This window comes from Cervus elaphus, chromosome 20, assembly GCF_910594005.1.
Source record: "Cervus elaphus chromosome 20, mCerEla1.1, whole genome shotgun sequence".
Taxonomy (NCBI): domain Eukaryota; kingdom Metazoa; phylum Chordata; class Mammalia; order Artiodactyla; family Cervidae; genus Cervus; species Cervus elaphus.
Window position 1 is genome coordinate 54,202,427 of NC_057834.1, and position 288,358 is coordinate 54,490,784.

Below are 288,358 nucleotides of genomic sequence, written 5' to 3' on the forward strand. Positions count from 1 at the left end.
GAGGGAGTTGAAAATGCTGACTCTGTTGTGTACCCAACAAACCAACTGTCCCTGGGCTGCTGGAACTTCTGAGGTAAGCTGTTAATCCATTTTCTTGTTTTCATCTAGTGGGTCTGCTCCTTTATCCTTCCCAGGTCGAGAGGAGACCTACTCCCACTCTGGATGAGGCACTGCATGTGCCTACTAAGTCACTCAGTTGTGTCTGGCTCTTTATGACCCCTATCGGACTGTAGCCTGCCAGGCTCCTCCATGGTGATTATCCAGGCAAGAATATTGAAGAGGATTGCCATGCCCTCCTCCAGGGGACGAGAGGATCTTCTGGGCCCAAAGACTGAACAGTCTCTTACCTCTCCTGTATTGGCAGGCGGGTTCTTTAGCACTAGCGCCACCTGGGAAGCCTGGATGAGGCATTAGTGACGGTTTAATGGGTCCTTGGGAACCTGGGGGTTTGCATATTCTCAGCAATCAGCAAGAGCAGTCGTGCGTATCTGGGCCCTCCAGCTTGACTCTGCTCACCAGCCTTCCAGGCCTGGAATGCACCCACAGACTCTTCAGCTGACTAAAAGCCCAGGGAACCGTGTGTGTGTGTGTGTGTGTGTGTGTGTGTGTGTGTGTGTGTGTATGAGAAAGTGCGCATGCGTGTGCATGTGCCCAAGGGGCAGCCAAAGGCCAGTGCACAGAAGAAAGCTAAAGGCTTCCGGCTAGTCATTATCTCCAGGTCAGAACCTTCCAGGCTTTGAATGGGACTCTTCCAAAGAGCCAGACTCTCTGTATAATGAAGTGCTCCCTGATTATCCTGATGATGTACCCAAAGACTAGGGCCCAGGATGATCCATCTACTGCCAACTCCGATTCCTTATTCGACTCCCCCATGGAAGTGAGGATGTCCCTGCAGCTCCCCTTCCGCCTCCCTTCCCCAGCTTGATGTGCATCCCTAGAGGACCCTGCTCCTGGGGGCATTGAACTGAAAGGACAATGACAACAACAGTTTATTAATTGGACTCATGAGAGGCTTAGGCAGGGAGAGAAAGAGAAGCTGGAAGAGTAAGAAGGAAGGTGATAAAGACAGGAACATCTACAGCACAGGAGTTCAGGACAAGATTTCAAACTGGAACCAGCAACTCACTTTCTATGTGCCTGGGGAGTAAGCAGGCAGGGATTTGAAGGATGGCTTTACAAGCCTCACACTTTTTATAGGGAACATGGTCATTTTTCACCAGCAAGTTGTACCATCCCATGTCCTAAAAGCCTGTGCTCTGGGCACTTCATTATTTGCTTGTTTGTTACTAATATTTATGTGGCTGTGTCGAGTCTTAGGTGCTGTACACGGGATCTTCCATCCTCCTTGTGGTATATGGGATCTTTAGTTGCAGCATGTGAACTCTTAGTTGTGGTGGGTGGGATGTAGTTCTCTGTCCAGGAAATTGGACCTGAGTCTCCTGCATTGGGGACACAGAGTCTTAGCCACTAGACCACCAGATAAGTCCCTACTTGACTGTTTTAGGAACCTTATTTCAGTTAATATTCACAAGGGCCATATGAGATGGGAATTCCTTACGTTCATTTTTCCCCTGGAGGAGGAAATGGCAACCCACTCCAGTATTCTTACCTGGAAAATTCCAAGGACAGAGGAGCTTGGCGGGCTGCAGTCCATGGGGTTGCAAAGAGTCGGACACGACGGAGTGACTGAGCACACAACTCAGGTAGGTGGAGAAGAGGAGTTTTCATCGCCTCCCTTAATCTCTCTTTGCTCCAAGCAGGCATCTTACCTAAAAGAAGGCTAGCTGCAGAAATGGTGAGCCGTCATTATTCTCTAGTGGAAGCTACAGGTTGAATGGAAGATAAGGATAGCCATGAGCTTTAGCCTGTGGAGCTGAAACCTAACCAAGCAAGCTTAGGGGATAAATTGCCAGGACCTGGAGCTAGAAGCTTATATTGGATGCAACTGCAAGGGTTCCTTCAGGGCAACCTAAATCCAGCTCACTGCCCTCTCCAGGCAGAGGTTTGAGGGAGTTGCTAACAGCATGAAGTTTTCCTCAACATTTTAAGATCTTAAAAAAAAAAAAAATGTTTTGCTATCCACGAGGCTGACAGGATAATCTGCGCTGGTAGCTGTGTCCTTCCTGTTTGTCCTGAAGCAGTTCCAGCTGACCAGCCACTGGGAACCTGCTGCTTAAGCAGCTGGTAATGGACTGCAAAAACAACACGAGGAGGGCCTGGCAGGCCGGGGTCAGCGCCCTCCCGGAACTGAGAGCCTTGCCTTGCTGATAGGAGCCAAGGAATAGAGACGCAGGAGCACAGCTGATGTGTGCATGTCTAGCTGCCTTCTGCTCTGGGCTTACTTTGATTTTTTTTTTTTTTTGGCAGAAAATAAGAAATGCCTATAAGGCAAGTTCAAATCATATGGAAGAATATAAAGTATAAATTGAAACTCCTCTTCCCAGATCTCCCACTCACGACTGCTATTTACTGTCTATCTTTTCATATCTTTTTCTGCCAAATCTTAGCATAACTATGAGCTTACATTTTTAATTTTTTATTATCTAACATAAAATGGAAGGGATGTGTTGACCTTCAACTTGATAACAAGCTTTCCAAAATTCAATATCAATTTACCCTCCCACCAAAAGTGTATAAAAGGGTACATTTCCTCCCATCTTAGCCAACAGTGACTTATTTTGTAGTGAAAAAAAGTGCTAGTATGTAAACTGTAAAAATACCTCTCCTGAGACTTCCCTGGAGGTCCAGAGGTTAAGACTTCAAGCTTCCACTGCAGAGAACTTGGGTTCCATCCCTGGTCAGGAAACTAAGATCCCACATGCTGCATGGTGCAGCGGAAAGTAAAAACAAGACAAAAAAAAACCTCTCCCACTTTTTTCCTTTCCTTCCGTCCTTTCACCTGTGCTGTACTTCAGTCGTGTCCGACTCTTTGTGACCCCATGGACTGTAGCCTGCTAGGCTCCTCTGTCCAGGAGTGGGTTGCCATGCCCTCCTCCAGGGGATCTTTCCAACCCAGGGATTGACCCGACCCAGCCTCTCTCATGCATTAGCAGACAGGTTATTTACCACTAGCACCATCTGGGAAACCTGTCCTTTCACCTACTTTCTATTAAATTCACAACCTCTGACCCATGCATATTACAGAATTCCAAAGGTTTGTCAGCCAATGAAAAAACAAAGAGAGGGGGATTTTATGGCTCATCAACTGGCATACACAGAGATGCAATCTTCTGTAAAAGGTGATCACCCATCACCTATATTAACTAGAGTTCAAATGTACAGCTCTTTGACCGACAAAAAAAAAAAATGTATGTTCAAGACTTCTTGCTAAATTTGGGATCTCACTTGATCATCAGATAATCATGCAGTTTAAAAAATCAAGCATTATCTCCCTATTTTAGAGATGATAAAAAAAGGAGACTAACAAATCTGGGCGATGTGCCTAAGGTCACAGTGCTAGTCAAATGTGGAACTCTAAATCAGTATTCTCCCTCTTATGCTACAGCCACGATTTTTGTCTTTGTGTAAATAAAATATAGGGGTGTGTGTGTGTATGAACAATAAGTGCACAATGTGTAATCTGTGAGCACATATTTAGATCACACCCTGTTTTATACCAACAGACATATACTAGGTATAATCTCTATGTGTATAATACTGATACAATGTTTATAAAATGTAGTAGATTTTATATATATTGTGTTCAGGAGACACTAAGAGGTGGTTTAAAAATAAAACCCCACCTAAATGTCACCTGGCAGGCCCTGACAAATTCCTGACAAAAGTATGTCAGGGACTACAACATGACAAAAATAACACTGCTGTATGTCACATGTGTAAGTTGCTAAGAGAATAAAGCCTAAGAGTTCTAATTACAACAATTTTTTTTCCTATTTCTTTAATTTTGTACCTATATGAGATAAAGAATGTTCACTAAACTTCTTGTGATAATCACTTCATGCTATATATAAATCAAATCCTTATGCTATAAACTTAAACTTATACAGTGATATATGTCAATTATATCTCAATAAAACTTGGAGGAAAAAAAACATGTCAGAGACTAAAAAGAGTTGGGAAAGGAACTCTAAATGAGATCGCTTACAGTCACAATTCTGAAACAAATGATGTGTAACAGGGGTTAAGTGAATGGAATTTTGGAATCAGATCATCTGGGTTCAAGTCCTAACTTAACCACATGCTAGATGCATGACCTTGGACTACCAAGTTCAGTTCTCTGGGCCTCAGGTTCTTCATCTGTGATAAGGAGTTAAAATTCTCTACCTTATAGGATTGTTATTGAGAGGATGAAATGAGATAATACAATGAAATATCTTATAAGTCTTATAAGGAACATATAAGTCTCAGTAAGAGTAGTTATTATTAATTCTTATATGTTTGCCTATATTCTTATTATATTCAACATAGTTCAGCTGTACAAAGAACTAAGCCTATGACGGAAGAAGTGACAATAACAAATATTAGCATAACGATTCTCTATTGCTGCCCCAGCTGCTCACTAGAATCATCATCATCCGGTAAGCTGAAAACAAACTACTGATGTCTAGGCCAATGAAATCAGAAACTCTGAAGGTGTTGAGAATCACACCTTAAACAGAGGCTGCCATGAGTGTGAAGATTTGGAGGCTACTAAAATTCATGAATGAGGTTATATGAAAATCAAGGATTTAGGGACGTCCCTGGAGGTCCAGTGGTTAAGAATCTGCCTTCCAGTGCAGGGGAATGTCAGTTCAATCCTTGGTCAGGGAACTGAGATCCCACATGCTGCATGGTATGCCCCAAAAATTTAAAAATAAAAAATAATAATAAAAACAAGTTAAAAAAAAAACAAGCAAAACAAGTTGCCTCTGAGCTTTCTAACACCATGAACTGATAAATTCCTTTGTTGTTGTTACTCAGTTGCTCAGTCGTGCCCAAATTTTGCTACCCCATGGACTGTGGCACACCAGGCTTCCCTGTCCTTCACCATCTCCTGCAGCTTGCTCAAACTCATGTCCTTTGAGTCAGTGATGCCATCCAACCATCTCATTCTCTGTTGTCCCCTTCTCCTACCTTCAGTCTTCCTCAGCATCAGGGTCTTTTCTTGATAAATTCCTTATTCAAGTCTATTTTTTCTATTTGAAAGCATCCCAGAAAAGTATTTCTTATAGGTAGCAATAACAATGGACAAGGAATGCCTAGTGTTTCTTCCTATTTCACAAGAAAAAAACAAGTATTTTACTAGAGCCTCTTCCTTCTCTCTCTAGAACCCATAGCCCAAGGTAGGCTTCCCTAAGCAAAAGCAAATAAACAATAAACAAACAGAGCAAAAACTCTTCTTTCAAAGTCATAACCAATTTGAACTCAGGTCTCTTGAACCTATGGCAAAAGTCTTAGGTTCCCCTTGTTAAGTTGTTGAGGGGTTCATTAAGTTGTTGAGTTCATTCGCCAGTACCTTATACACAAGCAGTTCCCCTTGCCTGCCATATGTGCCTCCCTCCTCTGCATGGCAAATCCACCTTCAAGGTGCAAGTCAAGTGCCACTGCCCCCATTTTTCAGAGGCGGGGCAGGGAGGCTTTCCTTGGTCTTTCTGCTGCCGTCTGTTGTACACACCTTCATCATAGTGCTTCTCACATGCTAGGGTCCAGAGACTCTGTGCCAGTCTTCCCCACCAGGCCATGGCACCTCAAGGGCAGGGCTTCTGTCTTTTTCATCTCAGTATCCCCAGAGAGGAAGTATAAACTGGTGGTTCAGTAAACTGGTTTTAGAGGGAGATTGCCTAGTTTAAAATCCCAGCTCCTCCTCTTACTAGCTCTATTACCTATAAGAGAGTGTTCGCTGCCTCAATTTCTTCATTGTAAAATGGGTATTTAAAAATAATATCCATATCATAGACAACTGTTAAAATTAAACAAAGTCCTCTGGCAGAGGGCTTTGTGCAGGTTAGCTATGACGATGATTACAACTAACAGCAAAGACAATTAGTACCATCCTAGTCCCTGGCATGTTCTAAGCACATTGTTGAAAGTAAACAACAGGGACTTCCCTGGTGGTCCAGTGGTTAAGAATTCACCTTGCAATGCAGGGGATTCCGGTTAGATACCTGGTCTAGGAACTAGGATCCCACATGCCTTGGGGCAACTAAGCCCACGTACCACAACTAGAGAGTCTGTTCGCAGCAAAGAAAAATCCCAAAGGATGCAGTGAAGGTCCCGAGTTCACAACTAAAACCCAACACAGCCAGATAAATAACTTTTTTTTTTCAAAAAGTGAACAATAGTCAGATTTCTTAAAGACCTTTAATTTAATCCCAGAGAGGCAGAATGCTATTCTCTGATTACTGCTGAATCCCAAAGACTTTGACCCCAAGGGAAGAGGAATGTGAGGCCTCTGAGGGAGCTTATATGGCTCAGCCTTTGCAGTTCTAGTAATTAGGCCACCTCTGAACAGCTTCTTACAGTGGCCCTTTTTGTTCTGCATGCAACCATTTTGAAGTCTCCCCAAATCCATTAATTTCTGGGCTCAATGGCTTGTGTGGTCTTATTTTTCAAACATTTTAAGTTCCTTTTTTTTTTTTTTTCATAACAACTTAAACAGCACAAAAAGGAGAAAATAAATTATCACCTCCCTAGTCCTAACTTAAGAGGTAATTATTGCTTATTGCTTCCTGTATTTCCTTTCACACATTTTCTTCTTTTAGTTTCAGCTTTAACTGAGGTGTAACTGACAAATCATAAACTGCCTTTATTTAGAGTACAAATTGGTGAGTTTTAACCACACATATATACCTGTGAAGCCATAACCATGATCAAGATAATGTACCGTCCATGGCTTTCCCTAAGTTTCCTTCTGTTCCTTAGTAATCCATCCTTCACTCCCCCAATCCCCAACCCTGTCTACAGGAAACCACAGATCTGCCTTCTCTCACTATAGATTAGCTTACATATTCCAGAGTTTTACATAAATTAAATAGGACAAAAAGTACTCTTTTTGGGGGGTGGGGAGGGGAATCTGGCTTATTCTATGCAATATAATTACTTTGAGATCCATCATGTTATTGTATACATCAATATTTTGTTCCTTTTTAATTGCTGGGTAATATTCCATGCTATAGATATATCTCAATATATTTATCCATCCATTATTGATGGACATTTGAGATAGTTCCAGTTTTTTTCTGTTACAAATAAAACTGCTCTGAATGTTTGTGTCCAAGTCTGTGTAGACATAAAAGCCAGTCTGATTTGAGCAACTGTTAAAACAACAACAGCAACAGCTGTGAGTGATAGTGGGAACATGTGGATTGAACACAGATCTGACAGGCTATCCCACACATATGCTTAGCCACCATGCATGCTACCTTTCAGAAGAATGACCAGGTCAGTGAGGTCCTAAGTTAAACTGTGCCTTAACACAAATGGTTAAAGAATCTGAGTCTGCATTTTCAAATATTTTTCAAAAATACTGTTTCTTTTTAGTATGTTTAGCTAATATTTGCATAAAATCCTAAGCATCAAATTATCTAAACATTTACTAATAAGAATCATTGAGTTGCTGCAAACTTTGATTTCACCAGTCCAAGTTCCCAAGTTCCCACCTTGTACAGAGCCAACTCAAACACCATCACTTCTGGGAAGAATTCGGACAGGCACCAGTCATCCTGAATACACTGTGCAAGAAATCGAAACACTGACAAGAAACTCCCTCAGGGTAGGGATTTTGATCATTGCCATATTCCAGCACCTAGAGCCTTCTCTCTCTCTCTCTCTCTCTCTCTCACACACACACACACACAATTTTTTTTCTAAGTAGCTCGTTTCATTTTCAGACAGTTCAAGACCCTTGAGAGTCCCTTGGACTGCAAGGAGATCCAACCAGTCCATCCTAAAGGAGATCAGTCCTGGGTGTTCACTGGAAGGACTGATGCTGAAGCTGAAACTCCCAATACTTTGGCCACCTCATGTGAAGAGTTGACTCATTGGAAAAGACCCTGATGCTGGGAGGGATTGGGGGCAGGAGGAGAAGGGGACGACAGAGGATGAGATGGCTGGATGGCATCACTGACATAATGGACATGAGTTTGAGTAGACTCCGGGAGTTGGTGATGGACAGGGAGGCCTGGCGTGCTGCGATTCATGGGGTCGCAAAGAGTCGGACACAACTGAGAGACTGAACTGAACTGAATGATTATAAAGTCTTTCCTTACATATAGCAGATATTGACTATATTTTTTGTCTTAATTATGCCCTCTGGAGCCAAGTTTTCCCCATGAAACTAAAAAATATTTGAAAATACAGACCTAGACTTACTAACCATTTGTGTTAAGTCACAGTTTAACTTAGGACCACACTGACCTGGTCATTCTGAAAAGCAGCATGCATAGTGGCTAAGCATATGTGTGGGATAACCTACCAGATCTGTGTTCAATCCTAACTATAGCTGTGTGATATGTCGCAAATGTTTACTGTTATTATGTCCCAATTTCTTTATTTGTGAAATGAAGATAGTAAGAGCTATCAAGTAAGACTGTTGCAAGGATTAAATGAGAAAATATACTAAAGCCTCTTGCACAGTGTTATTATCATGGAATATCCTCCAGTTCTTTAAAGATTTGCCTAAGAGAACATCCACCAAACCACATACAAGGCTCCAGATATGGCCGCTCCAGGAAGAATTCTTTTATTTTTTGTCTGTCTTTAGTAGTGGTGCTAAAAATAATGAAGATCCCCTCCCCTCAGGGTTTTCCACAGGATTTTCTTTAGAATCATTCATTCAAAATCTCATACCTGTTCAACCTGTTTCTAGACTTAATTACAGGATGCAATATTCTTATTGATTTGGGGTAATTATTCCAAAATAACAAAATCTTTTTGAATCTTGACCCTGTTAGCTAATTCATTAGATACTGTTCCCAAATTTGTCATCTACCAATTTAATAAAAACACTTTCTTAAGCCCTTGATGAAAATACCAAGGAGGACAGGACCAACAACCCTGAATCAGTTCACATTGACATGAGCTGTTTAACCCATACAACCTAGCACACCATATTAGAATCTTGTCACATTTTTTGTCATTTCCATCATAATATCAATGAACTCTGTAAATGTCTTTCTAAAATCAAGACACAGTGAAACTATTGCATCGCCTGAATTCACACATCTAGTAACTTTATCATAAAATAAAATACAGACAATTTGATAGGAAATATTCCTAGAAAACTCATTCCAAGTGATAACATCTTTCTTTATGAAGTGTCAATATAACTATTTAATACACTATTCTGAGATTTATTTTTTCCTGTGATCAATATCCTGCTACTGAAGCTCTGAAATCTGCCCCTTTCTCATTTATGGAACTGATATTTTCATGTTTCCTGCGTTCTGACACCCTTTCATTTTGCCACAACTTCTCAAGGGTTCTTTTAAAGTTAAAATATTTATAACTTTATGTTCAATGATAAAAAATTGCTGGTAGATCCATGATACCATCAACAAATTATTTTACTACTATGGAATATAATTCTCTGGGCCCAGAAATTTTGGGGGCATTCTTTAAAAAAAATTGGGGAGGAACATTTTTTAAAAGCTCTTTTACCAAAAAAAAAAAAAAAAAGCTCTTTTACCATCCTCCTTACTCGCTCTGACTTCAATTTCTTCACAGCATTGTTCGTGTCTTTATACTTGCTACACTAGACCCTTTGACCTTTCAGTGTCTGCATGTCTAGAGTTTTGGTCTCAGTGCCTCTTTAGTGTGAGAAAGGAAAACGAAAAACAACCAAATCAACAAAAGTCAGTCCTGGCCCACACTCGTCCTTGTTACATCTCTCCATTAATTTTAAACTTGATAACTTAAAATTCATTCATCAGATATTTTGATGTATAATTTTTTAAACTTTTGAATTACTGGCATTTAAATAAATAAAAGTGTATTAATTTCTAGTGACATTCCAAAGTAACCATGAATGATTTTAGACTATTTGTTTACGCTCTCTGTGCTTCAGTTTTTTCATCCATAAAAATCGGATAACAGTACTGGCTTCATAAGATTTTTGTGAGGATTAAATAACTTTGTATATGTCAAGTACTCAGAATAGTATGTGATACACAGCAAGTATTATTTGTTGTTTCATTGTTAGCCCAAGGCATGCGTGTGTGTAGTAGACATTACTGAACACTTGAGGAGACATTATAGAAAAACAAACTGAACTTGATCATCATTTCTTCACCAAAGCCTCCTTGCTTATCTAGTTTTCAAACCCTTTCCCCTTCCTTTGACCTCTCAGAAATGCTGTTCCCCTCTCTCTGTTATGCAAAACAACTGACCTCTTCACCGGCTAACTCTACCCTAGGTCTTCTCTACAAAGACAGACTCCTGACTATGCTCTGCTAACCAGTGAGCATTTTCCCCAGAGCCAACCTTTCAGGGCCCTTTTCCCTTCGTATTCCCCAAGAGCCCCTGGGAGAATCAGGAATCAAGATAGAGGTTCATTTCCCTATCAATATGCGTTTTGTCACCCTCCTTAAAAGAAAGAATCTGTAACAAACAATTATCAGTCCAAACTGCGATTTTTAATTACTGAGACTTATTACCATTTTAAATACATATTTTAAACACATTTTAAAATACACATTTTAAACATGTTTATGTTTAATATGTTAATATTCTATTAACTTCCTTATGCTTGTGGCTCTGACAGTAAAGGATCTCCCTGCAATGCAAGAGACACAGGAGACACAGTTTTGACCCCTGGGTTGGGAAGACCCCCTAGAGGAGGGAATGGCAGCTCACTCCAGTATTCTTGCCTGGGAAATCCCCTGGACAGAGGAGCCTGGCAGGCTACGGCCCCATGGGTTTGCAAAGAGTGGTCCACCACTGAGAGACTAACACTTTCACTTTCAAAACACACATTTTAAACGTATTTTAATATATTCTATTAACTTTCTTAATATGAAATGTCATCAGTGTGTTGCTTGGGTCTTGATATTTTAATTAGTCTGATGTCACTGAAAACTGAGGTTTTGAAAACTCGTCTGGGTTTCCTAATTCTGAAAAGAAAAAAGTCAAGAAGGATGTAACGGGCTCGTTTACCCACAGATGCAGCCCTGATTCTGCCTAAGAGGGGAAGGAAATCACAAGTAGAACTTGAGGGGTGCTGCTTCCTTGGTTTCAGTGAATGACTGGGCATCTTCTCCTCCACTCTCCCAAGTTCTCCCAGTTGCTATTTCTCCTTCCAAGCAAGGACCTGGCCAGACCTGCAGGAGCCCCCTATTCCTAACCAATTCCAAAGGGAGACGGGAAGGTCTCCTAGGAGATACTGGACTTCCCGCCACTAAAGGCAGTTGGGGGCTAGGTGGTAACGATAGCTTACGGTGAAGGATGTCGGATTCATGATCTCTGGACCAGGCTTGATCACTCAAGAGCTTTTATGTAGCAGAGTGTCATTAAAGTAAGAAAGGGGACAGAGAAATCTTCTGACACAATCAGAAGGGGGACAGAGAGTGCCCCCCTCACTAGTGTTAGCAAGAGAGTTGTATACTTTTTAAATTAGTTATTACAATAAATCAAAAGAATGCAGTAAAGATCTTACTAGACTCACTCCCATAATTTACATTTTAAAATAACAGGATTAGCCAGAAGGTTTTCAGGAAGGAGACACTGTCCTCAAGCAGGACATATTGTTGTTATATAATCCTTAGTTTAAACTGAGTTGTTTGTTGTGTAATCATCAGTTCTGGGCTTAAAGAAAAAAACATTTTATGTGACTAAGGAATGCAGAGAAAAAAAAGATGTTCTCCTTTCCTCCTCTTTGAGAATTCCAGCTTTGAGAGCCCCAGACCCCTTTCTCCTCTTCGGGGACCTTGGACTTCTTATCAACCTGCCTAGGAATTGACTCTCTCAATAAGTAGAAAATTAAAAGATGAGACTAAGCTACAAGGCATGTCAGACCAGTTATGTCTGATTATGCAACCCAAAGTGTCCCAAGACTTCATTAGACCAAAACTATAAAGTCATACCTCTTTAATATACATGTTGCCATAACTCCAGGACTGCATGGAGATCCAACCAGTCCATCCTAAAGGAGATCAGTCCTGGGTGTTCTTTGGAAGGACTGATGTTGAAGCTGAAACTCCAATACTTTGGCCACCTGATTCGAAGATCTAACTCATTGGAAAAGACCCTGATGCTGGGAAATACGGAGAGCAGGAGAAGAAGGGGACAACAGAGGATGAGATGGTTGGATGGCATCACTGACTCAATGGACATGGGTTTGGGTGGACTCTGGGAGTTGGTCATGGACAAGGAGGCCTGGCGTGCTGCAGTTCATGGGGTCACAAAGAGTCAGACACAACTGAGCAACTGAACTGAACTGAACCATGACTCCAAGTCGTCTTCTCTAGAATGTGAGTAGCTGATTCCCACTAGATCTCAGTTTTCTTTCCTGTTTATTTGTAGCAGGAATCACAGAAGAAACCCAACATGATCTTGGCATTTGCAAATTTCCTCCCCAAGTACACTTGCCACCCTTGCTGCTGCTCCACATCTCCCAAACCACGAGATGCTATCCGGGGACTGGACTGTCTCCTCCCTCATGCTGGATACTGCTGCTGCTCTCCCCAAGGTGTGTCTCCCCAACATGGACATAGGCTTCATCCTTCCCTCCCCAAAGCACAGAGAAGACCAGCATGTGAGTGTCAAAAAAATGTCTGACAGAAGAATTGAGTCCCACGAGAGTCATGACACTGAAATGGAGAGACACCTAAACTAGAGGGGATATATCACAGCTTTCTGAATTTGTTAGGACACACACTCACAAGGGGAACCTCTACCAGAGCTGGCTCCATGGGCCTTCAACTTGTGCAATCACACAGACCCCCATGCTTACCAGGGCCCCACATTTAATATTCTGCTGTTGCCATCTTTTTTTGTTTGTTTTGGCTTTTTAATTAATTTGTATTGGAGTATAGTTGCTTTACAATGTTATGTTTATTGTTGCCATCTTGAAATTCTTAATACAGTTTTGAACAAGAGGTCCTGAATTTTCATTTTGCCTTGAGTCTTGCAAATTATGTAGCTACTTACACTCCCTACTTCTTAATTGAGATATAATTGGCATATATATAACAGTATATTCATTTTAGGTATACGATATAATGATTCACTATTTGTACATGCTGTGAAAAGATCTCCACAATAATTCTGGTTACAATTCACCATCACACATTGTTACAATCACGCCCTCTATGAACCATTCCTCTCCCAAACTCCCGACCTGCCTATGTTTGCAGAGACCAGATCACTCTCACCACCCAAAGTGTCTATGATTATGCCCCTTGTACCTGGAGTTCTGGTCCAACTCCAGGCATAAAACTGCTCCAGAGATGCAACCTTACCCACAACAAAGACAACCAAGTAGGTCACTTAGATGAAACTGTCTGCCGAGTTCCAGAACCACAAGGCAGTGAGTAAGGTGCTTTGATTTTAATATGAATAGATAACCAGCATATAGCTGGGGGTCATACAGATCAGATCATCCAAATGTGGTTATCTAAAGATCCAGTCGGGGCTTCCCAGGTGGCGTTAGCAGTAAAGAACATCCCTGCCAATGCAGGAGACATAAGAGATGCATATTTCATTCCGGGTTGGGAAGATCCCCTGAAGAAGGGAATGGCAACCCACTTCAGTATTCTTGCCTGGAGAATCCCCATGGACAGAGGAGCCTGGCGGGCTACAGTCCGTGGGGTCGCAGAGTCGGACACGACTGAGCAACTAAGCAGAGCACAGACCAAAAACCAAGCAAACAACCAAAAGTTTACCTGAGACAGGGTTTGGTTGAGCGATTTGGAACTACATAGACTTACTCTGCACATGAAGATGTTTTGGGGAAAAGCCAGAATGTTCCATGATACCAGAACATTCTGAAAATTTTGCTGTTCTCATCTCACCTCCACCCTTCATCTCCTCAGTCTCCCACCTTCTCCTTCTCCTCCCTTCCTCCACTCCACCTTAACTCCTTTAGGGCAGTTTAAGTAACTATCTAGACCAGACCCTCATGGTGTCTCCCCAGCAGGAGTCCTATAGTCTATAGAAGTTCCAAGACTTGGGGATACAGGGGTGATGGTCTACTGGTGCCCAGCTCCAGTCACAGCTGGGAAGTGGCAAAAACAAGAACCTGGAGGAAATGGGTCACTGCCCGTGCTTGGCAGGAGCAACTGCTGTGCCTGAGCTTTTATTCTGGGAACAAATCTTTGCTCTCTTCACCAGTGACCCACATAACCCATAATTCCCAACAGCAATAAAATGGGGCAATAAAGAAGGGCTGATTCCACATTTGCAGGGTAAGTGTTCCCTCCTAAGAGATGAAAGATGGAGAGACATAATGCTCTCGTGGAGACAAAAGAAAATGAGAGATTCAGAGAAAATGAGAATTTTAGAGAAAAGTCTGAGGCTTGACTGACTCTCCCTAGATGCCCTCACTGAAAGAAAAAAAAAAAAACTTCTTTTTTTTGTAATCCCTCTTCCTATTTTAAACACCCCTTCTTTTCCTTTCAAGGTGAGGTAATGGGGAATGAGTGTCCACTGAGCCAAGTCAAGCTGAGAGCTTGGAATCATGGGAGCCGGCAAAGATCTTGGCAGAACTGGGCTATTTGTTGGATGGGTCCTGGAAACGCGCACTGAATTGGCTACTTCGTCCTTCCTGCAAACAAGATTGGAACAAGATTCATCTACTGCCTGAGGTGGTGACTTTGTGACCTCTTGGCCTTAGTCACGTCCTCTCTCCCACCCCAGCCCCGGGGACTCTTTCTCTTTTCCTTGGCTGCCCTAGAGTCCCAGAGTATTCTTTATCCGTCGGCAGCAGAGGGCGATCTGTCCCTGGAGAATGACCGGGTCAGCTCCCGCCTCTCACGCGCACCCAGATCGCTAATGACTTGCAGCTCCATCAACATAAAGCTACCTCTTCACAAAGGAACATTGTCACTAAGCATTTTTCTTTTCATTCGTGAAAGCTCACTGCCTCAGCTAACCCCTTCCCCCTCCCTCCTGCCTTCAGGCTCCCTGGCTTTCCTCTCCCAGCCTCTTGGAAGCAGCAGGAAATGAACAAGGTCCACAGTGGAGAAAAACAAATCCCAGGGCCCTGATGAGGGAAACCACAGGGAAATGACCAAGTGGCATTAGCAGCTATAGGAGCTATAGGCAGCTGTGTGTGTGTGTGTGTGTCTGTGTGTGTGTGTGTCTGTGTGTGTCTGTGTGTGAGAGAGAGAGCCAGAGAAGGAATGTGTGTGTCTATCCAATACAAGTACTTGCTAAATTTCAGTATACAGAAAAATCATCTGGAGAGCTTGTTAAAACGCGGCTTCCTGGGCCTCACCCAGGAATTCTGATTTAGTAGGTCTGGAGAAGGGCCCAACATTTACACTCTTCATACTCCCAAGATATTTTTGTGCTGCTAGTGGTAGATCACATCTTGAGTAGCACTGTTGTACACCAAATGCGGTGAATAGATTCTACAGATCTGAGTTAGAGGCTTTTTTGAATAAAATCCTGATAAGGTGAATTCCCCTAGTCCAGATCCTTCCAAATCCAGGCCAGAAGATCTTATCGCTCAGCCTCCTGCCCTTGCCTCCCCTTGGAAAAGGATCAGAGACTTTATCAAGCAGAGCATTGTTTGGAGGGGGATGAGTTCAAATAATAGGCCGGTTCTCCATTAACTGTTTATCTCATCCCAACCAGCAGGAGAATCCCACAGGCCTTTGCTTCACAGTAGGCAGGGAATGGAAATTCTGTCTACATGCCGTCTCTACCACGGCTGTGTTCAACAGCTTGTGGCCCAGAGGCCTCCAACCCCTACCTTCAGCATCCTTCAAACTTCTCTATAGTCACAGAGGTTTGTGGAGTAAGCTGGTTATTCTCCAGATAGCTGAGCACTCAAAGACACTTAGAGTGTCTTAAGGAGAGCCACTGACTTCTGTTTCTGCATCAAAAGATAACAAGACAGAGAAAAGTCTAGCAAACCCAGTCCTAGTCCTTAAGGAGCCCATAGGCTAATTGGAAAGATATGTAATATGTAACAGCAAATGTACCAAAATGTAGTAGAGCAGAGAGATAGCAAAAAAAAAAGAAAAACAAATCTTGAAGCCATCAGAGGAAAGGGAAGTCACCCTGAAATAAGAGATTGCACTGAGATGGGAAGGGTCAGTATGAGTTCACCAAGAAGACAAAAGGTGAAGGGCAAGAGCCATCTGCTTGGGATGTGAGAAATGCTGAAATACAAAAGGCAGGCTGGGATGAGGATCCTCTTTCAGAGCACCTGGTATTTCAGCCCACTTTGGGCATTCATCACCACTCTGAAACCAAAAGGGAGACCAAATGGGAAGATTGGTTTCACAAACCCCTGTTAAGAACTGTCAGCAGGAGGTACTTTCCCTGCCAAGACCTGCTCTCCCAGGGAAGACACCGGGTGGGGTTGGGGCCGGTTTTCCCTCTGGAGGCCGCTGTGTGAGCCGGAAGAGATCTACGGGTCTAGAGGACTGATGCTCAGCTTCCTCGCGTGACCGTTTCCTCGGCTCTGGCAGCTAAAGGGCTAGCAGCTGGCTGTGCCAGGCTACAGCAGATTAGCAAACGGGCAGAAACCACAAAAGAGCCCAGAAGATCGGTTTGTGAGCACAAGAAAGCCACTCCCAGTGACTCCAGAATGACTCAGGAGGCTCATGAAGGAGAAGTAGGTTGTTTAAACGCTCTGGCTGCTGCTCCTGCTGCTAAGTCGCTTCAGTCGGGTCTGACTCTGTGCGACCCCACAGACGGCAGCCCCCCAGGCTCCTCTGTCCCTGGGATTCTCCAGGCAAGAACACTGGAGTGGGCTGCCATTTCCCTGGAGTAGGAAACAAAGAGCCCTGCTTGGTTACTGCTACCATGACCCAGTTTCTTCCCCTGGGCTCATGAGGGGATCCAATTAACATAGAGACCGGCAGGGCTGCTAGGGGTTTCAGCATGGTAATCCTTTAAGAAGGGCATAGGACCACGGATAGTTTTGAAGGACTCAATTTCCAGGCCCACTGTTTTTTCATTCGTGTTCTTCCATAAAATTGGCGTGCCTCAGAGGGCATCTGCAACCCTGGTTTTCTTTTCCTATCTCTTTCGCAACTGCCCTCTTGCCATTTTGCAAGAAAAAAAAAATTTACCTCTCCCTCTTCCCTAATCCTGTTAAATGATGCATTCATTGCTCTAGGGTATAAAATCCTCTGGGACTTCAAAGGGACAATCCCACAATTATTTTAATCCAAGGAACCATAAACACCTCCCCATTTTTTCCATCTCCCGAAGAGACAAATTCCCAATAAAATTTCACTTCTTAAGAAGTGAAATAATGCTGACTAATTATAAAGACTTGTAATATCTGCTGTTTTGATAAATGCTACTACTAGTAACAGTACTATTTTTTAAACAATTAGAACCTTCTGTCATTGAAAATATTTTTTTTTTGGAAAATATTTTAAAATGAATGTCAACTGATGTATTTTTTCTGACAGAAAAGTATGTATAACAGAGAATCAATAAAATACTTTGTTACCAAATGATATTAAGACAAGGTTGGGACTTCCCTGGTGGTCCAATGATGCAGGGGGCCCAAGTTTGACAACTAAAAGATTCGCAGTCTGCAACTAAGACCCAGTGCAACCAAATAAATAAATAATACATTTTAAAAAATTAGTTTCATTTGTTTATTTTTGTGCTTGGTCTTCGTTGCTATGTGGGCATAAGTAATCATATTTTTTAAAGGAAAAAAAAATTACATGAAAGAAGGATCAAAATATGATTTCAGGACTTCCCTGATGGTGCAGTGGATAGCACTCTGCCTCCCACACAAGTTTAATCCCTGGTTGGGGAAGATTCCACTTGCCACATTGCAACTAAGCCCTCGAGTCACAACTCTTATAACTCTTTAAGCTTACAATGATAAATGTTAGATGTCAAGTTTAAAATGCATATAGAGAGGGCTTCCCTGGTGGCTCAGTATTAAAGAATCTGCCTGCCAAGCAGGAGATTCAGGTTCGTTCTCTGGGGTGGGAAGGTGCCCTGGAGAAGGAAATGGCAACCCACTCCAGTATTCTTGCCTGGAAAATCCCATGGACAGAGGAGACTGGCGGGCTACAGTCGGTTGAATCACAAAAGTCAGGCAAGACTGAGTGACTGAAAAAGAAAAAAATGTACAAACCTCCTTCAGAAAGATACAGGAGCAAAAATATTTGAGGATTCTGGCTCTAGGCTATAGACATTTCCAGAGTGGGAACCTAGAAGGGCTGTGACTCAGCATCATTCCAAGACTCTTCCAGGGCGGGGCCAGACCAATCTTCAGCTTTCTCCTTAGCCCCTTTCACCCCAGTTCCCAGCAACCAATACCAATTACTCATTTTGAAGTCACACAGACTCAGGCGTTTGCAGACTCAGTCACGTACACAAATACCCAGGTACCCTTGGGCAGGGTATTTAACTTATCTGTGCCTCAGCTTTCTTCTAATTTATAAAATGAGAATAATATTTACTGCTTCTTCCATTTCCACTACTTTTTCTACTATTACCACTACTTTTAAATGTACTCATTTAACAGAAAAAAAAAAAGAATGAGAAACAGAGGTCAAGCCAGAAGTCAAAGGTCATCTGATTTGTCAGCCACAAAGAACTGAAACCCGGGGAAGCCAGGATTTGGCCCACCCACCCCTAATTTCCAGCAGTGACTCAGAGCTTGCTAGAGAATCTGGAGGAAAGGTTCCTAACACCTTTTCCTGACACAAGCATTGAGGACAATCTATTCTTTCACAGGTTTCAGCTAAGCATTGTCCAGAAGCTTCCATAGCCACAATTGGGAGCCAAAGCTTAGACACAAAGTTCTCTTGTCTCCTTGTCCTACGGCTGGGTCCCCTAATCACAAAACAGACGAAGATACTTGCTAAAACCTCCTATCACTTCTCATTTGTCCATTAAATGCTAAAAATCTTAGGTTTTAAGAATCTAATAACTAGGAAGGACTTTAGAAGTCAGACTGTCCTTGCTTTGTGGCCCAAACCCTTCCCACCAGTCATTCTGCAGTAGGGTTTCAAAGACCGACTTCTATCTCTCTCTAGTTGGATCTCCTTGATGCTGGCTGGTCTTAATACCCTGAAACAAAAACAGGTGATTGGAGTTAGTGGGTAATGAGAGTGGGGCACTTTTGACTCGAGTGACCAGTGACTCTCACACTTTTAAAGCTCATAATGCCTCTTGATTAAAAGTTATTAATAATAAATACTGATATAGCCCTTTAATGTGAATTGAAACAATGTTTGGGATTTACATATGTGTTTTGAATTTATACTGATCTGTGTCCTTGGGAAGATTCAGGATGCTGCAGAGAATCATTCCACCTCTTTACCCACCCCACATGTGTCTAGACCCCACATTCTGACACTAACACACACTTCTTGGCTCCATGTGGGGTACATGCAACTGACCAACAAACATGAATTGAAAGAGGTGTGAGCACATGTATGTGGGAGCATGGGGATGGGATGGGGGGGAGTTGCCAAGAGGGAAGAAGAGTTATATATACAAGCAGAGGAGAAGAGTAGGGGTGGGGCTAGAAGGAGCAATTTATGAAATACCACTGTTCTTCCCAACTCATAGAAATAAAAGCAACAGACAGGTCAGAGATTTAAGGTTCAGAAGGTGGGAAGGGCCCGATTGCACAATCTTCTAAAGGATTTCTATTTTGAAACTTCATGGTGCTCTTCTGTCAGTTGCTCCTGTTCTTATAGTCTGTTTACTGTTCTGAACTGTCCTGATCTCTAATTCTTGCCAGTCCCTCTGTCCCCTCTATTAGAGTAATTACACTGCAGTCCTGCCAAATTCACACAGATTAAGACTAGAGGGGCTTCATTTATCATACAATCCAGTTTTTTTTTTTTTTTAATTTTTGACTGTGATGACACAGTAAGAAATAAATTTTACACCAGGACCTAGTACCTCTAGTATACACAATTCTAGTGTCAGTCGCTCAGTCGAATCTGACTCTTTCCGACCCTATGGAGAGTAGCCCACCAGGTTCCTCTGTCCATGGGATTCTCCAGACAAGAATACTGGAGTGAGTTGCCATGCCCTCCTCCAGGGGATCTTCCCAACCCAGGGATTGAATCCAGGTCTCCTGTATTGCAGGCAGATTCTTTACTGTCTGAGCCACCCAGGAAGCCTCTAGTATATATACAATATAACCAAAACCATGTTTTATGAAACAATCCTTATTTTACCCAAATCATTACACTCTGGTTTCAATTTTATTGCCAGTCGCCACCCACCAAATTGATAAAATAATTTGCTAATGAATTACAACTCAACATTTTGAAACACAGACTCATTTTACAGATGAACAAACCGAAACAAAAGGAAAACCCAAATCACCACTCCCTCAGAACCAAAGTTAGAACTCGCAACTTTTTTCTTGCAGGAAGCTAGCTAGATGTGACTATGAACAAAAGGTTTGATTGGAATGGGAGAATTTTTAAAGTATGCTATTTTAGTGCATGAAAGTCTTGTCTGTTTCTGTATGGGCTTTCTGCCATTCTCAATTAATTCAGTGCCAGATTGAAGAGACCTAGTAAAAGGAGAAACTTTGATGAATTGGGAATGCAAAATGCATTTTGTTTCTTTTTTCCTTCCTTCCTTTCTTGTTAACGCACAGAACCTCTACTGCTGATCTCTGCCCATAACTGAGGTAGAAACTGTTATATCATCAAGCATAGCAGGGTAGGGGGTAGGGGTAGGGAGAGAAGTGAGATGAAGAATGAGGACAGAGATGAATGGAATTTCCTCTTCCCCTCCCTCCCTTCCGCTCTCTCCCTCCCTCTCTGTCTCCCTTCCCCCCTTCCTTCGTTTCCTGGGCAAAGTGTTCTCAAATACCTATCATATACCAGGTCTTCCACTACTTTGTGCAAATGGAGTGAAAAAAAATCTCTTGAGAAACAAATGCTCTGGCAAGGCAATCAACTTGTAATCAATGACTGAGTGTGCTACACAGAGGTGAAGACAGTGTAAAAAGGAAGTTTGAGCCCCTAACCTATAGTATTTGGAGTGGTGTTAGGAAAGATTTCCCTGAGGAGGGGTGGCTGAGCTGACTCTAACCAAATGAAAAAGTGAGGAAGGCAGCGTCAGGCAGAGACCCTGCCAGAGCCTGTGACAGTCTTGCTGTTTTCTGACATTAACGCATAGGATTCCTAATTTCAAGGAAATCTGAGAAATTTCACTGATGTTGAACTTCCATCTCTGGATAATACTTGAACTGAAGAGAGAAAGATATCTACCCCCTCCTCCCCACTCGTATCCCCCCTCCTCCCCACTCTATTCCACACCCCTCCCCCACAAACCGGTTCTGTGTTGGGCAGGGAAAAGACACAGCGTGCACACCTATCCTGCTCATTCCTTGAATTTTGAAATTGGTTACAATGGAGGCACATTGTTTTTACACTTTCTGAAACTAAGGAACACAGAAATCCAGCTTGAATAGCTATTGAATATACAACTGTTGTCATTACTTGGGGATAATTTATAAAAACAACTCCCTCCCCCAACACAATAGCCTTGCTTAAGAGGCACTTACAATTGTGCTGGAGAGCCACCCACCCCCTTCCTACCCACCCACCCACCCCCCAACATCCCCCTGAGAGACTGGAGAGATAGGGTCATTTGTTTGGATAAGACCCTGGCACTAGAGCTCAGCATGTGGCCTCAGGCAAGAAAACAAAACGGGGAAAGTCAGGGAAAAGCTTCGAAGCTAAGACTAGACCCTTGAAATATCAAGCTTCCAACCCAGCAGATCTTGGAAAGAGAACTCTTAAAAACAGAAATAAACAAAATTGGGGGGGAATTCCCTGGCAGTACAGTAGTTAGGACTCGACACTCTTACTGCTGAGCGCCCAGGTTCAATCCTTGGTTGGGGTACTAGGATCCTGTAAATCACCCTGCAAAGCCACACACACCCACAAACACATCTTGTCTCAAGATCTAGCTTGAAACTAAGCAACTTAGCGCATTATTGATGATTCTTATGTTGCAAATAAGAGCAAATAATTATATTTTGCTCTAAAACTGATCGAGATGACGTTAGAAAAGCTAAATGAAAATCTTGACTATTTGGTGGCTTCACCAACATTCTCTCTTCCCAGTGGATCAGCGAATTCATTAAGGTTGTTTCTGTTTCAGATGACCACTATCATCTACTAAATTTATCTGAGGTCGTTCTAGTTTAATTCAACCATTATTTCTTAGCAATAACAGATTCGAAATTCCAAAAGAAGGTATGAACTATGCAAGTTGTTTAATTCTGAGGCCTCTTAAATTAATACAAGATGGTAGTTCTCAAGACTTTGAATAAATGGGCCTTCATTTAATGCTTATTAATACCAAGAATTTTTAAAACTTATACTCTTGTGGACTTAAAAAATATTCACAACCTAAAAGTGCAGAATTAGGTTTTACTCAGTGGGAATTTTTAGGACTCAAGCCGGAGGCAGCATCTCAAGTAATCCTGAGAAACCTGATCTGAGGAGCCGAGAGGAAGAGCCAGGGGCTCTATAGAAGTCTTGCAATAAAGAGCAGGTAATCAGAATATCAAAAGGTGATTCTTTTTTTTTTTTTTTTTTTTCAAAAGGTGATTCTTAAGTAAAGAAAACCAGATAGTCCAAGTTAAGGAATTTAGTGCTTTTCTTTGTATGGGAAGATGCCAGGATCTGGGCTCACTGAAATCATTCTTTTGATATGCTATCTGGGGCCAGTATCTTTTGTTTTGATATCACACCCTAGGGAGTGACTGTAGGGAGTGGCTGCCTACTACTACTGATGGCTGCTAGGTGGCAAGTATTTTCTGAGTTTCCTTAGACTCGGGGGCTCACCTTGGTGGGCTGCAATCTCTGATGACTGTGAAATCCTTTTGTTTACTGATATAGCAGGAAATATTCCATTTCTCACCCTCTCATATATATAAAACAATCCTAAAAAAAAAAAAAAAAAAACAGCTATTTTATTCCAGGAGACTCAGAAGTTATGCAGGCAATGGAAAAACTAGGACTTGAAATCCAAACATGCCTCTCTTAAGAATCCACAATCTTTCCATCCTATCATACTGCCTTCTCAACTGAACCAAAGGAGGCTCTAACTTAGTTAATTCACCAAAAGCTAAAAGCATCATTCTCAAGGCAGGAGAATACCCAGAAAATCTCTCTTCCCCTTAATTTCCCCTTCCCTTTCACCATCCCTTCCTCCCTCATACTTCAGGTGCCCCCACTCTCTTCCCTTTCTTAGCTCCCTTCCTATCAAATCTTAGACAATGCCAGACACTCAAGCAACAGAATTTTTACTACTCTTCAGGCCACTATCCTGAGTCTCCAAGGAGACCTGAGGGTTCCCCTCTCCATTTCAAATAAGCCTAATAGAAATCGTCAATTTTTTTAAGACCACTCAGATTTCTTTGTTTTTGTCTGAAGTCCCATCAACTCAGTGTAGGAGGTCTGGTTGTCTTCTGTGATATGGAATTAATTAATAAATTTGTCTGGCAGGCTAAAGTCTTTCCACCTGAGAGCTATTTAGCATTGAAAATATTAGGGCTTTGCAATTTAATCCCCAGTAACAAAGCAAAATCAAGTGGGCCTTAGGAAGCATCACTACAAAGCTAGTGGAGGTGATGGATTCCAGTTGAGCTCTTTCAAATCCTGAAGGATGGTGCTGTAAAAGTGTTGCACTCAATATGCCAGAAAATTTGGAAAACTCAGCAGTGGCCACAGGACCGGAAAAGGTCAGTTTTCATTCCAATCCCAAAGAAAGGCAATGCCAAAAAATGCTCAAACTACCGCACAATTGCACTCATCTCACATGCTAGTAAAGTAACCCTCAAAATTCTCCAAACTAGGCTTCAACAGTACATGAACCATGAACTTTCAGATGTTCAAGCTGGATTGAGAAAAGGCAGAGGAACCAGAGATCGAATTGCCAGCATCCGTTGGATCATCGAAAAAGCAAGAGAGTTCCAGAAAAACATCAACTTCTGCTTTATTGACTATGCCAAAGCCTTTGACTATGTGGATCACAACAAACTGTGGGAAATTCTGAAAGAGATGGGAATACCAGACCATTTGACCTGCCTCCTGAGAAATCTGTATGCAGGTCAAGAAGAAACTGTTAGAACTGTACATGGAACAACCGACTGGTTCAAAATTGGGAAAGGAGTATGTCAAGGCTGTATATTGTCACCCTGCTTATTTATGCAGAGTACATCATGAGAAATGCTGGATGATGAAGCACAAGCTGGAATCAAGATTTCTAAAAGAAATATCAATAAGCTCAGATATGTAGATGACACCACCCTTATGGCAGAAAGTGAAGAAGAATTAAAGAGCTTCTTGATGAAAGTGAAAGAGGAGAATGAAAAAGTTGGCTTAAAACTCAACATCCAGAAAACTAAGATCATGGCATCCAGTCCCATCACTTCATGGCAAATAGACAGGTAAATAATGGAAACAGTGACAGACTTTTTTTTTTTTTTGCGGGGTCGGGGGGTGGTCGGGTCCAAATCACTGCAGATGGTGACTGAAGCCATGAAATTACAAGACACTTGCTCCTTGGAAGAAAAGTTATGACCAATCTAGACATCATATTAAAAAGCAGAGACATTATTTTACCCACAAAGGTCCATCTAGTCACAGCTATGGTTTTTCCAGTAGTCATGTATGGATGTGAGAGTTGGACTGTAAAGAAAGCTGAGCACCAAAGGATTGATGCCTTTTTTTTTTTTTTTTTTTTTAGGATTGATGCTTTTGAACAGTGGTATTGGAGAAGATTCTCGAAAGTCCCTTGGACTGCAAGGAGATCCAACCAATCCATCCTAAATGAAATCAGTCCTGAATATTCATTGTAAGGACTGATGCTAAAGCTGAAATTTCAATACTTTGGCCACCTGATGTGAAAAACTGACTCATCTGAAAAGACCCTGATGCTGGGAAAGATTGAAGGCGGAAGGAGAAGGGGATGACAGAAGATGAGATGGTTGGATGGCATCATCGGCTCGATGGATAAGAGTTTGAGTAAGCTCTGGGAGTTGGTGATGGACAGGGAAGCCTGAAGTGCTGCAGTCCACAGGGTCACAAAGAGTCGGACACGATTGAGCGACTGAACTGAACTGAACAAAGTCTTACCCTGATGGGATCAACTCCTTCAGTAAACATTCAAGTAACATGGCTTTGTGTTGCAGAAGGGTTCAGGTTGAGGAACTAAAATCCCATGGACAGAGGAGCCTGGTAGGCTACAGTCCATGAGGTCGCGAAGAGTCAGATGGGACTTACTGACTAAACAACATCCAGGTCCACATGCAGTGGTTAAGATTATGGGCAGAGAGACACCATTCAAATTCTGACTCTGTCACTTGTTATGGACTATTGACCAAATTATCTAACTTTTCTGTGCAGTTTTCTCACCTGTAAATAACAGTAACTATCTCATAGGATTGTCAAATGAATGCAATGAGATAACACATGTGAAATACAAGATATATAATAATGTTCAACGAATGCTGTCTTGCATTTTTCTTTAAAGTATCATAATCAAAGCTTGGCTTTTCATTATGACACAGGTACATCCCCTCCTCCCCCATCTGCTTATCAATTCTTTCTTTTTTTTTTTTTTTAACCCTCTGAATTAAGTGGATGTCCTAGGTTGATGTTGAAAAGTGCTTAAACAAAAGCCAAAAGAAAGTTCCAGTCTTTCCACCCTGAGTGCAGGCTATGGCTGGCCATAGCAGAGAGGGCATTTGGGCTGCTGGAACAGAGAGGAGGAAGAGGAAAAGAACAAATAAATGCCCTGTTCTCAGGAAGTGAAGTTAAAGTCGCTCTCTCGTGTCCAAATCTTTGTGACCCCATGGATTATACAGTCCATGGAATTCTCCAGGCCAGATGAGGAGCCAGGCGTCATGCTTAGAAAAGAGAGGCCCACCAAAACCGAACTGGGGTTAAGAGTAAATGCTGAATATGTAAGTGCTAGAAGGGAAGTTCTTCCTTTACTGCATGTGATGCAGAGATTCATTGTGGGTCAGGGAAGATTTTTGTGATGCTCTGCCATCACCCTCACCTGTTCCTTTTAACCCCACGCTATCCCTCCCCACCCCAGCCACCACAGTAATTGCCCTAAAGCACTACTTTATTTTCGTCTCTCCTGAACTGAAGTCTGTGACACCTACAGGATTAAGTATAGACTTCTTTAAAAAATAAAAAATAAAAAAAAACTATAAACTTATAGTTTTTTTTAAACTGTAGTTTTTTTAAAACTGAACTTATCCTGAGGTCTGCCTCCTCTACATCTTTCTTTATTCTTTCTTCTCTACTCAATAATGTCCTCTTGTTATTTCCTATCTCAGGGCTGCTTCTCCTTTTTAAACTTCCCCTGAAGTGAAGTGAAGTGAAGTGAAAGTCGTTCAGCCCTGTCCAACTCTTTGCAACCCCGTGGACTATACAGTCCATGGAATTCTCTAGGCCAGAATACTGGAGTAGGTAGCCTTTCCCTTCTCCAGGGGATCTTCCCAACCCAGAGATCAAACCCAGGTCTCCTGCATTGCAGGTGGATTCTTTACCAGCTGAGCCACAAGGGAAGTCCAAGAATACTGGAATGGGTAGTCTGTCCCTTCTCCAGCAGATCTTCCCGACCCAGGAATCAAACCGGGGTCTCCTGCATTGCAGGTTGATTATTTACCAACTGAGCTATGAGGGACTTCCCCTAATCCTGTCCTATTTCCTCAACATTCCCTCATTTGAAATTTATCATTTACTGCCTGAGGTTAAGGTTCTTTATAAATTTTTTTTTTGCCCATTTATTAGATTGTTAACTCCTTAAGGGTAGGTGCAATGTTTTACTCTGGATGGTATTCCCTGCCAGCACTTAATATGTACTTTAGAAAAGATTGCTGAAATAACAAATGCTGGAGGAGGTGTGGAAAAAAGTGAACTCTCTTACACTGTTGACAGAATATAAGTTGGTGCAGCCACTACAGAGAACAGTATGGAGGTTCCTTGAAAGCTGAAAATAGAGTTCCCATATGATCCGGTAATCTCACTCCTGGGCATATATCTGGACAAAACTATAATTCAAAAAGATACATGACCCACTATGTTCATAGCAGCGCTATTCACAACAGCCAAGACATGGAAACAACCTAAGTGTTCATTGACAGATGAATGGATAAAGAAGATGTGGTGCATATATAAAATGGAATATTACTCAGCCATAAAAAAGAAGGAAATAATGCCATTTGCAGTAACATGGATGGACCTAGAGATTATCATAGTAAGTGAAGTAAGAAGGACAAATACCATATGATATCACTTACATGTGCAATCTAAAATATAGCACAAATGAACTTATCTATGAAACATAAACAGAAAAAAAAAAAGAAACATAAACAGACTCATAGACATAGACTTGTGGTTGCCAAGTGTGTGTGGGGGGGATGGAGCAGGAATTTGGGATTAGCAGATTCAAGCTTTTATATTAATATATATGATGGATAAACTACGTCCTACTATATAGCACAGAGAACTCTAGTCAATAGTCTGTGATTGAAAGTGAGGCCTTTCTGTCTCCCATTTCTTGTAGGCAAGACTCCAGCCTCCACGATCTTCCCTGAGTTTCAAAGGGCAGATTCGAACAGTTGCTAATCAAGTTATTGTTGTTGTTTAGTCCCTAAGTTGTAACTGACTCTTTTGCTAAGTCATGGACTGTAGCCTGCCAGGCTCCTCTGTCCATGGGATTTCCCAGGCAAGAATACTTGAGTGGGTTGCCATTTACTTCTCAGGGCATCTTCCTGACCCAGGAATTGAATCCATGTCTCCCGCATTGGCAGGTGGATTCTTTACCACTGAGCCATCTGGAAAGCCCATGATCAACTGTACTTCAATTTTTTAAAGAAAGAAATGATTGTTGAATGGAGTCAAAGCTGAATAACCATCCTTCCCCCACGAGACCTTATTCATATTTATTCTCCAAACAATACCCAAACAGAATTGATTAAAAAGCAGAAAACTGAGGTTTGAAGAATGAAAACTCCCAGAGAGGGTTTCAGGGTGGGAGTGGAACGGAAGCAAATCCAGTGGTAATTCTGCTTGTCATTCTCCTGTCTGTTTAGTCTCTCTCATCTCAAGGCTATGGTGACAGCCTGGAATGAATTGAATCCTGAATAGCAACTGCAGGTCTGCAGGCCTGGGATGAAGTACTATGTCTCTTTAACTCTTTCTTCGGAGAGAATTCTACAAAAGCGGAAGAGAGAAAAAGGAAATTTAGTCCACAGAGAAATTAACTGCAATGCAAGACCACACATAGCTTTAAAATTCAATGCTTTCTTTCTCCGAAGATACCCAGGTCGGTTTGTCTCTGCTATTTTTCATCATATAAATTACTTTGCTTGAAGGGCAAGTGGGAGTAAATATAGCAGCAGTATCTCTGATGTAACATTTACTGACCTGGCTTTGACACGTCCTTGACATTGTCCTTTAGAAAAGAAAGAGAAAAAGAGAAACTGTCTCTGCTACTGTGTGTAGGAGAAACTCCCATTCTCAGCCATCATTCAAGTATGGGAGACTGATAAATATGAAGAATAAAAATGAAAAAGTGAAAGATGCTGGTAATTTGTCAGCTTTCCTGTGTTTGGCCATCCCTGGCAGGTGGGCCAGAGCCAGAGACAGTCAATCAGCAGTATTTACCAAGGTGGGGGTAGCCAGACAGTCATGCTGGAAACCACGCGCAGTTCAAGTTCCCATTCTGAACCTGCATTTTAAAAACATCCTGCCTAAAAAGTTTTGTAGGTTACCGAGTCCCATTTTCCCCTTACTCTTTCCAGTCTCTCTCTCTCTCTTTTTTTTTCTTATGGCAATGACTTAAGGATAGCAATGGTGAAACTTTACTTTTTATAGAGCTGGAATACACATCTAAAAGAAAATTGTGGGACTTCCCTGGTGGCTCAGTGGTAAAGAATCCTCCTGCCAATGCAGGAGACTCGGGTTCGATCCCTCTGGGAAGATCCCACTTCAGACCAACTAAGCCCAATAGCCACAACTATTGAAGCTGTGCCCTAGAGCCTAGGAGCCGCAATTACTGAAGCCTGAGCACTGTAGGACCCACGTCCCACAAGAGGAGCCACTACAATGAGAAGCGCAACTAGAGATTAGCCCCTGCTTGCCGCTACTAGAGAAAAGCCTGTGCAGTAATGAAGACCTAGAATAGCACCCCCACTCCAAAAAAAATTAAATAATTGTGGCTCTCTCTGAGGAGAGGACTGGATAAGTGGGTGAGTTCAGGGTTGAGGGTGGGGAGGAGGGCAGAGGGGAGAGCAGCCCAGAAGTCTTTTCTCTACGCTTTCTGATTACAATGAGAATATTTAGTGAATTACATTTTCTTTTTTTTTTGTTCAGGCCACAAAGCCTGTAGGATCTTAGTTTCCCCAGCTGGGATCAAAGGGTCCGTGGTCTTGTTCTTAAACATTGAACCATCAGGGAAGTTCCCCATGTGTAATTTTTTTAAGTAGGGAAGGAAGGACAGAAAGGATGGATTGGGAAACAGTTTACCTGTGATTTATACATGAAACTTCATTTGGACATATTACGAACTCTCAGTTAACCCCAATAAAATATGCTTGGTAGATTAACTGTGATTATCTTACTTCCAGTGTCTAGCATATAGTTTCAACTCCTTTTGTTTTTTAATTTTGCACCTCAATGTAAAATTTAAATTATGTACCACATGAAAATATGTTATTTATAATAAATACATACGTGCTTCTGTCTATCCATTTGTTTATTAATTACTTTCTTTTTTAAAAAATATATTTATTTATTTGGCTGCGTTGGGTCTTATTGCAGCATGTAGGGTCTCTTGTGGTACACGGGCTTAGTTTCCTCGAGACATGTGGGATCTAGGCAACCAGGGATCGAATCCATGTCCTCAGCATTGGAAGGCAGAATTTTTAACGACTGAACTGTTACTGACTCCAAACTCACTCTGCTCACTGCAGGACTGGCCAATGAATCTGAGAGGAGGTATTGAGGCAAGGTATTCGACTTTATTCAGAAAGCTGGCTGACCAAGAAAATGGCAGACTAAGTCTCAAAATAACCATCTTATCTGGAGCTGGATGTCAGGTTCCTTTATAGATCAGAGATGGTGGGGGGAAGTGGCCATTAATCTTGCAAATATCTCCTAGAATGGCAAGCCTCAGCCAGGGGATGTGTTAATTTCTTCATTCTTGCCATCTAAAGGGAGGACAGGGTTCTGAACAAAGGCACTTTAGTTTAACAGTCAGGCAGAAGGGCAAGATTCTCTGAGACAGACCATTATGTATAATTATAATAACAAAAGCAACAAAAAGCAAGTCCAAGAAACAATTCCAACATGGAGTAAGAATTGGCTTTTCCCTGCAAGAGACCACTAGGGAAGTCCCTACTTTCTTGTTTTCTTGATAAGATAGAAATAAGAGACCCTTGTGATGGTACTGCTGGCCATGCATTCCCACCACCACCCCCATTTTAAGACCACTGGTCAGATTAACAGAGCAATGCTGTTCTTCGAGTTAATGTATACAGTAATGTAAACAAAATAGCTCCTGCAGTACCTAGCATAGGCTATTTGCTCTATAAAATATAAAAATTGGGACCCTTTCTTTCCTCCCCCTTGCTCATGGAAAAGGACATGGTTGAAACAAAAGAACTTCAATTTGTAAGCATCTGGCCTAGGAAAGTTAGAGCTAGGGAGGGTTTGATATTATTTCACCAATCCCCCTCATTTTAAGACAAGAATGCTGAGGGCCAGGGAGAGTTGCTGTTTAATAAAGCTTACAAATCCCAGGTGTCTTTTTCTTACTTCCTTTTTTTTGGCTGCACCTATTAGTTTGCAGGATCTCAGTTTCCCAGCCAGAGATTGAACCTGGGCCACAGCAATGAAAACCATAAATCCTAGGCCACCAGGGAACTCCCCCAAGTGTCTCTTTTATTTCTTTCTTTTTATCTTTTCCCTGTCAAGTGTCTTAATGTAGTCTTCTAAGCTTTCATGTGTACCTCTGGCCCATTTCTAAACTACATGACTGAGCAACTTTCACTTCACTAAATTTTGGGTTAACTGTCTTCTCTCTTTCCTCATCTTAGTATGGCTAAGTTTAAAACTATGATCTTACACTTTCATGTGCTGTAGGAGGAAAACTTCAGAAAAGCTAGAAATACAATAAAAGCTTTAAAATTAATTCAAGTCACTAGACTGAAGGCATCCTGGCTTCTCCCATAGCATAGTATATATACATAGCGAACAGCAGGTGGGGCTTATTATTATTGTCATCATCCTCCTCATCCTCATCAGTTTGGCTTCCCTGTAAGTGTGACTAGGTTTTCTTTTTTCTTTTCTTTTTTTTTTTTTTTTTTAGGTTTTCAATGATGTGTTTCAAAATTCTAAGCAGTTTCTCTTGTCCTGAGGTGAGAGACTGAGCCGGCTTCCAGGTGGCTTCTAAGAACAATACCTACCGGACAACTCTGGTGGCTTTGTGTTGCTGAGCCCAGGGAAAATGTTGGGAAGGTCTGTCAGAGGGAGCTCCCAGCCCCCAGCATGATGCCTGGGGCAAGCTCTTGGAAAAGTTTACCGAATTTACACCTAGAAAAACAGAGCTCTCCTCTGGAATTCAAACACAATTTAGAGAGGACAGAGAAATTCACAGCCTGGGGCCCAAGTCTGCCTGGTGCCAAAACAACCACAAAATTCTGCTTCACAGTTTGTGAAGCACTTTGAAAGGCAGGGGGCCTGAGTCACGGGCAGGCTTTACAAAGTTCATCAAGTCTCGTTTTACTAAGTTAAAATAAAACGGGAAACAAGGTAAGGAGGAAGGAAAAGACACTAATAGGACTGGAGAGCCCAGTTGTCCTAGACAGCAGGTATATTGACATTTTTTAACTCACTTTCATAAACTCCCTGGAAAGATTCATCGCCAATTTTTTTTTTAAAACTGAAGCTCATAGGCCAAGCAGCATGCCCAGGTTTACATAGCAACAAAGTGGCAGAACCAAAAAGTGAGTCTAGGCCCTTTGACTTCTGACCTCGTGAGTGAACCTTCCTCAGCCCCACATGAAGCAACCAAATTCCAGAGCGTTTTATGAGGTCCTGCAGCTAATAGCAGGCAGGGCTGGCGTCTGCCTGTAATTCAGTTGTCAGGCTTCAGGTGGTTAGTCTGTGTTTAGCAAGATGTCTTGTTTGCTGATGGGAAACAAAGATGTGGTGAAAGAAAAGGAGACCAATACATAAGCTGACTTGTCTAGATTAGTTAATTTGGGTTGGAGGTGTGGTTTGCGGGGAGAGGGCCCTAAATTAAAACGTCACATTATGAAATTACAGATCAAATGAAGAAGTAGGAATGAAATGAAGTAAATCCAGAAGCCTATGCTGACCAGAAAACAAAACCAAAGTTCTCTTCTCAGCCTTAATCAAGTCTTTTTTTTTTAATTGGAGTATAATTGCTTTACAATATTGTGTTACATTCTGCTGTACAACAGAATGAATCAGCTGCATGTATACACATATCACCTCCCTTTTGAGCCTTCCTCTCACCCCTCCTTTAATCGTCTTTAAAACAACATATTTTTGAATGAAATGATATATTTCCATAATAAAAAAAAAATCAAGAGATTCAAAATATGAAAAGGTTACATGAAAAGTCACATTTCCTCCCTCCTCTGAGCCCTTCACGAGCCTGCGCCCCTCCCCCTCCCCCCACAGCTAGCCTGGCCACCACAGAGTATTCAGAGACCTTGATTCAACCTAAACACAGAGGATTCTAGGTGTTAGAAGAGAATGCTCTTTACAGGGTATCAACTGCAGAACAATGCACAACCTAAAATTTTTGAGTTGTTTGATTCAAAGATCTTATTAGAACTGGACATGGAACAACAGACAGGTTCCAGATAGGAAAAGGAGTACGTCAAGGCTGTATATTGTCACCCTGCTTATTTAACTTCTATGCAGAAAACTTCTATGCATCAAGAGAAACGCTGGGCTGGAGGAAGCACACGCTGGAATCAAGATTGCCAGGAGAAATATCAATAAGCTCAGATATGTAGATGACACCACCCTTATGGCAGAAAGTGAAGAAGAACTAAAGAGCCTCTTGATGAAAGTGGAAGGGGAGAGTGAAAAAGTTGGCTTAAAACTTAACATTCAGAAAACTAAGATCATGGCATCCGGTCCCATCACTTCATGGCAAATAGATGGGGAAACAATGGAAACAGTGAGAGAATTCGGGAAAGCTCAAAGGAGAGACTAGACACCAGTCATTATGTCCTCCCAGAATCCTTCTCATTGGAATCCATCTTGGTTGAGTGATGTGCACACCACCAGGAAGGACCCTGAGTCAGAACGACTGGCAAGATGCAACTAATCCCATCACCATAAAACCCAAGAATGTGATCCATGTGGCAGAAAAGTCCTCGTGGGTACCCCTTACCCTCCTACTCTCCCCACCCCCAGCGCCCTTCCCAATAATGCCTCTTGCTTTGTCAGCATGTGAGTCTCCTCAGACAACTCATTTCTGAGTGTTAAACAAAAGCCCACTCTTGGGCCCTGGATGGGGCCCCCCTCCTGCAACACTATCAGCCCTCCACTGTTTTTGTTTTATTTTTAGGTTTATTTATTTATTTTATTATTTTTTCCCCCATTTATTTTTATTAGTTGGAGGCTAATTACTTTACAATATTATAGTGGTTTTTGCCATACACTGACATGAATCAGCCATGGATTTACATGAGTTCCCCATCCTGATCCCCCCCCCACCTCCCTCCCCATCCCATCCCTCTGGGTCTTCCCAGTGCACCAGCCCTAAGCACTTGTCTCATGCATCCAACCTGGGCTGGTGATCTCTTTCACCCTTGATAGTATACTTGTTTCAATGCTATTCTCTCAGAACATCCCATCCTCGACTTCTCCCACAGAGTCTAAAACCTGTTCTGTACATCTGTGTCTCTTTTTCTGTTTTGCATATAGTCAACCCTCCACTGTTAATCAGGTCTTCTTTAAGCTTATAATCAAAATAGCTAAGGAGACAGGCTTTACACCTGTTTTGTCCATGCCTCTCCAAATTGGAACAAAGCCTTTGCCCAACTTGGCTGCTCTTTAAAGAGTCTGTCCTGTTTATACCACTCTTTGGCAAACTCCTCTAACAAATGATCTGCCTGGCAATTACATTCACCTCTTAACTTGCAATAATTTGGTTTTGACCTCTATTGAAAATGTAATTAGGGGCCATTATCTATTCCTGAATGAGTAGATTCAAATGCCCCTTCTCAGTCTTTACTGAATCCCAGAGTCCCCTATCGAATTTTGTTATTGCAAATGACACCCTAAACGATGGTTTTTAAAAAAAAAAAAATTAAAATAGCTAATTATAGGGAATTCCCTGGTGGTCCAGTGGTTAACTGCTGAGGGCCTTGGTTCAGTTCCTATTCTGGGAACTAAGATCCCACAAGTCAAGTGACATGGCAAAAAAAAAAAATATATATATATATAGAAATAGCATAGCAGCTTAATATTGTAAATATAAGGCAGAAAAAGTCACCCAAAATGCCACTATACCCCAAAAGACAAGCATTGTTTAAGTGCCCATGTTTACAGGGCACTAGCTCAATACATTACAGTTCATCTTACAGAATGTTATACAACATTTGAAAACAATGAAATAAATCCATAGGTATGAAAAAAAAAAAAAAACCTTCCATAGTAATTAGTGGAAGTAAAAAATATCATGATGCACTGTACACATCACGCAATACCATTTGTGTATTTTTATAGATGTATAGATGAAATAAAATTATTTTCATTTTAAGGCAGGGCAAGAACTTTTGTTTTCTAGGACAAGAACATTTTTTTTTTTTTAAACACAAAATTCTCTCCTGCCTCCAGCTAATTGGGGATACTTCAGATGCTCCCTGAAGCATCCCAGAGAGAGATTAAAACAATTAGGATTGTTTGGTATGTTGGGTTATATGGGAAGCATTGCCTAGTGGAGTGGAGATAAACCTTCTCAGGTTGCATTGTATGGATAAAATGTCATTAATGTAAACATTCTTATAAATTAAATAAAATTTATAAAATTGGGTATGTTCTGGTATAATGCTACCAATCATAACTCTAATTATGATCTTAAAATGTATGTCATAAAAAAAATGTATGTCATAGCAATAACTAAGCTTCTTTGTCAATTGCATTGTAATCAGATCTCTAACTATACCTTTTAAAGTCTGTTGTCATTCCAAGACATTACTCTGATGTCTTTGCAAAAATGCCTCATCTTCAAGAAGATTCATAGAATTTTTTTAAGACTTATTTTTAAAAATATTTATTTATTTTTGGCTGCATCACGTCTTAGTTGTGGCTAACAGGTTCTTTTCAGCTTGTGGACTTCTCTCTAGCTGTGTCAGGCAGGGCAGTAGTTGTAGCATGTGATTTTAGTTGCCCTGTGGTATGTGGGAATCTTAGTTCCCTGACCTAGGGATAGAATCCACATCCCCTGCACTGGAAGGTGGATTCTTAACCACTGTACCACCAGAGAAGCCCCTTAATTGAATTATTAAAAGGATATGTTTATTTCTGAAGTTTATCATAATAATCTATTTTTGGATACAGATCAGACGCCAACCAGAAGATTATTCACATTGGAAAAGACATCAGATAAAGGACTGTCCACAGCCTTGTTGGAAAGGGCCATATCAGGCCTCCTCTCTTAAATGGACTGAAACTCCTGTTTCTGACAACCTCTTAGGCTGAGACCAGCAGTACCAGACCAGGACAAGAAGAAGACGACATCCAAAGTAGACAGCTTCCAAGATGCCGAACCAGACCTGTGTAATAATTACTTTGAGACTTGATCACACTTTTGCTTGTGAACCAAACATTACTTTCTTGAGCTCAGGCTTATGCAAGTGTCAAAAATCAACCCAGTTGCTAGATTTATGGTTGATTACCTATGTCCAGTATTCCTGGGTTACCTCGGTGGATCTCTCCTCTCCAAGGTTCTAATTGGAAGGCCTTATCGATTTTAGCTTAGAAGAAAGGAATTCTGGTACCATGCAAGTGACTGATGATATCACTCTTATGAAGTGGGACACTCTTACATTAAACTCTTATGTTTAATCTATCTATAAATATTTCTTTTCACTAGATGTTAAATATATTGGGTAGTTCCTGACAGGACCCAATAGATTTATGGAACAAAGTTATGGCCATAGCTATTCCCAGGCTGGTTAGGAAGATGAACAATTGGTTTTCCTTAGGTTGAAGGTCACCTATGGATAGCCTTGAAAATAGTCCCTACCAACCGGTCTTTAATTTGACCTGCTAGGTTCAGTTGGGCTACCCAGGTGGCGCTAGTGGTAGAGAACCTGCCTACCAATGCAGGAGATGTGAAAGATGGGTTCGATCCCTGGGTTGGGAAGGCAAGGCAATCCACCTCAGAATTCTTGCCTGGAGAATCCCATGGACAGAGGAGCCTGGCGGGCTATAGTCCATTGGGTTGCAAAGAGTCGAACATGACTGACGTGACTTAACATACACACTGGTTCAATTAGTGTTCCACTGGTATGATTATTTGGTCATGATATTTGTTCCTTCACTTGGAATAGAATATGTCATTACTCATAAAGAGGCATCAACAAAATTCAGCCAGTAAGCTTTAAATGGTAGTAACCGGCACTGGGCTTCTCAGATGGCTTCCGGCCTGCCAAGCAGGTGATGTGGATTTGATCCCTGGGTTAGGAAGATCCCCTGGAAAAGGAAATGACAACCCACTCCAGTATTCTCGCCCGGGTATTCTATGGACAGAGGAGCCTAGTGGGCTACAGTCCCTGGGGTCACAAAGACACAACTTAGCAACTGAGCATGCACACGTGAAACCAAGTCATTAGTTTGCTCAGTTAAGAAGTTTCCATAAAAAAATAAATTAATTAAAAAAAAAAAGAAGTTTCCATGATGAGGAAAGCAGTCCTACAGGGGGAACCTGCACTATCATGCAGAGTGAATGTTGTGTTTTTATACCTGATGAGTCTTCTAATGTAACCTGCCTTATGACACATATGAAAAATCACATTTCCACTCTGAATGATCCTCTTCCCAGTTTAAGTGAAATGTTAGGAAGATGGTTTGATTCAGAAGGGTGTTGGCTTAAATCTTTGCTAATGATAGCTACTCCTACATTTTAATAACAGTTCGTGTAACTTAAAAAATATTAATAGTAGTTTCTTGCCTTTATGTTGTATATCACCTACTCCCATTTAGAAAATATCCAAACAGTTTGTAAGTATTAATCACATCTATAGTTCTCTATAAAATAATGGACATGCACAGTATACATGCAAGGGAAAACTGGCGTAAGTCCTATTGGACCACTTGAAATTAACTATCAGTCCTTGTCAGACATCCTACCAGTACAACTCCCCTAAGAAAAGAAAGAACTGGGCTATTAGGAACCAGCATTGAGGGACATGGTGACCAGAGGAGGTAAGTGACCATCTTAGCATCAAGGGACCAAATATTTGATCACCTTTTGATTAATTATCAAAAGAGAGAATCGATGAAATAAAATTATTATTTTTTTAAAATAAAGTTATTTTTAAGACAGGACAAGAAAAATCTTAAACATAAAATTCTCTCCCTGCCTGTTTGAGCTACTACCCCTTCCCCTTGAGTGTGCCTTGTGCACCTGCATTATACATTAACTAGATCCCCTCAGAAGACACAGGAATGTTTATTCACCAAAAAAAAAGCAATTTCCTCCTGGCACCAACAAGGTAACACCTTAGGAGATAACATTCCTTTCTCAATCCTGTAAGGGGTCACAATAAGCCACTACTCACCTTGTTGGACTCTGTAAACTGTCAATATATTACTTTGAAAAAAAAAAAGAAAAAAAATATTACTTTGATGTGTAACCCTTTGTCTCACAAACTTACATAAATATGCTTTGACCTTCAAGGGGCAGAAGAGTCCTCAGAGCTCGAAGAACGCTGCATGTATGCTAGGTTGTTTCAGTTGTGTCTGACTCTTTGCGACCCTATGGACTGTAGCCTGTCAGGCTCCTCTGTCCAAGGGATTCTCCAGGCAAGAATATTGGAACTGGTTGCCATTTCCTTTATCTCCTGGGTAATAATCTGCAGGTTGGCTTGAATAAAATTTTCCATTTCTTTCTTAAATTGACTACTAATTTTTTTCATTGTCATGCTGGATATGCACGCAAAATTTCTGGAAGGACACACAAGACACTATCAATAGTGGTGGCTTCTAGACTCTAGAAAATGGGAATGCCAGCTAGGAAAAAGGATTTTACTTTTTTATTTATACTTTTCTGGGTTAATTGGTTTTCTGTGAATTTATGTAATGCACTTTGAAATGTATTTATAGTATATTTAAAAGTGTTTAAAATACTAACATTTAAAGCAAAGATATATCTCTGCACAATTTTTTGAAATGAATAAAACAAATGTCCACACATGTATCATGTGAAGTTTATCAATTATAAAATTAATCAAAATAAAGTATTATGTTTGAAAGGCATTTGAAGGCTAGATTTTATTTCATTCTACATAAATTTGTAAGATTGCATAATAATCTTTGAGAAATGATAAGCAAACATAAATTAAACATTACTTACTAATAGTTTCAGTTCAGTTCAGCCGCTCAGTCATGTCCAACTCTTTGCAACCCCATGGATTGCAGCATCCCAGGCTTCCCTGTCCATCACCAACTCCCAGAGTTTGCTCAAACTCATGTCCATTGAGTCGGTGATGCCATCCAACCATCTCATCCTCTATCGTCCCTTTCTCCTCCCGCCTTCAATCTTTCCCAGCATCAGGGTCTTTTCAAATGAGTTGGTTTTTCACATCAGGTGGCCAAAGTAATGGGGTTTGGCTTCAACATCAGTCCTTCCAATGAATATTCAGGACTGATTTCCTTTAGGATGGAATGGTTGGACCTCCTTGCAGTCCAAGGGACTCTCCAAAGTCTTCTCCAACACCACAGTTCAGAACATCAATTCTTTGGTGCTCAGCTGTCTTTATAGTCCAACTTTCACATCCATACATGACTACCTGAAAAACCATAGCCTTGATTAGATGGACCTTTGCTGGCAAAGTAATGTCTCTGCTTTTTAATGTGCTGTCTAGGTTGGTCAGAGCTTTTCTTCTATGGAGCAAGTGTCTTTTAATTTCATGGCTGCAGTCACCATCTGCAGTGATTTTGGAGTCCCAAAAAATAAAGTCAGCCACTATTTCCACTGCTTCCCCATCTATTTGACATGAAGTGATAGGACCGGATGCCATGATCTTAGTTTTCTGAATGTTGAGTTTTAAGCCAACGTTTTCACTCTCCTCTTTTGCTTTCATAATAATTTAAATAATTTCAAAACAAAAATTACACAAAATTTTGTCAAAATTGTATAGCAAAACTTCATATTTGATTTAGAATATGATATTTTATTTATTTATTTATGACCCTGTGACTTTCAGGATCTTAGTTCCCTAACCAGGGATAGAACCTGTGTTCCCTGCTGTGGAAGCACAGAGTCCTAACCATTGGACTGCCAGGGCATTCCCTGGCATGTGATATTTTAATGTTTACATGTTACTACAAAGGATCTCCAAAGATAACAATGCCTAGAGTACAAGAGATTCTTAAAAAGGACCTGAGGGTAATTCTCTGAATGGTCCAGTGGTTAAGAATCCACCTTCCAATGCAAGTGAGACGGGTTCCATCCCTGGTTGGGGAAGTAAGATCCCACATGCCACAGGGCAACTAATCCCGTGTACAACAGAGACCCAGCACAACCGAAATAAAAAACAAAGGACCTGTGTAGCATTAATTCCAAACTACATGCAAAAATATAAATATATATAATAATCTGTATCTAATTCTGCTTGTGATATATGACAGAAGACCATTTGCTGTGAAATAAGGAATGACAAACTTATTATGAGAGGAAATTGTTGAAAGGAATTCCCTTCTTTCTGATGAGACAATCTGTCCTTACCCTCTCCTTCTCTGCCTGTCTGCTGTCACTATTGTGCTCCCTCCTTATCTTGACTTTGGAACTCAGGTCATCTCCTAGGCAAGAGACCGCTACCAGAAAGCAGTCGTATGTCTGCTGGTGAGCCACGTAAGGTCTACTTTTCTTCCCACCCTCCTCATCAAGAAAGATATGTTTTTCAAAAGGTGCATTGTATTGTGAGTTATAGCTCAATTAAAAAAAAATAATTTTCATGTTGGAAGAGGAAGGACAAACATAGGTAAGAAATTTGAAATACCACTGTGGGGAGCTTATTTGAGTTATTTTGCCACTTTGAACAAACTAAAATTTCTAATCCCAATACCAAGAGGTAGTGGAAGAAACAGCTAATATTGCAAAAACCACAAGTAGAAATATTATAAAAATTGACAATGGAAAAAGCATCAGAGGGTAAAATGGACTGATTTTCAAGAGTGACAAAGGGCTTCTTTTAAAGATAAAGGATACAGTCTAGATGTCCACTGACAGATGAATGGATAAAGAAATTGTTGTACATGTATACAATGGAATATTGCTCAGCCACAAAAAGGAACGAATTTGAGTCAGTTGTAAGGAGTGGAATGAATCTAAAGTCTGTCATACAGAGTGAAGTAAATCAAAAGAGAAAAACAAATATTGTATATAAACACATATATACGGAATCTAGAAAAATGGTACTGATGAATCTATTTTAAGGCAAGAATAGAGATGCAGACATAGAGAATGGACTTGTGAACCCAGAGGGGGAAGGAGAGGGTGGGATGAACGGAAAGAATAGCACTGACATATATACACTACCATGTGTAAAATGCAAAGCTAGTGGGAAGGCGCCGTATAACACAGGGAGCTCAGCCTGGTCCTCTGTGACGGCCTAAAGAGGTGGGAGGGGGGTTGGAGTAGGAAGGAGGCTCAAGAGAGGGGATATATGTCTACATACAGCGGATTCACACTGTTGTACAGCAGAAACTAACACATTGGGAAGCAATTATCCTCCAATTAAAAATAAATTTTTAAAAATAATAAAGGTGGAGAAGGAAATGGCAACCCACTCCAGTATTCTTGCTTGGAAAAGTCCATGGACAGAGGAGCCTGGCGGGCTGCAGTCCCTGGGGTTACATGACTGAGCATGTGTGCACAAGGGTGGAAGGAGACGGGTTGGTAGAAATAAAGTGGTAGAACTAAAAAAAATTAAAATTAAAAAAAAATAAAGGATTGACCAGACCTGCTTAGTTTAAAATAGTTGCCTATTTAGAGAGTAAGACTAGGGCGTAGAGCAGGTTAGTTTGTTTGTCTGTTTTCATTATAAATATTTGGTACCACTTTTAAATTAAATCTATATAATACATAAATTTTACCCTCCAAAAAAGTTTTTCACGTGGGAAAATATGAGACCTTAAAAACTATGATCTTCAAATCTTCAACAACACCTGGAAGATTTGCGGTAGATTATTACAAAATGCTTAGTGAGCACTTAAAGGAATTGACCTTAAGTGCCAACTTGGATCCACTAAGGACAAGTTTGTTTATTCAATAAACATTTATTGTGTACCGACTTGATCCCAGTCACTGTGCAAGGCACTATCAAAATGAAGCAGAAAACAAAACAGCACCTTTCTGCTTCTTGTGGAACTCCAGTGAAGAAAACAAACAATAGCAAAGATTACAGCATAATTACAATTTGTGATAAGTGCTGTGAAAGAAAACACAGGGATTCGTGTAAGAACATGATTAGAGGAACTAGCCTCATTGCAGAAGAGGGCAGTGCTACAGAAATTCTCTGTGAGCCAGCCACATGTAATCTGAGCCCCGCAGATGAATAGAATTTAGGTAAGAAGTATTGCTACAGAGACAATCTGAAAACCACAAGTGAAAAAGGCATGAGGCAGCAATAAACTTGGCATGCAGAGGAACAGAGAAAAAACTGAGGTGGCCATAGGTCAGAAGGCAGAGTGCAAGAACAAGCCTCTCCAGGAACCTAGGGGCTGTATCACACAGGCACTAACTAATGCTGTTTCCTTTTTTGAAGTGATTACTGGGCAGGTAGATTAGAGAAATCCAAAGACACACTAAATTTGTTTTCAGTGAGACAATTGATCAATATGCTCGGGACAAACCAGTTATCCAACAAACAAAAAACTGCAAAGGTTAGTCGCTTGGTTGTGTCCAACTCTTTTTGACCCCATGGACTGTAGCCCGCCAGGCTCCTGTCCATGGGATTCTCCAGGCAAGAATACTGGAGTGGGTAACAATTCCCTTCTCCAGGGGATCTTCCCGATTCAGGGATCGAACCTGTGTCTCTTGCATCTCCTGCATTGGCAGGTGGATTGCTTACCACCGCACCACCTGGCTTCCCATGAAGGGTGTGTTCTTAAGCAGTGAGGCTCTGCAACAGAAGCAGATCCTGGAAAAGCTGTCAGCGTAAGACTGTTTTCAGACCATACTCTTCATGTCTGGACATCAAGTCCTTCCTTGAAGAGTGATTTGGGTTTGCATCTCCTTATCCATCTCGCCATTGCATTTAGAACACAAAGACACCAAGAACCTAAACAGTTTGGTTCCTGCCTACCTCTCTTTCACTTGCTTCTATTGAAAATTTGTTTCAGAGACACTAGCCACCTTCTTTTCTTTAAACTTTTTAATACAATTTTTAGAGGCTACTTTCCACTTAAGTTATTTAACCTTCATGTTTGTTGAAGCTTATCCCCTCCTCAGGACTTTTGTGTTAGCTGTTTCTCTTGCCTGAAATGTCCTTCCTGTGGTTACCTCCTTCTAATGCTGCCTGTCACCTTCCTTGTTACTTCCTAACTGGTGGCCCTGTTTCACTTTCTCATGCACTTAAGTAAAATTATCTAGATTGCTTGTTTATATCTGTCTCATCATTTATGTTATGCTGAACATAAATTCAGCAAGGCTGTGGATCTGATCTGTTTTATTCAATGCTCAATCCCAATCAGTACCTGGAACACAGTAGACCTTCAATAAAGATTTGTTAATTTGAATCAGACAAGGTGTAGAAATGTATGTTCAATGATACTATAGATAGCTAGCTATAGTTATAGCTAGTCAAACATTTTTACCCAAATAATACTTATTAGTATTATTTGTATAACTTAGTATATCAAAGTTAACCTGAAGGGAGATCTCCAGTTGGCTGACACAAATCTGTCTGGTCTTGTCAAACGGTTAAAAGTCAATGATTTCTGTAGAAACAGATGATGAAATTTCTGATGACTCAAAGCCGAGAGTTCTGAAATCACCTAAGCCACCCCCTCCAGGCTACAGTCCATGGGGTTGCAAAGAGTCAGACATGACTGAGCAACTAACATTTTTAAGCTATCTTTCCAGCCCCCCAGATACACCCCTACCCTCACCACATATAAGGAACAGGCTCGCTCCCTCCCCTTTAGGGAAGCCAGCAAGCAAGGAAACCTGTTGTTTGTTCTCCCGCCCACTGTTTTGGAAGGGCCCAATAGAGCCTTGCTTTTAGAGGGAAAAAAAAAAAAGCTCGGAGTATTGGTGGCTGAGACACTGGATGACAGGATTCAGATTCAAAAGCACCTGAAAGTCCACCAAAAACAGAACGAATAAGTGTGTATCTTACAAATACAATGAATTACTACACAGCAATGAAAATGAGTGAACTGCTGCTATCTGCAATATGAAAAACTTTACAAAGATGATATTGAGGGAAATAAACCAGACACATAAAGAAGAATATATATTGCATTATTCTATTTCTGTATATTTCAAAACCAAGGGAAACTATTCTATGGTGCTAAAAGTCAGGACTGGTTCTCTTGAGGAAGGAGGAAGGGAGCAACGATGAAGGGAGATGAAGAAGGCTTTTGAGGTGCTGCTAGTGTCTATTTCTTGACCTGGGCGGCAGTTATATGGATGTGTTCATTTTGCAATAACTCACTGATCTGGGTACTTATGATTTGTACATTTTATATGTATAATATACATAAATTTTAAATTGAAGCATAAAAGAGATGTGGGGAATCTTTTTTATTAAAAGCTCAATGTGCAGTTCCTAATTTTGAATGAAAGAATTTTAATATTTTGCCACTTAGAATTATAATTGGTATTGATTTGCAGTAAATAATCTCTATTATGTTTAAGTAGTTTCCTTTGATCTCTTGTTTCACAGAGGTTTTATTAGAATGGTTGCTGAATAGACTGTAAATATTGCTGCAGCGATGTGGAGTGAAGAGTATTTTCATGTAGCTGCTATTATAGCCTTTTTGGCAAGCAATAGCTGCAACAGCTATTATTTTAAAAATGTGACCCAGCAATCTCAGTTCTGGGGATCTATCCTACTCAAATAAAACCACTAGTTTCAATAGTTTTGTTTTTTTTTTCCTGGCCATGCCTTGCATGGCTTGTGGGATCTTAGTTCTCCCATCAGGGATCAAACCCAGGCCCCGTGCAGTGGAAGCACCAGTGCTAACCGCTGGGCCACCAGGGAATTCCCTCAATAAAACTACTAAAATAAAGACAACGGAGTTTTATATATGTCCAAGGATATTTTGGCACACTGTTTCAGGTGGCAACACACACATATATTATAAATACGATGGGGACTTCCCTGCTTGTCCAGTGGTTAAGACTTTGTCTCATAACGCAGGGAGCGTGGGTTCAATTTCTGGTAGGGGAGCTAAGATCCCACATGCCTCTTGGCCAGAAAATCAAAACATAAAACAAGCAATATTGTAACAAATTCAATAAAGACTTTGAAAATGGCCCACATAAAAAAAAAAAATCTTAAAAAAAAAATACTATGCATGCCATCAATAGGGGAAAGGTTGCAAAAAATTTTACTATATCTACATTTGTTTTTCAAACTTTAAACTTTTTATTTTGTATTGGTGTATAGCTGATTAGCAATGTTGTGGTACTTTCAGTATATCCACATTTTGAAATATCCATTAAAGGACTTCCCTGGTGGTTCAGTGGCTAAGACTCCACACTTCCAAACCAGGGGGCATGGGTTTGAACCCTGCTTGGGGAACTAAGATCTCACATGCCATTTATTTCAACCAAAAAATGAACATAAAATAAAAGGTTTGTGTACTTTAAAAAGAGAGAGAGAAGCATCCATTAAAAGGAATACATTTGTACTCTGACAATTGATTTAGAGGAATTTTAGATGAGAAACTGTTTTAAATAAAAAAGAGAAAAAAGAAATCACTTTTTTTTTGAAATCACGTTTTTTAAGTGACAAAAACACCCTATACTGAATATGTGTACATTTGTATTTGTCTACATTTAATCATATGAGAATATAGAAAATTGTTAACAATTAGATTGACAAAATGGTTATTTGCAGGGTAGGAATTGATGGGGTGACAGAGGATGGGCAAAAAGAAGTCAAGGGAGAAAAAAAATTAAGAACCAAATGATTTTTTGGAAAGCTCTATATAAGCCAGTAATCTCACATCACAGGTGAAAAATCAAATGCAGTCATAGGGACATTAACAGATTACATTGTGTCCAAATCAAAGAACATAATAATCGCAGTGTACTTTATGCTGTTCAGATCAAATCTAACATATTATATATGTTTCTGTATAAAATAATAAAAATAAAACAAATACCCCCCTCTCCTGCAAAGAGAAATGTTTTTTCTTGTTATACGACAATTGCTTAAGAATCGGGCAAGCGTAGCTTCCAGTTTCTTTTCATCCACTTACTTAGCTATGTGACCTTGGGCAAATTACTTAATTCCTCTATGCCCTAGTTTCTTCATCTGTATAGTGAGGATAATTATAGCTCCTGTCTCTCAGGATTACCGAGGATAATAATATACGCATGCCAGGACCTGGTGTCTAGGTGAAACTCAATAAAAATAATTAATATTGTTATTGTTATTAGCTAAATATTTATTGCAAAAATTAGAATTTACACACAAGCAAAAATGAAAACATAATCATGATTTGCCTTCCAGAGTTAACTATTGTTAATTTTTGGATGTTTATGCATTTATCAATGTGATCTGAAAAATCATCAAATCAAAGGACATAATAATCAATAGCTGGTGATAGCTTAGGATGAATTAGCAGTCACCAAATGTTTAAAGGGCTGTTTCACAGTAGAGGGGTAGACATAGTCTATGAGGCTGCAAATAATCACAGCAAGAGGCAAGGGTTACATTGAGAGCTGTCCAGCAACGGAATTGGCTGCCCCACACCATAGGGAGCTAGCTCCTTGTTACAACAAAGAACAGAGTCTTAGCTGGCGACCATTTGCCAGAAAAGTGATGAAAGAGAGGTCTAGCTAAATGGCTTCTAGAACTCTTCCTAACATTTTATGACCAAGAAATACTTGCTGGGTGTATACGTATATGATTCACAGCCTACATATGACAATTTGTGTGGTTCTTACTATTTAATACTAGGTGGTAAGAACAGTTCCAAACATATCCCATGAAAGTTAATAGGAAATTCCTAGCATAGGTCAGGTAGTACCTCTCCGTCACAGAAAACTGAGGACGTGCAACTCCACCAATTAATCCCACACAATATGGAGAAAGAAATCAAAGGCGAGCCTGGAAGGAGTTTACATCTTATCTTCAGGTACTGTTTGTCTGCTTTCTTAATACTGGGAGTCTCTTCCTGGAAAAAATTTCTGATCTGGCAAAAATTCATAGTAATTACTTACGGGAGAGGAAAAAGAAGAAACAAACAAAAAATAGATTAATGCAGTTGGGAAAAACGTTAAGAACATGGTGTTGATGGGAGAGAAGACTAAATGTCCCTATAAGACCCACCCAAGGGCTTTTGATGTCTGACCAATTATTACCTTATTATTCTTCCTGCTATAGATATAGCCACAATTTATGTAACAGGATGTTTAAAAAGATTAAAGAGAAGCTGTAGTAGGGTTCTGAGATGATAAGAGTCCCTAGAAAATGTATTTATGGACGTTTAGAATATAAGTTCCTGTAGTTCTTAGAATAAGCCATCTATTTGTTTTTCTTTTTTTAAAGAAACAAGTCAAATGTGTATTTCAATATGGCTGCTTCCTGCCCACAAGTGATATAGAAATAATAGAGCAACGAGCGCAAACAAATAATACAGCAAAAAGAGGATGGTGGTATTCTGTAATCTGTGACCTGTGCTGGTTGTTAATCAGGTTTGACTTTTGGGTCCAAAATATTTTATCCCTATATTACATAAATGTTTTTAATTCATCTGTTTTAAATCTATTCATTGGAAAATGAATTATTCTGAGACTTCCCTGGTGGTCCAGTGGTTAAGACCTCACACTTCCACTGTAGGGGGCATTAGCTTGATCCCTGGTCGAGGATCTAAGATCTTGCATGTTGCACAACATGGCCAAAAAAAAAAAAAGAATTATTCTGTTGTTCAAGCAGAAGAGCTGTGTGGAGCTTGTGATTCCAGTGACTCAACATGAACATGATGAAAGTTAAAGAAACAATTTTTAGTAGAGGATTTTGTGAATAGAAGTTGAGATGAATCAAATTGATTTTCTGTTAGAAGAGTGTTATATAGGTGTCTGAAACATAAAGAATGACTCATTGGTATTCAAACTTCTGCCGTGTGGGCTCTCTCTTATTTTACAACATAAATTGGCACTGGGTACCACATGAAAGGGCTTTAGGGCATGTTCTCAGAACTTCTGATAGTAGTTTTATGTAAATTGTTTGTTAATGTCAACTCTTTCTCTTAGTAACCTAGGTCAATACCTTGTGTGGGGACTTCCCTGGTGGTCCAGTGGTGAAGACCCCGCACTTCCAATGCAGGGGACACGGGTTCGATCCCTGGCCAAGGAAGATCCCACATGCCTCAGAGCAACTAAGCCCATGTGCCACAACTACTGAGCCTGTGTGCTGCAACTACTGAAGGCCGAAAGCTCTAGAGCTGTGCTGTGCAACAAGAGAAACCACCACAATGAGAAGCCTGTGCACTGCAATTAGAGAAAGCCCACATGCAGCAATGAAGACCCCACAACCAAAAATAAATAAATCATTAATTTAAAAAAATACCTACTGTGGGTTTGCACACTCTCCCTCTGTACGTGTGTATGTATTTACTTATCATTTTCTTCTGAAATTTTTTCTGTTGTAAGATATAGACATGATACCATTTTCCCCTAAGTACTTTAGTATATATTTCCTAAAAACAAGGACAATATCTTTCATAACCACAGTGCAATTATGGAAATTAAGAAGTCAATACTGATTTAATAATATTATCTCATCTTTAAGTTCATTCAAATTTTGCTCAATCATTCCAACAATGTCCATTAGAGTAAAAGAAAAATACAGATCATACATTGCATTATGTTGTCAAGTATCTTTAGTCTCCTTTAATCCGGAGGAAATTTTCCACAAATATTTGAAGAGTTACAAGTCAGTTATTTTGTAGAGAGTTCCTCAACTTGGGTTGTCAGATGTTTCCTCATGATTAGCTTCAGGTTATGCATTCTAAGCAGGAATAACACAGAAGTGATGTGATCTGAGTATGTAATATTAGGAGTTGAATTGTTCCTTTTTAATGATTTGTTAAGGTAGAGCCTGCCAGGTGTCTCTATTTTAAAGCTACTATTTTCCTTTAAAGTAAATTATTTCATAGGGAGATACTTTGAGACTACATAAAGTTTTTGTTTCTCACCAAATTTTACCCACTAGTTTTAGTATCCATTGATGACTCTTGCCAGAGTCAGTATTACTATGATGATTGCCAAATGGTGATTTTTAAAATTCTACCATTCCTACTGTATTTTTTAGTTGGCATTCTACCACAAGGAAAAATGTTCTCTTCTCTATGATTTGTTTGCCAATTTATTTATACCATTATGATTCATAGATTCTTATTTTATTCAGTGGGTATCTGTTATTGACACTCTTATGATGCTAAAATTTTCCCTGATTTGCCTAGTGGCAGTTTCCAATCCCAAAGAAAGGCTATGCCAAAGAATGCTCAAACTACCACACAATTGCACTCATCTCACACGCTAGTGAAGTAATGCTCAAAATTCTCCAAGCCAGGCTTCAGCAATACGTGAACCGTGAAATTCCAGATGTTCAAGCTGGTTTTAGAAAAGGCAGAGGAACCAGAGATCAAATTGCCAACATCCGCTGGATCATCGAAAAAGTAAGAGAGTTCCAGAAAAACATCTACTTCTGCTTTATTGACTATGCCAAAGCCTTTGACTGTGTGGATCACAATAAACTGGAAAATTCTGAAAGAGATGGGACTACCAGATCACCTGACCTGCCTCTTGAGAAACCTACATGTAGGTCAGGAAGCAACAGTTAGAACTGGACATAGAAAAACAGACTGGTTCCAAATAGGAAAAGGAGTACCTCAAGGCTGTATATTGTCACCCTGCTTATTTAACTTATATGCAGAGTACATCATGAGAAACGCTGAGCTGGAAGAAGCACAAGCTGGAATCAAGATTGCTGGGAGAAATATCAATAACCTCAGATATGCAGATGACACCACCCTTATGGCAGAAAGTGAAGAGGAACTAAAAAGCCTCTTGATGAAAGTGAAAGAGGACAGTGAAAAAGGTGGCTTAAAGCTCAACTTTCAGAAAACTAAGATCATGGCATCTGTTCTCATCACTTCATGGGAAATAGATGGGGAAACAGTAGAGACACTGTCAGACTTTATTTTTTGGGGCTCCAAAATCACTGCAGATGGTGACTGCAGCCATGAAATTAAAAGACGCTTACTGCTTGGAAGGAAAGTGATACTAGCCTAGATAGCATAAAAAAGCAGAGACATTACTTTGCCAACAAATGTTCATTTAGTTAAGGCTATGGTTTTTCCAGTGGTCATGTATGGATGTGAGAGTTGGACTGTGAAGAAAGCTGAGTGCTGAAGAATTGATGCTTTTAACTGTGGTTGTTGGAGAAGACTCTTGAGAGTCCCTTGGACAGCCAGGAGATCCAACCAGTCCATCCTAAAGGAGATCAGTCCTGGATGTTCATTGGAAGGACTGATGCTGAAGCTGAAACTCCAATACTTTGGCCACCTCATGCGCAGAGTTGACTCATTGGAAAAGACCCTGATGCTGGGAGGGATTGGGGGCAGGAGGAGAAGGGGACGACAGAGGATGAGATAGCTGGATGACATCACCGACTCAATGGACATGGGTTTGAGTAAACTCCGGGAGTTAGTGATGGACAGGGAGGCCTGGTGTGCTGCGGTTCATGGGGTCGCAAAGAGTCGGACACAACTGAGCGACTGAACTGAACTGAGCTGAATCCTTTCAAACTGTCCTTTTGACATGTCTCCAAAATTCTTTAAGCTTCCTGACTTTATGACACAATATATTTCAGGTTTTTCTTGTATTTTCCTAGCCCGAGCCCTGAAGTAAGCCACTTAGCTAAGAAATCCTGGTTTCTTTAGTGGAGAAGAGTATTTAGAAAAGTTCAGGTTCTAAGTGTGCTATTTCATACTGGTGTGTCATAACTTGTAGGCTCTCTCAGAGGACAGGCTCAGGCTCGCTTGTTCTCTCTCTCTCTCTCTCTCACACACACACACACACAATTATAAAACAATGTGCTCTTATCAATAATTCTAATTCCAGTTCAGTATTGCAGGGTTCATTTTCACCTTCCCCCTTCCATGTTACAGCTCACTTCTCTGGCAATGAGAAATCTGTGGAACCAGTCTTGACTATTGTACTTAGCCAGCCCTGCATGTACTCTCCTGATTCTCTGATTCACTTTGGCATAATCTCCTGCCATTCTAAATGGCAACCCACTCCAGTATTCTTGCCTGGAAAATCCCATATACGGAGAAGCCTGGTCGGCTACAGTCTATGGGGTCGCAAAGAGTTGGACACGACTGAGCGACTTCACTCACTCCCCTGCCATTCTAAAGCCAACCTGTACACACACTGATGACAGGTCCCAAAGCACCTGAAACCACTGGTCTCTGTGCTACGTTGCCAATGCTCATTGAGCTATGGCGCTGCCTCTGCTTTTGTTTTTTTTGGAGATGGGGGCCGGGTACTGGCCATTAGAGACTCTTACAACAGAAATTCCAACTGGCAAAATCACTCTTCACCCTCAGTTTCTTCCACACAGTGACAGAGCTGATATGGAAGGGCTCACAGAGATTTTATGGAATGGACTCTTGGGTTTTGCATGCCCTTGATTTTAGTTCCCTTTCCCTAGGGTTCAAATATGAATCTGGTCTGTGCCCAGAATCATTCTTCTTTCCCAACCCTACCTCTCTCCTTTTAATGAGCTCTCTCTTCTTCTTCTAATGAACTCATTCTTAATACTTCACATACATGGAACCTGAGCAGCCAGGCCCTTCAAACATGCCAGAAGGCATCAGCTTAAATTCTCAAAACAACTCATTTGTCATTCTCTTAAATTATTTGCATCAACAGTTTAATTCAGAAACTCTCTTGAAGACAGAAGACAATACCACAGAAGCAACACCGAAATGAAAGGACTGCAAATTCCATCCCAAGAATCTCATCAAAGGAAAAGAACTCTCTCATGATTTGCCTGGCTGGTGGGGACTGAAAGGAACCTGGAGTATTTTCAGTGTGAAGACTGCCCTGGGCCACATTTATCACAATGACACTATTGTCCTGACCTGCCTCTTGGAACCCTATCATCAGGAAGCGAATGCTAAACTGTTTTCTCAGAGGTGCTAACGGACACCTGATCTATCATTCCTTCATTCCTCTTGCCAACTGCAGGCCTCTGCAGAAAGACCAGCCAGGTTAGCAAAGTAGTCTGTGGCTATGAGGCTGAAGGGTATTAACTAATTTGTGCATAAAATAAGCCCAAGCATAGTGACTTGATGCATTAATATTCTCTCTCTATTGAGTTAACTGGTCATAGACTGGGTGGTGGTGGTGTTCACACTCAGTCATGTCTGACTCTTTGCAACCCCACGGACTGCAGCATGCCAGGCTTCCCTGTCCATCACCAACTCCCCAAGCTTGTTCAAACTCCTGTCCATCGAGTCAGTGATATCATCCAGCCATCTCATCCTCTGTCATCCCCTTCTCCTCCTGCCTTCAATCTTTCCCAGCGTCAGGGTCTTTTCCAATGAGTTGGCTCTTCAGACTGGGTACGCTTGAACATTTCCTTACTAAATGGGTATTTAATAACATGCAATAACTATGATTTGAGATAAAATCTCCTGGTTACATGGAAAATGTGCATGCAGATAATTCTGAGTTAAATCCAGAGTATATTAAATCTTCAGTATTATAGATATTAACAATAGGCTCTTTACCATGGATACTGAAATTGTTTCCTTTACTAGAACGTAAGCTTCATGAGGGCAGGGAGCTTTATTTTGCTCATTGCCCTATTCTGAGTATGAGTATGCCTGACTTAAAGTTGTGTGTGTGTTAGTCGCTCAGTTGTGTCTGACTCTTTGCAACACCATGGACTGTAGCCTGCCAGATTCCTCTGTCCATGGACTTCTTCAGGCAAGAATACTGGAGTGGGTTGCCATGCCCTTCTCCAGACTTAAAGCTGAAGCTCAATAAATATCTGTTGAACAAATAAAAATGTTTGGTGGCATGATAGAAGAAAAATTTTAAATTATTAAACTCTATCCTCACAAGGGGAAATGGGAATTGCATGCCTCCTCTCAGACGGTGAAGAATCTGCCTTCAGTGCAGGAGACCCAGGTTCGATTCCTGGGTCATGAAGATTCTCTTGGAGAAGGGAGTGGCTATCCACTCCAGTATTCTTGCCTGGAGAATTCCATGGACAGAGGAGCCTGGTGGGCTGCAGCCCATGGCGCTGCAAAGAGTCAGACACGACTGAGCGACTGACACTTTCTGAAGACGTTAGATATTATTTAAAACAGCAACAACAGCAGCAGAACACCATTCTAATGAGACATATCTGTGGGATGAATTCCCTTTATAAGCAGGTTAAGAGCCTTCGTTTAGATTTTATGTTGTTTCTGTGATCTAACATTTGCCCTTGAAAGGTATGTATATGTGTGTGCATCTGTGTTCCAGCAGTTAACTGCCTGGTCAATTTTAAGGATAAAGAGACATATTTGCTACTCACAGTGGTGAGGAGACTTAAATAGGAATCATACTTGGAGGACCCATGTGCCCACTTGGACTATTCTATGAGAAATATCTGAAGCATTTGGGTTTTTTGGACTAAATAACTCAGACTCAGAGAATGAGCCACTGGGAGCAGCAGGAGAAAGTTACTGGGATAAGACCAACTCCTTGGGTACTGGTTAGAGCTTCCCAAAGTAGATGGACAGCCACACAGCAGAGGTTAGGAAATGACAGGGTTCTCAGACCTGAGAGTGTGGTAGAAAGATTATAGACTGGGTTATCTACATGTCAATCATCTAGGAAAGATGTAACTAGTGTCTTGTTTGCTTTCCTGAGACTATTAGAAAGGTCACTATTCAGCATTCCCATTGGTACCCTAAAACTAGGATCTATAAAAAAATATCCAATGATTAAAAAAAAATATCTAATGATCAACTATAACAAATCTCATTTTGTTCTTCAGCTCTGGACTTCCTCTTATGGAGGTGATGGTGGTGTCAGGGCATTTAATTATGCTGGCCTCCCTTCTACAGTCTTTTTGCAGGTTCACTAGACTAAAACCACTCTGCCATGAGAGATCTGCAAGTGAAATATGGACTTCATTCTGGAAGCATCAAGTCTACGTGGCCTAAGTTTCTAATTAATGAGATTAAACTGAAGTCTGGATTGGACCTCCATGAAGGCAGCTCAAATAAAGCGCCTATCACAGATGTTGCATTGGTTAAAAAAAATTTTTTTTTCTTTCCTACACTGTGGTTTCTTTAAGTTACTCCAATCAATCACTAAGTCTAATAGACCTGCAGTCCCTTGTGTAGTGGAGCTATGGAGAATAAAGGGATGAAACTGTATAAAGAAGTGTGCCGTGCCTCACTTTTATTTGGATGCTGCACCCATCACAGGGAACAACATTCTGAAAAGAGAACTATCCAGGAGTTCGGGACAGTGATCTACATTGAATGGTGACTCATGATGGAGGAAATAGCTGGTGAAGAGCCTAGGATGCAGTGGGGACCTGGGAGAGTGTGTTAATTCCAACTAGAAGGGGAACAACTCAGAGGGACATGAACCAGTTCCCTCTCCTTCTTCTCCACGAACACTAGAGGAGAGGGTCATGATAATTCTAACAATAATTGTGATTACCCCTGTTCTTTCACATAGGCAATATGACTAGTTATTACCTTGGAAAGATGTTATTAGGGGGTGGAAGATGATTATATTCGTCAATATCTTTCCCTCAGCCTGAAACAGCTTTGTACATCATTATTGTTAACCGATCATATGAGGCTTTAGCTAAAATAATCTTATTTTAGAAACTGAAAAGAATCTGATCTTCATGGTCTGAGGAGTAAAGAACCTCTGAGATGAGTTGTGTGAAATCTGGACTATCCCAGACAATTTAGGACATATGGTCACCACAACTAGAACACATAGATAAATTCATGGACATGTAATTACCTTCATATTCTTGAAATAGTACTAAGTTTCGGCCTCTCCTAACTTAGAGGCTCATTAATGAAGGATTAGGTTACTTTTTCTATCTCTTGAAAACTAAAAAGTAAGCTTTAAGTGAGGGGATGTGTTAGACTGGCTATCTCTTCAGTTCAGAGTGGTCTTTCTTGTTAGTTTGAGAATCTATAGTGGGATCCATACGGGAGAACGGAGTGGGAAAGTTCCTGCTGCCTTTTTCCTTTCACTTCCTAATCATTAAAAATGATTCAGGAGAAAAAAAAATGATTCAGGAGGTTATTTGCTTAGTGAAGATCAACCCTGCTGAAATTTGTTCCCCATTTTTCTTAGACCTAGATAAATGCCCAACTGCTGAACACAGTATCTTCTAAGGGATTATTCTATTATTATATTAAAGATTGACTGGGGACTTCTCTGGTGGCCCAGGGACTAAGACTCAGCGCTCTCAATGCAGTGGGCCCGGCTTGATCCCTGTGCTAGGATCTAGGGAACTAGATCCCATGTGCCTAAACTAAGACCTGGCATATCCAAATAAATAGAAATAACAAATATTCTTATAAAAAAGATCAATTTGCAAAATGTTCTGAAATGTGAACTAAGTGTATCTATACTCTCCTATGATGAAGGTCAGGAAAGGTGAACTAAGACCCTCTGCTTTAACAGTGAAGGCCATAGTCCACTCTCCAATGTTTCTGTTGTTTCAGCCTAGTGAACTTTTGCCCACAAAAGTCCTTCTTTGAACAGTCTGATCAAAAACAAGGTCTTTAAAAAATTTTTTTTAGATTGTTTACTCACAGCTAAACCTTTAGACAGGAGGCCAACTCCCAGTGATCAGTTTCAAACAGGTTAACTTTGGGCTGAAGAGATTAAAAAAAAAAAAATTCTGTGACTTTCAAACAGACAGGTATGTGATGTCACTATACTTGACTTTGCTCTCCCAAGGTACATCTCAGAGCAGTACTGTGGGTTTAAGAAAAAAACTTGAATGGGCAATTTCTGTCCAGTACTGAGGTGAGAAGTGCAATTGATTAAGTGGTGACCCACAGATTTGGGTTGGAATGGTTAGACCTGCAGGTGGGAGGAGAGGAAGGCGGGGAGGGAAAGTCAGTATAGCTATGTTGTGTGCCTCCATGTTCCTTTATACACAAGAGTCTTCTTCTGATTCCCGAATGTATGTTTATATACTGTGGCTTCCCAGGTGACTCATGGTAAAGAATCTGCCTGCCAGTGCCGGAGACATGGGTTCCATCCCTGGACTGCAAACATCCCCTGGAGGAGGAAATGGCAACCCACTCCGGTATTCTTGCCTGGGAAATCCCATGGACAGAGGAGCCTGGCAGGCTAAAGTCCATGGGGTCACAAGGAGTTGTATACAACTGAACGACTAAAACAACAGCAACATGTTTATATATTGCTTTTTCAGCATAGGATCAAGGGCAAGCTTATAAAGGAAAAATAATTACTGTCTTAAAAGTCTCATTCTTGTGCTTTGAAAAACTAGGCTTCTCTGAGAAAACTAATAAAGTTCAGATGCACACTTTGTCCAAGTAACTCTTTGGTATTTGAGCAACCATTAGCAAAGAATAAAGATTTCTGGGGGAAATTCCCTGGCAGTTCAGTGGTTAGGACTCAGTGCTTTTACTTGCATAGCTCTCATTAAATCCCTGGTTAGGGAACTAAGATTCCACAAGATGCATGGCACAACCGAAAAAATTAAAAAGGGTGTTTTTTTGGTCCAAAATGGGTGGTAGAACAAAGAAAGGAGACTGAAAAACTGTTTGAAAATGATCAAGTTAACTGCTGGTAAAATTCATAGATTGATTGATTTTTGTAATGTCACACTTATAGGTAGGTAATATTTCCAGAACACCCAAGTATTTGGAACACAGTGCAGGGACTAGACATAAATGAGTAAATAGCCATCAAAAAGCACATATACCTTGCTCCTTAGGAGTTGTAAGTGCCCTCATCAGTTCAGTTCAGTTGCTCAGTCGTGTCCAACTCTTTGCAGCCCCATGAACTGCAGCACACCAGGCTTCCCTGTCCATCACCAACTCCTGCAGTTTGCTCAAACTCATGTCCATTGAGTCGGTGATGCCATCCAACCATCTCATCCTCTGTCATCCCCTTCTCCTCCCACCTTCAATCTTTCCCAGCAACAGGGTCTTTTCAAATGAGTTGGTTTTTCACATCAGGTAGCCAAAGTATTGGAGTTTCAGTTTCAGCATCAGTCCTTCCAATGAATATTCAGGACTGACTTCCTTTAGGATGAACAGACAGCGGAGTTTATTCAGATCATCTAGAACAGGGGTCCACAGCCCTAGTAGCTTATAGCCCCCAGGCCATCGTACCTTAACCAGGCCACATAGTAGGAGGTGAATGGCAAGGAGTGAGTGAAACAAAGTTCAAGATGCTTTGTTTCTCTCACTCGCCTGCTGCTCCCCACCCCCCACTTCCATTCATGGAAAAATTGTCTTCCACAGAACAAGTCCCTGGGGCCAAAAAGTTGGGAACTGCTGATCTAGAAGACAGTGCAGTCAGCTGGAGCTATTCAGCACAGATAATAATTGATGGTTATTAATAATAATGGTAAAGTCCCTACCATTTATTGAGTGCTTATTATGGTCTACTGGGTACTGTTCTGCATAGCAGGTACAAATGTTATTCCCAATTTATAGTTAGATTTACAGATAAAATCAAGGCACAGATGAAGTAACTTGACATGTTATACTTAATAGAAGCAAGTTCAAACCCACCTCTGTCAGACTTTAAAACTTAAGTCTTACATGTTTTGCTTTATTGCTGTATATTCTAATCCTGATTTTTTCTTAATATATTTTCAAAAAAATACAAATCTATATTCCACATTGATTAAGAGCATAGGGAACTATTAAAATGTTTTAGGACATTATAAATCTAACATACATATGTGTCGGTATTTTTAAAGTTCATTTATTTATTTATTTGTTTTTCGCTGTGATGGATCTTCGTTGCTGCTCAAGGATTTTCTCTAGGTTTGGTGAGTAGGGGCTACTCTCTAGTTGCAACGCTCAGGCTAATCACTGTGAGGGCGTCTCTTGTCGCTGAGCACCGGTTCTAAGGTGTGCAGGCTTCAGCAGTTGCGGCACGTGGGCTCAGTAAATGGGGCTCCTGGGCTCTAAAGCACAGGCTCAATAGTCGTGGTGCACGGCCTTAGTTGCTCTGTGGCATGTGGGATCCTCCCAACTCAGGGATCGAACACATGTCTCCTGCATTGCCAGGAATATTCCTTGCAGCTGAGCCTCCAGGAAAACCCTGTTGGTATAAAAGTGTTAAATATCTAGAAGTTTCTATCATATGGAAGAGAATGGACAATGCCTTCATTTATTCATGTGTGGGTTCAAGGAAGGTGTGATTGCACATCTTTTATGTTTGTCTTAACCATTCCTTAAAGGACCTACTTTATTTAAAATTCCTTCACCTCTGGGGTGATTAACTCATCAAGATTTGCTTGAGAATTTTCCTGGTTTTAGCACTCTAAGTCCTGCACACCAAGAAACCACTCCCTCAGTCCTTGGAAAATCAGGATGGTTGTTCCCTTTAGCTTCACAACACATGTGGGTGCATTAAGGTTGTTTTTGGATGGTGGTGATAGGATCTAATGGACTTGAGTCCTCTCTTGGGGAGAAAGACAGAAGTTGAGTTTCTGTCTTTCTGGGAGCACCTCAAGTGATGGAGAAACTTTTTCCTGAAACCTCATTTCATTTTTAGTTTTTTTATCACTTTTATACTTTTCTTTTGCATCCTTAACTAAAAATCTATCTCAAAGAAACTTCCATTCACATTTTTTATCCTACCACATGACTACAAAATGGAGTGAAATTAATTATTTCCCCATGTCATGCCCGCCCCAGTCTTTCCACCTTCAAACAACACATCTCCTAACAACTCAACATTTCTTATATTATTTTACCATCTCTTCCAAATACAGTTTGATGCTGTGCTTAGTTGTTCCGTCTTATCTGACTCTTTATAACTCTTTGGACTAGCCCACCAGTCTCCTCTGTCCATGGGATTATTCAAGTAAGAATACTGGAGTGGGTTGGTGGGTTGCCATTTTCCTCTTTCAAGTGATCTTCCTGACCCAGGGATCAAACCCAAGTTTCCTCTGTCTCTTGCCTTACAGACGGATTCTTTACGCTGAGCCATTGGGGAAGCCCAGTATTGTCATTTCTAGAAAGCTAATCAGCAGAGTATGTCACCTCCTTTGTCCAGAATCTATACTTCCTTTATTATTTTTTTTTTTTCAGTAAAAGGTAAAAGCTTTATTTGGTCTTATGCTTCCTTTAATTTAGCTTAATATCATAGTATTTTTCTTGGCAGTTATTAACTTGGATTGAGTTCCTATCTGCTCAAACTTTCAAGCATTTTTCTCATGCGCTTCTGCTATGCTGTATTGTTTATCTTGTACATGCAGTTATTTTTTTCTAGCTTGAAGTAAAGCACCTTACATTTAAGTCTGCTAAATTTTCAACTGCCTGCCTCTGCCTGCTTTTCTAAAATCACCCATTTCCAGTTTTGTTTGACTTACAGGTTTGATGAGCATATTTTCATGTCAATAATTGAACTGTTAAAAGGACAAGGCCTTCACTGGGATCTTTCCTTATGTTTATATTAATCCACTAGTTAGTCTTTAATTACAATAATTCAACCATTTGAAATTAATCTAATTTATTAGTAACAATATATATTTACAACTTCACCTCGTATAAAACCAATGTGGCAGGAGAGTGAAGTAACAATAGAAAACACTCTTTGATAATGAAATATTTACTGCTTCTGTCAAAACTGTGTAACTTCTTTCTAAACCTCATGTTTTTTGACCAAGGGAGGCATTTCCCATCATAATTCTCCACTTTATTTACTGGACTTGGCACTGAGTTAAGTTTTAGTTATTAAAGAAGATCAAATCTTCTATCAAAGAACAAAGATTTGGCCTTGTTAAAGATGTTCCAAAAATATATCACAGATTTCTTAGGGAAGTCCAAAAGAGGAGTTACAAATAGGCTCAGGAATACACACAGAGTCTTCCAAATGTATTCCTTTAAAGGAGAGGACACTTATCAAAAGGGTAAGTTTCACTGTGTTTGTTAAGCCATCAAAGACAGTTTAACCTAGTAGTCAAATACATTAGCTTTGACCTGGTTCAATGCCCAGTTCTGCCACTTGCCAGCTGTTTGATTTGGGGCAAATATATCAATGCCTTAGCTTAGTGCCTGGCATCTAGTGAGAGCTATAAAAATAAAAGTAACTACTATTTATTAAGCATCATTTTATGCTAGGCACTGCATGAAGTGCTTAACATGCTGTCTCATGTTTTTTTTCCAAACAATTCTATGAAGTAGACGCTTTTGTTATCCCTAGATCACAGGTGAGAAAAATTGAAATGGAAAGATTATGCAATTTGCTAAAGTTAAACATGGAAATGGAAGAGAAGATATATATACAAGTCTCTCTGACTCCAGACCAGGATTCCAAACACAATTCTACCCTGCCAGTCCCTGAATATCGATAAAACCCTCACTAGGTTTTAAAACTTTGAGAGTATGAATAGGAAGGATACTGACCAGCAACCAGTCAGGTAGCTTCCAGGAGCCTGAAAGGTCCTCCAGGGCAAAGTTTTACTTTGATGATTCACTGGGGTGAGGTTCTGGCCGTCAGTCCTATAGGCTTAGAAATCCAATTTATTATAGATTGTGGATTTATCTCCCAGAGCATAGTCAAGCTTCCAGAAACTGGTATTCAAAATCAGAGCACCAGTTTATTCACAATGAAAGTTATTAATAAAAATAGAATAGCCAACGGCTAAAACATTTGTGTCCTGTGACCAGCACCTGAGAATCAGATTCTAAGGGCAGGCTGCTTGCTGAGCATGGAATCAGATATGAGGGTGTCTGTTTTATGTATGAATGTTTCATAGAACCAAACTCATCCAGCTCCAAAGCAATAATTTACTTGCCTCTAGAACTGAATAGGCCAATATAACCTCTCACTCAAAAACACTGGGATAAACACTACCAGCATTTGCTTCTTAGACCCACTTTTCTTCCTGTTGTTTTTTTTCCCTTTGGTGGGAGGGGGGATGACCAATTCTTTCCTGATTTTAGGTTAATTTTTTTCCCCAGGTTATAGCATAATTCTTCTTTTACTAAGATTTGGATTTTTATATTTATTTATCTATGTATTTATGTATTGCTACACTGAGTGACTCACCGACCAGGGACTGAATCCATGCCCTGGGCAGTGAAAGTGTGGTCCTGACCACTGGACCACCAGGGAATTCCCAGTTTTTGAACAACAATTCGCTGGTCCATTACACGTTGATTTGAAGGTTTATATCTAAAAAAGCCACTTTAGTTCCAGGTTCTTTCTGGGGAGTCCTCTCTCTGAGGTCCAGAAGTACTGACTGCAACAATAAAAGACAAGACCCATCCCTCCAGTGAAAGCGGTTTTTTCCTTTCTAAAGATCTTGCTGGTTGGCTTTCTAGCTTCAGAAACAAGAGTGTTGCTGTCCGAGGTTGAATGCCAAAGAATTGATGCTTTCAAATCATGGTGTTGGAGAAGACTCTTGAAAGTTCCTTGGAAAAAAAAAAAAGAAAGTTCCTCGGACTGCAGGGAGATCAAACCAAAAAATCCTAAAGGAAATCAACCCTGAATATTCACTGGAAGGACTGATGCTGAAGCTGAAACTCCAATACTTTGGCTACCTGATGTGAAGAACTGACTCATTGGAAAAGATCCTGATGCTGGGCAAGATTGAAAGCAGGAGCAGAAGGGGGTGAAAGAGGTTGAGATGGTAGATAGCATCACTGACCCAATGGAGATGAATTTGAGCAATCTCTGGGAGAAAGTGAAGAACAGGGAAGCCTGGCGTGCTGCAGTCCATGGGGTCAAAAGGAGTACAACAATAACTTAAAAACTAAAAGATAACACTGTATTCTGTAGCTAGTGAAGATAGACTGCTTGGAGGAAGATTTACGTAGTTCTGCAGACTCCGTTGGCTGTGCCAGCTCTGGGTGAGTCGGGTGCACACGGTGTTAAGTGATTTGTTTTTTCTTGGCTCTTTGCTGTAGGTCCAGGCAGCTACATCAACAGTAGCCTTTCTACTCCCATGCAGAGCTTCCAGAATGCCTGGGAGTCTCCTGCTGATAACAACATGGAATGCTTGAAACTAGTGAAGATAAGGCTGGAAGCTCTACTGGGTAGAGCAGTCAACACTTAAAGGAGGCATGATCCAGCAATCCTACTACTGGGCATATACCCTGAGAAAGCCATAATTGAAAAGGACACATGTACCCCAACGCTCATTGCAGCACTATTTACAAGAGCTAGGACATGGAAGCAACCTAGATGTCCATCAATAGGTAATTGGATAAAGAAGCTGTGGTAGATATACACAATGGACTATTACTCAGCCACAAAAAAGAAAATATTTTAGTTTGTTCTAATGATGTGGATGAACCTAGAGCCTATTATACAGAGTGAAGTCCAAAAGAGAAAAACATCATACATTGATGCATATATATGGAATATAGAAAGATGGTACTGATGAACCTATTTGCAGGGCAGGAGACACAGACATGGAGAACAGACTAATGGACACAATAGGGGAAGGAGAGGGTGGGATGAATTGAGAGAGTAGTATGGAAACATACATTACCATATGTAAAATTAGATAGCCAGTGGGAATTTACTGTATGACGCAGGGAGCTCAAACCTGTGCTCTGTGACAACATACAGGGATGGGATGGGGTGGGAGGGAGGCTCAAGAGAGAGGACATATATACGTCTATGGCTGATTCATGTTGATGTATGGCAGAAACCAACACAATACTGTAATTATCCTTCAATTAAAAATAAATAAATTAAAGACTTAAAGGAGGGAAGCTGCTCTCAGAACCTTTGGACCCAGGGTAACTGCAGAGTTTAAAGTCAAGTAATGTGATCCAGCAATCCCACTTCTGGGCATACACACCGAGGAAACCAGATCTGAAAGAGACACGTGAACCCCAATGTTCATCGAAGCACTGTTTATAATAGCCAGGACATGGAAGCAACCTAGATGCCCATCAGCAGACGAATGGATAAGGAAGCTGTGGTACATATACATCATGGAATATTACTCAGCCATTAAAAGGAATTCATTTGAAACAGTTCTAATGAGATGGATGAAGCTGGAGCCCATTATACAGAGTGAAGTAAGCCAGAAAGATAAAGACCAATACAGTATACTAATGCATATATATGGAGTTTAGAGGGATGGTAACGATGACCTTATATGCAGAACAGAAAAAGAGACACAGATGTACAGAACAGAATTTTGGACTCTGTGGGAGAAGGTGAGGGTGGGATGTTTCAAGAGAACAGCATCTAAACATGTATATTATCTAGGGTGAAACAGATCACCAGCTCAGGTTGGATGCATGAGACAAGTGCTCGGGCCTGGTGCACTGGGAAGACCCAGAGGAATCGGGTGGAGAGGGAGGTGGGAGCGGGGATCGGGATGGGGAATAGATGTAACTCCATGGCTGATTCATGTCCATGTATGACAAAAACCACTACAATATTGTAAGGTAATTAGCTTCCAACTAATAAAAATAAATGGGAAAAAAAAAAAGTCAAGTAATGGATACCTCAACCTACTCCAGTATTCTTGTCTGGAGAATTCCATTGATAGAGGAGCCTGGTGGGCTATAGTCCATGGGGTTGCAAAGAGTCGGACATGACTGAGTGACTAACATTTTACATACAACGATGCCTCACTACCAATGTGTGCTACATGGCAGCTGTGAACTGCGGGTGACAGGAGAAAAGGGCGTGGACAAGCTCCTCTCTTCTCCTTCTGCAGGTGGGGACTTTACACATCTTCAGGGTACGGGGGAAAGGAAGGTGGTCCTGCCAGTGCAGTATTTGCCCAGCTCTAGACTACTGGGCTGCCACATTGGGAAGGTACAAGAATGGAAACCCCTGACTTTTGAGGCCTACCATTCCAGTTCCATTCTGCAGGATGGGAAGAATCTGGGTCTACCAGACCCCGAACTTCCAGTGCATAAACACAGGACACTGGGTAGACTCAATAATAGCCACAGCCTCTCCCTGGAGAGATCTCTAAATGGTGCTGGGAGAGGGGCAGGGTGAATCAGGAAGTCAAGATACTGCTACTGATTCTTTCCACTGAAGGCCAACCAGGGGACTAGACTGTCGGTCCACCCATTCCAAATATCATGATTTACCATACCAACTTTGGGCTTCCCAGGTGGTGCCATTAGTAAAGAACCCCCCTGCCAATGCAGGAGACACAGAAGACACAGGTTCAATCCCTGGATCAGGAAGATCCCCTGGAGAAGGAGACGGCAACCCACTCCAGTGTTCTTGCCGTTGGACAGAGGAGACTGGTGGCTACAGGCCATAGGGTGACAAAGAGTCGGACAGGACTGAAGCAGTTTAGCACACGCACGCACCTTTCCCCAACAACCATACATTAAAGGGAAGCTCCCCCCAGTGTCCAGGGGTTAGCTGAGTAGACGACTTGGCCCCTTTATAACTCCAGATTCTTGCAAGGAGTTTGTTTTCTGAACATTCCTCTCTGCACACTCCCCTCTGTCTTAATTGGCCCTACCCATTGAGGTGTATTCCAGATCTTTCTCCTGTATCTTTGGCTTGGCTCAAGCCTCTGAACGCTCCACGGAGGAGACTAAAAGCAGAGAGATGGCCAAAATAGGCAGTCAGGGAAGAACACAGGCATTCCTCCTGCATCTGCTCAGTCTCTCAGCAATCCTCGTGTCAGGGGACTACTCAAGTCTCCAGGCTGAGCCCAGAGACAGAGCTCCCCTTCCTCGCTCCCAGGGTGAAACATAGAACAACGTTTCTCAGAGGTGGTCTTCTGAGTGCTGAAAGTCGTAGACACTGGTGATGAATGTGGGTGTTCTCCAGCAGCTCTCTTCTGGATATAATTCCTCAGAGCTGTCCCCTGGCTCTGTTTGAGGCAGGGTCTGACTGGCTGTACTCCCAACATAACTCCTTGTCCCTTCTCTCATTATCATTGCTTCTCACAGGAGTTGTTGCTCATGGTTGCCACAGGTAATACCTATTATTATTGTTGCTATTTTTAACACTCTTGAGAACCAACATGCGGGGCTGAAAGAGTTCCACAAAGCCAGGCAGTAGTGACAGGCAACCACTTTGGCAAGGCTTGCTTAACTTATTGACTCAGAAACATCTGTTGAATATTGGCACGTGCAATGCGAACGTGCAGCTTGATGACGTGGAGGGAAACAAAGATGAATGGGAAAACAAGATTCTTTCTTTCAGGGGGTTACATTTTAATGGAGGCCTTTTTTGTTATTGTTTAGTCACTGAGTCATGTCTGACTCATTTGTGACCCCATGGACTGTAGCCCACCAGGCTCCTCTGTCCTTGGGATTTCCCAGGCAAGAACACTAGGGTGGGTAGCCATTCCCTTTTCCAGGGGATCTTCCTGACTCAGGGAACCTGCATCTCCTGCATTGGCAAGTGGATTCTTTACCACTGAACCACCAGGGAAGCCCAGTGGAAGCCTAGGTACATCTATAAATCACTGAAATATAAGGTGAGAACAGAACGGCAGATCACAGCTGTACTCTCCAAATCTGGAAAAGTTGAAGGAGAGCATTTTCAACTATCAGGCCACCAGGCAGATGCTTGCTCATCTCCTGGGGTTGTCCAAGAAGGCAACACTAAGGTTAATAAAGTCAATTGTAACATGTTAAGCACCATAAAGTAAATATTTCATAATGCCCTATGCACCCAGGGCATGTGTATATAACAGGGGCTTAGTGTTTCATCATTTTCTCTTAAACAGATCTCTTTTAAATTAATGAAATGTGTTGACTACCCTTCACCTCCCTTTTATGAAAGGGAAAGAAAAATAGATGTAAGAAATAGAAGCTGCACTTCCCTGTTCCTCAGGGCAACTGACAAGAGAACAAACAGCGTTCAGTACCAAGAATAAAGTTGACTCATACTCTTAGGCTCTCTCTCCTTTTAGAGCGCATTGATTGAAGACTTGGAAGGGGATAACATTCATTCTCTTAGGGAAACAGATGAAGTCGCCAAGGGAGAGAGGGTAAGGAGGGAACAGGGAAAATGAGATTAAGGAACAGGAGGCAGTGGCTACTGCACTGCCTTTGACAGTCTCTTCATTCCCACAGAAAAGGCTGTTCCGGGAAATTTATATTCTAGGCAGAATGAGAAGGATGAGTAGAAATCATATATATTCTGGCCCAACATCCTAGGGAAAGAAACTCAGTCTTGTGACAACATGAGTATCTTTGTGGCCTGGTACCAGCCCAAGGGGCTTCCCACATGGCACAGTAGTGAAGAAACTGCCTGACAACGCAGGAGACACAGGAGACGCATCCCGATCCCTCAGTTGGGAAGATCCCCTGGAGGAGGAAATGGCAACCCACTCCAGTCTTCTTGCCTGGAAAATCTCATAGACAGAAGAGCCTGGTAGGCTACAGTTCATGGGGTTGCAAATAGTTGGACAAGAATGAGCACTCATGAGCACGTACCAGCCCAAGGTCCGAAGGTCTAGAAAACTTAAAAACAAAATCAACAAGAGTATAAACTCTAATATAGAGAAATAGAAGTAAAGAGAGGAGGTGAACATTTCCCGAAACAGGGCTTCCATGAGTGCCATTTAGTAACCTCAGGTCAAGAGATGAGAGCCTAAAATCCAGGAAGGGCCCAAGGTCCATGTATAGGACAAGGACACCATATGTTTTCCACAAGTGCACCTCAAAATAGTGGCATGAAGGAAAACAGCACATAGACAGCTCTAACACTGGGATCCTGGCTTTCTAGATAAAGGAAGTAAAAAAGATGTTTTGCCCTTCAGTAAATTCATTTTTTTCTGTATCATTGCCTTTGCTATCCTTTCTCCTATTCCTATCAGTTGTCTTTACACTATTTAAATATTCATGTTTGTTTTTATACAAACTGCTTGAGGGCAGGGATAATGTGTACCTTTGCCTTTGATGGAAACTAGCTCAGTGCCTGTTCTTATTAGGTCACTAAGAAATGCTGTTTGATTTAATGTTATAGGAGAATTAGACTTCAAGGGTCAACAGCTGCAAGGGCTGGCAATCCATAGAATTTCCATGAGGCAAAGCCACACTTGGCAACTGTAAGGGCATACCAGTGAAGTGAAGAGAAGCGTCAGATTTTGCAATAGTTCTGCAAATAAGATAGATTTTCTGGAGTGGCTGTATTCTCAGAAAATTATGTGCTGAATGCCAAAAAGTAATCCAGGTTTTCACTTTTATAGAGATCATGCAAGATATAATCTCTGCCAGATTCAAATGGAAAAGGGTGACATTTATAAGTTTTCTTAGCACTATATAGCATTATGCTAGGTATTGCACATTTAGAATATTTTAAAAAGTAAGATGTTATTACTGCCTTCAAGCTTAAAACCTTAACATAAAGTCAGTGTGAATATACATAAACTAATCAATATTTACACTGGAGAAGGAAATGGCAACCCACTCCAGTTCTCTTGCCTGGAAAATCCCATGGATGAAGAAGTCTGGTAGGCTACAGTCCATGGGGTCACAAAGAGTCAGACAAGACTGAGCAACTTCATTTTCACTTTATAAATTAAATATTTTAGCACTGCTATTGGAAAATGTGTCCTAAGATGGTGGCCTTTAGATGAGTCTTCAAGACCCCCAATTTTTGTGGGTCTTAACTCCCCCAAGGCTTCACAAAGCTATTCTGTGGACATTTGAAATATAATAAAGTTTATTGCTTTTTTTTTCAGTTTTTTTTTTTAGTTTATTGCTTTAAACCCCACCCCACTCCACCTTACTCACACCTATTTATACTTTGCGATAGCATTTCATATACCTGGTGTAATGATGTGCTTAGCTCTTAACTTCTTAATGCTCTAGCCTTTGAGCTTGAATCTATAACCCTAACTTTCAGTTTAAGCTTCACTCAAGAACTCAGATTCTTCCTGCTAGAAGAGCATGAGAAGACTTGGTCACTAGTTAAAGATTCAGTCTCAAAGGTAATCGAGTTTTAAGGAGGTTCCTGCCTTATACTTATATTCCCCAGAACTAGATTTCTTGCTGGTAATTTCCCCTCCCATGAATAGAATTAGAGTCCCCAAAACTGTATTCTTTTCAATGGGGTCTCTGTTTTCTATAATTTTTTTGAATGCCAACTTTCTGCACACCTGTTCTGTTCACGTTGTCTAATACTTGCTCAGATTAACACCCTGAATCTTAGATTCATTTTAGACTTTTACCATAAGTTAAAACTTTCTGCATGGTCCTTGGGGGCTAGCTTTGGTGACAGGGTCACAAAAAAGGCAGTAGCTCAAGGGTCTCTTATTTCAAGGGTTTCTCCTTGCAAGGTAAGAAAGCAAGTAAGAGGCTGCAGCTCTGTGACCGGCTCATAGTCATCAACTTGTTCATGTTCCAAACCCTAGGATATATGATTTCTGCTTTAAGGCATGAGGCAAGGAAAGGGGTATTTTAGGGAAAAGGTTTAATATAGCATTAAGTGGATTAGATAGCAAGATGATCAAGATACTATATACCTTAGCAAGATACTGAGATACTTATCAAGATACTATATTCCTTCTGGAGGAGGAAATGGCAACCCATTCCAGAATTCTTGCCTGGAGAATTCCATGGACAGAGGAGCCTGGAAGGCTAGAGTTCATGGGATTGCAAAGAGTAGGACACGACTGAGCAACTAACACTAGCATTTACATAGATCAAACGAGATAATGCAAGCAAAGTAACCAGCACAGTTCCTGGCACTCCACAACCATTAGTTCTTTTTCCTCTGCATATATATTTTACAGTTAAAGTAGTTTCGCATACATTAACCCCCCAAAACCTTCTGAATTAGGTGTTTCCCCAAAGAATAGTGACTTGACCCTCAAAGGAGCTCATCTGAAAAACCACAGTGCTGAGAGTCAGACTCAGGTCTTCAGACACCAAAGGCAGTTCCCTTTCCCCTACACTCCAGACTGTTCTTATTGCATTGTCCTAAATTTAAGACTGTGAAGGCCTGGACTGGAATGTTCACAATGGGACAGAGATCAAAGACTGATGTGAGTTTCTGGGTAGCAGAGCTTTGTAAAAAAAAAAAAAGGAAAGAAAGAAAAAAAAAGTTATCTCTTTCAAGATACATCTGTTTTCACATTTTAACATTTCTAAAATTGAGACAATTGGTCTTTTTCAGTTGTTTTTACCTCTCAGCAGGAGGAAGAGGAGGAGGAGGCAGCTGTGGATGAGGCAGCTCATCCACAAACTTGGTTATTATTCCTGATGGCTGGACAGGATAACTAAAATCCATGGACATTTTAGTAAAAAAACAAAAAACAAAAAACACCAATAAAACAAAAATAAAAACAAAACCATTTAAGCACCATTTACACAAGAAATATGAATCCTAATTGTTGTCTGAAAACCTTCCCTTAATACCTTTGGGTAAGATCAAGAAAGCACCAGCATCAAAACTTATAGATTGGATATCAAGAGCTTGGAAGAAAATTACAGAAAAAAATGGTGGAACCCTGCTTAAGGAAAGTTGCAGAAGACAGACCCCGAATGTAAAGACTGAACTACTGTAACATTCATTAGTTTTCCTTTTATTGATGCGCTAGTGTTTCTTGTTTAGTCCCTAAGTTGTGTCCAACCCTTTGTGACCTCAAGGGCTGCAGCACGCCAGGCTTCCCTGTTCTTCACTGTCTCCTGAAGTTTGCTCATATTCATGTCCCTCGAGTCAGTGATGCTATCTAACCATCTCATCCATCCTCTGCCACCCCTTTCTCCTCTTGCCTTCAATCTTTCCCAGCATCAGGGTCTTTTCCAATGAGTCATCTCTTCGCATCAGATGGCCAAAGTACTGGAGTTTCAGCTTCAGCATCAGTCTTTTCAATGAATATTCAGGGTTGATTTCCTTTAGAATTGATTGGTTTGATCTTGCAGTCCAAGTTACTTTCAAGGGTCATCTCTAGCACCACAACTTGAAAGTATCAACTCTTCGGCACTCAGCCTTCTTTATGGTCCGGCTCTCGTGGATCACAGCCTTGTCATGGTGAAGGGGCTTGCATAACTCAGTGAAGCTATGAGCCATGTGGTGCAGGGCACCCCAAGACAGACAAGTCATAGTGGAGAGCTCTGACAAAATGTGGCCCACTGGAAGAGGAAATAGCAAACCACTCCAGTATTCTTGCTATGAGAACTCCATGAACAGTATGAAAAATGCACTAGTGTGATACATGATAAAAATACATGCTTAAATAAACTTAATAAGGTCTTTAATAAGGGCTGCATGAATAGACAGCATTGCCCCATTGATTAACTTGTAGCATTCTTTTCTTTGTTAGCAGTATATAAAATAATGATATGCCCTACAATTGCTGATGTCTTAAATTTGATGAGGATGGCCATGTTATATTTGTATAAATGCTCCACAGTTTATACAGTTAGCTCACTGTAGTCATCTTAATAACCTTGTGATATTAGGAGCAAAATATTAGCATCAAGTTTTATTGATGGAAAAAACAAGGCAGATTAAATAACCTACTCAGCCAGCTATAGATCAGGATAAGGACTCTTCCAAATTCAGTCATCTAGAATAAGCCTAACACTCTTTTTTCCCCCTCTAAAATTTCAACACTCGTATTAGTCTAAAAGTTACCATTAAAAAAAAAAAGAGCAGACCTGATGAGAATGTAATAGTTCAGGATAAGTATTAAAAATGCCTCCTTTTTGGCAAGGGAAGTGATTGTCATGGCTGTTATAGTAATAAATCACTCTTACAGCCTAGAACTGTGTACTAGCACACAAAAGGTGTTAAATAAATAATAGAAGTTGTATCGCTCAGGGTAGTTAATGCTAGCTATCCTAGCAGTCAAACCCTGCATTCTTAAGGGCTTAACCAGCAAAATTATATATCTCACACTTTGCCCTATATCTAGCCCAGGTTGGCAGGCAGTGAAGGTGGCATTGTTCTATTCCACACCTTCATTCAATTAACCAAGATGACTCAGGATCTACAATCTTTCAGCTGTACTTGTGGAAAATATAATTCCTGAGGTCACTGTGAGGGGGTGAAAGGGTCAGAGGAGGCACATTGGCTATAACTTCCTCAGCCTCAAAGTGACACAGAATTTCCTTCAGGATATGAGCCAGAAGTCATCACTTGACCCTAACCTAGCTGAAGGAAGGCTGGGAAAAGCAGAGGAGCAAAGGAATATTTGGTGACTGCTGTCTATTCTACAATAGTCCTATCACTATTTCCTTGAGGACAAGAATGTTTTATTTACTGATATTCCCAAATATCTAGAATAGTATCTGGCTTATACTGTTCACAAATAATTACTGAATTAATAAATCAGTGAATTAGTAAGTGGTATATCATGTTGGTTTTCCTTGTTTCGACTCTGAATCTACTCTGAAAAGTTTCTAGATAGAATTAGATACTCAAGTTCAGGTTAATATTTCCAAAATGCCTAGAGTCAACAAGCAGGTGTTTGGGTAAGAATTTATTTGAAGTTGGCAAACTCATTCTCAAAGTAATTATTAATAGATCACATGAAATATTTTCTATAGGAGCTTAATGATTCTTTAAATTTACCAAAATATTAGGAAACAACACTCAACTCTAAAAGCCAGGAGGTTTCTTGGTTTCACTTATAAATGAACACAGACTGCAATCTTCATTAAAATCATTGCTTAGGGAGTGCGAAATAATTTGCCCTGATGATACGAATTCAGATTGTGGTGATACGAAAAGGTGAGTAGTAGTCGGGCATGGGGAACTGAACAATAAATAACAGTCCTTTTGGCTCTGATTCAACACCTAATCTTAGTATCACCTGCCTGGTCAGGAAGGCACAGAGAGTTCAACACTGATTTTCACAAAGGAACCTAAAAGTGATTGTCAGAAGTAATTCATCATTCATTCAACAAATGTTTATTAAGCACCAAATATGTGAAAAGCACAGTGCTTCATGGATATTCAGGTTCAAGAGACAGATTCGATTCCTACTCTAACAGAACTTAAAATCGAACAGGGAAGACAGACAGTGAACAATTATTATTGTAAGCATGACACAGGTTGTAAAAAGGGAAGAACCAGGTGTTAGAGTGATAAACTGGGGGGCTTCTTGCTTTTGAGCAGTAAGAAAGTAAGATTAGGGAAGCTCTCCTCAAGAAATTGAGGTTTCAACTTAAAGGATAAAGAGGATTTGGCATTGGACAAGTGAGGGAAGAAGAATTCCAGATGGAGGGAATACCTTGTCTTCACAACCCTGCTAGGAAGTCACTCAGGATTAAATCCTTTATTATATAGCTTTATTATATAGTGGTAGGAGAACAAAGCGATTTAAGCAATGTTCAAAGGACACTGTTAATTAGGACTGTAGGCTATGTTCCTTACATTTCAAGCAAGGCACACAATTGTCTCCCTTTCCTGACACGAAACAGTGGCCGAGCCAGTCACTCTTATAACCTACCAGGCACATCAACCAGCCACAGACTAGACTGATTTAACAGATATGAATTTTCAGTTTGTTTCTTGCTATGCAGGATGAGAATGAGCCCTAAATGGTTCTCATGCAGGAAGAGGGTGGGGTGTAGTGGTGGAGAGAGAAGCTTCATTGGTGAGAGCCAAGTGCTAAAAGCAGCTGCCTGTGACATTTCCGTCAGCAGGCCTCCCTCTTTCATTGTGTTATGAGACACACATCAGATGTTCTGGTTTATGATTTCAGCTTCAGAGAACACACCCCCTTGAGATCTAAGCTCATGTATCTCTCCCTGGCATGCTGCCTGTTCATTAACTGAACACGAAGGTCCATTTGAGACTGACAACTAAATGCTGACAATATTGGAACCCCTTTCTCCTACCTTCAAGGAGGTCTGGGATCCTATGGAGTGGTTAAGTGTTAAGCCCAGGTGCCTAGTTGCTGTACTTGTTAGAAAGTGACAAAGCACAGACTACCAGAAAGATTCTGTCCAGATGCCAGAACCATGTCAGATACAAAGTCACATACAGCTGCTGTCTTCTCCAGTTTGGATAAGCCAGAGGACAATGTGTTATCTCTCCTTTGGAAGACAGAGTAGAGACTAAACTCATGGAGGTCTCAGGTAAGCATCACATTATCCATTAGTAGACCAGACAGACCTACAGAGGGCCAAGAACTTGTCTTTTCATATTGTGTATACCTCCCCAGGTAAATTAAAGTAGAAAGAATCTATTATTTACAGGGGAGATAACAGAGGAAAGCCTTTATAGGCTTTGGCTTCTTTGATTCAACATCAAGATCCTGATTTGACTGAGATGTCAGCAAATGAAATATGTTTGCATACTAACAATCTCTGAAAATTTAAAAGTTTCTGATATTCTGATCATTTAAAAATATATTACTTTAGAGATTTCCATAAAGCATTTGTGCTGAAAACTGTTACTTGCTTCCAAAAATGCTGGGTCAGATAGTCGCTCAGATTACTTCCCCAAATTATCTCATGCAGCTATGAAAACCAACGTAAAATAAATGCCAAAGGGTTTTCTTTATGAAGAACAGATTTCAAAAAAAAGAACAAGATTACATAATGATGACAATAATCTGTTCTAATCTAAATGACAGCAGTCTCTGAGCACCAAGGCTGCTTGCTTTACCTTTGGGAAGCCACATTTAAATGATTTTGTGTCAGAACTCTTTTCATAACCAGATATTAGACCCAATTTGAAGAGACTTGAATGATGGATTTGCTTTGAAAAGAGTGTGATAAACTGAGGTTATATCAGGGCTGCTTAGTCCATGTTGTTACCTTTTATAATCAGTCTGTGATCTTGAGGAAGGTAGCTGGGTAAAAAGTGAGGATATAAGAGATAGTTAAATCAGTATCATGAAGTTGTATTTATAGATTTTACTTCAAAGGAACTATTCTGAAGATAACTACAGTATATGAGTAATTCTGGGGGTAGGGAGGGAGGGAAGCGACAATTCAAAAATAGGAAGAAAACAATTAAAAAATAATATGTTACCATGTTTTTAAGATATAGCAAAATTCTAAAATTTTTCCATCTCTTTTCTCAGACTTAAAAGAACACGGTTGCCAACTATTGTGTTATGCAATAAATAGAAAGGAAGAAAGATGAGATAAAGATTCTAGGAATTAGAAAATCCAATTATTGTTTGGATTTGAAATACTATCTGTGTACCCTAGGATAACTTCGGGCTTTATTTTTTCATCTCTAAAATAAAAGGACTTGGACTATTTATAACTCACCCTTCCAGTTTGAATAGTGCATGATTTGATCTGACAGGCAAACTCTCCCGCTTTGTCATTCTTATTTACTCATCTTCTCAAATTAAAAAAAAGTCACTTACCACAGATTCTTAAAATAGCTCTCTCTCTATAGAATGTATTCCTTTTTTTCAGTAGTCATGACATGACTTAAAAACTATATTGATGAAGGTTTTCTTAACATTTTGAGTTATAATTTTCTCACATTACTTTTGTGCCCATACTTTTACACATATTTACTTAAAACCGTGATAGCTTTGTACTTAGTGTTTTGAAATCTGCATTCCTTAATATTACATCATAAATATTTTCCATATTTCTCTAAAGCATGAATGTTTTTCATGGCTGCATTTGTAATCCATCATCTAGGAAAACCACAGGTTAACTCACCTATTCAACATCTAGGTTATGTATAGTCTTTATTATAAATTACAGCATACTGAACAAATTTGTACAAGAAAACCTGATTATTTCCTAAAGGTAAATTCTCATAACTAGAATTACTTCTACCAGCAATGTATGAGAGTGCTGGTTCCCAGTTCCCTTTGAGAATTATAAAACTAGTTATAACTTAAATACATCTTTGCCAATATGCCTTGTAAAAAACTTTTTTTTTTTTTGAATGAAAAACTCTTATTAAAGTCCTGGATTTTATAATTTAGAGAAATCCTTGTCGATATCCATATCTGGTTATTATTCAATACTTTTCTGTATTTTGCTGTGGTCATTTGCATTTCTTTTTTTCAGTTAAATATCTACTTCAGTCTTTTGCCCATTGTCCCACTCACCACTTTTCTTTTTTGAGATGTTCTCAAATGCCTCATTGTTTTTGATGGGGTAAGTTTTAGAAGGTGCCCTGCAGATTCAGGGAGATTCAGGTTTTTTTTTTAATTTATTTACTTTTTATTGAAGTGTAGTTGATTTACAATGTTTTAGTTTTAGGTGTACAGCAAAGTGATTCAGTTATATATATATATATACACTTTTTCAGATTCTTTTCCATTATAGGTTATTACAAGATATTGAACATAGTTTCCTGAGCTATACAGTAGGTTCTTGTTGCTTATCTATCTTACATATATATGTTAGTATGTATCTATTAATCCCCAAATCCTAATTTATCCCTTCCTGCCCTCCTTCCCTTTTGGTAACCATAAATTTGTTTTCTATGTCTGTGACTCTATTTCTGTTTTGCAAATAAGCTCATTTGTATCATTTTTCAGATTTCACATACAAATGATACCGTGACACTTGTCACGACTTACAGCATAATGACTCGATTTACATACACCATAAAATGATTATCCCAATAAATTTAGTGAGCATCCATCATCTTATATAAATACAAAATTAAATAGAAAAAAATTATTTCTTTGTGATGAAACTCTTAGGATTACTCTCATAAGAACTTTCATATATAAATAAAGCAGTGTTAATTATATTTACCATTTTGTACATTACATCCCTATTTATGTTATTACATCCCTATTTACTTATAATTGGAAGTTTGTTCCTTTTGACTGCCTTCATCTAACTGCCTCTTCTCCAAACATCCTGCCTCTGGTAACTGTAAATCTGATCTCTTTTTCTGAGTTCATTTTTGAAGTATAGTTGACCTACAACACTATCTTAGTTCCTGTCCTACCACATAGTGATTCAATACTTCTATACATTTCAAAATAGTCACATAATAAATCTAGTTACTATCTGTCATCATATACAAATACTACATTGTTATTGACAGTATTTGCCACTCTGTACATTTCATCTTCATGACTCATTTTATTTTGCAACTGGAAGATGGTACCTCTTAATCTCCCTCATCTACTTCTCTCCTCCCCACTGGGAACCACATATTTGTTCTCTAAATTTATGTCTCTGTTTCTGTTATGTTTATTTTTTTAAGTTCCACATATAAAAGAAATCATACAGTTTCTGCCTTTTTCTGATTTGTTTTACTGGCACAAGACCCTCTAGGTTTATCTATGTTGTCACAAATGGTGTTATTTCATTCTTCTTTATCGCTGGGTAATATTCCATTGTATGTATACCATAAGACTCAGTTGTTTTTGAAGATCAAAAATTGCCAAAATTATGGTCCCAGACCAAAGCTTCAATTAATGTTCTATTTTTTACAGTTTTCCTTTTATCTACCCACAAATAATTTTATAATTATACTTCATTTTTAAATCCCAAACCTACCAGTAAATCATTTCAAGACCCTATCCTGTAGCACTTTTTCCATTAATATTTTAATAATGAAATACTCTTCAGTTCAGTTCAGTCGCTCAGTCACGTCTGACTCTTTGCCACCCCATGAGTCGCAGCACACCAGGCCTCCCTGTCCATCACCGACTTCTGGAGTCTACTCAAACTCATGCCCATCGAGTCGGTGATGCCATCCAGCCATCTTATCCTCTGTCGTCCCCTTCTCCTCCTGCCCCCAATCCCTCCCAGCATCAGGGTCTTTTCCAACAAGTCAATTCTTCACGTGAGGTGGCCAAAGTACTGGAGTTTCAGCTTCAGCATCAGTCCTTCCAATGAACATCCAGGACTGATCTCCTTTAGGATGGACTGGTTGGATCTCCTTGCAGTTCAAGGGACTCTCAAGAGTCTTCTCCAACACCATAGTTCAAAAGCATCAATTCTTCGGCACTCACCTTTCTTCACAGTACAACTCTCACATCCATACATGACCACTGGAAAAACCATAGCCTTGACTAGACGGACCTTAGTTGGCATAGTAACGTCTCTGCTTTTTAATATGCTATCTAGGTTGGTCATAACTTTCCTTCCAAGGAGTAAGCGTCTTTTAATTTCATGGTTGCAATCACCATCTGCAGTGATTTTGGAGCCCAAAAAAATAAAGTCTGACACTGTTTCCACTGTCTCCCCATCTATTTCCCATGAGGTGATGGGACCGGATGCCATGATCTTAGTTTTCTGAATGTTGAGCTTTAAGCCAACTTTCACTGTCCTCTTTCACTTTCATCAAGAGGCTTTTTAGTTCCTCTTCACTTTTTGCCATAAGGGTGGTATCATCTGCATATCTGAGGTTATTGATTAATGAGGCATTAAGACTTCATGAATTTTTTGCATTGAACAAGAATAAATTTTAAACATTGGTAAGTCAATACTGGATGAACTAGAAGAATACACATTGCAGGTATTCAATTTTTAAATGTACAGCCTCCTAGACTAGATCAAAATTATGATGGCAGAACAGAGATATTACATTCAGGTTTTTGACAATTTGACTCATACTATGTTGAGTGGATTGGCTAGGTAAATAGAAACATAAACACCTTGGAAGCGGCTGCCATCTAGCCATTTCATTAGAACTCTTTGAAAGACAAAACAAAAGGCTTTCAGTGGTCCTGACAAATGTGATGCTCTCTTAGACCCCTCAGAAAAAACACTAAGCTAGAAACAATGGAAACCCACAGAACCCCCCTTGCTGGACTCTGACTTACTGGCTGAGCAGGTTATTGTTGATAGTTTATCATTCAAAAGAACAACCTGTAACACCATGTACAGAATCACAAAGCACATCTTTACATAGTTTATTGCCCTTTTACCTTTTTCTGAGCCTATATATAGGTTCTTTCCTGAGCATATATCTACTCTTATTCTCTTTCCTCTTAATTTTTTTGGTGGTTGTTTCATGTGTATATTTATAATCTATTTTTTAGAAAAGGTAGAAGTTTGTGATAATTTTTTGATTCTGTAATAAACAGCACCCTGTTGACTTAAGGAAATCATTTCAAGGTCTTTTCTGGAGCTTTTTTTGGGGGCGGTGTTGGGTCTTAGTTGTGGCATGTGGGATCTTTCTTGTGTCATGTAGGATCTTGCACTGTGATACATGGACTCTCTAGTGGTTGTGGAGCAAGGGCTTAGCTGCTCTGCAGCATGTGGGATCTTAGTTCCCCAACCAGGGATAGAACCCATGTCCCTTGCATTGCAAGGTAGTTTCTTAACCACTGGAACACCAGGAGGTCATTTCTACTTCCTTATCTTTTTACTATAACTTTAATATTGAAATGTGTTGGTTATAATATTGAAATGAATTTAATGTGCCCAAAGAACAGTAAATCTTATAAATTAGAAATTGTTAAATAAAAAAAAAAGAGAGGTTTTGCAGAATAGTATGTTACATTATGCTACCATAATATGCATATATTAAAAAAAATGTATGGGACTTCCCTAGTAGGAATTCAATAAATATGGAATGAATAAATGGATGAATTAAGTACAATGAATGTCTTAAACATGCACTTAGATTACTAAAGCTTTGTGGAATATGTAAGTATAGCAGTGGTATTGCTAAAATGAATGTGCCTAAATGGTAGCAAACTTTCTGTAAATGTCTTCAGAAACAACAGAAGTGTGGGACAGCTAGAAAAAGTGCTTTGGTTAATAGAAGAACAACATTTTTATAACTGGTTCTAGGCTAGTGCTTAAACATCCTAAGTAAACAAAGCTAGATTATCTTCCATCCGCCTAAATCTATGAAATTACTACTCATTGGAAAAAACACCTCTTGTGATCTAGAAGAAGATGCATTAACTCTACTATTAAAAAGTCAGGTCCCAAGCTTATCTAATGGCAGTTTTATCAAACTTCCTGTCACTGCTAAATGGTGAAATTGCATGAAAACTAAATGGCTTTTTAAGAAGAAAAACAAAGTCTGAACTGAAGGAAAAAACTATTGTCATTTTGCTAGATTCTAAATTGAACCAACCCATTACTCTTTATCACATTATAAGTGATAGGGAACTTTCATGTATATAAATATATATACACACATATGTACATATGTATATATACATATATACACATATACATATATACACACATATGTATATATACATATACACACACATATATGTATATATACATATATACACATATGTATATACATATATACATACACACATATATACATATGTATATGTATATACATATGTATAAATAGGTATATGTATGTATGTGTATATATATATATATATATATATATATATATAAATCATATGAGCCACAGCTATTGAGCCTGTGTTCTAGAGCCAGTAAAGCCTCTACCTGCAATGTGGGAGACTCGAGTTTGATCCCTGGGTCAGGAAGATCCCCTGGAGAAGGAAATGGCAATTCACTCCAGTACTCTTGCCTGGAAAATTCCATGGGCTACAATCCATGGGGTCGCAAAGAGTCGGACATGACTGAGTGACGTCACTTTCACTTTGTCATATATATACATGGCATATATTTATTGTCCTGGCCAATATTTTTCCGAAAAACTAGGCAAGGTAGAGCAAGCAAAATTCAAACCAACATTTTCACAGTATCTCTTACTTCAGTGAAGCTAATCAAGGATTTATACCAAATACAAAGTTACTTAAGGCTCTGTTTGCTGCTTTATACAAGATAACCAACTGTATTGTGATATCACTCAGTCATGTCCAACTCTTTTTGACCCCATGGGCTGTAGCCCACCAAGCCCCTTTGTCCATGGGATTTCCCAGATAGAAATACTGGAGTGGGTAACCATTCTTTTCTCCAGGGGATCTTCCCAACCCACAGATCAAATCCAGGTCTCCTGCATTGCAGGCAGATCTTTACCATCTGAGCCACCAGGGAAGCCCAGTTGCATACTCAGGTCAAGTCTTGAGGGCAAGCATAGATCTAAAAAGTGACAGCTTATTGGAGTCAAAATAATAAAGAGAAAAAAAAAATAAAGAGAAGACACTGGAATTCTAGTTATTCTTGTTGAGGAAGTGGAGGCTGAATTGTGGAATTTACAGCAGCACAAATTTTTAAAGCATTTTGCAGGAAAAATACAGTAAGATCCCTATGTATGAACCTTTAAGTTGTGAACTTTCACAGATGTGAACCTGTCCAAAATGTTCACATGTCCAAAATGATGCAAATTAGTTCACGTGTCTGGCTTACGTTGTCACTGTCACGTGTGGACACGCCCTACAAGTGTGCTTTTGTATACTTTGCTGTGCAGTGTTGCATAGAGTACAGCAGCACAGTAGTACAGTATCTTTTGGGCTTCCCAGGTGGAGCGAGTGGTAAGTAACCCGCCTGCCAATGCAAGAGACATAAGAGATGTGGGTTTGATCCCCAGGTTGGGAAGATCCCCTGGAGGAGGGCATGGCAACCCACTCCAGTATTCTTGCCTAGAGAACCCCAATGGACAGAGGAGCCTGGTGGGCTACAGTCCATAGGGTTGCAAAGAGTCAGAAACGACTGAAGCGACTTAATACACATGCACAGTACCTTTATTTCAAGCCCAGGATGTTTGGAAGCAAGCATAAAAGCAGCAGGGATATAGCTGATACTACTGTACTTTTCAAGGTACTGTAAGATTTAAAAATGCTTCATTTTTTAAGTTTGTTTTTTACGTATTATTTGTGTGGAAAGTATTCTAAATGCATTACAATATAGTACTTGTATTGTATACAATATACAATGCAATAGCTGATTGCATTAGTTGAGGACCTAGGCTAACAAACTGGATTTACAAACTCGCTCTCAGAATGGAGCTCATTTGTATACCATAAAGACAATCAGATAAAAGTAGTTTTACATTAAGCAACTCTACACAATATGCTTACAACAGTACCTGTCACGGAGACTGTGTTGTATAAATGTTAGCTGCTATTTACCATCTGACATCACTTTGAAATATCAACCAATTTGTATTAGCCATATACATATAGGTTTACATAAAGCAATCTGTATGACACCAAGAGAGGAAACAGTCCCTATTGTAAGAAGTTTACAGAGACACACTATGAAGGAGAAAAGAAAGTTAAATTGTTTAAGAAAAAATTTCTTGAGGTAATGTCCTTTGCCAGTTCAGCTTGAGTTCTGCATCAAAGGTTGAGAAAATTTCATAGCCTATTCTTTCCCAAACAAGCTTAAAACAGAGACAGGTGAAAGTGAAGTCGCTCAGTCATGTCCAACTCTTAGCGACCCCATGGACTGCAGCCCACCAGGCTCCTCCGTCCATGGGATTTTCCAGGCAAGAGTACTGGAGTGGGTTGCCATTTCCTTCTCCATCAAAACAGAGATTACTGATATTTAAAATAAACAGAAATAAATTTTACAGTAATAATGTATTGCTTTTTGACAATTCTCGTCATAAAACTTAACTGAATCAAAACTCCATATATAATTTGAATATAAGAATAAAAAATTCACTTTTTGGGATTTTCCCAGTCCAAGATTGAACTCATACCTCTTGCACTGGCAGGCGGATTCTTTACTCCTGAGCCACAAGGGAAGCCACAGGCTTTCTTAATTCACCTTAAAACATAACTTTTCCTTCTCTCCCCTCAGCTTTGAAACTTAATTTGCTTTGCTGACCTGAGGAAAAGCTCTATATTAAAAAAATGTATAAATTACATCACAAATGTTCATATGGCTATCTAATACTCTCAAGATACTTCCTGAATCCTCTGACTTTTGCATTCTTAATCATAGACAACACATTAGAAGTTTGGGATGCCTGAATTTTAAAGTACAAAGACTGCATGCATTTTTGTTTGAAGTCCTTAAAATTTCAGGAGAGCCACTTACAGCCTAGAAGAGTCCTTCTGTTGGATGGGCAAGGCCTATAAATATGTAATGTTTTAAAGAGAGAGCAGAGATCTAAGTCTTCCAGAGGAGGAAGCGCAAGATACGGAACTTAATTATCAAGTCAAAGCTTTTCCCAAGATAATCATGTGCCCCTGGGAAGAAAATAGGAAACAAAACATTACACTTAATTTGGATTTGGAGGTGGCCTTCCTAAGCAATTTATTAAAGTGTAAACAATAATTATGTAGAAAGAACCTGGTGAATAAATATAATTATGAGACTTATTAATTCACATTAATTAGTGGGGCAGTTAAACTGGATTACGTAGAGGTTTGAGTTATATAACAGAAATACTAAAACTACTCCCTTGTTAGTCTACCTGCTTTTCTTTCATCTCCATGTTATTCTGTATACAGCTCACCTGCTACATGGAGGAAGCACTTTCCATGAAGAAACGGCATGTACAATGGCTAAGGCTCAGGGGTGGGACTATAAACAGTCATCTATTTCCTTCCTGCCTCTTATCTTCCTCATCCCCATCTCTCTCTATGACCTCAAAACTTTAGATAAACGAAATAGTCCAGCACTTAAGAGCACAAAGCTATGAATTAGACTAAGGTTTACATCTCAGTCTTATAGTAATTATAAGTGAAAAAGTACTCACTTTCTGATGAAGCATAAGAATAGCTTAATAACATACATGTAAATTTGGGGGAAATGGGATGAGATTTTCCTAGATTATTGGTGGAAGGTCTTTCTTAAGCATAGTTGCAGCCAACAAGGAACTCCTCCAGTAAGTCCCAGAGTCCTTACCTCACTTAACCCACCGGATTCCATAAGTGAGCCTAGTAATCAACATAGCCTGCATTATATATTCCTATGTTATGACTAAAGCATATTTGGGCTGTGTTTCATGCATATGTCTCACCTGGGCTGGTCAATGAAATGACTACCAAACCAGAGGGGATTCATATGAAGTTGGAAGGCTCAAAGATTAATTTATCTTTTCATTGGAAACAGGAGCAAAAACCTCATTATTATTGTTTTGGCCTAATGGAACAGGAACGACAAACATAATCTTCTACGTGGATGGTACTATGTGTTGCCTGTTTGCAATTTATGGTTTTGTGCCTTTTGTTGTTGGCATGTAACTTCTTCAGATCCTGGTTCCTGGTGATGTGGTTATGGCAAGCATCCCTGAGACAAAACAATGATGGAGTGGTGGAAAAACAAAACAAAACAGTTGCAGTAGAATGGTATATTCTGAGCTTGGTAAGAGTTAATATACTTCTGGTTTGGGAACATTGAGTAGACCAGCTATTCTGGAGGTAGGTATCATGGAACAAAGGATATTCCACTACAAAATATTCCAGCTTCCTTTTTGCTACTAGATTAGAAGTGGTAAACAGTAAGAGGCATTATGTATATGAAGACTTAAAGGGGGCACTCCAAAAGCAAGATAAAATTAAAATCCTCAGTCTGAGACCATGAGTTTGAGACACTAGGGAGAAAATAACTCATCTTTAAGCAGTTGGTTTGGACTACAGGGCTGAAGGCTGTCCACTGCAAAGAATGAAGCAGACCATTTCAGTTACTGTGGCCATGGTGTCCAAAATGGAACCACAGACCTGTGACAGGAGAAAACTGTGGATGAAGTTATAAGGCAAGCCACAGGGTCTCTTAAACTTGAATCCTGATCTGCCAAAGATCATAATGGAAGGAGATTCTCCTCATAGGGAGGGGACTGTCAAACCTTTGTCACGAAAACTTGTTCTAAGATTTTCTTTGAAGATCTTTCTTAAATCATCACTGACACCACGGGGAGGACTTTGGGGCACGGAAGGAGCACTCCCCCTTTTGCCTGCTTCTTAAATACTTCAGCAGAGACCAGGCTGGAACAGACTAGCCTGCTGCAATATTTGTTTGCCCTGTTCCCCATCTGCCGACCCATTACTCACTTTCTAACCACCCCCCACCACAATTTTGTTTTCCACTTATTATTAAAAATAGTTTGGAATTTAAAGAATTCTATTTTCTTTGAATTACTGAATAACATTATGTAGAAATGTCAGGTAAACTTGTACTGTTAGTGCTATATGGGGAAATGTTTCATTTGAAAAACATGAACTTGGATGTCTAGATGGATATGAACACTTTCTCCATGCTGCTCACCATTCTTCACTATCTTGGTGGTGGTGGTTTAGCTGCTTCAGCTGTGTCTAACTCTTGAGACCCCATGGACTGTAGCCTGCCAGGCTCCTCTGTCCATGGGATTTCCCAGGCAAGAATACTGGAGTGGGTTGCCATTTCCTTCGCCTGGGGATGTTCCCAACCTAAGGATGGAACCTGGGTCTCCTGCATTGCAGGCAGTCTTTACCAAATGAGTTACCCAGGAAAGTTTTTACTATCTTACAGTGAGCTAATTACCTTTTCTTAGTCCTTGAGGGCTTTTTGATTTGAATCTTTGATTTAGATGAAACATGACTGAAGTTCAAGGGTAAGTACAGTGATGTTTCAATAAGCAGACTAACAAAACATGAATGAACAAAAAATGAACAAAACCTTCATTTTGGGGTCTCCAGGAAAACCTCTTTGCCTGATTAATACTAGGAAGCTCTGTGGCAGAGGCCATTTCCCCAGCATCAGTGAGGCATATCCTCAACATTTCTTAACTCCTCTAAGTCAAACCCTAAGAAGGTAAATCCAGAAGTGCCACCTTACCTGTTCCATGTTCCAAGTTTTCCTGTGTGAGAATTCTCTTCTTCTTTGAGTGGCTGATGATGTAAACATTTACCTTATTTAGGAAAACCTTTATACCTTATCCAAAGGAGTATGGCCTTATTCTATAATCACAAAAAATAGGCCTGTCAGGGTAAAATACAATAGGCATGACGTCTGAACTCCTTGGTCGGGAGAGGCTTTACTTTATTAATACACAGCTCAGAAGTAGCGTTGGTAGCCCCTGGACTTCACCTGGACACAGGTGTCACAGGTCCTGTATGGTGCAGGGCACTGTGGAAGATTCAGGGTTCTCAGAGGTCACCACAGATTGAATTCAGTGCTTTATTCAAGCCTCATCTTGTACACCAGTGCAGCTGTATCAAGGTCCAGTTAGAACAACCAGACCTGGCTCCCCAGCCAAGTGGATACATAAGGCTGGTCATTATGACCTAAGAGGCTTCCCTCTCCTGCACACAACCCTCTCCTGACTCACACTAGGTTTGAGGTACAAATGTTCAGGAGTTCCAGCTGCCTGCCTGCTGCTGTTGGTTGAAGGCCATAAGAAGAGTCCAAGTACTCACACTGAAGGATCTCACAGCATGGAACGTAGGTGCCAGGACACCCAGAACTTTCTGGAATATACGTGATCTTAAAATTTAGCTGTTCAAAAAGATGTCCCAACATCTCCACCTTCAATTTAGCTGCCCAGAGATTCACAACTATTCCAGATTCACATAAGCAAGGGTTGGTTCCCTTTGAACTTTCTAGCTTCAAAGGCAGCTTTTATAGCCAACAGATTTTTGGTAGATTGTTTAGCTCTACCAGAGGTAGAAGCAACCTAGAACATGGTCTTCCTAACATGACCTTCAAAGTCTATTGATTAATCTCCTATAGTATTAATAAGTCACAAATGACCATTTCTACTCATGTATTTATAGCCTAGGCTAAGTCGCTTCAGTCATGTCTGACTCTTTGCAACCCTATGAACCATAACCTGCTAGGCTCCTAGGTTCATGGGATTCTCCAGGCAAGAATATTGGAGTGGGTTGCTGTTCCCTCCTCCAGGGGATCTTCCCAACCCAGGGATTGAAACTGCATTTATTTCTCTCCTGCATTGGCAGGTGGGTATACTGAGAACCAAATAATGACTATTTTCTGTTAACTCCAGACAATGTTAACTGTGTGACTTTGGGTTACTTAACTTCTCTACTTAACTTATCTGCTACCTCTGTAACTTTGAAAGTGAAAGTGTTAGTCGCTCAGTTGTGTCCAACTCTTTGCGACCCCGCCAGGCTCCTCTGTCCATGGGATTTTCCAGGCAAGAATATTGGCATGGATTGCCATTTCCTTCTCCAGGCCATCTTTACAACCCCAGGATCGAACCCAGATTTCCTGCATTGCAGGTAGAGTCTTTACCATCTGAGCCACTGGGTCTGTAAAATGGGATTATAATAGTACCTAGTCCATAGCATTTTTATGAGTAAATGAGTTAATATGAGTAAAGTGCTTAGATCAATGCCTGGCATATAACAAATATCCCCTAAACCTTAGCTATCATCAATTTATTGGTATTATTATTCCCCTACTCTCAGCCCACCTGCCTAGAAGAGGGAAGGGCGGGAGGGAGAGAGGATAGAAGGAAAGGGACGGAAGGAGAAAGGAAAAAAGGACAGAGTAAGCTCAGGGTCAGCCAGGGTCAAGAAAGTAGACAGGTCTGGTAAATATGTAGGACCATGCCTAAAACAAATGCTTGCTAGGAAAGATCATAATCAGTGATGTAAATTCTGAAGATCATCAGCCGAAACCAGCCTGTGCTGGCAGAGGCAAGAAGCAGGAGACAAGTCACATCAGACCACTGAATGGAATGACGATATGGGGAAAGGACTTCGGAAAAAAGAGCCTCACCCAATTTGGCTGAAATCAAATTGAATTAAGAGGATAAACAGGTCAAAAAGGAATATTCTTCTTCCCCATTTGTATAGTTCTGCAAATTTCTCTCCCCATATTCCCAATTGAAATACTATAAATTTTAAATGGGGGAATGTTTTTAATCTATTAAGTATTCTTGTGTTTTAAAAGAATCCTTTCCTGTTATTTCCCATCTCACAGAAATGATGGAATAACTGAGGGAATGGAAGTGAAGTATGCAGCTGAATTCCAGAAAAAACACAGTAATCTTATTCTTCTCCTTTTCCAGATAATAAAATTGAGTAGCTTTCTCAGTCTGAATAGTAACTAGTTGTTTTGAACCTTCAAATTTTGCATTTCTCATTCTATTACTAATTTGTGAAGTTATAACTCTTACCTTGAAATCTTCAGAGGTTTTGCTCACTTATTAACAAGCTTGCAAACAGTCTATCAACCTTTAAAATAGAAAAGTCTATCTGGAAAATTTTGTGATAAAGCCAAAAGCCACTAGAGAGCACCATACCTTCTCTGATTTTGCGAGACCCTGTGACAAAATGCTTTTATCTTAAAAATTCCTTGGTACAATAACCTTTAGCCTAGATATCTGGTTCTTCTGATCATGCCATTTATTTGACAGGTGGCCTCAGAAAAGTCTTTTAGCTTCCCTGGGCCTTCATTTCCTTTTCTGTAAAATTAGGGAGTTATGGTAGATGATCTTCAATCTCCTCTCAGCTCTAAATTTCTGATCTTACACTTACTAGTTTACCTCTTCAATGTCTCATGGATTAATCAGGAAGAAAACCTGGCAGAAAAGCAAGAATTTTACCTGTATCATTTCATTGCTTTTGCCAGCTCACTCACCCCATTTTTACTTTTTCAGCTAAGAATCTTGGAGTTGCCTTTATTTATTAATTGGAGAATAATTGCTTTACACTGTTGTGTTAGTTTCTGCTGTACAACAATGTGAGTCAGTTATAAGTATACATATCTCCTTCTCCCATCCTGCACCTCTAGGTCATCACAGCACCAAGCTGAGCTTGCTGTGTTATGTATCAACTTCCCACTAACTATCTGTTTTACACATGGTAGTGTATATATGTCAATGGAGTTGCTTTTTATCTTTGCCTCTTATAAACTTTGTGAAAAAATTAACATTTCTAGGGCACTTTCCAAGTTTCACCAATCATTTTTGCAAATACTATCTTACCTGACTGTCACAACAATTCAGACTGATGGATACTATCTTCAAATTATCTGGTTAAAAAAACAGGCCCAGAATAGGTCAGTGAATTAATTGCCCAAAGTAACAGGGATAAGTTCAGGGAACAAGTCTTTTGAGTCCAAAGCCTATGTTCTTTTCACAACATTAGAAAGCCTACTAGGAAAAAAAAAATAGCCTACTAGGGGCAGATCCAGATTTTATGGGGCTTGTGGTATATATATTTTTGGCGGACATCTTCAAGAAAAGGAACACAAAAGTACAATACATCACTAAGTCATTCTGTGACTACATTGTTAGGACCAAGTGAGGAACCTTTAGGGTTAATCTTTAGCATTCAATTTCACAGTTTCCCCTAGTTACACATTTGTTTAGTTCTTACTATATGCCAGACACTAAAGTAAATATTAGTTTTATTATTATAACAACCTTATGAGGAAGGTACTGTCCTTGTTTTACAAAGCAGAGAATGAATGAGGCTCAGAGCAGGGGGAAAATGATTTACCCAAGGACAAAGATGTAGGAAGGGCCAAGTATTCAAGCTGGAATTCAGGATCTGATCCTGGGTCCATATTGCGAATCTACCACACTATGCTCCTCCTACATTCCACTGTTCAGGTCCTGACCGTTCATATCTGAACCATCCTAGTTTGTTTTCCTAACTCTCCTACCATCTACCCTGAATGCTGCTTATAGTCACAGTCCTGAAGTGCTGCTGAAGTCCTGACCAACTGAAGGACCTGAAGAGCCTTCCTTTGTATTTATCAAAGGTAAAGAGCAATTATTGCTCATAAGTAGCACTTGGCTGTAGATTCCATGCTGTTTTCTAACGTGTTGAATTGTTACTGAAAACTTTTTCTTGCATGAAACAGAGGCGGAGTGGGTGAGAGGGAGAACTACTTGGAAACTTTCAGAATCTTATCCCTCAGGACCCATTCCATTACAATCTAGGTTCTTCATTTGCAAAACAAAAAGCTGAACCACTGAGGATATTAAAGAGAATTAAATAAGGAGGGGTGAGCGGAGGAGAGGAGGGCAGGCTTCCAGTGCTGGTCAATGTTGGTTTACCTCCATCTGACTCGACCTCCCCCCAAAATCTCTAAGTCAGGTATCTTGACCCATACATTTCTGGTACTTCTCAAAAGTCTCGGACATCAGAGGCACTCCATGTTTATTCAATTTGATCACTTCAACATTATAGGGTCCTGAGGATAGTTCAGGTGAACTGCTAAGTATATAATCGGCCCTTCAGAACCGTTAGCTATAATTATATTTTGTCCCAAACCCTCAGCGTCCATAAAAATTTGGCCTCTCTGCAGTCTCATTTCTTCGTATTTCCGACACACAGATCCTTTCGTGGGACCAGTGTCGCCACCGTCTGACCAGCTTTCTCCCGACTTCTGTGTTCATACCCACCATTCATCAAATGTAAAAAAGTTTCATAAATTCTCTCATCAAAATCACCAAAAGCCCTTATGAGGTTGCCTGTATTACTGTTGCCATTTCAGAGAGCAGGAAGCAGGACCTGAGGATTTGAGTGACTTCCCCGAGGTCACTGAACTCAAGCAGCGAGGCCGCAGCCCGCGCTCTAAACTGCCGGCTTTCAGCCTCTTCCCGGGACCGAGAGACACCCGCATCCATTCAAACCCCGCCCAATCCCTCACTTCCAGTCAGCTCCCGGCTTCTCCGCGCACCATCGCCCCCCACACCTGAGTCAGGCCCCAGGCAGGACGCCCAATCCATCCTTGGCGGTTTTCCCCTTTTCTCCGCCAGAGACTAAGGGTGAGATCGACGCTGGTGTCCCAGATGCGAGTAGGTCACCCCGAGGTCCTCCGACGGCGGGCCGAAGGGGAGACTCCGCAGAGGAGCGCGGCGATAAGGTCCCTGCCGCATAGCGGGGGCGCGGCGCGCGGGTCTCGCCGGGCCGCGGGTCACGTGGCGGGAAGGGGGGCGCCAGCGCGCGCGAGCGAGAGAAAGCCAGTGAGCGGGCGCGCGCCTGAGAGCTGTGGAGGCGCGAGTCGCGGTTCGGGTGTAAGTGTAGGGGGGAGGGGGCGGTGGCCGTGAGGGCCAACTCCACCCCCTGTGCGCATGCTCCGGCCCCGGGTTATAAGGCAGCCTCGCGGGCCCGGCCCGACAAAGTGCTGGCGAGCTGCTACGTGACTAGCCGGGCGCGTGGGTGCCCGGACGAGCGAACTAGGCAGCCGGCGAAGGACGCGACCTGGACCGTGGGCCCAGCGAAAACTCCAGCCGCGCCGCCGCGTCACGCTCACGCTAGGCGCCGCGAGCCGCGCATAACGGTTAGTTGGTAACGGCCGGTTGCGTGCTTGGCGGAGAACCCGCGGTGCCCTTGCTCCTCCGCGTGTTTGGAGGGAGCCGTGGGGGAGTGGAGGGCTTGGTCTCCGAGGGAGGGGGGACGGCCGGGCTGGGGCTTAGGACCGCAGCAGCCACGTGGCCTCGGAGCGCAGCGTTGCTGAAGGAGACCTTGAGGCGCTGGGGACAGCGCCTCTCTCAGCAGCGCTGCGGCCCCGTTGTCAGGTGCGGGCCACCGGCCTGACCGAGGAGTTGGGTCGTGGTGCCGGTGACCTTGGGAAAGTCGCTTCCCCTCTAGTCTTAATTAGGCTCTTCAAGAGATGCTTTTGATCTGGAAAAGGGACGACGTGAGGTTGACTCACGTGGTGCCTTCAAGCTGCTGGCCCCGTTCTCCGAGGGTAGGGATTCCGGGCGGGAGTTATTTTGGACTCGTGGCACGCCCGCCCTAACCTCGGCCAGCCAATCCTTGTCCCACCTGGTGACTTGCGGCAGTGGCTCGAGGGAGCTGCAGTCCCCGTAGCCAAGACGTGACTGCAGGGTTTGAGTGGACTTTGCTGAGGGAACATTGCAACTGGCAGACTCCCGGAGTGGTACTGACGGGAACTCTTTGTCATTCAACCTGTGGCTGCGGAACGTCCGCCGCAGCGCCCTCACTCTGGGACTTTAAGGCGGCCCTGAGGAGAGGAGTCTGAAGCATAGCATTACACTTGGTATGATGCTCGCTTTTTGTTCCAGATACATACTTTCTCCCCACGTGCGTTTTAACATTTCATTTGTCATGACTCAAATGCGACAAGCCGTTGCCAAAATTAGTTTGTAATTAATCTTAACCGCCAAAAAAGTGCTACTTGAGTCAGATTCCTAGTGTGCTATACTTGGCATCTGCTCTGTCATAACTAGTTTTGAGACATGTTTTTCCAAAAATTATTCTGGTTTTGAAATAAAATGTGGACATTTAAGTGTCCTGATAAAACAAATGTGGGTATAGTCACTAGGGGAATATGATATGGTGAAGTCTGAATTGTGAGTTTTTTAGAGTGTAAGTAGGAATTAGCCATTAATAAGCAATTTTGATGGCTGCTACCAGCCCAGTGAGGTGAGGCAGAGAATATGTATTTTAGTGTAGTTTTTTAGTTAGGCGCTAAAAATACCCATAAGTCCGATTTTTATGCCTTAGGGTACAATTTTGCCTTCAGGTTGCCATAGAGAAAATATATATTTTAAGACATCTAGCTCTTAAAACATGTATTGGGTATTATTTAAACAAAAGTTGAACTTTAGTAATTAATTCAGGGATTGGATGCTGTTCTTTCATTGGACTGCAGTAACCCTTGTTAAAAATGCAAGTTAATGGTCTGGGGAGATTTTTACAGCTGAATAGGTTTACAGGTTTAGTTGTAAGCTTAACATAATAGGCTATAACATACCTAAACAGATTAAAAAGGAAAGAGAATCATGTTTCCATAGGATGAACCAACTGATCAGTGTTTAAATAGTTTACATATCTTTTGACATTTTAAATATTAATTCATATAACTCCAGAAAGCTAGTCAGTTTTCCTTATTTTATAGATTAGGAAACTGTAAGAGAGGTTAAGTGACTTCTCATCTTAGTTCTGAAAACTTCAATGGTTAGGTGAGAATTATGTAACTTTTGACTCCCATTTAATGAGCTCAGCACTCCTGAGCTTTCTCTAAAAATTATAAATATAGGTATGAAATGTGTGTGTCTGTGAGAGAGAGAGAGAGTCACTCAGTCGCGTCTCTTTGCGACCCCATGGACTGTAGCCCACCAGGCTTCTCTGTCCATGGAATTTTCTAGGCAAGAATACTGATTTTCTTCTCCAGGGGACCTTCTCGACTCCGGGATTGAACCCCAGTCTTCAGTATTTCAGGTAGATTCTTTACCATCTGAGCTACCAGGGAAGCCCTAGATATGAATTATCTTATGCCAAAAAAGTTATTTTGAGTAATTAGTAACTTCCCAACTTATACTTTCGTTCTCACTGTGTTTTCCATCCACTTCATAATATGCCTTCCTGTGAAGGATTTCGGTCCCTGCAGATGTCTACATGGCCTGTTGCATTTTGTTAGAAAAAAGGATTAGGAAGATGGGACCTGATTTGTTATTGGTCCCTGGTGGCTCAGAGGTGGGCTACAGTCCATGGAGTCAGAAAGAGTCGGACACGACTGAGTGACTTCACTTCACCAGCCACTAGGATTCAGCAAGAACAAATTCTAGCCCTGGAACTTACCTGGTGGTCTAGTGGTTAAGACTCCATGCTCCCAATGCAGGGGGCCCCAGTTCAATCAATCCCTGGTCAGGGAACTAGATCCCACATACTGCAACTACGAGTTATCATGCCACAACTAAGACCTGGTGCAACCAAATAAGTAAAAGTAAAAAAAAAAAAAAAGACTCCGTACTCCCAATACAGGAGGCCCAGGTTTGATCCCTGTTTAGGAAATAAGTTCTAGCCCTATCATTCCTGGAGTTTATAGTCTAACTGGAAAGCATAATATATATTATAAATACGAGAACATGTACTCTTTATAAACAACTATTGAGTCTGTAATAGAGGAAGTAGAGGTTCCTGTGGGAACAAATACTGTATTATGTAGGTGTGAAACGACTCCCAGCTTAGTATAGAAGAAAGGTAGGCCTCTCCGAGGAAATGCTATTTAACTTGAGACTTGAAGGATGAATAGGAGTTAGCTAAAGCCAGACAGTAAAAGAGCATTCCAGATCTGAGTACTGAAGCTGCAGTCAGAATACAGGGTACATTAGAAAAACTTAAAAGAGTTTTGCTAAAGCATAAAAATAGAGCGCAGAGAACACAGAAAGATGGGAGTTGGAGAGATGGGCAGTATCAGATAATGAAAGGCCTTAATTAGTCATTTTAAGGAGTAGAGAAGGGACTAAGTAAAAAGATTTAAGGAAGTGCTCTTGAAGCTAAATGAATGAAGTTTAATGGTTATAAATGGGGCTGGGAATGGCATGATCAGACTGAATTTTAGAAGTACCACTCTGATTACAAAGTGGAGAACAGGTTGGAGGCTTCTGGAATTTTGTGAGATCACATTGATAGACAAGATGGACAGTAGGGGGAAGATGGAAGAGAGAGGGAAACCGACAGGATTCAATGATAGACCATATGTGGGAGACTGGGAAAGCCAGAGAAGTTAAAAATGTTTCCCAGGTTTCTAGTTTGAGCAAATATGAGTTTGTTTTTTTTTCTCCATCTACCCAGTGTGGACATTAAGAGGTTATGTGACTAGCCCAGGCTGTTCAGCTTGTAAAGATTGGAAATGTCTTTTTGCAGTTATTGATAGTGATTTTTTCTCCTTCTATACAATTTATTGTGGCAACTTTCAAAACCCAGTTGAAGTTTCAAACAGCCATTAATGTTTCCTCTGTACTCCTACCTACTTCTCTTTGCCCCCATTAGATTATTGTGAAGCAAACAGATACAGGTATTTCACCTGTAAATACTTCAGTATATCCCTGGAATATATAACTCTTGGGCTTCCCTGGTGGCTCCGTGATAAAGAATCTGCCTGCCAATGCAGGAGACACAGGTTTGATCCCTGATGTGGGAAGATCCCACATGACGCAGAGCAATTAAGTCCTTGTACCACAACTATTGAGCCTGTGCTCTAGAGTCTGGGAGCTGCAACTACTGAAGCAGTTAGGCTCTAGACCAGGTGCTCTGCAACAAGAGAAGCCACCACAATGAGAAGCCCGAGCACCACAACTAGACAGTAGCCTCAGCTTGCCACAACTAGAGAAAACCGTGAAGCATCAAAGACTCAGCACACCCAAAAATAAATTTAAAAAATTTTAAAGTAACTCTTCCTTAAAAAAATAGCAAGATGATATCACCAAATATCCAAGCAGTATTCAAATTTTCCTAAACTGTTTCAAAATAATTGATCAGTTTGATTTGAGATCCACATAAAGTCACACATTAGTTTTGGTTGGTATGTCTTCCCTTTTTTCTTATTTTCCTCTTAAGTTGTTTGTTGAAGGTACCATGTTATTTTTTCTGCAGTTTCCCTCATTCTGGATTTTGTTCAATGTGCCCCACTGGTATAGATTTAACATGTCCTAGTTTAACATGTTCTGTTGTATTTTCTGTAAACTGGTAGCTAGGTTGAGGTTTGATTTCTGAAAAGAGGTATGGTGCGGTGGAAAGGGCAAATACAATTCATAGGTGATGGTGTGTATTTCCATTGGGGGGCATATGATGTTTGATTGTCCCTCATACTGCTATCTTGATGGCCTAATTCTGTTATTTCATTGGTGGTTTGCAAATGGGAGTTTAATTCTAACATTCCTTCTTAATTAAAAAAAAATATATTTATTTGGCTGTGTTGAGTCTTAGTTGCGGCACTTGGGTTTTCTAGTTGTGGCATGCAGGCTTAGTTGCTCTGAGGTATGTAGGATCTTTGTTCTCTGACCAGGGATCAAGTCCATGTCCCCTGCATTGCTAGGTAGATTCTTAACCACTGGACCACAGGGAAGTCCCTCCTTCTTAATTGAGTAGCTAGAATACCTCTACAAAAAAGAGTTAGTTTGAATAGGAAGGGCAGGTTAAAAATTTATGTGCTTAATATAATATCATGAGTGAGAGTGAAGTCGCTTAGTCATGTCTGACTCTTTGCGGCCCCATGGACTGTAGCCTACTAGGCTCCTCCATCCATGGGATTTTCCAGGCAAGAGTACTGGAGTGGGTTGCCATTTCCTTCTCCAGGGGATCTTCCCGACCCAGGACTTGCCAGGTCTCCTGCATTGGCAGGCAGATTCTTTACCAACTGAGCTATGAGGGAAGCACAATATCCTATCATATCATATTATACCATATAGATTGCAACACTATCTTTTTGGAGAAATGTATTTAAATGTACCGAGGTACATTCTCTTTGAAAGCCAGTACATACTTTATTAGAATGTTTTTTAGCATTTGTAGTTAATGTTTCAAATGGCTTTTAGTATTTGGAACATTTAGAATTTCTTTTCTTAAATTGGCAGGGATTCTTTTGGTCTTTGTTCTTTCTTGCAGAGCTTATCTGTTACCATAGGTTGAAGGAATTTCTGGTAGAATCACTTACTACCAAATCTAAACCTCTAGCTGTAACCAGATTACAGGTTTTAAATTCCTTGAGGACAGGGATTGATTACTCCAGGTAGCCAGGCTTAAAATCTGAGTCATTTTAGTACTTCTCTAGTGGGCTCCTTCCCTACCAAATGTACTTAAGTGCTAACCCCTTCTTCCCTTGGTTATCTCTTATGTTCACTTTTCCCCATCCCACCCCACCCCTAGTTTAGGCTGCTGTCATTATTAGATTAGTACCATAACCTTTTAAGTTGTATGTTATTCATCTTTTAATTTGCCCTGAAAAAATTTTCTCCATTCTTTTTTCCTCTCTAATTTCTTCTCCTCCTCCTCCTCCCTCTTCCCCTTCTGCTTCCCCTCTTTCTTTTTGGTTGTAGGATCCATTTCATAATGGATTTATGGCAGAAAGACTAGAATAGATGACTTGTGAGCTGTGGTGTCTTGCAGAGAAGTGATTAAAAGAGCAGTTACAATCTTATTGAAATGGTGGTTTCTCTTCTGAGGTACATTGTGCACAATAACTACATGAGTTCACATCCACAACAGTATTATTGGTTGCATGGGCTGAGTCACTGACGAGTGCTACTGACCATTTATGCAGAAACAGTGGGATCTAGCCCCTCTGGTTGTCTACACTAACTACTCATAACAGTGAATCTGATTTGATTACAGTGATTTAGCCTTCATATAAAGGCTATATATAGGCTATATATAAAGGCTTCATATAAAGGCTTCCTCAAAATATACAGGCTGTGTAAGCTTCATATTTGATCATTCATTGAAAAATATTTCTTCCCTCAGATTTTGCTCTTCTTATATAAATCTTGTGTAGATTATTGAATGAATGAAGACCCGATGACACTGTTTTAGTGTGTTGTTCTGGATAATAACAGAGCTTTTGTAAATTGCCTTATTGAGCTTTTGAAAACCAAAGCTTTTATTTTATTAACTTTCTCTTCTATCCCCCAATCAGGTTTTAACCTGAGAGATGCAGGTTGATACTCCATGTTGGATGGAATTCAAGGAGGCTATGAACTTGGTTGGGGAAAAACTTTTCATTGACCTCTATGTAAAATTTAGTATTTATTTTAACTGAATGTACACTTCCCATGTGGCTCTAGTGGTAAAGAACCTGCCTGCCAGTGCAGGTGATGTAAGAGATGTGGGTTTGATCCCTTGGTCAGAAAGATCCCCTGGAGGAGGGCATGGCAACCCACTCCAGTATTCTTGCCTGGAGAATTCCATGGACAGAAGAGCCTGGCAAGCTACGGTCCATAAGGTGGCAGAGTGTCAGACACGACTGAAGTGACTTAGCACATATGAATGTAGGCAGAATATAGTAGTATTGGCAGTCCCTTTGACTTTGTCATCAATAGAAATCACGTATCTTCATATCATGATACACTGGTCGCAGCTCTCTTGAAATTGTTTAAATTTATTACTGTGGTTATTAGACTTACTACCAGGTTTTATATAATTTATTAGTTTAAAAAGCACATTATTATATCCAGTTTTAAGTGTTTTGACAGTAATACCTTTGTATACATTCAAAAACATTTTGATAAGGGCTTCATAGTTTTTATCAAACTGCTAAAGGAATCTGTGGCACCAAAAAAGCTAAGAACTCCTGCTCCTAACTCCTGTACTTCTGATGTGAGAATGAAGTTAGCCAGAACCCGTGATGCAATACGACATACAACTCATGATGTCACAGTTAAGTAAATTTTTTGGCCATTGACTTCTGTGGACTAAACCCTAAATCCTGACCTCACAAATGAGAGGAAACAAAGGGGGACTGCAGCTATGAAATGCTTGCTTCTTGGAAGAAAAGCTCTGACCAACCTAGACAGCTTATCAAAAAGCAGAGACATCACTGCCCACAGAGGTCCATATAGTCAAAGCTATGGTTTTTCCAGTAGTCATGTACAGATGTAAGAGTCAGACCATAAAGAAGGCTGAGTGCCAAAGAATTGATGCTTTTGAATTGTTGTGCTGGAGAAGACTCTTGAGAGTCCCTTGGACTGCAAGGAGATCAAGCTAGTCAATCTAGAAGAAATCAGTCCTGAATATTCATTGGAATATGAATTCCAATTGGTGCTGAAGCTCCAAAACTTTGGCACCTGATGTGAGGAGCCATGGACACATGGAAAAGACCCTGATGCTGGGAAAGATTGAGGGCAAGAAGAGAAGGGGATGACAAAGGATGAGATAGATGACTGGATGGCATCACTGACTCAATGGACATGAGATTGATCATACTCCTTGAGATCAAGGATGGAGGATGTCATGCTGCAGTCCATGGGGGTCGCAAAGAGTCAGACATGACTTAAACAACTCGACTAAACAACAGTATGCTAAGGGAAAATAAAATGACTTTCATAAATTGAGACAATAATTTTCACTTGTATTCGGGAACCATATGTTTAAAATTACTGTCTCCATCTCCTAGAGAACTACTTGATGTAGCAGAGGGCAGAGAAATGGCTTAACAATTACCTATTTCTAGGAAAATAAAACATTCACTTGAAAAAAAAAATTCACTTGAAAATTATGTATTTCTAATAAAGGAACCGATTATTATCTTAGAACATAAATTTATATTGTCAGCAATTAAAAAGGCTATTTAAGTTTAATTATAGTATATTTTGAGGTAATAATGCTGAGTTTTTTGATACATCTTTAGTGTCTAGTCTTAAAAAGCTTTGCAAACAAACATTTGAGAATGGTGGATAATGCTCTTAATGCCAAAGAGTACTCAGTTTTAATACTCTTATGTAGTTTGTACTAGTAAGACAAGTAAGAAAACTAAATTTGAAAAAAAAAACAACTAAATTTGGTTCTTTGAGATAATGAGGGTTAAAGGTAGCACAGTAATGTTCAGACTCAATTCAAAGGATATTTACTAAACAAATATGTAATAACTTACTAAAAGATGAAGAAATACATATTTTAAAATATGGCTTGAAACTTCTAGGGTGAAAATAAAGCCATGAAATGAAATGTCAGCATATCACTTTGTTGCTTCTAGGTTTCAAAACTTTTTTTTTTAATGTGAAACTAAGTATAGTGTTAATTATCACTGTGAGTGAAAAGTTCAACTCAGCCTTTTGCAAGAAAAGGAAAAGCTTTCTTTGTTGCTTATCTGTTAATAATTTGTAATTCTCCCCATTAAGCTTCAGAATACTGGTAGTGAAGTAGAGTCTAACAGAAATACCATTAATTGTATTCAAATATTCATTTATATTCAAAGTGTAACATAAATGACACTGTTTTGACAATATGTCTATTTATAATTTTAACTCAGTCCACTATATTTCTTCTTTAGATTTTGGAACAAGGTAGGTCATATAATAATAAACTGAAATGGCCCACTTAGATATTGATTTGTTGAATATACATTTGTAGTGCTGTAGAAAACAACACATAAAGGTATTCCGAAAAATAGCCTGAAATTCTGCCAAGCAAAACCTGCTTTTGGAGGACACAGCCTCCAACTTTCTTAGTCTGCTGGAATCAAGTGAAAATGAAGCATTAAAGAAGACAAAATCTGCTGTAGTAATAACTCAGAAAGTGAGACTGATCAGGTGAGCTCTATGTGCTGAAACAAAATACCTTTTCTGCCTGTGTTTCTTAACACAGCATAACGTTCCAGAAAGCATAACATCACTGGAGGATTCTTTATTTCATATTTTTCCCCCACTATCAAAAACTGGGAAAGTCATGTTCTTTGAATCCTAACATCATTTGGTCATAGCGGAGGGATTAGTTGGTGGTTTTGTTTTGTTTTGTTTTGTTTTTGTTTGTTTTGCTTTGCACCCAGCTTCGTTCTCTCACTAGGATTCAAACCCTGTCCCCTGGCACTGAAAGCATGGAATCCTAACCACGGGACTGCCAGGGAGTTCCTTAGCTTTTTTAAAAGTTGAAACAATAGCTTCTGTCTTTAATTCAAGATCTATAAAAGCACACACCTAAGCTAATGAGGGAAATAGTTACTTACAAAGAAAGAAACAAATATGGGAATTATTCTCTTAGTTTTTTTCAGCATGCTAGCCAAGAAGCATTGAGTTAAGATGTCATAGAGGCCACTAATTTCACATGGCAAGGTATATTCAGAAAAACAGTAATGATATTAGTAGACTGAAATAGAATTTTAGCATTAAATAAACTTATAATTATGGTATTGTTAATGAAAAGTAATTTCATTTTTGTAAATTTCTAAATGCTTCTGTCACATCAGTATGTGGATTTGGAACACAGTTATGCTCCTTTCTTTGCTTTTGCTCCTGAATTGATCTTTAAGGTATACTAAAGCATTGGTGCCTCTTGTGAATATCAATTTTAATTATGTCTTAATAAAGAATTGATTTTACTAACTTAAAGCTTTGAAATATCCATGAGTTCTTTTTTGTTTTTTAATCAGCAAATAACTGTTTATTTATCCCACTCTGCTTGTGGGATCTTAGTTCCTTGACCAGGGATTGAACCCTGGGCCACAGCAGTGAAAGTGCAGCATCCTAACTACTGGCCTGCCAGAGTATTCCCCCAGAGAAGTCACTTTCTAATCTTTGGACATCCTCATTTGCCTCCTATCCCCATGCGTAAGCCCCAGTGTTAGAGTATTAAATGAAGGTGATCTCATGGTTTTTTGTTTAGGTAATTATGCTGCTATTTTCTACTGAGGTGGTGTAGTGCCCTGCAAGTTAGGAATTTGCAGTGAAAAGTAATAAATGAATTTGTCGGACTTCCCTGGTAGTCCATTGGTTAAGAATTTGCCTGCCAGTGCAGGGGACACAAGTTTAATTCCTGATCCAGGAAGATCCCACATGGCGTGGGGCAGCTCAGCCTGTGTGCCATACTCCAGAGCCCATGAACTGCAACAAGAGAAGCCACTGAAATGAGAAGCCCTCGAACCCTCACTCCGCAACTGGAGAGTGCTTGCACCTAGAGAAAGAAAGCCTGCAAGCATCTGAAGACACAGGGCACAGCCAAAAATAAATAAATAAATATTTTAAAAAAAATGAATTTGCTGCTACTTTGAGTAGATCTCCACCTTTACCCAAAGATTTTAGTTCATGCTCAGCCCTAAATTAATCCACAGACTTTTATATTGGAGCATTAGCTTCTTTTTTAATGTAGAAAAAAATGTTATTGTCTGTCTAAAGTAAACTTTACCATTTTTGACATACTGTTCTCAGAGTTCTAAATATTAGTGTGATTCTTAGTTTGAAATGCTTTTGCCAGAAAATACAATGAAAGATTGAAAAACAGCCTCTTTTATTTTTTACAATATGAATTAAAAACCTTTGAATTTTGTAGAAATTCCATATAACAATCTATATGTGTTCAACAATAGGTGATTTTTTTTTTTTAAAGTAAGGTACATCCACAGAATAGAGTAACACTATTTTTAAAAAATGTTACAGGGAATTCCCTGGCAGCCCAGTGGTTAGGACTTCATGCTTCCACTGCAGGAGTATGGGTTCAACCTCTGATCAGGGAACTAAGACCTTGCATGATGCATGATGCAGTCAAAAAAAGTGACAGAACTAGGCACATATCAAAAAATGCTTCAGATATTGAACAGGAAAAGCAGGCTATAAAGCATGAAATACAATCCAATGCTTATTTTTTATCCTTATGCATAACTATCCTAGAAAGAAGTTTAAGAGAATTTACATTAAATGTAACTAACTTACACGAGGGCTTACACCAGGGCTTCCCTGGTGGCTCAGCTGGTAAAGAATCTGCCTGCAATGCGGGAGATCTGAGTTTGATCCCTGGGTTGGGAAGATCCCCTGGAGAAGGGAAAGGCTACCCACTCCAGTATTCTGGCCTGGAGAATTCCATGGACTGTATACTCCATGGGGTCGCAAAGAGTAGGACACGACTGAGCAACTTTCACTTTTAACTACATGAGGATGATAGAATGGCAGGTATATTTAATGTTTCTAGTCACAGTTAAAGCGTCTGCCTGCAATGCAGGAGACCCGGGTTCCATCCCTGAGTCGGGAAGATCCCCTTGAGAAGGAAATGGCCAGTATTCTTGCCTGGAGAATCCCATGGAGGGAGGAGCCTGGTAGGCTACAGTCCATGGGGTCGCAAAGAGTCGGACACGACTGAGCAACTTCACTTTACTCACTAGTCACATGTATATCTTAAAGTTTTTCTGTAATAAGCACATATAACTTTGTCATTTTTTAAAACTTTGCTGCTTTGTGTTTTCTTTATTATAAAGCAATGTATGTTCATTGGAACAAGTCAAACAACAAGGACGTGGAAAGAGGATGTTATCTCCCCTTCCCAACCTCCAACCATTGTAAAGTTTTATGTATACTTAGAACATATTTATTTAGTTTCCTTAATTTGTTTACCTGTTTATTTTCGTTCTTCCCTGGTATCTAATCTCTACAATGGCAGGGACATGCCTGTCTTGTTTACTGCTTTTCACTGGGGGCACTCAGATTTTACTATATGAAGGCAAAAAAGTGGTGTGTATCCTAATATAACGTTTGTTTGTTTGTTTTTTCCTAATATAACTTTTTAAAATGATTATACAGTCCTGTGATTCATAATTTTGAAAGTCTTAATTGCAATAACAATCAGATGAAATTTGATGATTTAGCATATTGACAATTGATCCTCTTGGGATCTAATGACCCTAAAATCCTGCCTTTGAAAGAATGTTTATTAACAAAGTATGCTTTTTTTATTGCATTAATAAAAACTAACCCTTGTTCTTTGGGATGATATAGTTCATAAAGTTATACCACAGTTTATTCTTGGATAGTAGCAAGAGTGAAATGGGCAATAATTACAGTGTGGCACACAGGAAATTGTTATAGACAAGAGGATTTAATCTGCTACTATAGATTACTTTTCATCTTGAATGGTATATGTAATAGCTAATGAACGTCATGTTTTTCTTTTTGAAGTCAGTATCTACATATTATAAATATACACACATAAATATATTCTTTCCCTTTAGTTTGCATGTTTGACCATTTGCAAATATGATCAGCTTCATCAGTTTTCTGTACTACTTATAAAGCTTTTATCCTGATAAAGCTTTTATCCTCATTTCTAAAAGATAGAAGAAAATTCAGATTCACCTTTGTAAAACTGGGTCACTATAGCAATATCAAAGAGCTACTGTATTAATATTAAACACTGTTGTTTCTGAAGAATTGATGCTTTTGAACTGTGGTGGAGAAGACTCTTGAGAGTCCCTTGGACTGCAAGGAGATAAACTAGTCAATCCTAAAGGAAATCAGTTCTGAATATTCATTGGAAGGACTGATGCTTAAGCTGAAACTCCAATACTTTGGGCACTTGTTGTGAAGAACTGACTCACTGGAAAAGACCCTGATGCTGGGAAAGATTGAAGGCAGGAGGAGAAGGGGACAAGGATGAGATGGTTGGATGGCATCAGCGACTCAATGGACATAAGATTGCGCTAGCTCTGCAAGTTGGTGATGGACAGGGAAGGCTGGCATGCTGCAGTCCACGGGGCTGAAAAAGAGCTGGACACACTGAGCAACTGAACTGAACTGAACTGTTGTTTTTTGACTGATCCTGGTTTCTTCATTTTCTCCCTTTCTTGATTAGCAAGTGTTTGAACCTGCACTTTGGAAGTCAGGGGAGGTCTCAAGGAGGCATCACTTCTCAACTTTGGGTAACATATCAGAGACTATACACAATCATTTGAGGAAGCTGACCATTAAACTTCCTTTTCCAACAACATATCTGCTTAAAATTGCTTTAGATAAAAAACCTGATTCGTAGGATGATCTGATCATGTAAATAATTTTTAAACCCATAAATAGTAACGAATGTTGACATTTTGGAGAATTATAAATATGTGTTAAACTAAAAGCAAGATTTAGAATCAATTTTCATGTATTCTGAAGCATTCTAGTTAGGAAATAGTTCATTTCTCTTCAAGGTTGTTATGTATGTATAATTTCTTATAATGTTGGTTGGGTTTACCTTGAATGATAAGAGAGATTCTTAAAAGTTCTTTATATGCCATTTGGTCAAAATCATGCATTTCAAAACTGCTGAGTGTTGGCCTAACCAGTTACAGTAGTATTTATCCTTTTGAAACTGCACACCTTGAACCCATACATATCTCTCAGATGGGACTGGAACACACAAACTCTGGTTTAGGACTATAAAGAAAGCTGAGCGAAGAATTGATGCTTTTGAACTGTGGTGTTGGAGAAGACTCTCAAGAGTCCCTTGGACTGCAAGGAGACCCAACCAGTCCAAACTAAAGAAAATCAGTCCTAAATATTCATTGGAAGGACTGATGTTGAAGCTGACACTCCAATACTTTGGCCACCTGATGCAAAGAGCTAACTCATTTGAAAAGACCCTGATGCTGGGAAAATTTGAAGGTGGGAGGAGAAGGGGACCGCAGATGGTTGGATGGCATCACCAACTCAATGGGCATGAGTTTGAGTAAACTGCAGGAGTTTGTGATGGACAGGGAGGTCTGGCGTGCTGCAATCCATGGGATCACAGAGTCTGACACAACTGAGCAATTGAACTGAACAAATACACAATCTCTCAGCTGAAACCACATACTTGGCCTCAGGACTTAATGAAACGCAGGTTCTTTATGTTTCTGCAGAAGGAATTCAGCAAGAGGCAAAGCAATTGACAAGAAATAGATTTAAGTATAGGATGCTTGGAAGGATACAAGCGGGTAGGCAAGAGGCTCTGCCCCAGAACTAAGTGGGAAAACAGTTTTATTTAAGGAGATGAAGTGAAAGTTGCTCAGTGGTGTCCGACACTTTGCGATCCCATGGAGTATACAGTCCATGGAATTTTCCAGGCCAGAATACTGGAGTGGGTAGCCTTTCCCTTCTCCAGGGGATCTTCCCAACCCAGGGGTTGAACCAGGGTCTCCCGCATTGCAGGCAAAATCTTTATCAACTGAGCTATCAGGGAAGCCCATTAAGGAGATAAACACTCCATAGACAAAGTATGGGCCATCTCAGAAAGTGAGATGCCCTGGGAGATACACACCCCATAGATAGAATGTGGTCCATCTCAAAAGGCAAGAGCAGCCCATAGAGTGTGGGCTGTATCAGAATGTGAGAGCGGGCCCCAGGAGATGGGGTGTTAGTGTTTATGGGCTGGCTAATTTCACTATGGGGGAGGATTATTCCACTGTTTTGTGGGGAAGGAGCAGGAATTTTCAGGAATTGGGCCACCACCCACTCTTTGATCTTTTATGGTTGACCTTAGAACTGTCATAGCACCTGTGGGTGTGTTCATGTAGCATATGCTAATATGTAACAATGAATCTGTAAGGATGCTCAAGGTCCATGAAGTTGAAACTTCTACCATCTTGGGCCTGATCTGTTCTAGCCAGTTTTTGTCCTGAACAGCCATGACCTTGTTTTAAAAGTTGTATCCTGGGAATTCTCTGGCAGCCCAGTGGGTGGGCCTTGGTGCTTTCCTGGCCGGGGTTTAATCCCTGGCCAGGGTTTAATCCCTGGCCAGGGAACTAAGATCTTGCAGGAGGAAAAAAAAAAGCATATTCCCTGTCCCCGTCCCCCTGTCTCATTTTCTTTGGTGCCTTCTGCTTGTTTGTAGTTTTTAAAAAGTTTGTTTTGATTTTCTTTATTGTATTCCATTTCAAAATAGAAAAGGCAAAGGAGGTTTCCTAGACCTTGAATCTTGCAGTCTACCTTGGGGCAAGTCGTTCTGAAAGCCATGAAGCTGGACTGGGGGCCAGTTAAAAGAGCAGTAGATTGGCTACTTTAACATCAATAGCTTCAGTTAATCAGCCTTTCTGGATTTGAAAGTTTCTATATGAATTTGAAACGTAAAACTGGTCTACATTTAGTAACAAATTCTTTTCGATAATTGGTTTTAAGTACTTTCTGCTCTTTTAAGTTCACATCCAGGCCATTGTCATTTTAGGAAATGACAATGGCTTTGTTTTAAATGTTGATGGAAAAAGTGTAGAGAACATAATGAATACTATTTGCAGGGGCTTTTATAAGTCTTCTGGAGTAGGGGCAGAGCATGAGGGATAGGAAGCTCAACTTTGAATTTCCAAATATTTACTTGCACAATTTCTGAGAGTTATGAGAAAAGGAGAGAAAGATAATCTAGAACATGGTTCTTGTCACCACCATCATTGCTAAGAAAAGTTAGGATTATTTACTGTTTCCTATTCTTTCCAAGTCAATTGATGAAGAACTTTCTTATTATCTTATCACTTAAAAAAAAAAAATCTTCCTATCGCTATCTGGCAACTACTGGAGAGTCATAAACTAATAGCTATGCTAATAGGAAGGCTACTGTGCACTGTAAGGATTAAAATATAAAACTTTAATCTCTTTTAGCCTCTGGACTTGCATTCATTCCCTCTTCTCATTGGGGTTCTGAATACTGTACAAGGAGGCCTGCTCACATATTTTACTTTTTGAATGAACCCTTTTGTTTATAGCTCAAGTTAGTCAGTTTGAAAGAAAATAGTTTCGATGATATTACACACTTTCTATTATGTACTGTCAGAATTTTTAAGTTAGGAAGGACAACCATTTTTTGGGTGGTGGCAGAACTGTTGAATCCATGTCTGGTTTTTTGAAGTGTTCTTTCTTTCAAAATTTGGATACTCTTATTTCTTATACTTATTTCCTAATGAATCTTTTTAAAGCTTCAAGTTTTAATTTTTACACAATGGAACAAGATATTATTAACTTGATGAGGCAAGTCTTAGTGACTAAAAATTGTAACTGCCATAACTAACTGGGACAAATCATAGCTGGCAACTAAGCTCAAAGTTTAATCACGTCCAGCTCATATTAGCTGTTCCAGTCAGAGCTTGATGTGTTAAGTGACTCTACCGTCTGTGTGTGGGTGTCTCTGTGTATAAACATTCTGAGGCAAATTAATCTTTTTAGTGCTGCTTTGATTGAAAAAATTCAAGTGCTTCCCCCCCCCCCCCCCCATAATCAGATGAAGAAAGTGAAGTGAAAGTCGCTCAGTTATGTCTGACTCTTTGCGACCCCTTGGACTGTAGTCCATGGAATTCTCCAGGCCAGAATACTGAAGTGGGTAGCCTTTTCCTTCAGGTGATGTCCCAACCCTCCCTACCCAGGTCTCCCACATTGCACATGGATTCTTTACCAGCTGAGCCACAAGGGGAGCCCAATTAGATGAAAGGAAAACTCAAAATTGGCTTAATGTGTTGATTTCAATTTATTGGTCTTATATCCTGAGATCTATCTAGTTCATTTTTAGTTCTAATACTTTTTTTTTGTTTATTCCTTAGCATTACGCACATAGACAGTTTTTCATCTGTGAATGAAGACGGGTTTACTTCTTCCTTTCTAGTCTTTATGCCTGTAATTTCTTTCTCTTGCCTGCACAAGCTGGCTTAGAACCTTTAGTGCAATGTTGTAGAAGTGATGAAACCTATATCCTTGCCTTTACAGAAACCTTCCTTTGGGACTGTCTTCTTCCTATCCCTACAATATCCATTGTCATAAATCAGACTTGAAGTGTTCAGATAGATTGGAAAGAACAGTATTTAGGAGATAACGAATATACTACTCCTACAGTGTGAAGTTAGGGATTTGTGTTTTAGACTAAAGAATGCTGCAGCCAAGAGTGAGCTTGTCATCTATGACCTGTGTTTATTGTAGTAATACAGTCTGAGTGAAGATAATTTGAAGCGGACATACTCACATAGTAACTGTTGTAGGATAGTTAAACATAGGGTGGAAGCTGGCTTTAAATAAATTAAAGGAGACCTTTATGAGAAAACAGGTAAGCCTACTATCAAACACCCACTCCCATCTTTTCCAAAACTAACAGTCTAAACCTTGCTAAATATTAGTATTGGGTGGCTTCAAGAAAAAGGGATAATCTTTTATTTGAAACTACTATCTTTTGACTTTATAGTTCAACTTGTGTGTTGTTTAGGAGTTTAACCAAAGAAATTGGATAGATAAAAGGAAACTTTTTGAAATTATTTTCCAGCTCATTAAATACAGTTCTTATGTGTTCAGAATGATCTTGTATTTTGCAAATTGCTACGTATCTAGTAAGTCAGGTGCCTACTTCCTATTACTTTTAAGTCAGCATATTAATAAGAGAAAGTAAGTATTGAAGAATACATGAGAAAGGGGAAGAACTACAAAGCCTATGTTAAAACCTAAAACTTTTGTAGAGTATTGAAAAATAGTTCTGTTACTTGAGAGCTAGGTGTAAAGTGTGCTTTGCTGTTGGGAGTACTAGATGGGAGTGCTTTATTGCTGACATTTCATTTAAATTTTGTATTGTTTAGGTATTTGGATTTGAACTGCATTTTGGAGTTTATCAACATTTACAATGCCACCAGCAGTTGGAGGTCCAGTTGGATACACCCCCCCAGATGGAGGCTGGGGGTGGGCAGTGGTAGTTGGAGCTTTCATTTCCATCGGCTTCTCTTATGCGTTTCCCAAATCTATTACTGTGTTCTTCAAAGAAATTGAAAGTATATTTAATGCCACCACCAGTGAAGTGTCATGGATATCTTCCATCATGTTGGCTGTCATGTATGGTGGAGGTGAGTACCCACTAAGGCCTGTTGTTTTGATTTTCACTAAGCAATCAGATACTCTGTTTTAGGTAACTTTTTAAAAAATGTTTTATTCACGAGGTGTTTGAAATGATATTCCTTAAAGCTTTGTGTTTAAAATAATCACATTTTTAATTTTTAACAATGACAACTCTTGATTTGCTTGTTGCACTATAGTATTCCAAAAACAGAAATAAGAAATTGTTAGGTTTTGTTCCAGCTCAGTATCATTGAACTTAAAAGCTCTTAGAAAAATTTCATATGCACAACTGATTTTGCTTATTGCTTCTGCTAGATTCTTGATATAAATGTAAAGATTCTTTTTAATTGATGTTGGGAGGATTAAAGTAAATCAGGCTAACTTGAATATCACAGTTCAAAGTCTCAGGTAAAATCTTTTCATGGTGTTAGAATTAAAGAACTGGATAAAAATCCCCTCCTTGTTTTGTTCCTTTTGATGTAATTAGTACTAAAGCATTTCAGCTGCATCTTAGCTTAAGTTTTATTATTTTTTACCCTTCTGTTTTCTTGGACATGTTGTAAAGGAGTGAAGGAAATGTGGAGAGTAACTTGCTTACCTTAGCATCATTTAAAATAACTGGGGTTACTTGTTTGCCTTGGAACATCAAACCACAATTTTAAGATATAAAAGTCAAAACCTCCCATAATAATAAAATAAGTAGTTGCTTAGTTAGCAGAGATTCTAAAGTTAAGTGTATTTATTTACTGGGATTGACAGTTCACATGTTGATTATGTAGCCAAGCTTTCACTTTTTTTTAATGATAATAATTTAGTACCTCAGAGGAACTTCCCTGATAGCTCAGTTGGTAAAGAATCCACCTGCACTGCAGGAGACCCCAGTTGATTCCTGGGTCCGAAAGATCCATCGGAGAAGGGCTAGGCTACCCACTCCAATTATTGTTGGGCTTTCCTTGTGGCTCAGCTGGTAAAAAATCCACCGGCAATGCGGGAGACCTGGGTTTGATCCCTGGGTTGGGAAGATCCCCTGGAGAGAAGGGAAAGGCTACCCACTCTAGTATTCTGGCCTGGAGAATTCCACGGACTGTAGTATTAGTCCACGGGGTCACAAAGAGTTGGACATGACTGAGCGACTTCACTAGTACCTCAAATTATTTTCATATAAGGCCTTTAAAGATATTCTGTATTTTTAAAAAAAGAGACATTCTATATTTCATTTGTAAAACCTTAGCCTTAGGCTTCTAAACTGGTGGCAGATTCAACCTATATATATATATATATATTTAACCTATATTTACCAAGCTGTACACACATATTCCTCACTAGGCTAGGTCTAAGTTATAGAGGACATACTGATCTTGATTCCTTGAAAAGTCTGTAATCCTTGAGCCCTTGAAAAGTCTGTAACCCTGTTGAGACAATAATGTAGACAACTCATGAAATATTAAGTATTTGAAGTCATAATTTAGTTCAGTGCATAAATCTCATTGCACAGAAAAAGGGTAAGCTGGCTGCCTCAAGGGGAGAGAAAGTGGGAATGTAGATGGAAGATTTACTTTTTTTCTGCCGAATGTTTCTTTGTGCTTTTAAATTTTGAATGCATGCCTGTTTTGTCTGTTATAAGATTAAGTGCCTTTGTTTTTTTAAGATTTTTTTTTATGTAGGCCTTTTTAAAAGTCTGTTGAATTTCTTAAAGCATTGCTTCTGTTTTTCCAGAAGGCATGTGGAATCTTTGCTCCCAGTCCCCTGGAAGGGGAGGTCTTAACCACTGGGCCTACAGGAAAGTACCTAAAATTAAGTACTTTTAAAGAGACCAGAAGTTCTAAATTATATTACTTGCTTGTTTTTCATGAGTCCGGAGAAATTAAAAGGGATTTTGGACATTTTCTAGCTTCTGAGAACCATTAATTTTGGAGGCTCTGAACTCCATCTGCTAGAATTTCTAATCAGATTTTGACTCTGATGGCTTGAAGAAATTGATATAGATATTGTCTAGAGGTACTCAAGGTGTTCAGAGTATTTTTAAGCTGACTACAAACGACAGGTTCACATGTTGTTGTAATTCTGAGAGCAAGAGCTTGAAAGCTGCTTGCATTTTGCATCAGAAGTAAGTGATGTCAGTAGTGCTGATTGCACATGACACTTTTCTTTTGGGAAAACAGTTTCTTCTTTTGTTCTCACCCAGAGATAACTAGCACATTTCTTTGAATTTGTGTTATAATAGGCCTATAAACTGTACCATTCTCTATTTTTAATGATAGCTAATTGGGGCCATCCTTCCTAAAATAACTTGGAAAGACAAATTGCATATCAAGAGCCTTGTGGCATAATTTTTACCAAATGGGTTATTTTGTTTTGTTTGCCTCCTAGGTGGTAGGCCCCTTTAAGAATTATTTTTAAAACTGCCTGAACCTTTAACCTGTGCATTTGGGCCACGCCCTCAACCCTAATCATTTTTGCGATAGGAGTGGTTTAGGGTTCATGCCTGCCTGCCTTCCTCCTTCCTTCCTTTTCTCTTCTTAATTTCTTTTTTGTGTGCTTTGGTTCACAGATACATACTGTTTCTTGTTAAATTATATTTTTAAAGGAGAGGATCTTAGTTACCTACTCTTGGGTTGCTGGGTTTGTTTTCTTTTTTTTTTTTTAGTTTTTCTCTTTTTTAACATGAAAGTATGAATTTACATATTTTTAGTTCCACAGTAATGTCATCTTAACATTCCTAACTTAAAATACTTCGAACTTTACAGCATTAACTTTTACTTAACAGTGTCAGCAAGGGGACAGTCTTTTTGGAGCTCTGTAATTCTGACTATACAAAAATCTGTTTAATGACTAGTGATATTTTTTCAATATTTAATTCTTTCATCATATACAAACTGTACATTCAAATTATTTCCAAACCAGCTGTGGCCTAATATTTTCATGAAGTGACTTAGAAGTTTGATGAAAACTTCTTTAGATACAACCCTAGTTGAGGCTGAAGTCTCTCGTGCAGCCATCTCTTGACCCAGACTTTTTTTTTTTGACCCAGACTTTTAAAGAGAATTGGTCCTCTGAAATACTAAGATATCAAAAGCTTTAATTACTTCTTGCGTGTTTATTGTATGTATGTATACATATATAGGGCTTCCTATGTGGCACAGCGGTAAAGAATCCGCCTGCCAATGCAGGAGATACAAGAGACTGGGTTTAATCCCTGGGTTGGGAAGATCCTCATGGAGAAGGAAATGACAACCCACTCCAGTATTCTTGCCTGGGAAATCCCACAGAGGAGTCTGGCAGGCTACAGTCCATGGGGTCGCACAGAGTCAGACACGACTGAACATACACACATATACATATGATACAGTGAAAAGAAAGTGAGGTCGCTCAGTCATGTCCGACTCTTTGTGACCCCGTGGACTGTAGCCTACCAGGCTCCTCCATCCGTGGGATTCTCCAGTCAAGAATACTGGAGTGGGTTGCCATTTCTTTCTCCAGGGGATCTTCCCGACCCAGGGATCGAACTTGGGTCTCCCACACTGCAGGCAGACGCTTTACCCTCTGAGCCACCAAGGAAGCCCCATACATATGGTATATACATACCATATTCAGAATATGTGTATTCTGCTTTTAAAAATAGACTTACTATCTTCTAGGGAGCTAAGGTAGAATAAACAGAATAATGTCAGAATTTACTGTGCTAATGGAAGAAAAATTTGAATTTGTATGTCTTCTGCTTTGTAACTCTGAAACCATAGTTCCAGAAACACATATGTAATGGAGAAAAAACGGGATAGTTTCGAAACTTGGTTCTTGCTAGCTTTGTGACATTGCAAGTTCAAATATCAGTTCTTCTCCTTGTGTCCCCTTCCCTGATGACCCTTGCAGTGACCCTTTCTTATTTGCAGTCATCTGCCTTAAAATTAACCAGGTGTCATGTAAACAAAGTTGTCATCTCCAAAGTCCAGAGCCATGAAGTAGGGATGTAAGTATTCTTATAAATAAATGAAATTCAGTGAATGTGGAATGTCATTCAAGTTTGTAATCAACAAATATTGTTAGTCTACTTAAAAGTTGTGTAACAGCTTTTGAAACATTGTTTGCTTTGGATAAGACTCATAATTAAGAGTTAAAAGGGGGAATTACAGTTTCAAGTAGAGAGGCCATTTGTATTTTTTTGTATTTGAAAAATACATAAAATGTACAAAATCTTTTTGTGATCCTTATATCACTACACGTTTATTTGGTTTCTTCTCTCATGTTAAAGAAAAACTGATTTTTTGGTATGCATATCTCTAGCAGAGAAAATTTAATCTTGTTTGCATTGTTAGACCTGATGATGTTTTGACCATTATCTGACTAAATCTCCTACGAACATTTTTTCATAGTTTTGGTGCCACAAAATAAAAGCACGGAACCAGGTTGAAAGGCATTCCATTCAGTTCAGTACCTGAGATATATAGGTGTAATTAGGAACGGTTTTGTTTTAAATTTAGATGTCCTAATCACAAAACTACTGAACTTGGAAAAAAGAATTATTTTTGCCTTTGCTTTTTCTTGTTTTTAAAAAATATGACACAAACCATATTATCTCATCAGTCTGCCTGTCCAAAAATATAGAGCAAACTTACTAAATATGTGTTGATCATATCCTTGATAAATCAAGAAGCCTATGAACATGTTATCAAGGGGTTTTCAGCCTATTCTGCCTTATAAGAGAAAGATTAAGGATAGACTAGAATCTTATATTTTAGTATAATTCCATCCAATGTTTCAAGTCAGAGAAGGTACACAGTTAATGATTCTTTTACCATCTTTATTTTCCAGCACACATACCTATAAGATTATGAAATAATTATAGGCAACAGTATTCTTATCATTGCCTTTATGTATCTGCTTATTTTGGAGGACTTGTCATTTAACGCAATGATCAATGCCTGTGTACTACTGAATTTTTGGTTATCTTTTAGGTCCTATCAGCAGTGCCCTGGTGAATAAATATGGCAGTCGTCCAGTCATGATTGTTGGTGGCATCTTGTCTGGCAGTGGCTTGATTGCTGCTTCCTTCTGTAACACTGTGCAGGAACTTTACTTTTCTGTTGGATTCGTTGGAGGTGAGTTGATTCATTTTCAAGCATTGATATATTGCTGGTTATTTGGTATTCACCTGCATTGGTCCTTCAGATCTTTTGAATCAAAGTCCCTCATAGAAATTATCATTTTGACAAGCTGTTAATTTAAGAGCAATAGAAAGTCAAATTTTTAAAGAAACTGCTGTCATACAGTAGGTATACATTGTTGAATAAATGAATGAATTGAAAGAAATCATTGTATCTCTTGTCCTAAGAATAGTCAGTGGTTGTAGATAAAATGTGTTCTGCAGTTTGTTTCAAGAGTGGTCACTGGTTACTGTTTCATTACCTTTTCCTCTTACCAGGGAAAAGACATCTATTGGAGCATCAGAGAGTATTAACATAAAGCAGGAATTATCTGGTACAACATCCAGGTTGTTCTCTATGAGTCTGCTTTTTTCTTGTTATATTTGCTAGTTTGTATTGTTGAGATTCCACATATAAGTGGTAACATAGAGTATTTGCCTTATTCTGTCTGACTGACTTCACAGCACAGTGCCCTCCAAGTCCATCCATGTTGTTGCAAATAGCAAATTTTTTTTTATTCTTTTTTATGGCTGAGTAGTATTCAGTTGCATATATTTATCAATTGGGTTTTCCCAGTGGTTCAGCGGTCAAGAATCTGCTTGTAGTGCAGGAGATGAAGGAGACACGTGTTTGATCCCTGGGTGGGGAAGATCCCCAGAGGAAGAATAATGCTGTGATGAACAGTGGGTTTCTTAATATTTCATATATATTTTAGAACTTTTTTGTTCTATTTCTGTGAAAAATGTCCTTGGGATTTTGATAGGGATTGCACTGAACGTGTAGGTTGCTTTAGGTAATAAGGAGATTTTGACAATGTTGATTCTTCCAGTCCATGAGCACAGAATATCTTTCCATTTTATTTGTATCTTTTTGAATTATATACCTCTTATTTTCTTTGTCTGGTTAAGTAATGCAAAATATGTCTCTGACATTTATTGTAATATATGATTCTTTTTTCTCTTCTCCTCAGGTCTTGGGCTTGCCTTCAACTTAAATCCGGCTTTGACCATGATTGGCAAGTATTTCTACAAGAGACGACCACTGGCAAATGGACTAGCCATGGCAGGCAGCCCTGTGTTCCTCTCTACCCTGGCCCCCCTCAACCAGGCTTTCTTCATGATCTACGGCTGGAGAGGAAGCTTCCTAATTCTTGGGGGCTTATTATTAAACTGCTGTGTGGCTGGAGCTCTGATGAGACCAATAGGGCCCAAGCCAACCACTACAGAGAAAGAGAAGTCTAAAGGATCCCTTCAGGAAGCTGGAAAATATGAGACAAAAAAGGGGGCAAGTGATGCAAATACAGATCTCATTGGAGGAAACCCCAAAGAAGAGAAAAAATCAATCTTTCAAACACTTAATACATTCCTGGACTTAAGCCTGTTCAAGCACAGAGGCTTTTTGCTTTACCTGTCTGGAAATGTGCTCATGTTTTTTGGACTATTTACACCATTGGTCTTTCTTAGCAATTACGGCAAGAGTAAGCACTACTCTAGTGAGAAGGCTGCCTTCCTTCTTTCCATTCTGGCTTTTGTTGACATGGTAGCCAGACCTTCTATGGGACTTGTAGCCAACACAAAGTGGGTAAGACCTCGAGTTCAGTATTTTTTTGCTGCATCTATTATTGCAAATGGAATGTGTCATCTGGCAGCACCTTTATCCTCCACCTATGTCGGGCTCTGTATCTACGCGGGATTCTTTGGATTTGCTTTTGGGTGGCTCAGCTCAGTATTGTTTGAAACACTGATGGACCTTGTTGGACCCCAGAGATTCTCCAGTGCTGTGGGATTGGTGACCATTGTGGAGTGCTGTCCTGTACTCCTGGGGCCACCAGTTTTAGGTACAGTATGTCTCTATATTTCTGTGGTTCTATTAACATAAAACAGGCAGAGAAGATTAGGAAGGTAACAGAAACAAAAGTCAGTGAGCTGCCTGATAGTCCTTCTCATTTCTGTGTCCTCAGTGCTGACATAGTGTTTATCATATAATTGCTCAAATACTTGAATTAAGGTGAATCATCAAATCGAAAGAAGAAATAAAAACTATAAACTTGTATTTATTAAAATAATTTAATAACAGTAGGTACCATAGGTACAGTAGGTGAGGGCTCATAGTATACCAGGAACTGTCCTACTAATCATTTTCTATATTCTGTCATATATTACAAGTCTATGATGTTGGACTATTACTGTTCTCATTTTATAAACCAAGAAATAGAGGCTTCTGAAAGTGAAATTACTTGCTTGCCCAGGATCACACAGCTCGTAAGTGACTATAAAACCTGATGTATTATTCTCTGAAGAATGCTAACCAGTTTACATTTAAAAATTGTCATTAATAGAAAATACAACAGTAATTTTGACTTCTGGATGCGACTCATGCTTTTTAGATTATACAGTATAAAGTCAGGAAGGATACATAACAGAAGACCCATTAACTGACCCGTCAAAATTTTTCTATCCTCTCTCTCCCTGTACCTAAGTGAAGTTGCTCAGTCGTGTCTGACTCTTGGTGACCCCATGGACTGTAGTCTACCAGGCTTCTCTGTCCATGGGATTTTCCAGCCAAGAGTACTGGAGTGGGTTACCATTTTCTTCTCCAGGGGATCTTCCCAACCCAGGGATCGAACCCAGGTCTCCCACATTGTAGGCAGACGCTTTACCATCTGAGCCACTAGGGAAGCCCACCTAAGGAGACTAAATCCTGTCCATTTTTGCTTCCTAAATCTCTTATCTAATCTGCCCATTTTTCCTCCATCAGAACTACTATTCTTATCCATATCTTCTATCTGTAGGCTTCTAACTTTACCTGTATTTGCTCTAGCTGTTCTCCAGTCTCTTAGAACACTCCAGTTGCTTCCTGCGTTTTTAGGGTGAGGATCAGATTCCCTACTGTGGCTGCTGGTTCCTGCATGGGCTGGCCCGCCTCATTCTCCAGCCTCATTTCCTACCACTCCGTTAGCCCTCTGTGCTTCCCCTCTCACCTGGTGCTTCCTCCGACCACCTGCCTCAGCACTGGCTGTTCTCTGCCTGGATCCTTTTCCCATCTCCTTTCTCCTAGATTAACTCTTATCCTGTAAGTCTTGGTTAAGTTTACACTTTAAGAAAAGCCTTCCTGGGACTTCCCTGGTGGTCCAGTGACTAAGTCTCCTTGCTCCCAATGCAGGGGGCCTGGGTTTAATCCCTGGTTGGGGAGCTAGATCCCACATGCTACAACTAAGAGTTCGAATGCCACAACTAAAGATCCTGTGTGCCACAACTAAGACCTGGTGCAGTCAAATAAATTTTTTTCAAGATAAAAACTTCCTGGTACTGAGTTTCACACTGGGGTGAACTATTTTGTTAGCATGTTTTAAGGCTTTAACAGAAAACGGCAAGCAATAAAATAACTTGTTATCCCACCACACAGAGACCATTGCTGATAGCTAGTTTGCTATTTGGGGGAACAGATAAAAGCACATATTCTTTCAAAGAAAATGTGTGCAGTGCCATAAATGACCTTTTGTAACCTCTTTGCACTGATTACATACATTGCAATCAATTTCCTTAAAGAGAAAAAATATTTTTAATGCCTGCTTATTATAAAACTGTACCCTTCGAGGCTCCTCTATCCATGGGATTTCCCAGGCAAGAATACTGGGGTGGGTTGCTGTTTTCTCCTCCAGGGGATGTTCCTGATCCAGGAATCAAACCCATGTCTCCTGCATTGGAAGGTAGATTCTTCACCAGCGAAAGCCACCAGGGAAGCCCTGTCCTAAATAGAGTTTCAACCAACCCCCAGCAGTTTTTTGTTTGTTTGTTTGTTTTTTAATTTTTTTTTCCATTTAATAAATATTTACCAAGAAAAGAAAAGCCTTCCTGACCTTTCTTACTGGCCCAAACCCCCTATTTTCTGCCTTCAAACATTCCTGTAGCACTTGTCACAGTCTGTGTGGTTACTGCTGAACTATGGATGTGATCTCCTTTGCTCACTCTTAACTCAGGGCTTAGCAGACCCAGGGCTATATTGATATATAGAAACTAAGTATTGATGAGTGAGTGATGCCCTGCATTGGAAAACCATATCAAATCATATTTGAATTGGTTATTACATCCTTTATATGTGTAGAGTTTTCCAAAGTATCTTAATATTAGTTTGATGAGTTGCTAATAAGTTTCTTTAATATCAGACCTCATAAAAACTTGAATAGAAAAGACTGGTTTGTCATTTCCAAATTTACTTGACTATGGAAACATTAGGGAGGTAGCCTGAAGCACAGAAGTTATAGGTGCACGCCTCAGATTCAGATTCCCTGGGTTTAAAGCCAGCCTGTTTCACTTAAAACTTTGTGACCTTCCTTAAAGTTTCTGTACTTCAGCTTTTATGTTATATACAATGGTAATGATGATAGAATCTTCTTGTTGTGAGGTTAGAATGGTGGAAAGCATTGCTGTTAGTTAATGTTTTAGCAGAGGATGAGTGTCCCCAGGAATGCTTTTTGGGAAATGCTGATGTCTGAAAAAGTGCATTGGCCTGGGAGACTGGAATTACCTCTGTGGCCTTGGGCAAGATTCCTAAACCTCTTTTGAGCAAATTTTTCCATTGTATATTGAGAAAACTGATTCTAAGTGATCTCAAGTGTTAGTCACACAGCTGTATCCAACTCTTTGGACCATAGCCTGCCAGGCTTCTCTGTCCATGGGATTCTCCAGGCAAGAATACTGGAATGGGTTGCTGTTCCCTTCTCCAGGGGATCTTCTTGACCCAGGGGTCAAATACAGGTTTCCTGCATTGCAGGCAGATTCTTTACTGTCTGATCCACTAGAGCGCCCCAGGTGATCTCAAGGACATTGCAATTCAAAATTACCATGATTTAATCATTTTCAAGTTGCTAAAGATAATGTGCGGGGACACCCCAAATCAGTGTGATGACATAGACAAAAGATCAAATAATTTGGAGCATTTATGTCAAAAATTTATGTCATAAATTTGTCATTTATGAGCTCTTTGAATGGATCATTAAACTTTATTTGGGAAAGGGTATAATTGTTTATCCTCATAACTTTTTTTTTTACATTCTCAGGTCGTCTCAATGACATATATGGAGACTACAAATACACATACTGGGCATGTGGCATAATCCTTATTGTCGCAGGCATCTATCTTTTCATTGGCATGGGCATCAATTACCGACTTCTTGAAAAAGAACAAAAAGCTGAGCAGCAGCAGAAAAAGGAAGGTAAAGAGGAGGAGACCAATGTAGATGCTGCTGAGAAGCCAAAAGAAGTCACCGATGCAGCAGAATCTCCAGAGCATAAAGCCACAGAAGGAGATCCCAAAGAGGCGGAGAGTCCAGTTTGAACCTGTGGGACTGAAGGGTAAATGGTGCAGCTTATGACCCAAAATATTCTATTGGCCTGTGATCTACCAGTGGTGCTCAATGCAAATACTGGACATTTCTGTGGGAATCATACCAGGGGTTTATTGATGGAATTTTTGTTTCACTCCTTACCAGTAGTCTGGATTAAAAATACCTAGCCTTGGGAAGGGAGTGGTTGAAAAGAATGAGAAAAGGAAGTCAGTTTGTGTGTTTGTTTCTTTGTTTAAATCTTTGCTTTTAACAGTGTCATGAAGATTATAATATGTGCCTTAATTAAGTTTTAGTCTTTAGGGAGCCTTAACTATTAACTATTCTGCTTAACTCATCCATTTTCAGTGTTCCGTTACAAATAAAAATAACTGCTTTGAGGCAAATCTAAAATTTTAAATTAATTTTGTTTCATATTGTCACTAGAAGATTTGAAAGTTGGGGGTTTTATAAAATCCTGACTGAAATATTTTCCTAGCATCAATAGTTGCTTGGCATATGTGCCTGCTAGATATGTATTTAGGAAATTTAAGGCATGAAACTGAAAACATCTTGGCTTTTCTAGATGCACTGTACTCATCATCACCCCTCCAGTATCTTTTCTTGGGTTGCTTATTAGAAGTCAAGTGCTTGAGAGCTGATTTCATTAAATTACTATTTTTGTTCCCCTTTCCAAAGATACATTTTGCATAGTCATACATAATTGCCCCTTTTGAGATTACATACTGTTTTTTTTCACTGTAAAAATTAGTATTAAAATACACAACTATGTATTAGTGCCCCCTCACTAAATTAAATGTAGAAAGATCCATTCATACAGCAGCTGAATTCAGCTTAAATTTTTCCAAAGCTTCAGTTAAACTGTGAGACCTGGAATCTTTTTTTGTTGCTGTTTTCCTGGAGTTTTACCCCTTTGCTTCCTAGTGGTTTCATTCATAGCCACATCCAGCTTAGCACGAGTGTGAGACGGGCAGTCTGTAGTGTTTGCTGATTAAAGAGAACCACAGAGATCTGGCCCACACAAACCAGCAGGGGTAAGATTGGGAGGGAAGTTGCTATTTTTGCTTATCAATAAATAACTCCTTTTCTTTTTCTGATAAGGCCTTAAAGGAAATTATGTTTTGCTTAGAATTATTGGACATATTCTTATTCTTCACACAACCCTAAAGATTTTGTAACCCTTTTTCACTTTATCTGAAATGTAAAGAAATGGGTTTAGTATACAGATAGGGAGGGGGACAGGCCAGAATGAAAACTGTAAATTTTTTTTTTAACCTAGTATCTTGCAGCAGGAAGATAATGTTAGACATTCAATGAATTATATTCAATGCATTTTAAAATATTGCGGTTGACAGTGTGAAAGTATAGACATAAAACCTTATTTAACAGGCTGGCTTTTTAAAATAAAAATTTTCTTTCTCTTTTCTTTTTTTTAAGGAATGTTTCTTCCAAATGTTTATTTTCTTGAGGAAAATATTGTGTGTCTTCATTTTCATTATCAAGATTCAATCTGGCCCTCGCTAATGTTAAATAATTCAGCACATGTGCATTGGCATTTGTGTACATGGCTTATTTTGATTTTTCTCCTTAACCTCTTCTTCCAGGCAAGCTTCTCTGAAAGCGTTTTGAAAGCAGAGCAGTTAATCTTAAGGACACAATGAAAATTCCCTTTCTGTGCTCAGGTATCATGGCAGATGGAGGAGAAATTTTAGGGGAGAAGCCTGCTGTGATTGTTGACAGGCTTGGCTCCAGTTTGGACTCTGCCATTTTCCACAGACCTAACCTCTATATGCCTCCTTCCCTTTCTATAAAAATGAGGATCACCCTGAGTAGAGTAATACAAGTGAAAAATGTGGGGCGGGGGAGTAAACCAGGAGTCTAAGATTATTTTCCCCCATCCCAGGTGTTAAGCTACATCCATACATGGGGCCCTGCTTAGTTTGTTTCCACTAACTGAAACCTGTTAGTGAAATGATGAAATTCTGGTGCAGAATGATCATCATTTATTGGGAGGAAGGGCTCTGAAGTTGCTGTATTCGGAAGCAAAAGATTAAAAACTGGCTCAAAGCTGGACTAAACAAAACCTTTTACCACCCAATCCAACTCTGACTTTTTCCCACTGAAGACACAGGCTTAAGGGATTTATTCAGGATCAGTTTTGGTAACAGAGCCAACACTAAAGCCCAGTATAGGCCTACTCTGCCATCTAGTCCTTGCTAACAATCAGCTAATCCTCTCGTGTTGCAGTGCTCTTTTCAACACTTGATGCATCTGAGCTTTCTGACTGGGCAGTCTGTTGTCCCTTGCTCCATGTGAGGACTGACTAGACTTCTTAAGTTTTATTTCAGTTGACAGAGTTTCAGTGGCTGCTCTGGGAAAACAGAGTACCTGCCTATCCTTGCTTCCCTCTGTCCCACACTCTGTTAAAGTCAGAAAACATAGCTCTCTAGATTCTTGTGCCCAAAGAGGCTTGGGACTGGTCAAGAGTATGCTCTGAAATAGTCTCAATTCAAAGCTGAAAAATTGTTTAAGAAACTGGTAGACTGGATAGTTGCAGATGATCATGGCAACAAGACCATATTATCACATTATAGTCATTTTTTGAGAACTGAAATAATCTTAACCTATTCAAAATAATTTCTACAAAAAGTATTCAGAAAAGGATGATGCTAAAAACAAACTATAGAACATTCAGGGAGGTATTTTTATCCCTGATTTAATCACACTGATGAAGAATCTTATTCTTGTTTTATTATATTGAATTTCAGATTGATAAATTCAGAATTGGTTTATATGAAAAACCTCAATGTCCAGGTTTAACATGTCCCCTAGGAAATGGTTCATAGTATAGTAAATTTAATTATCAGGTGTGCATCACCCGCCCCCTTGTCGTTGGAAAGATGAGGAAAGGTGAACAGTGTATGTCCATCTTTGCAGCATGGCTTGTTTTAATAGTCAGATCAGGTACTTGAAGAGGTTAATGACAGACTTTGGCTGCTATGAAAACTTGTAAGGAAGTGATGGCTGAAGCTTGCCTGGCTCACCCAAATGTAAGCAATTAAGTCAAGTTGCTTCAGATTAGAAGCATCTAAGGAGGTTTCAAATACATCATTCCTGAAATGTGTTTTAGCTTTGGGTTTTCAGATTCAGTCATCCTTTCCCCCACTTAGTCTGGGCTGTTGTGACATTCAATAGAATGTTTCTTCTCGGCTATACAGCACTGATTTACTTTTTTGCTGGCTTTTTACTGTGACTTGCTAGAAGACACTGGAATAGCTAGCAAAGAAATCACAGCCTACTGGTTGTTCAACAGTATAGACTGCCAGGGTTCAAACAAAGGCTATGTGACCTCAAACCTAAGCATCAGGTGTTTTCTTCTGTAAAGGTGTTAATAATTAATGCCATCCTTCGCCCCAGGGCCGTCATGAAGTTTAGTTGATATGTGACAGCTTGTATTAGGCAAGGGCTTAATAAGTGTAAGCACCTATTTAAAATACACACACACACACACATATATATATATATATCAAAGATATGTAGTACTTGCGGAAAAATTGAGCTCTTCTAATTCCCAAGGTGGGTGGAGCCTCACAGAGGATAGTTGGGAGTGACTCTTAAAGGTAAGACTGTTAGCTAAATGATCAAACTCCTTTTAGACCTATCCTCCTTTTAGCCTTACAAATGTAATGGTCCCTGTTTGGTAGTGAATGGAAACTAACACCGCATGCGAGTGGTGCTCTTTAAGTAGGTAGGTTTGAATCCCAAAGCCCTTGGTCGGGGAGGAGCTAAGATGGTGGAGGAATAGGACAGGGAGACCACTTTCTCTCCTACAAATTCATCGAAAGAACATTTGAACGCTGACCAAAGCCCTTGGTCTTTGTACACTGCCCCTACAAGGAAGAGGCACCTGATTAGTAAATGATAATCCTTTTCCTTCAAGATTTGTGATGATTCTAAAAGGAGCAGAAATATAATGAGCAGCCAGTCATGACTGAAGTCCTCTCTACCTAGTTCTTAAATGTAAATGTTCTTAATGTAAACTGAAAGATTGATGAGCTTTGAATTTTATCCTACTACATTGATACATGATTTAAATCATAAATTGTCATCAGTTGGTGGCTGAATAAATTGGTACAACATACTGGCAAAGTTTTGCTGCTTTTATTGACTACACAAAAGCCTTTGACTGTGTGGATCACAACAAACTGGAAAATTCTTAAAGAGATGAGAATACCAGACCACCTGACCTGCTTCCTGAGAAATCTGTATGCAGGTCAAGAAGCAACAGTTAGAAAGGGACATGGAAAAATTGACTGGTTCCAAATTGAAAAAGGAAGGCTGTATATTGTCACTCTGCTTGTTTAACTTATATGCAGGGTATGTCATGCGAAATGCCAAGCTGGATGAAGCACAAGCTGGAACCAAGATTGCCAGGAGAAATATCAATAACCTCCGGTATGCAGGTAACACCACCCTTATGGCAGAAAGCAAAGAAGAACTAAAGAGCCTCTTGATGAAAGTGAAAGAGGAGCGTGAAAAAGCTGGCTTAAAACTCAACATTCAGAAAACTAAGATCATGGCATCTGGTTCCATCACTTCATGGCAAATAGATGGGGAAAGAGTGGAAACAGCGACAGACTTTCCTTGGGCTCTAAAATCACTGCAGATAGTGACTGCAGCCGTGAAATTAAAAGACGATTGCTCTTTGGAAGGAAAACTATGACAAACCTAGAGAGCATATTAAAGCCAAGTGCTGAAGAATTGATGCTTTTGAACTGTGGTGTGGGAGAAGACTCTTGATAGTTCCCTGGACTGCAAGATCAAACCAGTCCGTCCTAAAGGAAATCAGTCCTGAATATACATTGGAAGGGCTGAAGCTGAAACTCCAATACTTTGGGCACATGATGCGAAGAACTGACTCATTTGAAAAGACCCTGATGCTGGGAAAGACTGAAGGTGGGAGGAGAAGGGGACAACAGAGGATGAGATGGTTGGATGACATCAACTCGATGGACATGAGTTTGAGCAAACAGGGAGTTGGCGATGGACAAGGAAACCTGGTGTGCTACAGTCCATGGGGTTGCAAAGAGTCGGACACGACTGAGCAACTTAACTGAACTACTAGTTCCCAAGCATTGTTCCAAGTTTTGAGAATCTAGTCATGAACAAAATAATGTCTTTACATGCATGCATCCTACTTTGTAGTAACGGAAAGCAGGCACTGAAGAGTAAGTTATAAGGAAAACAGCAATATGGATATAAGGTAAAACCTTCATTACATTCACCTAAACAGGAATTTTGAAAGTTTGGAGTGCTATCGATGTGCTTATCTGGTTTCTAGATAGAAGGGATAACAATGATCAGAATCTAGTTCCTGGCACCCACAGCTTCTATACTAGAGGGAAGACTGCATAGTAAGTGCTGTGACAGGACATCACGTGGAGAAGTCTAACCCAACCTCAGGAGGGCCTAAAGAGGACAAAACGGTGTATACTCTTGAGCAAATTAATTTCTCTGAGCCTCTTTGGTAAATTAAACATAATTATTGTGAGGATTGTGAATGTACACTGCATACAGCTGAATGAACAGTAGTATTAATTGAGCCCATAGTAGCTTTAAAAGTTAAACAGTGTCAGGTGTCATCAACCAGAACAATCACTGGAGTACACAAAGGCCTTTCCAGTATATCGTCTGATTCATGCAATATCCTAGGGTGTGTGTTGTGTGTGTGCTCAGTCACTGAGTCGTGTCCCATTCTTTGTAACCTTATGAACTGTAGCTTGCCAAGCTCCTCTGTCCATAGGATTTCCAGGCAAGAACGCAGGAATGGGTTGCCATTTCCTACTCCAGGGGATCTTCCTGGCCCAGGGATTGAACCGCTGTCTCTTGCATCTCCTGCATTGGCAGGCAGATTCTTTACCACTGCACCACGAGTGGGTATAAATGAAAAAATACCCTTTAACTGGGTTTTACCACTGTTCCCAACCCCTGCATACAGCTCAGCTGCTGGAGCTGAAGGTTGTACTGGATGGAAGTTTGGAAACACAAGAATGAGAAAGGTTGTATCCTGGGTAATCTTGAAGGATGAATAAAGACCAATCACTTGGACTCTGCACCAATGGTCCTGACCCCAATGAATTCACAATCTGACTTAGAGTCCTTTTCCTTGGCTTCAGAATTCATAATGTGATTTCTTTACTTGTGAGATTTCCTTTTCTAATGTGCTTTAGTGATTCCAGAATTAAAAGTTTGCATTTCCGGAGCTTACTCTGGCCAGGTCCCAAGTGGAAGTGGCTAGAAGCCATTAAGAAGCCAGGAGGTGATTAAAAATCACCTGGTGTGCCGACAATCTGTGTGTCCATAGTTATCAAGAGAAGGTTTGTAACAGTTCTTGTCATTGTGGTCTATCTTTCCCTATCTTATTTTGTTTTCCTTTGAAACCAAAACAAACGTGTGTGCCTGCTAAGTCGCTTCAGTCGTGTCCAGCTCTTTGCAACTCATGGACTCCCCGGGCTCATCTGTCCATGGGATTCTTCGGGCAAGAACACTGACTGGAGTGGGTTGCCATTTCCTTCTCCAGGAGATCTTTCCCAGCCAGAGACTGAACCCCTGTCTCTTGCGTCTCTTGCATTGGCAGGTGGGTGCTTTCGTGTTGTGCTGTGCTTAGTTGTTCAGTCGCGTCCGACTCTGTGACCCCATGGACTGCAGCCCGCCAGGCTCCTTTGTCCGTGGGAGTCTCCAAGCAAGAATACTAGAGCGGGTTGCGGTGCCCTCTCCAGGATCTTCCCAACCCACAGATTGAACCCAGGTCTCCTGCACTGCAGGTAGATTCTTTACCGTCAGAGCCACTAGGGAAGCCCAAGAGTACTGGAGTGGGTATCCTAAGCCTTCTCCAGGGGATCTTTCCGACCCAGGAATGAAACCGGGGTCTGCTTTTGTGATAGGCCTTATTTATATGTATACTTTTATGCATGGGAACTTTAGAGACTTTTTGGTAACAACCTTTTAAGTTCCCAGTGCTATCTTATTTCTCAGATGCTAAGAATGAGCAATGCAGGGGATGCAGAGATAGGTTCTATCTCTGGATGGGGAACTAACATGCCACATGCATGGAGCAACTAAGCCAAAAAAAACCCGAAAAACCCTTGGGAGTCCTTGTTCCACAAGGAAAGATCCCCCATGATGCAATGAACATCTTGTGTGCCACAATTAAGACCTGATACAGCCAAATAAATCAGTTAACTTTTAAAAATGAGCATAAACAGGCCTGCAGCAGACAGAAGTGTGAGCCTAAACTACCTGCGCCCCAGCCCCTCCACACCTCCCCATTCCCACCCCACATTCCTTTTTGGTTGCCCAAATATTTAGACTTGACTTACTGTTTCTCCTTACAGTGCCCTCCTTTTCCCTGCCATAGGCTTCATTTTTAACAGCCTCCCTGTCAGTTCTCACCACCTTCAATTCAGCCTCAATGCTGCTGCTAAATTGACTTTTCTAAAAAGACCAGATTTTCAGCTGCCTTTATAACCTGAAAGCAATAACGATAATAAAACTCATTAATCACTCACTCTGCTTTAAATCCTGTAATTTGAGGATAAAGTCCAAAGTCCTTAGCATGACCCATAGGGCCCTTCTTAATTAGCTTCTGCATCAGTCCTCAGCCCACACCCTGCTCCCCAGCCCAACTGAATTACTTAGTTCTTTAACTAAGACCTTGTTTCAGATCCCTGCCTTCCTAAATGCTAATGCCTAGAAGCCCCTCCTTTCTCCTCAGCACCAACTCTGACTTTTGAAACTTGGCTCATGCCTGCTTCTACAAGGGGCCTTATCTGAGTCCCCAAATGGTTTTTGTTGTCCTGCTGATCTGTTTTTTATTTATTTTTTTACTGAATGAATGATTCTTTAAATTCTATTGTGCGTTGTTGTTGTTCAGTTGCAAAGGCATATATCTGACTAATAGTGACCCCACAGACTGCTGCATGCCAGGCTTCCCTGTCCTTCACTATCTCCCAGAGTTTGCTCAAATTCATTGTGTCGATAATGCCATCCAACAATCTCATCCTCAGTCAACTCCTTCTCCTCCTGTCTTCAATCCTTCCCAGCATCAGGGTCTTTTCCAATGAGTCAGTTCTTTGCATCAGGTGGCCATAGTATTGGAGCTTCAGCTTCAGCATCAGCCCTTCCAATGAATATTCAGGGTTGATTTCCTTTAGGATTGACTGATTTGATCTCCTTGCAGTCCAAGGGACTCTAAAGAGTCTTCAGCGCCACAATTCAAAAGCATCAGTTCTTCAGTGCTCAGCCTCCAGTGCTCAGATGTGTCCAACTCACATCTGTACATGACACTGGAAAAACCATAGCTTTGACTAGACGGACTTTTGTTGGCAAAGTAATGTCTGACTTTTAATACGCTGTCTAGGTTGGTCACAGCTTTCCTTCAAAGAAGCAAGCGTCTTTTAATTTCATGGCTACAGTCAGCATTCACAGTGATTCTGGAGCCCAGGAAAATAAAATTTGTCACTGTTTCCACTTTTCCCCCATCTATCTGCCTTGAAGTAATGGGACTGGATGTTATGATCTTAGTTTTTTGAATGTTGAGTTTTAAGTCGGCTTTTTCACTCTCTTTCACCTTCATGAAGAGGCTCTTTAGTTCCTCTTTGCTTTCTGCTATTATAGTGGTATCATCTGTATATCTAAGGATGTTTCTCCCGGCAGTCTTGATTCCAGCTTGTGATTCATCCAGCCCAGCATTTTGCATGATGTATTTTGCATAGAAGTTAAATAAGTGGGGTGACAATATACAGCCTTGGCAAACTTTCTCAATTTTGAACCATTCTGTTCCATGTCTGGTTCTGACTGTTGCTTCTTGACCTGCATAGGGGTTTTTCAGGAGGCAGGTAAAGTGGTCTGGTATTTCCATCCCTTTAAGAATTTTCCACAGTTCGTTGTGATCCACACAAAGGCTTTAGCATAGTTAATGAAGCAGAAATAGACATTTTTCTGGAATTCCTTGCTTTCTCAATGATCTAATGGATGTTGGCAATTTGATCTCTGGTTCCTCTGCCTTTTCTAAATCCAGCTGGTATCTGTAAGTTCTTGGTTCACATACGGTTGAAGCCTAGCTTGAAGGATTTTGACTATTACCTTGCGAGCATGTGAAATGAGCACAATTGTACAGTAGTTGGAACATTCTTTGGCATTGCCTCTCTTTGGGACTGGAATGAAAACTGACCTTTTCCAGTCTTGTGGCCACTGCTGAGTTTTCCAAATTTGCTGAAGTATTGAGTGCAGCCTTTTAATAGCATCATCTTTTAGGATTTGAAATAGCTGAGCTGGAATTCCATCACCTCCACTAGCTTTGTTTGTAGTAATGCTTCCTAAGGCTCACTTGACTTCACACTCCAGTATGTCTGGTTCTAGGTGTGTGACCACACCATCACGGTTATCCAAGTCATTACGACCTTTTTTGTATAGTTCTTCTGTGTAGTCTTGCCACCTTTTCTTAATCTCTTCTACTTCTGTTAGGTCCTTGCTGTTTCTCTCCTTTATTGTGCCCATCCTTGTATGAAATATTCCCTTGATGTCCCCAACTTTCTTGAAGAGCTCTCTAGTCTTTCCCATTCTATTGTTTTCCTCTATTTCTTTGCATTGTTCACACAAGAATGCTTTCTTATCTCTCATTGCTAGTCTCTGGAACTCTGCATTCATTTGGGTATATTTTCCCCTTTCTCCTTTGCCTTTCACGTGTCGTCTTAACTATCCTTAGGGCCTCCTCAGACAACCACTTTGCCTTCTTGCATTTCTTTTTCTTTGGGATAGTTTTGGTCACTGCCTCCTATACAATGCTATGAACCTTCATCCATAGTTCTTCAGGCACTCTGTCTACCAGTTCTAGCTCCTCAAATCTTCATCACCTCCAGTGTATAATCATAAGGGATTTGATTTAGGCCAAACATGAATGGCCTAGTGGTTTTCCCTACTTTCTTCAATTTAAGCCTGAGTTTTGCAAAGGAAGCTCACAATCTGAGCCACAGTCAGCACCAGGTCTTGTTTTTTCCTGACTGTATAGAGCTTATCCATCTTTGGCTGCAAAGAATATAGTCAATCTGATTTCATTATTGACCATCTGGTGATGTCCATGTGTAGAGTTGTCTCTTGTGTTATTGGAAGAGGACGTTTGCTATGACCAGCGTGTTCTCTTGACAAAGCTCTGTTAGCCTTTGCCCTGCTTCCTTTTGTACTCCAAGGCAAAACTTGCCTGTTACTCCAGGTATCTCTTGCATTCCTACTTTTGCATTCCAATTCCCTATTTTAAAAAGGACATCTCTTTTGGTTGTTCTAGAAGGTCTAGAAGTTTGTCTTCATAGAACCAGACAGCCTCAGATCTTTGGCACTAGTGGTTGGGGCATAGACTTGGATTACTGTGATATTGAATGGTTTGCCTTGGAAATGAACTGAGATCATTCTGTTGTTTTTGTGGTTGCACCCAAGTACTGTATTTCAGATTCTTGTTGACTATGAGGGTTACTCCATTTCTTCTAAGGGATCCTTGCCCACAGTGGTAGATACAGTGCTCATCTGAATTAAATTTGCCCATTCCTGTCCACGTTAGTTCACTAATTCCTAAAATGCTGATGTTTATTCTTGCCATCTTCTGCTTGACCACCTCCAATTTACATTGACTCGTGGACCTAACATTTCAGGTTTCTATGCAATATTGTTCTTTATAACATCAGACTTTACTGCCAGACACGGCCACAACTGAGCGTTGTCTCCGCTTTGGCACAGCTCTCTTTCTGGAGCTATTTCTCTGCTCTCGTCCAGTAGCGTACTGGATGCCCACTGACCTGGGGGCGAGGGGCTCAACTTCCAGTGTCATATCCTTCTGCCTTTTCATACTGTTCATGGGGTTCTTGAGGCAAGAATACTGGCTTGATTGGTCATTCCCTTTTCCAGTGGGCCACGTTTTGTCATAGCTTCATTTGTCATAGCTTCATTACACAGGCCCCTTTGCCAGAACAAGTCATCCATGTGATCATTTTGGTTAGCCTTGTGTGATTGTGGTTTTCCTTCTGGAGGCTGTGGGATTGTAGTTCTTGCTTCTTCTGTCTGCCCTCTGATGGATGAGGATAAGAGGCTTGTGCAAGGTGTCAGATGGGAGGGACTTGCTATGGGGAAATCTGGGTTGGCAGAGCTATGCTCAGGAAATCTTTAATCCAATTGTCTGCTGAAGGGTGGGGCTGAGCTGTTGCTTGTCCCGAGGCAACCCGGTCCTGGGTCCTGGAGTCTACGGGCTCTGTAGAGCTATTGGCGACCTCCAAGGGAACTTATGCCAACATGTGCCTCCCAGGACAGATGCTACTAGGACCCCTGTCCCTGCGGCAGGCCACTCTTGACCTACGTCTCTGCAGAAGACCCTCAAACATTCACAGGCAGGTCTGGCTTAGTCTACTGTGGGGTCACTGCTCCTTTCCCCTGGGCCAGTTTCCACAAGGTTGTGTTTGTGTCCTCCAAGAGTCTGTCTCCCCCAGTCCTGTGGAAGTTCTGTAATCATATCCCACTGGCCTTCCAAGTCAGATTCCCGGGGGATTCCCAGTCCCATTGCTGGATCCCCAAGCTGGGAAGCCCGATGTGAGGCTCAGAACGGTCACAACAGTGGGAGACTTTCTCTGGTAATACTGTTCTCCAGTTTGTGGGTCACCCATCTGGCAGGTCTAGGACTGGATTTTATCATGTCTGCACCCCTCCTACTGTCTCTTGTCTTTGGAAGTGGGTTCCAGCATCCTTTTGATGGTTCTTCAACAGCTAGTTGCAATTTTGGTGCTTTCTTTCAGGAGGAGATGAGCACATTACAATCTTCAAAAGTTTCACATATATGATTTCATATAATCCCTTCTTAATAACACATTTTTTCCTCCTACCCCTATATTGCCCCTCTCTTCCCCACTGGTAGTGGGGCTAGGTTGTTCTCTATGTCTGTGAGTCTGCTTTTTTGTTTTATTCACAAGTTTATTATAATTTTAAGATTCCACATACAAGTGATAACATATAGTATATCTTTGTCTGACTTATTTCACTTAGTTTAACACCCTCCAAATCCATCCATGTTGCTGCAGATGGGAAAATTTCATTCTTTTTTTTTTTTATGACTGAATAGTATTCCACTGTGGGCTTGCCAGGTGGCTCAGTGGTATAGAGTCCACCTGCCAATGCCAGACATGCAGGTTCAATCCCTGGGTCCGGAAGATCCCCCGGAGGAAGAAATGGCAACCCACTCTTGTATTCTTGCTTGGATGATCCCATGGACTGAGGAGCCTGTCAGGCTATAGACTGTGGGGTTGCAAAGAGCCAGACAGGACTTAGTGACTGACAGCAGGCCCACCCATGAGTATTCCATTGTGTGTGTGTATTTATGTGTATATGTGTGTGTATATGTATATATACCCATTTCTTTATCCATTCATCTGTTGATAGACACTTAGATAGATCCTTTTTTTTTTTTTTTTTTTTAGTTTTTTGGCCACTCCGTTTGATATGTAGGATCTTAGTTCCCTGATCAGGGATCGAAACCTCACCCCCTGCAGTGGAAACTCAAAGTCTCAGCCACTAGACTGCCTGGGAAGTCACCATATCTTGACAGTTGCAAATAATGCTATTATTATATACACTGGGATGCATGTATCTTTTCAAATTAGTACTTTTTTTCCCCCAGACATATAGCCAGGAGTGGAATTGCTGGGTCATATGGTAGTTCTATTTTTGTTTTTCTGAGAAACCTCCATACTGCTTTCCACAGTGGCTGCCCCAGTTTGTTTTTGAGTGTCTTTCTGTCTGCAGTGCAGTTAGAGCATGAATCTTGGTGTCAAATCCCAGGTCTCTGGGTACAAAGTGCAGACAGACCACTGATTATCTCTCGGTCCTTAAGCAAGTTTCTTAACCTCTAGGCTTCAGTTCCTGTATCTATAAAATGGGACTAATAAATAGAACTTACCTTATAGGGCTGCTATGAGAATTAAATACAACAGCAACTATAAAATCTTTAGCATACTTCCTGACACAGAATAAATACTCAATACCTATTTTCACTACCTCTGTCACAAATAGTGACCACTGAAGCATAATTTTTTTTTTTGAAGCATAATTTTCAGAGTGGTAAAATCAAGCCTCTCATAGAGAAATAATAAAATTTACACGTTTATATAACTCATTAATTAAGGAAAGAATCAGTAAGATCTTAGAACTTTTAAATGAGCATTGGACTTATAGAGACTTATCTCTCCTGAGAGTCCCTTGGACTGCAAGGAGCTCAACCCTGTATATTCACTAGAAGGGCTGATGCAGAAACTCCAATACTTTGGCCACCTGATGCAAAGAGCCAAATCCCTGATGCTGGAAAGATTGAAGGCAAAAGAAGGGGAGGGCAACTGAGGATGAGATGGTTAGATAGCATCACCAACTCAATGGACATGAATTTGAGCAAACTCTTGGAGACAGTGGAGGGAAGTGGTGTGCTGCAGTCCATGGGGTCGCAAAGATATGGACATGACTCAGTGACTGAAGAACAACTACAAATTCTCTACTGGACAAAACTCATCTGCATTGCCTTGAACAGAAACAGTTTGTATCGCACATCAGACAGGAAGCATGTGCACCATCATCAGCCCTCTACAAGTTAATTTCCACCACTGCAGAGTTATAAAATGGCCCAGCAAAAGACGTGAAGGGTGTGAAGTTAGTTCCCTAGAGGATCAGACAGCCTGGAATCCTAGACAACGCAGAGCATTCCACTGAAAGAATATTCAGTGAGCCTTTGCCCACTTCAAAGTCTGTTATAGTTTTTCCTAGCACTGCAGTGCATGGCACACATCAGTTTGCTTTGCTAAACCTGTACCAAGCTGTGAGTTCCTTGAGATAGAGGGAATAACATGGAAAGTTGTTGAGCCCTTTTGATTTGAGCTGGGTAGAGAAAGAGAAAGCAACATTTCTCCTGGAGAAAAGCATCCAGAGAGACCTGTGTTGGCACCATGGTAGAAACGGAAGGCAAGCACGTGCGAGACACAGACCACGCACAAGGCCCTGGGTTAGACTAAGAGCATAGGAAAATGGAGGAGGGCCAGTCTCTGTCTGGTGAGGGCAATAATAGAAAACCAGTGCTTACAATACAGTGTGATGAGGACCCTAAAAATCCAAAAGGTTACCTTCAGGAACTCGAGTGAATTACCAGCAACATTTCCCAAGCTCTGGCCTGATAAAGAGATAAACACAGGAGATCCTTGTGAAGCCTATGCACAGCCTCAGAGAAATGAATAAAGAAGCATCTATGTTCTACACCCACTGTTAGGCTCCCTCCCCTTCCTTCCTACCTTTTGGCTGAACTTCTGCTGGCAGACCTGTGGCTGTGGAGAATTAACATCCGAGTTATCTCAGATCTCTAGGAATGTAAGTCCTCATTACAGGCATAGGCAATCCTGCAGCACTCCCCACGTCTCACAGGCAACTAGCACGCTTGGAGTCATTGCTAAGAAATTGGTGTCCACCTGTGGAAAGACGGGGTGTTCAAAGAGGGACTAGTCAACAACAAAATGCGGGAGACTTGTTTCCCCCTGGAACGTCTCTGCGAGGCGTGGAAGATCTGACTATGCTTGTTATGTGACAGCACTTATTTGTTGAATCTATAAAAGAATGAATGAATAAATGAGTGAAGACTCCAGAGGAAGATCTGTTCAGGGAGAGGGGCTAGCCCACTGGCTGCCCGCACATGTCGTCAGCAAGACTGGTGTCCTTGAAATACTAAAGGAATTAGTATTTAAGCATCAACCAACTGCTTTGACTTAACTTTTCTCCTCACGGGACAATCCTTTGGCTTTCTCTATGCTCTTAGCTGCCTAACAGGAGATGGTACGCTGGCAGGAGGGCCTTCCTGATGGCTCAGTGGTAAAGAATCCATCTGCCAAAGCAGGAGATGCAGGTTCCATCTGGGTCAAGAAGTTCCCATGGAGAAGGAAATGACAACCTACTCCACTATTCTTGCCTGGAGAATACCATGGGCAGAAGAGCCTGGTGGGCTAACAGTCCATGGGGTCGTAAAAGAGTTGAACATGACTTAATGACTAAATAACAGCAACTGCTGGCAGGCACATTCAATCCGAGTGCACACCATGCTCCCCCTATGAATTCTGGCACATACATGAGCCTCAAATCTCCGTCAGACTCCTCTCAGGCTCCATTCAACCCTGGGGGACAGACAAGAACAAACCACAGGTTCACCAAGGTGGCACCACCAGAGTCATCCTCCTGCACCACGGGCCCGATGACACCTCCCTCACCAGCCCCATCTTTTGATTTTGCTCTGATCACTGAAGTGTTTCTCCAGACACTGTTGATGGGCTTTAGCCCTGGGAGGTGACTGACGTGGAGCCCAGACAGCTGGGCTCTCGGCAGCCCCCCTGCCCCTCACATCCCACCTGGCTCAGCCCCGGCCTCAGGGTCAGGCCCCCAGGGACCCGAGCTGCTTGTGCTTCTCAGGAGGGAACAGACGGCATGGGGGCCCGCTCAGGAGCAGCCATGGGAGTCAGCCCAGCCCACGGCCTGAAAGCTCACCCCGTCTGCTCCCACACCCGGCAACACCAACACATCTTCACCGGGCAGGATGGTGCAGGGGGCTTGGGGCTCAGGAATGCCTGGGTTTGGAGCCTGGCCCTACTGCTCACCGGCTGTGTGGCTCTGGGAAGACCACTTTGCTTCCCTGTGCCTCAGTTTCCCCATCTGTAAAATATGGATGACAATGGTCGTATCAGTCAGAGTTCAGTGCAGGAAATAGGAACCACTTGTGTTTTGAGCAAAGTGACTTGAGACGGGGCTAGATGCTTATGGGATGGTTGGATGTGGGAGGGGAGGAGGTAAGGCTGAGTCTCTGGAGATCTGCTCCCTCATCCCGGGCAGAAGAGGAAGGTGGGTAAATGGAGGTTGCTACTGGCAACCTGAGTATTCTCAGTTCAGGATACACTGACTTGGCTGTGATCCAGGGAGCAGGCAGGGGCTCCACTGCTGCTGCTAGGGGTGGGGACCGCACACGACACTGCTGCCAGAAAAGATGCCCATCTGTATGGCCCTGCTCGCCAGAAGGGAGCAGCCAAAGCAGCAGGAAGGCGGGCTCTGGTTCCCTTCCACCCTCCAAATCCCACGTGAGGGTCTCAGCGTTGGATCACAGTGTGCACCTACCACTCCCAAAGAAATGATTCTGAGAGGTAAGGCTTCAGCTTTCCGCTTCTAAAGGACAGGAAACGGAATGGATTCTGGGTGCTACTTAACCATGTGAGGATTAACCGCATTTACGCCAGGAGGCACCCTCCCAGGTCCTGGGCTCTGGCAAGTGTTACAGTGGTTATGGCTACATGCCTGCCACGTGCAAGCGCTGGGCCAGGCCCTGGAGATACAGCAGTGAGCAAGGCAGGGCCAGATCCCGGAATAGTGAGGAGAGCCCAAGGGGAGCAAACACCGGGATCACGAAGGCAAGGAGTCGATGCAAAAGTGTCCTGTAAAGGCCTGGGGAGCCCAGGGAGCCGGGAGAGCGGGGAGGGAGCACCCAGGCCAGCACTGGTGGGGAGGGGAGGGGAGAGAGGTAGGTGCCAGTTCCCAGTAGCAGTGGAGTCTCATATGACGCTTGAAGGAGAGCTAGAAATTAACCAGACTAAGCAGGAAGAAATAGGGTGTGTCTGTGTGTGTGGTGTGTGTGTATATGTGTGTGTACGTGTGTGTCTATGCTAATTTTCACCTTGAGGAAGCATGCTGCTGCTGCTAAGTCGCTTCAGTCGTGTCTGGCTCTGTGTGACCCCATAGACCCATAGATGGCTCCCTCACCAGGCTCCCCCGTCCCTGAGATTCTCCAGCCAAGAACACTGGAGTGGGTTGCCATTTCCTTCTCCAATGCATGAAAGTGAAAAGTGAAAGTGAAGTCACTCAGTTGTGTCCGACTCTTAGCAACCCCATGGACTGCAGCCTACCAGGTTCCTCCGTCCATGGGATTTTCCAGGCAAGAGTACTGGAGTGGGTGCCATTGCCTTCTCCGTTGAGGAAGCAAATACATATACAAAACCCTGGAAGATGAAAAAGAGTGCTTGGCATTTCCCACTGGTGGACAGTTAGGTCTGACCAGTGCCCAGAGTCGGGGTAGGGTAAGGCGTGTGTAAGAAAGGAGAAGAAAGCAGGAGTATGGAGCTGTACATGTCAGTTTTTGAAGAATTTGAGCTTTATCTTGTAGGCAATGGGGATGCCCGCTATTGTTGTTTAGTTGCTGTGTCCAGCTCTTTCATGACCCATACACTGTAGCCTCCCAGGCTTCTCTGTCCATGGCATTTCCCAGGCAAGAATACTGGACTGGGTTGTCATTTCCTTCTCCAGGGGATCTTTCTGACCTGGGGATCAAGCCCACATCTCCTGCATTGGCAGGCACGCCACCAGGGGAGCGCAGTGGGTACACATAGTAGAGTTTAGGCAGGGAGAAGGGTCTCCCATTCTGGTTTCAGTAATATCACTTGGATGCATTTTGCGCAATCAGTTGGAAGCAGGGATTTCAGGTATGACGTTACAGTTGTCTGGGCTGGAAATGGGGCTGCCAAGAAGAGGACAACAGAAAAGGCTGGGCAGATTCAATCGCATTTACAAGGCAGAGTGAACAGAGTAGGGTGGGAGTGGGAACAGGGAGAAACCCAGGGTGGCTGCCAGGTTTCAGCAGCAGGCACACCCGGATGGGCGGGGCCCCCATCAACTCCTGGCACCTGATCCTGGGTGGTGCCCACCTACAGGCTCCTGCCTGTAGACTGAGCTCACATAAAGCCCCTTCCCTCCCATCAACCTTACTGGCTGTATGCAATTCAGTTCCAGCAACATTTATTAACCAGCTATTACGTGCTATGAACCAGGGAGGCATCTCCCCACCTCACCTAAGGGAGTTTTAACTGGATGTCTGAGAGACTCCAGAGCAGAGAGAAGGGGAAAGCTGTCCATACAAGTTACAATTCAGGAAAGCCTAAGTTCAGGCCATTTTCTCTTCGTCCTACCGCCAAAGGGACTTGACCCCTGACCTCTGACCCTCACACAGCCTTATACAGAGCTCCTGGGCCCCCAGCTTCTATTGGGGCAGGCAGTGGAGACAGATGCCACCCCCTCTTCTCCTTCTCCTCCTATGTTCCTTCTGCTGTGAGATTCTTGATGAAGGGACAGGCCCACCATCCAACAGACTCAGCATTTGGAATCAAGGCATTTCCCCAGAGGCTCTTGTCAGAGAGACATGAATCTGCTCCCGTCGTAACATGGTACCTTCTTAGTGTCAGGCGAGTGTATGCTCCTCGGTTCTTTGTCTCGTAACAACAAGGACTTGGAGTGACAGACAATAAAGCCTCCCCCCTCGGCATGCCACAGCTCTCGGGTCTTGGACAGACCCTGTTATAGCTCTTAGGTCTCAAACGGACCGTGTTATAGCTCTTAGACAAACCAGTGTTACAGCTCAGTGTTACAGCTCTATTTTATTTAAAAGATAGCAGGAAAATCCATCTTCAAGGCGTGAGGACACATAGATCCAAAGACGCGAAGAGAAGAGCTCTCCAGTGCGCCGGAGGGAGAGAGAGAGAGAGCGTGCCCTTTGGCTCCTCTTTTTTTTTTTTTTTGGCTCCTCTTTTTATGTGTTTTTTCCTTGCCCCTGGGCCTGTCCTATGCAAACTGGGCTTAGGCAGGAGTGCAGTTCTACCTGAAGTCCTCACTCCCGTCCTCGGACCTTCCTCTGACCTTCCTCTGTTCTATTTTCTCGGGCTTTCTCCTCCTTGTCTTTTAGCCACCGCCATTTTGGACTCCTTTTCCCTATTCTAACTACCTAACATTCCCCCCTCAAGAGATGGGAGGCCCAATTCATTTCAGGATAGCTCTGAAGAGCCAAAACAGCTTGACAGAGATTGAAGTCCAAAACAGACAGGAGATAGATCTTCTGGTCCCTGAACAAGGAGGGACTTAAGCTATCCTGGCGATGTGAATTTAGAGTTGGCTAATGCCCCTACTAGTCCTTGCTATGCCACATTGATGCTGCTTATGATTGCTCCATGTATTATCAATTGACTAACCTGTTTTGTCTCTGCTCAGGTCAACAAGCTACAACATGCGGTGCCAGTTAAACAAAGATACAAAACTACAGCCGACCATGGAAAATATCACTCACCCTTAGATGGACACCACTATGAGGACTCTGAGGCCCGAGACTAGCAAGAGGGGGAGGCCCAATACCCCTCACCGTCCCAGTTCAGCAGGAAGTAGCCAGAAAGACCTCAACGCCCCTGTTCCCAAAGAATTGGGAGTTCTTTGGGGGCTTTAATTGGGATGGGGGCTTTAATGTCCGTCACTCCAAATCCTTGTTGTGACGAGACAAAGAACCAAGGAGCATACACTCACCTGACACTAGCGATTCACTATCACAGTATGGTAGTGCAGGCAAATTACAGGCTGGCTTTGGTCAGAGCCTAGAAGAGAGGCCTGGAGCCATCCATCCTACATGGGTCTGGGCATTGGAAAATAACGACAGTGTTACCGAACTGAACTTGGGTCTGCTTGCTCATGGCATAGCAAAGCCAACTTACTAACTCCAAGTTGTGATGAAGGCAGGTACAGCGTTTACTGCAGGGTCCAGCAAGGCGGAGAGGCGGCTTGAACACTCAAAAGATCCAAACTCCCAGATGGCTTTCATGGAAGTGTTTTTAAAGGCAACATTTGGGGTGAAGGGCTGCAGGGTGCAGCCCTGACTTTCTTCTGACTAGCTGGTGATGAGGTAACAGGGTGATATTTCAGGAATCTTAATCACCAGACTTCTGGTTCCTACCAGTATGGATCTGCATGCTTGTGCTCAGCTTGACCTCCACCTGAGTAGGGGTCTCAGTTCCTGCAGAACTCAAAGATCTATGTCAGATTGCTATACATACCCCAGAACTCCGATTTATCACTCAACTATTGTCTCTTGGCTGCTTTTCCTTTATTTCAGCATTCCCTCACTTCCCTAGTCAGTAACTGCTTGAATCTACTCAGGCCTAGAAGACTAAGGCCTTTTCCTACAAACAAACGGAAAGGCTTTTTGTAGCTGGGAGACCCCTGCTAGGTTTCAATTCACTTTTTTCTTTGATATCCTCAATCCTGAAGGGAACACATGTGGGACAAGAAAGGAAATAAAGTTTTGCATAGAAAGATTAAGCATAAACTCAGCAGAGGAACCCAGTTTTGTTTTGTTTTTTTTTGGGGGGGGGTCAGTTTCAATAGTAACAGCATTTACTATTGATTCAGCATTCCACATTCCTAATTTCTAAATCTTCATAATTCTGCAATGTAATTATTGTCCCCATTTTGCAGATGCTGGAACTGAAATTAAGTAACCTGCCATTTAAGTTCACATGGCTGCTAGGTGGCTGAGTGGAACTTCAACCAACCCAGGACTGATGCTAATGCCTTTTTTTTTCTTTTTTTTTAAGATTTATTTATGGCTGTGCTGGGTCTTGATTGCTGTGCATGGGCCTTCTCCAGTTTCAGCAAGTAGGTGCTACTCTCTAGTTGCAATTTGCAGGCTTCTTATTGCAGCGGCTTCTCTTGCTGTTCTCATGGGCTCTAGAGTGAAGGCTTAGTCATTGTGGTGCATGGGCTCGGTTGTCCTGTGGCATGTGGTATCTTCCCAGACCAGGGATCAGATCCAAGTCCCCTACTCTAGCAGGCAGATTCTTTACCACTGAGACACCAAGGAAGCCCACTAATGCCTTCTTAATGACTACATGGTCATTAAGCCTTGCTCCCTGAACTAGCCAGGTTTCCACTACTCCCCAGGGTGGTCCCATCCCAGAAGGATGTTGTTCTCTCACATCTTCCTCATGGTTGTTTGGCTGGACCTAGAAATGAGGCGCCTAGAAAGATGAGGTGTACAGAGCCAGGGCCAGGCCACTGGGGAGATGTCTGGAGCCTCACTCTTGTTCCCCCTCCCCCACAGGGTGTCTCCTGGCACCACAAAGACCTGCTCATCCAGAGGACACCTGTGACTTCCTATCCCTCCTCTTCCTTTGACTGAAACGTTGCAGGACTGTCTCTTCTCTGCTCTGGGACACTGCCCGGGGCCTCAGCCTACCAGCCAGAGGCTCCCACCCTGGTCTTAATTTCCACTATAATGCTCTCAAATTCTCAGCTGAGACTCCAGGATACAGCCCGCAGAGCACTTTCACAGGCAGGAGCTGTGACTGGTGGGATGGGGAGGAGCCTCCAGGTCCCCCTAGCTGTCCCCCCAACCCCCTTAACCCCCACCCCCCATAGGGGAGGAAAAATAACTTTCCTCCACTCTTCTGAGCTCTCAACTGAGACCTCTGTAAACAAAAAGATAAGAAAGAAACCGAAGTTTATTCACATATACTTGTACACCAGGGAGATAACCAGGGGAAAAAAATTAACTCTCCCAAGGGGCCTAAGCTAGCAGTTTAAACACCACCTTCAGCCAAAAACAGAGGAAACAAAGGTGAGTGCGGGTCAGGGAGGAAGCCAGTTCTGGAAGATTACCCGGAAGAGCAGAGTAAACAAGGGGAAGGTTTGTTATGTAGATTTAAGTAAACGCCCTTTCCACAGATTTTTATAATTCTGTGATTTATAGTCAACTTCTCCACCCACTGAGGGAGACACCCTCACAAATGGAGATTTCTTTTATAAATGCACATCTCTGTCAAAGAGTCATTTCTACTGTTTTTCAGAAGCTTCCTTTGTCTGCAGTTTCTGAAAATAATCAGCTCAAAATAATCCTTCTGCCCTGGAGGCGTATTTGAGATGGCCTATTCTCCCACTCTTCATACCCTCCTCAAACCTGGGCTCCCTGCCACTGGTTTTAGGAGAAAAAAAAAAAATGTTCTGGTCTAAAGTGAGGTCAGCGGGGTTTCTCAGGTCACAGACCTCTGCTGGGCTATGCCCTGGGGCACAAGTTAGTAACACCAAGTCCCTGAGCAGCAGGAAGAGGCAGGATCCAGGGTCTGGCAGCGCTGTGGCATGCTAGCCTTGGGTGCCGAGCCACCACTAGAAGGCTTGGTGGGGGAGGGGGGCGTCTGCAGACCCACGAGGAAGGCCCCAGTGTACAATCCTGCTGGGACAGACTGAGGGAGGCGTCCTCCACAGGCTAGCAGCCAGGCTCCTCCCTGCTCTTTCACACCCGGGGCTCCTCTGAGGGGGACAAGTTCTGAGTCCTCACCAGCTGGATCTTGCTGCAGGTTCCCCTTCCTGTTTGTACCAGCCTCAGACCCTGGGGAAGCAGGAAAAGCCCCTCTCCACGCCCTGCTCCCACTCTCCACTATATTCCTGGGGAAAACACACACCCACACCCTCTAATCTATATAGTCACTCCCAGCACAGCACAGGCATACCACACACCCCTCAGTAAGTAGCAAACGCCCACCCCGCCCCCCGCAGGCAGCCCTGATGGAGACTCCCATGAATTCCTCCCAGCCTGAAGGCTGGCTCTGTTTCCATTCGAATCTCACACTGACTGTCTTCAAGGCTTGACCACACCAGAAACCTGGACAGAGAGGCCAGTCTGTAGGTGGACAGGATGCTCTCCTCCACCCTAGTTTCCCCAGAAGGCCTCTCCCGGGCTCTCTCCTTTCCTGTCCCCTGCCCATCCTGGCACGCCCGGCCGCCTCCGCCGCTTAGATGAGGCAGTGTGGGGCGCCCTCGTGTGAGCAAGGGCGGCCCTGCAGCCCCACCGCCAGGATCCGGGGCTGCCCTCTTCCTGCACCCCCACTGCCCTCCTCCAGGAGCCCCTCCCTGGCTGTCCCACGGATGTCAGGGCTCCGCACCGCCCACGCCCACTATTCCAACTGGCCTGCCTCCAAGCTACATTCCCTCCTTCTTTTACCTCTGAATGTTTTCTCACATATTTCAAAATTTAAAATTCTATGCATTTTAAAATCTAGAAGTGAAGTAAAGTGAAAGTCGCTGAATCATGTCCGACTCTTTGTGACCCCATGGACTACACAGTCCATGGAATTCTCCAGGCCAGAATACTAGAGTAGATAGCCTTTCCCTTCTTCAGGGGATCATCCCAACCCAGGGATCAAACCCAGGTCTCTCACCTTGCAGGCGAATTCTTTACCAACTGACTCACAAGGGAAGCCCAAGAATCCTGGAGTGGGTAGCCTATCCCTCTTCCAGCGGGTCTTCCCAACCCAGGAATCAAATCGGGGTCTCCAAGACAGCTGTTAAAACCTAGACAGGTTAACAAAGCAGAGACATCACTTTGCTGACAAAGGTCTGTCAACTACAGATTGGCACTTGCCAAGATGGTTGCCGACTGAACAACTAGGGCATTCGCCATCTGCCTCTGCGGAGACTAAACCCTGCACTGAAGCTGTTGACCTTCAACACTCCCTGAGGGAGTTCTGGTTGGAGTAAGGCACTCTGTGCCCCAGGGAATCTGGCAGGGCAGGTCTTTAGGTAGATGTTTTAGGAACAGATTTTATGATCCCAATCCTTGCATCTCCTCATATCTAGAAGAGCACTAAATCCCTTCATTGTGACATCAGGTCCTAGCAACAAATTTTTCATAAAATAAATGCTTAATGGTATTGAACTCCCCCTTCACCAAAACCTTATATATTGACTTTCCCCCACTGCCGCTTTGGAGCAGTCTGTCTGAGCTATCTGACGTGCTCCCTCCCTGGTTGCAGTCCTCATTTTGCCCCAAATAAAACTTAACTCACAACTCTCAAGTTGTACCTCTTTTTTTAGTCGACAGGTCTATATAGTCAAAGCTATGGTTTCTCCAGTAGTCATGTACGGGTGTGAGAGCCAGACCATAAAAAAGGCAGACCACTGAAGAATTGATGCCTTCGAACTGTGGTGTTGGAGAAGACTCTTGGACAGCAAGGAGACCAAACCAGTCAATCCAAAAGGAAATCAACCCTGAATATTCATTGGAAGGATTGATGCTGAAGCTAAAACTCCAATACTTTGGTCACCTGATGAGAAAGGCTGACTCAATGGAAAAGACCCTGATGCTGGGAAAGATGGAGAGCAGGAGGAGAAGGGCATGACAGGGGATGAGATGGTTGAATGGCAACATCAACTTAATGGACATGAGCTCAGCAAACTCTGGGATAGTGAAGGACAGGGAAGCCTGGCATGCTGCAGTCCATGGGCTCGAAAAGAGTTGGACATGACTGATTGAACAACAATGCATTTTAAAAGACATACGTAAGAAAATATTATCTGTAAAACATAATATGGTTAACACCCATGAGGCTGCAACCCAACAAGAGAGGTGAAACAGAAACATCAACAACTTGCATCTTCCTTTGAGTTGCTCTTCATCACATTCCCTTCCTTCTCCCCAAACCAGAAGTAACCACTGTCACAAATTTCATATTTTCTCTTGCCTTTTTTAACCCCAACTTTTCTTTTTGTGGTAAAATGAAATTTACAGAATTAGCCATTTTAAAGTGTATAGTTTGGGGCTTCCCTGGTGGTCCAGTGGCTAAGAATCCACCTTGCAACTCAAGGGACACCAGTTCAATCCCTGGTCCAGGAAGATTCCACATGCCTAGGAGCAACTAAGGCCATGCTCCACAACCACTGAGCCTGAGCCTATGTGCTAGAGCGGGCAAGTGGAAACTCAGAGGCTGCATGTCCTAGAGCCTGTGCTCCTAAACAAGAGAAGGCACCACAACCAGAAGCCTGTGCACTGGAATGAAGACTAATACCCACCGCCCCCCCTCCCCCCCCCCGCCGACCCCCACAACTAGAGAAAACTCTGGTGGAGCAGCAAAGATCCAGCACAGCCAAAAAGAAAAATAAATTTAAAATAAATGGTTTTTATTTAAGTTCTATTGTTTCAGTTCTTGCATTTAGGTTCTTGATCCATTTTCAGTTGGTATCCTGTTAGGTTCTGCTAACAGGGAGTGCTGAAGAAAAATTAAAGGGTGGAGGAGTGGAGAAAAGACTACCTTTTATCTCCATCCCTGGTTCCTTCCAGTGATTCTCCAGTGGTGGCACTTAACCCCAGCCTCCAGTCCTTTCTTCACTGCCCCCAAACCTCTCCTTTCCTCTCAGAGGCAGCAGTGGGTGGTGTCCTGTCCTCGGAGGTCAGAGTTCCACTTCCTTAGAGCTCTTCCTCCAAGCTCCTGCAAGTCTATAAAACCCTCTTCTTACCCTTTGTTTCTCCACACCGAGCGGGAGCTGCTTTCTGACTTTTATTAAGGGACTAGTTCAGCACTCCCTCTGTCTTCTTTCAGCCCTCTGGGGCATCTGCTAACAACACCCTGTATTAACTTCTCTGATTGAAAGTGTAACTTCTGCTTTCCAGACCGGATCCCAGCTGATACAGTGAATATGCCATTATTTATTCACCCATTCACCTTTTGATAGATGCTGGGACTGTTTCTAATCTTACTACTATTTCTATTTTCTACTTCTACTATTTCACTTTGAACAATGATATCAAGACATTTTGTATGCGTGTTCTGGTATACAGTCCTAACATTTCTCTATGTATATATAAGAAATAAGATGCTGGGTATTAGGGTATACAAATGTCCCATTTAACAGGCAACTGTCAATCTGTTTCCGGCTTACACTGCACTGTATACAATAATATCCTGCTTATTCACATATCCAAATTCCACATATGCCTCTGTGTGTGTGCGGAGGGGCCCAGAGCCTCGGAGGTGAAAGAGGCTTTCATGGATCCCAGCCAACAGATAAATTTTTGTGTCCCTGGGGAAGCAAGAGACTAGCCCCACCTGAGGACAGCTCACTGGTGCTCTGCATGGAGATATCTACCTTTGCACCCAAGTCTTGTGTTGATCAAAGGAGCATCACATATTTCCTCCTTATATGTAAGAAGGGGGAACAGGCACTGTGCAGCTGGTAACAATTTGACGAGAGCCCTTAACAAAGAATCCTGCTGCATTTAACAAATGCTCACTAAACATTAGTTTCCTTTTTTCTTGTTCCTCTCCTGCACTGAAGCCACTTCTCAAGAAAGTGAAAGAAAGTGAAAAACTTGCAAACACATCATAATTCTGATCTCCATTATTATGAACAGGGCACTCATTAATTGCTTACCCCCTACCACCCCCACAAAAAAGGAGACAGGATTTTCCGTTTTACTTAGGGCTTCTGCGTGGTGGGAGGTGCTCTATTCAGAGCACCAGTGAGTCTTCCTCAGGTGGGGCTAGTTTCTTGCTTCCCCAGGGATACAAAAATTTATCTGTTGGTTGGGATCCATGAAAGCTTTTCACCTCCCAGGCTCTGGGACCCTCCACACACACACACACAGGCGTGTGTGGAATTTGGATATGTGAATATGGCTTCTGCCCAGCAGGAGCCACCTGCAACGCGGGAGACCCTGGTTCGACTGATCCCCTGGAGAAGGGATGGGCTACCCCCTCCAGTATTCTTGGGCTTCCCTGGTGGCTCAGATGGTAAAGAATCCACCCGCAATGCGGGAGACCTGGGTTCGATCCCTGGGTTGGAAAGATGCCCTGGAGAAGGGAATGGCTACCCACTCCAGTATTCTGGCCTGGAGAATTCCATGGATTGTATAGTCCATGGGGTTGCAAAGAGTCGGACACGACTGAGCGACTTTCAGTTTTCTGCGTGGTGGGAACTGGAATGAGCTGGTTTCTCTTGGAACTTCTGGATGATAATTTAAAGAGATAGTTAGACTCTGGATGCCCCTTCCTTACTCACTCCTTCTATGGGCCTCTCAGGGGAGGGCAGACAGGAAGGGGTAGAGGAAACAGACCACCCCAATCAGGACCCTGGCTCCTACCTCTCAGGAACAGGTCAGCTGGGGTGACCCAGCTCAGTTAGAGGAACAGGGTACTAATTGTCCAGGAGCAGTGATTTCAGAAACGCAGACCTGGATCCACTGCCCCAAAACTACCTTCCTCACCTATCACCTAAGGGCTCACCACAGGGACTTTACTTACTCAGGTATTAGACTGTGGTGGAAAGGAATTCATACTGAGCAACTGACAACTTAGAGGAGTCACCTAGCCCAGCCTCCCTCCCAACACAGCGACGCAGTTAGATCTGACCCGGCTGATGGGGCCCTGGTGGAATGCTGACCGTGAAGGGACACGTCACCTCAGAGTGGCCCTTCCGGTGCCTGGACAGTGGGGGCTGCTTCACGGCTTCTCTCATACCGGCCAGCTCCTGCCAGGCAGAGCCACAGCGCAAGGTTCTGTGTGGGGCCAGGATGGGCCAGGCTGTGGGGAAGACAGGATGTGTAGACCTCGCCCCCGCCCCTCAGCAGCCCTGAGAACGCGCATGTGACCCACAGCCGAGGTGCCGCACTGCCCCCAGACAGCGGAGCCGACGCACAGTGAGACGGTCACCCCGCGGCCTTACACTTGGCTTCTGTCAGCAGCCCAGTCAGCCGCTGACTCCAGTCAGACATTTCCAGGGCCCTTCTGAGGTATTCCTGGGCTGATCTGGATCTTGCGTCCTCCCTTCCAGTAGCCCAAGCTGGGGTGTGTTAAGCTGGAGCTGTGGTGCCTCCCTAGTCGGGAAAGGCTGGGAATGAGCCAAGCGGTTCTCAAACTTACAGCTACAACAACCAGCAATGGCAGAAACACAGACACAGCCGTGAGCACCATGAGCTCTTTCCTGTCCTGGCTGGAGGTGACAAACTAACAGGGGAGAGAATAAGTGTAAATTGGGAGTGCCCCCAAAGCACCAGGATAGGGTAAGAAGGGGCTGGAGGGGTCTCCGGGTCCTCCAGTCCTACTCTGAGGGGACAGGAAGGATCAGAGAAGGTGGCCTCTGCACTGAGCTCAGAAGGAAGCGTCAGAGTTCACCAGACAGAGGAGATGGAGGAAGAACCCCTGGGAGGTTGGGAAACAGGAGGGAACCATCCTTGAATCCCAGGGCCCACTTCCCGCACCCCCAGTGCAGGGTCTGGGTGGCAGGTGAGGGCTAGCCTGGCTGTCTGGGGGATTGAGCACTCAGTAGGAAGTCCAGTCCCAGGGACCCAGCCAAGCTGGACTGCCTGTCTTGGCTTTTCAACAGGTCAAATGGCAACTCAAGCTTCTGCAGCCCAGAGAGACAGATGCCCCCCTCTCGACTAGCAAGTGAGGACATGGAGTTCCAGCGGAGCCACCCCAGGAGAGCAGCGGTTAGAGCTGAGGACAGAGCTCGGGACTCCTCTCCTGGTCTCAGCTGTGCGGGGTGCAGGCATCCCCAGAAGCGTCACCGGCCTCCCTGGGGCAGCAAGGGAGCTGAGAGTTGGCTGATGATGAAGCATGAGGGAGGGCAGGACAGGCCACACACAGTGTGGGCTTTGTCCTCTTCTGGGAGGGGGTCAGTGGGCCATGCTGGAAGCGAGAGGAGCTGGGCTCAGACCATCAGCTCTGACAAAGCCTCATGAGCTGGGGCAAACAGGAGGCTGGATTTGCTGGGAAGAAACTCCTTTGCCGAGAAAGTGAAAAGACTGCAGATTTAAGCTGGATCAGGAGAGATTTAAGCCAGAGCCCTGAAAGAACATCCAGGCTGAGGGTGGTAAGAATGGAAGGGGACAGGTGTCCGTCAACTTGGCAGTGCCATCATCCAGCTCCCAGGACTGGTGAAGCCAATTCCCTACTTAGAACTCAGCTGGAGTCAATTACACTGAGCCACAGCCGGGGGGAAAGATCAATCGGGGCTGACACAGCCTTCTTCAAGACCTTTCTGGCTTTGGGCTGAGGAGAGTGTGGCAGGGTGGGAGAGAAATGTATGGATAGTTTCCCAAGCTGAAGCCCAAGCCTATTTAAAGTCTTAATATTTTAAAAGATCTGGGGTGTGGATCAAGGCAAAGGAGGGCTAAATAATTTAGAAAGCAAGCAACAAGCAGCTGTTGCTAATGGGATTTGTGCCTTTTCGGTCCCAAAGCAACAACTGGTCTCCTGGGAGAAAGAGGGAGTGAGCACAAAGTCAGCTTTTATTGCCACTTGGTTGGCTTTGTGCATTTGTGTCCGTTATCTACTGCTGTGGAACAAAGATCCCAAAGCGTAGTAGCTTAAGACAATAAGCATTTGTATCTCACACAGTGTCTGAGGGTTAGAAATGTGGGAGCTGGGTTGCTGTGGCTCAGAGTCTCTCATGAAATTTCAATCAAGTTCTTCTGGGGCTATAGTCACCTGAGGCTTGATTGGGATTAAAGTCTCTGCTTCTAAGACTGACATGGTTATTTAATGAGGCAAAGATGGCCCCTCACAGCCAGCTGAGACCATTGGCTCAAAAGCCTACTGGTGCCAAATTCAAATTTTTACACCCCCAGTTGTTTTAAATTTATCTCTAGTCATTTGGACCCTGCCTGCTTTGTATTCCTCCCCACATTGAACTCCATCTGCAAGCCATCAGTACAGTAAACTCTGGGGCTACTGAAGATCCAAGCTACCGCTGCCCCTTGGGGCTCTCTCATCTTGAGACCCCCCCCCCCATCACATTGCTGAACAACATCATCTAGACATGAGGGGGCCTCTCCATCTCCCTCTCCTCCAGGAGTTCCTTGCCCTCCTCGGTGATGATCCCAAGTGACTGACCATTGGAAGGTCTCATGTTATAAAGGACTTGAAAGTCCTTTTACCTGTGTAAACCCAAATGAAGCTCATTGTCTGCTACTGCCAACCTCCTGGTTATCTTTTTCCTTGATCAGCCCTGGAATCTTTCAAACTGACTACACGTGGCTGTTGGCTGGAGGCCTCTGTTCCTCACGAGAGCCTCTCCTCCTGTCTGAGTATTCTCAGGACAGCGCAGCTGGCTTTCCCCCCAGAGAAACCCAAGAGAGAGTTTAGCCAAGTGGGAACCACCATGCTGTTTTATGACCTAGTCACACACATAACACGCCCTCACTTCTATTTTCCCCTGTCAGAATTGAGTCACTTTTAACAAAATTGAGCCCACATGCAAGCAAGGGGAATGAGGCTCCACCTCTTGAAGAAAGGAGTATCAGAGAATACGTGGGTACATTTAAAAAAAAATCACCAGAACTCTTTCGCAAGCACCCTTTCTCACCTCACCTCCTCTTTACCAGGGCTCTGTGAGGTAAGCAGGGCAGGTAATAAGACTGAGGGAGGCTGAATGACCTGGCCATGCTCACATGCCTGGTAGGTGAGGCTGAAACCCAAGACCTGATGAGCCTCCTCTCCCCACCCCCACCTCCTACACAAGAACCCCTCACCTCTTCACAGCTGCGTGTCTCACTTTTCATACCATTTTCTCTCTTCTACCTTCTGGCTCTCATGACAATTCTGCAAGTTACATCAGGGATTACTGAACACAGAACAGTCAAAAGAACCTGCTTCTGGTCATGGCTTTGGCACAAATGAGCTGTGTGACCCTGAGAACGTCCCATCCCCTCTCTGGACCTTCTTGTGCTTCTCTGTAAGATGTTAAGAGGATACAGCTCTTACTCAGATACAAAATGCGCCTGTGTCAAAACCTTAACTCATTATTTAATGAGGAAGCCCTGAGGTATTACAACCAAGTCTAAAGAATGCCAAAGGACTACAGATTTATAGTCAGATAAGGAATGTCAAAATAAATAAACAAATAGTTGCAAACTGGAAGAACTGGCAAAACTGGCCAATACCCATAGGAATCAATAGCATCCATTGTGAAATGGCCAGTGTGCATTTCTTCAGAAATGAATTAATTGCCCTACTATGAGGTGGCACTAGCGGTAAAGAACTCGCCTACCAATGCAGGAGACAGAGATGAGTGTTTGGGTTCGATCGCTGGGTCGGGAAGATCCCCTGGAGGAGGGCATGGCAACCCACTCCAGTATTCTTGCCTGAAGAATCCCATGGACACAGAAGCCTGACGGGCTACGGCCTATTGGGTCACAAAGATTCAGACACGACTGAAGTGACTAGGCAGGCATGCATGCATGTGTATTTAAACTTTTACCTCTACGGGTTGTAAAATAGCCCAAAGACAAACCAGGCAGAGATTACCTGGATCGATGAGCTGTCCACGTCAGGCCTCCAAGTAATTTCAAAGTCTATTTTTCCTTGTTGTTTTAGTTGCTAAGTTGTGTCCAGCTCTTTTGCAAACCCACGGACTGTAACCTGCCAGGCTCCCCCATCCCTGGGATCTCCCAGGCAAGAACACTGGGGTGGGTTACCATTTGCTTCTCTAAGGGGATCTTCCCCACCCAGGGGTCGAATCTGCGTCTCTTACATTGGCAGGCAGATTCTTTACCACTGAGCCACCAGGGAAGCCTTTCGTCCTTACATGAATAAAAATACAGGCAGGAATCCCTGATCAGTTCCCTGATTGTAAGCCTCAATTCACAAATGAGAAAACTGAGGCTCAGCCTGTGGGTGCTGTCCCTTGCAGCTGTCCCCTCAAGCGTCTTCCTCCTGCTTTTCCTCTTCCCCCAAGACCACAGCAATGAAGCTCCCTCTGTCTTCTCTGGACACCAAGGACCCCTTTTGAGAAAACTTTGAGTTTTCTGTCTCCTGTTGCCCTGCCCAGAAGCAGGGCCCTAACCCATACTGACTTGAAGTAGTTAATGAAAAGCACCTGAGTCAAAACCAACCTGATTATCAAAGGCACTTGTGTTAATGACTGCCTTTCAATCCATACAGGGAGCGCACACACTCAAAATTAAAAGGGAATAAAAGCCATTACCTGGAAAAGCCAGGGCTCCTACCTGAGCTGAGCCCTGTGAAGTCATTATGGGTAATTATGGGCTATTAGTTGCTATCTCAGCAAGACAACTGGCCCCAAATGTTACAGTTAATGCCTCTGAGGCAGGGAAGTTAAAGGTAACTTTCTGTTTTGAGCTCCCTTCCATGCCACTTCCTGTGAGTGCCCCCACCAAGCCCTTCCATTCTATCATTCATTTTTCACCCAGATTTGTTATCCTAAATTTTCTTTTGTGACTGGGAAGTCTAAGGAGCCTCAAAGAGCTTTCCTAATTCTCCACTCAACTCATTCTGAGCTGACTTCTCAGGCTGTGAAAGGCGTGGAGAACAGCGGGTATCTGAGTGTGAGGGCCAGAGAGGAAAAGTGACACGCCCAGGATCATAGAGCGGACTTCCCTGGTGGCCCAGTGGTTGGGAGTCCACCTGCCAATACAGGGAACACAGGTTTGCTTCCTGGTCCAGGAAAATCCCCCATGTCTCAGGGCAACTGAGCCGGTGAACCACAAGTACTCAGCCTGTGTGCGGCAACTACCGAAGCCCGCTCGCCTAAAGCCAATGCTCTGCAACAAGAGAAGCCACCCCAATGAAAAGCCTGCAGACCCCAACTGGAGAACAGCCCCTAATCTATGCAACTAGAGAAAGCCCATGCACAGCAAGGAAGACCCAGCACAGCCAAAAATAAATAAACAAAATTAAAAACAAACAAAACCAAATCAAGATCATAGGGCTTGGCTGTAGTTCAGCCACAGACCAGAGAGAGGTTGTGAGAAGGCAGAGAAGGGAGAGATGCTGGGAGCTTAGGGTGAACATTTCTGGGGGTGACCAGGCTTTTGCTGATTTCTTTCTAAAGCGAGCAGAGCAGTGTGTAGGGAGGGAAGTTTACAGCTCCTTCAAGACTCCAGCTCAGTAAGGCAGCGGACGGTTTGCCTTCACCTACCCCATGTTCCCGGCTTCCCCAGCGGCTCAGTGGTGAAGAATTTGCCTGCAATTCAGGAGACACAGGTTCGATAGCTGGGTCGGGAAGACCCTCTGGAGAAGGTAATGGCAACTTCAGTTTTCTTGCCTGGAGAATCCCATGGGCAGACAGCCTGGTGGGCTATACAGTCCATGGGGTCGCAGAGAGTTGGACATGACTTAGCACATAAACAATAACAGCTCCGTATACTAGTCAAACTCTTTGTGGAAGATTAAATATGGCCACAGATTCTTCGCTCTTCCTCCCTCAGAAATATAGTCTATTTCTCCAATCTTTGAGTCTGGCCTGTTCTTGTGTCTTGCTTTGACCAGCAGAATATAGCAGAATGGCTACTGTATTGAAATGGCACAACTTGGCCCAGGACTTAATGAAGCTCAAGTTCGTTATGTCTCAGTGCAAAAGGAATTCAGTGAGAGGTAAAGCGATAGGTAAGAAGTGGTGGTGGTGGTTTAGTAGCTAATTTGAGTAGATTTATTAATATAGTACACTTGTGAGGGATAGAAACGGGTAGGCAAAAGGGCTCACTAACTTGCCTACATTTTTATAATCAAAGGAAAAGTGGGGAAGGAGAGAGGACTCCCTTCTTCGTCTTCCTTTGTAAAGATGCTGCAGGAAAATGGGGGACAAGAGGATGGTCATGTCCTAGGTCTTGAGTGAGTCCCTGGAATGGATACCAAGTGAGGGTCCTTGGCTTCAAGAGTGAGCCACAGTGACGTGAAAGCAGGTTTATGGAGAGAGACACACATTCCACTGGCAGAAAGCGTTCCATCTCAGAGGGCAAAGGTGGCCCTGACGTGTGGGGTGGTTAGTTTTTAAGGGCTGGGTAACTTCTTAGGCTAACGAGTAGGAAGATTGTTCCAACTGTTTTGGGGAAGAGACAGGGAATTCCAGGAATTGGGCCACCACTCACTTTTTGGCCTTTTATGATAAACCTCGGAACTGTCATGGTGCCCGTGGCTAAGTTCATGCAGCGTATGCCAACGTCTTACAATGAGCTTATAATGAGGCTCAAGGACCACTGGACATTGAATCTTCTTCCATCTTAGGACTAATTTGTTCTAACAGGTTTTTGTCATATTCAGTTTTTCTCAACAGCTGTGTCATTCTTTAAGGGTGGTACCCTGCCCCCTTCCCTCCTGTCTCAGTATGTATTTCAGAGCCTCAGTCTCAGGACACTTGTAGCTTCTGCTTTCTCTCAGAACACAGCCTATAGAATGCTAAATAAGGAAGCCAGTCTAGCCTTCCGGAGGGTGAGAGGTGTGGCGCCACTGGGCCCCTCACAGTTGGTAAAGTGAAAATTTTAAGCTATAAAAGATACAGAAAGAAATCTTATCTGCCTAAAGGAGAGCCTCCTGAAAAATATCAATAACTCCTCTTCCCAGGGAGTTTCCAGAAGATTCAGCTACCATGAAGACAGACTGTCTATTTCCATTAGCATCAGAAAGCCCAGCAGGACCTTCCTGGATTTCCCATTGAGGGTCATGGGGGAAATTTTTGGATTAACAGAACTGTTCTCTTTATTGTGGTGTTAATTATATGACTTTATATGTTTGTCAAAACTTGCAGCACTATACCCACAAAAGCACACATTTTTCTGTGTATGAATCATACCTTAATTAAGAAAATGGAAAAACATGCTCAAGTTTGAGATATATTTTAAATGGAGAGCAATAGGACCTGCTGATGGATTGAACTGCTAAGGGCAGTGACAACGGCTCATCCCACAGCTTCAGCAAAATATGTTCACAAATTTTTTGATACTCTTTCCTTCAAAGGTGGCACCCAACTCACCTCCCTTTAGGTTGTACGCTAAATCTCACAACTCAGTTCCATTAAATAGTAGCAGAAATTATGGTGTATAAGAGATTGGGAAATAAAAAGAATAGGGGGCTCCTCCATGCTCTCTCTCTGTCATTCCTTGCTCCAGAGAAGTCAGCTGCCATACGACAAGCACATTTGGGGAGGACTCTAGAGAGCTCTCCTAGCAAGGGGCAGAGGTTTCCTGTCAACAAAGAGCACTGACCTGCCAGGAAAGGAGGTGAGAGAAAAGGGAAGTAGGTGGAAAGGAGAGGATGAGTGGGGAACTGTGAGGAAGGCTCTGTGCAAAACTGGAATGCTCACGTGTGGAACACCCAGGTTCTCCCTTGGAAGCCTCTTTGACTCAAGGTAGCCAAGGCCTCCAATGCTCTAACAAAATCTATTCTCATCTTCTTTATTCATGTGAAAATGTTAGAAGCTCAGTCGTGTCTGACTCTTTAGGACCCCATGGACTGTAGCCTGCCAGGTTCCTCTGTCCTTGGGATTCTCCAAGGACAAGAATACTGGAGTGGGTTGTCATTTCCTTCTCCAGGGGATCTTCCCAACCCAGGGATTGAACCTGGGTTTCCTGCATTGCTGGCAGATTCTTTACCATCTAAGCCACCAGGGAAGCCTCTCCGAAATATATTTCTTGATAAGGGTGCAAATACCTCTGGGAGGATAGATACTCTAATCCGCCGTCAGGCAAGCCTCAGGTGGCCTCTCACAGAGTCAGTGTCAGGCTTGGGATAGGATTAACCACATGGAGGGCTCTGGACATTCCTCCCATCACATATTCCTGCACCACCTAGGCCCCCACCTTCAGTGTGAGGTGGGCCATTTGGTGCTTCTCCTGGAACGCTTCCATTTGTGGTCCACATCTAGCCTATGCAAAAATATGATAAAACCTGAGCTCACTATTGAACGGGACTAAAGGCCTGCATGTATGCGTGCATGCTAAGTCACTTCAGTTGTGTCCAACTCTCTGCAATCCTATGGACTGTAGCCTGCCAGGCTCCTCTGTCCATGGGAATTCTCCAGACAAGAATATTGGATTGGACTGCCATGAACTCCTCCAGGGGATCTTAGTGACCCAGGGATCAAATCAGCATCCCTATGTCTCCTGCACTGGCAGACAGGTTCTTTACCACTGGTGCCACCTGGGAAGCCCAGACTAAAGCCCTAGTGACCATTTAAACTGAAACTCATTTTTTAGCTCTGAATATTTTAGGACAGGTGGTTAGAGTAGAACAATAACATGATTTGTAAATGGCTGATCACCCATTGTAGGTATTAATAGACTTAGCAGCACAGTGTCAACCAGATGGATGTTAGCTTTGAGTCTAATGTGACCAAACGTATCATCCCACCTCACAAAACTTCTCCCAGGGACTCCTCATGAGGGCCTTTCACACTTGATCTTAGCCAAAAGGCCGAGAAGCGATATGAGGGCCTTTCAAACACCATTCTGTGGGGCAGGGAAGGTCATGGTTATGTCCCAGGCACCACCAGTCTGGCCTAAGATGCACCTTTCTCTAGCAGAGATGTTAATTCCTGACACTTGGATTGGAGTTCAACATTGTAGCTATTCAGCAAGGGTTTGACAAGAAGTAAATAAAATTTTTAGTATTAAGAGGGATTTAGGTTGACCTGCCTCTTGAGAAAACTGTATGCAGGTCAGGAAGCAACAGTTAGAACTGGACATGGAACAACAGACTGGTTCCAAATAGGAAAAGAAGAATGTCAAGGCTGTATATTGTCACCCTGCTTATTTAACTTACATGCAGAGTACATCATGAGAAACGCTGGGCTGGAGGAAGCACAAGCTGGAATCAAGATTGCTGGGGGAAATATCAATAATCTCAGATATGCAGATGACACCATCCTTATGGCAGAAACTGAAGAAGAACTAAAGAGCCTCTTGATGAAAGTGAAAGAGGAGAGTGAAAAAGTTGGCTTAAAGCTCAACATTCAGAAAACTAAGATCATGGCACCTGGTCCCACCACTTCATGGTAAATAGATGGGGAAACAGTGGAGATAGCGGCTGACTTTATTTTGGGGGGCTCCAAAATCACTGCAGATGGTGATTGCAGCCATGAAATTAAAAGACGCTTACTCCTTGGAAGGAAAGTTATGACCAACCTAGATAGCATATTAAAAAGCAGAGACATTACTTTGCCAACAAAGGTCCGTCTAGTCAAGGCTATAGTTTTTGCAGTGGTCATGTATGGATGTGAGAGTTGGACTGTGAAGAAAGCTGAGTGCTGAAGAATTGATGCTTTTGAACTGTGGTGTTGGAGAAGACTCTTGAGAGTTCCTTGGACTGCAAGAAGATCCAACCAGTCCATCCTAAAGATCAGTCCTGGGTGTTCACTGGAAAGACTGATGTTGAAGCTGAAACTCCAATACTTTGGCCACCTGTTGCAAAGAGCTGACTCATTTGAAAAGACCCTGATGCTGGGAAAGATTGAAGGCAGGAGGAGAAGGGGACGACAGAGGATGAGATGTTTGGATGGCATCACCAACTCAATGGACATGAGTTTGGGCAAACTCCGGGAGTTGGTGATGGACAGGGAGGCCTGGTGTGCTGTGGTCCATGGGTTCACAAAGTGTCGCACACAGCTGAGTGACTGAACTGAGATGAACTGAGAGAAACTCACAGTAGTAAGCAGTAATGCTATTTTCATCCAGTTGAGTCTATTACACTGCTCCTTCAGGTTATGTTATCAAACCCATTCATTGGTTAGGGTTCTGCACAAGGAACTGAAACCCCTCTGGATGTTCTAGGTGCTCTGAGTAGAAAGTGATTTGATACAGGACACTCAGATTGGTTGGAAAAGCTGAACTGGTGAGATAATTCTCTGGACTCCTCAGAACTGACCACCTCAAAAAAGGCTGTAAGACCAACCCGTACATTTTTGTAGTTTGTCATCCTGTACATATTAATTTGTCCTTCCCAGGTGGTGCCAGTAGTAAAATAATACAAAACTATTCTGCATTATTTTTCATGAGATTCTGGCCTTTCAAGGTACAAGAATCTATCTTGTACCAACTTGAGCTGCTGCAGGCCTAGATGAAAATGCCTATTTCACCCAAGCTTCATCAGAATTGGGCATTTTCATTAAACATTTTTTTATAAGTATTTTTTAATAATTAAGAGATGTTATTATTTTAAAAAATTACTCTTAGATCATCTTAGATGACACACTGCCCAAGAAAATCTCAATATAATGGTAGATCCTACGAGTACAGACTGAGGCTGGAAATGTAATGTGTGTGTGTGTGTTTGTGTGTGTGGGTGTGTGCGTGTGTGTGTGGTTGGCCCTGTGACATGCAAGATCTTAGTTCCCTGCCCACGGATCGAACTCATGCCCCTACAGTGAAAGTGCAGAGTCTTAACCACTGGACTACCAGGGAAGTCGTGGGGAAATATAATTTTTTCTTTCATTAATTAAATGCTGTCACACTTGGAAAAAAACTTCTTAGAGATTAACGTTTTCCCTTTTACTTGTCCTTTCTACTCTTTTTCTGTTTATGAGTTATCTCTTCTCATTCATTTTCTATCTATTGAGGGCCTCTTTTAAGCATAATGCTTATTTATTTTTTCTTCACATCTAGGCATTTTAATTAGTGGCATGTTTCAAGAGTCAGTGCCGTCTGTCTGTTAATAGAAAAGAACTCAAAACCTGAATGGTAGAGGCATGTATGTGGCCTTGATTAGCTCCTTTATGATGTTCAGTCTTCCCAGCTGCCGAGAAGCAGCAGGAAGCCATGTCTCTGTGGGTGACTCAAAGGTTAGCGGTGTTAAGTCGAATGTGTAGAGCTGACACAGTCAGACCACCAGATGTGGTCAGCTTCTGAGCTGTGCTGCAGAGCCCACGTTAGCAGGGCCCAGGAAGACTGGCCACAGGCACCACTGTTCAGTGATGAGGATGGGACTGAAAACAAGTCCTATAGCTTCTCAGTGCAATAGCAGGACAAAAACGTGGATCCAACTTGAGCCTTTGTGCAAAAACTAAAAATATGTGAACTTTAAAACATGTTTAAAATATTAAAAATCTATTAAAGTTAAAACTGCAGAAGCTTAAAAAGTAATATACAGGCGATTATCTGAAACATTCTGTCCAAGGCTGGCTGATCACCTGCCAACCTCATCACCGATTTCATCCCAGCCCCACGTGTTCCAGGCAGCAGCTGGGCAAACAAACTTGGAAAATGGTTCCTTCAAGATCAGCCAAAGAGAGCTTTGGTTAAACATATTTCCCATGAAATAACACAGAGATATTTTGATGGAATTCTGCACATGTCAAAGCTTAACATAGTTAAACATAAGATTGATAATATAGCACATTTAGGAAAAGTATCATTTTTGTGTGCCTTTTATTGTTCCCACATTGGTCATACCCAAGTGTGGTTGACAGAACAATTTTACTGATGAGTGGTTTGGAGAAGCAGTGTCTGCTGCTAATTCCAAAAGCACTCATATAGGCTGCTTATAACCTCATCTTGTTTGTCCCATCTCATCTCATTCTCTCATCTCTTGATTTCTTGCTATTAATTTTTGTGTGATTTTCTTTTTCAATTAAAAATATTTGTTACTAATTTTTATAAATAATTTTTGAAAAATTAATAAAACAAAGTATAACTTTGAATAAGGTATTCATGTAGTATAGATTTTAAGCTTTGGGGACTTCTTAATAACATAAGTATTCATATGTTTTCCCAAACAGGCCCTTTCTTACTATGTCTTCCACTAGTACAGGACTTTTAAGGGTGTATATATATCCTATCTAAATGTTGTCAGTAACAGTTACGTATTGAGCCTCTATTATGTGCTAGACAGCTTGTTGATAAACAGTGCCTCCTTTAATTTTCTAAACAATTCATTTTACAAAAGAAGAAACAGTCTCTGAAGAGTTAAACAATTTTCAGGAAATTTTATGACATGATCATAATTTGAATGTAGGTCTTTCTGATTCTAAAGTCTATATTCTATTGAATTCGCCCATGATCTACTTTCTCTTTATAATTGAATATTCCTTTAATTACTTTTTTGGACAATATTTTTCTCTGCATTTATTGAGCTGGTCATAATGATTTCACTCCTATAGGGTTAGGTAAGTTACATTGATTTTTTAAAGACAATTTAAAATTTCATATTAATATTTTTCAAAGTTTTATAGTGAACACAAATATAATAGAAAATTAACATCACAAAGTTAAAACAATTCATTAAATAAAAATAAATGAAAAAAAAAAAGGCCTGGCACAGCCAAATAAATAAATACTTTAAAAAAAAAAAAAAAAAGTATTAACGACAACCCTACATGCAAAACAGAAAAAGAGACACAGAAGTACAGAACAGACTTTTGAACTCTGTGGGAGAAGGTGAGGGTGGGATGTTGCAAAAGAACAGCATGTATATTATCTATGGTGAAACAGGTCACCAGCCCAGGTGGGATGCATGAGATAAGTGCTCGGGCCTGGTGCACTGGGAAGACCCAGAGGAATCGGGTGGAGAGGGAGGTGGGAGGGGGGATCGGGATGGGGAATACGTGTAAATCTATTGCTGATTCATGTCAATGTAGGACAAAACCGACTGAAAAAATAAATTAATTAATTAATTTTAAAAAAAAAAAGCAAGGAGGCTGAAAAAAAAAATAAAACAATTCATTATGATTTAATCAGTCAGTATAAATGGGATATACTGCGGAAGAAAGTATCAAACAAAATCGTAATGACTTACAAAAACACAATTTAAATTCTCTGATATGGATTAGCGGGACTTCTCTCCATCTATAATAGCAATTTGAAGTAGTCTTTTTTTTTTTTACTTTTTATTTTGTGTTAGGATATTGCTGATTAACAATGTTGTGATAGTTTCAGGTGAACAAAAAAAGGGCTCAGCCATACATATATGTTTCCGTTCTCCCCCAAACTCCTCTCCCATCCAGGCTGCCACATAACATTGAGCAGAGCTCCATGTGCTATACAATTAATTCTAGTTGGTGACCCTGCTTCCCTGGTGGCTCAGAGGATAAAGTGTCTGTCTGCAATGCAGGAGACCTGGGTTCGATTCCTGGGTTGGGAAGATCCCCTGGAGAAGGAAATGGCAACCCACTACAGTATTCCTGCCTGGAGAATCCCATGGAGAGGAGCCTGGTAGGCTACAGTCCACGGGGTCCCAATCCATTCTGAATATAGCAGTGTGTACATGTTCATCCCACATTCCCTAACTATCCCTTTTGCCCAGCAACCACAAGTTCGTTCTCTGTGAGTCTCTTTCTGCTTTTAAGTTCATTTGCATTGCTTCTTCTTTTTTTTTTTTTTTTTGCATTGCTTCTTTTTAGATTCCACATACAAGGGATGTCATACAACAGTTCTTCTTCTCTGTCTGATTTCCTTCACTCAGTATGACAATCTCTAGGTCCATTCATGTTGCTGCAAATGGTACGATTTCATTCTCTTAATGGCTGAGTAATATTTCATTGTATAAATGTACCACATCGTCTTTATCCATTTTTCTGTCAGTGGACACTTTGGTTGCTTCTATATTATTTATTTTGCTGTTGGGTCTTAGCTGCAGCACTTGGCATCTTCCTTGCGGCACATGGGCTTCTCCCCAGTTGTGGTATGTAGGCTCTAGAGTGCTCTGGCTGAGTAGTCCTGTGGCGTGTGGGATCTTAGCTCCCCAACCAGGGACTGAACCCACATCCCCTGCATTGTAGGCGGATTCTTCACCACTGGACCACCAGGGAAGTTCCTCAAAGTATTCTTTATCTCAATATGTTGTCACTATACTTTTAATCTTTGTGTTGCACTTTCTTCCTTCCTGATGTTCCAAGATTTCTTCTTTCATCATTTTCTTTCTGTTTAGAGTTTCCTTTAGCCATTCTTTTAAGATAGGTCTCCTGGGCAAGTTCTCTTCATTTTCCTCCCTCTGAGAAAGTCTCGGTTTCTCCATCATACCTAAAGGATATGTTTGATGGTTATAGAATTCTGGGTTGACATTTCTTTTAACACATGAGAAATGTGCCACCTCCTTCTGGCCCCCATGGATTTTGATAAGAAAACCTGCTGTCATTCAAATTGCTTATCTCCTATAAATAATGCATCTTTTCTCTTTTGCTACTTTCAAGAATTTTTTCTTTGCTTTTAGTTTTCAAACGTTTGACTGTGATGTGCCCTGGCATAGAGTTTGGGGGTTGATGGTATTTGGGTTCATCAGTTTCCTGAATTTGTAAGCTTATGCTTTTTGGACAAATTTTCAGGAAACTTAGGGAAATTTTCAGTCATTATTTCTTTGAGTACTTTTTAATCTCTGCCCTCTTTCCAAGATTCTGGTGCCACAACACTAAGATCTTATATATAGCTCCATAAGGCCCTGATTCTATGTTCATTTTTTTCTATTTTTATCTTTGTTGTTCAGATTGAGTAATTTCTATTGTTCTATTTTCAAGTCCATGGATTCTTCCCACAGTTCTACTACTGGGCCAATCCACTAAACTTTTTGTTTGAACTTATTGTATTTTATATTTAAGTCCTAAAATCTCCATTCGCCCCTTATCTTCTATTTCTTTACTTTCTGTTTTCATTGGTTTCAAGTGTGCTCATAATGGCTCACTGATACATTATTATGATGGTTGCTTCAAAGTCTTTCTTCGACAAGTCATTCTAACACCTATACCATCTAGATATGGGTATCTGATTATTGCTTTTTCTCACTCACATTGAGAGATTTTCCTGATTCTTGGTATGAGTGATGTTTTATCAAAGCACAAACATTCGGGGTATTATGCTATAAAACTTTGGGCTTTATTTAAATTTTGTGCTGTAGCAGACCTTCTGCGGCACTGCTGTGTTGCTACCTCTTTCACCTCCACAGAGAAGGCTTTGCATGAGGTCTAGGGTTTTCTGTATGGTTTGCAAAGCTCTTGGTGATTTTTCAAAGTATTGTTATGTGCAACAATAGAACTATGGGGTGTAAGGAAGCACAGGTAAATCAGTCCAGGTATGCCTTCCTGGATGACTCATTTTTTAAAAACAGAGTACAGTGTTTTTTATTCACCAATAAACTAAAAGTCTGTTTCTAGATGTTTCTTCCTCTTGTATGCCTCATTTGTTTTATTACTAAACAAAGCCCTATAAGGGGCAGTTTTACCTAATCCTCAGACTCAAATCCACCTTCATCTTGACTAATCTTGAAGTAATAAAGTTCATAAGTCTCATTGTCAGATACAACCACATAAAGTCAACCATGAAGATTGTTCTTCTTAAGATATTTCTTGGTACGATACCTCAAATAGCTTTTGGAGAACTGTTTCTAAGGAAAAATCATTTTATTCTTGAAGCATTCAGTGTGAACAACATTCCCAAGATTTCTAGTTTTTCCATTGACTTCAACTTTCTCTAACAAAAAAATGTTCAAAATTTCCAGAATCAAAAATCCACCTTCTACTGGATGAATTGGGTCCAAATTAAACCTCCAGGCTGACTTCTCAGGCTTCTTGTCTTTCTGCCGCATCATCTTGAAGACTGGCAGGGAATTTGAAAGAGACTGGATGATTGATTTATTGGAGAATTAGCTCATAGCCAATGAGGACAGACTCTGCTATGGTCTGAATGTCTGTGAACCCCACAAATTCATGTGTTGAAATTTTAACACCAAAGGTGGTAGTATTAGTAGGTAATGGCTTTGAGAGGTGCTTCAGTTATGGGGGGGATCCTCATAAATTGTACTAGTAACTTATAAAAGAGGCTCCAGAGAGATCCCTAGCCACGTGAGGACACAATGAGACATCTACAACCTGGACAAGAGTCCTCACCGGACCATGCTAGCACCCTGATCTTGTACATCAAACCTCCAAAACTGTGAGAAATAAATTTCTGTTGTTTATAAAAACTTTATCGTGTCTGTGGGATTTTGTTACAGCAGCTTGAAAGGACTAAGACAGGCCCCCAGTGGATGGTAGCCCAGACCAGGGTGAAGAGGAGGACAAGGGGCATTTTGCAATCCACTGGGGTTTGAAAGGTACCCAGTTTAAAAAATCAACATCAAAAAAGTTATTATAAACCTATTATTAGAGGGAGCTGTGTTAAGCAACTAGTCTCCATGCTTTGAGTGAAAACTGAGTCAGATTCCTATGAAATTGAGTCAGAACACCAAGGGCCTGTCTAGGTCCAGGTCATGCATGTACAAACAAACAAAAAAAAGGTTTATAATAATTAGTTCCAGATTGAAGGAGATGATTGGAGAACAAAATTTGCATCACACAACGCCTGGTCATGTTTAGGTTTTCAAAGAAGAGGGTGAGTTACTGAGAACTTTGTTAAACAGCAACCTCAGAGAAGTTGGGGGACCCAGTGCTGGGAATAATTAGGAGTCCTAACCAAGAATCCTCTTGCTTGAAAATAAGCCTGGAAAATGAAAAGCTTCCATAAAGCCTGCAAGTCAGGGCTTTGCCCTCTTGGCATAAATCATGCCCTAGGTAATGAGCTTTGGCTTGACACAATTGTAACCTTTCTTTGAAAACTTAGGATCAGTTCACTTCAGTTCAGTTGCTCAGTCTTGTCCAACTCTTTGTGACCCCATGAACCGCAGCATGCCAGGCCTCCCTGTCCATCACCAACTCCCGGAGTTTACTCAAACTCATGTCCATCGCGTCGATGATGCCATCCAGCCATCTCATCCTCTGTCGTCCCCTTCTCCTCCTGCCCCCAATCCCTCCCAGCATCAGGGTCTTTTCCAATGAGTCAACTCTTCGCATGAGGTGGCCAAAGTATTGGAGTTTCAGCTTCAACATCAGACCTTCCAATGAACACCCAGGACTGATCTCCTTTAGGATGGACTGGTTGGATCTCCTTGCAGTCCAAGGGACTCTCAAGAGTCTTCTCCAACACCACAGTTCAAAAGCATCAATTCTTCGGCACTCAGCTTTCTTCACAGTCCAACTCTCACATCCATACATGACCCCTGGAAAAACCATAGCCTTGACTAGATGGACCTCTGTTGGCAAAGTAATGTCTCTGCTATTTTTTTTTTTTTGTCTCTGCTTTTTTTTTTTTTCCTTTTCTTTTTTATTCATTCTCTTGTCTCTGCTTTTTAATATGCTATCTAGGTTGGTCATAACTTTCCTTCCAAGGAGTAAGCATCTTTTAATTTCATGGCTGCAATCACGATTTGTAGTGATTTTGGAGCCCAAAAAAAATAAAGTCTGACTGACAGTGTTTCCACTGTCTATTTGCCATGAAGTGATGGGACCAGATGCCATGATCTTAGTTTTCTGAATGTTGAGCTTTAAGCCAACTTTTTCACTCTCCTCTTTCACTTTCATCAAGAGGCTTTTTAGTTCCTCTTCACTTTCTGCCATAAGGGTGGTGTCATCTGCATATCTGAGGTTATTGATATTTCCCCCAGCAATCTTGATTCCAGCTTGTGCTTCATCCAGCCCAGCATTTCTCATGATGTACTCTGCATATAAGTTAAATAAGCAGGGTGACAATACACATACAGCCTTGACATTCTTCTTTTCCTATTTGGAACCAGTCTGTTGTTACATGTCCAGTTCTAACTGTTGCTTCCTGACCTGCATACATGTTTCTCAAGAGGCAGGTCAGGTGGCTTGGTATTTCCATCTCTTTCAGAATTTTCCACAGTTTATTGTGATCCACACAGGCAAAGGCTTTGGCATAGTCAATAAAGCAGAAATAGATGTTTTTCTGGAACTCTCTTGCTTTTTCAATGATCCAGCAGATGTTGGCATTTGATCTCTGGTTCCTCTGCCTTTTCTAAAACCAGCTTGAACATCTGGAAGTTCACGGTTCACGTATTGCTGAAGCCTGGCTTGGAGAATTTTGAGCATTACTTTACTAGTGTGTGAGATGAGTGCAACTGAACGGTAGTTTGAGCATTCTTCGGTATTGCCTTTCTTTGGGATTGGAATGAAAACTGACCTTTCTTTGGGATTGCCTTTCTTTGGGATTGGAATGAAAACTGACCTTTTCCAGTCCTGTGGCCACTGCTGAGTTTTCCAAATTTGCTGGCATATTGAGTGCAGCACTTTCACAGCATCATCTTTCAGGATTTGAAAGAGCTCAACTGGAATTCCATCACCTCCAATAGCTTTGTTTGTAGTGATGCTTTCTAAGGCCCACTTGACTTCACATTCCAGGATGTCTGGCTCTACTAAAAACTTAGAATATTTTAGCTAAAAAATTAAATGGACTGATACCAGTCCTAGAGCTCACATCATCTTTAGAATGCAACAAAATGTTAATGTATTTGATGGACATAAAATAACAAGGTAATCTAAGGTCTTTAAAGTCCTAGTAAGAATCCATGAGGGGCTTCTCTGGTGGCTCAGTAGTAAAGAATCCACCTACAATGCAAGAGACAGGGGTTTAATCCCTGGGTGGGGAAGATCCCCTGGAGAAGGAAATGGCAACCCACTCCAGTATTGCCTGGGAAACCCCATGGACAAAAGGATGGGGTCACAAAGAGTCAGACACAACTTACCAACTAAATAACAAGAATTTATGAAAAGTAGGTGGGTGCTTAAGTAAGCCCCTGAAAGACCTCTGCAGAGATCTTCAGATTGGGCTTTATTAGGATATAACAATATAAGTAACTCTGGGTCCAAATGAACTATAAACTCATTATGAATTGAAGAATCCTCATGAATTTCAAGAAACAGTGATCAGAAAAATGTTTATTCTGGCAATACCATTTGCACTATTCAGTTATTAGATGTCATGTCACAAGAGAAAAGAATGTTCTATGGTGTGAGGTCTACATTTTTATTATTCTATAGAAAATCTGTACCCATTAAACAATAACTCACCATTCCTTCTTCCTTCTAGCCCTTGGTAACCTCTATTCTTTTTGTCTATGAATTTGCCTATTCTGGATACCTCATGTAAGTGGAATCAAAGGGACATGCTCTGGCAAGATGGGCTGCCAGATGAACAACCTTCATGGCTCTTACTACCTGCAGGACAAGTGTAGCCTAGTGTCAGGAGCATGCACTGTCAGCAGGTGACCTGGATTTGAATCCTAGCTCCACTACTTCTTTTGCTCCTTTTTAAGTAAAATATTTTTCTAATTGTGGTAAAATGCACATAACATTAAATTTATCATCTTAATGACCTGCCTCTTGCAGGTCAGGAAGCAATGGTTAGAGCTGGACATGGAACAACAGACTGGTTCCAAATAGGAAAAGAAGAATGTCAAGGCTGTATGTGTATTGTCACCCTGCTTATTTAACTTATATGCAGAGTACATCATGAGAAATGCTGGGCTGGATGAAGCACAAGCTGGAATCAAGATTGCTGGGAGAAATATCAATAACCTCAGATATGCAGATGACACCACCCTTATGGCAGAAAGTGAAGAGGAACTAAAAAGCCTCTTGATGAAAGTGAAAGAGGAGAGTGAAAAAGTTGGCTTAAAGCTCAACATTCAGAAAACTAAGATCATGGCATCTGGTCCCATCACTTCATGACAAATAGATGGGGAAACAGTGGAAACACTGTCAGTCAGACTTTATTTTTGGGGGCTCCAAAATCACTGCAGATGGTGATTGCAGCCCTGAAATTAAAAGATGCTTACTCCTTGGAAGGAAAGTTATGACCAACCTAGATAGCATATTAAAAAGCAGAGACATTACTTTGCCAACAGAGGTCCATCTAGTCAAGGCTATGGTTTTTTCAGTGGTCATGTATGGATGTGACAGTTGGACTATAAAGAAAGCTGAGCGCCAAAGAATTGATGCTTTTGAACTGTGGTGTTGGAGAAGACTCTTGAGAGTCCCTTGGACTGCAAGAAGATCCAGCCAGTCCATCCTAAAAGAGATTAGTCCTGGGTGTTCATTGGAAAGACTGATGTTGAAGCTGAAACTCCAATAATTTGGCCACCTCATGCGAAGAGTTGACTCATTAGAAAAGACCCTGATGCTGGGAAAGATTGAAGGCAGGAGGAGAAGGGGACGACAGAGGATGAGATGGCTGGATGGCATCACCGACATAATGGACATGAGTTTGAGTAAACTCCGGGAGTTGGTAATGGACAGGGAGGCCTGGTGTGCTGCGGCTCATGGGGTCACAAAGAGTTGGACATGACTGAGCGACTGAACTGAACTGAATTGAACTTAACTATTTTTAAGTGTACAGTTCAATAGTGTTAAGTATATTCACATTGGGAAACGAATTTCCCAAACTCTCTATCTTGCAAGACTGAAACTCTATACCTATTAAACAACAGCTTCCTACTCCCTTCTACCCCCAGGCCCTGGCAGCCACCATTGTATTTCATGTCTTTCTAAATGTGACTTCCCTTCTACATAGGCTTCCCTGGTGACTCCACAGTGAAGAATCCACCTGCCAAGCAGGAGACGCGGGTTCAATCCCTGGGTCAGGAAGATCCCTGGAGATGAAAATGGCAATGTACTCCAGTATTCTTGCCTGATAAATCCCATGGACAGAGAAGCCTGGTGGACCCCAGTCCATGGGGTCACAAAAGAGTTGGACACAACTTAGCAACTAAACAAAATTTGACTACTCTAGATACCACTCAGATAGGTAGAATCATACATCATTTGCGCTTTTGTGACTGACTTACTTCACTTAGCAAAATGTTTTTAAACTTTGCCCAAGATGTGGCATGTATCAGAATTTCATTTTTTTATAAGGCTGAATAATATTCCACTGTAAAAAATACATTTTATTTATCTATTCAGTCTGGATAGAGATTTACCAGTTTTACTTTTCTTCTCACACTGGAGGGTGTTTAGCCGAAGAGTGACATGATACAATTTATACTTAGTACTATCATTCTAGTTACTCGATCTAAAATAGAATGTAGAAAAACAGCATGGTTTTGGCATGAAAATGGACACATAGATCAATGGAACAGAACAGAGCCCAAAAATAAGCTTCTGCATCTAGAGGCAAATAGTCTATGAAAAGCACAAAAGGGAGAAAAGACAGTCCCCTCAGCTGTGGTGCCGGGAAAATGGGACAGCTACACGCGGAACACTGAAATCAGAACAGTCCCTCATACCACATAAAAAACAAACTCAAAACGGTTTGAAGATCCAAATGTAAGACACGAGGCCATAAAACTCCTAAAGAGAACACAGGCATAACACTCTTTGACATAAATCACAGCAATATTTTCTCGGATTAGTCTCCCAAGCAAAAGAAATAAAAGCAAAAATAAACAAATGGGTCCCAATTAAACTTAAAAGTTTTTGCTCAGCAAAAAAAACCATCAATAATATAAAAAGACAACTACTGAGTAGGAGAAAATATTTACAAATGATGCAGCCAACGATAGGTTAATATCCAAATTATACAAAAGCACACAGAACTTATTTATCAAAAAAATAAACAGTACAATAAAAAACTGGGCAGAAAATCTGAACAGATATTTTTCCAAAGAAGACACAGAGATTCTGGCTAATAGGCATATGAAAATATACTTGATATGGCTAATTATTAGAGAAATGCAAATCAAAACCACAATGAGGTATCACCTCACACCTGTCAGGATGACTGCCATCAAAAACTCTACAAATAACAAATGTTGAAGAGGATTTGGAGGAAAGGGAACCCCTGTACACTGTTGGTGGGAACATTAATTGGCAAAGCCACTATGGAAAACAGTATGGTGGTTCCTCAAAAAGCTAAAAATAGGAACTTCCCTGACAGTTCAGTGGTTAAGACTCCATGTTTCTACTGTAGGGGTCAAGGATTTGATCCCTGGTTGGGGACCTAAGATCCAACATGCACACACATGCATGGCCAAAAGATTAAAAAAAAGCTAAAAACAGAACTACCGTGTGTATATATATATAATATTATATTATATATATACACAATGGAATATTACTCAGCCATAAAAATAATGAATACTTCCATGTGCAGGCAACATGGATGGACTGGTAAGTCAGACAGAAAAACAAATGTATGTGATATCACTTATATGTGGAATCTAAAAATACAAATTAAATGTATATACAAAACAGAAACACAGACATAGAAAAACAGACTCACAGATATAGAAAACAAACTTGTGCTTACCAAAGCAGAGAGGGAAATGGGGAGGGGCAAATTAGGGTATGGGATTAACAGATACACATTACTATATATAAAGTAAATAAGCAACAAGGATTTATTGTATAGCACAGGGAATTATACCCATTACCTTGCAATAACCTACAAGGGAATATAGTGCTTCCCTAGTGGCTCATCCATAAAGAATCTGCCTGCCAATGCAGGGGATGCAAGTTTGATTCCTGGGTAGAGAAGATCCCCTGGAGGAGGAAATGGCAACCTACTTCAGTAACCTTGCTTGGAAAATTACATGGACAGATGAGCTTGGAGCGCTGCAGTCCATGGGGTCACAAAGAGTTGGATACAACTTAGCAACTAAACAATAACAACATAATGGAACATAACCTGCAAAAATGCTGAATGATTATGCCGTACACCTGAAACTAACACAATGCTGTAAATCAACTATTCATCAAAAACAAAATCTGTACTTTCACACACACACACAATAAAGGATAAATAGAATGTAGACGAGGAAAAGACAAGCAGGGAGTTCAATTAGAAGAGTATAAAATTAGTCCAAAGCAGAGATAATGGTGGTGTAGGTTAGGCTGTTAGCAATGGAAATGATAAGTGGTTTATAATATATTTTGACAGTAGAGCAGATAGGATTTACTGATAGCAGGAATTAGGGTACACCTGTATGAAGTAAACAGAAGAATTAAGTACTATTACCAGTTTTTGGTCTGAACAACTGAAAGAATTGTCATTTACTGGGAGAAGAAGAAAAGTTTTGGAAATGAGAAAGTTAAGAGCAGTTTTACAACTTAATCAAAAAAATGAGCAAAAGACCTAAATAGACATTTCTCCAAATAAGACACACAGATGTCCAACAGGCACATGAGAAGATGTACAACAACATTGCTAATTATCGCAGAAATGCAAATCAAAACCTCACACCAGTCAGAATGGCTATCATCAAAAAGTCTACAAATAACAAATGCTGGAGAGGGTGTGGAGAAAAAGGAACCCTCCTACCCTGTTGATGGGAATGTAAGTTGGTACAGTCACTATGGAGAACAGCATGGAGACTGCTTAGAAAAACTAAACCCAGAGTTACCATATGATCCAACAATCCCACTGCTGGGCATATATCCAGAAAAGATGAAAACTCTAAATTCGAAAAGGTACATGTGTTAGGGGAAGCACACTGATTGAAACCGTAAGGGCTGACAAATCAAATAATTCTAAATTAAACAATAAATTCCAGGTTCAGGTGAACTGGGAAATATTTAGTATTAAATACCTGATATTAATGTTTTTTGTTGACCTATCTAATATAGACATGTCTTAGAGTAATTAACATCAAATACAATATTTTCATTGTACCTAGGTTTAATATAAGTTAAATATTATACCTATTACAAGTTTGTCAACAAATAAATTACCTTGAGTGAAAAAACTTCTAAAAAATGTAAATGAGGTATGAGTTTGTATATAAACTCTATTAAGAATAATTATTCTTTAACAATATCTGTCTACAATAGTCTCCCCAGATTGGCGTAACTTGAATTTCTAAGGGTTGTGCTAAACTAAGTATTAAAAGTCTATTAAATAATTAGGTCATTTTCAAATGAAATAAGATTTTGAAACATTTACTACTAAACACTGATTTCCTTTTACAAAAAAATTAAGAGATTTGGGACTATGAATGAATAATGTTTGATGCCATCCTAAAATGTTTTAAGAAAGCAAGGGTTTTAGAAATTATCACTGGTATTTATGCTCACCAATCTATAAAATGCTAATATAAAAGTTAGCTCTTGGTTGCTAAAAGAAAGCACGAAGTGTGCTTTCAGTAAAAAAGTATGAAAAAATACTAAAAAGAGTTATGCATGATCAGGATTTTCTAAAATTGGATTACAATTAGTTAGATAAATGGATTTTGTTAGGAATGGCATCGTCATAAAAAAACTGGTTAGAGCCAATTAGGTCCAAGATGGTGGAGCTGACTTTCACTAGACCTTGAACCTTGGTATTTACGCCCATTGTGACATATCAACAAGCTAAATGATACAGCCATCAACATTAACTAAATCTGACCAAATGTTCTAAATGCTTTTAATTGATCTTTTCGATAAAAATTCCTAAATCGAATTCTTTTGAATTTCCTTTGACCTGTAGCTAACTTTGGGGTGCTTCAGAGGGCCCCTGAAACATCCCAAAGAGAGATATTAAACTGTGTTTATTTGATTGGTTAAATTACATGAAAAAGATTATCAAATGAGCAATAAATCTACTCATGTTATAATGTATGGTAAAATTACTAATGCAGATATCCTAGAAATTATATGGAGTTCTTAACATTTTGATATGTCTTGGTGTTCTAATGAGAAACCTGATGACTTCACAAAAGTTAACAAAGGACTAAATGAACCAGCGAATATGCTTATAATTTTTATGGTTTCTATCTGAAAAATTACAGGTTCGAATCTTGTGTTTTCCGGGAGTAAGGAAAACATTCCTCTCAAACTAATTATGAAAATAATTTGGTAAAATTATATGTTATAAACAAAACAATTATATTTTCTATCTGACTCCTCCAAAAATTTAAAACCCTTAGGTTTCCAGTAAGTTTATCAAATGAGCTAGGAAGGTTATCTCACTAACAGGTACAAAAATCTCAAGGAATTTTTGAGACCTTAAAAAGGGAAGAGTTCACCTAGATTTGTTAGGCAAAATCTGTGATAAGCCTTTGGTGTGAGTTTCCCAGCCCTGTTTTATATTAAAAGTTCAGTTTGAGATTCTATAAGTGTTTCAGCAAAATAAAAAGTCTATAATCAATTATGGTTATATAAATCATCAGACCAAAATTAGTGAGAACAGACCTATTTTGCAAACAAACTAGCCTTAATTTGGTTATATTTGATAAAAATGAGGGTAACTTTGGGGAGAAAGATATTTCAAAAAATGTTAAATCCCAGTTTGTTCATGGAGGTCTGCATGTAGTAAGACTCATTTCTTAAATAGTTCTTTGCTGTTATGTGATATTAATGCAAAATTTAATTGAATTCTTAAAGAACACCCTAAGTTTGTTTCTGAAGCTTACCTCAGTAATCCATCTTTGGATGAAGATCAGATGCCTCATGACCTGCAACCAGGACTAGAAAAAGACATAATTTAAGGGACTGTCTCCAACCTGGATGGAAGGACTTTTCATCAGGTACTCTTAACTAGCTCATGCACAATGAAACTGAAGGGAAATTAACTCTTAGATTAATTCCCACTTCCAAAGGCCCCTATACTGGATTGGTCTATAGAGAAGACAGCTGACCTGATCTCACCTTAAAATGATGCTCAAACAAAAGAAACTACAGTACACCAGGATGAGATGACAACAACATCAGAGGTAGACAGCTTGTCCAAGATGCTGGACCTGATTCATATGATCATTTATAATGTTTTCTTGACTTCTTAGACCTTTGCATATAAATCAAATGCTTTTCTATCATAGGCCTGATCCTATGCTAGTTTTAAAAATCAATCCAATTGTTGGGTTTGTGGCCAATTACCTGTATCTAGTTCTGGGTTACCTTGGTAAATTTCTCTACTACAAGACTCTAACTGGTTGGCCCTGAGAAAATTTACTTAAAAAAAAAAAATTATAGTCATATTCAGGTCACTGTGATACTACCAGATGAGATCCCCTCACTGGGCCAATTAATAATGCCTACTCTGACTCTGGCCATAAATTTGAGCCTTTTTCTATTCCTCAAGTTCAATCAGAGCAACAAGAAAAGTTTTAGCAAAAGAGAAAAAAATCTCCCAAAATTATGAGATAGATTTATATAGATAACACTAAGCTATGGTAATTTAGGTTTAAAATCTCCTCTGTGTTAAAAACAATTAAATCATACTAAGGATAATCAGTCTAGTAACACTAAAAAACTGGGCTATGTGCCTTATAGATGGTGGTGCCAATGTATAATTTCCCTGAAAGATAAAGATTCATACAGAGTAGACTAAGTCAGACGACCTGAGATATACTGGGCTACATCTAATAGAAGCTCTTAGGTCTTACTTGTGACTTTACTAATACTGCTGGCTATGTTCTTTGTATTTCACCTGTTTTACAAAATTGCTGTTTCTTACAGTGCCAAATGTGTGACTGAGGCCTCTGATAGATTAATATATAGTTCCCTATGAGATCGATGATGATAACACTGTAACTCTAGATATGAGAAGAAGCAACAAGAGGGAATGTTTTCCTAGACCAAGAGGCTAGTAAGATAGGTGGTCCAGAGAATTTTGGATACTGTTTTATGGCCTAGTCCAGTAACAGCACATTGAGTGGCCTGTCAACAAAATCTTTGCCAAACCTGAGAATGGACATTCTCAGCACCATGAGATAAAATGGTCATAAAATGCCCCCCTCAAAATCGTGGTCAAGTTTGTGAGCAAAAAGGGGCTCTGCCAACTGAAGATTGACACTTGCCATCTGCATCTACACAGAGTAAATCATGGCCTGTGCAACTGCTGACTTTCAACGGCCCTGAAAGGAGTTCAGGGTAAAAATAAAAAATGAGGCACTTGGTGCTCTGAGAAAAACTGGCGAAACAGGCCTTCAGATAGTTAGATCTTTTCAGGAGATTTTATGAGTCCCAATTCTTGCATCTTCTCATACCTAGAAAAATACTGATGTCATCAATGGTGACATCTGCTTTGGCTATTAAAAAAAATTTTTACAATTAAAAGTCAAAATAGAGTACTCAGCTATGGTTCAGACATCCTGGGAAATAACCAGGTGTTACTATGGGTGTAATTTCAGATTAGACGTTGTATTGCTAAACACTTGAGTTTTCTGAGTCGTGACAGGCTTAGATGCCACCCTTCTCAAAACAATGTCTGCTGAAAGATAGTAACTTATACCTTACTTTTTATAAAACTAGGCAACTGGCCACCTGGCTAAAAGTCTCCCCAGAGTGCCAGGTCCAGACTGGGTTTCAGGCCTATTCTAAAAAAAAAAGAGAGATTTATTTTGTCTATTAAAATTCCAGTTATGCCTCCTCCAGCTACTACTAATTGGGTCTGTTACAACAAAATGGCAGACCAAAAGATTGAGATTTTAATCATACAAGGTTCAGATCTAAGACTTAAAACTCAGAAATACTTCCAATTCAGTGTCTCCTCTCCAAGCTGAGACAGTCCTATGCCCCATTTTGACAGGAAGTTATCACAGTCATAGTTGCCCTGTTCCCTAAATTAAAACTGAACAAGACTCTGTGGGGTGGTGACTCTGGAGTACAGATCTGTTCTGTGTTCTCCATTTCTTGTCTGTAGGATATAGGCTTCATTCAGCCTCCTTGACCTTCCCTGAGTTCCAAAGGGTAGATTCAAACGGTTGCTAATCAGGGAAGGGAGGGAATACAGAAACAGAGGGGAAACAATCAAATGGTGGTACAGCCTTGAGACAGGGTCCTAGTTCCTACTCAAAGAAATATGCATAACAGTGTCTTTTGAGTTCTTCTACAGAACTGGAGCCCCCACCCAGGTGGAAGATGGTAACTTCAGACTAAACACAAGATTCCTGGAGCACAGCTCTGTTGCTTCACCACCAGCCAATCAAAAAAAAAAAAAAAGTCACAAACCCTGCAGCCCTCACCCCAAATGTTGCCTCCTGTTTCTGGGGACCAGTGATGACCATCCTTTTAGGTCTGTTTGGCCCCTGTCTATTTCATCTCTGAGAGGCGCCAATAGTTTCAAACTAAAATGCTGTTATTACAAGAGTGAAAGCTGGTTTCAGATATGGAACACCCCAACTTAGATGAGGTAGAGAGAAGACTTCTGCTCTGCTAGGCAGGCCTACGCCCAGGCACAGCAGGAAGAAGTTACAGAAGAAAGAGACCTCCGCCCCAATTCCCAAAAAGCATCTTGAGTATGAAGTCTCTCAGGGGGGAGTTGTTAGGGGAAGCACACTGATTGAAACCGCCCACCCTGGCCAGGCACCATAGTAACCATTTGCATGAGTTGTTTTATGACAGGAGATCCTGATAAGGAATACAAAACTAATAAGCCACCACCAACCGGAAGAGTTCGGGAAAGGTCAAAAGGAAACACCACGTGTCTGTCCACTTCCCAGAATCCCTCTTGCTAGCATCCATCTTGGCTGAGCGATGCATGTGCCACCAGGAAAGACTCTGAATTAGAATGATAATTCCAGGCCAAAGCCACCTGGAAACTAATCCTATCACCATAAAACCCAAGACTGCGAGCCACGCGGCAGAGCAGTTCTCCTGGGTTCCCTTACCTACTGCTCTCCACCCGGGTGCCCTTTCCCAATAAAATCTCTTGCTTTGTCAACATGTGTCTCCTCGGACAATTCATATCCGAGTGTTAGACAAGAGTCCAGTTTCGGGCCCTGGAAGGGGTCCCCCTTCCTGCAACACATGTACCCCAGTGTTCATAGCAGCACTATTTATAAGAGCCAAGATGTGGAAACAACATAAATGTCTATCAACAGATGAATGGATAAAGAAGATGTGGTACACACACACACACTGAAATACTACTCAGCCAGAAGAAACAATAAGACAATGCCATTTGCAGCACCACGGATGGACCTAGAGATTATCCTACTAAATCAGACAGAGAATGACAAATATGTATCACTTTTGAATCTAAAAAAAAAAAAAATGATACAAAGGAATTCATTTACAAAACAGAAATAGACTCACAGACACAGAAAACAAATTTATGGTTACCGAAGGGGAAGACCGGGGATGGATAAATTAGGAATTTGGGATGAACATATATACACTGTACATAAAATAAAACACAAGGACCTATTACAGGGAACTATATTTGATATCCTGCAATAACCTATAATGGAAAAGAATCTGAAAAGGAGTATATATTCTTATATCTATATCTACATATACATAATGAAATCACTTTGCTGTACACTTGAAACATTGTGAAACAACTATACTTCAACAAAAAATTAATTTAAAAAAAGAGCCCAATTTTAGGTATGTTAAATTTGAGATGTCTGTTAAATTTCCAAGGAGGCAGTTGACTATATCATTTGGAGTTCAGAGAAGATTAGACTGTTGATGTAAAATTTGAGAGTCATCAACATATAAATAGCATCACATTTGGATTTTGGGGGAAGCAGATTCTAAGGGAGACTTCAGTGTTTAGAATGTTGAATAGAGAATGTCATCAGAATCAACATCTCCAGAAGGCAGGAGGGAGGTGAGCTATGATGCAGGCCTGACAACCCGAGATGACTACATGAGAAGCTCTGGAGCTGAAATTGCCTGTCAGAGTTGTCCTATGTGAGGCTGAGAGAGTAAGCCCTTGATACTCTTGCCTCAACCAGTTATCAAATGTCGACCACCCCCAGAAGGATGTGATCTCAGGCGAGGAGGTCCTGTCAACTGAGGTAATCCCTGAGAGGGCTGACAGATGAAGCTTGTCCACTGACAACAGCTTTAGCAGCTGGGGCACAAGTCCTTCCTTGAAGGTGCACCTGATGGTACATCAGAGTGTCCACCATGGACAGTATTTAAAATCATAAGGCTGGATCAGCTCACCAAGACAGTGATGCAGATAAAGAGGTACACTGACAGAGCTCCGAGGCACCTTGAGAGATCAGGCAAATAAGAGGGATGCAGCAAAACAGTTTAGGAAAAGTAGCTAGTGAAGTCAGAAGAAAGATGAGCGAATATGAGATTCTGGAAGCCAAGTCAAGCAAGTATACTACTACTACTATTACTCGCACTACTGTTCTTGGTACAATTTAATCGTCACAACACTATGAATTAGATGATATTATTATCACCCCCATGTTTTGAGGCACAGAGTTTAAAGGTCCCTATCCAGGTTACACAGCCCGTGGTTGCTGGAGCTCTAATTTTGAACCTTTGCTGGCTTAAGAGTCCACACTCCAAAAAAAAAAAAAAAAAGAGTCCACACTCCTGACTGCCTCACTACCTGAACTCCAAACAACTGTGTAACATACTGTCAATCAGGTGAAGGAAAAAGACCAAGAACTGACCACTGAATTTGGCAATGTGTACTTATCAGCAAAGGCAGTTTTGTTGGAACTGTGGGAGGGAAAGCCTGAGGCAATAAATTCAAACACAGTACTTACCAGCAGTTCCTTGGTAGTCCAGTGGTTAGGACTCTCCTGACAATGGACCAGACTACTGCCATCCCTTGGCCTTGAAAACTTGGTTTGTTGCTATCAAATTGATTCAGCCATCATTTTATTTTGATGATCAAAGAATGCTTGCCAGGAGATAGAATTTTGAAGACTAGAGAAACACAATGATCTCTATTTTGGGGGGTAACCGGGCCCCCTTCAGTGGAAGCGCAGAAACCCAACCACTGGACTGCCAGGGAATTCCCTCTTTCTATATTTACTGTATGACCATGATAATAAGGAGAGCGGGGAGTTGAAACAATTGAATTGTAATAAATCAAATTCTCCTTCCTCCCAGCAATGTCTTCTAGTCTCCCTTTCCTACCTCTCTGAACAACTTATTCATGAATTTTGGAGAAGAAACATGTGCTCTGTGCTTCCATGTGCTGGAAAGTCTCTGCTGAAATGTGTGGATCTTTCATCTCTTCTCACCCAGAGGAGAGGCCTGTATCTATACATGGACAGGAGGGGTGGACCCACAAAAGCATCAACAGAGAAACTGAGGGAGGAAGGAACTCACTAAAAAGGGATAAATATTAAGCCCTGCTCTTAGTTACTTGAGGCAGTGAAGGCAGGAGAAAATATGGACTAGCAGCAGCACAGGTGATACGCTGTGAAGTATTAGTCAGGTTACCATACATGACAGAAAACTCATATCTCAAACAAGTTTGAGCCAAAGAGGGATTTATGGCATCCTGTATTTAAAAAGTCCAGAGGCAGCCTCAGTTTAGGCAAATCTGGATCAGGGATTCAAACAATATCATCATAATTCACTCTCTATCTCATCTGCGTTTTCCTCTTTACTGGCTTCATTCTCATCCTGCTGATCCCATGTTGGGGCAAGTTGGCTGCCAGCCGTTCTAGGCTGGCAAATATCTTTTTTTTACTTTCACGTTCCCTGGTGGCTCAGATGGTAAAGAACCTGCCTGCAGTGCAGAAGATCTGGGGTTAATTCTTGGGTCGGAAAGATCCCCTGGAGAAGGGAATGGCAACCCACTCCAGTATTCTTGCCTGGAGAATTCCATGGACAGGGGAGCCTGACGGGCTATAGTCCATGGGGTCACAAAGCATTAAAAAGAGTTTTAACATTACAGATAGAGAACTTCTATTCTTACAGCTCAGTGAGAGTCCTAAACCTGAGTCTCACGGGCTCTGACTGCTCTAACCTGAGTCACACGGCCATCCTTGGATCAATCGGTACAGCCAAGGAGAGATTTTATTGATTAGAGATGCCTTCAACTGCAGACAACAGCAAACTTGATAAAATAAAGTGCACGTTCCTCATATTAAAAGATGTGTGGAGTAGAAAGTCACTGCTGATGATTCAATGGATTGACATTTTTTTATAGTTCTTTTTTTTTTTTTATTGTCAGATGGCTGCTGCAGTTCCAAAAAACCACATCCAGGTTCTAGGCACGAAAAAGGATGCTATGGGAAGAAAATGTTCCTCTTTGGAGAAAGCAAAAGTTTTCCCAAAAGCACCTGGCAGACTTATGCTTATGACCCACTGATCATAAGTGGGTCACAAGGCTACCCCTACCTTCAAGGGAGGTTGGGAGACAAGTATTTTGCTCTTCCAGACTCTCTAGTTGAGTTAGGCTGGGAAGAAGGGGATTGAGGATGGGAATTAGGTTAGCCAATCAATGGGATCTGCCATACATGTAATGCTCTGACTGGCAGAGCCTGGTTGGCAAGTCCACTTCTGGAGCTGGACTGGACTCTTTTCCCCCAGGACTGATGAACTGGGCATGACAGAGGAAAACCAGGTGCTATAAACATAAAAAGGAGGAATGAATGTTAGTCGGACAAGAGGTGGCTCAGACGGTAAAGCGTCTGCCTATAATGCGGGAGACCTGGGTTCAATCCCTGGGTTGGGAAGATCTCCTGGAGAAGGAAATGGCAACCCACTCCAGTATTCTTGCCTGGAAAATCCCAGGGACAGAGGAACCTGGTAGGCTACAGTCCATGGAGTTGCAAAGAGTCGGACACGACTGAGCGACTTCATTTCATTTCATTTCACTGTATATGTTTAAGGCCAACTTGTGACTTGGCCTCACCAGAAGTGAAAGTGAAAGTGTCGGTTAGTCATGTCTGACTCTTTGTGACCCCATGGACTATACAGTCCATGAAATTCTCAAGGCCAGAATACCGGAGTGGGTAGCCTTTCCCTTCTCCAGGGGATCTTCCCAACCCAGGGATCGAACCCAGATCTCCCTCATTGCAGGCAGATTCTTTACCGACTGAGCCAGAAGGGAAGCCCTCATCAGAAGTACACAGTATCTAACAGCAGACATAAGAAAACGAAAGTTACATGTATTTACCTTAGCATTATCTCAGGTGATATTTCATATCTCTTTCAATTCTAAAGGGTGAAGTAATAATAGCTATAATTACATGAACCATCCAATTTATTTTGTAATAGTTCAATTAAAAATTTCCTCCTTTTAAAAAATATTTTATTTTTGGCTACACCAGGTCTTAGTTGGGGCATGCGGGATCTTTGATCTTCACTGCAGCATGTGGGATCTAGTTCCCTGACTAGGGAGGGAACCTGGGCCCCCTGCATTAGAAGCACAGAGTCTCAATCACTGGACCACCAAGGAAATCCCCCATAAGTCCTCCCTCTTTCTTCCCTCTCTCACTCAGAGCATCTGTTGGTATGTTAAGGAATATCTGTTTTACTTAGGAGACTATTCAGATTTAGTAATATATGTTAAGAATTAGTGTTAGGTACTTCCACATAGATTATTTTACGCAGTCCTACCACAGAATCCATTTACTGATGAGGAAATGGAGGTTACATGACTTGTTCAAGGTCTTCTGAGCTTTATGTTCCAAGCTAACATATTCCCTACTCCAAAAATACTTTTCTTCTTGCCATACCACAACTGCAGCATGGCTGCCTCAGAAGAGAATGGGCCCATTCCAATGAAACCAGGTCACTGCGGCAGTTTTCAAATATCCTAAAAACTCTTTTTTTCCCTCCATGTAAAATCAAATGAAGTGCCAATCACTCCTGGACTGAAGGTCCTAAACCTCTTCAGGAGGCAACCCTCTACCTTAACTTAAGAGTGGTTATTTAGGATGCCTTGCGTGGGTTTTGTGACTTTTTCCAGCTGGACTCTCCAAGGCATTCCAACTAGCCTAGTGCCCTGAAGCAAAAAAAAAAAAAGTCCTCTACCCTAGCAATAGCTCCCCTGACCTCTGACAGTCCTCAGGCTGGTGGCGCCCTCCTTACGCACAAAGAAGCAGGTCTGGCTTCCTGCACCACAGCAGAGAGTATTGAGCAGAGTGCTCCCAGGCAGGGATTAGAAAGACTAATTTGCTATGACAGCTGAATCTGACTGCCAGGGACCTCCTTTGATTCCTAAGTGTGGCATTCTAGGCTCCTCCCTTGGCAGAAACTCAGCTTTCTGAATAGAGTTCTGCATTGCAGTATACGTAATATAAACTTCTTAATACGTGGCTGACTCCTTCTCAAAAATCCAGGTTGTAAAATAAACACATGAGCAGATAACACAGGACATCCAAATAAAAGCACTCAATAAATGTACAAGGTTCATTTTTTTGGAACAAATTTTCTTCAAATTGCAATGATCAGTTGTATAAAAATCAGCGAACACTTATAGACACTTCTAGTATTTTTTATTAGTTGGGATTAGTTATGCCCAACTATTACATATATGAAAAAAAACCTGAACTCTTATTAGATATGATTCCAACCTGAAAAGAAAAATGTTTAATATACCTCCTTCCAGTTTTAGAATTAATGTCACTGAAGCGTGACCTAAATTACAAAATTTGGATTTAATTTCCTAAAATTACATGAGATATTTTAAAAATCTGCTATATTTGTGAGTACTTATTTTGATCAATCATTTCAGTACTGTCCAAACAAAATAAAATGGAGAAATAAATTATTATATAATATTCCAGTTACAAAATTTTCTCTTATAATGATAAAAAGTTCACTCTGGTAAAGTCACTGACCATAACAAGTTTATATTACCAATTACAACCATAAAATATATTCACTTAAATTTTACTGAAAAGAAAAAAATATTATCAACAGATATTGAACTCTATAGTGATATGGGATTCCCAGGTGGCTTAGTGGTAAAGAAACCACCTGCCAATGTAGGAGACACGGATTTGATCCTTGGGTCAGGAAGATCCCCTGGAGAAGAAAATGGCAAAGCACTTCAGTACTCTTGCCTGTGAAATCCCATGGGCAGAGGAGCCTGGTGGGTATAGTCTATGCGGTCGCAAAGAGTTGGACATGACTGAGCAACTGAGCATGCATGAACACAGTTAGTGATGAGTATGTTGAACTATTAAGAGGGAAGCTTATTAATATTTGTAATTTCCTTCAAAAGACACAAGCACACTGATATTCATGCATGTGCACTCACTCAATCATGTCTGACTCTTTGGGACCCCATGGACTATAGCCTGTCAGGCTCCTCCACTCATGAGATTCTCCAGGCAAGAATAATGGAATGGGTTGCCATGCCCTTCTCCAGGGAATCTTCCTGACCCAAGGATCAAACCTGAGTCTCTGGCCTCTCCTGCACTGGCAGATGGATTCTTTACCATTCTTTACCATTTCTTTACTGAGCCACCTGGGAAGTCACTGATATTCACTGTAGCACTATTTATAATAGCCAAGATATAGAAGCAACTAAAGTGTCCATCAACAGATGAATTAACAAGAAGATATGGTGTACATATATACATATAGTGGGCTTCCCTAGAGGCTCAGCAGTAAAGAATCCACCTGCAAATGCAGGAGACATGGGTTTGATTCTTGGGTCAAAAGATCCTCTGAAGGAGGAAATGGCAACCCAGTTCAGTATTCTTGCCTGAAAAATCCCATAGACAGAGGAGCCTGGTGGGCTATGGGGTGGCAAAAGAATCAGACGTGACTTAGTGACTAAACAACAACATATACACATATGTGTGTGTGTATACATACAATAGAATATTACTCAGCAAAACAAAAAAATAAAATCTTGCCCATTTGAGGCAACATGTATGGATATAGAGGGTATTACACTAAGTGAAATAAGTCAGGTAGACAAAGACAAATATTGGATGTTATCATTTACATGAGAAATCTAAAAAAATAAAACAAATGAATAAGTATAACAAAGGAGAAACAGAGTCACAGATACAGAGATCAAACTATTGCTTACCACTGGGGAGAGGGAAGGGAGTAGGGGAGTGATAGGAGTAAGAAATTAAGAGGTACAGCTACAACGTATAAAATAATTAATCTACAAGGATATACTGTACAGCACAGGGAACATAGCCAATATTTTATAATAACCTTAAATGGAGTATAACCTGTAAAAATATTGAATCACTATATTGTATACCTGAAACTAATATAATACAGTACATTAAGTATATTTCAATTTAAAAGAAGAATACATATGATGTCAAGCACACGAAAAGGTACTACACCTCATGAATCAGCAAGAAGATGTAATTTAAAACCACAATCAGGCACCATTTCCTACACATCAGAATGGCCACAGTTAAAAAATAACAACTCTAACAATGTTAAATGTTAGCAAGAATATGAGACAACTTGACCTGTCATACATTGCTGGTAAAATAGTACAACCACTTTGGAGGACTTAGTAGTTTCCAATGAACTCAAACATACCTTTACCCTATGACTTAATAATTATACTTTTAGGTATCTACCAAAGAGAACTACACAAATAGTCACAGCAGTGTTTGTTATAGAGGTCTCAAATTAGAAATGAACTAAACGTACAAACACAGAAGAATGGGTTTGAAAAACTGTGGTGCAGGACTCCTCTGGTGGTTCAGTGGTAAAGGATCCACCTGCTAAATGCAGGGAATGTGGGTTCAATCCCTGCTCTGGGATACCATGGGGCAACTAAGCCCAAGCACCACAACTACTGAGCCTGTGGTCTAGAGCCCTCAGACCTCAACTACTAAAACCCACACACCTGGGGCTTGTGCTCTGCCAAAGACAAGCCACGGCAGTGAGGAGCCTGAGCACAACGAGAGTGCCCGCGTTCACTGCAACTAGAAAGAGCCCACACGCAGCAATGAAGACACAGTGCAGCCAAATAATTAAATCAATAAATACTTTTTTTTAAAATGTGGTATAAAACGTGAAGGAAATAATTGATAAACTTTATTTCATGAAAACTGAAAACTTGGGCTTTGTGAAACAAAGTTATAAAGAGAATCAGAAAAGAAGCCAGAGACTGGGAGAAAGCATTTGCAAAAGACACACCTAACAAAGGACTACTAAGATATACAAAGAACTTTGAAAACTGAATAAGAAGAAAACCTGAATTTTAAAATGGGCCAAAGACAACATACAAATGACAAGTAAGCATATGATGTTGCACATCATATATCATCAAGGAAATGCAAATTAAAACAACAGTAAGATATTACCACACACCTAATTAGGTCAAAATCTAGAACATGACAATCACAAATGCTTGAAGAATGTGGAGCAACAGGAACTGTTATTCATCACTGGTGGGAATGCAAAATGGTACAGCCACTTTGGAAGACAGTTTGGTGGTTCCTTACAAAACTAAATATACTCTTAGCAAACAATCAAGCAATTGTGTTCCTTGGTATTTATCCAAAGGAGTTGAAAACTTATATCCACTTAAAAACCTGCCCAAAGAGGTTCAGAGCAGCTTTATTCATAATTGCTAAAACTTGGAAGCAACCACGGTGCTCTACAGTAGATGAACAGATACATAAACATAACCCAGAAAGTGAGATATTATTCAGCATTAATATGAAATAAACTATCAAGCCATGAAAAGACATGGGAGAATCTTAAATGCATATTACTAAAAGAAGCCAATCTGATATGGCTACATATTATATGACTCCAATGGAATCATATGACATCATGGAAAAGATAAAAATAAAGAGACAGTGAAAAGACCAATGGTTGCTAGGGATCTGAAAGGGTTGGGGGGTGTTGGAGAAATGAAACACAGAAGACAAGGATTTTTAGTGCAGTGAAAACATTGTGTATGATATTATATAAAGATGGATACCTGGATACATTTGTTGAAAACTGTGGAACATACAAACCAGGAGTAAACCCTTAGGTGTAAACTATCAACTTCGGGAGATTATGACACATCAAGGTAAGGTCATTCTTGGTAAAATATAGTATTTTGGTGAGTAATGTTGACAGTGGGGAAGGCTATGCATGTGTATATGGAAAATCTATTTACCGACCTCTGTTTTATTGTAAACCTAAAAATCTACTTGAACAAAACACAAAAGAGAAAAAGTAATAATGTGATGGCAATCTTAATTTTTGGATGAAACATGACAAGCTGTGGGTCTGTGTGTTTGGAAGAGAAAATGTGTGGATGCTTGCTGTAAACAGGTGAATTAATGCACATGCCTTATCTAATTGCTGGCTTTTTTCAGAGCTGAATAACAACAAAATATGTGTTTTAGTTTCCGACAAATTTGTTGGTTGTTTTAAAAATCAGACTTGAAAGTACCATTCTATAGATAGATTGTCTTTCTGAATGGAAAACAATATGCCATTCTAGCAGCTGCCAATGGTAAATTTGTTTTTAGCGCCAATCAACTGCTTTTAAATCAGTGTGAGTATGCAGGGGGGTAAAGATACAATAATATGCATCTTACAGGGAAAGTTGTGGGTGGATGTAGGAACTTTAATGACTTTAAATGTTAATGCTGATAGTTTACTGGCAACATTCACTGAAGCATCAAAAATGGCAGAGAGAAATCAGGACAAAAAAATTGCTGTTTGGGAAAAAGCTTAATTTTGATGTTTAGTCTCCCATTTTTGAAAAAAAAAAAAAAAAACACCTGAAATTTCCTCCATTGGCCTGAAAGCAGTAAAAGTTGTCCATTAATCTTCCTTTAGGCCAATAACAGAATGGTCTCACAGGATAAAACAGGAGCCAGAAATAAGGACCGAAGGGGAAAGGGAAAAACAGTTAATAACTGTGCTGTACGTGTATGTTAAAAACTGAATATCCCGTCATCTTACTTCATGTATAGTTGAGTTCTCAGATTTGTAAAGTTTTTATACATACTTTCATTGAATAAACATTTGATTAAATGGGAAAAAAAAATGTTGTATTAATATATTTATATAATGAAATCCTGCTCAGCAACTAAAAGTAACATACTACTGAAATGAGCAACGGCATGGATAAATCTTAGAAATATGCTGAGTGAAAGAAGCCAGGCATGAAATAGTACATTACTGTATGATTCCATATATACGAGGCCCAGGACCAGCCTCAACAAGTCTATGGAGAGAGAAAAAAAATCAGGAATGTGTTTCCTTGGAAAGAGAGAGAACGGACTGGAAAGGGCATGAAGAAACCTGCTGGGGTGACAGAATGTTCCATACCTTTTTTTCATGTGGTGGTTAGAAAGGAATATAAGATTGTCAACACTCATTAAACCGATTGCATAAGATCTACATGTGTAATTTTACCTTTATTACCTCAGTCTAAAATGGACAGGGGAGAAAGGGAGAGAAGGAGAAGAAATGTGATTGCTGGGCTCAGCAGCTCCTGCCCTCAGCCCACCTCCACCTTGTCTCCTGTAGCTCCCTAGTTTGAAGTGTTGTTTATTTTCCATTTGGGGGTAGAGGAGAAAGAAGAACAGATGCAAGTGCTTTTATTGGATCTGGAGTCTGGCTATGGGAGTACATGTTTATGTGACCGATGATTGCTGTGGAAATATTGTTTGAAATGGTATGTATTACTAGCACCTGCAAATAAATGTTTGGAGGAATTTGGTGATAAGCTAATGCAATCTTCTCCCAGAAAAACAAAATTTAACTGCTCTAAGTTTTTCCACACAATTTTAAGGGTTGGAATAGCCCAAGTATGTTTAGAACTATTTTTAGATCTTTCATATAAAAAATGAAGCTACCTGATAAAAGATGATTTTCTAATTTCTTACTAATACAATGTGACAGTACCTTCAGATCAACACTTTTGATGAGATAAACACCACTAAGAGTACCCAGATAATGAAAATTAAACTTCATTTCATTTGATTTCACACATTTAATTTCGTTGGCTATTCTACATGACTTCTATTGGTAAAAGTTATTCCCCTTAAAGTAAGATGGGAATTAATTTATTATCCCTTATTATCCTGTTTCTTCCAGCTATATTTTACTATTAAAATTTTTTTAATTTTGAAAAATAAGCATAGGCCTGAAGATATTCTCTCATATAACATCCAAATTACCTTATTTTTGCTTTTTTTCTCATGTGCTTCATAACAAGCTGATTTCTTATCTCGTTTTTCATTCTACCCTCTTCAGAGTAAAACCTGCAACAAAAACAAACAAACAAAAAACCCATATAAACTTCAAATTTTTCATTTAACTTGCATGGGCCCCAATTCAAAAAACATAAAACACTTAGAGGTTGTCTTTTGATTCTGTGTAACTCTTATTTTTCCACAATATAGCACAACTTTTTAAGCACAGCCATATGCAGTTCATTTTCAGATTATTTACCAAAATAGAAAAATGATACAGGGCTCTAACATGTCTTAGAAAAGAAAGAGGGCTGTGCAATTAACTAAGTTCCAGTTAATGCACTTACGTATTTTAGACTACACTGACGGAATTGATAATCATGACTAATGTATAATATTTCAGTGCTTGATAAAATTCTGGTAGTATTCTAATAGATTACATTGCATACAAAAAACTTTGCTGATTTGAAGTCTATGAAAGGGAATACAAGAAAAGAGTTTTATGTGAGTTCATGTATCTTAAATAATAACGAGGAGTTTGTCAACTTTACCAGAAGAGGAAGATGACGAGGATGAGAGAAAGAGAGAAGGGGAGGAGAAGAGGAAGATAAAGATGGAAGGGGAGGAAAAAGGAAGGAAAGAGGCAGAAGGAGAAAGACAAGGTAGGAGGGGAAATGAAAGAGGGAGAAAAGAGGGAATGAAAAAAATTAGAAAGTGACAAACAGAGAAGATCCAAGGTAAAAAACCCGAAAGAATTTTTAAATATGGAGATTAGATGAAGGTACAAATGATATAAAAAGTTAGGTATGGGCAACCTAGGAGTTTATTCTATTTGCTTCATATGCATTTGAAACTTTCCATAATAAAAGACATTTAAAAAAAAGAAATAGTGTGATTTACCACGTTAACAGAATTAAGGAGAAAAAGCATGTAATCATCTCAGTAAACATCCAGAATGCATTTCATAAAATTTAACATCTGTTCATGATTAAAAATCTTAATAAAAAAAAATCTTAATAAACTAAAAATTGAAAGGAAATTCATTTATCTAACAAGGTTGTATATGAGATCTTATAACTGACATTAGACTTAATGATGAAATATAAGTGAATTTGGCAAGGTTACAGAATACAAATTCAATATGCAAAATAAGTTTTATTTCTATTGGCAATGAACAACTCAAAAATTAAAATAAAAAGATGCCATTTTAAAATAACCAAAAATATCTAGAATAATTTTAATGAAACTGTGCAAAATTTCTACTTAAAAACAAGACATTTGCTGAAAGACTAAAAAAGACCTGAACAGATTAAGAGATATACCATGTTCATGTATTAGAAGACTTAATATTGCTAAGATGACAATTCTCATCATATCTTTTATAGATTCAATGCAATTCCAATAAAAACCCTATAAGGGCTTTTTTGGTTGAAATCAACAACTTATTTTAAAATATACATGGAATTGGATAGGACTCAGAATAACTAAAACAATATTGAAAAAGAAGGGCAAAGCTCTAGGGCAAACTTTACCTCATTTCCAGACTTATTAAATAAAAAGCTACAATACTGAAAGACAAGGTAGTCACAGCAATAGAATGAACAAATAGTAACACAGAGCAGAGAGTCCAAAAATAGACCATACCCTGCAGGAATTTTAACAAAACTACCAAAGCAATTCAATGAAGGAAGAAAAAGTGTCCCAATAAACAGTGCTGGAACAACTGGATAACTGTGGGAGAAAAAAATGAACACCAACTACCCCTCAACTTCACTGCATATTAAACAAAAATTATTAATTTGATATGCATCATAGGCCTAAATGTGAAAACTAAAATTATAAATCTTTCAGAAGAAGATACAGTAAAATATATTTGTAACTTGGGGGTAGAGAAATAGGAGGTCAGAAAACATTTTTCATATAGGACACAAAAAGCACTATCTGTAAAAAACAACAATAGCCCTCCCCCACAAAAGAAAACAGTAGATAAATTTGACTATATCAAAATTTAAAACTCAGCAATAAAAAGTATTAACTGAATACACGCAATAATAACACAGATGAATCTCACAGATGTAACACTGAGTAAAAGAAGCCAGACACAAATAGTCCATATTACAGAATTTGGTTTTTTGTTTTTAAATTTATTTGGCTGCACCGGGTCTTAGTTGCAGCGTATGGATTCTTTAGTTGTGACTTAGCTACTAGACCATCAGGGAAGTCCCTACAATTTGTTTTATAAATTTCAATAACATACAAAACTAATTTCTACTGACAGAAATAAAGATAGTCACTGCACTGGGTAGAGAGGAAATGGGGGGGGTGACCAGAAAGGGTCCCAGGGGAATTATCTGGAGTGACAAAAATGTTCTTTAACTTGCCCTGGATGACAGTTACAGGGATGTATGAATTTGTCAAACTTCATTCAGCTGATCTGTGTATTTCACTTTACGTAAAGTATACCTCAATAGAAGACAATTTAAAATAAATCCTTTTGCAAATCATGTATCTTGATAAAAAGAATTTGTATCCAGAATATATAAAGAATTCATCCAACTCAACAACACAAAGACAATCCAGTTCAAAAATGGGCAAAGGATTCATAATGCATTTCTTCAAGGATATATATAGTAAATAGCCAACAAACACATAAAAAGATGCTCGATATAATTAGTCATTAGAGAAATGGAAATCATAACCACAGTGAGATACTAACTCACACCAACTGATGGCTATTATAAAAAAGAAAACAACCTGGAAAATAGCAAGCGTTTGAAGGGACTTCCCTGATGGTCCAGTGATTGAGAATCTGCCTTTGAATGCAGAGGACGTGTTTGATCCCTGGTCGGAAACTAGGATGCCACATGCCACAGGGCAACTAAGCCCACACACCCTAGAGAGCCCATGAGCTCCACAGCCCATGTGCCACAACTACAGAGACCTCACACGGCAACTGCTGAGTCTGTGTCCTCTAGAGCCCATGCTCCAAGAAGAGAAGCCCCCGCGCCACAGCTAGAAACCGGAGCCCTGCAATGAAGACTGAGCACAGCCAGAGTGCATACATAAATAAAACCAATGTCAGAATACATGGGAAAGTTGGAGCCCTTCTGCACTGTTGCTGGGAATGTAAAATAGTACAGCCACTATGGAAAACAGTGTGGCAGTTTCTCAAGAAATTAAAAACAGATTTATACATGATGCAGCAACTCCATTTCTAACCATACATCTAAAGAATGGAAAAGAGGGTCTTGAAGAAGTATTTGTACACGCATGTTCAGAGCAGTGTTATTCATAAGGCCAAATGGTAGAGGCAACCCAAGAGTTCATCGACAAGGAAATGAATAAATAAAATGTGGTATATATATATACAACAGAATACTATTATTTTGTTGTTATTATTATTATTTTGCCACACTGTGCAGCTGTGGATTGACTAGGGATGGAACCTGTACCCCCTGCAGTGGAAGCGTGGAGTCTTAATCACTGGACCACTAGGAAGTCCTACAATGGAATATTATTCAACCTTAAAAAGAAAGGAAATTCTAACACAAGCTACAACACAGATGAACTTTGCGGACATTATGCTAAGCGAAATAAATCAATTACAAAAAGACTAATACTAAAAAAAAAGAAAGAAAAAAGACGAATACTATATAATCCCATTAATACGAGATACCCTAGAATCATCAAATTCATACAGACGGAAAAGTAGAATGGTGGTTGAGGGGAGAGAATGGCATCATTTCAGTTTTGCAAGCTGGAGTTTTGGAAACTGGCTGCACCACAGTGTGAATATACTTAACATTAATGAACTATATATCTTAAAACAGTTACAAAAGGTAAATTTTATGTTTTCTGTATTTTACCACAAATAAAAAATAAAGAGAGAAAAAAATCTGCCCTGAGGAAAGGAAGCTCAGGATGTGAAAACAGGAAACTGGCCCCAGATAGCTGAGGTGCATATCAAACGAAAGGTTTCAGCTAGCCCAGATTCTTGCATCCTTCCCTACACAGAAAAGTGCTAAATTTTTTAACCTGGGATATTCGGTTTTCTCTAATTTATAAAAAACTTTTGACAGTCAGACTACCTGCCCTTTTTTGCAAAACTTCTATATAACCTGGTTCCTCCCTCCACCTCCAGGAAGCAGTTCTCTCAGGGTTACTTGAGATCCTGTCTCCCAGATTTAAAGTTCAAAACATTTCCATTAAATAAAACACAACTCTCAGCTTTTTGGATGTGAATATTTTTTAAGTAGATACATAATAGTCAAAATGTGTAAACAATGCAAATACCAATGGACTGATAATTACAATATGATATATCTATACAACAGAATAGTATTTTGCTATAAAAAGAAATTAAGCATTGATACATGCATAATATGGGTGAAAACTGAAAACATGCTGAGTGAAAGAAGCCAGACACAAAAGTTCACATACTGCATGATTCCATTTATATAAAATATCTAGAACGGACAAATACACAGACAGAAAGTACATTAGTAGTTGCCGGGGGATGGGAGGAGGGGTGAGTGTGTGCTCAGCTGCTCAGTCGTGTCCAACTCTTTGCGATCCCATGGACTGCAGCCCACTAGGCTCCTCTGTCCACGGGATTTTTCCCAGCAAGAATACTGGAGTGGGTTGCCATTTCCTCCTCCAGGAGATCTTCCCAGCCCAGGGACTGAATCTGCCTCTCTTGCCTGCATCTCCTGTATTGGCAGGTGGATTCTTTACCACTGAGTCACCTTGGAAACCCAGAGAGGCGGGGAATTGGAATTAACTGCTAATCTGTTTGGGGGTTGTGGATATGTGGAGAGAGATGGAAATATTCTGTGATTAGATAGCGATGACTGCACAACATGGTGACTATACTAAAAATCACTTAAATGTATTCTTTAAAATGATGGATTTTAAGTTATAAGGATTATATGTCAATAAAACAATAAGTAAACCTTTTTTATTTCACTGAGTTTGTCATGAAAACACAACACAAATTTATTTTTCTTATTTTCCAGATAAAATATTTGAGCAATGTATTCACCATTAGGTATTAGCTACTCAGTTGTGTCTGACTCTTTGCGACCCCTTAGACTGTAACCTGCCAGGCTCCTCTGTCCATGGAATTCTCCAGGCAAGAATATTGGAATGGGTGGCCATTCTCTTCTCCAGGGGATCTTCCCAGGAATCGAATCTGCATTGCAGTCAGAGTCTTTACCATTTGAGCCACCATTTCTGATTTTGTATGTAAATCCTCTACCCCTTTCCTTTAATGGTATTTCTCATCCTAGCCCCTAATTTCTCAAGTTAAAACTTGCTTGGACTTCCCTGGTGGTCCAGTGGTTAAGAATCTACCTGTCAATGCAGGGGACACGGGTTCGATGCCTGGTTTGGGAAGATCCCACATGCCTCAGGGCAACTAAGCCTGAGAGCTGCAACTACTGAGCCCACACAGCATAGGTGCTCCACAACAAGAGAAGCCACTGCAATGAGAAGCCCTGCAACTAGAGAGTCGCCTCTGCTCATTACAACTAGCCTGCGTGCAGCAACAAAGATGCAGTGCAACCAAAAATAAATAAATTATAAAAAAAAACAAAGACCTTGCTTGAGGGCTTCCCTGATGGCTACACGGGTTGGATCCCTGGTCCGGGAAGATCCCACATGCCTCAGAGCAACTAAGCCCACGCTCCACAACTACTGAGCCTGTGCTCAGGATCCCAGGAGCTGCAACTACTGAGCCCCAGTGCCACAACTACTGAAGCCCACGCGCCTAGAACCTATGCTCCACAACAAGAGAAGCCACGGCAGTGAGTAGCCTGCGCACCGCAGCCAGAGAGCAGCTCATGCTCACCGCAACTAAAGGAAAACCTGCGCAGCAACGAAGACCCGGCAAGCTGAAATAAAATATAAATAAAATTATGTATTAAAAAAAAACAACTACTTGCTTGAGACCTATGGACATGGGAGGAGCGGAGAAGGGAGAGGGGGAGATGTAATGGAGAGAGTGACATGGAAACTTACATTACCATATGTAAAATAGGTAGCCAACGGGAATTTGTGGTAAGACTCAGGGAATCAAAGTGGGGCTCTGTGACAATCTAGAAGGGTGGGACGGGGAGGGAGATGGGAGGGAGGTTTGGGAGGGAGGGGACACGGGTGTACCTACGGCAGATTCTTGTTGATGTCTGACAGAAAACAAAAACATTCTGTAAAGCAATGATCTTTCAATTACAAAATAAATAAAGCGGGAAAAAAATTGCTTGAAATCTTCCTGAGTTTGAAAATAACTATAAGGGACTTCCCCAAGGCAGCTTCAGTTCAGTTCAGTTCAGTCGCTCAGTCGTGTCCTACTCTTTGTGACCCCATGGACTGCAGCACGCCAGGCCTCTCTGTCCATCACCAATTCCTGGAGTTTACTCAAACTCACGTCCATCATGTCGGTGACGCCATCCAACCATCTCATCCTCTGCCGTCCCCTTCTCCTCCCGCCTTCAATCTTTTCCAGCATCAGGGTCTTTTCCAATAAGTCAGTTCTTCAGATCAGATGGCTAAAGTATTGGAGCTTCAGCTTCATCATCAGTCCTTCCAATGAATATTCAGGACTGACTTACTTTAGGATTGACTGGTTTGATCTCCTTGCGGTCCAAGGGACTCTCAAGAGTCTTCTCCAACACCACAGTTCAAAAGCATCAATTCTTTGGCACTCAGCTTTCTTTATGGTCTAATTCTCACATCCATACATGACTACTGGACAAACCATAGCTTTGACTATACAGACCTTTGTTGGTAAAGTAGTATCTCTGCTTTTTAATATGCTGTCTAGGTTTGTCATAGCTTTTCTTCCAAGGAGTAAGTGTCTTTTAATTTCATGGCAGCAATCACCATCTGCAGTGATTTTGGAGCCCCCCAAAATAAACCCTATTACTGTTTCCATTGTTTCCCTATCTATTTGTCATGAAGTGATGGGACCAGATGCCATGATCTTAGTTTTCAAATTGTTGAGCTTTAAGCCAACTTTTTCCCTATCCTCTTTCACTTTCATCAAGAGGCTCTTTAGTTTTTCTTCGCTTTCTGCCATAACGGTGGTGTCATCTGCATATCTGAGGTTATTGATATTTCTCCCGGCAATCTTGATTCCAGCTTGTGCTTCATCCAGCCTAGCATTTTGCATGATGTATTCTGCATATAAGTTAAATAAGCAGGGTGACAATATACAGCCTTGACGTACTCCTTTCCCGATTTGAAACCAGTCTGTTCTTCCATGTCCAGTTCTAACTGTTGCTCCTTGACCTGCATACAGATTTCTCAAGAGGCAGGTCAGGTGGTCTGGTATTCCCATCTCTTGAAGAATTTTCCAGTTTGTTGTGATCCACAGAGTCAAAGGCTTTGGTGTAGTCAATAAAGCAAAAGTATATGTTTTTCTGGAAACCTGTTGCTTTCTGTATGATCCAGTGGATGATGGTAGTTTGATTTCTGGTTCCTCTGCCTTACCTTGCATCATCTCCATTCCTTTCAGCAGAAATGTGAAGTAATGGGGATTTGTACAATAAAATAAAAAGCCACTAGAGGGCACTGTATCCCCTCTGGTGTGCAGTAAAGATTTTTGTGCAGAAATACTTTTATCTTCAAGATCATGCTTCACACAGTAAAGTCCAGGAAGTTTGTCTATTCACCTGGTCAAACCATTCACTAGCTGAGGTTTGAGGAAACTGTTCCATCTCTGGTTTCAGCTTCCACATCTGCATAATGTACATCTGCATAACGTGTGAGGCTGGGTGCAAGATCTCCAAGCATCTGCAGATGGTGACCGTGGCCATGAAATTAAAAGACACTTGCTCCTTGGAAGAAAAGCTATGACAAACCTATACAGCATATTAAAAAACAGAGACATTACTTTACCAACAAAGGTCTGTATATTCAAAGCTATGGTTTGTCCAGTAGTCCTTGTGTGGATGTGAGAGTTAGACCATAAAGAAAGTTGAGTGCCAAAGTATTGATGCTTTTGAACTGTGATGTTGGAGAAGACTCTTGAGAGTCCCTTGGAAAGCAAGCAGACCAAACCAGTCAATCCTAAAGGAAATCAGTCCTGAATATTCATTGGAAGGACTGATGAAGAAGCTGAAGCTCCAATACTTTGGCCACCTGATTCGAAGAACTGACTCATTTGAAAAGACCCTGATGCTGGCAAAAATTGAGAGCAAGAGGAGAAGGGGATGACAGAGGGTGAGATGGTTGGATGGCATCACTGACTCAATGGACATGAGTTTGAGCAAGCACTTGGAGTTAGAGCTAGACAGGGAAGCCTGGCAAGTTGCAGTCCGTGGGGATGCAAAGAGTCAGACACGACTGAGTGACTGAACTGACTGTCAACCCGGAAACTCCCATCTTACACTGCCTTAAAATAAGGATGACATCTGGAAAAACAGTAAGAATTACACCTGCTTTATCATTTTTTCCAGTTCACTCAAACTGTTTCCTCTTCCCATCTTCTCTATTTCTCAATTTTCTTTCCCCCTTAAGCACCCTTTTCGGCTTCCCTTGTGATTCAGCTGGTAAAGAATCCGCGTGCAAATAGGAGACCTGGGCTCGATCCCTGGCTGGGGAAGATCCCCTGAAGGGAAAGGCTATCCACTCCAGTATTCCGGCCTAGAGAATTCCATGAACTGTACAGTTCATGTGATCGCAAAGAGTGGGATGGGACTGGGCGACTTTCACTTTCACTTAAGCACCCTTTAATGATAATTTGGTCTTCCCTGGTGGCTCAGTGGTAAAGAATAAGCCTGCCAATGCAGGAGATATGGGTTTGACCCCTGGCGTCAGGAAGATACAATGGAGAAGGAAACGGCAACCCATTCCAGTATTCTTGCCTGGGGAAATACCAAGGACAGAGGAGTCTGGTGGGCTACAGTCCATGGGGTTGCAAGAGTTAGACGTGACTTAGCAATTAACCAACAACTGATAATTTATAAAAACATGATAAAAACATTCTCAGAGTACTTTCCCAGTTTCACCTATTATTTTCTCTTTTTATTCTCATGACAAATCAGGTTTGTAGGTATTATCTCCAATGTACCTGGTGAGGAAACCGAAGCCTAGAAGAGTTCAGCGAATTGCCTGCAGAAACATAGCCATCAAGTAATAGCACCTGCCTTCCAACTCCAAAGCCTTACTCTTCATGAAATATTCACTATGAGAAGATATAAGTTTTGTGGGACCTGAAGTATACACATTAAAGCTATCTGTACTAGTTTTCCATGGCAGGATGCCATGATCTTAATTTTTTTATTTTTTCCATTTATTTTTATTAGTTGGAAGCTAATTACCTTACAATATTGTAGTGGTTTTTGTCATACATGGACATGAATCAGCCATGGATTTACATGTATTCCCCATCCCGATCCCCCCTCACACTTCCCTCTCTACCTGATCCCTCTGGGTCTTCCCAGTGCACCAGGCCCGAGCACTTGTCTCATGCATCCAACCTGGGCTGGTGATCTGTTTCACCCTAGTTTAGCTTTTTAATATTTAGTTTTAAGCTGACTCTTTCACTCTCTTCCTTCACATTCATTAAGAGGCTTCTTTAGTTCCTCTTCGATTTCTGCCATTAGAGTGGTACCATTCCTGTATCTGAGGCTGTTGATGTTTCCCCCGCCTATCTTGATTCCAGCTTGTAACTCATCCAGCCTGGCATTTCTCATGATGTGCTCATTGTATAGGTTAAACAAACAGGGTAACAGCAGACAGCCCTGTCATACTCCTTTCTCAATCTTGAACAAATCAGTTTTTCCATACAGGGTTCTAACTATTGCTTCTTGACCCGCATACAGGTTTCTTAGGAGACAGGTAAGATGGTCTGGTATTACCATCTCTTTAAGAGCTTTTCGGAGTTTATGATGATCCACACAAAGGCTTTAGTGCAGTCAATGAAACAGAGGTAGATGTTTTTCTGGAATTCCCTAGTTTTCTCTATGATCCAGCAAATGTTGGCAATTTGATCTCTGATTCCTCTTTCTTTTCTAAACCCAGCTTGGACATCAGGAAGTTCTTGGTTTGCATAATGCTGAAGCCTAGCATGCAAAAAATTTTAAGCACGACCTTACTAGCATGGGTGCTTTGCTTAGTCGCTCAGCTGTGTCCGACTCTGAGACCCCATGGACTGTAGCCCGCCAGGCTCCTCTGTTCATGGGGATTCTCCAGGCAAGAACACTGGAGTGGGTTGCCATGCCCTCCTCCAGGTACTAGCATGGGAGATGAGTGCAACTGTCCGATGGTTAGCACATTCTTTACTTCCTTCTTGGGAATTGGGATGAGGATTGACCTTTTTCAGTCCTGTAGCCACTACTGGGTCTTCTAGATTTGCTGACATATTGAATGCAACACCTTGATGACATCATCCTTTAGGGTTTTGAATAGTTGTACAGGAATTCCATTGCATCCACTAGCTTTACTAACAGCAGTGCTTCCTAAGGCCCACTTGACTTTGCTCTCCAGAATGTCTGGCTCTGGGTGACTGACCACACCATCGTAGTAACCTGGTTCATTAAGATCTTTTTTGTGGATGCAAAAGTGGGAAGTAAAGAGATACCTGGAGTAAAAGGCAAGTTTGGCCTTGGAGAACAGAACGAAGCAAGGCAAAAGCTAACTGAATTCTGCCAAGAGAATGCGCTGGTCATAGCAAATGTGTTTGAATACCTGTTTTCAATTCTTTGGGTCTTTACCTAGAAGTAGAATTGCTGGGTCATGTGGTAATATTATGTTTAACTTCTGAGGAACTGCCAAACTGTTCCACAGTGGCTATGCCATTTTATAAGCCTATGAGCAATGTACAAATTTTCAGATTTCTCCACATTCTTGCCAATACTTATTTTCCTTAAAAAATTATTATTATAATCATCCTAGTGGGTACAGAGTGGCATCTTGTGGTTCCAACTTACATTTCTCTAATGAATAATAATGCTGAGTATCTTGTCATGTGCTTGCTGATCACTAATACATCTTTTTCGGAAAACACCTATTCAAGTCCTTTGCTCATTTTTTAATTGGGTTGTCTTTTTGTTGTTGAGTTGTACGAGTTATTTATGTATTCTGGACATTAGACCCTAATTTGCAAATATTTTCTCCCATTCTATAGGCTGTCTTTTCACTTTCTTGATAATGCCCTTTGATGCACAAAAACTTCTAATTTTGATCAATTTATCTTTTTCTTCTTTACTCTTCTTTTGGTGTTATATCTAAGAATTGATTGCCAAATGCAAGGCCATTAAGATTTACCATGCATATTTTTCTTCTAAGAGTTTTATAATTTAGTTCTTATATTTAGGTTATTGGTTAATCCATTTTTAATTTTTGTATATGGCATAAGGTAGGGGTGCGACTTCATTGTCTTTTGCATATAGATATTCAGCTGTCTCAGAACCACTTGTTGAAAAGACTTTTCTTTTCCCATTGAATGGTCAGAAAAAAATCAATTTGCCATAGATTTATAAGTTTATTTCTGGACTTCTAATTCTATTCTCTTGGTCTATATACATATCCTTATGCCAATACCTCAATGTTTTGATCTCTGTAGCTTTGTAATAAGTTTTATAGTAAGGAAATGTGAGTCCTCTAACTTTGTTCTTCTTAAATATTTTAAGTAATCAGGGTCCTGTGCAATTCTATATGCATTTTCCACTTTTGCAAAAAAGGCTATTGGGATTTTAATCAGAACTGCATTGACTCTGTAGAGCAAGCTGGGTAGTATTGCCATCTTAACAATATTGTCTTCCAATACATGAACATGGATGTCTTTCCACTTATTTACGTATTCTTTAGTATCTTTCAGCAATATTTTATAGTTTTTAGTGTGCAGGTCTTTCACTTTTGTGTAGTAAGGAATCTGGCCTCATCTAAAGGGAGGTCTGGCCTCTGTCCCAGCTCCTGGAAGATGACCTCCACACCCTTGCAATTTCCCAAGAGACAGGAGTATAATTCATAGTGGAGTCCCTCAGACCAACTTTAATAGTTTTATGCTAATAAGGTGTCTCAGGGTGGGCCCCTTCATAGTTCAGGCTAATGCAGTGACTCAGGGTAGAGCTGGCAACGTTAGAAAAGCCAACAATGTGACTGGAAAGTTAGGGCTGTGGGTCACGAGATAACAGCCCAAACTTTAGGGAAGCAGGTGGCTGGAGATTTTAGTTCAATCACATGGACGATAATTCTCCCCAGGTAGAGAGAGAAGCCTCATCCAGCACTGGACACCAGTGAGCATTCCTGACTGGCAATATTCTTGGAGCACTTCACACATCATAGATGAAAGGAGACAACTCCACTTACGACCCCATCTGGATAGGACAACCAGAACTTCCAGTTTGGACCCCTCGCAGATGCTGCCCTAGGCTACTCTTCCTTTGCCTCAATTCAATGTATCCTTTCTCTGTAATAAATGTGACTGTGTATATAATAGCTTTCAGTGTGTTCTGTGAATCTTTGTAGCGAATTATTGAGTCTAAGCAAGGTTATGAGAATACTTGAATTTGTGGCCAGATGGTCTGAAGTCAGGGTGGCCCTGGAGACTCCTAACCTTGCAGATGGTATCTGAAATAGGGCAATGTTTCTTCCAACAGGAGAGTTGCCTAAACTCTTTACAACCTCCTTAGTTAAATCTATCCCTAAGTGTTTTAACTAAAGAGGTTGCAAAGAGTTTAGGCAACTCCCTAGGTGTTTTGAGGCTTCCCTGATGACTCCAATGGTAAAGAATCTGCCTGCAATGCAGGAGGCCAGGGTTTGATCCCTGGGTTGGGAAGATCCCCTGGGGAAGAGAATAGCAACCCACTCCAGTACTCTTGCCTGGAAAATTCCATGAAGAGAGGAGCTTGGTGTGCTACAGCCCAGGGGTTGCAAAGAGTTGGACATGACTGAGAGACTAACACCAGGTGTTTTATTCTTTTGGATGCTGTTGTAAATGAAATTATTTCCTTAATTTCTAATTTTTTCACGTTTTAAAAATACTTATTGAGCACTTGCTGTATGCTAGCCTCTGTTCCAAGTGCTTCACAACACTAATTTTATTCTCCTAGCAACCTTAAGGTACTTTGTTGAAAACTGGGTAGTCTTGCCTCCTGAGTCTGTATTCTGAACTCACCATACTGTTGCTTCACGAGCCTTCGGAGAAGTTTCCTGGGAACCTCTTATCTACCTCTTCACACTGTCATTCTGTAGTTCAGACTCTTATAAATTCACACTGAGCCAGAGCTTCCCACTGTCTTCCTAATTCAGCTGTCTACCACCTACCCTGAGCGCTGCCGCCACTCTTACTCTGAGGCGTTGCTGATCTAAGTCCTGGCCATTCCAGTGACATGAAGTGCCTTCCTTCTCTGCATTTATGAACATAAAAAACAATTACTGCTCATAAGCTGTACTTGACCATAGATTCTGCAATGTCTTCTACTAACATTGAATTCTTTTTTTTTTTTTTAAACATTGAATTCTTACTGAAAACTTTGCTGTGAAACAGAGGCAAAGTGGGTGAGGGGAAATCTCCAAGCCTGACCCCCACAAACCCCACTTCTCCTCAATCTCAGATTATTCATTTGCAGAACAAACTATAAGGTCTTCTCTCAAAAGTTGTTGTAGGAATTAATTGTATGTGTGTGAGAGAGACAGACAGAGAGAGGAGTGGTAGGACAGGTCCTGGCATGAGCAAATGCTCAGCAAATGTAGGCTGATTTGTATCTCAGTAGTCGCAAAGAATTTTTAAATTCTTTGACGGCAAGGGCCTTTTGACATACTCTTTTGGTATTTCTTAAATCAAAGCTTTTAACAGATATGCTTTGGTATCTGGACTTGCTAAAGAACCAAGGCTCTTATGAGAAAATTGGCCTCTGAAATCTGAATTCAAAGGTTGGCTGCTACTAGGTCAGGGACTTCTGTAAAGTTACAGAAGTCTGAGCCTCAGATTCTTTATCTGTCAACTGTCAACAGAACCTACTTCACAGGGTCATGAAGGTTCAAGTGAAGTGCTTAGTAATATATAATCAACACCCCCCCAAACTGCCAGCCATAATTACATCATGTCCTAAACACTGTGTCCACAGAAATTTGGCCTCTGCATTACTCCATGTTTCTAAGACACACACACACACCCCCCTTACCCTTTTGGACCAATCTTGCCACACACACACACACACACACACACACACACACACCCCTTACTCTTTTGGACCAATCTTGCACACACACCCCTTACCCTTTTGGACCAATCTTGCCACCCTCTGACTTGCTCTTCTTTCCCGACTTCCATGTACCTACCATCCCTCAAAGACCATTAAAATCTAAATGAGGTCGCCGGTATTACTGTTGCCATTTTAAAGAGCTGGAAATAGGCCCCGAGGGTTTTGAGTGATTTCCCTGAGGTCACTGAACACCAATGGCCAGGTCACAGCCCACCTCCTAACCTCTGGCCCTCGGCCTCTTCCGGGCTCCGAGGTGCACCCGCGTGCAAACTCCGCCGGGTCCCCCACTTCCATCAGTACCCCGTTCCTCCCCGCACCACTGCCCCCCCAAACCTGAGTCAGGGCCCTTGAGGGCACGCGCCATCCGTCCTTGGCAGCTTTCCCCTTTTCTCCTCCAGAGACTCAGGGAGAGGCCGACACTGGGGTCACGCAAGTGTGCTCGTGGGCCCTGGAGATGGCGGGGAAACGCCCGGAGGGGCCGGGAGCCGACGCCCGCAGCCCCGAGGGCGTCACAGCTCGGTTAGCGCCTCGGGGGCGGCGGCCGGGAGGGCCGACTCCGCCCCCTGCGCGCTGGCTCGGGCCCCAGCGGCGGGGTATAAGGCGGCGGCGCCCACCGGTTCCACCGCTGTCTGGCCAGCTCCGGTGGCGTGCGGAGCGCGTGGTGTGCAGGTGAGCTCTGCCCAGCGCCATCCGGGTCCGTCCCGCCCACGCCCACGCTCACGCTCACGCGGCGCCGGGAGCCGCGGACCTCGGTTAGTTGGGCGACGGCGGGCTGCAAGCCGGGAGCCCAGGCGGCTTCGGCCGGGCTGGAGGGAGCCTTGGGGAGCGGAGAGCTTGGTCTCTGGGGACGGGGATGGGGGCGGCCCGGCGGCAGCGTCTGTGAATCACCAAGAGGCTGGTGTCCCGGCTACCGGCTCGGGGAGACGAGTGATCTGGGGTGGTGATCTGGGGGAAATCGTTTGATCCCCCGTGGGGATGCTTTCCGGCAGGAAGAGTAGAGTGACCTAGGGTGTAAAATCTGATAGGGTTGGTTACTCTCTTGCCTGCAGCATCTCTGAGTCGGGTTGTGCCTCAGCTAGGGGTGGGTGGGCGGTGGTTTGGGCGGTTGTTTTTTTTTCTGGCGTGGCGTGCTATGCCACCTGTAACCTTCTAATCCGTAAACTCTTCTAGTTCAGTTCAGTTCAGTCGCTCAGTCGTGTCCGACTCTTTGCGACCCCATGAACTGCAGCACGCCAGGCTCCCCTGTCCGTCACCAACACCGGAGCTTTCTCAAACTCATGTCCATGGAGTCGGTGATGCTATCCAATCATCTCATCCTCCGTCGTCCCCTTCTCCTCCCGCCTTCAATTTTTCCCAGCTTCAGGGTCTTTTCTAGTGAGTCACTTCTTTGCATCAGGTGGCCAAGGTATTGGAATTTCAGCTTCCGCATCAGTCTTTCCAGTGAATATTCAGGACTGATTTCCTTTAGGATGGACTGGTTTGATCTCCTTGCTGTCCAAGGGACTCTCAAGAGTCTTCTCCAACGCCACAGTTAAGCATAAATTCTTTTCAACACTCAGCCTTGTTTATATCCCAACTCACATCCATACATGACTACTGGGAAAACCACAGCTTTGACTAGACGGACCTTTGTTGGCAAAGTAACGTCTCTGCTTTTTAATTTGCTGTCTAGATTTGTCATAGCTTTATTTCCAAGGAGCAAGCGTCTTTTAATTTCAAGAGTTTAAATTTCAAACTCTTTTAGACCTTCTTTTAAAGCTCTTTAACCTTTTAAATCTTCCTTTGACTCATCCTGACTGAATTCTATCCCATTCTTGATTATCCGTGATTTTGCCCCATAGAAATTCCATTTTCTCCTCAAATCCTACCACCCCTGGCCTCTGTTTTGTTTGTTTGTTTTTTTCTTTTCGTTTGTACTATATTATGCGAATCTTAGTGGCTCAGTCGATGAAGAATCCGCTTGCAGTGCAGGAGACGGCCTGCAATTCAGGAGGCCCGGGTTTGCTACCTGGGTGGGGAAGATTGCCATGGAGGAGGAAATGGCTACCCACTCCAATATTCCTGCCTGGAGAAATCCCATGGACAGAGGAGGCTGGTGGGCTACAGTCCATGGGGTCACAAAGAGTCGGACAAGACTAAGGGACTAAACCACCACATGAGAATCTTTACTGATTTTTCTTTAAATTAATCTATTTGACTGCCTTGGGTCTTAGTTGCCTAAGGCTGGATCTTTCTGCTTGGAGCAGGCTCAGTAGTTGTGGCTACTTGGCATAGTTCCCTGCGACTGCACCCTCCTCCCGCATGTCATGTCGGTTCTTAGTTCTCAGAGCCAGGATGGAACCAGGTCTCCTGAATTGAAAGGTGGATACTTAACCACTGAACCACCAGGGAATTTCCTTTTATGTGAAACTTTACTTTTGTATTATTTTTACTTTCTCTCCACCATTGTAAGTTTCTAAGGTATGTCTTTGAAATTCCCATAAGCATAGTTAAATGGAACAGTGTGTCTTGAGCAATTTTTCAGCTAATTACCATGACCCATGGAATCCGCTCTTCTTGTGGATCCAGTAACATCAGTTACGTTATTTAAATTAGCCCCAAACCTTGTCTTCAGTAATTCACTCGAACGTATAGGCCTTTGTCATGCCAGTTGCCAGTAATGGCTCTAGAGGCTGATGACTCAGATTTGGGATGCAAATTAGGAATGCACCCGTTGACCTCACTCTGTTGTGATTGCACTATGCTGATATTTTTCATATAGAAAACAGCCCAGAAGGGGAGTAGATTAGCAATTTATTTTTTTTTAAGGAAAGTGAAATAGATTGTTGAAATTACTGTAAGTGTATTATAAAGTGATTTTTTTGTTTTACTGATAGTATAGTCTAGGACTTACATTGTCAACATTTAAGGACCCTTAAGTTTAACCTATAATAGTATTTTGAGGTAATAAAATTTTATTTTTGATATGTTTTTAGTGTCCAGAAAGGCCCTTTAAAACAACCTTGCCAATAAGTATCTATCTGTGCTTAGTGTAAGTAATGTTAGACAAACAATACTTAATTTATTAGTCTTTTGTGGATTATCAGCTTCTTTACAAAACAACTTTGTTACTTCTTTGAAATAATGAGCTCAGAAGTAACAGTTATAATGATGTTAAGACTCAGTCATGGATATTAAACAATTACATATACAGGAGAGAACTAAAAAGAGACAAATTCAATTGTCTTGCATTTGAGATGAAAACTTTTAAGAAAGATGAGTAAATCATAGAGGTAAAATTTTAGTCTTTAGTCATCCCTGGTGGCTCAGTGGTAAATAAACTGTCTGCCAATGCAGCCAGTGCCAGAGACTGGGGCTTGATCCTGCGTTAGGAAGATCCCGTGGAGAAGGAAATGGCAACCCACTCCAGTATTCTTGCTGGATAATCCCATGGAGCCTGGAGGGCTACAGTCCATGGGGTCACAAAGAACTGGACATGACTTAGCAACTAAACAATGACAAAACAACATCAGTACCTATGAGAATGTAAAATTAGATAGCCAGTGGAAATTTGCTGCATGATATAGGGAGCTCAAATCTGGTGCTCTGTGACAACCTAGAGGGGTGATATGGGGTGAGAGGTAGGAGGGAGGTTCAAGAGGGAGGGGACATACGTGTATCTATGGCTGATTCATGTTGATATATGGCAGAAACCAACACAATATTGTAAAGCAATTTTCCTCTAATTAAAAATAAATAAAAAACCTATGAGATATTTTAGGGCTTTCCCAGTGGCTCAGTAGGTTAAGAATCTGCCTGCAATGCAGGAGACACAGGAGGTGTGGGTTCAATCCCTGGATCAGGAAGATTCCCTGGAGGAGGAAGTGGCAACACACTCCAGTATTCTTGCCTGAAAAATCCGATTGACAGAGCCTGGCAGACCACAGTCCAAAGGGTCCCAAAGAGTAGGACACAACTAAGCATGTGAAATACTGTTACATAAAACTAACTATAAACTATAAAACTTGAAAATCATGAAGCTAATTATAATGTTAGGTATTTCTGTGAGCCATTCATACTTTTTTTTTTTTTTTCAAGAAAAGGAAAGACAAATTTCTCTGCTGTCTTCTTTATGATTATTTATTTTCCCAACTTGGCCTCAAAGAACTGGGTGTGTAGTAGATACTGGCAGTGGTATACTAGCATTTCTATTCAAAAGGAGTAACAGATGACCATAACCCTAACTCCATTCTTGTTTGTTATTTTAAAGTACCAATACATTTGTGCCTCAAACCCTGGGACAAAATCAGTCATATATTAATAAGTAAAAATAGTACATTTAGGTTTTGGATACTCTACTTTGGATTGCTGCAGAAAATAATGTTTATAGATTATAGTCTAGATTATTATCTGGAATTCTACTGAGCAAAACTCTCCTGTATGGTGTAAAGGACTTCAGAGAACACAATCTGTAACTTCCCTTTCTTCACTATTACTTCAGATTTTTATGTCCTCTTTAAAATGTGAAGAAAATTGGTATTTAAGAAATCATGCCAAAATAAGATATTTCAAATGACAAAGACAGGAATTTGGTAATTTGGCAGAGTTGTGTTGAGTCCATGTCTGGGTTTTGAATTTTTTTATCCATAAATTTTCTTTTGGTTGCTTGTATTTTATTCACTTTCTTCTTCTCTCTCTCAATGTTTTTCTTCCTGAAGATACTTGCAGGTTTAAATTTAATTTTGACACTGTGGAATAAATTTTTTAATACAAGACAGTGTTATGATTAAGACTGATGAGACAGTTCTTGGTGACCAAAAACTGTAACCATTAAAAAACAAATTGAGGGGCTTCCCTGGTAGTTTTGTGCTTGAGAATTCATCTGCCAGTGCAGGGGACATGGGTTCAATCCATGGACTGGGAAGTTTCCACATGCCACAGGGCAACTAAGCCCATGAGCCATAACTACTGAAGCCCTAGCTCTAGAGTGGCTGTTCCACAAGAGAAGCCACTGCAATAAGTCCTTGCACCTTCAACTAGACAGTATCCCACGCTCACCGCAGCACTCAACAATGAAGACCCAGTGGAGCAAAAATAAATAAATCTTAAAAAATAAAAAACAAATTGTGGGAATTCCCTGGTGGTTTAGTGGTTAGGACTTAATATTTTCACTGCCATGGCCATGGTTCAATTCCTGGTTGGGTAACTGAGATCTTGTAAGCCACAAGATGTAACCAAAAAAATAAAAATTAAAAATAAGATAAATAAAGAAAATAATAATAAATAAATAAAAATAAGATAAATACAAGAAATCGTGAGAAATTATAACTGGCAACTAAGCTCAAAGTTTAATCGGATTCAATTAAGTATTAGCTGTTCCAACTGAACCTGACTGTATCAAACAGCTCTACTATCATTGAGTGTGATGTAAATTTAAGCATAAGTATTCTGAGATTGATTACCATTTAATCCTTTTAACTCTTACTTCAGAAAAAAATTTGTAAAGTTCATGCCATGGAGCATTTCTATTTAACCTCAGAACCCAGACTGTTTCCTTTGAATTGAGATGTTACAGCTTCTATAACTCAAATGGAAATTTTAGAAATCTTGGAGATATTTTATTATCCTATCTTCAGCAAAGCTAGGTGCAATGCTCTGGGACAGGTAATCTTCATTCTCACGTGGTGGTATAGTTTTAAGGACTAATTTTGCAAATCCTCAGTTTGCAAAATATACCCGGAATTTAGAATGAGCTCTTCTAAGATGTGTGGATGCCTCAGGACTTAAATCTCATCTTTGTCTTTAAAAAAGAATCCTTTTTTTGAAGTACAGTTGCTTTAAAATGTTGTGTTTCAGGTATATAACAAAGTGATTCATATATATATATATATATATATATATATTTATGTATCTTTTTTCAGATTCTTTTCCATTACAGGTTATTACAAGATATAGTTCCCTTGCTGTGCAGTAGGCCCTTGTTTATTCCCTTCTCCTTCTTCACAAAAGAAGGGCTACCTCACTCATCCCTGTTCTTACTTTGGTGTGCCATTCCATGCTATCAAAATATTTGGTGAACAATCCAAACAAAGGGAAACATCCAGAATGCATTGCCTCAGAGAGGGAAATTTTGAAGGAGACAGGAATAGGTTATAACAGGAGTGTTTTTCACTGCTTTGAATTTGTAGGGAAAGAAAACTTTCCGCTTCTTCGCTTCTAAGCTCTGTGGTTGGTCTAATAATTAAACAATAATAATAATTAAATTAACATAAGACATTAACATTAGGAAAACAATTTCATACATATGCGAGCCATAAAAATATGACACTCAAAGAAGTGACCTAAGCAGGAAGCTTTTGTACCTTCTAGACAAGGAAACTACATTTGTGAAGAATTGACAAAATGGGCTTGGGTGGCAAATCAGTAAAGAAGTAACAAGATATATTTATACAGCCTTGTCAGTCCTAAACTCCCTATCTATGATAATAAGGATGCCTTCTAACCTCCTGGTAGTGGGAGGGTACTTTCCCAATGGGAGACTTATGTTCTGCTGTTATGGGGGCAAAGGAAATAAGAAAATCAGAGTGTTCTTCTTATACCAGCTATTTCTTAAGTAATATTAATTCAGAGTAAACAATATGCCAAATGGCATGTTTTGGAGTGGCATATTCTGTTCCCTTTCAAATTCAAATGAGGTCACACCTTTTCTGATAGTGAGAACTGGCCAGTTATGTGGTGGCCATTTTCCAAAAACTGAATGAGCTCAAGTGCCAAGGTTTTGACAGTAATCTATTTAATGCAAAATTAAAACACTGTACAATATGCCAGAAACTACATATTTGCAACTATTAAACTTAACACATTTTAGTAGTCAGTGTGCGGAACTACAGTTTCCAAATTTTGGGGGTGGGGGGGCAAAACGATTGAACACCACAGACTTGGGAGCCACTTGTACACTTAATTGAAGAGATTAAGAGAGGATAAAATTGTATAATTTAGGACTTTATATCAACCACGAATTTTGCCCGATTATTTTTTTCCTTCCTTTCACCAAACACACAGGGGAAATGTACAACATATTCTATATTTACTTGAGGACTTTCACTAATCCTTGTTTTTCTCCATCAATGAATGGGAATGGGTGGAAAATTATATTTCTGATAATGTCATGCTATAATCTTACTCATTCTGATGAATAGTCAAAATAATAGAAAATCTCTGAAGGAGATGAATCTGTAATTGTTACCAGACCCTAGAATAATGGTGCCTTCATGTTCTGATTTGATTTCATCAATTTCTGGGCTTGAGCAGCTATGTAGAAGCTTCTAAATATTAGAAGGTGATCTCTGGGCTGTTTTGCCAAATCACTTTAGAGGACTTGAAGCAGTCTCTCTCTGAGCTTCTATAGGACGGGGCTAGCCTAGTGGAACTTGCTGGTTCTGGTCATATCTCCATTATGTTTTCTCTAGACAGACCGCCCTGGGGAAGTTTGGGGCAAGGCCAGAGTTTCTTAAGGAACATTATTGAAGAAGTCTGAAGTCTTCCTGGAGGAACAGGAGGAGTCTGAAAAGTTTGCCCAGGCCCCTGCCTTTTTGTGGTGACAATTGCTTTGGGGGTGTATGTGTGTGTGTATGTGTTTAATTGAGATTGTAAAATAAGTCTTAGATATCTGTGTTCATGTGTGCATATTATTAGAGATAACTAGTTCTGTAGGAGAATTTTGCATATCTTGTATTTGTTTTTAATTGACAATCTAAAATAGATAAAGTACTTTTTTGATATTGAGGCTGACCATTCTTTTAAAAGGAAAGTACTTAGCATTTGTATTTGATTAAAATTAATGCAGACACAAACTAGGATGGATTTAAAGACACAGGCTAGTGAAGAGTATGGAAGAACACTTAATATTTAGATGATAGGTTTAGGTAAACATAGACCAGATGATTTTATGGCATAATCTAAACACTGTAAAAACAAATTCAGTATTAGTTTAAGTAGGAAAAAAAAAAGTATGTAATAGGATAAGCATATTCACTGTTATAGCCTTAATCTGATCACAGCATTACTTTATAATTATAAATTATAATTCTATAATTATAAATTAATGTTTGTTTACAGTGATCATTTAGTAGTAGTATATCTAATATAGCAATGGCATTACAATGTTAGTAGCATTACAAATAAGATAATATTATCAACCCAATGATCAGAAGAATTTTTATCTTTCCCCTTTTAAAGGGGGTCGGTACATTAAAGTACATATGTTGTGGAACCAGACTCACTTGAATTTGGATATGTGTTCTACCATTTAACAACTTTAAGCACATCTTCACCAATAAAATGGGACTTCATTTAATTTTCCAAATAATATAATTGCCTTGAATCTGTCAGAACCTATTCTAGATAATGAAAGTATATGGCTGAACACAGTAGATAATGGTGTTTGTTCACAAGAGCATACAGCATTTAATGGGAGAGATGGGCAAACAGATTATACCACAACAGAGGTGTTCTGATAGAACTAAGACTGGGGTACTGTGAGTGCACATAGCAGAGATGACAAACCTGTCTCTGGCATTTCAGGAAAAATGAGACCCAAAAGACAAATAGCAGCCAAGTGATGGGAGGGTCTTCCCTGGTGGCTCAGCGGTGAAGCATCTGCCTGCAAGGCAGGAGATGCAAGTTTGATCCCTGGGTCAGGAAGATCCCCTGGAGAAGGAAATGGCAACCCACTCCAATATCCTTGCCTGGGAAATCCCATGGACAGAGGAGCTTGGCAGGCTGCAGTCCATGGGGGACTGCAAAAGTGTTGGACACTACTTTTACGATTAAACAACAACAAAGTGATGGGAGAACCAGAACTAGGCACAGGGAAACAGAAGTGTGTTAAAGGCAGAGGATGAGAGAAGATGGCACTTTGAAGAAGTTCAAGTACTTATTAAGGCTGGAGCATAGGGTATAGTGGAAATCAGGAAGAGATTAAGTTGAAGAGGCAAACAAGGGTGAGATTAGAACAGGCTTTGAATGCTTTAATAAATTATTCCAAGGGTACGGTAAAGCATCTGCCTTGCAATGCGGGAGACCTGGGTTAGATCCTTGGGGCGGGAAGATCCCCTGGAGAAGGAAATGGCAACCCACTCCAGTATTTTTGCCTGGAAAATTCCATGGACAGAGGATCCTGGTGGGCGACAGTCCATGGGATCGCAAAGAGTCGGACATGACTAAGCAACTTCACTTTCACTTTTCAGTGTATCTGGAGCCACAGAATAATTATTTAAAAGGCAAAATGACCAGACTTTACTTTCAGAAGATCACTTGGATTGCAGTGTGGAGAATGAACAGGGGAGACTGAAAGGTGGAAAGTAGGGAAACCAATTAGGTTATTGCATTAACCCATGGGAGATGGTGACCTGATCTGAGGTGTAGTGGCAGTGAGGGTGGAGAGGTGGACAAATGTAGAGCTATTTGGATTGATAAAATATGGGGCATGAAGGCACATGACAGAAGGATGACGCCAGGATTTTGGACTCCCTAGCTGGAACTGTGCGATTGAGTCATCACATAGGTGATAAGAAAACCACTGGAATAGATATGCTCTGAGTTTGCAGTGTTTATTTAGGGCAGCTTGTGTGTAGTTCATGTTTAAGCATTCATTTTCTCTTCTGGCTATATTGGCCTCCTCTTTTATTTGTTCATCAAATATTTGTTGAGTATCTATTATTATATGCCAAAGGACTAGAGCTATATCACTATAAAAAGTCCCCATTTTCATGCAGCCTCTTTTTTTTTGGTGTGGAGAGACTGACAACAGTAAGAGCTAACATGGTCTGGTAGTTTAGCGCACAAACTTGGGAGCCATTCTGGTTAGGTTTGAATGCCATGTCCTAAGGTGCTTACCCTTTCTGTTCCTCAGTTCGTTCAACTCTAATTCAGGAATAGTAATAGTACTTAACTTCATAGGGTTGTGCTTTTTGCATCCTTGGGCCAGTAACTGGAATGTAAGCGAGGGATCAACACCAAAGGAAAACTAACCATAGCTTCCATGTTAAGCCAGGAATCCTGGCTAAAATCATCCAGGTCCATAATGTTCCTAGCTTCCGGGAGATTCTTCCAGAAAAATATTTGCATCTCCCACTTTGTGGAAGAAAGTGTCCTCAGTTTAGGGCCTCAGGTTTCTCAGAGATTAAAGTCAGCCAACTAAACTTGTAAACATTACCAAAAGTACAACAGAGAAAAATGAGAACTCATCATCATTATGAGATTTCAACATACTTCTCTTCAATTATTAATAGATGAAGAAGAAAATAGAAAAATAGCAAAGATTTAGAAAATTTTTAAAAAGTTTAATTCAACAAACAGTTCAACCCAACAGCTAGAAAATGTATATTCTTTCTAAGCATACATGAAATATTTTCAAAAGTTAATATATCAGTCCACAAATGCTAGTCTTATATCAAAAAACTGATTTGTACCAACCATATCATATCACCAGAGTGTTGTTAAGTACAAGTCAATAAAGCTAAACAGAAGATTTCCTTTAGAGAGTTAAAAACCCCCTTCTTTGGGTCAAAGAAGAAATCACAATGGAAATTTTTATTTTATTTATTTACTTTTGGCCATGCCACATGGCATGCAGGACTTAGTTTGCTGACCAGGGATTGAATCTATGACCCCTGCATTGTTAGCACAGAGTCTTATCCAGTGGAAAGCCAGGGAAGTCTTTTTTTGGGGGCGGGGGGTGAGGGGTAGTTAACGATGGAAATGTTTAAAACACTTGGAACAAACAATAGTAAGAGTACTGTATATAAAACTATATAGTATGCAATAAAAGTACTAAAGGGAAATTTGTAGTTTTAAATGCTCATGTTAGAAAAAAAAAAATCAGTCTAAAAATTAGTCAGCTAAGTAGCCTTTATGTTTGAAAAGGAATCAAATAGGACTTCTCTGGTGGTCCAGTGGTAAAGAATCCACCATCCAGTACAAGGGACAGGAGTTCAATTCCTGGTCTGGTGGAATTGATTCCACATGCCACAGGGCAACTAAGCCTGTGCCACACAACTGCTGAGCCCATGTGTCACGATTACTGAAGCCTTCGCACTCTAGAGCCTGTGCTCTGCAACAGGAGAAGCCATTGCAATGAGAAGCCTGAGCACCAGAACTAGAGAGTAGCTGTCACTTGTTGCAACTAGAGAAATCCCACATATAGCAATGAAGACTCAGTGTGGCCAAAAACAAATAAGTAAATAATGGGATAGAATAAATTCCAAATATGAAGAATACACATGATGGTAAAAAATAACAAATCAATGAAATAAGGAGAAAGTACAATAAAATATTGATAAACCAAGAATGTTCTTTTTTATGGGTATACTGCCGTTGGAGGAAAAAACTGTTCAGGACAGAGGTTCTTGTGAGAATGTTCTTTGAAGATAACTTATAAAATAGATAAATTCCTGAGATTAAAGTGGGAAAAGAAGACACAAGAATCAGTGATAAAGAGGATATAGCTATATCCATAAAGAGATTGAAATATAAAAATTCTATGCCAGTAATTTGAAAACTTTGACAAAATGGAAGAAGCCATAAAAAAATATCCTAAAAAGATAGACTCAAAATGCAGCTGAAGGAATGAATAGACCTATAATTGTTGAGAAAATTGAAGATAAGATTTGAAATCTCCCCCCCAAAAAAGTGTCCAAATAGTATTACCAGTAAATTCTACCAAACTTCAAAGGAGTAGATCATTCCAATCTTATATAATCTCTCTCTCAGAGGAGGAAAAAAAAATCTCCTAACTTACTTTATGACTCTAATATAAAATTGATATTTAAGTCAGAAAAGGACAATATGAGAAGGGAAAATTATATTTCCAAATACTTTATGGACACATTTTAAAAAAGATCCAAACAAAATAACAATTTAACTTAGAAACATACTTTAAAAAAAGATGTATATTGTGACCAAGTTGGGCATATTCTAGGGATGCAAGGGGTGGTTTAACATTTAAAAAAAATCTATAAATGTTACTCACTATTTGTACAGATAAAAGAAGAAATGCCTTGTGAAGGTATTATGGGAGAAAAATACCTGAATTTAGTGGTCACTGGATTTAAAGTAAGTAATTAATGAGCTAGGAATGAAACTTCCCAAATTTGATAATATATTTGGCAAACTTTGGAGTAAATACTTTTCTTGATGATGAGACACTATATACATAATTTTATTTGATAAATAAAATTAAGGTTATTTAAGCACAAGCATTGCCATACTATGACAATCTGAAAACTGAGATAGCTACTAAATGACTAATGAGCTGGTAGCACATACAACATGGAGCTGCTGGCACAAGAACGATGCACAGCCCAGGCAAGAAGTAGTGGGATGATGTGGGATTTATCATGCTACTCAGAATAGCATGCAATTTAAAGCTTATTAAGTTGTTTATTTCTGGAATTTTCTATTTAATATTTTCAGACAATGAGTAACTAAAACGGTAGAAAGCAAAACTTCAGATAAGGGGAACTTCTTAGTAGCTCAGTCATGTCCGATTCTTTGTGACCCTTTGACTGTAGCCCACCAGGCTCCTCTGTCCATGGGATTTTTCAGGCAAGAATACTGGAATGAGTTGCCATTTCCTCCTCCAGGGGATATTCTTGACCCAGGGATTGAAACTGCATCTCCTGTGTCCCTTGCATTGCAGGTGGACTCTACCCATTGAGCCATACTGTAGTGTGTTTACAAAATCAATTATAGTGGAATTGCTTCTGGAATGGTAAAGTAAGGTCTTCTGAAACTTTGCTCTTTCATAAAAGCAATAAGAACATTGGCAAAAAAAAAAAAAAAGAAAAGAAAAAAAAACACCTCACTTTTCAAAACTCAAAATTAACCCGAGGCTTGCAATAATCCAAAGAGAATATAATCAAGAAACAGCTGAACCTCAGAACAGCAAGATTTGTGGTATTTTAACATGATCTATTCCTGTTCTCAGCTCCCCAACTCCAGTAGAACTGAAAACAAAAAACCTCACAATCATAGGGGCCATGAAAATCATCAGTGTAGTAACCATTTTGGGGACAGAATTGTTTGGAACTCACAAAAAAGTCCCATTCTTAGAGAATTATTATTAGCCAACATGTCTGACAGTTTCATGGAAACTCTAACTCACAGAGCTTGCCTTTGACCTGATTCAGAGTTTGCCTACTGCAAACAGTTTTTTCTCCAGGACATGTGTTGAAAACAATCAGGGGCAATTACTTAACATCTCAGTTGCCTGAATTGGAAAAACAATTGGGGCAAACAAAAAGCTGACCAAGCACTTCAAAACAAAAGCTGGGGATCGAGATGTTCAACAGTGGGCTTTGAAAAGCCCTGCCATATTCCCAGGATACTAGAAGGTCATGCACATGAGCACACTGTGCCCATGCTTAGGAAAGACCTGAGAAGGCCTAAATCTCCCTCCTCTGACTGATCTTGAAGCTCTATACAAGCAGGAATTGAAGACTAAGGCAGAACTGTAAGCTGCCTGCTGGATAATTGAAAGCATGCCCCAACATATACATAATACCCTTTGGTGAAGCCTGAGAGATATACTGACTGATTCAAGGCATTTTAAGAAAATTTTTGTTCAACCATTGGCTGATCACTGAGCTAAGCAAGATTTCAATAGTAACATATGACAAAAAATACAAACTTCACAGAATTTATTTAGGAAATTCATTAAACAAACAAAGGGCAATAGTAGTAGTGTCAACATGAATAACAAACAGCAATAACAACTAGCCATGGGGAGGAAGGGAATCTGAAATCAGAGTGCCACACTTGCCACATTGTATTATTTTAAATGTCCAGTTTGCAACAATAACAAAAACAAAAAAAAAAAAACAAAAACAAAATGTGAGATACTCAAAGAAACAGAAAAGTATGGTCTGTAGACAGAAAAGTCATTAAATAGAAACTATCCCCAAGGAAGCCTAGACATTTGGACTTACTAGACAAGGGCTTTAAATTAGCTATTACAAAGTTTTTCAAAGAATTAAAACCATGTCTAAAGAACTAAAAGAAATGAGAACAAAATCTCATCAAATAGACAGTAGTTATTTAAAAATGAAAAAGTCAAGTAGAAATTCTGGAGCTGAAAAGTATAGTAACTGAGTGAAAAAATTTGTAAGAGGGACTCAACAGCAGACTTCAGCTGGCAGAAGAATCAGTAAATTGAACATTGTGCAATTATCAAATCTAAGGGGAAAGAAAATAAATGAAAAATGAATAGAACCTCAGAGACAAAGACAAAGAGAGAGTCTTGAAAGCAACAAGAGAGAAGCAACTCATTACAAACCAAGCCTCAATAAGATTCAGTTCAGTTCAGTCACTTTGGCTCTGTCTTTTTATTCTTTCTGGTGTTATTCCTCCACTGATCTCCAGTGGCATATTGGGCACCTACTGACCTGAGGAGTTCATCTTTCTGTGTCCCATCTTTTTGCCTTTTCATACTGTTCATGGGGTTCTCAAGGCAAGAATACTGAAGTGGTTTGCCATTCCCTTCTCCAGTGGACCACATTTTGTCAGAACTCTCCACCATGACCCATCTGTCTTGGGTGGCCCCACACGGCATGGCTTAGTTTCATTGAGTTAGACAAGGCTGTGGTCCATGTGATCAGATTGGCTAGTTTTCTGTGATTGTGGTTTCAGTCAGTCTGCCCTCTGATGCCCTCTCTCAGCGCCTATCATCTTACTTGGGTTTCTCTTACCTTAGACGTGGGGTATCTCTTTATGGCTGCTCTAGCAAAGCGCAGCTGTTGCTCCTTACCTTGGACATGGGATATCTCCTCTTGGCCACCGCTCCTGACCTTGGACATGGGGTATCTCCTCTCAATAAGATTAACTGCTAATTTTTCTTTAGTGGTCATAGAAGCAAGAAGACAATGGGAGAAAATATTCAAAGTGCTGAAAGAAAAAGACTGTCAACCAAAAATTCTATATCCAGCAAAGCTATCTTTCAAAATGAAGGGGAGATTAGGACATTCCCAGATAAGAAGTGAGAGAATTTCTTGCCAGCAAACTTGCTCTACAAGAACTACCAAAGAGTGTCCTTCAGATTGAATTGAGAGGACACTACACAATAACTTGCATCCACATGGAAAAAAATTAAGTGCACCAGTAATGGCAACTTCATTGGTTAATATACAGTAAGACAGTATAAATATATTTTTTCTTTTTAAAATCTTTTTTTTGTCTTCAACCCAATTTTAAAACAATAATTATACAACTTTTGATAGGTTTATATAAAGATGTCATTTGTAAGACAATAGTGTGAAAGGGGAGACTGTACAGGAGCAAAATTTTTGTACATTATTACAATTAAATTGGTTATTAAGCCATACTAGATTGCTTTAAGATGTTCATTGTAATCTACAGGACAACCACTAAGAAAATAACCAAAAGCATAATAAAAGAAACAACAAGGTAATTAAAGAGCCACAGTAAAAATATATACCTCACCTAAAGAAGGCAGTGATGGAGGACTAGAAAAACAAAAAAGACATAAGACAGAGAAAACAAATAGTAAAGCAGCAGACTCGAGTCCTACCTTATCATTAATTAAATGTAAATAGATTAAACACTACAGTCAAAAACCAGTGACTGAAAGATTGGATCAAACCTTATGCTATCTACAAGAGACACATTATAGTTTCAAAGACAGACTGATTTATATTATACAGGTGGGGGGGGGGAGGCGAAAGCCATGTAAACAGTAACCAAAGAGACCTAGACATAAATAAGGACATTTTATGATGGTAAAAGGTTAATCCACTATGAAGATATAACAATTATAAACATGTTGTTGTTGTTAGTCACTCAGTCGTGTCTGACTCTTTGTGGCCCCATGGACTGTAGCCTGGCAGGTTCCTCTGTCCATGGGATTCTCCAGGCAAGAATGCTGGAGTGGCTTGCCATTTCCTTCTCCAAATTATAAATATAGGTGTATACCTAACCACAGAGCCCTAAAATACATAAAGCAAAAACTGACAGAATTAGAGAGAGACAATTCAGTAACAATAGTTGAAGATTTCAACGGAACGTCAATAAAATAACTAGGCAGAAAATCAACTAGGAAATAGAAGACTTGAACAACAAAGTACATACTGAGTATAAACCAAATAAATCTAACAAGCATCCATAGAATATTTTACCTAACAAGAGCAGAATACACATTCTTCTCAAGCAACATGCGGAATATTTTCCAGGATAGACCACCCATTAGGCCATAAAACATGTCTCAGTACATTTGAAAGGACTGAGTATGTTTTCTGATTATAATGAAATAAAATCAGAAATGAATAACAAAAGAAAATTTGTGAAATGAACAAATATTTGGAAATTGACAAGACATTCCTAAATAACCAGTGGTTCAAGGGATGAATTCTAAATAAAATTAGGAAACACATTGAGATGAATGAAAACAAATACAAAATACCAAAGGTTCTAGAATACAGGCAGATGCTTTACCCTCTGCCTTTTCAAAGGGTAAAGGGTACGCTTTGACCTTTTCAAAGTCACAGCCCTTTGAAAAGTCCTGTCTGATAAGAGTGTCTTTGCTGGGCCTTTTAGCCATATTGTCTTTTTTCCAATCTCCAAAAGAGCTGGAGGCTTGAGGCTTAATAGTTAACCCACCCTCTGGTAAGGACTGGAGACTAACAGTCAGCAGTCATGTGGGCAGTGTGTGATCAAGTCCCATTAAATTCTAGACACTAAAAGCTTAGCTGAGCTTCCCTGGTTGGTAATACTCTGTATTGCCACACAGTGTGACTGGGAGAAGGTGATGCCTCCATGACTTCATGGAAAGAGGGTGATCAAAACCTCCACACTTGAGCCTCTCCCAAACTCTACTCTGTACATCTCTGCCTGTGGCTAATTTCCACCTGTGTCCTTTCCCCTGTAATAAATCAAGGGTATAATAGCTTTCAGTGAATTCTGTGAGTCCTGTAGAATTGCCAAACCTGATTTTGAAACCACCTACCCCCACACACCCCCACCTCCAATGCCTAAACTTGCAGTTGGTGTTAGAAGTGAGGTCAATTTTGTGAGGCCTGTTCCCTCTAATAGTACTCTTGTTGAAACTCTTCATGGTATTGTTGTTGTTTAGCCTGTAAGTCATGTCTGACTCTCTTGCAACCTCATGGACTGTAGCCTGCCAGGCTCCTCTCCCCATGGGATTTCCCAGACAAGAATGCTGAAGTGGGTTGCCATTCCCTTCTTCAGGGGGTCTTCCTGACCCAAGGATTGAACCCGTGTCTCCTGCATTAGCAGGTGGGTCCTTTACCACTGAGCAACTCTTCATATATCACTACTAATCTTACAGAAATAAAAACGGGATTATAAAGGGATACTACGAACAATTGCAGACCAACAAATTAGATAACCCAAATGAAATGAATGCATTTATAGAAAGACAAACTGTTAAATGACTCAAGTTAGATAGAGACAATCTGTATATACCTATAGAAAGTAAAAAGATTGACATAATCATCAAACAAAAACAAAAACAACTACCCACAAGGAAAACCTGGAGCCTAGATGGCTTCACTGGTGAATTTTATGAAACATTTAAAGAACAAACACAACTCTTACAAATTGTTTCAAAGAACAGAACACCTCCCAACTTGTTCTTTGAAGCCAGAATTACCCTGAAACCAAAATCAGACATCACAAGAGGAGAAAACCACATCCCTTGTAAATATGGACATAAAATTTTTCAACAAAATATGAGCAAACAATCCAACAACATTTAAAATGGGTTATATATCATGATGAACTGTGACTTATCTCAGGAGTGCAGGAATTCATAAGTGGGTCAAAATTTAAAAGAATCAGTCAAACCACACTGTATTAATAGAATAAAGGTACCAAACCACAAGGTCATCTTAATAGATAGATAACAAAGCATTTGCCACAATCCGATGTCCTTCTGATGCTGAAGCTCCAATACTTTGGCCACCTGATCGGAACAGCTGACTCACTGGAAAAGACCCTGATGCTGGGAAAGATTGAAGGCAGGAGGAGACGGGGACGACAGAGGATGAGATGGTTGGATGGCATCACCCACTTGATGGACATGAGTTTGAGCAAGCTCCAGGAGTTGGTGATGGAAGCCTGGGGTGCTGCAGTCCATCGGGTTGCAAAGGGTCGGACACGACTGAGCGGCTGAACTGAATTGAACATCCTTCTTGATAAAAATACTCAACAACTAGGAATAGAAGGAAATTTCCCAAACTTAATAAAGGGCATCTACAAAAACCCACAGCTAACAGCATACTTAATGGTAAAATACTGAAAGCTTTCTTTCTAAGGTCGGCAATAAGATGAGGATGTTTACTTTTACCACATGTACTGGAGGGTTTATTCAAGGAATTAGGCAATGAAAGAAAGATGTAAAACCATCACAGATTACATGCTTTTGTAAACAGAAAATCCTGAGAAATCCACAGATACTTAGGTAAGCCTATTAGAACTAATAAATGAGTTTGGCGAATTTGCAGGCTGCAAAATTAACATCAAAAAATCAATTTCTAGACATTAGCAATGAAAAATCCAAAAGTGAAATTCAGAAAACAATTTGATTTACAATGTCATAAAAAAATATTTAGCAATAAAATTGCTAATGGGTACAGGGTTTCTTTCGAGGGTGATAGAAATGCTTGATATTAGTGATGATAGTTGATAGTTTTGTAAATATACTGAAAACCACTGAAATATAAAGTTTAAAGTTTATGATATGTGAGTTATATCTCAGCAAACCTATTATTTAAATAAATAAGTTGTGTCTTTATACACCAGCAACTAACAGAAAATGATTTTTTATAACTACTATCTATAAGAGTAATAAAAACACCTTGGAATAAATCTAACAAAAGTTTGCAAATTCTGGGAATTTTATAATTTTATAAAGGTTTTAGAAACTTTACTTCTATAAAAGTTTTATTTAGAAAACTTAGTCTTTTAGCTTCTCAAGCAGAACTCAGTTTCTGAGTTTTTTTTAATCACTACAGCATCACTTTCTAAATTATATTTGAAGTGTTTAGTTAGAATGTGAGCTATTTAAAAGTTAATTTCTATGGATAGGAAGGTAGGATTTGTATTAAAAAGGAATAGTAAAATGTGATATTGTTATTGTTAACCATTTTATATCATTTATAGCATATTGTCATTGTACAGTGTCAGTACTGTACTAGCTCTCTCCAGGTAATGTTAGGGTGGCCAGAAATGTGTATGATAACATATCGTTGTTGTTAATTTTGACATAAAATAGAATCCAGTTTAAGTAAATCCAAGGAGAACTTAATTTCTCTAGACTGGTAAATCTGCTCTCAACTTCTCCCACCTGCTGGTAATTCATAATCATATTATATTTCTTTTTCTAGCTATGTTTTTCATTAATGCTGGGGCTTAAAAAAAGGTGAAATCTTTGGTTTAAAACTACTAGTCTCTGATATCAGGGTTCATTTTGCAGATTTAAATTGTATTGGCCAGCTATCATTTAGTAATCTTTCTAGTCACATAAAACAACAAGAAACTTAAGTCTGAGTATCTGGATGGAAAATAAACTTTACTGAGATAACTTTCCAGCCCATTAAATGAGAATCTAGTGTTTGACCTTTTATTTAGAAAATTGCTATATGCCTTTATTTATTTATTTCATAAATGTAAGGGATTTTCTGGAAGTGCTTTGCTGTTTATCTGCTTGTTCTGTACTATTTTGATTTCATACCCTTTAGATATCTGGATTTGAACTGGATTTTAGAATTCATCTTTACTTACAATGCCACCATCAAATGGAGGTCCAGCTGGATACACCCCACCAGATGGAGGCTGGGGGTGGGCAGTAGTCGTTGGAGCTTTCATTTCCATTGGTTTCTCTTGTGCATTTGGCAAATCTATCAGTGTATTTTACAAAGACATTGGAGAAGTATTTAAAGCCAGCTCCAGCGAAGTGTCGTGGTTATCTTCCATCGCGTTTGCTGTCATGTATGCTGGGGGTAAGTACCCATGAAGGCTTGCTCTTTTAACTTTCAGTGGGTAGACAGCAATTCTGTATTAAGTACTTTTTGCTCTTGATATCTTTATCAGTAAAAATAATTGAAATGTTTGTTATTGGAGTTATGTGATTAGAATCATATTTTTCATTCTAACAATGAAAGTTACATAGCAACATGTGCTCTGTTGGGTCAGTATAATATAAAACAGTGTCATTATAAAGAATAGCTTTCTTTAAAAATACTGTTTTGTGTTGGCTGCTGGGTATAGACAGGTAATTGGTATTTGTACTTTAATCATATATCCTGTAAGCTTGCTAAACTCTTATTTCCAGTAGTTTATTGGTAGATTTCTTTTTCAAAAATTTTAGGTAGACAAACAAATCTTCTGCAAGTACTGATAGTTTGGTTTCTTCCTTTTCTTACACCTTTTTTCCTTCTGTCTTTCTGCGCTGGCTTGGACCTCCAGTATAATGTTGAAGAAAAGTGGTGATGGTAGGCATTCTTATTTTGTAGGCCTGTTTTGGTTTTGTTATTGTTTTCTATGAGAAACAATATTTTAGGTAGTTTGTAGTAAATATGCCCTTAAGTCAGAAGTATGATCAGACTAGCTCATATATCTCATCAGTCATGTATGTTTAAATTCCATCTAAAATTTTAAAACAAGGACTTCCCTGGTGGTCGAGTGGCTAAGACTCCATGCTCCCAGTGCAGGGGGCCCAGGTTCAAACCTGGTCAGGGAGCTAGACCCCACATGCCACAACTTAAAAGAGTTCATATGCTGCAACTAAGACCCAGAGCAACCAAATAAATCAATTAAAATATTTTTTAAAAAATCTAAAATAAGTAAACTACATATATGTGGATAATATCCTAGATAATGAAGGATCCTATAAGCACTTATAATCAGGGTACTTGCAGCCTCTTCTGCCTTAGAAGAGTTAGCTTATGGTCTTTCATACTTTAGTTAAAATCCATCTAACATGTCCTAGGTATATAGAAGATGCATAATCAATACTATATTTTTTTCCATTAGACAAACCCGTGACTCTGAAATAAAGATAGAAAGCAATATTCTTTAGCACTGTCTTCTATCTGTTTATTTTCTGGGATAGCATGCTGTCATGTCAGTAATGGCATGAGCAGGTGTGGATGGGAGGGCTGGGCTTCTCCTCTGTATTATTACTAATCTGTGTTCTCTCACAGGTCCTATTAGCAGTATCCTGGTGAATAAATACGGCAGTCGCCCTGTCATGATTTTCGGTGGCTGCTTGTCAGGCTGCGGCTTGATTGCAGCTTCCTTCTGTAGCACTGTGATGGAGCTTTACATTTGTATCGGAGTTATTGTGGGTGAGTTGTACTAATGCCTTTTCAAGCAATAATTTCTTTGTGGACTACTTATAGCATCCATTTGCCAACTCTTTTGAAAAATGAAAGTTCTTTGTTAGAAAATTACTAGGTCACTATGTTTTAGAGCTGTTGATACATTAATTTAATGGTATTAGAAAAGCAAGTCTTTAAAGAAAGTTCAGATTAAGTGTAAAAGTAATCACACTTAATGAGTGATTATTTTTTATTGAATGAATACAGTGAAAGAGAATTCTTTTTCTTTAATAAAGAAGATTGCAGTGATAGGTAAAAAGTTGTTGAAAGGGAGGTCATTAACTGTTCCCACTCATTCCCCTTTCTGCCTAAGAAGACACTGGCTCAAATTGGAGAAAGAGAGAATGTCAGATACATAGAAAGAGTTTTCTGATAGAAAAGTCAGATACATTTGCAAAGGATAGAGAGCACACATGGGAAAACCCCCTTTCTAATAGCTAAATTAAGAAAACAGAACTGCTGAATATAAATACTGTCAAACACCCAGAGCGCTACAGTTCAGAGAAAACTACCATGAATATTTTGATGACATGGGGGGTGAGGGATAAACTGGGAGATGAGGAATGACATATGCACACTTCTATATGTAAAGAAGATAATTTATAATAATCTGCCGTACAGCACAGGGAACTCTACTCAATACTCTGTTCTGGCATATATGGGAAAGAGTCTTAAAAAAAAACAAGAGTAGATGTATGTACATGTATAACTGATTCACTTTGATATACACCTGGAACTAACACAACATTGTAAATCAACTATACGCCAATAAGATTTATTTAAAAAACATTTTGATGTCATACCCACAGATTTTTCTATAGTTTTTCTATATGCTTTTTCTACAGTTTTCTATCTTTCTAAAAACAAGACAAAAATTTTTGTTTTAAAAATTCTTCTATACAAAAAGGGATGAGATTTAGAACAAAAAGGGATGAGATTAAGTGAAGTAAGTCTAAAACAAATATCATGATATCACTTACATGTGGAATCTAATTTTTAAAAATTATACAAATGAACTTATTTACAGAAACAGACTTATAGATATTGAAAAAACATATGGTGACTAAAGGAGAAATGTTGAGGGGTAGGGGATAAATCAGGAGCTTGGGATGAACATACACACACTACTGTATTTAAGAAAGATAATGAACAAGGACAATAATACAAGGAATTCTACTCAGTACTTTGTGCTAACCTGTAAGAGAAGAAAATCTTGAATGAATATATGTATATGTAAAACTGAATCACTTTGCTGTACACCTGAAACTGACAAAAATCAGCTCTACTCCAGTAAAGTTAAAATTTTTTTAAAAAGGGATATTGTTGTTCAGTCACTAAGTCGTGTCCAACTCTTTGTGACCCCATGGACTGCAGCTCACCAGGCTTCCCTGTCCTTCACTATCTACTGGAGTTTGTGCAAACTCATGTCCGTTAAGTCAGTGATGCCATCCAACCATCTCATCCTCTGTTGCCCCTTTCTCCTCCTGTCCTCATGTTTCCCAGCATCAGGGTCTTTTCCAATGAATTGGCTCTTTGCATCAGGTGGCCAAAGTATTGGAGCATTGGTTTCAGCATCAGTCCTTCCAATGAATATTCAGGATTGATTTCCTTTAGGATTGACTGGTTTGATATCCTTGCCATCCAATTCTTTGGCACTCAGCTTTCTTTATGGTCCAATTCTCACATCCATACATGACTACTGGGAAAACCATAGCCCTGACTATATGGACCTTTGTCAGCAAAGTGATGTCTCTGCTTTTTGATATGCTGTCTAGGTTTGTCATAGCTTTCCTTCCAAGAAGCAAGTATCTTTTAATTTCATGGCTGCAGTCACTGTTCCACAGTCATTTTGGAGCCCAAGAAAATAAAATCTGTCACAGTTTCCACTTTTTCCCCTTGTATTTGCTGCAAGGTGATGGGACCAGATGCCATGATCTTAGTTTTTTGAATGTTGGGTTATAAGCCAGCTTTTTCACTCTGGCTGAGGTGAAAGATGAGGTGAAAGACCCTCGTCTAGAGGCTCTTAAGTTTCCCTTTGCTTTCTGCCATTAGAGTGGCATCTTCTGCATATCTGAGATTGTTGATATTTCTCCCAGCAATCTTGATTCCATCTTTTGAGTCATCCAGCCCAGGAGTTCGCATGATGTAAGTTCTGCATATAAGTTAAATAAGCAGGGTGACAATGTATAGCCTTGACATACTCCTTTCCCAATTTTGAACCAGTCTGTTGTTCCATGTCAGTTCTAACTGTTGCATCTTGACATGCATACAGGTTTCTCAGGAGGCAGGTAAGGTGGTCTTGTATTCCCATCTCTTTAAGAATTTTCCAGTTTGTTATGATCTACACAGTCAAAGACTTTTAGCATAGTCAATGAAGCAGAAATAGATGTTTTACTGGAATTCCCTTGCTTTCTCTATTATCCAATAAATGTTGGCAATTTGATCTCTGGTTCCTCTGCCTTTTCTAAACCCAGCTTATACATCTGGAAGTTCTCAGTTCATGTACTGCTGAAGCCTAACTTGAAGGATTTTGAGTATTATTTTGCTAGCATGTGAAATGAGTGCCACTATACAGTAATTTGAACATTCTTTGGCATTGCCCTTTTTTGGTATTGGAATGAAAACTGACCAGATTATGTGAAATGTTTGTAACAAGTTTTTTTTTACTTAGTAATACATCATGTACATATTAATAGTTTCCCCATTTCAGTAAATATACTTTGGCAGCTATTATTTTTTCACTGGATAGATGTACTATAATTTATTTCACTTTAATTGAAGGACATTTAGATTGTTTGTATTTTCACTCTTAATAAAGTGTATGATAGTGCCTCTGTATGCATCTTTGAAAATGATAGTTTTCTTTGGATAAATTTGTAGAAGTGTAATTGCTGGGGGAAGAAAAGGTTTTTGATACGATTGGTCAAGTGCTCTTTTAGAAAGGTTTAAATAATTTACAGCCCCACCTGCAGAACCTGAGATAATGCTAATAATAGGTACTATCTTTTTTTTTTTTTTTTTGGTACTATCTTTTTAGATCTATACTTTCACTACATTAAATTTTTAAACATTTAAATATTTTAATTCATCTGGAATATTTGAATAACACAAAGAAGGAATAGAACTTTATTTGTTCCCACATGGTTATTCAACCTGTTCATTATTTCGTGTCATTAATTCACTCAGCAAATATTCATTGAGTCCCTAACTATATGCCAGGCACTGGTCCAAGCTCTGTGGGGAGACCCAATATGACAAGCAAGATTCCTGCTCTTTAGTGGAGGCAATCAGACGATAAACAGGCCAACAAATAAATGAATAAATAAGAAAAATTCAGGTAGTAATAAGTGCTTTGCAAAGACTTAAAACAGAATTTGATAGAGAAGGATCGAAAGGTCCCTAAAGGGAAGGCTTCTGAGATCATGATTTTGAGTTGAGTTTTGAATGATAGCCAGGAGAAGTCTTTGTGGAAACCTAGAGTAATTGTTAAACTTTGCACAAATAAGAACAGATTGAAATGAGGGCAGGGAGGTAGGTGTGAGCCAAGTCATAGGACCTCTTAATCCAGAGTGAAAAGTTATGGACATTATAGAGATGGAAATGGACAAGCATCCTAACCTGGTTTACCTAGTAGGAAAGCAAGATTGGAAGACCACTTAAAAGGTTATCAGCATAGTTACTGTCCCAACCCCATTAGCTGAAAAATCCATTTTTTCCCTATTAATTTAAATGTATCTCTTGGTTCTATTTCTGGACTTTCTGCCCACTTTTAGAAATCAGTTTTTCAATTTGAGTAAGTGTTCTGTTCTATTACTGTGGCTGTACAATATGTTTGTTTATTTGTTAGGGTAGGCCCACCAATCACGTATCCTTTTCCAATAGTTCTAATGCATTTGTAATTATGAAATTAGACAAAGAATCTCTATTGTTCTTTTTGTTGCTAAAGTGAAAAGAATTGTTTTTAATAATATACATTTTTTAGGGACTTCCCTGGTGATGCAGTGGTTAAGATTCCACACTTCCACTGTAGGGGGCATGGGTTCAATCCCTGTTCAGGGCGCTAAGATCCTGCAAGCCACATGGCACGCCACACACACACACACACACACACACACAGTGTGTATATAAATCTAGTATTTGCTGCAAAAGAGATTTTGTGTCTGTATTTATTTGATAATAGTCCACTTCATGACTTACAAGTTACAATAGCCTCTCATGATTTTGACCTCTTTCCATGTCAGTTCTTTCCCTAGTTAATCATTTCTAAATATGTTTCTGATAGTATGTGATTGTTTTTTCCTCCCCTCTCCCCAGGTCTTGGGCTTGCCTTCAACTTGAATCCAGCTTTGACCGTGATTGGCAAGTATTTCTACAAGAAGCGACCGTTAGCAAATGGACTAGCCATGGCAGGCAGCCCTGTGTTCCTCTTTGCCATGGCCCCTCTCAACCAGGCTCTTTTTGCTCTCTTTGGCTGGAGAGGAAGCTTCCTAATTCTGGGGGGCCTCCTACTAAACTGCTGTGTGGCTGGAGCCCTGATGAGACCAATAGGGCCCAAGCCAACCACTGCAGAGAAAGAGAAGTCTAAAGAATTCCTTCAGGAAGCTGGAAAATGTGATGCAAACAAGGGGGCAGGTAATCCAAAGACAGGAGTTAATGGTGGAAACTCCCCAAAGGAGAAACAATCACTTTCTCAAACAGTTAACAAACTTTTGGACCTATCCCTGTTCAAGCACAGAGGCTTCCTGCTGTACCTCTCTGGGAATGTGATCATGTCTTTTGCGGTGGCTGCGCCTTTAGTCTTTATTATCAATTACGCCAAGAGTCAACATCACTCTGGTGAGAAGGCTGCTTTCCTTCTTTCCATTCAGGCTTTTGTTGACATGGTATCCAGACCTTGTATGGGATTTGTAGCCAACACAAAGTGGGTAAGACCACGAATTCAGTACTATTTGGCTGCTTCTATTATCGCGAATGGAGTATGTCATATGCTAGTTCCTTTAACTTCCAGCTACATAGGGTTCTGTGTCTACTCGGGATTCCTTGGATTTGCTTTTGGGTGGTTTGGTGCCGTACTGTTTGAAACACTGATGGACCTTGTGGGAGCCGAGAGATTCTCCAGTGCTGTGGGATTGATGACCATTGTGGAGTGCTGTCCTATGCTCCTGGGGCCACCAGTTTTAGGTACAGTATGTCTCCCAATTTCTGTGGTTCTATTAACATAAAACAGGCAGAGAAGATTGGGAAGGTGATGGAAAGCAGAATCCTAATCGTTTCTGTATTCTGTCATATAGTGCAAGACTATGATGTTAGACTATTATTGTTCCCACTTTAAAGAAATAGAGGCTTTTGAAAGTGAAATAACTTGCCCAGGATCACACAGCTAAGAAGTGACCCTAAAACCTGAGGTATTATCCTCTCAGTCAGTGCTAAACAGTTTACATTTTTAAAGTATCATTAATACAAAATACAACAATAATTTGGACCTCTGGATGTGATGCATATTTTTGAGATTATGCACTCTAAAGTTAGGAAGGACACATAATGAAAAACCCACTACTGACCTGTCAAAACTTTTCCACCTTCTGTCCTCCATAAGATCTTACAGAAAAACCCAAATGAACTGTTTTGGCCAACCCAGTATATCCAAGGAGATTCCAAATCCTCTTCGTTTTTGCTTCCTAAATCTCTTTCTAATCTGCTCATTTTTTTCTCCATCACTACTGCTCTTATCCTAATCTCCGATCTTCTATCAGTAGCCTTCTAACTTTACCCATATCCATTCTAGCTGTTCTCCAGTCTCTTAGAACACCCCAGTTGCTTCCTGCGTTCTTAGGGTGAGGATCAGATTCCCTACTGTGGCTGCTGGTTCCTGCATGGGCCGGCCCGCCTCTTTCTCCAGCCTCATTTCCTACCACTCCGTTAGCCCTCTGTGCTTCCCCTCTCACCTGGTGCTTCCTCCTACCACCTGCCTCAGCACTGGCTGTTCTCTGCCCGGACCCTTTTCCCATCTCCTTTCTCCTAGATTAATTCTTATCCTTCTGTAAGTCTTGGTTAAGTTTACACTTTTAAAAAGCCTTCCTGACCCTCCTTGTTAGCCCCAAACCCCTATTTTCTGCTTTCAAACACACCTGTAGCACTTGTCACAGTCTGTGTGGTTATTGGATTAACATTTCTCTTCTCCACTGAACTGTGGATGTTATCTGCTTTGCTCACTCTTAACTCAGGGCTTAGCAGACCCAGGGCTGTATTGATATATAGAAACTAAGTATTGCTGAGTGAATGTTGCCCTGCATTGGAAAACCATATGAAATCATGTTTGAATTGGTTATTATAGCCTGTATATGTGTCGAGTTTTCCAAAGTTTATTTCTTAATACTAATTTGATGAGTTGCTAATAAATTTTACTATAACAAGGATTAAATAAGTTTCTTTAATATCACACCTCATAAAAACTTGAATAGAAAAGACTATGATGTGTCATTTCCAAATTTACTTGACTGTGCAAATGTTAGGGAGGTAGCCTGAAGCAAAGAAGTTACGGGTGCACGCCTCAGGGTCAGACTCCCTGGGTTTAAAGCCAATTTGTTTCACTTAAAGCTTTGTGACCTTGGATGACTTCCTTAAAGTTTCTGTACTTCAGTTTTTATGTTATACAGTGGGAATGATGATAGAATCTTCCTGTTGTGAGGTTAGAATGGTGGAAAGTATTGCTGTTAGTTAATGTTTCAGCAGAGGGTGAGTGTTCCCAGGAACACCCTTTGGGAAATGCTGATGTCAGAAAAAGTGCATTGGCCTGGGAGACTGGAATTAGCTCTGTGGCCTTGGGCAAGACTCCTAAACCTCTTTTGAGCAAATTTTTCCATTGGATTACTGAGAGAATTGATTCTAGGTGATCTCCAGGACTTTCTCAATTCAAATTTGCCAAGATTTAATTATTTTCAAGTTGCTAAAGATAACAGAATGTGCAGGGACACCCCAAAATCAGTGTTACATCATAAACAAAAGATCTTATAATTTTGAGCATTTTCTTTTTAGACTAATTTGTCATTTGTGGGCTCTTTGAAAGGATCCTTAACCTTTCTTTGGGAAAGGGTATAATTGTTTACCCACATAACTTTGTTTTTTGGACATCCTTAGGTCATCTCGGTGACATATATGGAGACTATAAATACACATACTGGGCATGTGGCATAATCCTTATTGTCTCTGGCATCTATCTTTTCATCGGCATGGGCATCAATTACCGACTTGAGGCTAAAGAACAGAAGGCAGAAGAGAAACAGAAAAAGGAAAGTAAAGAGATGGAACCAAAAGAAGTTGTTAAAGCTGCTCAGTCTCCAGAACTGAATGGTACAGAAGAAGGACCCAAAGAGGAGAAACTCTGAGGCTGAAATCAGGGATAAACAGAAGCTTTGGACCAAAGATACATGAAAAATGCTACTGAATCATGTTCTACTCTTGGTGCTTACCATGGACAGTGGACTCTTATGTAGAAGTCAGATCAGGTGTTCACTGATGGAACTTTTATTCTTTCCTCTACACCCATGATAATAAATAAGTCACACTTTTTAGGGGCAAGGGACATCTGCAAAAGATGACAGAGGAAATAGCTTTTATTTGAAGTCATATTTATTAAGGTATATTTATATACTGTTCATACTCCTTTTATAAAAGTGAAGTTTAATGAATTTTGACAAAGTTCTTTTGTCAAATAACTACCATTCCAATGTAGAACATTTCGAACAGCCAAGATAATTCCCTTCTCCTCCTTTGCAGTCAATCCTCTCTCCTTAACTAAATCACCTGATACCTACTTCCCCTATGCCTGCATGCTCAGTAGTGTCGACTCTTTGGGATCCCATGGACTATGTAGCCCACCAGGCTCCTATGTCCATGGGAGTCTCTGGAGTGGGTTGCCATGCCCTCTTCCAGGGGATTTTCCCCACCCAATTCATATCTCTTGCATCTCCTGCATTGATATGGGGTTCCACAGGCCACCTGTGCCAACCATCACTGCCTCCTTCCTGGAGACAGCATTCCTGTGATTCCCCCTCCAGTCACCATTCAGCTGCAAATGACCGTTTAACTCAGGAAGCCAGAGCTGTCAGTGCTCACCCACATCACAGCATTATTGAACATTATCTTAATGAGATCAGCCTTCTGATCTGAGGCGACTCTTTACTACTGTGCCACCTGGGAAGCCTGTATGGAACGACATAGTATGTAACTGTGGCATGATAGCATATATTTGATCTTTATCCTCAGTTCCTGGTATACAGCTCCTAGAACGCTTGGAACCTTGGGAGTGATGAGAGTATCTTTTGCATGCTAATTAAGTGACTGGTGGCTGGAGGCCCCCTTCCTAACTTCAGGATGGGGGCTAGTCTCTAGGAAGGCCAAGGCATGATTAGAAGGTTGGCTCTTTCAGCCCCATCCCCTGACCTCTGGGGAGGGGAGAGGGACTGGAAATTGAGTTCAATTATTAGTGTCCAATAAAATAATCGATCACACCTATGTAATAAAACCCCCTAAACTACAGAGAGCTTCCTGGCTGGTGAGTATCTTAAGGTACTGGGAGAGTAGCGTGCCCAGATAAGGCATGGAAGCTCCCTGCCGCTCCTCCCCTCCATATTTTGCCCTATGACTCTCTTCCATCTGGCTGTTCTGAAATGCATACTTTACAATAAACCACTGAATGTAAGCAAAGTGTTTCCCTGAGTTCAGTGATCCATTCTAGCAAATTATCAACCTTGACAAAGGAGTCATGGGAACTCCCAATTTATAGCTGATTGGTCACGTACAGGTGGCAACCTGGGACTTGAGCATGGAATCTGAAGTGAAGGCAGTCTTGTGAGACTAAGCCTTTAAATCTGTGGAATCTGATGCTAACTCTGGGTACTTTAGGTCAGAATTGAATCGGACTGTAGGACACCCACTTGGTGTCTGGAGAATTGGCAAAGTGGTTGTTGGTGTGGAAATAACGCGTACGTTTGGTGTCAGAAGTGTTTGAGTAAAAACAGTTGGGAGTAGCCTTCTGTGTCTGACGTCACAATAGCATAATGCGTTATGATCCATCCTGTTGCATTTTTCAGTAATTCTTTGCTTGTTATTGTTGAGGAGTATTTGTTGTTGTTTTGTTGTTTAGTGGCTAAGTCATGTCTGACTCTTTTCTGACCCCATGGACTGTAGCCCTTCGGGCTCCTATATCCATGAGATTTCTCAGGCAAGAATACTGGAGTGGGTTGCCATTTCCTCCTGCAGAAGCTCTTTCTGACCCAGGGATTGAACCCAAGTCTCCTGCACTGGCAGGCAGATTCTCTACCATGGAGCCACCCAGGAGGCCCATTTCTTTGTGCAGATGTACCATACTTTGTATATCCATCCACCAGTTGGACATTTGAGCTGTTTCCACTTTTTAGCTGTTACAAGTTAAGATGCTGTAAATATTTACTTAGGGGTCTAGCAGACATATGCTTTCATTTCTCTTGCATAGATGCCCAGCATTGAAATTGCTGAGTCATGGCAAATGCATGGTTAACTTTGTAAGAAATCATCACACTATTTTCTCGGTGGCTATACCATTTGCTAATCTCACTAATGATGTATGAAAATTCTAGCTATTCTGTATTCTTGTCAGCACTTGGCATTGATCCTTTTAACTTTCCCTTTCTAGTTGGAATGTAGTGGGTGACATTTCCTTGAACATGAGTGATGTTGACCATTTTTTCATGTGTTGCCCTCCATATACTTTTAGAGACTTTTTTTTTGGTCATGTTGTGTGGCGTGTGGGATCTTAGGTCCCCAACCAGGGGATGAATCCCTGTGCCTTGCTGTGGAAGTGCAGTGCAGAGTCCTAACCACTGGACTGCCAGGGAATTCCAGAGTTTTATTTTTTAAGCTTGACATTTAGGTTCCTTGAGTTTTTATCTTTCAAATTCTTTAGATGACTTTGCTTGGCATATCTGACAGTGAAATGAATAATGTATTTGAACATCCTTAAATGTGTAGAGTATATTTAAATAGATGGTTATGAAGTCTCATAGCATGAAAAGATCCTTCTGTTATAAGCATGATACAATGTTAAGTGAAAAGTGCAGAACACAAACTAGATAAGCATATATAATATACTCTCAGGGTGGGGTGGGGGAAGGGAAGGGGAAAACATAAAATTCCAACCATACTTGTGTCAGAATGGTGACTTTTACCCTATATCTGTTTTTCTTAATGGGAATGTGATTGTTATCTTTTCATCAGTGACAGGAAAAATAGATTTGAAATAGAAGAGTTGTGACAAAAAGAAATTATCTCCTAAGGAAATAAAGTTAATGACTATTATAAGCCATTGTTTATCATGAAGAGTTGCATTCCGGTGAAAGGGAGGTGAGTGTGACATGGAAGTCACGAGCACAGAGCACAAGGATTTCCCTGGTGGTCCACTGGCTAAGACTCTGTGCTCCCAATGCAGGGGACCTGGGTTCAATCCCTTGCCAGGAGCTAGATCCTACATGCCGCAACTAGGAGTTTGTGTGCTTCACCTAAAGATCTTGCATGCTGTAACGAAAGATCCTACATGCTGATCCCTCATGCCACAACTAAGACCTGCCTCAGCCAAATAAACAGCAACTTTAAAAACAAAAAACGTTAAAAAGAGCACAGAGAACAAATGGCCTCAAGGCATGGTTCTCCTGGTCCTGGACAAAGCTGTGGGGTGTAGAGTCCACAGGCCACCTGTGCCAACCATCACTGCCTCCTTCCTGGAGACAGCATTCCTGTGATTCCCCCTCCAGTCACCATTCAGCTGCAAATGACTGTTTAACTCAGGAAGCCAGAGCTGTCAGTGCTCACCCACATCACAGCATTATTGAACATTATCTTAATGAGATCAGCATCAGAGAAAAATATGATGATGTCATAAAAAGACAGGATGCTATGGGCCAAAGGAGGAAGTCGACCTTTCCACACATTCATTCAACAGATACTATTGACATTTACCCTGTCTGAGTTGTCAGTTCTAAATAAGGTTTTAGGTATTGAAAATTCATTAGGGAGTGAAACTCAGCAGTCTGTGTTCTATGGATCTTACTTTCTGGTAGGGGAAGGCAAACAGTGAACAGTAAGTTGAAAGGGAAACAGCAATTTTCAGAATAGAGCAGTGGGTAAAAGATCATTTATTCATTTAAGCAGCGTGTTTTGAGCATCATCTAAGTACGTATTTAGGGTTCCCTAGTATTTCAGCTGGTAAAGAATTTGCCTGTACTGCAGGAGATTCCTGGAGAAGGGATAGGCTACCCGCTCCAGTATTCTTGGGTTTCCCTGGTGGCTCAGCTGATAAAGAATCTGCCTGCAATGCAAGAGACCTGGGTTTGATCCCTGGGCTTGGAAGATCCCCTGGAAGAGAGCATGGCAACCCACTTCAGCATTCCTGCCTGGAGAATCCCCATGGACAGAAGTGCCTGGTGGGCTGCAGTCCATGGGGTCACAAAGAGTCGGATACAACTGAGGACTAAATACAGCACAGCATGGGTACCTATTTGCTGGATAGAGGGGATAACGAAACAAAATCCAGTTCCTGGCAGCCCCAGCTTCTAGTCTAGTGGGGAAGATGGCACAGTAAGTGCTGTGATGAGATAGCATATGAAAAAGCAGCTAACTTCCCTTTGGGAGGGCCTAGGAAGCCTAAGAGTATATCAACTCTTGAATCTTATAACAGAAGCATAATATAATTGTTGTGAGGATTAAAGTGCCCAGCATATAGTTTTAGTCATTTTAGTAATGGAATTGGAATCTACTCACACCCTGCAGTGCAGGGAGGGAAGTGTATGTTTTATCATTAACCAGAACAATAATGGAAGAGAACTGCTGGTAACACACGTTCACGGTCTATGAAGCCCTTCTCCATGCAGTTTATTATCCAACTCCCACAAGACCCCAGGGAGGTAGCTATAAGTAAAACAATACATGCAGTATCTTGGGTTAGGTCCTGGAACCAAAAAAAAAAAAAAAAAAAAACGTTAATTGAAAAATTGGTCTGTAGTTTAGTTAATAGGACTGTCCAATGTTAACTTCCTAGTTATGACCAATGTTCCATGATTGTGAAAGAAATTAACATCAGAGGAAGGAAAACATGTATAACTAAATCACTTTGCTCTATACCTGAAACTAACAGAACATTGTGAATCAACTATACTCCGATATAAAATAAAACTTTTAAAAAAAATTTTAAAAAAATCTGAGAGCTAGGTGAAGAGTATAGGAACTCAATGTGCCAACTTTTCTGTGAATTTTAAATTTCAATGAAAAGTGAAGGGAAAAAAGTACACAACACAACCCTTCATCCTAGCAGGTCATCTGCCCTCAAAAGCGCATGGCAGCTCAGTGGTGTGAAAGCTCTACTCAGCTACCTTAGTAGCTGAGTCTGAAGGTGCAGACTCAAGACTGGATGGAAACTCTGGAAAAAACACTAGAATGGAAGAGGCGAGTCCTTGGTAATCTTGGAGGGTAAACAGTGGCCAAAGAAATCATTCAGGTCCTGCACCAAAAAGAGCAAGATGATTCCTGGTCTCCGCTGTATTCATAATCTGATCTATGGTCTCTATTCTTGGCACCGGAATTCATAACATGGTTTCTCCATTTGCAGACTTTCTTTCCTACCATGCTTTACCATTTTAAGAAATAAAAGAGCTTGCATTACTGAGCTCCTGCTGGCTGGGTCATAGGAAGAGGTGGCCAGTAGTCATTAAGAAGCCAGAAGGAGAAGTGGGCTGGGAGTAAGTCTCTTGCTATGCTGACGGTCTACAAATGTGTAATCAAGAGATGTTTACCCTGGGGTGTTTTTCTCTTGTTGCTGTTTCACTCTCTTTGCCTTACCACCCCACTTATAAAGAAAGGAAGAAACACACCCAATACTTCTGAGTGCTTTTCACATTTGAGGCTGGAGGAGGATTTTAAGAAAATTTTGTGTGTTTCTTTATTCATCTTATATGTAATATCTGAAGCCCAACCACATGCCCAACACTGTATAGAGCCTTGGGAATACACAATAGTGACTAACACAAGAAATGTTTCCTCAGAGAGTTTTATAGTCTAGAAAGTAAAACAGACATTAAACAGAGTACATAATCTGTGATTAAATCTAAGGGCAGAACCAGAAACACTATGTTTCTTCTTATCACCCGATGGCTGTATTTGATCTATTATTATGTCACTTTGTGAAACACCTGGATTTTTTTTTTAAGTAAATTCTAATACATTCCAGTCTATCAAAACAGTTTTACCTAAAGCAGCATTTAAAAATACTGATTGCCCATGAACAAAAAGGCAACCTATGAAATGGGAGAAAATATTTCCAAACAGTGCAACCAACAAAGGCTTAATTTCTAAAATATACAAACAGCTTATACAACTCAGTAACAAAAACCAAACAACCTAATCAAAAAATAGGCAAAAGACCTGATAAACATTTCTCCAAAGAAGATCTACAGATGGCCAATAGGCACAGGAAAACATGTTTAACATCACTGATCATCAGGGAAATGCAAATCAAAACTGCAACGAGGTATCACCTCACACCTCTCAGAATAGCCATCATCAAAAAGGCTATAAATAAGTGCTGGAGAGGGCGTGGAGAAAAGGGAACCCTACTGCATTGTTGGTGGGAATGTAAGTTGGTGCTGCTGAAACCATTTACCACAGATTGGAACTCGAACCCATGTGCCGGGACTCAAACCCAGCCAAACGGACCCAAACCCGCATGGCTGGGACTCGAACCCAGCCAAAACCCTGGTTGGGACTTGACCCAGGTGGCTGGGACTCAAACTGAGCCAAAACCCTGCTTAAGACTTGAACCCACATGGCTGGGACTCAAACCCAGCCAAAACCCATGGTACCTGGTTTCAGGACCTAATGAAACTCAGGTTCTTGATGTCTCATCACAGAAAAAACTCAGTGAGAAACAAAGTGATAGTTAAGAAGTGGATTTATTCAGATACAGAGAGAAGCACATTACACAGACAGAGCGCGGGCCATCACAGAGGGCGAGCACAGCCCTGAAATTTGGCCTGGTTAGTTTTTATAGGCTGGGTAACTTCACATGCTAATGAGTGGGAGGATTATTCCAACTATTTTGGGGAAGGGGCAGAGATTTCCAGGATTTGGGCCACCTTGTTCTTTTAGCAGTGCCTCGGAACTGTTATGGCACCTCTGGGTGTGTCATTTCACTTGCTGACTGAGGATCAAGGTCTAGTCTTGTCTGCCAGCTTGGTCCCATTTGATTCTAATCAGTTTATGTTGTGTCCTTGGGCTATGTCATCCTTTCAAAAGTTGTGCTCTGCCCTGTTCCCTCCTGTTACACTGCCACTATTGACAACAGTATGGAGGTTCCTTAAAAATCTAAAAATAGAGCTGCCATATTATCCAGCAATCCCATTCCTGGGTATATATCTGGAAAAGATGAAAACTGTTAATTTGAAAAGATGCATGTACCACAATGTTCATAGAAGCACTATTTACAATAGCCAAGACATGGAAGCAGCCTAGGGGTCTAACAGCAGATAAATGGAGAAAGAAAATGTAGCATACACATACACACACACACACACACACACACACACACACACATAGTATAATATTACTCAGTCATAAAAAAATAAAGAAATAGTGACATTTGCAGTAATATAGATGGACCTAGAGATTATCATACTAAGTAAAGTCCAAGAGAGAAGGATAATACATTACATCACTTATATGTGAAATTTAAAATAATGTCTGAAAAACTGTGGATGGAGGTTCATGACATTGTACAGGAGGCAGTGGTCAAGACCATCCCCAAGAAAAAGAAATGCAAAAAGGCAAAATGGTTGTCTGAGGAGACCTTACAAATAGCTGGGAAAAGAAGAGAAGTGAAAGGCAAAGGAGAAAGGGAGAGATATACCCATTTGAATGCAGAGTTCCAAAGACTAGCAAGGAGAGATAAGAAAGCCTTCCTCAGTGATCAGTGCAAAGAAATAGAGGAAAACAATAGAATGGGAAAGCCTAGAGATCTCTTCAAGAAAATTAGAGATACCAAGGGAACATTTCATGCAAAGATGGGCACAATAAAGGACAGAAACCGTGTGGACCTAACAGAAGCAAGAGATATTAAGAAGGGGTGGCAAGAATACACAGAAGAACTATACAAAAAAGATCTTCACGACCCAGATAATCATGATGGTGTGATCACTCACCTAAAGCCAGACATCCTGGAATGTGAAGTCAAGTGGGCCTTAGGAAGCATCACTATGAACAAAGCTAGTGGAGGTGATGGAATTACAGTTGAGCTATTTCAAATCCTAAAAGATGATGCTGTGAAAGTGCTGTATTCAATATGTCAGCAAATTTGGAAAACTCAGCAGTGGCCACAGGACTGGAAAAGGTCAGTTTTCATTCCAATCCCAAAGAAAGGCAATGCCAAAGAATGCTCAAACTACCACACAATTGCACTCATCTCACAGGCTAGCAAAGTACTGCTCAAAATTCTCCAAGCTAGGCTTCAACAGTACGTGAACCGTGAACTTCCAGATGTTCAAGCTGGTTTTAGAAAAGGCAGAGGAACCAGAGATCAAATTGCCAACATCCAGTGGATCATTGAAAAAGCAAGAGAGTTCCAGAAAAACATCTATTTCTGCTTTATTGACTATGCCAAAGCCTTTGACTGTGTGGATCACAACAAACTATGGAAAATTCTGAAAGAGATGGGAATACCAGACCACCTGACCTGCCTCCTGAGAAACCCCTATGCAGGTCAAGAAGCAACAGTTAGAACTGGATATGGAACAACAGACTGGGTTCCAGATCAGAAAAGGAGTATGTCAAGGCTGTATATAGTCACCCTGCTTATTTAACTTATACGTAGAGTACATCATGAGAAATGCTAGACTGGATGAAGCACAAGCTGGAACCAAGATTGCCGGGAGAAATATCAATAACCTCAGACATGCAGATGACACCACCCTTATGGCAGAAAGAAGAACTAAAAAGCCTCTTGATGAAAGTGAAAGGAGACTGAAAAAGTTGGCTTAAAACTCAACATTCAGAAAATTAAGATCATGGCATCTGGTCCCATCACTTCATGGCAAACAGATGAGGAAACAATGGAAACAGTAACAGACTTTATTTTTTGGGGCTCCAAAAATCACTGCAGATGGTGACTGCAGCCATGAAATTAAAAGATGTTTTGCTCCTTAGAAGAAAAGCTATAACCAACCTACACAACATATTAAAAAGCAGAGACATTACTTTTCCAACAAAGGTCCATCTAGTCAAAGCTATGGTTTTTGCAGTAGTCATGTATGGATGTGAGAGTTGGACCATAAAGAACGCTGAGCACCAAAGAACTGATGACTTTGAACTGTGATGTTGGAGAAGACTCTTGAGAGTCCCTTGGACTGCAAGGAGATCCAACCAGTCCATCCTAAAAGAAATTAGTCCTGAATATTCATTAGAAGGACTGATGCTGAAGCTGAAACTCCAATACTTTGGCCACCTGATGCGAAGAACTGACTCACTGGAAAGGACCCTGAAGCTTGGGAAAATTGAAGACTGGAGGAGAAAAGGACGACAGAGAATGAGGTAGTTGGATGGCATCACTGACTCGATGGACCTGAGTTTGAGTAAACTCCGGGAGTTGGTGATGGACAGGGAGGCCTGGCGTGCTGCAGTACACTGGGTCTCAAAGAGTCAGACACGACTGAGCGACTGAACTGATTGACTGACCAACACCCACAGGTTGTTCCACTTCAGCATCTGCCCTGTCCATCCCTTCCTCACCTGTTTTCCCTGCTATAGTCTTGGGTCAGGCCCTTACTCGCCCATCAGGATTCTTGAAATAGTCTAAGGACACCCCCAGCCTGGGGTCTCACTCCTCACTTCCAATCCCCCCTCAACACTGCTACCGTCATGGTATAACCATGACAAGGTTAAAATATGCCTGTCGTGTGCATATATAAGAAACATGTGACAAAGATTAATTTAACTCCTTAACGAAGAAACTAGCACAATAGTAAATCCAGTTCAAAGGAAAGTTCAAGAAGCTATAGTGGATGATAAAAGGTATGCTGGAAAGACTGCAGGCTTAGAGATAAAAGAGATAAAACTAACCTTAGCTCTTTCACAAGGTTACATTCCTTGCCAGTGCCTTCATGCCCAGGTCTCCTACTCTGAGGCCTCAGGTGGGCCAGGTCCTCTTCAGGCACTTCAGGTCCTCCAGGCCTCCTTGCGGGTAGGGGGAGGGGAAGACAAGTTCAGGTCCTCAGGATCCAGGTCTTTCCACAGTTCACCCTTCCCTGACCCCAGAGTCCATCAAACTGCTGGAGAGTTTTGTTCAGTGCTCCCTCAACAGTGATGATACTGAATTCAAGGTCACCGAATGACGGGCCACTAAATCTGAGAGACGAGGGGTTGAGGCAAGGAAGACGACTATTTGGAAAGCTGACCAAGAAGATTTTGAGATTAATGGCTCAAAATAACCATCTTGTCAGGGTCTGGAGGCCAGGTTCTCTCTCTTTTTTTTTTTTTTTTTAATGTTTTATTTATTTAATAAGCTTCAGGTGTTGGGTGTGCTTACAACTCAAATATTTGTTTCAACCACATCTGTTTCTTTTATTCTTTGAATGTAAGGGAATTCTTTAGGGTATGGATTCCTAACACCCTCTCCACCCCGCCGCTGGAATATTTCCTGTTTCGTTTTTATTTATTTATTTTTTTATTATTTTTTATTTTTTTTATTAGTTGGAGGCTAATTACTTCACAACATTTCAGTGGGTTTTGTCATACATTGATATGAATCAGCCATAGATTTACACGTATTCCCCATCCCGATCCCCCCTCCCACCTCCCTCTCCACCCGATTCCTCTGGGTCTTCCCAGTGCACCAGGCCCGAGCACTTGTCTCATGCATCCCACCTGGGCTGGTGATCTGTTTCACCGTAGATAATATACATGCTGTTCTTTTGATATATCCCACCCTCACATTCTCCCACAGAGTTCAAAAGTCTGTTCTGTATTTCTGTGTCTCTTTTTCTGTTTTGCGTATAGGGTTATCGTTACCATCTTTCTAAATTCCATATATATGTGTTAGTATGCTGTAATGTTCTTTATCTTTCTGGCTTACTTCACTCTGTATAAGGGGCTCCAGTTTCAACCATCTCATTAGGACTGGTTCAAATGAATTCTTTTTAACGGCTGAGTAATATTCCATGGTGTATATGTACCACAGCTTCCTTATCCATTCATCTGCTGATGGGCATCTAGGTTGCTTCCATGTCCTGGCTATTATAAACAGTGCTGCGATGAACATTGGGGTGCACGTGTCTCTTTCAGATCTGGTTTCCTCAGTGTGTATGCCCAGAAGTGGGATTGCTGGGTCATATGGCAGTTCTATTTCCAGTTTTTTAAGAAATCTCCACACTGTTTTCCATTTGGGTAGAATAGCCATTTTGACAATATTGATTCTTCCAATCCATGAACACGGTATGTTTCTCCATCTGTTTGTGTCCTCTTTGATTTCTTTCATCAATGTTTTATAGTTTTCTATGTATAGGTCTTTTGTTTCTTTAGGTAGATATACTCCTAAGTATTTTATTCTTTTTGTTGCAATGGTGAGTGGTATTGTTTCCTTAATTTCTCTTTCTGTTTTTTCATTGTTAGTATATAGGAATGCAAGGGATTTCTGTGTGTTAATTTTATATCCTGCAACTTTACTATATTCATTGATTAGCTCTAGTAATTTTCTGGTAGAGTCTTTAGGGTTTTCTATGTAGAGGATCATGTCATCTGCAAACAGTGAGAGTTTCACTTCTTCTTTTCCTATCTGGATTCCTTTTACTTCTTTTTCTGCTCTGATTGCTGTGGCCAAAACTTCCAACACTATGTTGAATAGTAGTGGTGAGAGTGGGCACCCTTGTCTTGTTCCTGATTTCAGGGGAAATGCTTTCAATTTTTCACCATTGAGGGTGATGCTTGCTGTGGGTTTGTCATATATAGCTTTTATTATGTTGAGGTATGTTCCTTCTATTCCTGCTTTTTGGAGAGTTTTAATCATAAATGAGTGTTGAATTTTGTCAAAGGCTTTCTCTGCGTCTATTGAGATAATCATATGGTTTTTATCTTTCAATTTGTTGATGTGGTGTATTACATTGATTGATTTGCGGATATTAAAGAATCCTTGCATTCCTGGGATAAAGCCCACTTGGTCATGGTGTATGATTTTTTTAATATGTTGTTGGATTCTGTTTGCTAGAATTTTGTTAAGGATTTTTGCATCTATGTTCATCAGTGATATTGGCCTGTAGTTTTCTTTTTTTGTGGCATCTTTGTCTGGTTTTGGAATTAGGGTGATGGTGAGGCCAGGTTCTCTTATAAAACCAGAGAGAGAAGAGGTGAGGAACTAAAATAAAAAAGCAGAACAGAGAGAGAGGCAATGAGGATGCAGAGTAAAAAGAGCCGCGTCTCGCAAAACATCTCTGGGATGGCCAGCCTGTGGAAGGAATATGTTAATCTCTTATTTCTTGCAGCCTTTCACAGGTGGGCAGGGTCAGATAATCTCTCTGTGAGTTGAATGAAGGCACTTCAACAGTCCGGCAGAGAGGCAGGGTTCTCTGAGGCGGGCCATTATGTGTGATTATAAGAGCAAAGGCAACGAAAATCAAGTCAAAGAAACAGTTCCAACCTGGAGTCAGAACCGACTCTTCCCTGCAACACTGTTATGACCCCACGTCTGTGCTGCTCCACATGAACTTCAGGAAAATGCAACGGCGCAGCCCCTGCTTCCTGGAATTTGGCTTCTTCTTTACACCACCACAGCAAGTGATTACAGGCTTACCTCTTCCATTTAGGGCTGTGCTTTATCTGGCTGCCCTTGACAACTGACTTCTTTCTGGCTCCTGGCTCAGCCAGGCTCTGGACAGGGTTGTGTATTTACTGGATGAGAGACCATCTGCATGTTTGTGAGGCAAAAAGGTGATTTCAGAGAGGCAGCTGTTAGTGGTGGTGTGAAGCAAGATCTTAATTTCCTGCCCAGGAAGTGAACCTGGGTAGCCTTGATGAATCCTGTTCACCAGACCAGCAAGGGCTAGAGACTAGACGCTAATTTTCCTTGGCTCTTGCCCCCAGTGAAACATGCATTTCTCAATGGAGGCAAGGACTGTAAATGCAAGTACAAAGTTTATTATTACATATAGAAAGCAACAACGAGTGGGATAGCACACAGAAAAATTGTTAAGATAGAAGCAAGGCAGAGATTCCCAGGTGACACTGTGGTAAAGAATCTGCCTGCCAATGCAGGCGACGCAAGAGACACAGGTTTGATTCCAGGGTTGGAAAGATCCCCTGGAGAAGGAAATGGCCACTGTTCTTGCCCGGAAAATTCCATGGACAGAGAAGCCTGGCAGGCTACAGTCCATGGGGTTGCAAAGAGTCGGACACGACTTAGCCCCTCTGCGCACACACACGCACACACAGCAGAGGTGCACACCCAGAGAGAAAGCGTATGGGCATCTTCCCTAGTGAGGAGGAACGCAGTGAGGCAGTTGAGTCACTTACTTATATAGAACAGTTCTTTTGGGTCTTTTTACCTTTAGACAATTAATCTGTTTCTTTTTCTACACCTGACCTATCCTAGGGCCCTCCCTGACATGTGTGTACAACTTTTTTCCATGATGGATTCCAGCCCAGACTCCAGCCCAGAGGCCTATGGAGTCACATATTAGCATCACATATTGTGGAGTGGTGCCTTCTCCTTTTTGACCCCCAAGGAGGCTTTCTGCATATATGAAATGTCTCCTTTGCCCCAAGGATGGGAAATACATGACCTCCTGATCCTTTATTCAAACAAGGTTTAGCCCCTCTGTTCCTGCCATGACTGTTACCTTAAGTGTCCATAGGAAACAAAACCTGGCTTTTTACCGTTTCAGTTGTTCTCCATTTTGGAGAGCAAACGGGAGGCTGATTGTAAATATCTAACCTGGAGCCCTCTTATCCCCTGCTTTAGGAAACACAAATAGGCAATACAAATAAGCTAGTTTCAAGGGTCCAGACTGAAGCCCATCTTTTTCTCACTCCAAGAAATGGAAACAGGAGGTCAGTTGTAAATGCCTAGCCTGGGTATTTACAGGCTGTCTCCTACCTCAAAGGTATGAGTGAACACAGAGCATCCCAGAGCCTGGGCCTAAACAACAGTAAGTAGATAGACAGAAAGGTTTATTCTCCTGATAATACTCAACCATAAAAAAGAATGAAATAATGCCATTTGCATCAGTACGGATGAACCTAGAGATGATCATACTAAGTGAATAAGAAAGAGAAAGACAAATATCGTAAGGTACCACTTATATGTGGAATCTAAATATGATACAAATGAACTTATCTATGAAACAGAAACAGACTCGCAGACATAGAGAACAGACTTGTGGTTGCCAAAAGAGTAGGGGGTGGGGAAGAGATGGATTAAGAGTTTGGAATTAGCAGAGGCAAACTAATATATAGGATGGATAAACAACAAAGTCCTACTGTATACCAAAGGGAACTATATTCAAACCCTGTGATAAACCACAATGGAAGAGAATGTGAAAAAGGGTGTGTATATATATTTGTACAATGAAATCACTTTGCTGTATAGCATAATACAACATTGTAAATCTACTATACTTCAATAAAATAAAAAAAATTTTTTTTAAGTTTTATTCTCCTGGAACAATTCCCACCAGTTCCCACAATTACATATGGTTTAACTCCTATCATAAATTGCTTATTTCATATAACTCTTAGTTATTCTGTTCTCTGCACAATCCTGACTGATACACATCTCAACTTTTCTCAATAATCCTTTAGGCCCTCTAGGCCCAGAGTTCTGATGTCTCCTCATGGCCAGAGTGCAGTGGTTATTAACAGAATGAACTTAGATGCTAAATTCCAGCTCAGGCCCTCCCAGCTCTGACTCCCCAGGCAAAGTATTTAACTACTCTAAGCCTCAGTTTCTATACCTGTAAAATGGGAATAATAGCATATCTCCCTTAGAAGCTTGCTATGAGGATTAGGGACTTCCCTGGTGGTCCAGAGGTTAATATTCTGTAATTCCACTGCAGGAGGCATGAGTTCTATTCCTGGCTGGGGAACTAAGATCCTGCATGCCATGTAACATGGCCAGGAAAAAAAAAAAACAAAACAGAAGTTTGCTATGAGGATGAAATAAGATAATGACAGTAAAATTCTTAGCACAGACCTCCACCTAGTATAAATACGCAGTATTCACTATGATCATTACCTCTGTCATAAGTAACACCTATCACTGACTTGCTTTTCAGAACCACCATCAACACACAGACCAGAGCAAACAGACACACCTTTTGATTGGGGAGTTGAGGAAACTTCCTGGAAGAGGTGTCATGTCAGCTGACCCTGAATTGTTAGATTGGGGTAGGTAGATAGGGGAAGGATGGCCTCTCTCCTGGAAAGAAAAAAACAGTTAGGTATAGAGAGACCAATGGTAGAAACCAACTACACTTTGAAATTTTGCAAATTATCTTAATTGAGGAACCATGTGTTAACAGACACTGCATCAGGCCCCAGGCTGGGCTAGGAAGATAGAATGCTGAATAAGAAACTTTTTGTCCTTTGGGAGCAAGAGAAGGAAATCAGTGCTTACAATCACATTATGATGAGGACCCCAAAAGTCCAAGGACTCAAAAGTGAATCAAGGGCAGAGAGTTTCCCAAGCCCAGGCCTGATGAGGGCAGAGGGCAGAGGACATCCCTGTGGGTCTATGGGCTGCCTTGGAGAAATGCTGAAGTGGCATCTATGTTCTACACCCATCCCCTCAACCTCCTCCTCCTTTGGAGTGAAGGTGGGTTAGTACTGAGTAGGAAGTGAATGCCCCTATTCCTTGAGCCCAGTTCTCCAGGAATTAAGGTCCCAATTACAGAAGAGGCAATCAGAGGTTAAGGTAGCACATCTAAAATTATTGAGAAGAAAACAGTATTACATGCCTAAAGAAAATTTATTAAAAGTGAACACAAGACAGGAAAACGTGTTCCACCAGGAATGTAAGCTCCAACTTTGAATATCTGAAGATTCCATCTCTGGTATGCAGACAAAGATTTGGTTTGTGGTAGCATTCGAGTATGTGCTAAAGGTATAAAACAATAAATGCGTGAGTGAATGAAGACTCAAAAGATGGATCTTCTTGGGGTGGGGACTCTCACACAAACTGCCCTGCTATGTGCCCTCCAAGGTAGCCTAAGAGTGGTGTCCTTTAAACACCAGAAACATCAACCACTTCTTTGGGGCTTATCTTTCTTCCCACCAGCAGCACGTGCCTCACCTCCCCCACCCAAGTTTCTATTAGCCAAAGAAATCAAGAACGCTCAACATGCTGGAAGGACATTCCGGATGACTGAAACCCTACGGCAAGAATTCCCCGCTAGGTTGAACAGCAGCACAAGTCGAAGCAGAGGACAGATTACATCGGCCCATATGGCTCGAGAAGCATAAAGGTTCACAGGCTGGCAAAGTCAGGGGAAACCTCTTGATGGCAGTTACTCTTGATTGTCATGAAATCTGGATTTAATTTTGATGCTTCTGGATAGGAAATGATTCCCTGGCAGACGAGTTCCATAAGATAGACGAGGTCATTATGCCTTTAGTGGGCTTACAAAAAGGGAGAGTTTGAGTTATCTTCACTCAAAGAATATGGAAGAGATTAATACTGAGATTCTGCAGTTTGACCTCCTCAAAAGAGTCAGAAATCATAGTCAAGAACTTTGTGTTAAGTTTTATTAATTTTGTAATTTGTTTACTTTCTTTCTACCATCATTATTTGGAACCCCGTACTGTGCTAAGTCACTTCAGGTGTGTCTGACTCTTTGCGACCCTATGGACAGCAGCCTGCCAGGCTCCTCTGGAGTGGGTTGCCATTTCCTCCTTCAGGGGATCTTCCCGACCCAGGGATTGAACCCATGTCTCTTGGGTCTCCTGCATTGGCAGGTGGGTTCTTTACCACTAACACTACCTAGGAGGCCCTGCTGCTACTGCTAAGTTGCTGCTAAGTCGCTTCAGTCGTGTCCGACTCTGTGCGACCCCATAGACGGCAGCCCACCAGGCTCCGCCGTCCCTGGGATTCTCCAGGCAAGAACACTGGAGTGGGTTGCCGTTTCCTTCTCCAACGCATGAAAGTGAAAAGTGAAAGTGAAGTTGCTCAGTCAAGTCCGACTCTTAGCGACCCCATGGACTGCAGCCTACCAGGCTCCTCTGACCATGGGATTCTCCAGGCAAGAGTACTGGAGTGGGTTGCCATTGCCTTCTCCCACCTAGGAGGCCCTAGGGTCAGCTAATTCCATCCATTTTTCTTTCTGCCTCAGGCACTGAATAAAAATACAAAGTCCCATCTGTGCTTCCTTTCACAGCTTAAATTATTCCACTTAAGCTCTTCATCCAAATGCTACCCCATTAGGCCTTTTGAAACTTCCTTTTTATTACAAATAAATTGCTAAATAAAACTTGCAGCATAAAGATTAAAAAAGAACTCCCTGCTTGAGGATCGGGCTGTGGCCTCAGTCAGTGAAATGGTCAAAAGTCCGTCAGGCTCCTGTCAGGCTCCATTCAACCCTGGGGGACAGACAAGAACAAACCACCACAGGTTCACCAAGGTGGCACCACCAGAGTCATCCTCCTGCACCACAGGCCCAATGACACCTCCCTCACCAGCCCCATCTTTTGATTTTGCTCTGATCACTGAAGTGTTTCTCCAGACACTGTTGATGGGCTTTAGCCCTGGGAGGTGACTGACGTGGAGCCCAGACAGCTGGGCTCTCGGCAGCCCCCCTGCCCCTCACATCCCACCTGGCTCAGCCCCGGCCTCAGGGTCAGGCCCCCAGGGACCCGAGCTGCTTGTGCTTCTCAGGAGGGAACAGACGGCGTGGGGGCCCGCTCAGGAGCAGCCATGGGAGTCAGCCCAGCCCACGGCCTGAAAGCTCACCCCGTCTGCTCCCACACCCGGCAACACCAACACATCTTCACCAGGCAGGATGGTGCAGGGGGCTTGGGGCTCAGGAATGCCTGGGTTTGGAGCCTGGCCCTACTGCTCACCGGCTGTGTGGCTCTGGGAAGACCACTTTGCTTCCCTGTGCCTCAGTTTCCCCATCTGTAAAATATGGGTGACAATGGTCGTATCAGTCAGAGTTCAGTGCAGGAAATAGGAACCACTTGTGTTTTGAGCAAAGTGACTTGAGACGGGGCTAGATGCTTATGGGATGGTTGGATGTGGGAGGGGAGGAGGTAAGGAGATCTGCTCCCTCATCCCGGGCAGAAGACGAAGGTGGGTAAATGGAGGTTGCTACTGGCAACCTGAGTAATCCCTGTTCAGGATACACTGACTTGGCTGTGATCCAGGGAGCAGGCAGGGGCTCCACTGCTGCTGCTAGGGGTGGGGACCGCACACGACACTGCTGCCAGAAAAGATGCCCATCTGTATGGCCCTGCTCGCCAGAAGGGAGCAGCCAAAGCAGCAGGAAGGCGGGCTCTGGTTCCCTTCCACCCTCCAAATCCCACGTGAGGGTCTCAGCGTTGGATCACAGCAAGCTTTCCACCCCGCTCCCCAGAGGGCCTCTCCCCAAGCTGCCCTCCTCTTCTTGCCTGCCACCGCCAGGCCCCGCTGGATGTGGCAGTGTGGGGCACCCTTGTGTGGGCAAGAGCGGCCCTGCAGCCGCGCCATCAGGATCCCAGGCTGCCCTCCTCTCCTCATCAGTGCTGCCGGCTTCCAGGAGCCCAGGCTGCCCTGTCCCAGGGATGTCAAGGCTGTGGCACCGCCCACGTCCACTACTCCAACTGGCCTGCCTCCAAGCTACAGTCCCTCCTTCTTATGCCTCCGAATGTTTTCTCACTCATATTTTAAAATTCAATGTTCTATGCGTGTCAAAGAGTATGTATTAGTTTTCCAACCCTATGTAACCAGTTACCCTAAAATGTAGCACCTTAAAATAGCAAACATTTCCTCACACAGCTTCTGATGGTCAGAAATCCTGGAGCAGCTTAAAACACGATATGATCAACACCCATGAATCCACCAATCACTCAAGAACCAGAACGTTAGATATCCCCTTTCATCTACTTGTCTGTCATTCCTTTGCTTTTCAAACAGTTTTGCTACATAGGTGCATGTGTCTAAATAACGTTTGTTTCATTTGTTTTATCTTTATGGAAATGATGGCTGTTGGTGGTAAGTGGTACTCCTTCCTCCCAGCTCCAATTTTCTCTCTGTGTGTGCTCAGTCCCTCACTCATGGCCAACTGTTTGCCACCCTTTGGACTGTGCCCGCCCGGCTCCTCTGTTCATGGGATTTCCCAGGAAAGAATACTGGAGTGGTTTGCCATTTCATTCTCTAGGGGATCTTCCTGAATCCACATCTCTTGTGTCTCCTGCATTGGCAGACACGTTCTTTACCACTAGCACCACCTGGGAAGCCCCTACGTTACCTAAGCATTCTTTATCCATTCTCCTGTATATGGACATTTGTTTCCACTTCAAATTGAAAAATGATGCTAAGTCACTTTGGTACATGTCTCCTGGTACATGTAGGCAAGTTTCCCCACGTTTATACCTAAGCAAAGGGTGCTGGGTTCTAGGATATGCAAACAAGACGATGTCAAAATATTTTCCAAAGTGGTTGCACCAATTTACACTCTTACTTGCAAGCTGTATAAAATCCTACTGATCCACATGCTCTCTCTCAGGTCTGTGTGGTGGGGAAGGGGACCCATGGCCTTGGGAGAGAAGAGAGGCTCCTGGGCACTGAGACTGCCCAGGGGAGGGCCCACACAGCCACGGGCCCCAGCCCAACCCCACCAGTTAAGTTTCAGGCCTGTGATGTGATTTATGACAAGAAGTATGCACATGCTCTTCATCTGCATCCCCATTTCTGCCCAAAGCTCCTAAAACCCTTGGAATGTCCTAAGTGAGCAGAACAGATGAAGGTATTAATGAGATGACATTTGGACAGCACCTAAAGTCGGGTGCGGGTTACCAGAGGAGCCGTGTGAATAGAGGGTGGGAACTTTCAGTCCTACTCACGAACCTCTAGGAAGGGAAGAGGGGCTGGAGGTTGAATAAATTACCCATGGCTAATGATGTGATCAATCATGAATGTGTAATGAAGCTGCCATATAAATCCAGAAGCAGAGGGTTTAGGGAGCTTCCAGGTTGGTAAACATGTCCCAGGTTGGTGAATGGAGAGCCAGGGAGAGTGGCACTTAGAGAGAGCATGGAAGTTTGGTTCCCTTCTCCCAGGCCTTCCTTGCCCTATGCATCTCTTCCACCTGGCTGTTCCTGAGTTATATCTGAGAAATGGAATATTTTCTGCCATATTAGTAAACAAGGAGAGCGTTGGACTGTAAAGAAGGCTGAGCACTGAAGAATTGATGCTTTCAAATTGTGGTGCTGGAGAAGACTCTTGAGAGTCCCTTGGACAGCAAGGTGATAAACCAGTCAATCCTAAAGGAAATCAATCCTGAACATACATTGGAAGGACCGATGTTGAAGCTGAAACTCCAATACTTTGGACACCTGATGCGAACAGCTGACTCATTGGAAAAGACCCTGACGCTGGGAAAGACTGAAGGCAGGAGGAGAAGGGAGTGACAGAGGATGAGATGGTTGGATGGCACCACTGACTCAATGGACATGATTTTGAGCAAACTCCGGGAGATAGTGAAGGACAGGGAGGCCTGGCGTGCTGCAGTCCATGGGTTCACAAAGAGACACACAACAACAGTAAACAAGGATGTCACAGTCATCAGTGATTGCAGCCCGCCAATGTGAGCCAGTGAACCCTGAGGGAACTCAGGAAGGAGAAGAGTATCTGTCATCTAGCCTTCAAGATGACACTCCCTAATGCTCCTTTGCTCCGGGAGCATTCTTCATTCCAGAAGGAATGTCACAAGACAGGGACTGCCAGAACCTGTTCTGGAATCACCACGATCAAACTTGTCACTGTCTTCCCCAAGTGGGGACACGTGGTTTTGAGGGTATTAGCCCACTGTGTCCCCCTTTGCCTGGCAAAGCAGTAAACCTATCCATTTTTTCTTCACCCAATACTCTGTCTCTGAGATTTGCTTCAGCACCGGTGTACAGAGAAGCTGAGCTTTCAGCATCTGTCTCTGGGTCGATAGTGTCAGAATCAAGTGAGATTGTATGTAGGACACCCACATGGTCTTGGAGAATTGCTTGTTGGTGTGGGGAGAGACCCCCCAACACACACACATAAACACTATGCATGCATAATACTCCCACATGTTGGAATTGGGTCCAGGAACCAATTTAGGCCCCCAGAAGCATTCAGCTGGCCCCTCTTGAGGAAGGCTCATTTAGACAGGGACACCTTTGCACTTGGGCTTCCCTGCTGGCTCAGTGGTCCAGAAACCACCTGCCAATGCAGGAGACGTGGATTCGATCCCTGGCTTGGGAAGATCCCCTAGAGAAAGAAATGAGGGAAATAGCAACCCACTCCAGTACTCTTGCCTGGGAAATCCCATGGACAGGGGAACCTGGGGCACTACAGTCCATGGGGTTACAAAAGAGTCGGATGAGACTTGGCAGCTAAACAACAACGACCTTTGCACTCAGCTGCTCTGCTGCTCTGGGGGAAACCATTTATCCCCCTTGTTGTAAGGACTTCATGGGAGACCTAACCAAGAATCCTTTGCACAGCAGACACTCTTTAGAGCATCTTGACTTCCCCCTGCTCCCTCCTCTGCTTCAGCCCCTTCTTTGGGAAAGTAGAAGTAAATGAAAGAAACAAATTCCCAAGCAAACCAATAGTGCTCTGACCTCCAATGTCACTAACACAGCATTGATTAATTGCTTACCCACAGAAAGGAAAAGTTAATTGCCTACCATGGAAATTTTAAAAAAGAAAAAAGGAAACATGAGTTTAAATTTTAATTAGGGCCTCTGCATGGTGGGAATGGGAATGAGCTGGTTTCTCTTTTAAGTGATTGTTAGCAATTAGAGCAAAGGCCTCTGACTCTTGGGCAGGCTTCTTTCCCCAGGCCTCCAGCTGCACCTCCTCTCAGAGGAGGCAAAGTGGAGCCCAGAGGGCCAACCACTGTCTCCAGGACTCTGGCCATCTCCCTTAGGGAGATGCCCACGAGCAGGTGTTAGAAACACTGGGACAGGGTCTACCAACCCAAACCCACCGTTCTTCCTTGTTTCTTGTTGTTCCGTCGCTGTCATGTCTGACTTGACAATCCCATGGACTGCAGCACGCCAGGCTCCTCTGCCCTCCACTGTCTCCAGGAGTTTGCTCTAATTCACAACCATTGAGTCTTGCTTGCTTCACTGCTGCCTAAAATGTCACCACAGGAACTGTGGCAGATGCTGGGATGCTCTGAGGCCCAGAGGCCCCTCCAGGCATGCAGGGCACTCCCCAGCCACTGGGACTGCTGCCAGCAGGCAGCCACCCTTCCGGATTGCCTGAGGTCACACTGCCTTCCCAGGCCAGCCAGCACCAGCTGAAGAGCAACATGAGGCTGGTCACCTCTGAACGCCTTGTCAGCTCCTGTGCTGCCAGGAGGGTTGACTGTAGTGTGGCTCACGCCTCTGGCCAACCCTGCTGCCACACCCTCTTCCACAGGTGGCAATCCCAAGAGAACTCTTTCGTGAATGTCCTGCACACTTATCTCCCTCTCAGAGTTTGCTTCTCAGGCATCCCAACTTGTGACAGAGATTTAAATTGAGCAGTGTTAAAAGTGCCCATGTTATATGTATACCCGTGGCTGATTCATGTCAACGTATGGCAAAAACCACCACAATATTGTAAAGTAATTAGCCTCCAATTAAAATAAATACATTAATTTTTTTAAAAAAGTGTCCATGTTATAGAATCATAAACTAAAGGAAGCTCAAAAGTCATCTAGCCCAGCCTCCCTCCCAACACAGCAACGCAGTTAGATCTGACCCAGCTGATGGGGCCCTGGTGGAACGCTGACCGTGAAGGGACACATCATCTAAGAGTGGCCCTTCCGGTGCCTGGACAGTGGGGGCTGCTTGACGGCTTCTCTCATACCGGCCAGCTCCTGCCAGGCAGAGCCACAGCGCAAGGTTCTGTGTGGGGCCAGGATGGGCCAGGCTGTGGGGAAGACAGGATGTGTAGACCTTGCCCCCGCCCCTCAGCAGCCCTGAGAATGCGCATGTGACCCACAGCCGAGGTGCCGCACTGCCCCCAGACAGCGGAGCCGACGCACAGTGAGACGGTCACCCCGCGGCCTTACACTTGGCTTCTGTCAGCAGCCCAGTCAGCCGCTGGCTCGGCTGCTCTGAGTCTTTGGTTGCAGCATGCAGGATCTTCCATCTTCATTGTGGTATGTGGGATCTTTACTAGTGAACCCGGCCCCCGGGGGTTGGAAGCTCAGACTCTAAGCCACTGCAACACCAGGGAAAGTTCCTCCAGGTGCTTTTGATTAGCCTAGTCCCCACCTGGGGCTTCTCCAAGGGTATCCTCAGCCTGACCGGGGCCCCCCTTTCAGCAGCACAGGTGCCCACGCCAAGGGCCAATCAGGCTGAGATTGTATCACACACCCCACTCCCCGTAAGTCAGAAAGGCCATTGGTCTGCTAAAGAACTGGCCGGTGCCCAGGGAATCCCTAGGTGACGCCCCTTTACCGAGCTGACTCTAGGACCCTGGTGCTGCTCTGGGCCCAGGTGCAGCTGTCCGTTCATACTGGTTCCTGCCCTGGGTCCACCAGCCAGCCCACCCTGCACACACCCACATGACTGCATGGATGCAGAGGGGCCCGCACACCATTCCTGGACCCCAGGCCTAGGCCTTGAATGAGGTCACAATCATAGCCCGTTGGAGACAAGGCCCACTCCTTCCTCCAGGACTCAGAGCAATACTTGTTCATTCAACACGTATTTGCTGAGAGGTCAAGAGTGGTGGGAATCACCCAGAAGAGGTTGTGGGGAAGGTGGAGGGGATGTGGGGTGAGCTGACCAAAGCTTTCTGCAGGCTGGGCCCAGAGTAAGGCAGGATGGAGAGGAGGGATAGACTGTTAATGGTTGGCTGATCTGGGCAGGACCCACAAACAAATGGGCCAATGAGATTCTCAGAAGTAGGCAGGATTCCTTTCATCTCAGTGGGACTCTCCTGAGCCCCACACAACACTTTATCCTCTTGGCCCTGACACCCATCCCCAACCCCCAGTGGTCCCACCACTCTCTCCCTTGGCTGTTCCTCTGGGCTGTCTCAACAACCAGCGCCTACTGGATAGTCCACACAAAAGTTCTTCCAGGACTGATGTGGACACCCAAGCGTTCACCCTCTGGGCCTTCCCTAGGTGGGGGTGGGGGTCGGGGTGAGACAGAGCTGCAGTTAACAACTGTCTCTACACATGCGTCTGCACCAGTCTGAGAGCAGAGGAGACAAAACAGCTTCCTGGGGAGGCTTCCAGCCCGGGGGGCAGCCACGGGCTAGCTGGGCATAGGGTAGTAAATATTCAGCGAGTGCTGGGAAGGGATAAATGGAAGAACCCATGGCAAGGGGTGAGTCCAGGGCAGCACTGAGGGCCGGGCCTCGTCCTGAATTAGGACCCAAGTGAAATCCACCACCAGGATCACAGCCAAAGGGAAAATCTGTGCAGAGCTGAGCCTTCTTCACGGGGTTCTGGGTTCTGAACAGTGGAGACAGTGGCAGGCACAGTAAGGAAACGGTGCCACCCAAGCCAAGGCCAAGGCCTTTTTAAAGGTTTGATGTGGTCAAAGTCTAAGGGTGGTCGGGAAGAGGACGGCTCAGTAACTCAGAAAGCATGTGGAGAAGAAGTGACTTGCCGATGACAATGGAGGTCTGAGCCAGACTGGACTGTGAGCAGTGCCTTTGATGACTTTGGGGCAGACGAGGAGGGAGTGAGCACAAAGCCAGCCTTTCATGCAGACTGATGGGCTGTGTTTATTGAGGCCCTTTCTCAAGTCTCCTCTCTCACCCCACCCTCTCTTCCCCACAGCCCTGTGAGGTAAGCAGAGCAGCTTATGAGACTCAAGGAGACCAAATGACCCGGGCATGCTCTCATGCCTGGTAGGAGAGGCTAAACCCAGGAGACCCGTGAACCTCCTCCTCTCCACCCCCCAGACAGGAACCCCTCACGTCTGCAAAGCATGTGTCCTTTTTCAAACTACTTCATCTTCTCTCTCCTACTTTCTAAGGTTCTGTCATAATCATCTGAGGTACACTGGGGATCACTGAGCCTGTGTGCATGCCTAGTCATTTCAGTCGTGTCTGACTCTTTGTGACCCCATGGACTGTAGCCTGCCAGGCTCCTCTGTCCATGGGATTCTCCAGGCAAGAATACTGCAGTGGGTTGCCATTTCCTTCTCTAGGGGATCCTCCTGACCAAGGGATCAAACCCATGTCTCTTGTGTCTCCTGCATTGGCAGGTGGATTCTTTACCACTAGTGCCACCTGGGAAGCCCTCACTGAGCCTGGAGCCACCAAAAAAGACCTGGGTTCTGAGCATGGCCTTGTCAAAGCTGAACTGTGTGACCTTGGGCAAGTTGCATTCCCTCTCTGGGCCTCCATAGCTATATGTTTTCCTCTGTAGGGTAAAGGTGTAGGCATCAATACACCTGAGGTCCTTTCTGGCTCTGACATTCTCCAGGTTCTAAGCTCCATATAACAGATAAGAAAATCAAGGCTTAGGGACTGCCCTGGTGGCCCACAGGCCAAGACTCTGCATTCCCAATGCAGCGGGACCAGGTTCGATCCCTGGTCAGGGAACCAGATTCCGCATGCCAAAACTTAAGACCCAGTGCAGCCAAATAAATAAATAAAAAGAAAAAAGAAAATCAAGGCCTAGCATGTGGGTGGCATGAATGGGAAAAAAAGACCTCCTTCAGTAGCCTCATGGGGACCTGCCTCCTGCCTGCCGGCCCCCCCACCCCACCTCACTCCCCAACTAACTCAACCCAGAAACAGAGAGGGAAGCACTTCTGCACTCTCTGTGTCCCAAGGCCTCATTTAAAGGAGAATCCAAGTCTCTGCGCGGGGAGCCTCCGAGGCCGGAGTCCAGTTTTCGGGAATCACCCTGCCGGGTCCTGCCTCAGCTGAAGGAATGGCCTGCACCACGGCTGAAACGGAGAAGCCGGAAGATCACAATGACTTGGTACAGCTTTGCAACCCCCATGTAGCCTCAAGGAAGGAAGACGTCCTCTACCACCTCGGCCTCAGCACCAGCACGCACGATTTCCCAGCTATGTTTGGAGACGTGAAGTTTGTGTGTATGGGAGGAAGCCCTTCCCGGATGAAGGCCTTCATCAAGTACGTGGCCGTGGAGCTGGGCTTCGCCCCCCCGGGTGCTGACTATCCCAACATCTGTGAGGGCACCGACCGCTATGCCATGCTCAAAGTGGGGCCACTGCTGTCCGTCAGCCACGGGATGGGCGTCCCCTCCATCACTATCTTGCTGCATGAGCTCATCAAGCTGCTGTACCACGCTCGCTGCTCCGGCGTCACCCTCATCCGCATTGGCACTTCCGGTGGGATAGGTCTGAAGCCCGGCTCGGTGGTCATCACCCGGCAGGCAGTGGACCCGTGCTTTAAGCCGGAGTTCGAGCAGATGGTCCTGGGGAAGCGAGAGGTCCGGACCACGGACCTGGACGAGCAGCTGGTGCAGGAGCTGCTGCGCTGCTCCGAGGACCTGGGCGAGTTCCCCACAGTCGTGGGCAACACGATGTGCACCTTGGACTTCTACGAGGGTCAAGGCCGCCTGGACGGGGCGCTCTGCTCCTACACCGCAAAGGATAAGCAGGAGTACCTGCAGGCAGCCTACGCGGCCGGCATCCGCAACATCGAGATGGAGGCGACGGTCTTCGCCGCCATGTGCAACGCCTGCGGCCTCCGAGCGGCCGGGGTGTGCGTCACCCTCCTCAACCGCCTGGAAGGAGACCAGATCAGCAGCCCCCACGAGGTGCTGGCCAAGTACCAGCAGCGGCCCCAGCGGCTAGTAGGCCAGTTCATCAAGAAGCGCCTGATGTAGGCCTGATACCCCAACATCTATCTAGAGGGCATTTGTGGTTCCTGCAAATAAAATCATTGCCACAGTCAAAAAAAAAAAAAAAAGGAGAATCCAGATTTTTGGCTCCTCATGTTTGGACCTAGAAGCAGGAAGCTTATCGGTGTTTAATGAAGCCAGGACCAACCTAATTATCAAAGGCACTTTCAATAAGCGCCTTTCAATCCACGCAGGGAGCTAGCACACTCAGAATAAAAAGGGAAGAAAAGCCATTATCTTGAAATGTCTGGGCTCCTACCTGGGCTGAGCTCTGTGAAGTCATTATGAGTAATGACCGGCTCCAGCCCCAGCACAGCTCACCGTCTCAGTAATGAGCAGGAGCACGTGGCCCCTGAGAGGCAGGGAGGCTGAGGTCATCAACAAGGGCGACTTTTTCTTTTTAGTTTGCCACTTCTTACGAATGTTCCCTCATGACTCCTTCCTTTCATAGTTCTGGTTTCACTCCCGACAGATTTGTTATCCCAAGTTTCCTTTTGTTCAGGGAGAAATTCACTGTGCTCTGAGAGTCTATAACTGGACATTCTAGAAGCTTTACTGGGAGGACTTTTCTGGTGTTCCAGTGGCTAAGTCTGGGCTTGCAATGCAGGGGGCCTGGGTTCGATTCCTAGTCAGTGAACTAGATCCCACATGCCACAATTAAGACTTTGCAGGTTTCAACTAAGAGTTTGCATGTGGCAATTTAAGATCTCACATGCCAAATAAGTAAATAAATAAATACTTTAAAAATATCTTTAGAACTTTACTGCAAGAATTTTCCTGATTTTCTACCCAACTCATTCTGATCTGATGCTTGCTTAGATGAGGGTGGTGTGGTGAAGAGGGTGACACATGGTCATTTGAGGTGAAGTAGACAAAAGGAGAACCTTATTTGGAAGAGGAGAAATTTGAAATTATGTTTAGACATGTTAAATTGAAGATGCGTCTAACATATCAAATAGGGACTATAGGGAAGGGTCAGAGTTAGAAAGGCAGATTTGAGAGTCATCAGAATATCTGGCACATAAATCCATAAACCAGCTGAAGTGTTCAAAATGTGTTCACAGAGAAATGAAGGGCATGCAGGACTGGACTTAGCCCTGGATCACCCAACATTTAGAAGCTGAACAGAGGAGGAGCAACTGCAAATTGGAACCAACTGTTGCTACTGAATGAACTGCTTCATCTGCTGTGAAATATCAAGGCTGGGGGAAAAGTGTGGAGGCTTCCTAGGTGGCAGAGTGGTAAAGAATCCGCCTGCCAATGCAGGAGACACAAGAGATATGGGTTTGATCTCTGGGTTGGGAAGTTTCCCTAGAGAAGGAAATGGCAGCCCACTCCAGTCTTCTTGCCTGGGAAATCCCATGGACGGAGGAGCCCTGTGGGCTACGGTCCATGGGGTCTCAAAGAGTCGGATGGGCAACTGAGCGCAGCACAGGTGAAAAGTGTATCCCTTCTGCCTGCCGGTCTACCTCTGGCAACCCCTACTGGCAGAAACTAACAGGGAGCTAACTAGCTGAGCAGAAAAGTAGTTTCAAAGTTCTAGCCCCAGCATCACAAAGCAGAGGACAGAAAGATAAGACTGAAGCTGAGAAACAATAGCTAGATAACCGGCACACATTAAGGTTCTTGCTCAGTCCCTAAGGCCAGTCTGACTACTGCTTTCTGCCATGTTTACCTCATGGCCTCTGAGAGTGAAGAAGTGGTTGAGTAAAGCAAAGATCAGGCAGAACTGGCATGAGCTGAGAGAATTGCCATATTGACGAAAGTAGAGATCAGCTTATTAGCGTAGCGATTGGAATGGAGCTGCTGGGAACTGACAATGTCAGAAACCCATGAAGAAAGCATTTAAGTGACCTAGGCCGATGGAAGGATGAGAGGAGAGGCAAGAGTGGGGGGTGATCAGGATTGCATAAGAATAAGGATAAGACAGGCTTTCAGCTGGGATTCAGAGAGTAGATCTCAGAGAGCTAATTCTGCCTCTGAAATCTCTTCCTACATCCATTTCTGCTCGGGGGAGGGAGGAGCAGGGAACCCTTAGTGGAACTAAATAACCCTGTTCTTCCTTTCAGATCCCTTTGGATTACGTTCTTAATGGACTTCACCTGGGATGGGGTGGGATGGGAAACCAGGGATCTGAGAAGGGTGTGGGGACATCGGTGTTGGGGGCACCTAGGCAATTCCGTTGTCTGTCTGGAGAGTTCTCCCATGCCAACAATTCTTTACCTCTAATTTAAAGTCCTAAAAATGAATAAACAAGGCAGAAAGAGGCAGGAAGTACTCGTGCCCCACTTGGTCCTTATTGATCCACTTCTGTCAGCTCACCCTTCAGATTCTTCCCATTGCTCACTACCTGCCAATCAGGACCACAGTTCACAAGCAAACATAATTTATATACCTGTCAACCATCTCCACAGTGCCAGGATATCTGAGTTTAACCTTCTCAAATCTCTCACTACCCAAAGTTTCCTGGGGAGGTCCTAGTGCTTGGTAATTTGAGTCCCACTCCCAATCTATGTGGTTGTTTAGACTCCCCCACTCTCCAATGTTCCCTCTATAGCCTCGAGAGACTGAAAGCATTTTAAGTGCTTACAATCAAGGAGAGGAGAAGACATCTTATAATGCTCTAATCTGACTTCCCATGACCACAGAAGCCTTGAGAATGATGACAGATTGAAATCTTGATGGAGTAATCATAGTTTGATCATCCAAAATGGAGTTAAGTGGCTATGGAGGATCTGGTCTGACATGCCCCTGCACCACTGAGAACTTAAACTTTTTGTGAACTGTACCAAACCCAGGGGCACCAGCCATTTTTAACACATCTGCTAGCTGCAACCTTGTGTCCCAAGATCGTTCCCCCTGGTAACTATGCAAATATTTCAGACCTCAATCAATCCTTGCTAAATAGACATTCTTACTTCTTGCCAGCTCCAACTATAATCCTTGATAACTCATGTAACCAGGTGTAACCTTAAGGTTTTTGCTTTTATAAACTTTCTCCATTTTGTAGTCCAGCAGAACACAATTCAATTGCCTCTTGAATCCCTGTCTCCAAGCTGTAGTCCTAACAAACCCCAAATAAATGCCTCTTTATTTCCATTTCCATCAGGTCTCCACTTCTGAAATTTTGTTATCAAGTCCTTCAGTGCAGCCAGGCTAGGACAGGAACCCTGGAACCCAAGCAAGGACTCTGGTATTCCCCCACCACATCTTCTTACACTGCAGAGTCCCCTCCATTCTGCAGAGGGTTGGCTCCTTGGTGCCATTTCCTGGAACCCTCAGCCTGCACTCTACATCTGATCTGTGCAGAAAAAGATGATAGAACCTAAGTTCATCACTGATTTGGACTAATGCCCTGGTGACGATTTAAACAGAAACGCATTAATAGCTCTGAATATTTCATACCAGGTACATTAGAACAACTAGCATTATTTATTGAAGGCTGATCACCCATCATGGGTATTAATACATTTTGCTTCATAGTGTCAGCCAAATGGAAGTTAGCTTCAAGGAACAAGGTAAGAGGCTTTTGGCAGGAGGTGCTTTTGCCTCAGGAAATCCATCTTGCATGGATAGAAGGTGTGGCCCTGTGGTTATCCAATCTCGCTCTGGCTTCTAACAGAGCTCACAAAAGGCTCGTCAGGAGGGCCTCTTAAACCACTGTGTGAGTAGGAGTCACACCATCACATCCCAGACAAAACCAGGGCAGGCTAAGCTTCCGCTTTCTCCAGCAGATATTAATTCCCCAGTGTCCAAAATGGAGCCCGATGTCTAGCTCTTCTGGTTTTCAGCAGAGGATGGTAAAGGAGTAAATGGGCTTAATTGATTACAGAGGGATTTGGTTGATCTGACAGAGAAGCTCCCAGCAAAGAGCAGATCTATTTTGTCCCGCAGGACACAGTTTCCATTGAGTCTCTGACACTACTCCCTTTGGCCTGTGCTGTCAAACTCATTTATCAGTCAGGGTCTGCGCAAGAAATAAACCACTCTAGCTATCTGAAGCAGCGAGAAATTTAATAAACAGAAGGAGGGTCTCGTACAACTGTTGGAAGGGTCAGAGGAGTGGACTCTTGGCTAAGCCCACAGGGGTAACTCATGGAACTTCATCCAGCTGACCCACTGAAACTATCCGTTTAGCCTTATCTTTTCCTTATTAGAGAAATTAAAGAAACCATAAAGCAGGGAAAACTTGCCATTAAAGTTACTAAAATATAAAACCCTCTTCTTTCTTTTCTTTCTCTCTTCACTCGTTATGGTGTTTATTTGCTATTTAATGTCATTCTAAGTAAAAAGAAATTTAAAAAAATTTTTTTGGATTATTAACATATATTTTACTGTTCATCTTTATTTTGCACAATCCCAGTTTTAAATGCAAATCTAAGGTCATTTAGTTCATATGCAGAATCACGAAGTTACATAATTCACATTTCATAATTTGTACATCTATGCATATTTTGTTCTTACCAAAATAGTAGAAAGGCATGAAACTAACTCAGCTGCTTTCATTTCACTTCTTCTTTTTTAAAATAAGATTTATTTATTTATTTGGCTGTGCCAGGCCTTAGCTGTGGCATGTGGGGTCTTCAGTCTTCATTGCAGGGGGCAGGGTCCTTTAGGTGCAGAATGTGAACTCTTAGTTCAGCGTGTGGGATCTAGCTCCCTGACCAGGGATGGAACCTGGGCCCTCTGCACTGGGAGTATGGAGTCTTAGCCACTGGACCACCAGGGAAGTCCCTTCATTCTACTTCTTGATATGTATACATCCTACCAGTTCTATCTACTTACAGCTTGTCAATGACTAAAGAAGGACTGAAAGGAGAAGGAACTGTGAGTGGTCCTGTTTTTTCCTTTCCTTCAATGCCATCATTTTCCGTATTAGTGGCTGGCTAATTCAAGGAAGTAACAGAAGAAAGAAGATGACATTAAATAGCAAATAAACACCATAATGAATCAAGAAACAAAGAAAGGGAAGAAAGAAAAGGGCTTTATACTTTAGCGATTTTAATGGCACTTTTCCCTGCTTTTGAACAAGAGGCCCCATCCGTGTTGATTCCCTAATGGAAGCAGCAACTAAGTCCAGTGGAAGAAACTTGGGGCAGATGAGACTCCTTCTGACAGTGGGGGTCTGAGAGCAGCATGAAGGACTGGATTTGTACTGGGTACACTTTATTTTTAGTTCTGTTAAAGAAAATATTAGTATGACACTCGTTAAATTAGTAAGGAAGATTTTATTCACGACTTGCAATAGGGGGAAGAGATTGGGCTTCACTTCCAATACAGCAAAGGCAGCTGGGGACTTATGGCCAATGAGCAGAATGAGGGGGGTCAGTGGACGGAAAATTTTTAAGAGAAGACATCAAGGGTAGCAGGAGTCTTGCTAAGCTGACTTAACCGGACTCTTACCAAAGGAAAAGTCAAAAACTTCTACATCAAAGATGGAGTAGGTGGAGAAGGAAATGGCAACCCACTCCAGTATTCTTGCCTGGAAAAGTCCATGGACAGAGGAGTCTGGCGGGCTGAAGTCCATGGGATTACATGACTGAGCATGTGTTCACGAGGGTGGAGGGAGACGGGTTGGTAGCAATAAAGTGGGAGAACTAAAAAAAAAAAAAAGATGGAGTAGGGATGAGGAAAGTCAGATGTCAAAGGTGGGGGATTTCTCACCACACGGACTTAGCAAGCAGGGATCTTTGCTGGGACTGGGCTATGCAGCAACACAGCGCAGGACATAGGATGGGGGCCAAGGGAAAAAGGCTTAGAAGAGCCTTTGTCAGTTTGGTCAAAGAGAGAGTCTTTGTCAGTTCTCAGCACTGTGCACATCTGTTTATTGTTGTGGCTGTAAGCAGTTCTGTGGGCAATGGGAGGGTTGTATGTGGGTGGCAGGAGGAGGGGTAATTCATAAACAAACACACAAGCCTCAGGGCTGGGGGTCTGGCTCCACACCCTTAACCTTCGACTATGGGAATTTCTAATGCTTTGGGACAGGTGGCAGAAACCGTCACTACACTGAAGCATTTGTGCCCTCGTGTGAAGCCAACAAAAGCTCCAGGGTTCCCATTCTGGACTCAGGGTCCTACAGTCTCATCTCCAGGGACGGGGTGTAGGGATGGGATGGAAGAACTGGGAGGACTGGGATGGAGAGAGGTCCAGGTGAACCTCAGGCCTAGAGCCTCTTCTAACCTGACTCCCAACCTGCTCAAAGAGATGTCGGCCAAATTGTTGAACTATAAAACTATGGTAGGGTTGGGGTATACTCTGAGTTTTAAGAAAAACTATCCAAAACTTGTACATAAGGCAAAGATATCACCGCATACACTTTCAAATTCACACTAGAGCATTTCCCAATGAGCCTACCTAAGCATCTTCTGACTTTTGAGGGACTATACCTTTGCCTGACTTTGACAGAGACCCTTACTCTGTAAAGTGAGATGTTAGCTTTTAGATAATTAATAAGTTGCAAATGATTTTTTTGGTCCAGTTAGGGGTACAAATATATTCTGTCCAGTAGAAAAGATAGGTCCAAACATTTTAGCTTTCTTGCACTGTAGTAAATTAAGCAAGCTTTGTAGTTAGCTTAGCAATCTCTCTCTTACTGTATATACTGTCTCACATACCCTTCTTTGACAAGGCTTTATGATTCTGCCCATTCCCTCACTAATGAATTAAATAAATGCTCACTATATCTTTACATGAGGGTCATATTTTACCTTCTGAAAATTATATTTTGACGAGGGGAACTTCTTGGGACCTGCAGTTTCTATCCCCTCTAAGAGCACCCATAGACAACCACATCATCTAGTTATACTAGCACTGGAGACAGACCACAGGATGTTTGGGTGGTGATGATAGCGTGGTGGGGGTCCCCAGGGGGGGGCTCCTCTCATTTCCCCAGAGAATAGGATGTCTTCACACACTCATCTCACAGCAGTCATTTCACTCTAGGGTCTCTGAATACCACAGGCCTGAGCCTGGGTGCAAAGAGATGAGTAAGATTCCCACTCCCTCCAGACAAACACACAGCAGGCGCTATAGATCCCTGCTTCACGCTTCTCTCTTCCCTGCACATGCGTGCTCCGTCAACCCCCCCCAGGGACTGTAGCCTGCCTGGCTCTGCTGCCCGTGGAATTTTTACAGGCAAGAATACTGCAGTGGGTTACCATTTCCTACTCCAGAGGATATTCCTGACCCAGGGATTGAACCCGTGTCTCCTGCACCTCCTGCATTGGTAGGCAGGTTCTCTACCACCGAGCCACCGGGGAAGCCCTTTTCTCTCTTCCCCACTCTACCAAGATGTTTCTCCTCCTTTCTTCCTAAATGCATTAAGGGACATGGAGCAAGAATGAGAAAGATATAAATGGCAAGGACCCAAAGCCAATTTGTTTTAATATGCTTTTGAAGCATGTGCTAAAATGCCTCATTTTTGCATACATTACTTTGAAACACAAATTGTAAGAACTGTCAGTAACCATCTCGCTTATCTCCTGGGGTTAAAGGACAAAGGGGAGAAAATTACTTGAAAACTCATTTGCCAATGTGTTTGTGGGAAAGAAACCTCTACCATTTCCCTGGGCTGTCTTCTACTCCTACTAAACAGAATGAAAACCCAATTCTTCACGCTAAACTGAACATGTTACTTTCATAGCCAGTACTGCTTGTATTTGGCTCAGTCGTGTCCAACTCTCTGCGACCCCATGAACCGCAGCACGCCAGGCCTCCCTGTCCATCACAACTCCCAGAGTTTACCCAAATTCATGTCCATTGAATTGGTGATGCCATCCAACCATCTCATCCTCTGTCGTCCCCTTCTCCTCTTGCCCTCAATCTTTCCCAGCATCAGGGTCTTTTCAAATGAGTCAGCTCTTCCAAAGTATTGGAGTTTCAGCTTCAGCATCAGTCCTTCCAATGAACACCCAGGACTGATCTCCTTTAGGATGGACTGGCTGGATCTCCTTGCAGTCCAAGGGACTCTCAAGAGTCTTCTCCAACACCACAGTTCAAAAGCATTAATTCTTTGGTGCTCAGCTTTCTTTATAGTTCAACTCTCACATCCATACATGACTACTGGAAAAACCATAGCCTTGACTATATGGATCTTTGTTGATAACGTAATGTCTCTGCTTTTTAATATGCTGTCTAGGTTGGTCATAACTTTCCTTCCAAGGAGTAAGCATCTTTTAATTTCATGGCTGCAGTCACCATCTGCAGTGATTTTGGAGCCCCCAGAAATAAAGTCAGCCACTGTTTCCCTGTCTATTTGCCATAAACTGATGGGACCGGATGGCATGATCTTAGTTTTCTGAATGTTGAGCTTTAAGCCAACTTTTCATTCTCCTCTTTCACTTTCTCAAGAGGATCTTCAGTTCTTCACTTTCTGCCATAAGGGTGGTGTCATCTGCATATCTGAGGTATGGTATGGTAGTCAGAATGAAAACATAGTCACCTTGTTTCACTCTCTATAAAACCAAAAGGAAAGAGACCAAGGAGAGTCAGAGAAGGGTGTTGATGAACTGAAGTATCCTGCAAAGTTAATGAAAACTCCAAATTCAGAGCCTAGGTTAACTCATTCACAACTGTGGGCTCCTGTTAGAAACAGGAGCCAGGAAGTAGGTGCCCCCCTTCCAGGGTAAAGTGATAGGAGGTTCATTCCTTATGGACTGAAACTCCAAGAGGAGAATAGCAGGACAATTAAGAGAAGAGGCTGGGCCCTGCCCAGACCACATATTTCTCATTCTCTAAGTCAAGAGACCTTCCTGACCACACACACACAGTAAGGCTCCTTGGAGGTCAAAGGGAAGTAATGCTAAGTAAGGGATGCTGTACTCATAGGCCTTTGCAGTAGAATCCACCTTGGCTAAGAGATGCATGCACACACATGGGAGGATCCTGAGATATATTAAATATGGACTCTGAACCAGGCAAATCAAAATGATTGGCCAAAGGAAACCCAGAAGAAGTGCCCCCATACAACTGATTTAAACTGCCATGAGGGCACGACTCAGGACTCTCCCTCTGAGTCTGCCCATGTGTCTATCAACATGTACTGCTCCCCTTCTCCCCCTCATAAACACTTTACTTGTTTTACTACTTTCTGTCTTTGTGGGAATTATTTTCTGCAAAGCTGAAGGGCCAGGGCCTTGTCACTGACCACTGGCCTAGTGGCTAGGATTTGGTGCTCTTACCACTGTGACCTGACCTCAGTCTCTGGACAGGGAACTTCAAGCCACCGCAGGCAGAGGCCACCTGGGATCTCATTCGCTGGGCTGGCCTTATCGTCCCTGAAACATTGCTGGGCTGACGTTCCTCTGTCATGTACCTTCTAAGATACCAAAATGTCTCTTCAGCATGAAGATTATTTCGAGCTGAAAACAACCAAGGCCCAGAAGTCTCAGGAAGAAACTTTGAACTTCCCCTAACTGCCTGAAGAACATAGATAGGGCATCTATTGCAGGAAGGCAGTCATCACCACAGGTAACTGTAGTATGAACCAGGTATGTAGAAAGGGAGGACCCTAGCAAAGTCAGTTAAAATTCTTCTGTGTCCCAGTGCCTCTGCCTAGCCCAGCAAACAATTGTTTCCCAGACTTTTGCTTTTCCATCTCCATGTCAATTGCCTTCCTCCCCTTCGAAGTCCCAACATCCTACCCCCAACATCCTTCTTTGTCTTTAGCTGGAGATGGTATTTAAGGTGAGAATTGGGGTCATTTGGGCCAGTTACTCAGGTTTTCTGGGCCTCGCCTATGCATATATGGTATTAAACTTTTATATTATTTTCTCCTGTTAATCTGTTAATCTTAGACTGGCCAGAAGAACCTAGAAGGGTAGACGAAAATTTCTTCTTCCCTGACAGTTGGTTTAATCAGCTACACAGATAACTGACAGCTCAGTTACTGCTCTCTCTCTACTCCAGCTCAGCTGAGCTCCTATCTTGCTGTTTTCATACTAGATACTACGTATCTATTTCATAGAGCATACTAGAATAGGGGTGCCTTAAGGGTTTTTTTTTTTTTCCTGATAATAACTGGTAACATTTTTTAAGTATTTGCTGTATGCTAGACACAGTACTGTGCACTTTCTATGCATTATCTTCTCTAATCTTCATGAAAACTCCCTTTATATTGATGATTGTGTGCCAGACACGCTTTTCCACATTTTTTGTGAGATGAGAAAATTGTGGCTTAAAAACATTAAATGACTTGCCCAAGGTGCCGACAGCTAGTAAGTGGCAAAGTGGGAACTGGAACACGGATCTGTGTAATCTAAAGTTGGACCACTTCATCACCCCACTTTCTGATTGTGCACCCAGGCACCTCTCCACCTGGCATTTACCTGAACTCCTGGCATGCAGCAGGGACTCGCTAAAGGTTCCTTATGTAATTCTCAGTTCTCTATTTTCTGCCCTATTTGCTCAGTCCTCTGCCAACCATTAATGTAGGATGTTTCTGTCAGTTGCCCCAAAGCCACTTCTCAATGTGACCAACCCTGAGTTAATCATCTTCTCTACCTAAATGCTCCTCTTTCCCAATGGTTTCATTTCTCATAATACCACCATATTCCTACCCCCAAGCTAACAAACCTACAGTCATTCTAGATGTGTGTGTGTCCTGTGCCGTGCTCAGGTACTTCAGTCATGTCTGACTCTTTGCAACCCTATGAACTGTAGCCTGCCAAGCTCCTCTGTCCATGGCATTCTCTAGGCAAGAATACTGGAGTGAGTTGCCATGCCCTCCTCCAGGGGGATCTTCCTGACCCAAGGATTAAACCCACATCTCCTGTGTCTCCTGCACTGCAGGTGAATTTTTTACCTCTGAGCCACTGGGGAAGCCCCATTCTAGATCTATCACTCTCCAATGCCCCCAGCCCCATACCTGATCTGAATATCAGCTTTAATTGCCTTTCTTTTTGCAGCGAATCTCAACTTCTCTGAAAGCACTCTGGCCTTAGCTCTCCTCGCCAAGCTGATACAGCTCTGTCTCAGAGCCCATTCCCCTGAGGACATTTTTCCCCGTGGCTTCTCAGATGCTGGAGTATTCTGTGGACTGTATAGCCCATGGGGTGGCAAAGAGTCGGACACAACTGAGCGACTTTCACTTCAAATCACTTCTCAGATCCTAACTGCACACATTTCCAAAGTCATAGAGAGCCTGATGGTGAAACCAAGCAGGACCCTGGGTGGGGGAGGAGGGTCCTGGGTACAAAAGTCTTTCTATGTCTCTTGTTTTCTGGTTAGCAGAAAATAGGCTTTGTTCAGCCTCCATGACCTTCTATGAGTTCCAATGGGTAGGTTGAAACAGTTGCTAATTAGGGAAGGGAGGGGATGCAGAGAAAAGGGAGGAAAAGTCAAGAAACAGTAGTATAGTCTTGGGGCAAGGTCCTGGTTCCCCTTCAAGGGGGGAACATATATATATATGTAAAACAGTATCTTTGAACTGTTTTGAAGATACTAAAACCCCCACCAGATGGGAGAAGTCAACTGTATGCTGCCACAAGCATGGAGACCTCAGACCAGTTGGATTCCCAATTCCTCACCACCAACCAACCAGAAGAATGTCCACAAGCTGATCATGCCTCTTTTTTTTTTTTTTTTGGCTGCATATGGGGTTTTAATTCCCTAGCATATGGGATCTTAATTCCCTGACCAGAGATCAAACCCATACCCTTGGCATTGAAAGTGTGGAGTTTTAACCACTGGATGGCCAAGGAAGTCCCAGATCATACCTTCTTTGAGCCGTTATTGCAAAACTCTTCTCTATCCCCTCCAGGTGAAGATACATAGTTTTAAGGGCATTAGCCTACTCTGGTTCCCTTTGTTTGGCAAAGCCATAAAACTGTTCTTTTCTACGTCACCCCAAACTTATCTCTGAGATTTAATTTGGTGTTAGGGTACAGAAGCCAGACTTGGTTTCAATGGGCCACATTGAGTTACATTTTATGGTAAAATGTTTAGGCTTGGTTTTGCTTGGAGTTGTGGTCTATTTTTGTTTGAGGAAAGGAGATGGGTAGTTTCATGTCATCATTAAAAAATACGAATTCATGCCCTCTGGACCTTGCCATCCTACAAGAAACACAAGTTGCCCCAGTTGTCCTCCCAGATCCTAGTTTTCCCCCTTCACCTCTAACTTTCCACCATTTGCTCCAAGAATCCAGTTCCTATTGTTATAAACAAACAAAAAAATCCCAACTGCTTCTTAAAAGGATAGTTTATGCTTATTATACTGAAATAGTTGCTATTTATATCAAGTTTTCTAGGCATGAAAAAGTGCATAGAGTAAGTATTTTTATGGCTTTAAAATATAAACAGAGTGCTCGCTTCGGCAACACATATACTAAAATTGGAACGATACAGAGAAGATTAGCATGGCCCCTGCACAAGGATGACACGCAAATTCGTGAAGCGTTCCATATTTTTACTAATGCATGTATATGGAATTTAGGAAGATGGTAACAATAACCCTATATGCAAGACAGAAAAAGAGACACAGATGTATAGAACAGACTTTTGGACTCTATGGGAGAAGGTGAGGGTGGGATGATCTGAGAGAACAGCATCGAAACATGTATATTATCAAGTGTGAAACAGATCGCCAGTCCAAGCTGGATGCATGAGACAAGCACTCGGGGCTGGTGCACTGGGATGACCCAGAGGGATGGGATGGGGAGGGAGGTGGGAGGGGGGTTCAGGATGGGGAACACATGTAAATCCATGGCTGATTCATGTCAATGTATGGCAAAAACCACTACAATATTGTAAAGTAATTAGCCTCCAACTAATAAAAATAATTGAGGGGGAAAAAAAGCAAATTAAAAGCAAAAATAAAATAAAATAAAATATAAACAGACATAACTCTATTGGTAATTGGAAAATTATCAAAATATTGGTAAGAATCAAGTTTGCTACTACAGGAATTGCAAAACAAAGATTTTTAAAGGCAATACATTGGTTGATTGATCAGGAATTATTGAACAATTAGATCTGGGGACATGGAGAGTAATTACTCTCTCATCCTTGTTGTTGTTGTTCAGTTACTAAGTTGTTTCTGACTCTTTGCAACCCCATGGACTGTAGCCTGTCACGCTCCTCTGTCCATGGGATTTCCCAAGGAAGATGACTAGAGTGGGTTGCCATTTCCTTCTCCAGAGGATCTTCCCAAGCCAGGGATCAAATTTGCATTTCCCACATTTGCAGGCGGATTCTTTACCACTGAGCCACCAGGGAAGACCTGGTGGGCTTTCTCATCCTTAGGATTCTGCTATCCCAGGCTACTGTCAGTACCACCCACCAAGGGTACCCCATCAACTCTGGAGCCAGGCATTGAGGAAGGGGTGGAGTGAAAGCCTGAGAGTGGGAGTCCAGAGGAAAAAGCAGGCCTGTGCACCTCTTTAGTTCCTAAAACCAAGGTCCCCACCAGCCCACAGTCTCTCTTTTCCTAAGAGCAGAGCACAGGCATTTTAAAGACCGTATCTGTCAAGAGATATGAACCATTTGCAGATTATTACGAAAGTTAACACAAATCTGATTATCGCCCCAGTGAACCAAATTACAGTAAATTCATCCAACAAGATTAACATCAAATAGATTTGCTGAGTTTACTGCCAGCAGCCTTGGCCAGTAGTGGAGAAAAGGCAGAGTAAACAGAGACTTCTGTTCTTTTTTTAGGGCTTTCCTTCATTCTCCTTCCCTCTCCCCACTCCCTGAAACTTCTAGATCTTCAAGGGTAAGAGCACATGAATCACACATGCCATTCATTCAATGATCAGCATCCATGGGGGCAGTTTCATCTGTTTTCCCCCACATCCTGCCCTGTGCTTCCCTCCTGCCAAACAGCAATCAGCCCTCTTTATCTTAGCAACTTTGTCTTTCTTTTTTCTTTGGCATTTCCTGCCCAGTGCTGCTGCTAAGTCACTTCAGTCCTGTCCGACTCTGTGCGACCCCATAGACGGCAGCCCATCAGGCTCCCCCTTCCCTGGGATTCTCCAGGCAAGAATACTGGAGTGAGTTGCCATTTCCTCCTCCATTCCTGCCCACTGGGGAGTCCTAATTGAGCCAAGAGTTGGAGCTGAGATGAAAGTGTTTTTTCTTCCCAGAGGTCTGGGTATGGGTTGAGTGTGAATTGACCAGTAACTGGGCACAGCCTGGTGGTGGTCCTGCCTCATCATTACACAACTCAGAAATTTAATCAAGATCTAAATCTAAAGCCATTCCCCTTTGGAGTGACCTGCCCAGCTTTCTCTTTGTCATTTGATTTCTAAATCTTTCTTTAGTATACTAGAAAAGTGGGACTGGCCATTAGTCGCAAATGTCGATTATCACCCTGTAAGTGATGTCACATAACTAACAGCATCTCCTTTAACTTCACCACAGCCTAGCTGGGGAGGTGGATTGTTATCTCTCTTTTACAGAAGATGAAGGTGAGGCTCAAAGGATACCAAGCCAGGCTGGGATTCTGATGAGACCTCAGTGGACTCTGCGCATGCTTTGCCACATACCCTTGGCATTTACCTCCACACTCCAAGGATGCCACTTAGAACATCTGCATGTCTGGCAAACCAGAAGTACCAGAGGGTTGAAGGAGCAGCCCTCCACAAATGACAACAGGGTAGGGCATAAGAACCTAGCCTCCTCGTCCTCAGTTGAGATGACTCTACAGCATGCGCCACACCAACTCCTATGGCTCCCCAGCAGGATAGGACTCCAGGTGTCCACAGTGGTAACTGGCTTGGGACCAGCCCTTTATTGGCTTTCTTTCTTTCCTTATCTCACTTTCCCAACCCTCACAAATGTTTCCTGGGATCACCTCCCCAAAACATTCTGCATCCACATCTATGTCTCAGGGTCTGCTTAAGCAAAACTCAAGCTAAGACAAATCACTTCAATTTTTGTTGCTCTAACTTCTGGCCCTGCGTGGTAGCAACAACAGCAGTAGTTGAGGGGAGCAGTAGTAGGGGAGCAGGGCTGCCCCAGAGCCTCCATCGAGGTGGGTTCCAAGTAGAATGACCTGCCCCCAAAAGAAGGTGCTAATCTCACTACTGACCAGTGTGGGATGAGTCAGGTGTGCTCGTGAAAGGGCAATGGAGAGAATATGGCACTGTAAGTCAGGACACCTCGTATGAGATAGCGAAAAATACTTCGCAAAAACCCAGGTTCGTAGTGCGTTTATTCAACTTTTAAAAAATGTCTGCTTTTCAGTTGATAATCCTAGCTGAGTGATCTCAGGCAAACCACTTAAACACTCTATATTGTTCACCCATCCATTCATTCCTCAGACATTTCTAAAGCTGTGTGGCAGGTACAGTGCTAGGTGCACAGAGGTAGAGATGTTTCTGCTCTCTGGGAGCTCCCAGCCTGGAGGGGCAGACCCACGAGGAGGACATGGAGGGACCTCCCATAAATCAGACCGGGCAGCAGTAAATAGAATTCTATGTAATGGTATTTGACAGCTGATGAGGCACATTTACAATGATTTATTCGGCAGGTGTTTATTGAGCTTCCATGCCAGGGACTCTTCCGGGTGCTGGGAACACAATAATTAACAGGGAAGACATATTTCTGTTCCCTGGAGCATGAAGTGTGTAGGTCAGACAAGTAAACAGGAAATTTCCATCATCACACCTCACCCTCAGAATAGCCATGTGAAGTAGACAAGGCTGAGATTCTGCTCGCAATTTATAATTTAGGAGACTGAGTTCCATAGAAGAATGATGACTTGCTCAAAGTCACAGTTAGATCATGGTGGCACCAGGACCCCATGAAGGTCCCACCCCAACTCCAAGCCATTGGCTTTCCAGAGACAAATGTTACACCAGACAAATGTTACAAATGTTACCCTAATCAGAGTTAGAATAAAGGAAGCCAGGGGGACCTCAGAAGGTGTGAGGAAGATGGGGGTGGTGGCCCTGAATGCCCCAGCAATGCCCCCCAAGCAGCAGATTTAGGAGCAATTAGACAAATGAGCTTGGAACTCTCTGGCCACAAATCAATCAGGAGGGTCTTCATTTTTCACAATAAATCCCTTCCACTGTCTCCAGCCCCTTCAGAAAGGTTTGCCTCAGGCTTCCTCAGACACTGATTCATTTGTTCTGGGAGGAAATAACCCATTCTTGGGTTCTTTCGTGATCCTACCTCCCTCCATAGCTACCATATGCTTCCTTCAAGCCTAGAAATAAGAAGACTGTAGGGGATAAAAACAAGCCTGCAGATAGGCTGCTGCTGATCTGAATGTCCCATATGGAAATCTTCCCTTGAAACATGGCTTTGGGGGTGGTAGAGACAGGTTGCCAAAGCCTCTGATAAAATACAAACAGCTATGGGAGGTGGCTTTAACTGGAAATGTGGAAGGGGAGTCATGAATAATCTGGCCTTTCATCAAGCAGAGCCAGATGTTGGGGCTGGTGGAGAAGGGCTCATAGGGAGCAGGAATGACAGATTCGCAAACTCTTTTCTAGGAGTAGGAGAAACAGGTTTCCAGGTACAGTGTGAAAATCTCAGGCCAGGGTCAAGGGAATGACCTTGGGTACATTCTGTCTAGGCAGCCAAAATCCTTAGCTAGAGACGCCCAATAACCAGCTTAGAGGCTCTGCATTCAATTCTACTCTGTGTGCAGGGGTGGGGGTGGGAGGTGGACCTTCCCATACCAACAAACAATAGGGTTTCTGCAAATATAATCAAGTTAAATGAAGTCATACTGGATTAGAGTGGAATGTAATCCAGTGACTGGTGGCCTTAACAGAAGAGAGAAATGTAGACAGAGAGACAAAGAAAGCCAGGCCACGTGATGACAGAGGCAGAGACTGGAGTAATACAGGTCCAAGCCAAAGAATGCCAAGGATTCACCACCAGAAGCTAGAAAGAGTCAAGGCAGGATTCTTAGAGCAATCAGAGGGAGGCAGGGCCTTGCCAACAGTTAGATTTCAGACTTCTAGCCTCCAGAAATGTGAAAGTAAATAAATTTCTAAGTCACCCAGTTTGTGACACATGTTGTTACAGCAAACCCAAGAAAGTTAATACAGAGAGATGAATAAATATATAAGTAGTTACTCATGTTTTTAAAACTAAATAATGGAACAACTAATTAGCTGTTGGGTGATCTAGGAACAACATCTTAGAATGACTGGGGGGACTTGACTCTGTGCCATGTGTCTCTGACAGGCTTAACCAGGCATGTTCCCAAGCATGAATGAGTAAGCAGAAATAGCCAAGAAGCCTTAATGACTGGGTTTGAAACTGGCATACCATTGCTTCTGCTTCATTCTGTTGACCAAAGATAGACACGAGACCAGCCTAGATTCAAAGGCAAGTAAAACAAACTTACCTTCTTTAGGGAAAGACTGAAAAAGACACATGGCAATACGGTGTGTATGCAGAAACACACAGAGTGAAGAATTCGAGCCATTAAAGCAGTCTACCCCACCAAAATATATAGAGGGATGAAGCAAGTGAGTCATTATACTCATGTTTTTATGATAAAATTTCAGAATAAGAGGCAAGAGATAAAAGCCCAGTACGATGCAAACACAAAAACCCAGGAAGTTAAGGATAAATTCTCTCATAAATATTTTGAAACAACAGTATAAACTCTAACAAAGAGAAAAATAGATTTTATTTTTTATTTAATTTTTAAGAAATACCATATTTTAAAAATTTTTCTAAGAAATATGTATTTCTCAGCTCTGTTCAAAAAGACCTAGAAGCCTACTGTATAGCACAAGGAACTATATTCAATATTCTGTGATAAATCGTAATAGAAAAGAATATAAAAAAAGAACGTCTATATGTGTATAATGAGTTACTTAGCCATACAGCAGAGATTGGCACAATGCTGTAAATCAATTATACTTCAATTAAAACATTGATAAGTTTTTTAAAAAACCTAGAAGCAATGCCAAGTCTGTAGCAAGGAGGACTGCTACTAATCATGCTGTTCTCAAATATACTTCCTACTAAAAGGAACCAAGACTAATTGGAGAAATGGGTAATTCCAGTCTGGAGCTGGAGATGTACATTATAAGCCCAAGTCTTCTTGTCTGAAACCAATGGCAACTCTTAAAGACTTCTGGGGTTATGTCAAAAAGACATAGCGGTCAACATGATCAGGCCCCACTAGCCAATGGTGGGAAATATGAGCATCAAAAAAAACAGTGAGAGCAATGGACTATGACATGTCAAATGTAACAAATCAAAGAGTTCATATTTATACTTTAAAATAAAAAATTCATCATTTGTCACCTTTGGAGGTTTTGGGGACACTAAATCACTCTTCTAAAAATTATTAAATAAAAAGAAAAAAGTCAATGAAACATTTATCCTGCCTTTCTTGTAAAAACTGTATTCAGGTTAACCACATTATGGTCATCTAATAGTCATTAATTATGGTTAACCACATTAATTGAAGAACCATAACTAATAATTTCAGAAGAAATTATTAAAATAGAAAACCACCATCCTTCTAACTCATGATAAAATAATAAATCTAGGTGACCATTATGCTTTTTGTTCCATTATCAATCTTAACTTCAATAAAAGTGGGACAAACAAATATCATGTCCCCCTATATAACATAAGGGGGACATATATATAACATATATATATAACATGCTATATAACATAAGTTTCAATGCATTTACTAAAAAATGTGAAACAGAATCTAACTGTCTTTACTTGTGTAACCCTAGAAGCAGACCCTGAAACTAGGATTCATTTTAAGCAGCTTAGTTGGGAGATGACCTCAGAAAACTCAGTAAGGGGGTGGGAAGGAGAGACAGGTTGGGTAATACCCAACCTCACTGGAAACAAATTGACAGTGTAGAATACATTTCAGAGTTATCCCAATTGAGCGATGAGGAAGCTGGAGACTTTATTCACCAACACATGGCACATTGGTTGAAGACGGTGTGGAACCCTACACCAAGGTCACAGGTGCAAGGCCTTGGACCAAGGCCACAAATGTGGAGCCCCTCACTAAGGTCATCTCTGGAACTGACTGAGCCATAGCAACGGTTGCCATGAGTCCCCCTGATCTAAACTAGCCAGCTCCCTGACCCCATTTCCTGGTGGCTCAGATGGTAAAGAGTCTGCCTGCAATGTGGGAGACCTGGGTTCGATCCCTGGGTTGCGATGATCCACTGGAGAAGGAAATGGCAACCCACTCCAGTATTCTTGCCTGGAAAATCCCATGGATGAAGGAGCCTAGCAGGCTACAGTCCATGGGGTTGCAAAGAGTTGGAAACGACTGAGCGACTTCGCTTTCACCTTCATAGCACCCTAACCAATCACCTAATGCCACCCTTCCAGGAGGAATTTTCTTCGTCTTGAGGCTGTAAAAATCGGCTACTAACCCGTGAAAGGGGTCAGCTCTCCCTGTTCTATCAGGAGGTTGGCCCACTGTGCTTCAGCACCCTCGTTATCTCTGCTTTTTGTTCTAAATAAACTCACTCCTTTCTGTGTCTGGAAATTCTGTGTTTCTTCCTCAAATTAATGACTTTAAAGAATGGGGGAGAGGTCAAAGACATTTAGAACAGACTTGTGGTTGCCAGGGGGTGGTGGGAGAGGGATGGAATGGGAGTTTGGGGTTAGTAGATGAAAACTATTACATATAGAATGGGTGAACAACAAGGTCCTACTGCATAGCACAGGTAACTATATTCAATATTCTGTGACAAACCAGAGTAGAAAAGAATAAAAAACAGAATATAGATATAGATTGATATACATATACATATAAACTGAATCACTTTGCTCTACAGCAAAAACTAACACGACATTGTAAATCAACTATATTTCTATTTTTAAAAAACCCAGGGGAGTAGTATAGATTAAAAGAGACTTAAGACTTGTATCAACCAAATACAACATGCAAACTTTGGATCCTCATTTACACAAAAGAACTGTAAAAAGACATGCTGGGATCAGAAAAAAATTGAGCATAGACTGACTATTAGATGATATGAAGACACGACTGTTAATTTAATTGAGTGTGATTCAGGAATGGTGGCAATGTTATTTTTTAAGTCCTTATCTGTTAGAGATTTTAAGAATAGCTGAAGCAAATATGGCAAAATGTTAGCAGTTATTAAATACAGGTGATGAGTGTATGGAAATTCATTATACCAGTCCCACCTACTTTTCCATCTATCCAAAGTTTTATAAGAGAAAAAAAGGGGAAGGAGGAGGGGGAGAAGGAGTGAGGGGGAAGGGGGACACCAGACTACCTGGGTTTGAATCTTGGCTCTAGGACTTTCTAGCTGAGTATAAACTTGAATAAGTTACTTTAACTCTCTGCATTTTTCCATCTGCAAAGTAGTCTAATAATAGTGCCTAATTCATAAGGCTGGAATTCATAAGGATTAAGCAGTTAATATCAGTAAAGTGCTTAGAACAGTGCTCAGTAGAATTAGCTATTAGTATTCCACCGGGAGAGAAGTCCAATGTACTGCACACTGGGAATTCGGACCTCTGGACCAATCAAACCTGACTTGGGGGTGAGGCTCAGCACACACGCGGCAGCTCTCTCTGGAATGGCTAAGTGAAGAGGAAGCAGTGTTCTGGGAATGGTTATCTCAAGAGAAGGAAAGTGGGGACTTCCCTGGTGTCCCAGTGGTTAAGGCTTTGCCTTCCAATGCATGGCATGTGGGTTCAATCCCTGGTCAGGGAGTTGAGATCCCACATGCCTCGCGGCCAAAAAACTAAACCACAGAGCAAAAGCAATACGGTAACAAATTCAATAAAGACTTTAAAAATGGTCAACAAAAGAGTTACCTTAAAAAAAAAAGACAGAGAGAGAAGGAAAGTGTAGTACTGGGCAGATGAAACATTTGCAGAGGGGGTGCACTTCACCACCAGGAAAGACGCAGAAGATACTCACAAATGCACTGTGGGAGGGAGGGTGAAGCAGAGCCCGGAGGTTTCCGGAGTGTCCCTTGGAGAGCACCAGGGAGAGAAATGGGGAAGCAAGGGCTAGTGTTTCTTTCTCTGCAACTGCCACAGGGGACTCCAGGGGCTGGGCATCGGGTGCAGCACACACTCAGGAGTGAGGCCCTGCTGGCGACTGTCGCTGTGAATGGCTGCAAGTGAGGCCCCTCATGCTGCTTCTAATGACTCGTTCAGCAAGACAAGTGGTGTACACATTTCAAAAAGCTTATAAGACCAACTGTATATCTTCCTGCCTCCCCTCGAGCCTCTGAAACCAAAGGAGGCATTAATGCCCCACCCTGAAAAAGAGGTTTATGTTTTAGTTCCTCCCCAGCACACTCAAGACACTTAGTCCAAGTGAGAATAGCTTTTGTAGAATGGCTTTAGAGTAATCTGGTCTCCTTTCCCTCTCTCAGGGATCCTGGCAGGTGGAAAGCCCTTTGCTAGGTTCAGGGGAGAAAACTTACTAACACTCCCTCAAACAGCCTGCTGGGCTCTTAAGAGAATTCTCTGGCGAGGGGAGGCAACTGCTGCTGTTTTTTCTCACGTTTCACCCCAAACTGACCATTTTCAGTCTCTCCTGGACTCGAGTGCCTTTTGGGTGAGCACCAGCCTTGATACACACATTTCCAGGAGCTTGGGAATGAATAGAACAGTGTGGGACAATGGCAGGAAGAGTTACTTTGCAGTTGGGCAAACTGGTTTCAGGTCCTAGCTCTGCCTCCTAATTGCTTATTTACTCATTTGTTTATTTATTTATTTTCCTTGGAAAAGTTAGTTAACCCCTCTGAGCCTGTTTTCTTACTTGTAAAATGGGAATAATAATGAAACCTTGACTACCCATGGCTGCAGTGAGATCAAGTGTGATAATGGGAGAGCAGAGGAACTCCTCAAAATTTAATTTTATGCAGAGCCCCAATATAAAACAGATTGCTTACATGAATACCTGTGGTTGTTCATATAATTTATATGAATCCATAGTTTACATTTTATAAAAATACATGTGCTTTTTAAGTTAAGATTTATAATATTAATAACATTTAGGCTCAATTAATTTACGACAAAGGAAGAAGAAAGAAGAAAGCACAGTCTTTTCAGTAAGTGGTGCTGGGAAAACTGGACAGTTACACATAAAAGAATGAAATTAGAACATTCTCTAATATCACATATAAAAATAAACTCAAAATAGGTTAAAGACCTAAATGTAAGACTGGATACTATAAAACTCCCAGAGGAAAACATGTGAAGAACACCCTTTGACATAGATTGAAGCAGTATCTTTTTGGATACCTCTTCTAAAGTAAAAGACATAAAGCAAAAATAAACAAATAGAACCTCATTAAACTTACAAACTTTTGCACAGCAAAGGAAATCATCAACAAAACCAAAAGACAACCTACTGACTGGGAGAAAATATTTGCAAAGGATATGACTGATAAGGGATTTATATCCAGCATGTATAAATAGCTCATACAGCTCAACATTAAAAAACAAACAACCCAGTTTTAAAGTAGGCAGAACGGTGAAGGAAAGTTACATGGCTCAAAATAGCCTGGAGTTAAAACTTCCTTCCAGGTCCTCTCCACTATTCTATACAAAACAAAGAACTCTCTTACCTGAAGAAAAAAAATGGACATTAAGGTTGATTACACCCAGCTCCCAGCCAGCCCAGCCTCTGGCCGATCTCCAGAATTCCTTGCCCCAGCCATTTAAGAGATAACTACTCCGAATAACCCTGGAGAAGAACAGGCCCCCTTAAGACAGTAGATTTCCACATATATGCCATATCTTTTCTTGGGTTAGTGCTGCAGCTCACTAATCTGACTGCTGCCCCTTCTCGCCTCATTAAAGGTGATCTGTTCCTGTAAAGTGCCGGTCTCATTCTTTTTCTGAACCTCGCCTTCTCTAACTCCCTTACCCTATAAACCGAATAGATTTTTTCCAAAGAGGAAATGTAGTTGACAACAGGGATATGAAAAGATGCTCAATGTGGCTAATAATCAGGAAGATGAAATAAAAATCACCCTGAGATATCACCTCACACCTGTCAGATGGCTATTATCAAAAGTCTGCAAATAACAAAATGTATGCAAGGATGTGAAGAAAAAGCAATACTTATACACTACTGATGCAGATGCAAATCGGTGTATCCACTGTGGAAAACAGTTATGAAGGTGTCTCAAAAGACTAAAAATAGAACTAACAGACCCAGCAATTCCGCTTCTGGGTATATATCTCCCCAAACCCCAAAACCACTAATTCAAAAAGATACATGCACCCCAATGTTCATAGCACCATTACTTATAATTGCCAAGACATGGAAACAACCTGTGTCCATTAGCAGATGAATGGATAAAGAAGAGCCATCTGTACCAACATGGCTGGACTTGGAGGGCATTATGCTAAGTGAAATAAATCAGACAGAGAAAGATAAATACTGTATGATATTGCCCATATATGGAATCTAAAAAACACAACAAACTACAATGAATATCAGTGAATATAACATAAAACTACTTAATATAATGTGAAACTAGTGAATATAATATAAAAGATGCAAACACAGATACAGAGAACAAACTAGTCGTTACCAATGGGGGAAGGGCAGTATACAAGTGGGTGTAAGATAAGTTCAAGGATGTACTGTACATTTTGCAATAACTTTGTAAATGGAAAATAACCTTTAAAATTTTTATAAACCTTTAAAAACTTTTAAATAAAAATTAAAAAATTAAAAAATATTAACTTATTAAAGTCAATAACTATAATAAGAGATTTCTTTGATGAATAGAAAGATTTTTAAATTGAGATATTGGGCAATAGTTGCAATCTCATGTATCCTGTTTATTTCTCAACTTTATTTTGTTACACAGAATAAAAATCTTAATTCCCAAACATTAGTAGTTGTAAATAGCAGCAGTGTTGCAAACCTAGCGATTTTAGGGTCCTCTTTAAATCTTTAATTACAGAAGTCTCAAAGAAGAATAAAGAGGATTTTCCTTCAAATAGAATCAGTGTAACAATTTCCAATAGCAGCTTAAATTGATGGGTGGACCCGGTCTGTTCTGGAAGCCAGTAGACAACTGTGGTGTGGTGAAAAGAGCACTAAACTCAGAATAAGGAGTCCCTTGGCTTCCAGGTGGTATTGGTGGTAAAGTATCTGACTGCCAACATAAGAGAAGCAAGAGACATGGGTTTGATCCCCGAGTTGGGAAAATCCCCTGAAGTAGGAAATGGCAACCCACTCTAGTATTCTTGCCTGGAAAATGCAATGGACAGAGGAGTCTGGAGGACTACAGTCCATTGGGTTGCAACAGCTGGATATGACTGAGCACACAAGGAGCCCCTTAACAGGGAGGCTGAACAAGAACCTGGCCTCTTAGAGCTGAGGTTTTCTCATCTGTAAATGGACGCAGTAACTTGCAGGTTGTGGCAAGGATTTTACAAAACTATGTATGTAGAGTACCTAATGCTGAACCTCACAAATTATTACTTAATCTCAAGTTTGGGGTTAGCAGATGCAAACTCTTATATACAGAATGGATAAGCAACAAAGTCCTACTGTATAGTTTGTTGTTTAGTCGCTGAGTCATGTCAGATTCCTGTGACTCCATGGACTTTAGCCCGTCAGCCTCTTCTGTCCATAGGATTTCCCAGGCACAGGGAACTATATTCAATATTCTGTGATAATGGAAAAGAATATAAAAAAAGAATGTGTATATATATCAGTTCAGTTCAGTTCAGTCGCTCAGTCCGACTCTTTGTGACCCCAAGGACTGCAGCATGCCGGGCCTCCCTCTACATCACCAACTCCCGGAGTTTACATGCAACTGAATAACTTTGCTGTACAGTAGAAATTAACACAACATTGTAAATCAATTATGTTTCAATTAAAAAATTATTGGAACATCCCTGGTGGTCCAGTGGCTAAGACTCCCAATGCAGGGGCCCAGGTTTAACCCCTAGTCAGGGAACTAGATTCTGCATGCCATAACTAAGAGTTCCCCTGCTGCAACTAAAGATCCCACATGCTTCAACAAAGATCTGGCACAGCCAAATAAATAAATTAAAATAAATTAAAAACAAAAAAAGTACCTTTAAAAATCATTACTTGTACCAAGATATACTTCAATAGAACACAGTCTTTGAAATATACTAACAGACACCAGGAGTAGGGGAATGAGGAAAGCGTGAGGAAGTACATAAGAAGACTAAGGTCACTATCTGAGACATCCTAGCGATCCAGTCAACAGGATCTAGTATTATTTCACTCTTGAGAGTTGAAAGGGACCTGCGGAGTCATCTAAGCAGCCCTAGCACAGAAGAACTGCTCAAATGACTCACAGATTTGTGAGGAATCACGTGCTGATGTTTAGCCAGCGAGTTTGAAGATGATCTTCTGTACAGAAAAAGTTAACTGATACAAAATATAATGGACATCTTTCATTCTTGCCTCCCTAGCATCCATTTTCCTTTTATGTTTACAAGCACCCATTTTTCTTCTACCAGTTGCAGTCCCTGAGATTATGTGAGGGCAGTCTATTGTAGTTCCATAGACAGATATGTGAACCAGGCTTGGCCAACCAGAGCATTGCATCTGGGGCTGACACCATTGACTGGCAAACCCCAACTCCCATTCCCAATCCCCTTCTCCCTAACCCACTTCAGTTAGAGAGTCTGGAAGAGCAAAATATTCTTCCTAGCCTTCTTTAAAAGTAGGAGTAGGTTTGTAACCCAGTTATGGCCCATAGGGGCTTCCCTGGTGGCTCAGCAGTAAAGAATCTGCCTGCAATGCAGAAGACCCAGGTTTGATTCCTGGGCTGGAAAAATCCTCTGGAGGAGGGCATGGAAACCCACTTCAGTATTCTCGCCTGGAGAATCCCATGGACAAAGGAGCCTGGCAGGCTACAGTCCACAGGGTTGCAAAGAGCTGGACATGACTGAAGCAACTGAGCAAGCATGAACATATGGCCCATAAATTTTAGACAGAAGAAATCTGCCAGGAACTTGGGGGAAAGCTTATTCTTAGAGGAACACTTGATATTAATGCCTTGTCTTCTCTTCTTATTGCCTCAAACCTGCCTGTGATTTTTGGAGCTGCAGCAGACATTTTATAACCATGAGGTAAATGCTAAGAACATTTTCAAATATCAATCCATTGCTGAACCACTAAATCAACAGAAAACAAACAGAAAAGCTCCCTATTTTTTAAACCTCTTATCTTTGTGCTGGTAGTCAAGTTCCCTGTTGCTTACAGCTAAATGCATTTCTAACAGAGCATCTTCACTAATGGCAATCATTATCAAAGCCATAAAGAAAAATAGAGATCACTATGGATTACTAATAATTTTTATAGTCTTCTTTGTAAGTTTCAGTATTTTAAATAAGCTTTTAGTAGGCATGTATTTACTTGGTAATCTGAGGGGAAAATGAAGATTGAAATAATTAGAAAGCAACAAACCAAACTTTCAAGACCCAAAGGCTAGAAGCAGCCTGATCCACAGTCAGGAGTCAGTTTCAGATGTGACCTTATTTAATGAGTGGAAATAATATTTCCTAAGTATCTACTTCATATGGATATTGTTAGGATTAAATAAGACAGTGTTTATAAATGTACCTGGTGTAAATAAAGATTCACTTTTTGTGCTTCCTATTGAAGCGGGAGTTAGATATAAGAGACTGGGGGTTAGTGGGTATAGGAATGAAAGATTGGGGATAAGAGCCCGAACAGCTACCCTGAGATCACACCCCATACTCCTAGTGCCTATTTGCACCTCATTCTGGGTAGTCTCTGCTGTCTCTTTGAAGCAGACAGCCCAGCCCATTTCACAAGCCTCTTTGAAAAGGGAAATTCCACTCCAACTCCATCTTTAGTCTCACTCATCTCTGGGATCCGACCCTTTAGTTGTTGATACTTGGTCTTTTTCACCTTCATGAAGTATGTGTATCCTTAAGGTAATTTTACAGAGTTCACAGAGTTACTCCCTTTCTCCTTGCCTTCCCTGAAGCATTTTTCTGGCCTCTATAGCTCTGTGTCTGTGTCTCTCTTCCACCCTCGTCTTTCTCCCTCTCTGGAGGCTAATTAGCGTTCACAGATATGTTCTTTATAGCTATATCTTCAATGTTTAAAAAATGTGAACGGCAAGTGAGGTTTCTAGTCTAAAGTTTCTCCTTTGAAGTCTTTTAACAAGTCACCAGGGACTGATGAAGGCGTAGAAGTAATGTCTAGAATACTGAGACAGGATCTGAGAGCTGTGGCTGATGAAGGGTGCCATGCCCTACAATTCTCAGACAAACCTTGAGCAATCCCCTTGGAGGTTTCCTCCCAAGCTTTCTGGAGACCTCTGCAAGAAGGATGGAGAAGGCAGGCTTCACCTACAGAGAGATCACGGCCACACAGATTCTCAGAGCCCCACTGACACAGAGCTACATTCCACTTGCTCACTCTCCCACACCGTGCACTTCCACGGTGCATGTACAAGGATACACACCTGCCCCCAACATGTCATATATACTGTTCCACATATAGGTCTGCGCTCACACTCAGTCCACAGACCAGAGACACACAGTAGCTATTTGCTGTGTGCTACACATTGTTCTCAAATCATTATACAAACTGTAAGCAGTAGAAGCTACTAACTGCCTTTTCCTGGATGAGGAAACAGGCTCAGAAATGTGAAGTCACTTGCCTGAAGTCACAGAACTGGTAAACTGCAGCGTGTGCTTCTGTGTGCTCATTCACTCAGTCGTGTCTGACTCTGCGACACCATGGACTGTAGCATGGGTTTCCTAGGTGGCACTAGTGGTAAAGAACCCACCTGTCTGTGCAGGAGATGGAAAAGATGTGGGTTCGATCCCTGGGTCAGGAAGATCCCTTGGAGAAGGGCATAGCAAGCCACTCCAGTATTCTTGCCTGAGAATCCCGTGGTCAGAGGAGCCTGGCAAACTACAGTCTACAGCGTCACAAAAAGGTGGACATGACTAAAGTGACTTACCATGCACGCACGGGGTGTAGCATGGTAGGCTCCTCCGTCCATGGGATTTTTCAGGCAAGAGTGCTGGAGTGGGTTGCCATTTCCTTCTCCAGGGGATCCTTCTGACTCACTAGACCCTAATCTCAAGTTGGTCTGGTTCTTCCACTGTGCTGCGTTGCCTTCTGGCTCAAAGCTGGGCTCTAATACAGATTAGTTAGTGTAAAGAACACTCAAGCTTATAGGTCTTGATGGGAAGAAGCCGTTTTTTTCTGTCAGACAATTTGATTTTCTGCAGAAAGGAAGCTTGGTGCTTAAATAAGCTTCATCAGTATTTTCTCTCTCTCCCTCCTCCTCTTAATATTTGCTGGAACCTGAATTTTAATTGAAAATAAGCTTTAACCATTCACTTAATTAGTCAGTAGAAATCATTTCAGTCAAATGGCAGAGAATATATCCAGAGAGAAATGCGGAGCTGAGCCACTTCCTTCAGCCCCTTGTCCAGTCCGGGAGCAGCTCCTACAGCATCCATGGAGCAGGGACCTCCACAACTTCAGAGGAGCCACAGCCTCCAGCAGCTGGCAGCAGCTACATTAAACATAAGTTAATGTTGTTTCCTCCAGCTCCAGACTTGGGGGAAGTCATGATTCAGAGATGAAGGAATAGACATAATTATTTGATTCATTTTCTAATAAAATGAACTTAAAAATTATCAGAGGAAGGAGAAACACATCTAACATGTTTTTAACACTTAGTCTCCCACAACTACCCCTCTGCAAATCCTAGAATGGAAGAATAGAAAGGCATCTATTAACGTGGGCTGTTAGAGGAAGGTCTCCTGTGATGCTAAACGTACTCATCACATGCAGACCTGTGTGCATGTGTATGTGTGTGTACATACACATGCACACACACATACTTCAAAAAGACATGCAGAGCCTTGGGCATATTCCTCAGAACATGGCGGCAATTCAACAAGCATTTATAAGCTTAGACTCCATCTGTAAGAAAGAAAATAGAATGAAAGCAAACAGAAATCCATTTTTGTTGAATAAACAGATCAATGATCAAATAAATATTTGTTCCTGTAACAGATACATATTGAGCAACTGTTACCTGCCAGGCACAGTGTTTGGAGGCTGGAGCTATACAGCAAACAATAAATGATAAATAAAGCACAGCCCCTGGCCTCAGTGTGCTTACAGCCTGTTGGAAGGGAAAAACAAGTAAACAGGCAACTTCAAACCCCTGTGATAGATGCTGTAATCTCAACTCTGTTCAGGCTTACATTCCACCTTTTTGTCCCCAGATTGGTTTACAAATCACACACAGTCCCAAGCAAAATCCCAGCAGGGCTTTTTGTAGAAATCGACAAGCTAAATTACAAAATTCATATGGAAAAGTAAAGGACCTGGAATAGCCGAACAACTTTAAAAAGAAGAACGAAACTGAAAAACCAACCTGATTTCAATACTTATTATACAACTAAGGCAATCAAGACATTGTGGTCTTGGCATCAAGTGTGCCTGGGAAGTGGAATGTGAGTGGTCATTGAGAGAAGAGATTACATAGGCGTGCCATGCCATAGTCTGGGATTCTGTTCTGTTTCTATCTCCAGCTAGCTGTGTCTCTGTGCTTCATAGCAGGGGGAAATAAGATAATGGCTAGCTGGAGAAGACTTTTGAGAGTCCCTTGGACAGCAAGGAGGTCAAGACAGTCAATCCTAAAGGGAATCAACCCTGAATATTCACTGGAAGGACTGATGCTGAGGCTGAAACTCCAATACTTTGGCCACCTGATGAGAAGAGCTGACTCAATGGAAAAGACTCTTGATGCTAGGAAAGATTGAGGGCAGGAGGAGAAGGGGGAGACAGAGGATGAGATGGCTAGATAGCATCATTGACTCAATGGACATGAGTCTGAGGAAACTCTGGGAGACAGTGAAGGACAGAAGCCTGGTGTTCTGCAGTCCATGGGTCGCAAGAGTCAGACACGACTTCGCGACTGACCAACAACAGTGTTTTCTCACAGCTCAGAGAGGCCATGTCTCTGAATCAGGCCAACTGTAAGGGGGCACAGTTATGGTCTACACCATCAGCCTCTCTGCTGCTATTTCCTCTCCTGCACTGTGGGGATAAGTGTCGTACCTCCCAGGGCTAGGGTGGTGGTGGATTAAACCGTTGCCCTAAGTCAAGTGCTTAGAACAGTGGTTTCCAACTTTCTCACTCCCATCCCATCTGCTCTGAGTCCATCTTTCCTCTCTTCTGATCTGCCCATTGCCCAATCCCCTCCACCCTGATTTGTCTTTCCCCAGGAATCAGGCCAGGAAGATGGGGAAGGGGAGGGAGAAGAGGAGGGAGTGAGGAAGGGTAAAGAAAAGAGGGGGGTTAGGGAATGGAGATTTCTTTTCTTTTTCTTTCCCTTTTGTTTTGGGGGGGTGGGGTGGGGCAGACTTCCATACCAGGTCTTAGATCCATTCCAACCCTGCACTTTGGTGGAGAGAATTATTACTGTGTTGTAACCCTTCTGTAGTAGGCAAGTTCCTTATCCTCAAGGTCATGCCACCAGATGCTAGCCCAGTTCAGCCTCACTCTAAGTTCACGCCTTTTCAACCTTCCCACCCCAGGAACCAGCTGGGAGTGTCCATCCACCCCCCCCACCCCCGCCAACTCCCTTTGGAGGGTGTAGGCCCTACCCCATCCCGGCAGGCAGCTCTCTCCAATTTCTCCTTATCCTCTGCTCCCCAGCCCTAACTGCCCCCAGCAGCCACAAAACCTCTCTGCACTAAAGCAGCCTTGCTTGCTACACTTCTCCTCCCCTACATTTCTCTCAGCTTCTCTACATCCAATGTTTGATGTTCTCTGATGTCTTCTGACCTTAGGACATGGATTATTAATCGGCAAACTACAATGTTCACTGAGTTTGTGACTTCGGTAAACGTCACCAGTGGGATCACCCATTGCCCTTCCAGTCCCTATCCCAGATTAATGAAGTGGGGGAGCAGAAGGACAGGGGTGGGGCCTCCCATCAGCTGGAGGGGTCGACTGCGTTAAGTGCCCTCCCCCAGCCCGGGGCTGGGTGCCGCCCAGGTGAGCAGGGGCACCTGGAGCTCTGCATCCTTCGTGCTGTTCTAAGCTGCTTCAGTTGTCTCCAACTCTTTGCGACCCTATGGACCGTAGCCCGCCAGGCTCCTCTAGGAAAGAATACTGGAGTGGATTGCCATGCCCTCCTCCAGGGGATCTTCCCAACCCAGGGATCGAACCCAAGTCTCTCCCATTGCAGGCAGATTCTTTACCATCTGAGCCACACAGTGAGGTTAAGTAATTTTCCCAAAGGCACTCAGCTAATAATTGATGGGACCTGGTTCAAAGCCTAGAGACCTGATTTTAAGGTCACAATCTGAACCACTGGGCATCACAGCCTCTTGGATGAGCCACAGTCTATTTTCTCTACATAGAGCAGTCACAGCAAAGGCCTCTCTGGAAACCTGGGGCCTAGCCAGTTCCAGGAACCCTTGCCAGGGGCTGGTGGAGGCCAGAACTTGGTTCGAGGCACTTTGAGTGACAAGTACAAGAGTGGAGGGGGACTGTCTGTAACAACATAAATGGGAAAAGAATTGGAAAAAGAATCTATCTATCTATCTATATAACTTTGCTGTTCACCTGAAACTAATGCAACATTGTTAATCAACTATACTCCAATATAAAATTTTAAAAAATACTTTAAAGGATGGTGAGGGACCTGGAGCAAGTGAACTCAGAACCACCAGCAGCTGTGAGGCACCAACCATGGGAAATCAGCCTAGAGGAGTTATAGGAGCCATTCCTTTCGGCTTTCTCTTCTCAGACAGGCCTCTCAGTCCAGAGCACAACTGATCTACCCAAGGTTGCCCAACACAGGGACAAGGATGACTCTAGGCAATGTGGCTCTGGGCTGCCATGGTCCTCTCTGACTTCTGCTCGCATTCCCCCTGCTCTCTCTGCACCTTTTGGTACCTCCCTTCCCTAGGGAGTAGCTCTGCCAAATGGGACAGCTGTCCTTTCTGCCCTCCAGTCTCCACCCTGGACCACATGGACTGCTCAGGGCAATGAGGCTGACTGAGACCTGAGATGCTTGGCAGGCTGGGAGGTTAAGGAAGAGCCAAGCTGCAGCCAGACCAACCTCCTGAGAGACTTGGCAGGACCTCAGCCCAGGAGGCCTTGGAATTTGGGGATCAGAGACAGAATCACATTATAAGTGGAATACCGTCGGTTCCTTGGTCTATGTTGACTTAAAGTTCAGGTCTGTGGTTTTCACAAGACTCAGGTCTGCAGCTATGCCTAAGGCCCTGATGACTGAGCACCAGGTTATGGATCCAGACACTTAATAGCTATGGTTTGTGAACGAGTTCTATTCTTTTACCTGAATGATAGGATTATAATAATTCTTTCCTCAAAGAAAAATAGGTGCTGACACTGATTTTGGAAAATTATAAGTCCTCTCCCTTCCATCCTTCTCCATGTCAGTCTCTCTCTCCCCTTCTTTATTCCCACTGGCCTGTCAACTAAGAGTTAGCTTGTGATCCTTTATACCCAAGTATATAGAACTTCCTCAGCCCACTGCCCTTTCTCCCTGACCCACACTGTTGTGAAGACAAAAAGGGCAAAGCACATAGAAATGCTTTGGCCATGACCAGGTGTTTTGCAAACATTAAATGCGTGTCCAAGTCTGTATAAAGCCTTTTCTACAGAGTGTCAGGAAATCCATGAGTTCTTCAGCCTTTGTCTTCCCTGCCAGAGGGGTAGGAAGACTAGACCGCCTGCCATGGACTGAACTGTATCCCCATAAAATTCATATGTTAAAATTTTCCACAGAGTGGCATAAGCATCTAGCTGGTTTCCCCTAGATGAGTGATCCAAGGGAGAAGGTGAAAGCCAATGCTTCTATGACCTAATATAAATTATACTCCCTGATTTCTGCAATACTGCTATGAAAACTTGTGTTCCCCCCAAATTTATATATGGAAGCCATAATCCTCAATGTAATGATATCTGGAAGTAGAGTCTTTGTGAGGTAATTCAGTCCTGAGGGTGGAGCCTTCATGAAAGAGATTAGTGCCCTGATAAGAAGAGACACAAGAGAGATGATACCTCTCTCCATCACATGAGGATACAGCAAGGCGGCATCCATCTTCAAACCAGTAAGAGGGTCCTCATCAGGAACTGAATTGGCTGGCACCTTTATCTTGGCCCATCCAGCTGCCAAAACTGTGAGAAATAAATTTCTGCTGTTTAAGCCACACAGTCTATGATATTTTCGTTTCAGCAGCCCAAACAAGACAAATGTGATGTTGGTTGCACAGATCAGTCATATTTTATATGAAAGAGGGGGCCTAAATAAAAAAGGTTTTCATTAGGTGCCATCTTAAATTCAGGCTACCACAAGTGCCAAGGTAATTTAACCCAGAAAGGATAGTCTAGTCAATGAATAGTGCCTGAATAGTGCCAGAATAGTGGGATATCCATACAGAAAAAAATGAACCTCAACTCCTCACACCACATTTAACTTGAAATGAACCATAAAGCTAAAACTCTTATGTTTAGGATAGGAAAACAAAGGAGAAAATCTGTGCAGCCTTGCATAAGGTAAAGGTTTCTTAAGGAAGACCCCAAAATCACAAGCCATGAAAGAAAATACTGATCATTGGACTTCATCAAAAATGAGACACTCTTTGAAACACAATTAACAAAGTGTAGGACTCACCTGGTGGTACAGTGGATAAAGATTGGTTTGCCAATGTAGGGGCCACCTACATCGGTTTGATCCCCAGTCAGGGAAAACCCCACATACCTTGGAGCAACTAAGCCTGTGTACCACAACTATTGAGACCATGTGCCACAGCTCCTGAAGCCTGTGTGCCTAGAGCCTGTGCTCCACAATGAGAAGCCACCACAATGAGAAACCTGTGCA

At 41.6% G+C, this 288,358-nt stretch overlaps 3 protein-coding genes, 2 long non-coding RNA genes, 1 other non-coding gene and 1 pseudogene across 8 annotated transcripts; 5 read left to right on the top strand and 2 right to left on the bottom strand.

Annotated features, from left to right (window-relative positions):
* Nucleotides 1-46,391: 46,391 nt before the first annotated feature.
* Nucleotides 46,392-48,054, top strand: LOC122676912. Its single transcript, XR_006335660.1, has 3 exons — nt 46,392-46,685; nt 47,099-47,244; nt 47,803-48,054. It is a non-coding gene; the product is annotated as an uncharacterized LOC122676912 (long non-coding RNA).
* Nucleotides 48,055-89,454: 41,400 nt separating this feature from the next.
* On the top strand, nt 89,455-122,025 carry SLC16A1 (solute carrier family 16 member 1). The gene is made up of 5 exons (XM_043876479.1): nt 89,455-89,699; nt 107,139-107,399; nt 112,344-112,487; nt 113,503-114,369; nt 117,592-122,025. The coding sequence occupies exons 2-5, from the start codon at nt 107,183-107,185 to the stop codon at nt 117,867-117,869; spliced, it is 1,506 nt and encodes a 501-aa protein (XP_043732414.1). The 5' UTR covers nt 89,455-89,699; nt 107,139-107,182; the 3' UTR covers nt 117,870-122,025.
* Nucleotides 112,481-199,545, bottom strand: LOC122676911. The gene is made up of 4 exons (XR_006335659.1): nt 199,418-199,545; nt 184,860-184,943; nt 132,240-132,413; nt 112,481-112,602 (listed from the first exon to the last, which is right to left on the bottom strand). It is a non-coding gene; the product is annotated as an uncharacterized LOC122676911 (long non-coding RNA).
* Nucleotides 160,491-160,856, bottom strand: LOC122676910 (annotated as a pseudogene).
* A 161-nt stretch (nt 199,546-199,706) lies between the features above and the next one.
* LOC122676907 (monocarboxylate transporter 1-like) lies at nt 199,707-229,177 on the top strand. 3 transcript variants are annotated; one of them, XM_043876480.1, is made up of 5 exons: nt 199,707-199,836; nt 218,836-219,096; nt 220,300-220,443; nt 224,791-225,657; nt 227,614-229,177. In XM_043876480.1, the coding sequence occupies exons 2-5, from the start codon at nt 218,880-218,882 to the stop codon at nt 227,859-227,861; spliced, it is 1,476 nt and encodes a 491-aa protein (XP_043732415.1). In that variant the 5' UTR covers nt 199,707-199,836; nt 218,836-218,879; the 3' UTR covers nt 227,862-229,177. The 3 variants fall into 3 exon arrangements, with proteins under 3 accessions (XP_043732415.1, XP_043732417.1, XP_043732416.1); XM_043876481.1 differs by having other exon boundaries at nt 199,725-199,753; XM_043876482.1 differs by lacking the exon at nt 218,836-219,096 and having other exon boundaries at nt 199,718-199,836.
* Nucleotides 229,178-253,525: 24,348 nt separating this feature from the next.
* Nucleotides 253,526-254,587, top strand: LOC122676908 (uridine phosphorylase 1-like). The gene has a single exon (XM_043876483.1). It carries the CDS (start codon nt 253,599-253,601, stop codon nt 254,520-254,522), a length of 924 nt encoding a protein of 307 aa, XP_043732418.1. The 5' UTR covers nt 253,526-253,598; the 3' UTR covers nt 254,523-254,587.
* Nucleotides 254,588-266,835: 12,248 nt separating this feature from the next.
* On the top strand, nt 266,836-266,942 carry LOC122678446. The gene has a single exon (XR_006336119.1). It is a non-coding gene; the product is annotated as a U6 spliceosomal RNA (small nuclear RNA).
* Nucleotides 266,943-288,358: the final 21,416 nt, after the last annotated feature.

What these genes read in the sequence shown, in the direction of transcription:
- SLC16A1 (XM_043876479.1), top strand. Translation starts at nt 107,183, where the DNA reads ATGCCACCAGCAGTTGGAGGTCCAGTTGGATACACCCCCCCAGATGGA. An exon ending in TTCTGTTGGATTCGTTGGAG is followed by an intron (nt 112,488 to 113,502) that starts GTGAGTTGATTC and finishes TCTTCTCCTCAG; the next exon opens with GTCTTGGGCTTGCCTTCAAC. An exon ending in CCTGGGGCCACCAGTTTTAG is followed by an intron (nt 114,370 to 117,591) that starts GTACAGTATGTC and finishes TTACATTCTCAG; the next exon opens with GTCGTCTCAATGACATATAT.
- LOC122676907 (XM_043876480.1), top strand. Translation starts at nt 218,880, where the DNA reads ATGCCACCATCAAATGGAGGTCCAGCTGGATACACCCCACCAGATGGA. An exon ending in TGCTGTCATGTATGCTGGGG is followed by an intron (nt 219,097 to 220,299) that starts GTAAGTACCCAT and finishes GTTCTCTCACAG; the next exon opens with GTCCTATTAGCAGTATCCTG. An exon ending in CCTGGGGCCACCAGTTTTAG is followed by an intron (nt 225,658 to 227,613) that starts GTACAGTATGTC and finishes GGACATCCTTAG; the next exon opens with GTCATCTCGGTGACATATAT.
- LOC122676908 (XM_043876483.1), top strand. Translation starts at nt 253,599, where the DNA reads ATGGCCTGCACCACGGCTGAAACGGAGAAGCCGGAAGATCACAATGAC.